The sequence below is a fragment of the Mesoplodon densirostris genome, chromosome 4 (genome assembly GCF_025265405.1).
Source record: "Mesoplodon densirostris isolate mMesDen1 chromosome 4, mMesDen1 primary haplotype, whole genome shotgun sequence".
NCBI classification, from domain to species: Eukaryota; Metazoa; Chordata; class Mammalia; order Artiodactyla; family Ziphiidae; genus Mesoplodon; species Mesoplodon densirostris.
In genome coordinates this window covers 31274467-31562824 of record NC_082664.1, presented here as the reverse complement: position 1 = coordinate 31562824, position 288358 = coordinate 31274467, and the positions used below count along the sequence as shown (strand labels likewise).

General features: G+C 44.4%; 1 protein-coding gene across 7 annotated transcripts; it reads left to right on the top strand.

Annotated features, from left to right (window-relative positions):
* Positions 1–81741: 81741 nt before the first annotated feature.
* Positions 81742–258840, top strand: RGS6 (regulator of G protein signaling 6). Of its 7 annotated transcripts, none has more exons than XM_060098011.1 (17): positions 81742–81835; positions 158016–158066; positions 161052–161158; positions 162448–162499; positions 167722–167786; positions 171355–171431; positions 174129–174210; positions 175650–175715; positions 177201–177299; positions 178929–178990; positions 192836–192946; positions 205884–206009; positions 214343–214529; positions 227914–228003; positions 231748–231801; positions 243967–244033; positions 258674–258840. In XM_060098011.1, the coding sequence occupies exons 1-17, from the start codon at positions 81757–81759 to the stop codon at positions 258838–258840; spliced, it is 1542 nt and encodes a 513-aa protein (XP_059953994.1). In that variant the 5' UTR covers positions 81742–81756. The 7 variants fall into 7 exon arrangements, with proteins under 7 accessions (XP_059953994.1, XP_059953993.1, XP_059953995.1 ...); XM_060098010.1 differs by having other exon boundaries at positions 175650–175724; XM_060098012.1 differs by lacking the exon at positions 192836–192946 and having other exon boundaries at positions 175650–175724.
* Positions 258841–288358: the final 29518 nt, after the last annotated feature.

Sequence of the window (288358 nt, the reverse complement as noted above, 5' to 3'; positions counted from 1 at the left end):
CACTGTATATTACTGATTCTTAAGACAAGCAAAAATAAAAAAAATAAAAATTATTTTCATCCCCATAGCCAATTAATTTCTACCCTGAAGCATAGAATATGGTTATTTCTGTCATTGTCTTAGTTTCTGGAGCCACTGATGGTTCAGTGACATACATATTCACACACTCACACACACTACATCTGAACATTTATCGGAAGAATCTGACTTAGCTTTCAGGAGTGCTCATTTCCCCCTAATTACCCTACACATGGTTTTTAGAGTATTTATGTTTTATATATTGAAATTTGCTGGCATTTAGGATTGTCGGGTAGTTAGTCTAGCGACGCTAATCTAGCGTCCAGGACGTTGTAGCAGACAGTCATTCAGAATAGCCACTCCAGCTCCTGGCGAACTCACCTTTTGGAATATGGCCCCACCTTGGGTGACCCTCTCATGTTAACATAAGAATGACAAGCTGGTACCGAAAGGTGAGTTTTTCCCTAAGATACCATATTGGGAACTTCCTGTTCTCTTTGCCTCTTCTATGCTATTTTTTTTTCTTTTAAATTCCATAGCAATTTTTTAAAAGTCTCCCCTCACTGTTTGATAGGCAATGAACTTTCTCTCCTGGGCGGTTTCCACCTGAGGGAAATGGCATAGCACACCCATGATATTTCTCTGACTGCCTCCTACTCTGCATCACAAATCAGTGAGAAAGAGGCTGCATCCAGATGCTGAACACTGGCTCTGTGGCATGTGACTTCTCAGTCACTCTTCTCCAAAATAGGATTTCATCCGCCGGTTACTGTAAGTTACTCGTGATTTCTAATAGACTTCGCAGCGGTGATTCATTTACCCTTGGCTCAGAGAGAGAAAGATTTCAGGTGAGGAAGGATGGTTGGGAGAGGGGAGATGGGTAGGCAGGACAGCTGTAGGAGAATCCTTCCCCGCAAGGTGATAACATCCTTCAGTGTTACACTTTATACCAGGAAAGGTGCCACCTTACATGTCATCCTGGCTGAATCTTACAACAATTCTGTAAACAGGCATTACCACATACAGAGGGAGAAATGGAGGCTCGGGGAGGTTAAGCGACTTGCCCAGTGATGTACAGCTGGTAATGAGACCTGATCTTCCTGCCGAAACATACTCCTTCAGGCTTCTCCACTTCAGTAGATGGTCCTGCAATGCTCATACTAAACACCTTGGTGTGACTCTACCTCTCCTGTATTTCTCTTGCATCCTTCTTTTAGTCTAGCAGTGAATTCCTACTGGCTTCACTTTTCTTTTTGTTTTCTTTTTTACTGGTTTATAACATCATATAAGTTTGATGTGTACAATACTATATTTTGACTTCTGTATACACTACATCATACTCACCACCAAAAGTCTACTTTCCGTCCACTGCCATACTGTTGACCCCCTTCCCCATTTTGCCCTTCCCCCACCCCTTTCCCCTCTGGTAACCACTACTCTGTTAAAATACACCCAGAATCTATCACCTCTTTCACTCCCACCCTGTTCCCAGCCAGCATCATCTCTCTCCTGGACCACTGTGATAGCCTTGTCCCTGGTCTCACTGCTTCTGCCCTTGTTCCCCTAAAGTCAATCTCCAGCACACGGGCAGATACGTCAGATCAGACTCTTGACTGGAAATCCCATGTCATTCCAAATAAAAGCAGAAGTCTATACAGGGGCTACAACCTGCCTCCTACCTGCATTATCCGTCTGCCCATCATTGCCCATGCTTGCTCACTCTACTTCAGTCACACTGGTTTCCGTGGTGTCTCTTGAATAATCAGGGCCTTTGCACTTGCTCCTCCCTCTGCCTGGTACACTCTTGTTCCAGGGAACTGCATGATTTACTGTCTAACCTTCTTTGTGTCTTTGCTGGAATGATGCCTTTTTAATGATGATCCTGTGTAAAAACCTTTCCCACTCCCTGCCCCCACACCTAGAATTCCTCTTACCTCCACAGCACTTTATTTTTCCCCATAGTATTATTCATAATCTGGCACACTGCATATTTTACTCATGTATTTGTTTATTGTCTGTCTCCTGCTAGAATGTAAGCTCCATGAGGACATGACTTCTATTTGTCTTATTCAGTGCTGGGTTCCTAGTACCTCTCACAATGCCTGGCACATAGTACATGCTCAATAAACTTGAATGGTAAACGAATGGATTATTCAATCTTAGGACTTTAAATCCAAACATCTCTGCTCTTTCCAGATGATCACTATTCTGCTGGTTAATTTTTATATGATCATTTTGATAGAAAACAGCTCATTTCAGGAAATAGCTGAAGAATTCATTTACAGGGGAGGAAATTGGCCCCTGGTTTCTGACATCCATTTGGACTTTGATATTCTGTGACTACAAAGGCTGATCTCATGATGAAAAATTGTTTCTGTGTCCCAGAGACACAGATATAAGATTTGCAGATATGGGGTGTCCTTGGGCTGTGGATGTCATCTCTCTGGTCATCAACTTTCCTGTCTATAAATTATGCAAGTTAGTAGACAATCATTACCCTTCTTTCCACATCAAAAATGTTATATCATTTGGCCCACTGAGGTTAAATACCTCTTCTTAAATACAAGAACCTACTGCTTAGTTTGTGTTCCCTTCTTCTGAATGTGTATCAAAGACTCAAGCTCTCTGAAAACCAGAACTAACTTTTCCTTTACTTCCTCACAATCCAAGATGTGATGTTCTGTACTCAGTTGCATGTCAGTATGCTTTGTTGACACAACTAAAGACAAAATCACACTGAGTGCTGAGTTCTCCCTTAGTTTGAAGTTCGTTGTTAGATAAATTAGTTCTAAGAGAATAGCTGCTATTGCCAACATCAGAGGCCACTACACTTATGTGCACATACAGCTGTATCCACAGTCACCCTAATCAATGGACACTTCTGTTTGGTAAAGTTAACTTCACACAGAGATCAATTAAGACAGTCTATCAAGAAATATTAGAACTACATTGGAGATCTTCATGCTGGAAATCTTAGGATTCTGTGGATTTGTGTGAGCTTCCAAGTTCAAATTCTATCTTGAATGAAGGGGTAAATGTTAAGATACCAACTTGGCTTGATCAACATTAACAAGCTATTGCTTATTGCATAAGATTGGAGCTAAGTGTGTATGGGAAAGGAATACCCTTCCATGTCCTAAGTCCACAGCTTCGAAGACGTAAAGGTATTCGGGATATTGAAAAACATTCTAAATCTAGATGGACTTCTAATGAGTGTGATCCTGTCCTTAAGACTTTTTAAAATAAATTTATTTATTTATTTTTGGCTGTGTTGAGTCTTCATTGCTGCACGCGGGCTTTCTCTAGTTGCTGCAAGCGGGGGCTATGCGTGTGCTTCTCATTGCAGTGGCTTCTCGTTGTGGAGCACGAGCTCTAGGTGTGCGGGCTTCAGTAGTTGTGGCACATGGGCTCAGTAGTTGTAGCTCGCAGGCTGTAGAGCGCAGGCTCAGTAGTTGTGGCCCATGGGCTTAGTTGCTCCGCAGCCTGTGGGATCTGCCTGGACTAGGGCTTGAACCAGTGTCCCCTGCATTGGCAGGTGGATTCTTAATGACTGCGCCACCAAGGCAGTCCCAAGATTTTTAATAAGAAACTCAGTACAGATGTGTTTTAATGTCACAATCACCACATTTTAGTAAGAATTGGTTGACTTCCCTTTTAGTATGAGATTTTGAATAATATATGTTTTAATATATGATTTTATGGGTGATATAAAATAGGACAGAATATTTTCTCCCTCCAGAGCAGCACTTCCTTAACTTTATAGAGAAAATACATATTAAAAAGAGCTCATGCTTTCTTTCTTTCTTTCTCTCGCTCCCTCTTTTCTTCCCTCCCCGACTCCACACATACACATTTTATCTCGATGAAGTGCCGTGCACCTTTAATTTAATGCACCAAAGATGGACTGAGTCCCTACTGTGGAAACTATGCTGTAGTGTTGTTAGCGAATAGAAAAGGTAAAAGGGTGTATACGTCTTGCCCTCAGGAAGTTTACACTTTGGAGGGAGAAGAAAACAAAGAGCCAGAATTCGCTGCACGTGCCAAAAAAAGTTGCAAGTGGAAAGCTATGCAGGGGAAACCATTCGGCAGAAATCTGGAGAGATTTCCTGGAGGAGGGGCTAGGAGAGGAGACCAACGCAACTGGGGACAATTTAGATCAGGTTTCCCTCTGCCACATTCTCCTCTTTGCCTTCACGGTGCTCTAGTTTGCAAGATGTCAGCTCCTGTGCAACTTTTCTGGGACTCAGCCATCATATAAAACGAGGTTCATGCTCACAGTGTTGGTCCGTGCAAAAGAATGACTGGGTGACGGCCAGAACAAATGGACTCCTCCAAGGCAGGGAGACATATAAAGAGAAAGGAAATGAAATGGCATGATCCCGGGAACTGCCACGGGGAAAGGGTGGGAGAGAGGAGAGCGGGCAAAGACTAGGATGTGTTGTTCATTGTCAACTGTCCAGCCTTTCAGATGTCACCTGAGGACACGGCCACAATTAGCATGCGACCAGACAGCGCACAATGAGTACACATTTTGGCTTGGTTGGTGGTAGTAGTTGAGACTCAGACAAAAGCAATTTCAGTTGCAGAGCTGGTGCCAGGCTTTCAGAGAAAGAGAATAAATTAGACTGCTGTGACAAGCTGTCCCATTGCAGCAACAATAGTTTGGACTTGCAGTGCTGCCTGTCAACCAAGCCTCAAAATACATCTTCATTTGTTTTGGGGCAGTTAGGGAGGATGAGTCATTAAAGAACTCTATAATACATCAAAGGCCACGAATTCTCCCTTTCATGCAGTCACACCTTACCCCAGCCCTCATTCTGCCAAAATAAACTCTTTAGTACACCAAAAGTTAGATAGAATCCCTTTCCTTTATTTATGTGCTGTGTGCCTGTTTCTTTGAGAACTGCGAAAAACATTCAGCCATTCTCTTTAGGACTGCATTTCAGTTCTACAAGCATTCACGGGCCACCTACTGTTTCCAAGCGTTATGCTGGTGGATGGATGAAAAAGTTGTTGTTGGAAAGCCCAGGCCTATCAATCAGGTTGTTAACGGTGCAAGAGAAGTAGCACCAACAACGTGTTGGGAGGTCAGGGGAAGGAGAGGTTGTGTCTCTGAGAGCGTGAGAAACTGTTGAATCCATCCTCCTTGTTTCCATTGTCGATCTGACCAGGTTCACACCTGGTCAAGAGTCAAAAGGAGCTGGTTGGAGAATGGAACATTTTAATGTGTAACAATTTGTGTGGAGTCATTCCAACTTTGTATTGGTTTCCTACGGCTACTATAACAAACTATCACAAAAGTAGTGGCTTAAAACAACACAAATTATTACCTTACAGTTCTGGAGGTCAGAAGTCTGACATGGGTCTCACTGGGTTAAGATCAAGGTGTTGACAGGGTATGTTGCTTCTGGAGGCTCTAGGGGGAATTTTGCCTTTTCCGGCTTCGAGAGACTGCCCACATTTCTTGGCTTGTGGTCCTCTTCCCTCTTCAAACCTAGCAACAGTGAGTCGAGTCCTTCTCACACAGCGTCACTCATCTTTTTTTGCCTCCTTCTACTTTTAAGGATTCTTGTGATTACCTTGAGCTCACCTGGATGGTGCAGGATAATCTTCCTACCTTAAGGGCAGCTGACAGGCAACCTGAATTCCATCTACAGCCTTAATTCCCTTTTGCCATGTGACCTAACATATTCACAGGTTCTAGGGCTTAGGATATGGACATATTTGATGGGTGGGGGGGGGTGAGCATTATTCTGCCTACCACAGACTCTCATCCATCCTCCAAAACTACAGATTGCGATCAGTAGGGTAAGGGCTAAAGATATGCACTTTGGGCCCAGGTGAGAGGAGGGTTACATGGCCTTTGCCAGGAGTGACCTCATCTCACCTTACCCAGTGCAACTGGGGCTACGGATCCAAAGGGGAAGGAAGGGGCACCATGTTATATGGGAATAGCACTTGCCTGGTAATCAAAAGACTTAGATTTTGGTTTCTCTTCTGTAAACAAACGGCCAGCTGACTGTGGGCAAGTCATCAGACCTCTCTGGATTTCTACTGCATCCTCTATACAATGAAGGTGGTGAATTAGATGTTCTCAAATCCCCTTTCAGTTTCTAGCTCTCCATGGCTCTTTACTAACAAATGTACAAAAACGGAGAAAGGCTGGCCTGTTGAAAATGTCCTGCCATCGCTACAGCATCAAAATGCTAGAATAGTGTACAAAATGTTGTCTATCTACAACTCAGACTCTGTACCCCTTTTACCCCGTCCTGGGCCAGCCCCATCATCTTGCCCCTGATGACTGTAATGCACAGTGTCTGCCCCCAGTCTTTTTTTCTTAACTGGAAATTATGCCAAAAGAGTCATGCCAGTGAATGAGGTGAAGTAGAGATAAAACTGGCTCTACAGTTGAAACACGGCTTTAAGAAAATCGACTTGGAGATGCATGAGGTCACACGTAATTGAAAGTGAGGATTCTAGAGTGACTTGAGAAGGTTGGTTCTACTTTTTGAAGCTTGCATTATGGGCAAGAAACCCAAGCCTAAGAAGAAATACTACGTATGTATGTGGGTCATTAGACAACTTCCTCCTTCATTACCTTTTTTCCTTTAATCAAAGAACTATACATATGCAAGTAACTGAATCACCTCTTCTCTCCTTTTTTCCCTTTAATCACAACTGAAAGGAAAGTTTCCAGCTAGGCATTAAATTGGGTCAACAGCTAACACAGCAGGAGTATAGGTGGCAAGGAAGCAAGTGGTATAGACACAGGAAATAAGTGGCACTGTGCAGCCAGTGTGGATAAGCTGTGGAATAGTGCAGGGGCCCCATTAAGATTTAAAGTAATAAAAGATGAGAGGAAATATGGCTACCAGCTGCTGATAAACATCCCTGCCTTACGAAGGTGTTAGTTTCACTTACTGGCTTCTGATGCCTCAAGTGTAATCTCTCGTGGTGACCTTTATCCCCCAGAGCGGTCCTAAAGGACACCTAGGAAACGTCACCTTTGTAGTTGCTTGAAGAATAACTTTGGGTGGCTGAGGGGAGACCTGAATACATTAAGTATGGCAGGTACATGGAGTTGCATCCATTTACAGAATCATCAATTCAGCTTAACAAGAAGTGTAAAAAAGACGTCTTTGACCCTGGTATGTGCAGATGGAAGTGGAATTTCATCAGGAGTGTATATGGAAACATGCCTAGTTGCAAAAGGGCAAATACTTTCCACTCAAGTATGTAACAATTTGGAACCATTTATTGCTACTGAACATCAATGTTTCCTCCCCATGAAACTGTGCTAATATTGGACTAGGAAAGTTCACACAATTGGGGGCCATGTCCAAATTAGTCCTAGAGATCTGAGGGAGGGGGTCATTCCTTCCCATGTTACACGCAGTTAGGAGTGTCCCAGAGAGGCATTTACTCCCAGGCAACCCTTTAATGGCAAAGACAGTGGATTAGGAGCAGTTCTAGCATCAATCCACATTGGGTGCAGAAACGTCTTTCCCCTCTGACCTAAGAAGTAGAATCATGCTCTACTTGATTGAGTCTGTCAGATTAGTCTTGATCTCTCATCTCCCACCAGTGTGATTGTAACTCAGGTGCATGTTCATGAGCTCTCAAACCAAGCCCCCATCAGTGTTGCATCTGGGGCTTGGGGGTTCTGCTTCCTGCCATCAAGTGACCGCGCGATTAAGGCAGCTCAATCCTCACCACTGGCACCACTCTAGACCTTCCATTGCCTCCAAGAGTGAAACCAAAGGCCACAGGAATTTGTTCGCGTCAGTCCCAAGGCTCACACAGCAGACAGAATGATGGCCCTCATTGATGTCCACGTCCGAATGCCCAGAGCCTCTGTATATATTACCTTATATGGCAAAAGGGACTTTGCAAATGTAAGTAAGTTTGGGATCTTTAGGTAGGGAGATTACCCCAGATTATCCACATAGGCCAAATGTAGTCAATAAGAGGATGACAGGAGGTTGAGTCAGAGAAGGTGTTATAGTGATGAAAGCAGAGGTCAGAGTGATGCTACTGCTGGCTTTGAAGAAGGAAGGGGCCACAAGCCAAAGAATGCAGGCAGCCTCTAAGAACTAAAAAAAAAAAACAAAACAAGGAAATGAATTTTAGTCTAGAACCTCCAGGACGGACACAGCCCTGCCACCCATTTTAGACCTCTGACATCCAGAACTGTAAGAGAATTAATGTGTGTTACTTTAAGCCCCTAAGTTTGTAATGATTCGTTAAAGCAACAGTAGGAAACAAATGCAGCTTACCTGGTTCCCTGCCATCATGATTAACCACTTTCTGGGTTAATTAGCAAGAACACAACTGTTTCCTTTAACAGAAAATTTATTCTCACCCACCAGAGTGAAAGTTTGCCACCCTGGTTCCAGCAAATGCCAAAAGCACTGTAGCATCAACTGTGGGCAGGTCAGCAATTAACAAAACGTTTGTTTGTCTTGTGTGATGATTATAGTTAGATACAGTGGGATTACTACTTCTACTGTTCTGATTTTCTAAACGTGTCTTTAAAGAGCATGTATTAATTTTGCAATTAAATGATATAATAAATACAAATTTTAAGGGAAAGGAGAAATTTGTCATTTCTATAGTGCCCTAATCTGTGTTACTTAATCATTAATGAGAACATGAGTGTTGTTTGCCCAAAGAGAAGGTAGAAGAAGAAGAGAAGCCCTATGAGTGAAAGCAATTACTCTATATACCAAGAACAATGCATAAGAGTGAGTCTTGCCTGTAGGTTTCTACATTGTCATGAGTTTAATAAGGGCACTGTAGTAAGCAGAGTTCTGAGAGAGCCTCCGAGGGTGTACCAGCTTTGCATAATCTCTGGATCTAGGAGTATAATGAATTTTACTTCTGTGGTCAGATATGTTATGTGACACAGACTTTATGGCAGGGGGATTATTTGGCTGGGCTTGACCTAATCACGTGAACCCTTTAAAAGAAGAGAGTTTTCTCTGGCTAGTAGCAAAAAAGAAAATCAGCCTTGAGGTGACTTCTCTGGTGGTCCAGTGGCTGACTTAGTGCTCCCTATGCAGGGGGCCCAGGTTCAACTCTGATCAGGGAACTAGATCCCATATGCCACAACAAAGAGTTTGCATGCCGCAACAAAAGATCCCGCGTGCTGCGACTAAGACCCGATGCAGCCAAATAAATAAATGAATGACTTTTTAAAAAAAATCAGCCATGAGGCATGAGGAGGATTTTTCCTGGCATCGGTGGATATATAGGATATATTAGTAAAGCTGCTCTTTCACTTCTGCCCTCTAAATTTCACACATGAAGGCCTCTTACGGCCCATTCTAGTCAGAAGCATATAAAGCAGGAAATTCTGGTAACTGTAGTTGAGCCTACCCAAATTGACACATTACAAGGCCACCAGAGTCTCTAAAGAGAAATTGTGTCTTGGGTCAGGGGAGGTGGGAGCCATTAGCAGACTGAGATGAACAATCGATGGCCCAGAAACAGACCTATAAAGAGCCAAAGATATTCATTAGAAGGAATTGACTCATGCAGTTGTGAAGGCTGACAGGTTCCAGGATCTGCAGGGTGAGTCAGCCAGCAGGAGGCCCAGGAGAGTCAATGTGTAGTTCCAGTCCAGTGACCGGCAGGCTCAAGACCCAGGATGAGCCAGTGTTTCTGTTCAAGTCTAAAGGCAGGAAAAAAAATGTCCTATCTCAAAGGGCAGTCAGGCAGGAGGAATTCCCTCTTAATCAAGGGATGGTTGGCCTTTTGCTCTATTCCATCCTTCAACTGATTGGATGAGGTCCACCCACATTAGAGAAGGCAATCTGCTTTATTCAATCTATCAATTTAAATGCTAAACTCATCTAAGAGCAGCCTCACAGAAACACCCAGAATAGTGTTTGACAAGCCATCTGAGTACCTTGTAGCCCAGTCAAGCTGACTCATAAAATTAACCATCACATCATGGTACAAAGAATGTGCGTGGTGGAGTAGTCTCAGGTTTGCCATCCTGACCAGCCTTTTGTAACCTCAGGCTCTGCACATGTGAAGTGGGAGTGATGTATTTGTCTCCCAGAACAATTGCAATGACCAACTGCTAATGTAGTTACTCAACAAATGTAGTGAGCAGCAACTCTATACCAGGAGCTGTTCCCCACACTGTTACACAGTTACAAAGACAGAGACCATGTCCTTGCTCTCATGGAGCTTACGGTGTAGTGAGAAGAGACAGATCAAAGCAAATCAATCAATAATTTATTACCTAATCGCTCAATGCCCAATGTAATAGAAGCTGTACATTCACTTGCATACTGGGAAGTGTTTATGATTTCCCTTTTCTAAATGTTGAAATGGAGTTTACTTGCCCGAGATCTCTGCTACCAAATGTCAGCCGAGGTCTTCTGACTTCCTGTGCAGTACTCTTTATACAAAGGCCTCTTCCAACAGAAAATGTAAGCCAGCTGTTCTCACAACCTTACAAAACATAAGTGGAGTACCTTATCTCATGTGGACAGATGGTTATGACTTTATACACTAAGAAAACCTATTTAGGCAGATGTTTCATTGACTCCAAGAAGTGTAAACATGACCCTGATTAATGGATTTGCTGAAAGTTATTGGTTGCTCCTTGTCAGAACTCTGGTTTTTCCTGTCATTCCTCAGATTGGATACAAAGAGAAAAATTAAGCATGAAGAAAATTGGCATTTCAAATGTGTTTATTCTTCACCATCGAGCCAAATAGAACTTTTCATTCAAAACGGAACGAAGAGTTCATTGTACTATGGAAAATCACACATGAGAAAGAGGGGATAGAGAAATCCGAGGAGGCTCAATCTCTCTTAAAACAAAACGAGGAAATAGTAGAAGTCTCCTTGCAAAGAATTCTGCAGGTGCATAAAGGCTAAGATTGGACTGATCTCCGAGTTTGAGAGTGACACCCAATCTGTGCACCGTTTGGGTTCATTCTCAAGAAGGCGACGTCATCCCCACGTCCCCCGCCTGGTCCACCAGCAATGCAGGCCATTCTTGTTTTGCCCTCCCCATTCCTAAGTGACTCCCTAATGCCTTCATTAGCTTCGTTCCTAGCAAGTGGCAAGTTTTACTTCAGACCATCGGCAGGCCCCCTGACCCTCAGCTCCATCCCTTTCTCCAACTTCAGCAGAAGGTATTTGCAAGTCCCTTTGAACTGACCTTTGCTGAGTAAACCCGTTTGTGAGTCTCAGACTTTTACAAGTTCTTGGAACTCACAGGACCCCCTCTTTGAGGGCTGACTTGCTGATACATCAGTGTTGCTTCTGTCACCAGAGAAGCAGGTGGAAGGCTAGGCTTGCAGTGGGAGAATCTGTGTTAATTAGAAATTGGTCCTCATCGAGGGTTGTAAAGGAGACGTTCAATTTGCACCTATCTTAGCGGATCCTCACGTGAGTTAATTAAAAGCCACTGCTCCCACCAGTGAAACCTTCAAGGCTGGGCTGAATTCTCTGCAGCTGCCAAACATGTACAAAGGGGAGAACGGTTTGAATCTGGGTTCTTTCCAAGGCAGAAGGTTCTTTCAATCTGCGGATTCCAGGGAGCCGGCATCTCAGGGTAGAAGCTAGGGAGAAGCAGTGGGGGTGAATTTTCCTCTGTGTCTGCTCTCCCCAGATGCCCACCGTGCCTCTCCGCTCTCCCTGTCTCCTCCTCTGCCTGTGCTGTGCTCTCCCCCTCCCCGTCTGACCTGGCCAGGCTGTGGCCAGCTCTTTCTCTGTGATCTCCCAGGCACCAATTTTTCCAACTCCTTCCCTACATTGTTACATTCAAGCCCTTAGCATGGCATTCCTCCGAGACCTCCCATGTCCATCTCCTCCCCCACGTCCTTCCACGAGCTTAGGAGGCCAGCCACAGTGGGCAGTGCTTGTCTCTTACGTACCCTCTTCCCAGGCCATTGTTCCAACCAAACTGCCCTTTCTCTCTTCCTCCCCTTAGGAAATTCTGTTAATTCTCCATATCTGTGTTCATATCCACTTCCTTCTCTCCCTGCTAAGAGCTCACTGTTCTTTTTGTCATGCTCCTGAAGTACTCCTCTTATACCAGCATTGTGGCACGCATTTGTCCAGTCTATATTACAGGCATTTGTGTGGCTTTTCTTCCCACTGAATTTAAAGTTTTCAAGGGTTTGGTCCTCATCTTATTCATCTCTGTAACCTCATAATACCTAATAGAGCTCTTTGTACAAACCCAGTGTGGAAAAGTGTTTGTTGGATTGAGACCAGCAGGCCAACCTTTCTGATGAGCCAGAAAGATAGAGCAGATTAGCTTTTCTAAAGTTGTGCAGGGCAAGGCTGATGAAAAGCTTGTTCTCAGGAAGATTTTCTTTTAGGACCCTCATCACTTCACCATAGCAGGTTTGAAAAGAAAGTCAGGGCTGAGTACATCAGTACTGCCTATTGAGTGCACGTGTATACAGGGCCAAACGTCGACTACAATAGGAAGTCACAAAAAGAAAGAGCAGATGCTTTTTGTACCTTAGGAGCTAATCATTTTCCAATGATTTTCATCTCAGGCCCCAAAGTACATTCTGTTGTTAACCCTGAAATAGTTATATATGAATGTCCAGTTGAACACACACACACACACAAACACACACACACAGGTGGTGTGTGTATATGCATGCATATATGTGTGTATATACATGTATGTATGTGTACATATGTGTATATGTATGTGTGTATATTTGTGTGTATGTATATACATGTGTTATATGTACACATGTGTATTGTGTGTATATGTATGGGTACATGTGTGTATGCACACATATGGAGTATATGTGTGTATCTGTATATCTGTGTACATGTGTATATGCATATATGTGTACATATGTGTATATGTGTGTTTATTGTATTATGCATGTATACATATTTGTGTGTGCACACGCGTATGTATATGCATGTACATATGTGTTATGTGTATTGTGTGTATGTATGTGTGTATATATGTGTGTATATACATATATATGTGTGTATATGTATCTGTGTATATTTGTATATATGTGTATGTGTGTATATTTATTGTGTGTATGTGTATACATGCATGTGTGTGTGTTGTGCATATATGTATTATGTGTATACATATGTATGTGTGTATATATATGTATGTGGAGATGTGCATGTGTGTCTGTGTGAATGTGTGTGTGTGTGTATATATATTCCAATCTGTTTTTAAAAAGCCAGTGTTAGGTAGCACATTCCAGAGGAACCCAAGGCTGAGAGACTCAAGCACAGAAACTCAATTGGACCCATTTCTGCAGAGCAGGATGATTCAGACCATCCTGAGCAAAAGAGGCTGTGGGTGGAGATACTCACCCCAGGAGACGTAGAAACTGCTTTCTCCAGTTTATTGGTTTTCCCTAACAGCATGGAATCAAGTTAATCCCTGCCAGGGCTTCAAACCTAATATTTAGTAAATTTGTATTCGAGTCACCAGCACAGATTTGACACCTCAGTGGGGTCAGCTCTGACTGCCATCTGCCCTGCTTTTGTCTCTTCCGGCACAGTGGCTGGAACCTGTGTCTCGATGTCACCACACTTAACTTTCCCTGACCACAGGCACAGAGGAGGAGTGACAGCCACATCTCCCACTGCCAGGGAAAGCAGAGAAGTTGAGCCTCAGGCCAACAGGATGAAGGCTGAGCCATGACGAGGAGGACAGTGGAATTAAAATGGCCGAGGGGGGCCCCTTCTCTTAGAATTATATCCCTATCAGCACACTGGAGGGGAAGGAATTGGTCCTGGTAATAAAATAAACCTTTCATTCCCGGTCCTATGTTCGGTTTACTGACATTTCCCCATCACACTGTTTTAACAGTGCCCTCTACAGGCTGCTTCCAAAACTACAGTGCTCTGCAGGCTTTACTTGCCTCCCTCCACTTGTTTAGAAATTCCTGCTGCGGGATGGGCTGAACCCAGAGCTTTCTTGATATAAGAAATATATTACTAACTTCAGCTTCTTAAGAGCATGAAAATGAACCATCCCATCTGGCTGGAAGGAAGGAGGGACTCTCATCCTTGTAACAGATTTCTTTGTAAAGATCCACCAGGATTTCAAAAGCTCACCTCCTCCTGAATAGGGGAGAGAGGCCCAGAGCGGTTCTGAAGATGTGACACAGGAACCTTGACACAGGTTGACGGATTGAGAGCATGGTCGCATTTTCTGAACATGTCACTTTGCTGACAGCTCTTAGTCTCCTGTGAAATGCTCTTTCTCATCTTTGAAGCATACTGGTTTTTCTCTGCTGATGTTTTTATTGTAGTTATTTTGCATCTGTCAGAATTTTATCCCTTTTTAACTCATCCTTTGCACACACACAAAAAATCACTCTGGGCTTGTTAGTTTCTTTTACTCCCTCTTAAAGATACTCTAAACAAAACCCTACATACAGTTACAGCAAAGAGGTGTTTTCTTACTAGATATTCCCATCAGAACACACACCCCCATCCATCTATTTTAGTTCATTTTAAGCCACTATCATGTAACAAGTTCAAGAAAATTGTGTTTTCATCCCAAATTATTATTCACGATCCCTCTGCCTGTTGAAGATCACTGAGGCAGTGCAGAAAAGTAGTAAAGCAACAGATGAGGCCCCTTTTCAAAAAACTGTGGAACTGGTACACAGCATTCCTCAAATTGTGATTGGGGTGAGACTTTGAAAGTTTCTTCTGATAGGTTAGGATTTTGCTTCTCTTCTCTCTCTCTCCCCACACCTTAAATAAAAACAGAATCGTATGTATTCTTATAATCAGTAGGCCTGGTTTATCCTGCCAGAGAATACACTGCTCAGCCTTTCATGGGGGAAAATGAACTCCTATCGGATCCCAGCATTATGTTGTGTTTTTAAGCAAATGTTGACCAAGTGACCCAAGTACTCATTCAGTTCCAGCACTTGAGTTGTATATTCTGTTCCCAGTAGTAGATTCATTTCATTATTTAGGAGTGTGGATCTAAAGGAAATGAATATCAGACATGGGCTAAGCCAAGGGTTGGTGAACTTTTTCTGTAAAGGGCCAGATAATAAATATTTTCAGCTTGTAGGCCATATGATCTCTTTGTGGCAACTATTCAACTTTGCTATTGTAGTGCAGAAGCAGCCACAAATGGGCATGATTGTGTTCCAATAAACTTACAGAATTAGGTGGCAGCCCGGATTTGGCCCGTGAGCTCTTGTTTGCTGACCCCTGGGCTCAAGCTATGGGAGGGCCACTACTGACAGACCCAGAGGCTGAGCTTTGTCTGATGGAGCCCAACCAAGGGGGCAAGTGAGACCCAACATCCAACCCACGCTCTGCTTCTCCCCACCTCTGACAGCAAGGGGCTCTTGTTCTAATTTGCACAAAGGTGCCATCTGCTCACAGGCTGTGTCCAACCAGAAGGAACATCCTTCCTAATGTATTAGTCAGGGTTCTCCAGAAAAACAGAACCAATATGATGTATATAAACAGAACAGATTTATCATAAGGAATTGGCTCACACAATGATAGAAGCTGGCTAGTCCCAAGAGCTGCAGGGTGAGTCAGCAAGCGGGAGATCCAGAAGAGTTGATGGATCACTCCCATCCGAGTCCAAAGGCCTGAGAACCAGGAGAGCTTATGTTTCATTTCTAGCCTGAAGGCCACCAGGCTCAAGACCTAGGAGGAGCCAATGTTTTGTTTTGAGTCTGGAGGCAGGAAAAATTCCCCCTATTCATAGGAGAGTCAGCCCTTTTGTTGTATTCAGGCCTTCAACTTATTGGATGAGGCCCATCCACATTAGGGAGGGCAATCTGCTTTACTCAGTGTACTGACTCAAACGTTAATCTCATCCAGAAATATCCTCAAAGACACTTGCAGAATAATGTCTGACCAAATATGTGGGCACTTCATGGCTCACTTCAATTGACACATCAAATTAACCATCACACCTAATTTGCAAAAAGGTGCCAAATGTGGAACAGTAGTGCTGAATACTTTGCTTTGTTTGCTGGGCTTTATTTTCAAAAGTGGGATCTCACTACCTCTGTTTTAGTATCCACATCACTCTTTATAGACACAATTATTGTCCAAACAGTAGACAAGAGGGTGCCATCATTAGGACCATTGGACTGAAAAGATTGGAAACCCATTCAATCCCCCAAGTCAATGGAGGGTCCAAAAAGAATGGATGGGACAGACAGTATAGCACAGCAAGTTACGTGGCATAGGAGGTGGGAACTGTTTCCTCTCACAGAAATACAAGTGGTCCTCCCATCCTTGCCTCTCTTTATTTTTTCATTCTCTCACCCACTTCTACTTACACAGGGTCTGCCCCAGCCCTGGCTCAATGGGTCCTTTCATTTCAGGCATTTGCACTCTTACCTCCAACCAGCCAACTGACCTATTGCTTGTTGTCCCAATGCTAGATTGAAGGGAGAGGGACCTGATTTTCCTGGATTAAGCTTAGGTCACCCTTGGATCTAATTAACTGTTACTGAAATTTCAGGATAAGTTCGCATGATTCAAACGTGGCTTCCTTGACCCACACCTAGGGACTGGGAGTAGGTGGTGGGAGCAATTTCAAAGGAGATGTAGACTGGGCAGGTACCCCAGGTAAGGGGAACGCTGAAGAAACTGAGTTCATTTGGTTAGGGGTTCCTGTGGTCTGAATATTCGTGTCCTTCCAAAATTCATATGTTGAAACCTACCCCTCAGGGTCATGGTATCAGGAGGTGGTATTAGAGGCCTTTGGGAGATGATGCCGTCATGAGGGTGGAACCCTTGTGAATGAGACTTAAAAAGCTTGAGAAAGCTCCCTTGTCCCTCTGCCATGTGAGGCCACAGCAAAAAGATAGCCATCAGTGAACAAGGAAGCGGGCTCTCACCAGACAGCAAATCTGCCAGCACCATGATCTTGGACTTCCCAGCCTCCAGAATGGTGAGAAGTAAACTTCTGTTGTTGATTAGCTACCCAGTTTATGGTATTCTGTTATAGCAGCCCAAACAGGCTAAGACAGGGATCTTGTTACTGATTATTGCCAAAACCAGAATCCCTTCCAAAAGTTTCTCCTTGTCCAAAAATTGTGATTTAGGCCACCAAGTTCTATCTTCGAATAGTAGAATATTAAAAGTAGGAGGAAACAAAGCATGCTTTTTCAAATTTTAACATCAGAATCCTTTTCTCAAATAAGATCTTATATGAAACTCCAGTGTATGTAACTGAGAAAGGGGGAGGTGTCTGGTACAACTGGAAACAGAAGATGAAGAGTGGTCCTCATTGTTCATTACCCTCCTTGGCCTCCTGCCTGGCCCAGAGGTGAAACTCCTCCAGGGAGCCAACTTGAAAGCCACTGCTATCACTCTGAAATGAAATAATTTGGGGTAATAATATCTTCTACCAGCTTTTGTGGATAGAAAACACCTTTTCCTTCCAAATTCCCCCACTCTAAACATTTTTTGTTGTATATATATTTAGAATATTTTATAGAGATTAATATAGAATTGGAAGGCTGAATATAATGTTGGTATTGGACATTCTATTGGATCTAAGCAGCCGGGGGGAAGAGAGTAAATAAAAATAAGTGCACGAAGGAAACTGCTATTAGTGTCTGTTTACCTGTGAATGAAATAGCACATCAGCTGGGCATATAAACATCTCAATAGAAGTTTTTTCAGTTATTTGTTTAATAGAGGTATATTTACATAAAGTGGTATGCATAGCTTTTAAGAGCACGGTTTGATCTTCTGTTAACAAATGCATAAACTTGTGTAACCCACCACATTATCAAAATATACACTTTTGTTGGCCAGGATGTGGAGAGAAGGGAACTCTTGTACACTTTTGGTGGGAATGTAAATTGGTGCAGCCACTGTGGAAAAGAATGGTGGTTTCTCAAAACAACTAAAGATAGAACTACCATATGATCCAGCAATTCCACCCCTGGGTATATATCCAAAAAAAAAACAAAAACAAAAACACTAATTCGAATAGATAATATGCACCCCAATGTTCATAGCAGCATTATTTACAATAGCCAAGATATGGAAGCAACCTACGTGTCCATCAATAAATGGATGGATAAAGAAGATGTGGTGTATATACACAAAGGAATACTACTTAGCCATAAAAAAGAAAGAGATTTTGCCATTTGCAGCAACAAATATTCTTTTGTGTCTGGCTTCTTTCACTTAACATAATATTTTTGAGATTCATCCATGTTCAGCATACATCAATACCTAGTTCCTTTTTATGTCTAAGGAGTGTTCCACTGTGTGAATGAATAAAGTGTGGTTTATTCATTCTCTTGTTGATGAATGCCTGGAATGTTTCTAGTGTCTGGCTTTGAAAAAGCTGCTCTGAAAATTCTTGTTCAAGGCTTTTTGTGGACATATGTCTTCACTTCTCTTGGTTAAATACCTAGTAGTAGAACTGTTGCATCACAGGGGAGATGTATGTTCATCTTTTTCAAAAACTGTCAAAGAATTTTCTGAAATGATTCCCCATTTTACACACTCACTAGCAACATTTTTTGCCTGTGCTTGATACTATCAGCCTTTTAATTTCTAGTGGGCATATTATAGTATCTCATTGAAGTTTTAATTTGTATTTCTCTGTAACTAATGATGTTGATTGCCTTTTCAAATACTTACTGGCCATTAATCTATCATTTGTGAAATGTCTTCACTCTACTGGTTCATTCTACTCTGGAGTGCATCCCCTATGGGTCCCTGCATGATGTGCTGTGTCCTCCTCCCTCAGGCTTTGAGTACATATGTCTAATATGCTGCCATCTAGCCCATCTGTCTGGTGAAGGGCATTGTGTGTTCTGCCACATCCTACTATTGAGGGCAGGTGATCCCTCTCTCACCAGCTGAGTGAATAGGAGACAATTAGAACAATTCCATATTATACGTAGAGCAATATCTTATTCTTTTTAACAGCTGCAAAAAGTTCTATAGTACAAATACAAACTTATTTATCTCGTTCAATATTGGTAGATATTTAGTTTCACTCTTTGGGCAATGCTTTAGTGAATTTTCTTTTTTTCTTTCTTTTTTTTTAACATCGTTATTGGAGTAAAATTGCCTTACATTGTTGTGTTAGTTTCTGCTGTATAACAAAGTGGATCAGCTATACGTATACATATGTCCCCATATCCCCTCCCTCTTGCATCTCCCTCCCACCCTCCTATCCCGCCCCTCTAGGTGGTCACAAAGCACCGAGTTGATCTCCCTGTGCTCTGCAGCTGCTTCCCACTAGCTATCTATTTTACATTTGGTAGTGTATATATGTCCATGCCACTCTCTCACTTCATCCCAGCTTACACTTCACCCTCCCCATGTCCTCAGGTCCATTCTCTAGGTCTGCGTCTTTATTCCTGTCCTGCCCCTAGGTTCCTCAGAACCATTTTTTTTTTTTTTTAGATTCCATATATATGTGTTAGCATACGGTATTTGTTTTTCTTTTTCTGATTTACTTCACTCTGTGTGATAGACTCCAGGTCCATCCACCTCACTACAAATAACTCAATTTCATTTCTTTTTATGGCTGAGTAATATTCCATTGTATATATGTGCCACATCTTCTTTATCCATTCATCTATCGATGGACACTTAGGTTGCTTCCATATCCTAGCTATTGTAAATAGAGCTGCAATGAACATTGTGGTACCTGACTCTTTTTTTTTTTTTTTTTTTTTGATGGTACAAGGGCCTCTCACTGTTGTGGCCTCTCCCGTTGGCAGAGCACAGGCTCCAGACGTGCAGGCTCAGCGGCCATGGCTCACGGGCCTAGCTGCTCTGCGGCATGTGGGATCTTCCCGAACCGGCGCATGAACCCATGTACCCTGCATCGGCAGGCAGACTCTCAACCACTGCGCCATCAGGGAAGCCCTTTTTTTTTTTTAAATAAATTTATTTATTTATTTATTTATTTTTGGCTATGTTGGGTCTTCGTTTCTGTGTGAGGGCTTTCTCCAGTTGCAGTGAGCAGGGGCCACTCTTCATCATGGTGCGTGGGCCTCTCACTATCCAGCCTCTCTTGTTTTGGAGCACAGGCTCCAGATGTGCAGGCTCAGTAGTTATGGCTCATGGGCCCAGTTGCTCCGTGGCATGTGGATCTTCCCAGACCATGGCTCGAAACTCTGTCCCCTGCATTGGCAGGTGGATTCTCAACAACTGCGCCACCAGGGAAGCCCCACATGACTCTTTTTGAATTATGGTTTTCTCAGGGTATATGCCCAGTAGTGGGTTTGCTGGGTCATATGGTAGTTCTAGTTTTAGTTTTTTAAGGAACCTCCATACTGTTCTCAATAGTGGCTGGATCAATTTACATTCCCACCAACAATGCAAGAGGGTTCCCTTTTCTCCACACCCACTCCAGCATTTATTGTTTGTAGATTTTTTGATGATGGCCATTCTGACTGGTGTGAGGTGATACCTCACTGTGGTTTTATTTGCATTTCTCTAATGATTAGTGATGTTGAGCATCCTTTCATGTGTTTGTTGGCAATCTGTATATCTTCTTTGGAGAAATGTCTATTTAGGTCTTCTGCCCATTTTTGGATTGTGTTGTTTGTTTTTTTTGATATTGAGCTGCATGAGCTACTTGTATATTTTGGTCATTAATCCTTTGTCAGTTGCTTTGTTTGCAAATATTTTCTCCCATTCTGAGGGTTGTCTTTTTGTCTTGTTTATGTTTTCTTTTGCTGTGCAAAAGCTTTTAAGTTCATTAGGTCCCATTTGTTTATTTTTGTTTTTATTTCCATTTCTCTAGGAGGTGGGTCCAGAAGGATCTTGCTGTGATTTATGTCATAGAGTGTTCTGCCTATGTTTTCCTCTAAAAGTTACCAGAAAACTACTAGAGCTAATAAATGAATTTGGTAAAGTAGCAGGATACAAAATTAAAGCACAGAAATCTCTTGCATTCCTATACACTAACGACGAAAAATCTGAAAGAGAAATTAAGGAAACAGTCCCATTTACCATTGCAACAAAAAGAACAAAATGCCTAGGGGTAAACCTACCTAAGCAGACAAAAGACCTGTATGCAGGAAACTATAAGACACTGATGAAAGAAATTAAAGATGATACAAACAGATGGAGAGATATACCATGTTCTTGGGTTGAAAGAATCAACATTGTGAAAATGACTATACTACCCAAAGCAATCTACAAATGCAATGCAATCCCTTTCAAACTACCAATGGTATTTTTCACAGAACTAGAACAAAAAATTTCACAATTTGTATGGGAACAAAAAAGACCCCGAATAGCCAAAGCAATCTTGAGAAAGGAAAACAGAGCTGGAGGAATCAGGTTCCCTGACTTCAGACTATACTACAAAGCTAAAGTGATCAAGACAGTATGGTACTGGCACAAAAACAGAAATATAGATCACTGGAACAGGATAGAAAGCCCAGAGATAAACCCATGCACATATGGTCACCTTATCTTTGATAAAGGAGGCAAGCATATGCAATGGGGAAAAGATAGCCTCTTCAATAAGTGGTGCTGGGAAAACTGGACAGCTACATGTAAAAGAATGAAATTAGAACACTTCCTAACACCATACACAAAAATAAACTCAAAATGGATTAAAGACCTAAATGTAAAGCCAGACACTTTAGTAAATTTTCTTAAGCAAATGTCATCTCACATCTGAAGGAGTGAATTCTTTGAAGCTGAACTATGGGTCAAAGACTATATGCACATTTAAAATTTGGAGACATATAGCCAACTTGCTCTCCATAAAACATATATACCAATTTAGACTGTCATAGGCCACTTCTGAGAACCTGTTACCCACATCCTTGTCAACCAGGATGTCATCAAACTGTCTAATCTTGGCCAAGATGATAAGTGAAAAATGTCAAGTTGCTGTGCTTTTAGTTTATATTCTTCTTATTAGAAGTGAGTTTAAGGATCTTTTCATGTACTTAAGGCTCTTTTATATTTCTGGTCTTTTTCTTACTGACTGAGTGAGCTTTTTCTATATAAAGTAAATTAGCCATTTTTTCTATAATACGGAGTTGAAAACTTGTCATTTATCATTTGACTTTGTAGATTTTGTTGTCCAGACCTTTATTTTATTTTATGTTGTTAAATTTAGTTTCTTGTATGGATTCTGTTTTTTGGATCACACGCAGTGAGGTCTTCTTCACTCTATTGTTGTATAAAGAAATTTTCCTGATGCTTTTGTGTGGATTGTAATGGTTTAGTGATTACATTTAAATCTTTGATTCATCTACACTGATGTGAGATATAAGATAAAGATCCACAACTTTTCTTCTTTCAGTTGAATACCTATTTGGGTGTAATTCATCTTTTCTTGACTAACATGCAATGTCCCCTTTATCAAATTCTAAGAGACGGGTGTGTGTTCTGTTCTATGGATCTGTCTGTCTCTTCATCTAATAATATGAGTATATGTATATTAATACAATTAATGTCTGTTACTATCTGCATTTGTCTTCTTTTTCTTATTCATACTTATTTTGTTTCCCATATGAACTCTAAAATCATCTTGTCTACAAACTCCGTGGAAAAATTCTATTGCTATTTTTGTTGAGATTATTTGAAACATACATTAAATTAAGAACAATTAAATCTTTAAGATGTGGAGTTTCCCCCTCAAAAGATGTGATAGACATTTTATTTCTTTAAAGGTCTTTATGCCCCTGAACAGTGTTTTAAAGTTTAGTTTATGCAGATTTTACACATTTCTCATTACATTTATTCCTAGATATTTATAGTCTTTTCTTCCTTTGGAGTTTTTTAACTAGTTGTAATTTACAAATATTAAGTTTGCTGATTTCCAGATATGAACTTCCCCTATATATCTAATTAAATTTTTTATTACTTATAATAGTTTCCCAGGTATACAGTCATATCCTCTCCAAATAATGATGATTTTACTTCCTCACTCTTAGTTTTCATAGTCGTTATTTATTTCCCTTGTCTATTTTGGGTTGGCCTTAAGAAAAACACTGAGTAAAGGAGAAAGGATACCTTTATCTTATTCTTGACTTCAGTTTCTATGGTTTCCCTACACCAAATGTCAACAGAGTAGCCACTATGTTCCAGGCACCAGGATAGAGCAAATCCAGCTGTCATTGAAGACTTAACCCAAACCCACCTTCTTCCAAAGCCCCATTTTGATCATCTCAAGAAAAAGCTGTCTTTGTCCCCTCCAAACTTCCTATTTTCCTCCCCTGTGTCCCTTCCTACTGTTTATCCTGTTTTAGAGTTATTCATGCCCTTGTCTTTTATAGTCCCCTAAAATTCTATCAGCTAGAGAAGGCAGGGTCTTTGACTAACTGCCCAGCTGTGCTCAGAATTCGGCCTTGCACATAGCAAATGCTCAACCCTGTGCTGCTTAATTAATTAATTAATTAATATGAAGATCTGCTCAAATAAACTGTAAACATCTGCTCAAATAAAATGGCAGATTCTCATACAGAGCACTTAGCCATGAGTAATAAACGTAAATCCAGCTGACAAAATACACAATACACATATTCATATTTAGCACATCCACAAAGGGTGCAGGGTTTGCCTTTCAGTTGTTATGAAGGGAATAAAATAGAAAGGAAAAAGCCACTTGCACCCGGAGAGCTGGGAAGTTTTGAACTTTGATCAGTTCTCTAAATCTAGACAAATAATATAAATCATCCAGTCATTTCATGCCTTTTCGGTTTAACCTCAGAATCTTTTTCTCTATAAAGCGTCTCTCACTGGGGATAATAGAGTGAATGACCTCAGTATCACTGTTTGCTGTCTTTGTAAAGTGCAATTGGTTTTATCTGGTGTGGAATGTCTTTTTGATTTTAAATTCCTATTTTTAGCTTCTCCATATTTTGTGTTATGTGGTCACTCTTACTCTCCACCCCCTCGCACCAGAGATCTATCCACACACCCTTTGTAAGTCTCTATAAAAAGGTTTCATGCAGAGCTAGAGTTCTTTTGAGGGACCTGTCATCAGCTTGCTGACACCCATACATCCTCAGGGCCTGAGTGAGGATGGGCACAGGAGCGTGGATGTAGGAGCTTGGATTTCCTGACTCCTCAGGTTATAAGTCGTAATAGGAAGAAAGTGTCTCGAGGCCAGGAACCATGATTTGGTGGCTAGAACCTAGCACACTGGCTGGCACACATTTGACTCTTAATAAATGTGTGCTCAATGAATGAACAACTAAATGGATAGTGAATGAGTGAACACACTTGCGTCTCAACAGGAGATGGATCACAACCCAACATTCACTATAGGCTCTTCTAATTTTTCAATATGATTGAAGTTGGCAGCTTGTATGTTTACACTTGGTTTAGAAAAGTTCTATTAACCTGGTCCTCGTGCAATATGGTTCTATTATTAATTCATGCATTTGAAAGAACACACACTGGACGCAACAGCAAATCCTTTTAAGCTCTACGCTCTGGTGAAGAGCTTCTTTCTTTCATGCTCGGGAAAAGAAATCACTGGTGGTGATGGCAGCAGACTGGTGCCTCGAATCTCTGCTCACAGCCTGTGGAGGAGAGAGCCCATGATGACAGGTCACCTGTATTGTCATATCTGTGATTGACCAAAATTGTATGATCAGTATTTAACTCAAAGATTGGAGATGTATTCTGGGTATTGCAACTGTTAGTTTGTCCCAGGCTTTATTTTCTGGCAGATCATTCCTTCCTCTCTTCCTTCCCCCCAGCACTGGTGTAAATTGAGTTTTGTGAGAGGACAGCTCCTCCTCTCCTTGCCTCCCCCTCCCTCCCCCTCCACCGGCTCTTCACGCCCTGTCGGTCATCTATTAGTGATGACCCTTCGGCATCTTGTCCACCCCAGGGTTCCCGAAGCCCTTGTGCACTGCTGCACAGAGACAGGTGCAGGGTCTGGTGGGGGGCCGGGACTGCTGCTCCGAGCATGCCAGGATGCCTTTCTCTTCCTGCTGCCGGAGAGGACGCCTGGCACCAGAGATATAACAGCGGTGGCGGTGGTGACCAGTGCCCAGGAGGGTTTGTTTCTCTTGTCTGTTCTCTAGGAAGCAGAAGGTTAAACTGTTCATTTTCAGAGACCTCCTGGGTATAAAATCCTGAGCTTTGTCTTTCTGGAGTGGAACAGTTCCTAGGCTCTTGACCTTGACTTCAACACATCATTTGCCTATCCCTTAGAGTGGGTTTCTTTCCTCTCTATTTGGTCAGGACAAAGCTGGCTAATGTGTGCTGTTAGCTTAGTTACTGGGGACAAGCACTGGCAGACAAACACTGGCAGAAAAGCACCAGCAGAAAAGAAACTGATTCTGTTTCCCCCCTTCTTATTCAAACAAATGTTAACAAGATGATTGGGTGAATAATGTCCATGGAGTGGCCTTCCTGCAGCAGATTCTCTGCTTGAGGATTCCTCAGAGAAGGCTGGAGCCCCACTGGACCTGTTCACCTTCACATCTGTATGCATGATTTACACACACCGAGCTCCATCCGCATGTCCACAGCCAGCCTCCCCTGAAGCTTCGCAAGACACAGGCTGCTGCTTTAGAGAATGTTAGAACCAGACCCTCCCAGGGGCTCATCTCACTGGCTTATCCCATCATGATCAGATTTCATATCTGAGAATTCAGAATTCATAGGGCCCAGGGTAATTTTAGGAAAAGACAACCAGATGTCTACTTCCCAGTTCCCAGAAGGTAAAACAGGTGTTATTCTTGATAGAATAATGAAAACAGGACCCTGCTGTGTCCCAGGCATCCAGCAAACTTGACTTAGAATTATTCTACAAAATAAGGGAGTGATTTGTTTGCTCACTCTAGCCAAGGAGTGCGGAGAGAAGGGAAACCATCCTTTTAGTCCTGATCTCCTACAAGGGACCGTGTACTTAAAGCTTTTCCAACCTTGCTCAGGATTGTATCACAAAATGAACAGTTCTTTGCCCCACAAAATATTTTAATGAAAGTAAAACAAGGGATAAGAGCCTCATGTAATACTGGTCTTGCTTATTTCACATCTTCAAAGGCCTTTAATAATCTCTATTATGTGGCTATGTGATTTTTATCACACAACCTCAGACTCTTACATTTTTAAAATAATTCACCAGCAAGAACCAATGTCAGAACTAAATGCTAATAAGATTTGGTCTGAGAGACTACCATGGGAAGATTGTTAATGTTTAATGCACTCACATCAAAGTGAGATAATCCTGCTGCCAAAGGTCAAGAGAGCTTTAAAAAAAATAGAAGAGAAAACATGATTGTAGCCATTCTGTTTTTCTCACTCAAATAAATCTAGTATAAATGTATTACAGCCAAGCCCAGGAGAGACATTTCCTGGCAATCTGGCAATTTCCCACGTATTGTTCACGTGGTTTGTCTCTTTCTTCTTCCTCTTTGTTTCTAATGATGATGATGAAAAGCACCCCTGGAATATGCCATGCCTTCCAAGTACTTCTCTCATTGTCACTCCAGAGGACCACTGTTGTGTTTTATTACCATCATTGATATATACAGTTCGTTTGCATACAAAGTTGTGGCTTGGTTTTAGAACTCTAGTGACGGAAGTTCTCACTCATCAGTGAGAAAGGAAAGAATGACCTTCAGCCACGCAGGAGGAAACTGCAAAGAGTTCTGCTCCTGGTTCTCTTGCCGAATCAAAAGGTTACAAGGGTCAAGATCGATTTCTTCATTTTCTTTAGGCAGCATCCTGAAGAGGCCCCAGCAGAAAACTCCAGCCCTAGAATCTCTAGTAATTGAAAAAAGAAGCAAGCGTTCTTGGGGACCTTATGTGATGTTCGTAAAAGGGCACCGGCTTCTGGGGGCAGCCTGGAGTCGCTGGGTTCAGTTTGCGTGTGCACAGAATGGCCCCTGCAGAGTTTCTGTGGGAGGGTGGAGCACTCCGGTGCTCCTTATGAAGCTTCCAACAAGCTTATAGAGTTGCTTTATTTGGCTGGTAAATATCTTCTTGGTCCTCAGCCCTAATTTTCTCTGGCAGATATTGTTCCATAGCTTTGAGATAAATGCACCCATTGAAAACTCTGGGATAAATCCTCATGTGGTTCTATTGTCACTCATCATTTTGCCAAGAAACGTTAGTGAACAAAGCTATAAAGTGGCTGATTAAGTTTTTTGTGTTTTCTTGTTTGTTTTGCCTTTTCATCTTTTTGTGTTTTAGTGGGGGAAAAATCTGTCTCAGAAGAAAAAGCCAGGTTCTGGTTTTAGCTCTGCCCTCTAACTTAATGTGTTCCTTTATGCAAAGGTCTGAATCTTTCCGGGAACTAATGTCTTTATTTGTCAGATGACCGAAAGATACCTGCCCCAGTTGACCTATAGCATTGTAGTATGGATAAAGTAAAATCACAAATGTGAAAGTGTTTGCAAAATGCTAAAATGTTTAGATAGCATTTCCTCATGTGTCAGGAGGGTAATGAGTTACAATCCTACTGCAAAAAGGCGATTATGAGGATTGAATGTCAAAGGTCTTAGAAGAGACCCTGACACATGAATCACACCCTATAGACGGCAGCTGGAAGACCAAGTGGTGGAGGTGTTACCCCACAATCCCTTCTATAACTTCCACCCATGCGAAGCCAAGGAACCTAACTGGCCTCACTTCAATGCTAGTATTCGTCACTCTAATGCTAATATTCTTTGACTTCAGAGATTTTGCTTTTTTTGGATCCTCAACTTCTGCCTTCCAGGCATTTGCAAGAGTTTAGCTCTCCTATCAAAGGGAATCTGCTATCAGCAAAGAACGACCTTGGAGCTGGAATGACCTCGGTGCTAAGTTTGGAATCTAGCTTTTTACTTACTGGGTATGACCTCAGGCAACCTTCCTCAATACCTTGGGCCTCAGTTTCTTCAACTGGGGATGGTATTATACCATCTCCCTCATAGGAGATGACACAAATGCCACAGTCAGAGAGGCTACCTAATTGGCAGGGCCCAGTGCAAAATGAAAATGCAAGGTCCCTTGTTTAAACATTATTAAGAATTTCAAGATGGCGACAACAGAGCATTAAACCAAGCATGGGGTCCTTCTGAGCCCAGGGTTCCGTGCAACTGTGCAGGGCACATCTGTGAACCTGGCTCTGGCCACAGTTCCTGGTACAGTGGCCGCCTGCCACGTAATAGGCATTCAGTAAAGACTACTGCTTTCTTTCTTTTCTCTCTCCTTTTCTCTCTTCTTTCCTTTATAGCTATGTATCCCTAGGAAGAGTTGGTTTCACTCCTAAACCTCCTACTGCAACTTCTCTGACAAGCCCACTTAGGATGGTTCCCTCTGATGATTAAACTGCTTCTTCCTTTCTGCCCCTGAAATTAGGGAGCCAGGTGGTAGGATTAAGAAAGGATAGCTTATCTATACAACCTTCCCATCTTGTGTCTATATTTCCCAAGCACTTTCAAAGGCAGCCCAAGAAAATAAAGAAATAACAGCATCATGATACATAAGAAGAGGCTAGAATATATATATTCTATATACATATATATATGTGTATATATGTATATATATATGTGTGTGCACCCACACACACATATATATACATATACACATATATATATATATATGTGTGTGTATATATATACATATATATGGGTGGAGGGGGAGGAGATGATGGAGAAGGTAAACTGAGGTGAAGAAAACGAACAAAGGAAAATGATGGTATTAGAAGAAAATAAAAGCCTGCACTTCACAAAGGATATCATTTTGCTACCCTCTGTCTAAGCACAATTGACACAGATTAGTTGTAAAATCACTTCTTATACTTGTTTCCCCAACTTTCAGCCATTTCAGCCATTTCCGTGAAATAAAGCAACCACACATTTTCTGAGGGTTTGATTTCCTTGTCTGTGAACTTCGTAATTTAAAAAGTATTTTGTTGTGCATTGTTTTATTCAGAATTCACAATATCTGTGTGTTTGGGTATGTTACTTACCTCTTCATTTTGTAGAGGAGGAGATAAAGTAACCTTCCATAGTTACTGGGTCAGTTGGGAATATTTTGGCTCCACATAGCAGAAAATCTGAATTACTGTGTCTGTATTTGGTGGGGAGATGGTCCTCTTAATAAGAGTCTTGGAAGCAGACCACTGCCTCAGGGGCTGGGCAGCTCAGAGACATCATGGTTCCTTTCTGCAGTTCTCATGGTCTTTGCTTCAAGGTCACAATATGGCTGCTTTCACTCCAGGCATCACATCCTTGGTCAAGAGAAGAAGAAATGTGGGAAGGAGCAGTATCAGCCACCTTGTTTCCTTTTCTCATGAAAGTTAAACTTTCTTAGGCATCCTCTGCTTATGTCTCAATGGCTTAGAGCTATATCTCTTGGAAGTTCTTAGCTACATAAAAGGCTGAGAAAGAGAGTGTTTACTTTTCCAGCCTTTACACTGGAGGTGAGAGAGAAGGGTGCTAAGACACCTCTTGGGTGAAGCACACAACAGCGTAGGCTCTGTGACACAGAGTGGCAGGGCCAGAGACTGAACCCAAGACCTCTGAGCCTGAGTTTAGTGATTTTACCACTGTGCCATATTGGACTTCTTTTAAAAATGTGTTCAGCACCACCCACTTGGCCACTTCCTGCTGAGACGAGCAGACAGAAGTCTCTCCACATTATGGAAATTTAAAAACAGGGCATACATTTACTATGCCTTGCCTTAAGGCTCCTCAGAGTGAAACTCCTCCAAGTTATGTAAAACTGAGAGATAGGTGGCATACAGAGAATTTATTCCTCCCATGAGAAATCCTGTGCGTTTGAAGTTTCATAGAACTAGCTGTTGTATATTTGGAAACACATAACAGAAATCGTGTGAGATATCGCTTCAGGCTCTGTGCCCTTCCAGCCTTAAGCTGCCCCTCTTCCCACCCTGCTTCAAATCACAACCATCTTGTTTTTTGGTAGGAACTATTTACATATGAAGATCATATTTGGATGCCCTTAGTGATTTATTTAACTCACTTTCCTAAAGCAAGAACAGAGTAAAAAACATACATAAATATCAGTTTGGAAGATTAGAAACAAAGGCCAAGATGGAATTTCTCCACTGTAATCACCACATGCAGTTACCACAACAGCGAAGCTTAACTGAGTAATTCAGTCCAAGGTAGAGAAAGAACAGAATCTGGAAATGTAAATATGTTTCTGTTGGAGATACTTGAAATTACATTATTGCCAGCTTCTTTTTTTTTTTTTAGCTGGGGAATGTTGTATGAGGAATTTTTGTTGTGTTTTCTTAAATGCTCCTGGCAGTAAATTGGAAGTATAGCACCTGCTAAATATTTAGTCAGTAGTTGAAACATTGAATAACTCATGAAATCTGTAGGTGAAGTGAATAATAGCTGCCCTGGAGAGAATCATAATTCAGTGTTGACAAAATAACGCCCCTTGCATTTTTCTGGGGAATCTTTTATTTTTAGCAAGGGTGTTTGATACGCCTAAGTTAATTAAGAGTTTTGACAGATTGGAATGTTATTGAACCTAGCAGCAATGTTTAAGAACTGCCATATATGTGCTAGGTACTGGGTTAGGCAATTGTGTAAGCATTGGGTCGTTAAATTCTCCCCCAACACTATACAGTTGTCAGCTCTGTCTCTCTCGATGAATAACCAGGACCCTGAGAGGCTGTGTAAGTAGTCCAAGACCACAGCTGGGAAGGAATAAAGTTTTTTCCACCACTTCTTCATGAAAGTACTTCCCAGGCAGTGTGGGGGACCCAACGGATTGGCTCACTTGACCCTTGTTACAGCTCCTTCTGTCTTGTCTAATCCCTCCACAGAGACCAGAAATAAATTCTCAGCCTTCCTTGTGGCTTGGCTTGGTAGCCAGTAGAAACAGTCTGTCCAATGATGTGTAGGTGGAATTCCATGGGAAAGCTCCCCTCCCCCCCAATAGGTAAATCCTCTTTGCCTTTTGCCCTTTGTTCAGGAAAAGAAGATTCACTCTCTAGGCATTCAGTGGCTACTCTTTACCATGAGAAGGAAAGTTGCGCAGTTAAGGTTGGTATAACAGGAAGTCCAGGTCCTTGATGGCATTCTTGACCACTTGTACTAACCCTAGACTGCTTGATGTTACAATCCTTCTTACACAGGAAAAATAATAATCTCTTATTGTATCCAGGAGGCCACGGATTGGTGTTCTGTCTGCCTGCCCACCTCTCCAGCCCCCTACAGTCAAATTAATACACCCTCATTTCTCAAAGTGTAGCTCCTAGTGTATAAGTTGTTCCTGAGGCAGAGGTAACTGAGAAAGGTGATTGCATATATGTATAGTCAATGTTGCTCTTAGAATTAGAATGCAATTCCATTAAAATCATAATATAAATTAGATAACTGATGACTAATAGTGATTAAAGTAAAAGATGTAGTAGTCAGGTAAACCTGGGTTCTAGTGCTGGCTATAGCACTTATTGGTTATGTGACCTATTAGACCTTGCTAAGTCTCAGTTTCTCATGTATGATTGGGAATAATAGTAGCCCCACCTCGTAGGGATTTGCAGGGCACTTAGCACTGGCTCAGGCACATAATATGCACACCGTTGGTAGTATTATTGTTGTTAATAATAATAGTAGAATTATTCAAGACTTACAGTTTGAGGGAACAGTTATGAAATATATAACAACCAAGGTAAAAGTGTTCTAATTTTCTCTCTCTGGATTCATCTGTTATGGTACTTTTTAAACTTAATCTAACATTAGTATCCTTCCAGAATTAAATCAGTCTTTCTTAAAGGTCAATAGTTTCTCATCCTAGAGGAGCTTCTTTGGGCCTCTGAATGGTGAAAATATCTGTTTGTCCCTTCTCTTTATTTTCATTGTCAAAGGTCTTAGCTACTTTACCTAATTATTCTAACCAGCTGCTTCCTGACACACTTATGGCCTCAAAGTTTAATACTTGATTTGGTTTCTTTTGACTCTAGTCCCCTATGTTGTGTTGATTTGTAAAACAGTGATTCTAAATGCTAAACCAGAAAGAAGAGCCACATGACTCTTCTTGACCACATGGCATTCTTGACCAATTGTACTAGCCCTAGACTGCCTGTTAGAATCCTTGTTACACAAGAAAAATAATAATCCCTTTCTGTATTCAGGAGGCCATTGATTGGTGTTCTGTCTCCCTGCCCACTCCACTTTAGAATAGTAAAAACAGCATGGTGTCCTTTAACTTTTAAGATTTTATCAGAAAGAAAGCTCTTCCCATTTTACTCTTGAAAATCATAAAACAGAAAAACAAGAGTAAAAAGTATAAATTGCATTTTCAGTAAAGCTAGGAGATTCTGTATCCATGAACCACAGTCTGTGACATAGGGCTGGTCAAATGCAATGGAGCAGGATTTCAGGAAGAGCTAAGACAAAATGACTGTGACCAGGCTATAGATTTTGACGAAGCAAATGGAAAATATAGCTCCAAAGTTGGCACTACAGAGTAAGCATACCCTAAAGGATGAAACCAATAACCCTTTGAAAAGTGGCAAGTGTATTACAAAGCTGGAAGCAAACGCTTCCTTAGACCCTACCTGACACCACATAGTAGCAGATGAAGCCAAAAAGGAAATGAGCAGGTAGATTGGTAAGGCATTGCTGTAGCCTGTTGGCTGAGAGGAAGCACAGCTAAAATAACTCATAAACACACAAACCTTTATAATGAGATTTAATGGTGAATCACGGCAAATTTATACCAACACACAGCAACAGCCTGCCTCCTACCCATACAAACTTCTTTCAAGTATCTGGATTGAGAAGAATTCTCCACATTTGATGAACAGTCACAATAAAAAAGGAACCAGCCCAGGATGCTATAACATACTACTTGCTACCACAAAACTATTGCAACAGAAAAGGAGAAAAAGAACTGGAAAAACAAATGGTGAATGGAGGACACTGACTATTAGTGATTCTAACAGACAACTGAAAAATATAATGTGATCAAGAACTCAAACAAATTAAAGAAACCGCTGGCAAGTTCAAAACAGATGAAGAGGTCAGGGATGATATGGTGAAATGAGAGGAGAAAAGAAACAAATGATATAGCTGACCAAAGAAGTGAAGTGGGAAAAGTAGCACAGATATGAAGATGATTTTGAAGAAATAAAGGAAAATACACACTGCTGAAAATAGAAAAGGGAATCTGAAGGGCAGGATTATCAAAGCAAATAAAGTAAAAAGGAACTAACATTTTTAAAGGATTAGAGATAAAATGGTAGATTTGGCTGACAAAGAAGACACCACAGATACCTAATAAAATATCGCTGAAGAAAAGAACTAAAAAAATGAAACACACAAAAATAGTCAAAGATATAATTCCACACAACTTTGAAAAAATAAAAGATGATGAGAATTTATAGATTAAAAGGATCAACCATGTTCCAGGAAAATTTGTTAAAGAGCTGTCAACACTATGCTGTATTTTAGGGGTATTAATAAGCTTTAGAGATAAATAATCATTTGGTCAACCCGGCAGGAATACCAAGTAACCTCTATAAGATCAGAAGTTTTTTAAGAGTCAGGCTAACCTAAGGTTTCCTTACAGAAGCATTCAAAGATAGCAGAGATAATGCCTATGAAGCCCTCAATGAAAGAAAAAAAAGTGTGTGGCCTAAGAATTTTATGCACAGCCAAACTGTCAATCAAAATAAAGACAGTATATAAAACTTGTCCAACATTTAAGAACCCATAGAAGTTAGTTCTCATGAGTCATTCTTTTAAAAAACTATTAAAGGAAAGATTGTAGCTGACTAAGAGATGAATGGAGAAAATCTGGCAAAAGAACTTCCAAGTAAACACTGAATCCATTTAGCTTTTGGATTAAATCTAAAATAAATATGGGGAACTTCCCTGGTGGTGCAGCGGTTAAGAATCTGCCTGTTAATGCAGGGGACACGGGTTCGATCCCTGGTCCGGGAAGATCCCACATGCCGCAGAGCAACTAAGCCCATGTACCACAACTAATGAGCCTGCGCTCTAGAGCCCACGAGCCACAACTACTGAGCCCACGCCCCACAACCACTGAAGCCCGTGAGCCTAGAGCCCATGCTCTGCAACAAGAGAAGCCACCACAATGAGAAGCCCGTGCACCACAACAAAGAGTAGCCCCCACTCGCCGCAACTAGAGAGAAACCCATGCACAGCGATGAAGACCCAAAGCAGACAAAAATAAAATAAACAATCAATTTTTTAAAAAACTTTAAAAAATAAATAAAATAAAATAAATATAGAAATTTTGGTTGCAGGAAAAGAAAGTATATTATAAGCCCTGAATATATATAGATATTATAATTAATATAATATTAAGAATAGAGAAGTCAGAAGGAGGTATATGTTGTTTTTTTCATCATTTATAGATGAAAATCAGAGGATCTCATTTAAACATGATAAATCAAGTAATTGCTCTTTAAGGATATTAAATATACAAAGGTAAAAAGTTTAAGACTATATATATATGTGCTTAGTTATATATATACATACATATATAGACATATATGTAATTACATATGCATTATATATCTATCTATATCTATATCTGTATATATTTTAAATGAAATTCATGTGATGGAAGAGAAAATGGAGAACAGTTTTTTTAAATTGAGGTATAGTTGATACACAGTATTATATAAGTTACAGGTATACAACAGTTTTTATTGTTCAGAGTGGGAAGTTAAAAGTCAGTGTTTCAAGAAATAGAGAATTTAAATAATTAAATAGTTTACTTATAATGGTGCTCACTGGAAAAATTAATCATAACACAAACCTGCCCAGATAGTACAAGGAACACTCACAAAAACAAAACAAAGAAAATATAGAGTGAGAAGTGTAAGATTTTTTAAAAATAAAGCAATAGAAACATAAAACATGACACAAAATGTTGTGAATTAAGAGTAAACACATCTGTCACACCAATAAATATGTAGGCTAAGCTCACAATTGAGTAATTAAATAAAACTTAACCATATGCTATATACCAGACATATATCTAAAGCAAAGTGACTCAGAAACTTGGAAGTAGAAGGATGAAAAAAGGAGTATCATCAAATGCCAACAAAAAGGAAACAAAATGCCATGATCTTAGTATAAAACAAGGTTGAATTTAGATCAAAAAGCATAAGCAAGAAAAATAAAGATACTTTGTATGATAATGTATATATTCCACAAGGAAGATCTAGCTGTCATAAGTATTTCTGTACCAACTAAAGTAGCATGGAAAGTTATTAAGCAAAGCTACACAAAATACAAGGAAAAATATTGAAATACTTTAGTTACAGGAGGTTTAACAAATAAAATGGACCAAAAGAAAGTAATGATATAAATGGCCTAAATAACATAACAAAGTTATATATATCAAACAATCCCTAAAAACTGAGAGTACTTCATCCTTTTTTCCATGTCCACAGAAGATTCCCCCAGACTGACTGTTCTTTAGCTCACACAGAAAACCCAAATAAATTTCCCAAATATTATCCTCTAATCACTCTGAGTCTAAAAATAAATTAATCTGAAATTACACAATATTTAAAATTGATAGTGATTATAACCACATTACATATGTGGTTATAAGGGATCAGCTAAAGCCATTGCTCAAAGGAAAATTCATGGACATAAGTACTTAAAGTAATAAACAAGAAAGATAGGAAATCAAACCCTTGTCTTCTACTCATGAAGCTAAAAACAAGAAAAATAAAATTAACCTAAGAAAAATATAAGGAAGAGATGAATGATAAAAGCAGGAAACAATAAATTAGGGGAAAAAAGAACAAATAAACTTTAGGAAAAAAGCAATAAATCATTAGTAAACTAACGAAGATGGATGGATAAATCATTTTCCCAGAAAATATAAATTCCCAAGCATGACCCCTGATAGAAAGGAAAAGAATCTAAATTAGCAACAAGAAATATAGAACATGGACAAAAAGCAAACCTATCCAAAGAAAGCACCAGGCCCAGAATATCTCACAGATAACTTCCACCAAACCTCTAAGGAAAAGACAGGTCCAATATTATTTACACTCTTGCAGAATAGAAGCTAGCATACATCAATTGTATCCTGAAAAAGAGGGAGGGCTTCCCTGGTGGCGCAGTGGTTGAGAGTCCGCCTGCCGATGCAGGGGACACGGGTTCGTGCCCCGGTCCGGGAAGATCCCACGTGCCGCGGAGCGGCTGGGCCCGTGAGCCATGGCCGCTGGGCCTGTGCGTCCGGAGCCTGTGCTCCGCAAGGGGAGAGGCCACAACAGTGAGAGGCCCGCCTACCGCAAAAAAAAAAAAAAAAAAAAAAAAGAGGGAACAAAAAAAGAAAGTTAAGACCAATATTGCTTATAAATATTGGTGCAAAAAAATCCTAATTAAAATATTAGCAACAAATCCAAGAGCTTACAAAGACAAGAATTGACTATGACCAAGTGGGTTTCTTTTTTAAGATAGTTGTTACAATATTATATTAGTTTCAGGTATATAACATAGTGATCAAAATTTTTATAGATTATACTCCATTTAAACTTATCATAAAATAATGGTTATATTCCCTGTGCTGCACATTACATTCTTTTATCTTATCTGTTTTATACCTAATAGTTTATACCTCTTAATCCCCTTCCCCATCTTGCCCCGATCCTGACCCCTCTCCCCACTAGTAACCACTAGTTTGTTCTCTGTATCTGTGAGTCTGTTTCTGTTTGTTATACTCGTTTGTTTTATTTTTTAGATTCCACATATAAGTGAAAACATCCAGTATTTGTCTTTATCTGTCTGACTACTTCACTAAGCATAATATCCTCCAGGTCCATCCATGTTGTTGCAAATGGCAAAATTGCATTCTTTTTCATGGCTGTGTAATATTCCATTATAAATAAATATATATATATATAATGTTCCATTATATGTGTGTGTATATACACACACACACACATGCACACACACACACATATACCACATCTTTATCCATTCTTCTGTTGATGGATACTTAGGTTGCTTCCATATCCTGGCTATTATAAATAATGCTGCTATGAACATTGGGGAGTATGTATCTTTTTGAATTAGTGTTCTTGGTTTTTTTGGATATATACCCAGGAGTAGAATTGCTGGATTGTATGGGTAGTTCTATTTTTAGTTTTTTGAGGAAACTCCATACTATTTTCAACAATATAATATACCAATTTATATTCCCAAGTGGGATTTTTTCTTTTAAAAATGTAAGAATGTTTTAAAAATGTAAGAATGTTTCAAAATCTAGAAGCATCTTAATTTAATTTGTATAATATTGTCAAAATTAAGAATCATTTTTATTATCTCAATAGATAACTGAAGAGGCATTTGATAAAATTTGTCTCCATTCTTGATGAAAAACCCATAATAAAATACTTCATTACACACACAGACACACATATACACCCTCACACACACTTAGCAACATATGTCCCCAAAGCTACTAACATACCTACTGGAGAAAAAGTAGAAACAGTGCCATTAATGTCAGCTACAAGAAAAGGTACCTTAATCAACAGCATTAGTTAACATTACTCCAGCCCATGTGGACATTAGCCAGCCCAAGTAGAAGAGAGAAAGAAATAATCATAGAAATTGGAATCAGGAGTTAAGGTTATGATTATATGCAGATGATATATTATATACTGTTAAACACAAAGAATCATGGAAAAATGTTATAAACAATAAGGAAACTCATTAAGCTGATGGAGTATAAAAATACTACTACTAAAAACCTTCCAATACAAACAGAAATTGGTTAGAAAATATAACTGAAAAGATCCCATTTACAATTGAGAAAAATTTAACAAGAAATGTGCCAAATAAAACATTTTAATGCTACTGAGGAGAATAAAAGATGATTTAAGCAAATGCAAAGAGATACCCTATTTAACCTAAAGATGTCTTAGCTAAACTAAACTAGTGCAATCAAACACTAATAGGTGTTCTAAGAAGACAGGATGATTCTAAATCTCAAATACAAATAAGCACAGCCTGAGAAATTGACAAAGAAAACCAAGAGTGGGGATTAGCTTTTCACATATTTTACAAAATACATTGTAAAGCTACAGAAGTTAGAAAGATTGATTGACAGATAGATAAAGATAGATATATAGACACAGTACCATACCTGCATAACCAGGAAGCTCAGTGGAAGAGTGTTTAGAAGTAAACCAGACTACATGTGATAGATGACGTGTTACCTATCAATGGAAAGAAAAGATAATCTATTAAAAAATGCTACTGAAACAATTGGATACCTTTTTGGAAAAAAATAAAGCTGGATTCCATCCTCAAAACCTACAACAAAAGCAATGTCAGATGACTCAGATATTTAAATATAAAAAAGAAAATCATGAAGGCACTATAAAAAATGGAAAAATTTTATTAGCCTGTTTTGGGGAAGACCCTTCTATTTTAGACACAAAATGCAAAAACCATAAGTTAAAATGTTAATAAATTCTATCTACTATAAAAAATTTCTGCATTGAAGAAAACACCATAAACAAAATAAAAAAGTGACTTACTAAGAAAAATAATTTGCAAAGGACTTCTCTTAACATATTAAAAATGCTAGTTTACAATTCTGTATTGTACACTTAAAGATTTGTCAAGAGGGTAGATCTCATGTTAAGTGTTCTTAACACACACACACACACACACACACACATGCATACCCACATAAAAAGAATAGAAGAATAAAAGGAAGCAGGAGGAAACTTTTGGAGGTGATGGATATGTTTATTAACTGGATGGTGATGATAGTTTCACAGTTCAGAGGCATATCTCCAAACTCACCAAATTGTATACATTAAATATGTCTAGTTTTTTGTATATCAATTATACCTCAAAAAAGCTGGGTTTTTTTTAAAAAAATAGAATTAAAAGGACAATGAATGAAGTTGGTACTTCCCAAAAAGAAATACTCATGATGGAAACAGTTGAAAAATGCCCAATGCCATTCAAAAGAAGAGAATTGTACATTAAGACTACAGAAACTGCCAGTTTACCAAAAACCTACCAGATTTCAGATTGACATGGATCAAAAAGCTTAGTTACATATTGTTGGTGACACTAGGGAAATAAGGTACCCTCATAGATTTTTGGTGGGACCATGAATGGTTACAATGTTTATTCAGAACAAATTGCCAAATATTTACCAAAATATAATTTGCATCTATCTTCTGACTAAGAAATTCCACCTCTAGGGATTTACCTTACATTGCACCTGTGTGCAATTGTGTGTACATGCACTTGTATGAAATGAGGTATGTATAAGAATAGTCATCGCCACATTGTTAAGAGCAAAAGATTTTAAATTGAATGGTGATCAATATAGACTCATTACCACAAAGATCCAGTCAACCTATACAAAGGAATCCTATACTCTTTATGAGTATGCTTTCTGAGAAAAACAAAGTGCTGACAGTACTATAGGGTAAGATACCACTGCTGTAAAATAATGATAATAGTAATAATTATTATATATAAAGTGTATGCTTACATATGAATTAAAAAAATCACTGAAAGCATACCCATGAACCTGATAACAGTGAATGAATGCCTTGGAGAGGGGACTTGAGTGACCTGGGGTCTGTGTTGAGAAGCAGACTTACTTTCTAATGTGCCCCTTTTCTATCTGTTAAATTTCGTATCCTGTATATGTGTTACCTATTCAAAAGGTTAATCAACTTAAATTAATTTAAATCCCAATTCAAATCCTACGGTCTCCTATTTTCAGCTCTGTGACCTTGAGCAAATCATACCCTACTTTCCCTCTCTGTGGAGCAGGGATGATCATAATCCTCCCTCCCAGGTTGCGATCAGAGCTACATGAGATAATCATGGGAACGCAGACTGCACAGAGCCTGCCAATTACATGTAATTGTTTAGTAAATGCCCTCCACCTCTTTTCCCTGAGAATTAAAGTAAGTTGCAGTAATTTCACTATTATTGGACTTTGCTGTGTTTTAAATTTTCTCTGTAATACACGAATGGCTTAAACATATGGCTTCCTTAGTCACAAGTAAGAGGGAGAGCAGTATACATCACCAGTCAGGCATTCTTTCCTGCTGTAAAAGTAACACTTTTTATTTAAGAGCCAAGTCTAGGTGTTAACCAGTCCTTGGCACCACTAGAATAAGGTTGAAGGACTAAAGCCGCCAAAGCACAGTTATGTACTGGCCTTGGATTTCAGATACCTGGGTTCAAACCCTATCTCCATCTCTCCTGACTGCCACTTGGTGGCTGTTTATCACAGGAGATGTTTTGTTACTTCTCTGCCCTTCCATAGCATCACTTTAAAATGGGAACAACCACCACGCGGACGTGCTGTCTGGATTAAAGTCAGTCTGTCTAGAAAAGCACCCGATACATACCAGGCACTCAACAAATATTTTTGGAAGAGTATTAAACAGCTACTATGTGCAAGGACCAAGAAATGGTTCCCACCTTCAAAATCCTTACACATGAATATGGGGGAGGAAACCATGACTCGAATGACTGCAGGACCAAGCCATTTAGTGGTAGAAAATGAAGTGAAGAGGGTAAGCGTGACTAATAAAGAGTTATCACCAGTGAACCCGTGGCCACGTTGACTAACTGTAGCCAGAATACCAAGGAAGAGTAAAACCAGCATCAGAGGCCAATACATCAAACTTGTAAGTGGAGGAAAGACTCCTTCCTGCGTGGTGAAGTATAAGCTTCTTGATGGTATCACACAATTTGTGTTCTCCACAGCAACAGACATAGCAGGTGTGCTGTAAACATTAGTGCAGGACCAATACTGTAGGTGCAAATGTTTCTCCAGCATCAGGAGCTTTGCCAGGATCTGCCATCAGGCTCCCGATCCCAGATGATGGTTTTAAACCTTCCAGTCCACTTCTCCCCAGTTACCAGTCTTTGTTCAGGACTGGTATTAACGCATTACCAGCCCTGGACAATGCATTAAATGCATGTATTAAATGCCTACCATGTGCGTGTAACACACAGCCAGTGGGTGTTCGGGTGGCCCCGCAGAAGGAGCTGCACTTCTGTCTTTGCTTGGCACGTCTGTAATTTCAGCGTACCTTGCTGTGTTCTCCTCTGTAAGGGGTCAACGTAAATAAGGAGGAATGTTTGGGAGCCTTTGGGAATCCCTCAGGCCAGCAACACTCTCAGCATCATGAACTGGGGAAATGGGGCACCCAAGGAGGGTGAATACCGTCTTAGCATATCTTCCCCTCTCATGCCAGGGAGTTTGTTGGCAGGTTGAAAAATCAAGGCTTCTGCCATATTTTTCTCTGAGTTTGATTCATCTGCAAGGGCATTAACTTTTCATATGCCTCAGCTAAGTGGGATTTTAAAACCCGTGTTAGTGACAGGATATCTAATTTCACATCCACAGGGCCCACATCTAAACTTAATATGCATGCTTGTCAGAAGGAATTCCAAACCCTCTCGCAGCAGCCTTGCATGGGACCTAGAGACCCCTGACCAGATGGGGGTGACGGGTTCCATCTCAGCTTTCAACTGAACACCTGCAAGAAGTTTTTCTTCTGAGATGACATGTAAAAGTTTTTGGTGTGTCCCGTCTTCCCAGATGACATTCGAGTTTCCATCTGTCCGCATGCTTTCCAAGGCCCATGGTCTGTCATGGAGTGGGGCTTCCCCTGCCCTCGATTAATCAATGTCTCATAGACGATGCAGACAGGCTGCTGGCCCGGGCCAGCAAGGGCTTTCAGCTTAGACCATCTGGAGGGTGAATCTGGAGAAGGCAGCCAACAGGCCCAGGAATCTGCTAGACACAGAGAGGAGGCTGCCAGCCAAAAGCAAAGATCAGGAAAACTCAAGGAGTGGGGTGGGGGGGGGGGGTGTATAGGTCCACCTGTTACATGCACCTGTGCTGGCTTGCTGTGGGAAACCGCCACAGGCTGAAAGCCACCCTGTTGTTCAAGAAGATTGAGCTGTTTGCCCATGGACTTTGAAGACTTTCCGAGCTGAGTGTAGCAGTGTGTCAGAGAAGTGACCAGACATTCAGATTTTATTTGCAATCGAGGAATATACGTGAGGCCAACAGGCTGTATTGAGGGGTTTGTTAATGTCCTCTGCTTGGTGAGATAGGCCTGCCTAGCAAAGTCATTACTGGAGAGGGCTGGATAGGAGGAAGTAATCCCCGGAGACAATTGTCTGGGAGGACAGACTACAGAGCTGCATTTCCACTTGGTGTCCTCCAGGGGGCTGCCTGACCTGGGGCTTCAAGCGTCCTTTCAGACCAAGGCTCCAAGGTCAAGGGTGGTCTGCCCTTTTCTTTTGTTCTCATTCTTTCTCTGTCTCCTTTCTACTCACTGTTTCTCCTTCCTTTTCTTCGATGGCTTCTGGCACTCTCTTTGGAGCACAGCACAAGCTGTACACCCACTGGCCTTGAGAACCTCTCTTGAGGGCTACTCACCCATCCCCAACGCTGGCAAAGGAGAGAAAAGGGAAGTGTGTCCAATTTATCACTGTAACAAATACCCAATTTTGTTTTTCTCCATGGGGTCTCCAGATGAATGCTTCTTTTACAATTTGTGTTTGCAATATTTTCTTCCTTAGAGAAAAAGGTCGTTTGCAGATGTGAAATTATTCTGATTATCTAATCGCTGTTGCATTCCTCGGCAATGCAGAGTTAAATGATGCATGAAATCACCTGTCAGCCCCCATTAGACGGGGCTGTGTTTACATACCCAGAGGCGGCCTGTGAATTATTTAAGGGAAGGGGCTCTTGGCTCTGCATCCGGCTAGACACGGTTCAGCCCGAGTTACTTTGGAGGTGCCGTTTGTGGCCCCAGCTTCCACTTGGCTGAGGAAACCGTCTGACAGACACTGCGGGCTGCTGCCAGCACCAGCTCTCCTTGAGAACAACTTGAACTTAGCTCCTACAAGGTCCAGATGGCTTGCAAACTACAGAGGAGCTTTGCAGAGTCCCGAAAGCTTCTCCAAAAGAGAAAGTTGGCAATGTTTCAGTCCGGATGGTAGGTTCGCCCTGACACTGTGGACTCAAGGATTATTGTTGGGGTTTCAGAGAGTCCATTTAATAACACCACCAGTCCCCATCTGGATTTGGAACCAATGCGAGAGGGCAAGAGAGAGGAGTAGAGGCAGGTGAAGTTCAAACGAGCACCTGTATTACTGAATGGCCTGTCAGAGAACATGGGGCCAATGACACTGGACATCCTATGAACCCCAGGATGGACGCACACTTCCTCACCCAGTGCAGGAAGCCATAAGCCTCACCCCGTGGGGCAGGATCCTGGCGCATTTTACCCTGGGGCAGGGAGCAGAGATGAGCCATATTTTCTGTATTTTCTGAGCCATATTTTCAGACTCCCAAGAAGCAGCAGCCAGGGACCAATTTTGTGGCCCATACAGTCGGCCCTCTGTATCAGTGGACTTCTAGGTTGGTTGAACCCACAGATATGGAGCGCTGACCGTACTACACCTTTCTTACGTAAGGGACTTCAGCCTCCTCAGATTTTGGTATCCGTGGGGGTCCTGGAGCCACTCCCGTGTGGATACTGAGGGATTATTGTACCCATCTTTCAGGTAAGTTTCTCCCTCTCCCAGGAGAAGAGAGAGGGTAGAGGCTATGGCAAAAGACAGAGGCAGGGCTTCCCTGGTGGCGCAGTGGTTGGGAATCCGCCTGCCGATGCAGGGGACATCGGTTCGTGCCCCGGTCCGGGAAGATCCCACATGCCGCGGAGAGGCTGGGCCCGTGAGCCATGGCCGCTGAGCCTGCGCGTCGCTCCGCAACGGGAGAGGCCACAACAGTGAGAGGCCCGCGTTAACGCAAAAATAAATAAATAAATAAGACAGAGGCATCTGGAGGGGAGCCTTCCCCTGGGAACACAGCATTCCTTACATGTCCTAAGGGGACGGGTCAAGCTGAAGATTTGGAGGAGGTAAATTATATAGAGCTGGAGAGGATTTTGGAAGCCATGAAATGCTTTTATTTGCAGAAGGAAACTGAGGCACAGACTCACCCATGGTTCTACAGCTCACTAGGAGCAAGGCTGAGTTCTGCGTGGCCCCCTCCTGGTGGATGGATGGCACAGCAGAGGGCTCTTCACCCCAGAACCTCACCATGGAGGCCCATACTGCCTCTTGGTCCATGGGGGCTCCACCCCTTGTGGGTCTCAGACCCCAGTCCCACCCCGATCACATCTACCCCCCCCCCAGAATGGAATAGGCTTAGAGGACACACAGTAATCTTCTATTCATAGCAAATTATAATTTAGTTTAATATCATAAAATTGAGTCAGATAAAGGTCTTGCTGATGCTTTGTCCTTGAGCTTTTTCAACTCTGAACAGACAGTTGGGAATATAATCAGCTCTTGCCTGAGCCATAGGGCAGCTTCGGGGGAGGCGAAGGAAGGGAGGGGACCTCATCGGTATGTCATTGGGAGGATGCTGTTGCCTCCCAGTTGGATGGGGATCATTGTCACGCCTGCTTCTGCAGATGCTCAGACCTCTAAGCAGCTCTGTGGCTACTTTCTGTCCTCTGGACACAGTCCCCGCTGCTTTATTTACCTCATTGATAGTTCCCACTGTCAAAATCATATTTCTCCCAGCAACTCACTGTGTTGCTTGATTTGTGCACTGTCTTTTGCTGGTGTCAAGGGCTCAAACCCCAGACTGCTTTGGCTTGGGCTCCCATGGAGCAGCCATGCCCTGTGCTAGAGACCCAGGAAAGGGCCCTTCCTAACGTGCCTTGTGACCATGGGGAGGCAACACCTTTGCCATCATACTCCCTGAGGGCTCTCGTGCTCTCCCTGCCAGAGAAGGCACTGAAAGCTAAACACCTACTGGCTGAGTTTTATTTCTAGCCCTGCAAGGTAATAAGTTCAGACACACACACACCAGATTTCTACTCCCATCAAATCTTGGCACCCCAGAATGACCTACATGTGGGCAAAGGCTTTTTATCTGTCAGAACTCATTGTCAGATGGAAGTTCTCTCTCTCTCTCTCCGCTGCACACACATTGTCACAAATGCAGGCACCATTTTCTCTCCATCTTGCCTGTCCCCTCCCCTAAACCCTTCACCCCTCCCCCACACCCCAGGCTCTTGAATGCCCCAGGAGAATGTCTGAGGCCAGCATGTAATTGGTGTCCAAAAGGAGGCCCCTGGGGGACAAAAAGGACATTTTTTAGGGCACTGACCCATATTTTTTTTAATATTTAATGGAAGTACAGTTGATTGACCATGTTGTATTAGCAGGTATACAGCAAAGTGATTCAGATTCTTTTTCAGATTCTTTTCCCATATAGGTTATTACAGAACACTGAGTAGAGTTCCCTGTACTACACAGTAGGTCCTTATTGATGATCTGTTGTATATATAGTAGTGTGTATATGTTAATCCCAAACTCCTAATTTATCCCTCCCCACCCATGTTTCCCCTTTGGTAACCATAAGTTTCTTTTCTGTGTCTGAGTCTATTTCTGTTTTGTAAATAAGTTCATTTGTATCAATTTTTTTAGATTCCACATATAAATGATATCATATGATATTTGTCTTTCTCTGGCTTACTTCACTTAGTATGATAATCTCTAGGTCCATCCATGTTGTTGCACAAGACATGATTTCATTCTGTTTTATGGCCACTCACCCATATTTTTAATGGTGCTGTCCTTCCCCATAAGGCCCAGTGCAGGAAAGCCCTCCAGCCATGCCAGAGCCCACCTGCCCTGAGGCTCAGGCTGAACCCCTCTTCTCTCCAGGGCAATAGGGCCTAGGAGCTGGGCCAAGAACGCCTCCTCCCAGTTCTTGAAAGAGCATCCATGTATGGCTCATTTGAACCCTGCAGTAACCTGGAGCCACAGGCAGGGCACAGAGGTGAAGGCCACACAGTAGGCAAGTCGGGGAGTGTTTCTCCTTCCCTACTCCTCCACCCTTTGCCTTGGAATCATCATTCACCCTGAAGGCAGAAGGGAAGAGTCCTGGTCTGGATTGGCCTGGAAACACCCAGAAATCCAAATAGAACCCACGGAAGCACTTGGATTTCAGGAAAATGAGGGATGTCTGTCTTAAACATTTTCTGCAAAAGTGTGTTCCATGATGGAGCTCACCTAGCTCATTTATAAGGAGACTGAGAGCCTCAGAGGGGGTGTGATTTCCTTGTGACAAAGCAAGGGTAAGAACCATGTGCAAAAAAGCCACTCTGAAAGCTTTTGGAGATAAGAACTTCACCTCCCTGCCTGCCCCCCCACCCAATTCAGCATCTCCCCACCCTCCCGGACACTCTCCCCCTGCGGCCTGGCAATCTCAGGCTTCCCCTGGCTCTAGAGGGGCCCTTGCATCCCACCCCCACACAACCCCTTCCACCCACAGCCCCTCACCTGGGCCTACCCACCTTAGAATTCAAGCCTCAAACTCCACCCCTCCTCCCACGCCCCCAGCTCCTGCTGTCCCCAGCCCTTTAGGGTGACCCTGCACTTTGTTTTTTTTCTGGTGAGAGTTAGCTCATCTGATGGACTAACACTTTCTGGGAGGCCACAGGTAATAGGTTAATAGGTTTCCATTCCAAGCTGACTTAGTTGCATTTTAAGAACTGAAAGTGAATCCAAGGGACCAGGGCCTTGGCTCAAGAAGTGCTTTTAGAGCTTGGCAGTGGCAGATCAGAATAGTTTTTTAAGAAACCTCCATACTGTTCTCCATAGTGGCTGTATCAATTTACATTCCCACCAACAGTGCAAGAGGGTTCCCTTTTCTCCATATCCACTCCAGCATTTATGGTTTGTAGATTTTTTGAGGATGGCCATTCTGAGTAGTGTGAAGTGATACCTCACTGTAGTTTTGATTTGCATTTCTCTAATGATTAGTGATGTTGAGCATCCTTTCATGTGTTTGTTGGCAATCTGTATATCTTCTTTGGAAAAATGTCTATTTAGGTCATCTGCCCATTAATGTGTTGGGTTGTTTGTTTCTTTGATATTGAGCTGCATGAGCTGCTTGTATATTTTGAACATTAATCCTTTGCCAGTTGCTTCATTTACAAATATATTCTCCCATTCTGAGGGTTGTCTTTTCGTCTTGTTTATGGTTTCCTTTGCTGTGCTAAAGCTTTTAAGTTTCATTAGGTGCCATTTGTTTATTTTTGTTTTTATTTCCCTTTCTCTAGAAGGTGGGTGCAAAAGGATCTTACTGTGATTTATGTCATAGACTGTTCTGCCTATGTTTTCCTCTAAGAGTTTGATAGTGTCTGGCCTTACATTTAGGTCTTTAATCCCTTTTGAGTTTATTTTTGTGTATGGTGTTACAGAGTGTTCTAATTTCATTCTTTTACATGTAGCTGTCCAGTTTTTCCCAGCACCACTTATTGAAGAGGCTATCTTTTTTCCATTGTATATTCTTGCCTCCTTTATCAAAGATAAGGTGACCATATGTGCGTGGGTTTATCTCTTGGCTTTCTATCCTGTTCCATTGATCGATATTTCTGTTTCTGTGCCAGTACCATACTGTCTTGATTACTGTAGCTTTGTAGTATAGTCTGAAGTCAGGGAGCCTGATTCCTCCAGCTCTGTTTTTCTTTCTCAAGTTTGCTTTGGCTATTTGGGGTCTTTTGTCTTTCCATAAAAATTGTGAAAATTTTTGTTCTAGTTCTGTGAAAAATGCCATTGCTAGTTTGATAGGGATTGCACTGAATCTGTAGATTGCTTTGGGTGGTATAGTCATTTTCACAATGTTGATTCTTTCAATCCAAGAACAAGGTATATCTCTCCATCTGTTTGTATTATCTTTAATTTCTTTCATCAGTGTCTTATAGTTTTCTGCATACAGGTCTTTTGTCTCCTTACTAGGTTTATTCCTAGGTATTTTATTCTTTTTGTTGCAATGGTAAATGGGAATGTTTCCTGAATTTCTCTTTCAGATTTTTCATCATTGATGTATAGGAATGCAAGAGATTTCTGTGCATTAATTTTGTATCCTGCTACTTTACCAAATTCATTCATTAGCTCTAGTAGTTTTCTGGTAGCATCTTTAGGATCCTCTATGTATAATATCATGTCATCTGCAAACAGTGACTGTTTTACTTATTCTTTTCTGATTTGGATTCCTTTAATTTCTTTTTCTTCCCTGATTGCTGTGGCTGAAACTTCCAAAACTATGTTGAATAATAGTGGTGAGAGTGGGCAACCTTGTCTTGTTCCTGATCTTAGTGGAAATGGTCTCAGGTTTTCACCATTGAGAATGATGTTGGCTGTGGGTTTGTCATATAAGGCCTTTATTATGTTGAGGTGAGTTCCCTCTATGCCTACTTTCTGGAGGGTTTTTATCATAAATGGGTGTTGAATTTTGTCAAAAGCTTTTTCTGCCTCTATTGAGATGATCAAATGGTTTTTCTCCTTCAATTTGTTAATATGGTTTATCACATTGATTTCTGTATATTGAAGTATCCTTGCATTCCTGGGATAAACCCCATTTGATCATGGTGTATGATCCTTATATGTGCTGTTGTATTCTGTTTGCTAGTATTTTGTTGAGGATTTTTGCATCTATGTTCATCAGTGATATTGGCATGTAGTTTTCTTTTTTTCTGACATCTTTGCCTGCTTTTGGTATCACGGTGATGGTGGCCTTGTAGAATGAGTCTGGGAGTGTTCCTGCCTCTGCTATATTTTGAAAGAATTTGAGAAGGATGGGTGTTAGCTCTTCTCTAAAGGTTTGATAGAGTTCGCCTGTGAAGACATCTGGTCCTGGGCTTTTTGTTTGTTGGAAGATTTTTAATCACAGTTTCAATTTCAGTGCTTGTGATTGGTCTGTTTATATTTTCTATTTCTTCCTGGTTCAGTCTTGGAAGGTTGAGCTTTTCTAAGAATTTGTCCATTTCTTCCAGGTTGTCCATTTTATTGGCATATAGTTGCTTGTAGTAATCTCTTATGATCCTTTGTATTTCTGCAGTGGCAGTTGGTATTTTTCCTGTTTTATTTTTAAGCCTATTGATTTGAGTCTTCTCCCTATTTTTCTTGATGAGTCTGGCTAATGGTTTATCAATTTTGTTTGTCTTCTTAAAGAACCAACTTTTAGTTTTATTGATCTTTGTTATGGTTTCATTCATTTCTTTTTCATTTATTTCTGATCTGATCTTTATGATTTCTTTCCTTTTGCTAACTTTTTTTTTGTTGTTGTTCTTCTTTCTCTAATTGCTTTAGGTGTAAGGTTAGGTTGTTTGTTTGAGATGTTTCTTGTTTCTTGAGGTAGGATTGTATTGCTATAAATTTCCCTCTTAGAACTGCTTTTGCTGCATCCCATAGGTTTTGGGTCATTGTGTTTTCATTGTCATTTGTTTCTAGGTATTTTTTGATTTTCTTTTTGATTTCTTCAGTTATCTCTCGGTTATTTAGTGGTGTATTTTTTAGCCTCCATGTGTTTGTACTTTTTACAGACTTTTTCCAGTAATAGATATCTAGTCTCATAGTGTTGTGGTTGGAAAAGATACTTGATACGATTTAAATTTTCTTAAATTTACCAAGGCTTGATTTGTGACCCAAGATATGATCTATCCTGGAGAATGTTCCATGAGCACTTGAGAAGAAAGTGTATTCTGTTGTTTTTGGATGGAATGTTCTATAAATATCAATTAAGTCCATCTTGTTTAATGTGTCATTTAAAGCTTGTGTTTCATTATTTATTTTCATTTTGGATGATCTGTCGACTGGTGAAAGTGGGGTGTTAAAGTCCCCTACTATGATTGTGTTACTGTCAATTTCCCCTTTTATGGCTGTTAGCATTTGCCTTATGTATTGAGGTGCTCCTATGTTGGGTGCATAAATATTTACAATTGTTATATCTTCTTCTTGGATTGATCCCTTGATCATTATGTCGTGTCCTTCTTTGTCTCTTGTAATAGTCTTTATTTTAAAGTCTATTTTGTCTGATATGAAAATTGCTACTCCAGCTTTCTTTTGATTTCCATTTGCATAAATATCTTTTTCCATCCCCTCACTTTCAGTCTGTATGTGTCCCTCGATCTGAAGTGTGTCTCTTGTAGACAGCATATATAAGGGTCTTGTTTTTGTATCCATTTAGCCAGTCTATGTCCTTTGGTTGGAGCATTTAATCCATTTACATTTAAGGTAATTATCGATATGTATATTCCTATTACCATTTTCTTAATTGTTTTGGGCTTGTAATTGTAGGTCTTTTCCTTCTCTTGTGTTTCCTGCCTAGAGAAGTTCCTTTAGCATTTGTTGTAAAGCTGGTTTGATGGTGCTGAATTCTCTTAGTTTTTACTTGTCTGTAAAGGTTTTATTTTCTCTGTTGAATCTGAATGAGATCCTTGCTGGGTAGCACAATCTTGGTTGTAGGTTTTTCCCTTTCATCACTTTAAATATGTTCTGCCACTCCCTTCTGGCTTGCAGAGTTTCTGCTGAACGATCATCTGTTAACCTTATAGGGATTCCCTTGTATGTTATTTGTTGCTTTTCCCTCGCTGCTTTTAATATATTTTCTTTTTATTTAATTTTTGATAGTTTGATTAAAATGTGTCTTGGCATGTTTCTCCTTGGATTTATCCTGTATGTGACTTTCTGTGCTTCCTGGACTTGATTGACTATTTCCTTTCCCATATTAGGGAAATTTTTAACTATAATCTCTTCAAATATTTTCTCAGTCCCTCTGTTTTTATCTCTTCTTCTGGGACCCCTATAATTCGAATGTTGGTGTGTTTAATGTTGTCCCAAGAGGTCTCTGAGACTGTCCTCAGTTCTTTTCATTCTTTTATCTTTATTCTGCTCTGTGATAGTTATTTCCACTATTTTATCTTCCAGGTCACTTATCCATTCTTCTGCCTCAGTTATTCTGCTATTGATTCCTTCTAGAAAATTTTTAATTTCATTTATTGGGTTCTTCATCATTGTTTGTTTGCTCTTTAGTCCTTCTAGGTCCTTATTAAACATTTCTTGTATTTTCTCCATTCTATTTCCAAGATTTTGGATTATCTTTACTATCATTACTCTAAATTCTTTCTCAGGTGGACTTCCTGTTTCATCTTCATTTGTTTGGTCTGGTGGGTTTTTTACCTTGCTACTTCATCTGCTGTGTATTTCTCTGTTTTCTCATTTTGCTTAACTTACTGTGTTTGGGTTCTCTCTTTCACAGGCTGCAGGTTCGTAGTTCCCATTGTTTTTGGTGTCTGCCCCCAGTGGCCCAGGTTGATTCAGTGGGTTGTGTAGGCTTCCTGGTTGAGGGGACTGGTGCCTGTGTTCTGGTGGATGAGGCTGGATCTTGTCTTTCTGGCAGGAAGGACCATGTCCAGTGGTGTGTTTTCAGGTGTCTGTGAACTTAGTATGACTTTAGGCAGCCTCTCTGCTAATGCGTGTGGTTGTGTTTCTGTGTTGCTAGTTGTTTGCCATAGGGTATCCAGCACTGTAGCTTGCCGGTCGTTGAGCAGAGCTGGGTTTTAGCATTGAGATGGAGATCTCTGGGAGATCCTTTGCCGAGTGATATTACGTGGGGCTGGGAGGTCTCTGGTGGACCAATGTCCTGATCTCGGCTCTCCCACCTCAGAGGCTCAGGCCTAACACCCGGCCAGAGCACCAATAACCTGTCAGCCACACAGCTCATAAGAAATGGGAGAAAAAGAAGGAAAAGAAAGAAAGAAAGAATAAAATAAAGTTATTAAAATAAAAAATAATTATTAAAAATTTAAAAATATAAAAGTAATAAAAAAAGAAAGAAAGAAGAGAGCAAACAAACCAAAAACCAAATCCACCAATGATAACAAGTGCTAAAAACTGTACTAAAAAAAAATAAATGGATAGAGAGAACCTTAGGACAAATGGTAAAAGCAAAGCTATACAGACAAAATCACACAAAGAACCATACACATACATATACACTCACAAAAAGAGAAAAAGCAAAATAAAATATATATATTAATAAAAAAGGAATAGAACAACCAAATCAATAAACAAATATACCAGTGACAATAATCTCTAAATACTAAACTGAGATAAACATAAAACCAGAAACAAATTAGATGCAGAAAGCAAACCCCAAATCTACAGTTCCTCCAAAAGTCCACTGCCTCAATTTTCAGATGATTCACTGTCTATTCAGGTATTCCACAGATGCAGGGTACATCAAGTTGATTGTGGAGATTTAACCAGCTGCTCCTGAGGCTGCTGGGAGAGATTTCCCTTTCTCTTCTTTGTTCTCACAGCTCCTGGGGTTCAGCTTTGGATTTGGCCCCGCCTCTGCGTGTAGGTCACCTGAGGGCATCTGTTCCCTGCGCAGACAGGAGGGAGTTAAAGGAGTGGCTGATTCGGGGGCTCTGGCTCACTCAGGCCGAGGGGAGGTAGGGGTACAGAGTGTGGGGCGAGCCTGCGGCGGCAGGGGCCAGCGTGACGTTGCACCAGCCTGAGGCACGCTGTGTGTTCTCCAGGGGGAGTTGTCCCTCGATGACGGGACCCTGGGAGTGGTGGGCTGCACAGGCTCCTGGGAGGGGTGGTGTGGATAGTGACCTGTGCTTGCACACAGGCCTCTTGGTGGCTGCAGCAGCAGCCTTAGCATTTCATGCCTGTCTCTGGTGTCCACACTGATAGCCATGGCTCACGCCCATCTCTGAAGCTCATTTAGGTGGTGCTCTGAATCCCCTGTCCTTGTACACCCCACAACAATGGTCTGTTGCCTCTTAGGCAGGTCCAGACTTTTCCCGGACTCCCTCCCGGGTAGCTGTAGTGCACTAGCCCCCTTCAGGCTGTGTTCACGCAGCCAACCCCAGTTGTCTCCCTGGGATCTGACCTCTGAAGCCCGAGCCTCAGCTCCCAGCCCCCACCCATCCCGGGAGGTGAGCAGACAAGCCTCTTGGGCTGGTGAGTGCTGGTCAGCACCGATCCTCTGTGCAGGAATCTCTCTGCTTTGCCTTCCGCACCCCTGTTGCTGCATTCTCCTCCGTGGCTCTGAAGCTTCCCCCCGCCCACCCCCTGTCTCCGCCAGTGAAGGGGCTTCCTAGTGTGTGGAAACTTTTCCTCCTTCACAGCTCCCTCCCAGAGGGGCAGGTCCCATCCCTATTCTTTTGTCTCTGTTTTTTCTTTTTTCTTTTGCCCTGCCCAGGTACGTGGGGAGTTTCTTGCCCTTTGGGAAGTCTGAGGTCTTCTGCCAGCGTTCAGTAGGTGTTCTGTAGGAGTTGTTCCACATGTAGATGTATTTTTGATGTATTTGTGGGGAGGAAGGTGATCTCCACATCTTACTCCCTTGAAGGTCTCCCTCTCAGAGAGGGAAGAGGAAATTGTTTTAATTGCATATTGAATGGAAAGAGTTGGAAAAATTCATTCCTGTGACCTGTAAAGTCATTTGAGGAGTGTAAGTTTGCTAGGACTGCTGTAAGAAAGGAGATATTGAAGGTCTCCCTCTCTGAAGTATTGTTGATGTTCAATATTATGTAAGTTACAGGTTACAATGTAGTGATTCACAATTTTTAAAGTTTATACTTAATTTATAGTTATTATAAAATATTAGCTATATCCTCTGTGTTGTATAATATATTGTTATAGCTTATTTTATACCTAATAGTTTGTACCTCTTAATCCCCTACCCCTATGTTGCCCCTCCCCCCTTCCCTCTTCCAACTGGTAACCACTAGTTTGTTCTCTATATCTGTGAGTCTGTTTCTTTTTTGTTATATTCACTAGTTTGTTGTATTTTTTAGATTCCACATATAGGTGATATCATATGGTATTTGTCTTTCTCTGTTTGACTTATTTCACTTAGCATAATGCCCTCCAAGTCCATCCATGTTGCTGCAGATGGCAAAATTTCATTCTTTTTTATGACTGAGAAATATTCTATTGTGTATATATACACAATATACATCTCCTTTATTCATTCATCTGCTGATGGACACTTAGGTTGCTTCCATACCTTGGCAATTGTAAATAATGCTGCTGTGAACATTGGGGTGCATGTATCTTTTTGAATTAGTGTGTTTGTATTTATCGCATATGTACCTAGGAGTGGAATTGCTAGGTCATGTGGTATTTCTATTTTTAGTTTTTTGAGAACCCTCCATACTGTTTTCCACAGTGGCTGTGCCAATTCACATTCCCACCAACAGTGTAGGGGGGTTCCCTTTTCTCCATACACTCGCCAACATTGTTATTTGCAAACACACTCTTTTTACTTGGACTGTGGGTTTTTTTAAGTTGATAGAGGGGCTAAGCATTGCCCTGCCAACCTTTCCCCCTGTCGTGTAATGCTTTCACAGGGGCTAAGCACTGCCCTGCCAACCTCTCCCCCTGTCGTGTAATGCTTTCACAGGATCTAGTCACTTGCTTTTACCCTCACTACAGTTTGTGGATGTTCTCTTAGATCTGGTGCCCGATGGGAACTTGGTATTCCTAAGTGTGTCCTCATCAGTACAGATGAGGGCCCTGTCACCTCCCTCACTCAGGTCACTATGTTTCTGTTAATGCATCCTATGATCAGATTAACTTTTTCATGCTTTGTGTTTGCTGTCATCTTACCTTGTAAGTTTTTAGTTGACTCAAATGAAAACTATCTAATATTTGGGCTGCTAATTTATCTCTCAAGTTGTGTGGTATTCTATCTACATATTTGTGCCCTAGGTGTAGGAGTTTATATTTATTCCTTATTGCAGATAGTTTTAGAACAAACGAAACCCAGCTCTGGTCGGAATAGTCCTCACTGCTGATTCTGGAAAATGGTGTCTTCCTGCAACCCTGGTTCTGAATCTCGTCTCTAAATCTGGTGTTTATTCTCAGCCCTAATGTTAGACATGGTCTTGGCTTTTTAGAAAGGCAGAGCTTTGAAGGAATATGCTATGTGGCTTCCTGGGAATCAGACAATATGCAAGATGTCAAATAAGGCAGTTTGGCACATGGAACACTGTCTGATCTGGAAATAGTCATGCTCTCTTGGGAGAGAATGTGTGTGTGTGTGTGTGTGTGTCTGTCTGTCTGTCTGTCTGTCTGTCTAGGGAGAGAGCAGTGGAGGGGAAGAGAGAGGGGAGAGGAAGGGAGCATGAGAGGAAATTGTTTTCATTGCATGTTGAACAGAAAGAATTGGAGAAATTAATTCCTATGACCTGTAAAGTCATTTGAGGCACGTAAGTTTGCTAGGGCTGCCATAAGAAAGTATTACAGACTGAGTGGCTTAAACAACATAACTTTATTGTCTCAAAGTTCTGCTGTCTAGAAGTTGGGGATCAAGGTGTCCACAGGGTTGGTTCCTTCCATGAGCCTTGAGGGAAGGATGTGTCCCAGGCTGCTCTCCTCAGCTTGCAGATGACTGTCTTCTCCCCTGTGTCTCCACATCATCTTCCTTTTACACATCTCTGTGTCCAAATATCCCCTTCTTATAAGGACACAGTCGTTTGGATTAGGACCCACCCTAATGACCTCATTATAACATGATTGCCTCTGTGAAGACTCTGTCTCCAAATCAGGCCACGCTCTGAGGCACTAGAGGTTAGGACTTGAATGTAGGACTTTGAGGAGGACACAGCTCAGCCCGTAACAAGAGGATCCACGACACGGTATAATAAGAATATCAGGGCTTCCCTGGTGGCGCAGTGGTTGAGAGTCTGCCTGCCGATGCAGGGGACACGGGTTCGTGCCCCGGTCCGGGAAGATCCCACGTGCCGCAGAGCGGCTGGGCCCGTGAGCCATGACCGCTGAGCCTGCGCGTCCGGAGCCTGTGCTCCGTGGCGGGAGAGGCCACAACAGTGAGAGGCCCACGTACCGCAAAAAAAAAAAAAAGAAAGAAAGAAAGAAAGAAAGGCAGCACGGAGCTCCTGCAAAACTGATAGAGCAGTGGAAGTCACACCTGAGACGTGGCCTTTCTGATGTGATCCCACTCTGGAAATGGCCCAGTTCCCACCAGCCATTTACCTATTCCACACCCTTTCCAGGTATTTCAGGCCCTTTGACAGCTTTTCTCCTTAGGTGGGGGAGAAAACCTTCTCCCTTCCAAATTGCTGTGGTCCATGTTTCAAATCCAGCAGTTTCTCACATTTGCATCCCTCCTCTGCACCTACTGGTTCTCTGCAAATCCTCCACCCACACGTAGAGGAGGGAAACAGTCCTTTTCATTTAGACAGGAGGGGCCAGGTGCTCTACATACAGCAGCGTCTCCATTTAAACGTGAAAAGCTAGGGGGCGTGGTCAGCTGAATGACTGGCAAGTCTCAGGGCCCCTCCCCAACCACCCTGTCTCCCCTGTAGCTGGGAGCCGGGCACCCAGTGGGTGCTTCTGTGTCCTGCCTGACAGGACTGGAGGCTCCGCCTGACTCTCACTTGCCCTCCTGTTGCAGAAGAGCTGCAGGGAGGCTGCAAAAAAAAAAGTGGCTACAAAAGCCACTTAATCCGTGTGGTTAACAGAAGTCATTGGCAAGTGACCCCACTGCCCTCCCCAGGGACTTGAAGGGTTAATTTTCAGATATGGGTGTTTGTCCCACAGATTTTCAGTGTGTGCCAGTAGTGTATCACATGCTTCCCAGAGTTGCTCGAGCTCCTTCTTAGATTAAAATCAGAATTAAGTCAGACAGATAAATACTGTATTACATCTCATTTTCTTAGGAATGAAAAATAAGTTTATCTTTGAGTCCGTGATTTCAGGAGCAGGAGGCAAAGGACATTGAAATAAAAAACACCTTTTCCTGGGCCTGCAAAACGTGTCCTTCCTCCAGACAGATGTAGACCTCTCCTTGGCAAGGTGCTACCTGTGGCTAGGAAGGTCCTGCCGCAGTTCCTGCGTGTAGTGGGACTTGGGAGGGAAGGTGGTCAAAATAAGGCTGCTTGGGGAGCCCAGGGTTGATGCAGATTTGGTTCACGGGATGATCCTTTTCCATGTAGTTGGAAACCTACACAAGGTGGGCCCATGAAGTAGGAAATGACTTCAGCGACACCCGTTTGGAATGCGTGGCTCTTCTTCCCCAGCTGTTGACCGCTGAGGCTTCTGCAGGGAACTGAACAGCAAAGGGCCAATCACGTGCATCCGAAGGGAGCAGCAGAATCTTCTGTGGTTACTCATTTGCTTCAGATGGAAGAAGAAATTAAATCTATTTTGAAGGCGGGGAAATTAATTGTGTGCCAGGCACTGTGCTAGGAGCTTTTGCCTACATCTTCATTTAAATTTTAGAAATAAACTGTTATTCCTTAAAATTAATAAAAGTAGTTCATGGATATTAAAGAAAGTTCGGGAAATATTATAAAGCCTAAAGAAGAGAATAAAATTACCCATTGTGCCTTAGCCCGTTCAGTTTAATCCTTTGGTGGCTGGATTGAAAGGGAGAGTCCAGCCAATTCAGAAAAACCAGGGGACCTCGTGCTTCTTTCTGTGTAAGAGAAGGTGCAGGGACATTTTATGGTGCAGGAACGCAACGAGGGGAAGGATCCAAAGTCTACAGGGGAGACGGCAGCCTCTGGGCATCAGTTACAGACCAGGAGGGGTACTCTGGCATCACTCAGGGGAGTGTTCCAGAAAACAGCCCACAGGCTGGGGTGTTCCGAGCAACAGTATTTATCCGCAGGAGAACCATGAGACTCAAAACCCAAAACAGAATCCTTGTTGCTGTCCCTCTGTCAGCACAAGCCAGGGTTGTCATGGGTCCCACCCAGCAGTGTCCGGCAGGACCCCAGGTTGCTGAGGTCAGTGCTTGGGGCGCCCTCAGGAATGGAGGCAGGAATTACATGAAGTGAGCAGTGTAAATGCACCTCCTTCAGCATGGCTCCCTTGGGGACTGTTCCCCTTTTTCCTTAGGCTCACTTAAAATCCTCAAGGTGAGCGTGGAAGAAAGGGACCCTCCTATCTGGTTTCCCAGCACCTGGCACCTAGTGAGTGCTCAAATATATTTGGCATAAGTGATGATTCACCTCCTGTTTCCCCTTTAGGACTCTTACCTGGTTTTACCTGTATAGTATTGAGGGGGGGGGTCCACACACTGGTTTGTCTCAGGGGTGACTCTCCTGTGCTCACTGGAGCAGTTGGGGACATCAAACATGAAGAATGATATCACCAAAGAAGACAATGCCGCAGGAAGAAACGTAACCAGATCAGCAGTGGTGGGGCTGCCGTCTGAGGAAACGGTGAAAAGAATGGGTCCCCTCAGGACAGGTGGGGAGGGGCCAGATGAAACCACAGGCACAGAATCAGAGTCAGCTGGACTGAGGGGAGGCCAGCAGGATCGCCCTCCCCTTCGGAGGGAAGGGTAGTTGTGTCATCACCAACCACAGTGAGATGTTTAGCAGCAGGAAGTGGTGCCACCCCGGGTTCTTCTGAGCGTGGACGGCAGTGGTTCTGAGCAAAGCAGACAGGGGCCCTGGGGGGCAGGCAGCTGGGCAGTCTGTGGGCACCCCTGTCGGAAGAGGTGTGGACAGAGTGAGAGGGGAGCCTGGGGGTGACCCGGCCTCAGGGGCAGACCTACGTTTTCTTTTTACTTCTCTAAAGCTTCTCTAGGCGTTCTGGTGTTTCCAATTGCTGAGCAAATTTCACTCTAGCCCTTCTTGTTCCATCTGGAAATGCTCTTCTCTTTGAAACCCTGGGAGACTGTGAAGGGCTAGTTCTCTCATTTCCCTGAGATTAAGGGATGAGTATTCCCTGTTTTAAGGGATGACTGTTATCCTCTCTGTTTTCTATTTCCATTCAATGGAGCCCAGGTACGGAAGACCAGGGCTCATCTTTGAAGATGGGAACTGTCTCTTCTCTCCAGAAAGTTCCATTCTAGAGGGAAAGAAGCAGAACTTCAGTAACAGAAAATAAGTCCGAAGTGGAGGCATATAGCACTTACCATTGGAGCAGAGGGAGAAACACCATATTCTGGATCTTGCCTCACATCCTTTGAATGGAAAAAAGGAATAAAAAATATAGACATTCATTCTGTTCATCCATTCTATATATCATAGCTTACATCTGCTAACCCCCAACCTCCTGCCCCATCCCTCCCCAACCTCCTCCCTCTTGGCAACCACAAGTCTGTTCTCTATGTCCGTGAGTCTGTTTCTGTTTCGTAGATAGGTTCTATATAAGCTATTGCACGTAGAATGGATAAACAACAAGGTCCAACTGTATAGCACAGGGAACTATATTCAATATCCTATGATAAACCATAATGGAAAAGAATATTTTTAAAAAGAATGTATATATGTATAACTGAATCACTTTGGTGTACAGCAGAAATTAACACAACAATGTAAGTAAAATATACTGCAATAAAAATATTTTTCAATAAAAAATATATACATAATGCATATGTACACATGTGCTGGAAAGATCAAGTGACATTTCCTAGAGGAGGAGCTTTGAGCACGGCCTGGGAGCGTGATGAGGATTCGGGTGGGTTTACAATGGTGGACGAATCATTGCATGAGCAAGGATAGAATGCAGAGAAGTGTTTGCAGAGAAGTGTGTCCAGGAACCAAAAGGGTTTGGGGAACTGATGCTGGAAAGGTAGTTTGATGTCAAATCATAGAGGACCTTGAATTCCATCGTAGGAACCTTGGCATTTATTTTGTCACAGTAGGGAGCCACAGCAGGTGTTTGAGGAGATGATTTACATACATGATTCCAAGCCCCCAAATTCCCTCCAGTGGTCAGTTCAGTTGTTCAGCTTGGAGTAGGGGAAGGTGTTGAGGAAGAGTCAGAAAGGATGAGTGATTCCAGAGTCCAGGGTGTCCCTGAGGACAAGGTCTTATGTTTCTTGCTCCCCTCCAGGAGGAAAAATGTGTCGTAAGATTCTAGGACACTGAAGGGACCAGTTTTCTTTGGAAACAAAGATATTGACCTCTCTCCAGCATTAAAGGAAAGGTGATGTACCTGTTAAACTAGATTATTTCTGTAGGAACTTAAATATATGAAAGGCTTCATGTTCAAATTTGGAGCATTTTATGGTGCTGGCCTAATTATTTGGGTTGTGTTGCTGCATGATATTCCTTGTCCAATTCTCCTTGGTAGGCTAGATTGAGGAATGTGGCAAGGGAAAATCTGGGATGGGAAATAAAAAAGGATGTTTGTTTTTGCATGTGTGGAATGTGGCGTTGTTGTTAATTAGTGGGCTGTGACCCATTTGAGAAGCTCCTGGAAACAACTTCTGAACCACCCATCTAATTGTTCCCAGCAGACCAAAAACTGAAGCATTTAAAATATCATGGAAGCAATTACTTCGGGATATAGACAGACATCTTCCCTGTCATCATCCCTGACACCTTCCCCAAGCAGAAGGCCACCATTCATGGCTGACCATTGGTTTGGCTGTTAAACTGTTCAGAAAAAGCAGAGAGCAGTGGAGTCTGGGAAAATCTACCCACTTCTTCCCCAGGAGGAGAAAATAGTAATCGGTTTTGCAAACAAGACAGAATCCTGTTTTTTCCAAACATTTAGTCTTGAGTAGGGGTTACTGTTGCTACTGTAAAAAATTACCACAATTTTAATGGTTTAACCCAACATAAACTTGCTGTTTTACAGTTCTGGGGCTCAGAAGTCTGAAATGGGCCTTTCTGTGCTAAAATCAAGGTGTTGGCAGGACTACATACCTTTTTGAAGGCTCTAGGGGACAATCTGTTTCCTTGCCTTTTCTGACTTCTAGAAGCCTCCCACATCCCTTGGATTGTGGCCCCTCCCTCCATCTTCAAAGCCAGCAAAGTCCCATTTCTCTGACCCTTTTTCTGTGGTCATATCTCTCTCTCACTGACTGCACCTGGGAAAAGTCCTTGTCTTTCAAGGACTCATGTGATTAGACTAAGCCCAGCTGGATAATGCGGGATAACCACTCCATCTCAAAGCCCTAAACCCATTATATTTGCAATGTCTCTTTTGCCATGTAAGGCAATATATTCACAGGTTCCAAAAAAGATGTGGACATCTTTTTGGGGGGGGGGGGCGGGGATTTTTCTGCCTTCCACACTGTGTATTAATTTTTTTTTTTTTTTTTTTTTTTTTTTTGCGGTACGCGGGGCTCTCACTGTTGTGGCCTCTCCCGTTGCGGAGCACAGGCTCCAGACAAGCAGGCTCAGCAGCCATGGCTCACGGGCCCCACCGCTCCACGGCATATGGGATCTTCCCGGACCGGGGCATGAACCCATGTTCCCTGCATCGGCAGGCGGACTCTCAACCACTGCGCCACCAGGGAAGCCGCTGTGTATTAAACTTTTAAACACAAGATGTGGCCCCATCTTCTGCATCTTCTTCCACTCAGCTAAAGTCTTAGGTGAACCGAGGCCTCCCTGGGAGCTACCATGGCACTGGTGTAGTGACTCAGGGAGCCAGCTCTGGAGCAAGACTGCCTGGGTTTCTTACCAATAATCTCATTATTCAAATCTCATTTGGCCTTGGACAGTTTACCTTTCCTAGGTATCACTGTGTTTATTTGTTCCCAATAAGAAGCAGATAGCAAACTCAATTAGAGTAATTTGAGAAAATAATAAAGAGATTTTAGGTCCTCTGGCATTGCTAGAATGTTTCATTGGTCGGTATTCATTTTCCTCATATGCCTTGTATCTGACCTTCTGCAGTCAGAGATTCCTTGTTCCGTGGCTTGCCCAAAGGACCTGCTCCACATATTTGCAAACAAACAATAGATTCTTCTACAGGAGAGACAATGCCTTCTAAGGCATGACTGTTGCAGCCAAGCTCAGAGGAAAGTCATTTCCCCTAAAGTATCATCAACAAGCCACTTGTCCACTGACCTAGAACATCATTCTTGCCTGCTTTTCTCTTCAGTTAAATGGGAAACAATGTTTTCCATAAAAGTAATTTATGAAGCACTACATATGGTAATAGTAAAACCATGAAATTGGGACTTCTCTGGTGGCACAGTGGTTAAGAATCCGCCTGCCAATTCAGGAGACACAGGTTCGAGCCCAGGTCCAGGAAGATCCCACATGCCACGGAACAGCTAAGCCCATGTGCCACAACTACTGAGCCTGCTCTCTAGAGCCCATGTGCCACAGCTACTGAGCCCACGTGCCACAACTACTGAAGCCCGTGCACCTAGAGCCCATGCTGCACAACAAGAGAAGCCACCGCAATGAGAAGCCTGCACACTGCAACGAAGAGTAGAACCCGCTCGCCTTAACTAGAGAAAGCCCGCGTGCAGCAACGAAGACCCAACGCAACCAAAAATAAATAAATAAGCTTAAAAAATGTATTTTAAAAAACCCATAAAAATAAGCTTCCAGGAGACAAAGCAAATAATGCTGCTTCATCCTTCTAGCCTGGCACTGCCCCTGGGTGATGTCAGGCTCAGTCCATTGGAGAACTGGCTCCTAGCTTGACTGGTACTTAGGTGCCTATTTAGCAATTCCTTGAACATTGTTGCTAAGGTTCATGGAATCTTGAGATTTATGTTTATTTAATGCATTTCCAAAGCAGAATGATCTTAAAAATGTAAATACCAAATTTACTTTAAATGGCAAATACCACTACCCCTAAATCCCTGATATATTAAGTATCCCATTCAATGCTGGATTCCAAGATAAAGTTCTTTAAGAATATAGTACTCATGTCAATCATTCATTCATTTACTGATGCATTCATTCATTTCCTGATGCATACTTTCGATTATTCATTCAATAAATATTTACTGAGCACCCACAATTAGGATTAAATGGTGAGCAAAACCATTTAGTCTAATGAGAAATACAAGTACGAATTAAAGTGATAATTGATAGAAAAGATAGAGGGTTCTATAAGAGCTTATAACAGAAGCATCGAGAAACCATAGACAGATTTTAAGTTAAAGGATCAAATTTTTCCTTTAAGAGCATCAACAGGCTGCATGTAGCGAACAGATCAGAGAAAAAATCAAGATCTGCCTAACCATCCTTCATGAATGTTCTTTAATACAGTGTCTTTGTGGCAGAGAGTGTTACTTGGTTAACCCAACCCCATTTCCATTCTCCTATTCCCATACTTCCACATGGTGTAGAGGCTGGAAAAGCTAATTACCCTCTTCCCAGCTTCCTTTGCAACCACATGTAGCCATGTGACCCTGTTCTGGCCAATGAGACTAGAACAGAGATCCGTTGGGATCCTCTGGGAAGGAATATACTTTTCCAGATAAAAGGAACAAGTACAGCTGTACCAACACTCCCTGCTTCTTCCCACCTTTCTTCTTCTTTAACACAGAAGTGATGTCTAGAGCTGTGATAGCTATCTGGAAACTGTGAAGGAAAAGCCAAGATGGTGATTCACATAGAATTGAGTAACTGCAGTAATGCCAACAGCCACCCACATAGATATTACTTGTTATGGGGGGAAAATAATCCCTCACGTTTGAATTTTGGATTTTAAAAAATTTTTTATTGAGGTATAGTTGGTTTACAATGTTGTATAAGTTTCTGGTGTACAGCAAAGTGATTCAATTTTATATATATAACTATATATGTATATATTGTTTTTCAGATTCTTTTCCATTATAGATTATTACAAGATATGGAATATAGTTCCCTGTGCTACACAGTAAGACATTGTTGTTTATCTGTTTTACATATAGTAGTGAGTGTATGTTAATTCCAAACTCCTAATTTATCCTTCCTCCCCTCTTTTCCCTTTTGTAACCATGTTTGTTTCCTATGTCGGTGAGTCTGTTTCTGTTTTGCATGTAAGATCATTTGTATCATATTTTAGATTCCACATATAGGTGATATCATATGATATTTGTCTTTCTCTGTCTGACTTACTTAGTATGATAATCTCTAGGTCCACCCGTGTTGCTGCAAATGGCATTATTTCATTCTTTTTTATGGCTGAATAATATTCCATTGTATATATGTGATGACATCTACTTTATCCGTTCATCTGTCAGTGGACATTTAGGTTGATTCTTTGTCTTGGCTATTGTAAATAGTGCTGCTATGAACATAGGGATATATGTATCTTTTTATAATTTGTTTTTTTATACAGCAGGTTCTTATTCATTATCCATTTTATACATATTAGTGTATATACGTCAATCCCAATCTCCCAATTTATCACACCACCACCCCCCTGCCGCTTTCCCCCCTTGTTGTCCAACGTTTGTTCTCTACATCTATGTCTCTATTTCTTCCCTGCAGACTGCTTCATCTGTACCATTTTTCTAGGTTCCACAAAAATGCATTAATATACGATATTTGTTTTTCTCTTTCTGACTTGCTTCACTCTGTATGACAGTCTCTAGATCCATCCACGTCTCTACAAATGACCCAATTTAGTTCCTTTTTATGGCTGAGTACTATTCCATTGTATATATGTACCACATCTTCTTTATCCATTCGTCTGTTGATGGGCATTTAGGTTGCTTCCATGACCTGGCTGTTGTAAATAGTGCTGTGATGAACATTGGGGTGAATGTGTTTTTTTGAATTATGGTTTCCTCTGGGTATATGCCCAGTAGTGGGATTGCTGAGTGATATGGTAATTCTATTTTTAGTTTTGTAAGGAACCTCCATACTGTTCTCCATAGTGGCTGTATCAATTTACATCCCTACTAACAGCGCAAGAGGGTTCCCTTTTCTCCACACCCTCTCCAGCATTTGTGGTTTGTAGATTTTCTGATGATGCCCATTCTAACTGGTGTGAGGTGATACCTAATTGTAGATTTGATTTGTATTTCTCTAATAATTACTGATGTTAAGCAGCTTTTCATGCGCTTCTTGGCCATCTGTATGTCTTCTTTGGAGAAATGTCTATTTAGGTCTTCTACCCATTTTTTGATTGGGTTGTTTTTTTTTTTTAATATTGAGCTGCATGAGCTGTTTATATATTTTGGACATTAATCCTTTGTCCATTGATTCGTTTGCAAATATTTTCTCCCATTCTGAGGGTTGTCTTTTCATCTTGTTTATAGTTTCCTTTGCTTTGCAAAAGCTTTTAAGTTTCATTAGGTCCCATTTGTTTTTATTTCCATTACTCTAGGAGGCGGATCAAAAAAGATCTTGCTGTGATTTATGTCAAAGAGTGTTCTTCCTATGTTTTCCTCTAAGAGTTTTATAGTGTCCGGTCTTACATTTAGGTCTCTAATCCATTTTGAGTTTATTTTTGTGTATGGTGTTAGGGAGTGTTCTAATTTCATTCTTTTACATGTAGCTGTCCAGTTTTCCCAGCACCTCTTATGAAGAGACTGTCTTTTCTCCATTGTATATCCTTGCCTCCTTTGTCATAGATTAGTTGACCGTAGGTGCGTGGGTTTATCTCTGAGCTTTCTATCCTGTTCCATTGATCTATATTTCTGTTTTTGTGCCAGTACCATATTGTCTTGATTACTGTAGCTTTGTAGTATAGTCTGAAGTCAGGGAGTCTGATTCCTCCAGCTCCGTTTTTTTCCCTCAAGACTGCTTTGGCTATTCAGGGACTCTTGTGTCTCCATACAAATTTTAAGATTTTTTGTTCTAGTTCTGTAAAAATTGCCATTGGTAATTTGATAGGGATTGCCTTGAATCTGTAGATTGCTTTGGGTAGTATAGTCATTTTCACAATATTGATTCTTCCAATCCAAGAACATGGTATATCTCTCCATCTGTTGGTATCATCTTTAATTTCTTTCATCAGTGTCTTATAGTTTTCTATATACAGGTCTTTTGTCTCCTGAGGTAGGTTTATTCCTATGTATTTTATTCTTTTTGTTGCAGTGGTAAATGGGAGTGTTTCCTGAATTTCTCTTTCAGATTTTTCTCATTAGTGTATAGGAATGCAAGAGATTTCTATGCATTAATTTTATATCCTGCAACTTTACCAAATTCATTGATTAGCTCTAGTAGTTTTCAGGTGGCATCTTTAGGATTCTTTATGTATAGTATCATGTCATCTGCAAACAGTGACAGTTTTACTTCTTCTTTTCCAATTTATATTCCTTTTATTTCTTTTTCTTCTCTGATTGCCATGGCTAGGACTTCCAAAACTATGTTGAATAAGAGTGGTGAGAGTGGACATCCTTGTCTTGTTCCTTATCTTAGAGGAGATGCTTTCAGTTTTTCACCATTGAGAATGATGTTTGCTGTGGGTTTGTCGTATATGGCATTTATTATGTTGAGGTAGTTTCCCTCTATGTCCACTTTCTGGAGAGTTTTTATCATAAATGGGTGTTGAATTTTCTCAAAAGCTTTTTCTGCATCTATTGAGATGATCATATGGATTTTATTCTTCAATTTGTTATTATGGTGTATCACATTGATTGATTTGCGTATATTGAAGAATCCTTGCATCCCTGAGATAAATCCCACTTGATCATGATGTATGATCCTCTTTATGTGTTGTTGGATTCTGTTTGCTCATATTTTGTTGAGGATTTTTGTATCTATATTCATCGGTGATATTGGTCTGTAATTTTCTTTTTTTGTAGTATCTTTGTCTGGTTTTGGTATCTGGGTGATGGTGGCCTCATAGAATGAGTTTGGGAGTGTTCCTTACTCTGCAATTTTTTGGAAGAGTTTGAGAAAGATGGGTGTTAGTTCTTCTCTAAATGTTTGATAGAATTCACCTGTGAAGCCATCTGGTCCTGGGCTTTTGTTTGTTGGAAGATTTTTAGTGACAGTTTCAATTTCATTACTTGTGATTGGTCTGTTCATATTTCTATTTCTTCCTGGTTCAGTCTTGGAAGGTTATACCTTTCTAAGAATTTGTCCATTTCTTCCAGGTTGTCCATTTTATTGGCACAGAGTTGCTTGTAGTAGTCTCTTAGGATGCTTTGTATATCTGCAGTGTCTGTTGTAACTTCTCCTTTTTCATTTCTAATTTTACTGATTTGAGTCCTCTCCCTCTTTTTCTTGATGAGTCTGGCTAATGGTTTATCAATTTTATTTATCTTCTCAAAGAACCAGCTTTTAGTTCTCTTGATCTTTGCTATTGTTTTCTTTGTTTCTATTTCATTTATTTCTGCTCTGATCTTTATGATTTCTTTCCTTCTACTAACTTTGAACCCAAAGTTGTTTGTTCTCCTTTCTCTAGTTCCTTTAGGTATAAGGTTAGATTGTTTATTTGAGATACGTCTTGTTTCTTGAGGTAGGCTTGTGTTGCTATAAACTTCCCTCTTAGAACTGCTTTTGCTGCATCCCATAGGTTTTGGGTTGTCGTGTTTTCATTTTCATTTGTCTCTAGGTACTTTTGAATTTCCTCTTTGATTTGTTCAGTGATCTCTTGGTTATTTAGTAACGTATTGTTTAGCCCCCATGTGTTTGTGTTTTTTACTTTTTTTTCCCTGTAATTGATTTCTAATCTCATAGTGTTGTGGTCAGAAAAGATACTTGATATGATTTCAATTTTCTTAAATTTACTGAGGCTTGATTTGTGACCCAGGATGTGATCTATCCTGGAGAATGTTCCATGTACACTTGAGAAGAAAGTGTAATCTGCTGTTTTTGGATGGAATGTCCTCTAAATATCAATTAAATCTATCTGGTCTATTGTGTCATTTAAAACTTGTGTTTCTTTATTAATTTTCTGTTTGGATGATCTGTCCACTGGTGTAAGTGAGGTGTTAAAGTCCCCCACTATTATTGTGTTACTGTCAATTTCCTCTTTTATAACTGTTAGCAGTTGCCTTATGTATTGAGGTTCTCCTATGTTGGGTCCATATATATTTATAATTGTTATGTCTTCTTCTTGGATTGATCCCTTGATCATTATGTAGTGTCCTTCCTTATCTCTTGTAACATTCTTTATTTTAAAGTCTATCTTCTCTGGTACGAGTATTGCTACTCCAGCTTTCTTTTGATTTCCATTTGAATGGAATATCTTTTTCCATCCCCTCACTTTCAGTCTGTATGTGTCCCTAGGTCTGAAGTGGGTCTCTTGTAGACAGCATATATGTCGGTCTTGTTTTTGTATCCATTCAGCAACCCTGTCTTTTGGTTGGAGCATTTAATACATTCACCTTTAAGATAATTATCGCTATGTATGTTCCTATTACCATTTTCTTAATTGTTATGGATTTGTTTTTGTAGGTCCTTTTCTTCTCTTGTGTTTCCCACTTAGAGAAGTTCCTTTAGCATTTGTTGTAGAGCTGGTTTGGTGGTGCTGAAATCTCTTAGCTTTTGCTTATCTGTAAAGCTTTTGATTTCTCTGTTGAATCTGAATGAGATCCTTGCCAGGTAGTGTAATCTTGGTTGTAGGTTCTTCCCTTTCATCACTTTAAATATATCATGCCACTCCCTTCTGGCTTGTAGTTTCTGCTGAGAAATCAGCTGTTAACCTTATGGGAGTTCCCTTGTATGTTATTTGTCATTTTTCCCTTGTTGCTTTCAATAATTTTTCTTTGTCTTTAATTTTTGTCAGTTTGATTACTATGTGTCTCAGCATGTTTCTCCTTGCATTTATCCTTTATGGGACTCTCTGCGCTTCCTCGACTTGAGTGGCTATTTCCTTTCCGATGTTAGGGAAGTTTTCAACTGTAATCTCTTCAGATATTTTCTCGGGCCCTTTCTCTCTCTCTTCTCCTTCTGGGACCCCTATAATGCGAATGTTGTTGCGTTTAATGTTGTCCCAGAGGTCTCTTAGGCTGTCTTCATTTCTTTACATTCTTTTTTCTTTATTCTGTTGCATGGCAGTGAATTCCACCATTCTGTCTTCCAGGTCACTTATCCGTTCTTCTGCCTCAGTTATTCTGCTACTGATTCCTTCTAGTGTATTTTTTATTTCAGTTATTGTATTGTTCATCTCTGTTTGTTTGTTCTTTAATTCTTCTAGGTCTTTGTTAAACATTTCTTGCATCTTCTCGATCTTTGCCACCATTCTTTTTCTGAGGTCCTGGATTATCTTCACTATCATTATTCTGAATTCTTTTTCTGGAAGGTTGCCTATCTCCACTTCATTTAGTTGTTTTTCTGGGGTTTTATCTTGTTCCTTCATCTGGTACATAGCCCTCTGCCTTTTCATCTTGTCTATATTTCTGTGAATGTGGTTTTTGTTCCACAGGCTGTAGGATTGTAGTTCTTCTTGCTTCTGCTGTCTTCCCTCTGGTGGATGAGGCTATCTCATATGACAATATTTTTATGTTACTTTATAAGTTTACCTGCAAACTCCTGAACTCCACACTCCAGAGGCCCTCCTTTTCACACGCTGCCTCTCCCCTTCCGCACCATGTATCTTTTTAAATTATAGTTTTATCCAGATATATGCCCAGGGGTAGGATTGCAAGATCATATGGTAGCTCTATTTTTAGTTTTTTAAGGAACCTCCATACTGCTCTGAGTTTGGATTTTTTTAAACTTTCCATCAAAAGCATTCTAGGCTGATACAGTGATTCAAAAGTAAGTTTAACTGAATACATATTAGCAGGCATTGCAACCATTGTCATAGCTAGCACAAGGAATCTCAAAAGTCTGCTCCTGACATTGAAATCAGTCTTTTGAATGGGATGGAGGAAAAGGGTGGAAGTCTTGATGGTTCCCCCTCTGAGGGTCTCTGAAAGTGGTATTCCTTAGTGTTTCTAGCTTCTTTGGAACTCATACTTGGCTCTGCTGTCTCCAACACAGCCTACATCCCGGAGTCTTTCTGAAATTAATTAGTTCATGATGAAGAGGAACAGATTCTCTCTTTTACCTACTTTTTGTAACCATAGAAACTAAATCAGTGCCTGGCACTTTGTAGATGCTCATTTAAATGTCCACTAAACCAGTAAGTGAAGCTGAGGACATTTAAGTGTTGAGAATAGCAGTGTGCGGTGTTTTAAACAATAAAAGTGAGAAATGGCCTGATCTTATGGAACACATATGGGACAGACCATACTCAGTGAAGCATGCCCATTTTGGATTAAGAAATATGATTATCATTTGCCAGCTCTGATTCCTGCCTCTGAGCTGATAAGATGTGTCCAAAGATTCATTTTCACTCATTCGCAGACACCAAAACAGAAGGGGTTTTTAAATAATGCAGGAGCTGAAGTAACAGTCATTAGTAGCTAGAAATAGGCAACTGATTGCTAAGTCAAGATGAAATGCTTCAATAAAAAAGACCTTCATGCCTGAGGCATACTCTGCCTTCTTTGCTGAAGTTGTGGTGGATTTTTTTTTTAATAATGGCAACATAGTTTGCCTATTCTTGACGTTTTCTAATCTTCCACTGAGGAAAGATTGGAGGAGCTAAATAAATTAGTTAACAGATAATTAATTTACACAAACAAAACTAATATTGGCTCTTAGTCATTTCTGTTAGGCATGCCATCTATCCAAACAGAGATGGAGCTGGGCAAGAAAGGGCAGTGTCAAGGCCTCTTTGGATCATGTCTCTGTCTGACTTCTGATGCCATCTGTCTGAAATGATTTCTAAAAACATCAAAAAATCCCTGCTCCTGCCCAGCACCTTTCCCCCACCTTGCACTGCTCAGCACTGGGAAGCGTTCTGCATGGATCCACCTGGCAGATGGGCAGAATGGTAACCCAGGGGCCTGATGGCTGGTCTTATTCCTTCCTTGCAGACACAGCTTTGCATTTGTCAAGTCAGAGAAGTCTCTCATGTTTTAGAACTAGAAATCTTAGTTTAGCAACCAGAGCTATCGCTGTAGAGATGAGGGAAGTGAAGTCCGGAGAGGTTAAGTAGCTTGTCCAAGGTCAACACAGCAAAACAGTGAAGCTGAGGCTGACATTTCTCTTGGGCCTCAGACCAGTGTTCTTCCTACTGTGCTTCTGTGGCTTCAGTTTGTAAAGGGAGGATTGCTTCTCCCCACTCCTCTCTTATACCCCATGGCTCTTTCAGTGAATTATGTCTACTGTCCTCATAATATTCCTCATTTCAAAGAAAACCCACTCTATGGTATAGTGCTTTCCATTTTTCCTGCTGTTTGGAAGGATGCTTTACCTGCTTGTCAGTGCTGAGCTCTGAGCTCCTTAGAGAAGGGCGTTTGGTTGTTGTGAGCCATCCAGGCAGAACTGGCCGAGCTGGCCACGTGGTTTCTCCGCATCACTTGGCTGTCAGATAAGGGCCACCTGCTTATTGATTGGCACAGTGTAACTTAGGTTCAGTATGCTCCCTGATGACACAGAACTTCAGGGAATTGATGTTGCTCTTCTTCAGGAACAAAAGGTACCAGAAGTTAGATGGAACTGAACAGTCAAGAAAACAAAAGTATATACCTCCCATTTCCCTGTTCCCAACCCAGGAGCTGTGATCTGCCAATAGAGGATAAGTCCAACCAAGCCCCTGGGACAAAGAGAGAAAATGCTGAGCAACCAGACATCAACAGTCATTGGGCCAAAATAAACCTTGAGATGGTTGAGAATCTGATTGTCTGGATCAATTTCTCTTTTTTCTCCTTTATCCTCTTAGGACTGAACTAAACGTTCCCTTCAATGTAAACAGTATTAAGTGCCTTGTGTCTAAAAAGCATGTTGGCAGGCACTGGTTGAGGATAAAAGATGAATCTTAGATTTAGCAGACAGAGCTTGGGCATTGGAGACAGGAAGACTTGGGTAAGAATCCTGGCTTTGCCACTTAATAGCTGTGTGTCCTTGGATAAATGACTTAACCTTTCTGAGCCTTAATTTCAATATCTTGTTAAATAAGTTTTAAGACTGAGAAAAGTATCACATAATTGATTTTAAACACCTAGGACAGTACTGATCATAACATAGATGTTCTGAAACTGTTTGTCATTATAATTTATATAAGCTCCTGGGAGCCCACTTTTGATCTTTTGGTAGGTCTGTACTCTTAGCATTTCTCCGGAAACCATGAAAAAATTTTCAGAGACATTATTAGCTGATGTCACAGTGGACCATGCTATGGAATCAAACTCAGCTATCACAAATTTGCCTGACATAATGTTGGTAGAATAAACCCTAAGAATTTTTAAGCACATGGTGAATGGTGTAGATGGAATTTCTGCATTCTTTAAAAGGGTTGGATTCTAGGATGCCCTACCTCTAAGGTTTATTGATTATTTGTTGTGGCTTCATCAATTTTGACAAATGCATTTTTTTTCAGAGCCCTGTGTATTAGTCAGCTATAGCCACAATTTTTCTGCATAGCAAATCACTTCAAACTCAGTGCATACAAAAATAAGCATGCAGACTTCCGGGTAAGATGGCGGAAGAGTAAGACGCGGAGATCACCTTCCTCCCCACGGATACACCAGAAATACAGCTACACGTGGAACAACTCCTACAGAACACCTACTGAACGCTGGCAGAAGACCCCAGACCTCCCCAAAGGCAAGAAACCCCCCACATACCTGGGTAGGGCAAAGCGGAGAGATCCCCACACAGAGGATCAGTGCCGAGCGGCACTCACCAGCCCGAGAGGCTTGTCTGCTCGCCCGCCGGGGCGCGCAGCACTGGAAGCTGAGGCTCGGGCTTCGGTCAGAGCGCAGGGAGAGGACTGGGGCTGGTGGCGAGAACTCAGCCTGAAGGGGGCTAATGTGCCACAGCTAGCCGGGAGGGAGTCCGGGAAAACTCTGGAGCTGCCGAAGAGGCAAGAGACTTTTTCTTCCCTCTGGGTTTCCTGGTGCGCGAGGAGAGGGGTTAAGAGCACTGCTTAAAGGGGCTCCACAGACGGGCGCGAGTCGCGACTGAAAGCGCGGAGCCCAGTGACGGGCGTGGGACGCTGGGGCTGCTGCTGCCGCCGCCAAGAAGCCTGTGTGCGAGCGCAGGTCACTGCCCACACCGCCCTTCCGGGAGCCTGTGCAGCCCGCCACTGCCGGGGTCCCGGGATCCAGGGGCGGCTTCCCTGGGAGAACGCACGGCGCGCCTCGGGCTGGTGCAACGTCACGCCGACCTCTGCCGCTGCAGGCTCGCCCCGCACTCCGTGCCCCTCCCGCCCGCCCGGCCTGAGTGAGCCAGAGTCCCCGAAGAGGCTGCTCCTTTAACCCTGTCCTGTCTGAGCGAAGGACAGACGCCCTCCAGCGACCTACACGCAGAGGCGGGGCCAAATCCAAAGCTGAGACCCAGGAGCTGTGAGAACAAAGAAGAGAAAGGGAAAACTCTCCCAGCAGCCTCAGAAGCAGCGGATTAAAGCTCCACAATCAACTTGATGTACCCTGCATCTGTGGAATACATGAATGGACAACAAATCATCCCTAATTGAGGAGCCAGGAGTCAGTGCTGTGCCTCTGAGGTGGGAGAGCCAACTTCAGGACACTGGTCCACAAGAGACCTGCCAGCTCCACATAATATCAAACGGCGAAAATCTTCCAGAGATCTCCATCTCAACACCAGCACCCAGCTTCACTCAACGACCAGCAAGCTACAGTGCTGGACACCCTAAGCCAAACAACTAGCAAGACAGGAACACAATGCCACCCATTAGCAGAGAGGTGGCCTAAACTCATAAAAAGTCCGCAGACACCCCAAAACACACCACCAGACGTGGACCTGCCCACCAGAAAGACAAGATCCAGCCTCATCCACCAGAACACAGGCACTAGTCCCCTCCACCAGGAAGCCTACACAACCCACTAAACCAACCTTAGCCACTGGGGACAGACACCAAAAACAACGGGAACTACGAACCTGCAGCCTGCAAAAAGGAGACCCCAAACACAGTAACATAAGCAAAATGAGAAGACAGAAAAACACACAGCAGGAGAAGGAGCAAGATAAAAACCCACCAGATCTAACAAATGAAGAGGTAATAGGCAGTCTACCTGAAAAAGAATTCAGAATAATGATGGTAAAGATGATCCAAGATTCTATTTCCCAGATCCAAAATCTTGGAAATAGAATAGACAAAATGCAAGAAACAGTTAACAAGGACCTAGAAGAACTAAAGATGAATCAAGCATCGATTAAAAACACAATACATGAAATAAAAAATACTCTAGATGGGATCAATAGCAGAATAACTGAGGCAGAAGAACGGATAAGTGAGGTGGAAGATAAAATAGTGGAAATAACAGCTGCAGAGCAAAATAAAGAAAAAACAATGAAAAGAACAGAGGACAGTCTCAGAGACCTCTGGGACAACATTAAATGCACCAACATTCGAATTATAGGGGTTCCAGAAGAAGAAGAGAAAAAGAAAGGGACTGAGAAAATATTTGAAGAGATTATAGTTGAAAACTTCCCTAATATGGGAAAGGAAATAGTTAATCAAGTCCAGGAGGCACAGAGAGTCCCATACAGAATAAATCCAAGGAGAAATATGCCAAGACACATATTAATCAAACTGTCAAAAATTAAACACAAAGAAATCATATTAAAAGCAGCAAGGCAAAAACAACAAATAACACACAAGGGAATCCCCATCAGGATAACAGCTGATCTCTCAGCAGAAACTCTACAAGCCAGAAGGGAGTGGCAGGACATAATTAAAGTGATGAAGGAGAAAAACCTGCAACCAAGATTACTCTACCCAGCAAGGATCTCATTCAGATTTGATGGAGAAATTAAAACGTTTACAGACAAGCAAAAGCTGAGAGAGTTCAGCACCACCAAACCAGCTTTACAACAAATGCTAAAGGAACTTCTCTAGGCAAGAAACACAACAGAAGTAAAAGACCTACAACAACGAACCCAAAACAATTAAGAAAATGGGAACAGGAACATACATATCAATAATTACCTTAAATGTAAATGGACTAAATGCTCCCACCAAAAGACACAGATTGGCTGAATGGATACAAAAACAAGACCCATATATATGCTGTCTACAAGAGACCCACTTCAGACCTAGAGACACATACAGACTGAAAGTAAGGGGATGGAAAAAGATATTCCATGCAAATGGAAACCAAAAGAAAGCTGGAGTAGCAATTCTCATATCAGACAAAATAGACTTTAAAATAAAGACTATTAGAAGAGACAAAGAAGGACACTACATAATGATCAAGGGATCGATCCAAGAAGAAGATATAGCAATTGTAAATATTTATGCACCCAACATAGGAGCACCTCAATACATAAGGCAAATACTAACAGCCATAAAAGGAGAAATCGACAGTAACACAATCATAGTAGGGGACTTTAACACCCCACTTTCACCAATGGACAGATCATCCAAAATGAAAATAAATAAGGAAACACAAGCTTTAAATGATACATTAAACAAGATGGACTTAATTGATATTTATAGGACATTCCATCCAAAAACAACAGAATACACATTTTTCTCAAGTGCTCATGGAACATTCTCCAGGATAGATCATATCTTGGGTCACAAATCAAGCCTTGGTAAATTTAAGAAAATTGAAATTGTATCAAGTATCTTTTCCGACCACAATGCTATGAGACTAGATATCAATTACAGGAAAAGATCTGTAAAAAATACAAACACATGGAGGCTAAACAATACACTACTTAATAACGAAGTGATCACTGAAGAAATCAAAGAGGAAATTAAAAAATACCTAGAAACAAATGACAATGGAGACACGACGACCCAAAACCTATGGGATGCAGCAAAAGCAGTTCTAAGAGGGAAGTTTATGGCAGTACAATCCCACCTTAAGAAACAGGAAACATCTCGAATAAACAACCTAACCTTGCACCTAAAGCAATTAGAGAAAGAAGAACAAAAACATCCCAAAGTTAGCAGAAGGAAAGAAATCATAAAAATCAGATCAGAAATAAATGAAAAAGAAATGAAGGAAACGATAGCAAAGATCAATAAAACTAAAAGCTGGTTCTTTGAGAAGATAAACAAAATTGATAAACCATTAGCCAGACTCATCAAGAAAAGAAGGGAGAAGACTCAAATCAATAGAATTAGAAATGAAAAAGGAGAAGTAACAACTGACACTGCAGAAATACAAAAGATCATGAGAGATTACTATAAGCAACTCTATGCCAATAAAATGGACAACCTGGAAGAAATGGACAAATTCTTAGAAATGCACAACCTGCCAAGACTGAATCAGGAAGAAATAGAAAATATGAACAGACCAATCACAAGCACTGAAATTGAAACTGTGATCAAAATTCTTCCAACAAACAAAAGCCCAGGACCAGATGGCTTCACAGGCGAATTCTACCAAGCATTTAGAGAAGAGCTAACACCTATCCTTCTGAAACTCTTCCAAAATATAGCAGAGGGAGGAACACTCCCACACTCATTCTACGAGGCCACCATCACCTTGATACCAAAACCAGACAAGGATGTCACAAAGAAAGAAAACTACAGGCCAATATCACTGATGAACATAGATGCAAAAATCCTCAACAAAATACTAGCAAACAGAATCCAACAGCACATTAAAAGGATCATACACCATGATCAAGTGGGGTTTATTCCAGGAATGCAAGGATTCTTCAATATACGCAAATCAATCAACGTGATACACCATATTAACAAATTGAAGGAGAAAAACCATATGATCATCTCAATAGATGCAGAGAAAGCTTTCGACAAAATTCAACACCCATTTATGATAAAAACCCTGCAGAAAGTAGGCATAGAGGGAACTTTCCTCAACATAATAAAGGCCATATATGACAAACCCACAGCCAGCATCGTCCTCAATGGTGAAAAACTGAAACCATTTCCACTAAGATCAGGAACAAGACAAGGTTGCCCACTCTCACCACTCTTATTCAACCTAGTTTTGGAAGTTTTAGCCACAGCAATCAGAGAAGAAAAGGAAATAAAAGGAATCCAAATTGGAAAAGAAGAAGTAAAGCTGTCACTGTTTGCAGATGACATGATACTATACATAGAGAATCCTAAAGATGCTACCAGAAAACTACTAGAGCTAATCAATGAATTTGGTAAAGTTGCAGGATACAAAATTAATGCACAGAAATCTCTGGCATTCCTATATACTAATGATGAAAAATCTGAAAGTGAAATCAAGGAAACACTCCCATTTACCATTGCAACAAAATAAAATATCTAGGAATAAACCTACCTAAGGAGACAAAAGACCTGTATGCAGAAAATTATAAGACACTGATGAAAGAAATTAAAGATGATACAAATAGATGGAGAGATGTACCATGTTCTTGGATTGGAAGAATCAACATTGTGAAAATGACTCTACTACCCAAAGCAATCTACAGATTCAATGCAATCCCTATCAAACTACCACTGGCATTTTTCACAGAACTAGAACAAAAAATTTCACAATTTGTATGGAAACACAAAAGACCCCGAATAGCCAAAGCAATCTTGAGAACGAAAAATGGAGCTGGAGGAATCAGGCTCCCTGACTTCAGACTATACTACAAAGCTACAGTAATCAAGACAGTATGGTACAGGCACAAAAACAGAAAGATAGATCAATGGAACAGGATAGAAAGCCCAGAGTTAAACCCACGGACATATGGTCACCTTATCTTTGATAAAGGAGGCAGGAATGTACAGTGGAGAAAGGACAGTCTCTTCAATAAGTGGTGCTGGGAAAACTGGATAGGGACATGTAAAAGTATGAGATTAGATCACTCCCTAACACCATACACAAAAATAAGCTCAAAATGGATTAAAGACCTAAATGTAAGGCCAGACACTATCAAACTCTTAGAGGAAAACATAGGCAGAACACTCTATGACATAAATCACAGCAAGATCCTTTTTGACCCACCTGCTAGAGAAATGGAAATAAAGACAAAAATAAACACATGGGACCTAATGAAACTTCAAAGCTTTTGCACAGCAAAGGAAACCATAAACAAGACGAAAAGACAACCCTCAGAATGGGAGAAAATATTTGTAAATGAAGCAACTGACAAAGGATTAATCTCCAAAATTTATAAGCAGCTCATGCAGCTCAATAACAAAAAAACAAACAACCCAATCCAAAAATGGGCAGAAGACCTAAATAGACATTTCTCCACAGAAGATATACAGACTGCCAACAAACACATGAAAGGATGCTCAACATCTTTACTCATTAGAGAAATGCAAATCAAAACTACAATGAGATATCATCTCACACCAGTCAGAATGGCCATCATCAAAAAATCTGGAAACAATAAATGCTGGAGAGGGTGTGGAGAAAAGGGAACACTCTTGCACTGCTGGTGGGAATGTGAATTGGTATAGCCGCTATGGAGAACGGTATGGAGGTTCCTTAAAAAACTACAAATAGAACTACCATATGACCCAGCAATCCCACTACTGGGCATATACCCTGAGAAAACCATAATTCAAAAAGAGACATGTACCAAAATTTTCATAGCAGCCCTATTTACAATAGCCCGGAGATGGAAACAACCTAAGTGTCCATCATCGGATGAATGGATAAAGAAGATGTGGCACCTATATACAATGGAGTATTACTCAGCCATAAAAAGAAATGAAATTGAGCTATTTGTAATGAGGTGGATAGACCTAGAGTCTGTCATACAGAGTGAAGTAAGTCAGAAAGAGAAAGACAAATACTGTATGCTAACACATATATATGGAATTTAAGAAAAAAAAATGTCATGAAGAACATAGGGGTAATACAGGAATAAAGACACAGACCTACTAGAGAATGGACTTGAGGATATGGGGAGGGGGAAGGGTAAGCTGTGACAAAGTGAAAGAGCGGCATGGACATATATACACTACCAAACGTAAGGTAGATAGCTAGTGGGAAGCAGCCGCATAGCACAGGGAGATCAGCTCGGTGCTTTGTGACCGCCTGGAGGGGTGGGATAGGGAGGGTGGGAGGGAGACGCAAAAGGGAGGGGATATGGAAACATATGTATATGTATAACTGATTAAATTTTTTATAAGGCAAAAAATTAAAAATATATAAATAAATAAAAGTACACACAAAAAATAAGCATGCATTTCTCACTCATGAGTCTGCAGGTCAGCTGAGTTTTGACTGTCTAGCTATGGGTTGGGTCCCTTCTGCTCTAGATGTCTCTCACCTTCCTTGGAACAACAACTATCTGATGCAGGAGGGCCAGGGAAGTGGGTAAACATCACCATCCAGGTACATTGAAAGCCTCTGCTCACACCACATTCAATAACATCCCATTAGCCAGGCAAGTCACATGGCTAAGCCCCAAAGTCAAGAAGCAGACTTTCTGCCCACCATGAGGCCAGAACAAGGATCTGGGTGTCTGTTAATTCTGGGGAGGAGTCAAGAATTGGGGATCAATGAAACATTTTTCTACACCTCTGTTGCTGTAAACTATTGCTAGAACGTTATCCCCTTTCTGGTCATTTAAGGAGATTGTCCTTTGGATCTAGCTGTAACCTCTGACAAGTGATCTACCTCTTGGTACGTTGTGCGCCAACATAAGAGGATAGGTCTTCTTCTTCTTCTTTTTTTTTTTTTTTTTTTTTTTTTTTTTTTGCGTTATGCAGGGCTCTCACTGTTGTGGCCTCTCCCGTTGTGGAGCGCAGGCTCCGGATGCGCAGGCTCAGCAGCCATGGCTCACGGGCCCAGCAGCTCCGCGGCATGTGGGATCTTCCCGGACCGGGGCATGAACCCGTGTCCCCTGCATCGGCAGGCGGACTCTCAACCACTGCGCCACCAGGGAAGCCCCGGTCTTCTTCTTTAGTAGACAGGTCCTTTTAAGATTCAATGGTGTGATAAAGCAACTAAACAGAGCAGAGGAAAAAACAGTCATGGAGATGTCCTCTGTCAGTTTTTAAATTCAGTCCACATCAGAACAGACTGGAACTTTTACCAACTAATGTCAAGTCAGGGGTCTAACTGAATTGAAATATTGGCTTTCCTCCAATTCCCAGTGATTTTCAGGCCATTTCATAAAAAGCAGCAATGTAACTGATATTTCTGGTTTCACATAGCACACTAGATCAAAAGCATAGATTACTTTGAAAATCTGATCATTTTTCTAGGAATAACTCTCCTTGACTATCAATAAGTAATAAATACTCAAACTACTCTGAATCGTTGCGTTGAGTTTAGAGGACAAAAGGTGGGGCTCTAGTTGAGACTATTAACAAGAATGTGGATGAAAATCCTCTTTATCCTGTCATCTAACAGAACACAGGTCTTCAGAGAATGACCCTTTTTCCTGGTGTGATATATTCAACCACTGCCTAAGGGCAGGGAGCTTAAGATTCTCTCACTATCAGTTCTTCTCTGGGAAACCAAGAAATATCCAGGGGAGAATGGTCTTCCTGCTTGGCTGCTTCTCTGAGACTCTTACTGGGTGACAGAACACCCCAGGGTTTAGAAGCCTGATCTCTGGGATATGTGGCTGGATTCAAGCTCAGATCCACCACTGGGTAGCTGTGTGACCTTGGGAAGGCGGTTTAATCTCTGTGGTGTCACTGATGCTGCTCACAGATGGTCCCCTTCCCTCTCTTCCTGGCACCCAGAAGACTGGACCCCCTGGTTCCTTTGTGGTTGTGTGGTGACTCATCCTGTCCAAAGAAATGTGATATTATTATAGTAACGTCTGGGCTATAACATGCAATAACTCATGCAAGAGTCTCCAGAATTCTCTCTTGTCTCTCTAGCACAGTGAGCAACAACATTCAAGATGGTGGCTACTCCGTCAGCCTCGGTCCCAGGGTAACTACAATGAACAGAGACCTCCTGGTGATCTCTGATAGACTTGTAGCATGAGAGAAAAATAAACTTGGTTACATTAAACCATTGTGATTTTGAGGGTTATTTGTTACCACAGCTTAACTTAGTCTACCCTGATTGATACACCTCACTAAATCTCAGCTTCTTTATCTGAAAAGGAGCATAATAGTGGAATCTAGGCTATGAAGTAATCATGGGAATTAAATAGGATAATATGTCTATAGTACTTAGAATTGTACCTACATAATAAATTCTTAATATATTTTGGCTATTATATATTATCATTATTATTATGTTATATCTTATGCTAACTTTGTCTCTAACAAGTTACCTATTTCTTTCAAATAAGTTGTTAGTCATGTGATTTGAGAAACTCACTTACCCACAAATTGCTATACTAGTACATTAGACTAGGGGAACTCCAGCTTTAAATTTCTAGACTTAAAATTATGTGACTCTACTCTGGAAGCACTCAGAGAATCCATCCTGGTGTTTCAAATACATTCTGTTGCTCAGGGGAACAAAATATGTGATAAAACTAAGCACTATCTTCTTCCCTTTTCCAGTTGCCCTTCCCTACCACTCAACAAACAAAAAGATCTATGTCCTTTTTACAGGTTGCTCTGTATCCTATTCCGAAGATTTCTGCCCAGGAAATTACATCTGGCTTGTAAATTCTCAGCTACAGATTGGTTTCCCATTTTAGGCACCTACATCTTTGGTAGTCCATCTCCTCTCTCTGTTCTGTTTTCAGTCTATGTACACAGTATCTTGTCTCGTCAATACAATTTCACCCGGCTCCAAGCCGTAGCCCACCATGGTCTTTCTCATCATAGTGTGGTCTTCTCTAGTCCAAAAGGAGTGGATCCTGTTCTTGTTCCATCTTAGTCCTGGGTAGAGGTGACCCCCCTCATGCCACCACTCACAACCATGAGACTTGTCCTCCAACTTCTCCAGATCAGCACTTTCCATATCTTGAGTTATACTCTTTATTTTTTCCCCTATGTGACTCTGGCTGAATCCTTCTCTAGTCCCAAAGGCAGCCCTGCCTATATTTCTAACAGCAGTATGTTAATATGTTAGGTTAAACTGTAGGAAATTGCCATTTTTAGGTTGAATGTGGCAATTTCATATGGTTCAACCTATATATAAACCCAATTTAAGAAAGAGGAGGAATTTCATCACATACATATTGAATTGCATGTTGGATCCAATCCTATCAAGAATTTCTTTCTCCTTACTTGCTGAAATGGGGGCAAGTGGTTGTTCTTACAGACCATGCTTTATGCTATTTATATATAACCGCCTGGCCTCCCTATCCCCAGAACTTGGCTCATAGCAGATCCTGCTACTAAGTTTATTGACTAAGGCAGAGGCTTTTCCTGATATCTCTTATTGGCATCCATGTTCCCACATTTTGGCTATTTATAAAGGTACTGTTTACTGTTACTTTGTGAGATACAATAACACTTCTTTAATCTCTTTCAGATTGAAGACATCATCACAAAGATGCAAGATGACAAGACAGGTGGTGTGCCTATCAGAACAGTCAAGAGCTTTCTCTCCAAAATCCCCAGTGTTGTCACAGGTAAATGTTCTCCTTACAAGATGTTGATGGCAACAAGAAAGTGTTGCTGAGTGTTGCATAGCCTTGACTGTGACCTGGGAGGTGTCTAATAGTTTGTGAATAGCAAAGATGATATGTTAACTGTGCTTCTTATATAAAGTCAAGTTCTGATCCTGGTTTCTAGGAAGAAGCTACTGTTTGCCAGTCATTAAGAATGGTCTAACCATGACTAGCCTATGGTTGAGGCTTCTGGAAAGAAACAAACTCATTAATAAACTGGCTAGCCCATCAACCATTTTGGCCTATGGGGTGTACACAAGCACAGAAATATTAAAGAAATTATTTTAGTTTTAAACAAGCTTTAAAAAAAAGTCTTATATTCAAATTCTACAAAATGCTTTAAAGTGTTTTAACTCATTGTACTTGAACCCTTGAAAGAAGTGGTTTTAAAATGTTTTTCTGCATTACTTTGGGGTTTTTGTGTGTTTTCTATGCTCAAATATCTCTTTAAAAATTGATAATTGTGAAATCTATCAAACACATCGGTATAGTTTCAAGAAGAATAGAACAGGTCACATGTACCACCATGCCGCTTCATAAAGAATACATCCTCGGTACCGTAGAGCCTCTAGGGAAAGTAGTGGATGGCATCTACCTCCTTTTCCAGCAGAGGAACCACTATCTACGTTTATATTAAACAAATTGTTGCTTTTCCTCACAATATTTCCACATAGGTGTGTTATCCCTTACTATCCAAACCAATAACCAAATAAATTAAGATAAAACTTTAGATGATTCCCTAACTATCAAAATCTGGTTATTTGCTTTCCCATTTGGGGGAAACAAAAGGACTAAATTTCTACTGCACACCTATAGAATGGCTAAAATAAAAGTCCTGACAATACCAAGTGTCAGTGAGGTTATGGAGCAACTGGAACTCTCATATGCTGTTGGTGGGAAGGTAAAATGACGCAGCTACTCTGGAAGTTTCTTACAAGGTTAAACATATCCTTACCATGTGACCCAGCAATCCCACTCCTAGGTACTTATCCAAGAGAAATGAAAACTTGCCTTCAGACAAATACTTGTCAATATTCGTAACAACTTTATTCATCATCTCTGAAGACTGGAAACAACCCAAATGTCCTTCAGTGGGTGAATGAATAAACAGACTGTGGTACATCCATATCCAGCAATAAAAAGGAGAGAACTATTGATGTATGCACCAACTTGGATTAATCTCGAAGTCATTTGTCTGAATGAAAAAAATCCATCTCAGAAGGTTAGATACTATATGAATCAATTTGTAGGACATTCTAAAAAATAAACAAACCAAAAAAAATCTATAATGATAGAGAACAGATCAATAGTTGCCAGGGATTGGGAGTTGGGGGAGTTATGGAGTGACAGAACAGTTCTGTATTCTGATTGGGTTAGTGGTGGTGACATGAATCTATACATAGGTCAAGATTCATAGAACAGCACACCAAAAAAAAAAAAAGCATCAATATACTATATGTTACTTTAAGAAATAAATGTACTCAGTTGAGGTACCCGTAAGTATCCCAACTTATTATTCAGACTGTCACTGTCTGAACTCAAGTACCAAGTAGGTTTGGATAATGAAAGATGCTTGCATTCTTAGTATTCTCTCATTCTGAAATTTATATAAATGGAATTATACCCTAATATTGGCTAGTATATATTATATTTTTTCACCCATTTCTGGATTTTGCTTGAAAAAATGTTGTTCAGGATTTTGTATCTATTTTCATGGGCAAGATTGGTCTGTTGGTTTTCTTATTTACCCTCCTTGCTGGTTTTGGTACCAAATTTATGCTAGTCTCAGTACCAAATTTATGCTAGTTTCATAAGATGAACAATGGTATATATCTCTTTCACTGACATTGTGGTGTTCTCTGAAAAATAATTTTACCTTTAATCTAGCTTTCAGGTGTTTATTTCAATTATTCTATTTTTATTTATTAAAGTGCCATCTGGTTCTTCTTTCAGTATGCCTGGTCATTCATTCAACGAATATTTACTGGGTATTTACCATTTTCTAAGCATTGTTGGGCACTGGGGATTCAGAAGTAAATTAAACAGGTCAGAATTTCTGCTCTCATGGAATTTAGATTCTAGTAGAGGAGATAACAAAATAAATAGGGAAAATTTGAAGAATTTCCATAGTGATAAAGACTAATGAAGAAAATAAGTATGAAAAAGGGATAGGAGTGTTAAAATTTTGGAACTAGTGGCCAAGCAAGAACTTCCTGAGAAGGTAACATTTGAGTAAAGATGGACAGAGATGAGAGGTTGCATTATGTGGATATTGAGGGAACAAACATTCCCGAAAGCCAGTGCTAAAACTCCAAGGCAGGCGTGTTCCTGGTGTTTTGAGGAACTAAGAAGAGGGAACTAGAATAGAGTGAAGAAAAGAAAGGATAATAGAGATGAAGTCAGAGTGATAATGGTGAGCTAGATCGTGTAGCTTCTTGGTCATTATAAGGCCCCCGGAGGACTTTGAGCATGGGGTGACATGCTCTGACTTATATTTCAACAGGATCGCTCTATTGCTTTCTACATACTCTGGGGAGTTGGGAGGTTAAGTACCAGATAGGAGGCTATTGTAAAAATGGTGACTCAGACTAGGCTGTCAGCATTGGAGATATGTGAAGTGGTCAGATTCCAGTTCAAGCTTAAAGGCAGAATAGTATTTGGGGATAGATCTGATGTAGAATATGAGAGAAAGAGAGGAATTGATGATGACTCCACACTTTTGGGCTTGAGTGACTAGGAGAACAGAGTTGCCATTAAGTTCAATGACAAAGACTGTGAATGGGGCAGGGGGGTTGTTTGTTTGTTTAGCTAAAGTATAAGAAATCAAAAAAATATTTTTTTATTTTTTAATTGAAGTACAGTTGATTTACAATGTTGTGTTAGCTTCAGGTGTACAGCAAAGTGATTCAGTTATACATATATATGTATATTCTTTTCCCTTATAGGTTATTACAAAATATTGAGTTCCCTGTGCTATACAGTAGGTCCTTGTTGGTAATCTATTTTATATACAGTAGTGTGTATATGTTAATCTCAAATTCCTAATTTATCTCTCCCCACCCTTTCCCCTTTAGTAACCATAAGTTTGTTTTCTATGTCTGTGGGTCTATTTCTGTTTTGTAAATAAGTTCATTTGTATCATTTTTTTTAGATTCCACATGTAAGCAATATTATATGATATTTGTCTTTCTCTGTGTGGCTTACTTCACTTTGTATGATAATCACTGGGTCCATCCATGATGCTGCAAATGATTATTTCATTCTTTTTTATGGCTGAGTAATATTCCATTGTGTATGTATGTGTATGTGTGTGTATATATATATATATATATATATATATATATATATACCATATCTTCTTTATCCATTCATCTGTCAGTGGACACTTAGGTTGCTTCCATGTCTTGACAATTACAAATAGTGCTGCAATGAATATTGGGGTGCATGTATGCTTTTGAGTTATAGTTTTATCTAGATATATGCCCAGGAGTAGGATTGCAGGGTCATATGGTAACTCTATTTTTAGTTTTTTAAGGAACCTCCGTACTGTTCTCCATAGTGGCTGCACCAATTTACATTCCCACCAGCAGTATAGGAGGGTTTCTTTTACTCCACACCCTATCTATCATTTATTATTTGTAGACTTTTTTTTTTTTTTTTTTTTTTTTTTTTTTTTTTTTTTGCTGTACGCGGGCCTCTCACTGTTGTGGCCTCTCCCATTGCGGAGCGCAGGCTCAGTGGCCATGGCTCACGGACCCAGCCGCTCCACGGCATGTGGGATCTTCCCAGACCGGGGCACGAACCCGTGTCCCCTGCATCGGCAGGCGGACTCTCAACCACTGCGCCACCAGGGAAGCCCTATTATTTGTAGACTTTTTGATGATGGCCATTCTGCCCAGTGTGAGGTGATACCTCATTGTAGTTTTGATTTTCATTTTTCTAATAATTAGTGATGTTGAGCATCTTTTCATGTGCCTCATGGCCATATGTATGTCTTCTTTGGAGAAATGCCTATTCAGATTTTCTGCACACTTTTTGATTGGGTTGTTTGTTTTTTTGATATTGAGTGGTATGAGCTGTTTGTGTATTTTGGAAATTAATCCCTTGTCAGTTGCATCATTTGCAAATATTTTCTCCATTCAGTAGGTTGTCTTTTCATTTTGTTTATGGTCTCCTTTGCTGTGCAAAAGCTTTTAAGTTTAATTAGGTACCATTTGTTTATTTTTGGTTTTATTTCCATTATTCTAGGAGATGGATCCAAAAAGATATTGCTGCAATTTATGTCAGAGAGTGTTCTGCCTATGTTTTCTTCTAGGAGTTTTACAGTATCTGGTCTTAAATTTAGGTCTTTAATCCATTTTGAGTTTATTTTTGTATATGGTGTTAGAGAACGTCCTAATTTCATTCTTTTACATGTAGCTGTTCAGTTTTCCCAGCACCACTTATTGAAGAGACTGTCTTTTCTCCATTGTATATCCTTGCCTGCTTTGTTGTGGATTAATTGACCATAAGTGCATGGGTTTATTTCTGGGCTTTCTAACCTGCTCCATCTGTATGTCTGTTTTTGAAAAAACTTCATTTTTAGACGTGTCAAATTTTAGGGACCTATTATACATTCAACCGGAAATAACAAGTAGGCACTTGGGTTTGTGGATCTAGATTGTTCAGGGAGAGTCTGAGCTGGGACATAAGTCATTGGCATATGGATGGTATTTAAAGCCATGGAATTAATTAGCTCACCAAGGGAGTGAGTGTAGGTAGAAAACATAGTCCAAGTCCTAAAACTTGGGATACTCTCGTATATAGAGGACATGGAGAAAAGAAGAAATCAACAAAACAAATTGAGAAAGAGTAGCTGGAGACAAGGAATATCAGGAGGATATGGTTTCTTGGAAGCCAGATTTTCTAGAAAGTATTTCAAGGAAGAGTAGATTTGATCTACTATATCAAATGTAAGTGATAGTCAAGTAAGATAAGGACTGAGAATCGACCACTGAATTTAGCAACATTGACTTCACTGCTGACCTTGATAAGTTCGTGTTCCATGAAGCATTGAGAGCAAAAAGCCTTACTGGAGTGGGTTCAAGTCAGAATGGGAGGAGAGTGAGTTGAGGTGAATATTATTAGCCTTCGTAAGAGTTTTCCTTAAAAGGAAGACGTGCAGGGCTTCCCAGGTGGCGCAGTGGTTGAGAGTCCGCCTGCCGATGCAGGGGACACGGGTTCGTGCCCCGGTCCGGGAAGATCCCACACGCTGTGGAGCGGCTGGGCCCGTGAGCCATGGCCACTGAGCCTGCGCGTCCGGAGCCTGTGCTCCGCAATGGGAGAGGCCACAACAGTGAGAGGCCCACGTACCGCAAAAAAAAAAAAAAGGAAGAAGTGCAGTAGTATCTAAATGGGTAAATGAGATTAGAATATGTAGGTTTTTTAATTAATATGAAAGTCACAGTATGTTTGTATGATGATGGGAATGATTCAGTAAAGAGGAAAAAATGGTGCAGGAGAAAGAGGGAAAATTCAAGGACTGATTTCGACAAGGAGGTAAGGGATTGAATCTGATGCACAGGTACATGGGTAGCTTTAGCTAGAAACATGTACAGTGTATTCATAGGAAAAGGAGGGAAGGCATAGTAAATGCACAGAGGTACACATAAGCATAAAGAGGTGGTGGGAGCTTGTAGAAGTTTTCTTCTAATTGTTTAAATTTTCTTAGTAATATGGGCAGCAAAGACAGTAGAGATGTTAAAGGACTGGGAAGAGATTAGAAGCTATGAAATAGTCATTTAGGAGAGTAAAAAGATGAAACTAGGGAAACAGAGTTTTGACTGCTAGGTAGCTTAAAGGCCCTCTTGATTATTATTAATATTTATGAATTTAAAGAGAGGCAAATCTTTCTCCAGCCACATTTAGCTCCCTTGATTTCGGGCATGTATCAGGTAGAAAATTAGACTTCATTAAAAGTTCTTAAAAGGCTAAAGCAAGTATGAGAGTGTGATAAATCAAAAGAGAGGCAAGAGAATAACTAAAATGATTGACCATTAAGTTTTTTTTAAACATTAACTCACTGTATTTTTTGTTTTTTTGTTTTGTTTTTTTGTGGGACACGGGCCTCTCACTGTTGTGGCCCTCTCCCATTGCGGAGCACAGGCTCCAGACTCGCAGGCTCAGCGGCCATGGCTCATGGGCCTAGCCGCTCGGCGGCATGTGGGATCTTCCCAGACCGGGGCACGAACCCGTGTCCCCTGCATTGGCAGGCAGACTCTCAACCACTGTGCCACCAGGGAAGCCCCTCACTGTATTTTTTTTAATTAATTAATTAATTAATTTTGGGCTGCATTGGGTCTTTGTTGCTGCATGCGGGCTTTCTCCAGTTGCGGCGAGTGGGGGCTACTCTTCGTTGTGGTGCGTGGGCTTCTCATTGAGGTGGCTTCTCTTGTTGCTAAGCATGGGCTCTAGGTGTGCAGGCTTCAGTAGCTGTGACTCACAGGCTCAGTAGTTGTGGCTCGCGGGCTCTAGAGCACAGGCTCAGTAGCTGTGGCGCACGGGCTTAGTTGCTCCGAGGCATGTGGGGTCTTCCTGGACCCGGGCTCAAACCCATGCCCCCTGCATTGGCAGGCAGATTCTTAACCACTGTGCCACCAGGGAAGTCCTGACCATTAAATTTTAACTGACTAAGGAGGGAAGGGAGAACATGAGATGGTAAAGAACAGTGAAGAGTAATGATTACAATAAATTTGTAGGTTCCAGTGACAAAGGAGTTTCGGAACTGGAGGTGAGAGAAAGAGGGCTGGAAATATATGAGATGGTGATTAGATAGTGGATGTTTGAAATTGAGATTGTAGAGGGGTTGCAATATATTGGTGGTGTCAAGATGGAAGGTATGACTATGGGAAAAAGTGACTGAGGTAGAATGGAGGTCAAGGAACTCTAAGAGGTCATGATTTTGGAAGATTGAGCTCTCCGGATATTGAAATCACTCCTGGGGAGTGTTAGAGAGGGTGCTTGTGAGTCTTTATGGAATGAGAGGCTGGGACACAGGGATCACTATGTGACTTTCACAGCAAGGGGTACAGGTGGTTTAACCCGATGTCATGGGAGTCGAAGCTGAGTGTTCTTTAGAGAAGAGAGAGGGATTGGAGACGGTCTGAATGAAGCCATGAGAAACAAAGAGGTTGCTTACCTGCCTTCAAACCCCGAGGGGTATAAGGCATGGGGCAGGTAGGATAGGCACCACCTAAGAGGGCTACAGGGAGGCAGTCCTATTTGGTACGAACAAGAAGATAAAGGGAATATTAACTGAAAAGTTTGAGGATATTAAAAAAATCTTACTTATGATTGACCATGTGTTCCAGAGAGCAGGTAAAAGCATTTCAGGAAATGGTGAGTATATGACCTGGGCAATAAATCCACATGATTGCTCTGTACCACACACTAGGGTAGGCACAGGAGACATGATGATGAGTAAAAACCTGATCTCTGCTTTTCAAAAGCTATTAATCTAGTGAGAGAAACAGATACAGGTAGACCAATAGTTATATGAGCTACGCACTATGCTAGAAGAATAAACAAAGCCCAGAGGAGAGAATCATGAGTTTTTCTTGAGTATATCTAGAATATTTCTCTGAGGATGTGTATCAGTTATCTATTGCTGTATAACCAACTACCACAAACCATAATGATTTTTTCATTTTTCATGATCATGACTCCATGAATTAGCAATTGGGGCAGTTGTTCTGCTGGTCTCACCCATATGGCCCTTGTCATCCGATGGTTCATCTGAACCATCACCTGTTAATGATCTACACCAAATAAACATAATACACAGAAATATACAGATGTATACATTTGTAATGGATGAAACGAGTGAGTCTGGGTGAGAAACTCCAAACTGAAGGCGTTAGAGTAAAGAAGAAGGTCCCAGAAAAGAATGTATTTGAAAAAAAAAAAAAACCTGGGGGATATGGACTTTGAGAAAGAGAATTAGTGAGAAATGAGCATAGAGGTGGGGGAAAGATGTAGCTGTAAGAAGAGCAGAACACTGAAAGCTCTCTAGAATTCACAGGTGGCCGTCAGAGGGATCCATGGAACCCACTGACATAAAAAGATCAGAGTTGAGTGCATGTTGTTTTTTTTCAGATGAGTCCCTTTTGAAGAAGGCTTTGTGGTACACTTGTTTATAACCTTCCTAATGTGTTGGTATATATCAGTTGGAATCAGTGACATAAAAGATGGTAGGCATTTCTTGACCTTCTACCTTACAAATTAGATTTATCTGGTGAATTCCTGCAGGACCCATACAGAGCCTGGATAGAAAACACCTATTTGGATTGTTGATGCTTAAAAATACCACCTTTTCCCATCATGTTATTTTCTTTTCTGTCTGCTGGCCTTTAAATATCTGATCTAACTTTAGTGGGCAGATCTTTTTTAAAAAATTTTTTTTAACATCTTTATTGGAGTATAATTGTTTTACATTGTTGTGTTAGTTTCTGCTGTATAACAAAGTGAATCAGCTATACGTATACATATATCCCCATATCCCCTCCCTCTTGCACCTCCCTCCCACCCTCCCTATCCCACTCCTCTAGATGGTCACAAAGCACCGAGCTGACCTCCCTGTGCTATGCGGCTGCTTCCCACTAGCTATCTATTTTACATTTGGTAGTGTATATATGTCCATGCCACTCTCTCACTTCATCCCAGTTTACCCTTCCCCCTCCCCATGTCCTCAAGTCCATTATCTACATCTGCGTCTTTATTCCTGTCCTGCCCCTAGGTTCTTCAGAACCTTTTTTTTTTTAGATTCCATATCTATGTGTTAGCATATGGTATTTGTTTTTCTCTTTCTGACTTCACTCTGTATGACAGACTCTAGGTCCATCCACCTCACTACTAATAACTCAATTTCGTTTCTTTTTATGGCTGAGTAATATTCCATTGTATATACGTGCCACATCTTCTTTATCCATTCATCTGTCAATGGATACTTAGGTTGCTTCCATGTCCTGGCAGATCTTTATTAATAATAAATATTTTATAAAAATAAACATAATACATTTAAATAAATAAATTTAGCAAAAGTAATGATAACCTTTATTGATCTAACCTAATATAAAAATATGAGGAAGCTCTAGGTGTGGGAGAGAAGACACAGGAACAAACTTGGTCATGCTGAGTAGGAGGTTTTATTTTATTTTTATTTTTTATTTTTTGCGGTACGCGGGCCTCTCACTGTTGCGGCCTCTCCCGTTGCGGAGCACAGGCTCCGGATGCGCAGGCCCAGCGGCCACAGCTCACGGGCCCAGCCGCTCCGCGGCATATGGGATCCTCCCGGACTGGGGCACGAACCCGTATCCCCTGCATCGGCAGGCGGACTCTCAACCACTGCGCCACTAGGGAGGCCCGAGTAGGAGGTTTTAAATGAGCATTTAGGTGGTGCTGTCCAGGAGACAGCTGGAAGTGAGGGACTTTGAAGTTCTAGAGAACATTTTCTGTAAGAGATATGGATTGGGGAGTCATCAGAGCCTTAGTGGCAGGGGTTTCCAGGGACATGACTGGGTACTAAAATTTGTACATCTTCATCTGCAAGCTATGTACCAGTCTGTCCCTTACTTAGCCTGAGATAATTTGTTAACCCACTCCCATCTTCTATGATTTTGATTTGAAATTTCCCTGCCAACATCAGGAAGTCATCTTCATCTCTCAGATAGGAACTCATAGGTTAATTCACAGACCTTGGTAGAATGAAGAGAGTAGAGGAATGCCCATTGGTTCACCTGTGGGTCAGATGTCTTGGGGTTAGGAAGGCCATCCCAGGGAGTAAATGTACTGAGATAAGGAATGGGTATATTTAGGAGAAGATCAAACACAAGAGGTAGCCATTAAAACACAATTCCTCCCTCAACAGTGAAAAAGTAAAAGCTATAAGGGGTGAGGCTTAGCAAATAAATGACCTTCAGGGAACATAGATGGAGAATTTGAGAAAGAAAAATAGGGAAGAAAGAGAATCTAGTATTAGATCAAAAGCCAAGGCTCATTGCCTTTTGGGAGGGAAGGCTCATTCATAAGAAAAAAAGGTTGCCAACCCCTCTCACCTTCCAGAGGCTTGGTATTTCTGGGCAAGGTGCCCACAGAAAGGGCACTTCCTGATCACCTTATCACTCCCTTTCAGGACAGCAGATCAGCCTCCTTGGACCCTCCTTTTTGAAGAGTAAGTAGATTACAAAGATAGTGGTTGGAGCCAAAATGGGGAGGTTTCTGAGTTTCCAACTTCCAGCCTGCCAGCCTTCTCCACTCCCCACCTGCCCTGCATGTGACAGACATATCCTGGGCCTAATGCCTGCCAACTCCAGGAAAACAGCCAGCTCGCATGGCCTTGCCCAGCTGTCTTAGGCAGTCATTCCAGGACAACTCTCTGTCATCTGAATGTCATGAGGAATTTTCCAGGGAGTTTGAAGATTAATTTCTTCCAGGCCACCCTCAGAAACACAAATTCCTACCATCTAAGAGCCATAAGATACATCTAGTCTCACTTATTTTTGCAGACAGGAAAATCGAGTCCCAGAGACATGATGTCATATGCTCAAAAATCACACAGCTTCTTAGGGACCAAACCAAGAAAGAATCTGGATTCCTTGCTACAATTACAGTGTTGTTTCCATTACCTTATGAGGAAAATTATAGACTCTTGAACTGGAACAGTTTTAGGTGTCTGATGCATTCCCCCCAAACACGAGAATCACTTGGGTAGCTAATTAAGAGTACACATCCAAGGACATCCCTCTGGTCCTGGTCTCAGGAACCTCTGGTTTTAGCATCTGCCCAGATTGTCTAATACGGCCTGTTTGAAGTTGGGAATCAGTACAGCTTCCACATTCCTGCCAAGTACTCTGCAGCCTCAGCTTTAATAACCTCCAGGGATGCATGTCATCATCTCTCATTCCCGCTTTGGACAACTTTGACCTTTAGAAACTTCTTCCTTATAGTGAACTGAAACTTATCCACAGCCAGACCTGTGGCTTCAACCCATTAGTCCCAATTCTACTTCTCTCTCACAATCAAGAAACAGAGGAATGAATGTGATTAAAAGTATACCCACATAGGGACTTCCTGGCAGTCCAGTGCTTAGGACTTCATGCTTCCACTGATGGGGGTGCGGGTTCGATCCCTGGCTGGGGAACTAAGATCCCACATGCTGCAAGGTATGGCCAAAAACAATTTAAAAAAAGAATTATAAAAAAAATCCCCACGTAGCTCTCCTTGTAAATGTTTATGGTACAGTAATTTTCAGATTATAATGCTAGGTGTATACATGGATTTTTATTCTGTTTATCTCAACACATTTTTTCATGTGTATATTTCTATCTCTTCATAGTCCACAAATTTCTTTTTAATGGCTTTATGGTGACATAAACATTTAAAAGTATTTTCCTTATGGATTCTTGGCAGTACAGTCTGGGTGAAAGAGTCTAGGGCTATAAACTGCGTGTGTGACCATTGACCTGGTCATCAGCCTTTTGGGCCTCAGTTTCCCCATCTGTTAGTTAATAGGTTTGGATTAAACAGTATCTGTGGTCCATTCTGGCTCTGACCTTTTGCGATTCTTCAGTGTAGGAAGGCCTGTCTGAAGTTAGTTCTTTTCACTCACTCCTCAAGGGGGTCTAATGGAATATATCCCTGGTTTATTCCAAGTCATCAGTTTTCTCTTAAACTGTGATTCTGTCAGATCAGAGAACAAGAGAACTGGGTTAGGAAACTGGAGCATTACCCCAAATTGGTCAACATTCTTGACCTTTGTTATTCTCGTTCTGCTTCCATATCATTGAAAGTGAAAAGAACTGACAAAAATGACTCAATTTAGAGATAATTTGTTGGTTGCCTGTAGCAGACTGAAGAGTGGCCCCCAAAGATAGCAGGTCCCAATTCTTGTAACCTATAAATATTATCTTATATTGATAAAGGGTCTTTGCAAGTGTGATTAAGTTATGGATCTTGAGATAGGAAGATTATCCTAGATTACTCAGGTGGGCCCTAAATGCAACCAGATGTATCCTTTTTTTAAACATTTATTTATTTTTGGCTGTGTTGGGTCTTCGTTGCTGCACGAGGACTTTCTCTACTTGCAGCGAGCGGGGGCTACCCTTGGTTGCAGTGTGCGGGCTTCTCATTGTGGTGGCTTGTCTTGTTGTGGAGCACGGACTCTAAGTGCATGGGCTCAGTAGTTGTGGCTCGTGGGCTCTAGAGCGCAGCCTCAGTAGCTGTGGTGCATGGGCTTAGTTGCTCCGCAGCATGTGGGATCTTCCCAGACCAGGGCTCGAACCCGTGTACCCTGCATTGACAGGTGGATTCTTAACCACTGTGCCACCAGGGAAGCCCTCAGATATATCCTTATAAAAGAGGGTCAGAGAAAGATTTGACACAGAAGAGGAGAAGGCCATGTGACCACAGAAGCAGGAGATTGGAGCAATGTGGCCACAAGCCAATGAGTGCCAGAAGCCACCAGAAGCTCCCCTAGAGCCTCCAGAGGGAGTGTGGCCCTGCCAACACCTTGATTTTGGCTCAGAACTGTGATAGAATAAATTTCTGTTGTTTTAAGCCACAAAGTTTGTAGTGATTTGTACAGCAGCCACAGAGAACTAGTATAATGCCAAAATCGCACTACACATATTGTAGCATGAAGAAAATGACATCGTAGAAAATTAAGGTGTTATTAATTGAAAAAGAAACAAGCACAAGTTTATAAATGGTTTCTTTCAAAGTTTTAGTGCAAAGATATAAGTTATAATAGTAATCTTGAAAACAAATTGTATTGAGGTACCTATGTGGTATAATTACTCCACAAGTAGTAAGCCTAAATTGTTTAATGATGCTATAACACAAATTTTATTTATCGACGTCCTAATGTAGTGCAATATACCTTTCAGATATCCTCAGTAATCCTATTATTCCTATATTCGTGGTGAATTCAATTCAACCAGTTAATAATATATAAATATAATATTTTTAATTAGCATGCCAGAATACATACATATGTAGGTGCTATTCCCTTCAAATAGTCACCTTGAAAAGTTGCATATTTATTTCAAGAGTACTGTAGTTCATTTGATTATTTCCAGAATTTCTCTTTGATAAGAACTTTTAAAGCTTCTAGAGTTTGTTAAAATGTCCTCAGCAGAAGCACAGCCATAAATCTATATATGTATATATACACACACCTACATATACATATATAGCCATAATTGACTTTGAGACTTCTGCTTTGGGAACTAGGGGACTAGCCTACTCAAACCAACCATCTGGCTGAGAGCAACTATAAATGCTGGCGGGAATTTTGATTTGATATCACTGGAGACCTAATAAGAGAGTGAAGATTATTGGGCCAAGATTCACAATAGTATGAAAATCCATAGATATAATCCTGGATTTAGGGACAGTTTTTACCCTGGGGACATTTAATAGTCCAAACAGGCAATTGCAGAACTGAGCAGTGCTTTTGATAACATCATGGGATGAGGGTAAATAAAACTGAAGTCTGAAGACTGCTGAAGATGAGGACCCTGAGAAATTCACCATACTTTAGATCAAGGCTGTGGAAGACTGAAAAGTGAAATGAAAATATTCAATCTTCATACAGACTGAAGACCAACTTTCAGTCATCAGGACAGGTCAGAAAATTCTAAATTCTTGACATTGGTGAAAAGTGATTCCAGATCATTAGTACCCCTGGGCACTTTGGAGAAGCAGATAAAAACACTTTCTAGAGGAAGATAACTTTATTCTAGTTCTCAAATCATTTCCACCAGTGATTGTCCAAATATAAAGACAGTACACAATCAAAGATACCAGGCACATAAGGAGAAAAGTTAACAGGAATGAGAACTAGTAGAAACAATAGATGATTGAAACAAACTCAGAGGAACTCCAGATAGTGAAATTATCAAGACAGTAACTTTAAAATAGCTGTCTTGACTATGTTCATGACATAGATAGAAAGCAAAAAGGAAAATTTCAGCAGAGAACTACAGACCGTAAAAAAATACTCATATAACATTTTTAATAGAAATTCTAGAAACAGAAAAATTTAATAACCAAGGTTAAGAACTCGGTGAATGGGTTTAATGGCATATTAAATGTGGCTGAAAAGAGAATTGTTATAATGGAAGATAACTCAGAAAAAAAAATTCAGAATAAAGACAGAAAATGAATAGGATGAGTAATTGAGAAGAGAGGGTAAAAGACATAGAAATATGAGAAAGTTAAACAAATGTTTAATGGAGTCATATGTAGAAGAAAGAGGGAGTAAGGCAGAACCAATATTTGAGGAGAAATTGAGAATCTTTTCAAAACTAATGGCAGACACCAGCCCACAAAATCAGGAAGCCAAACAATCCTCAAGCAGAAAAAATTAATCTACACTTAGACACATCATAGAAGAATTACAGAAAACCAAAGGCAAAGGTAAAATTTGTAAAGACAGCAAGAGAAGAAAGGACAGATCTAACTTCAAAAAGGCAATAATTAGACTGACAGCTAATTTTCTTGAGAAACAGTAGAAGCTGAAAGATAATAAGCTGAAAGCAAGTAATTGTCGATCTAAAATTCTTTACATAGCAAAAATATCCTTATACCAACAAATTTAACAGCATAGATGAAATGTAAAACTTCCTTGAAACACAAATTACCAAAACTGACTCATGAAGAATTTTAAAACTGAGTAGAAGTATACCTGTTTAAAGGAATTGAATTTATAGTTACAATTTTCCCCACAAACAAAACTATAGTCCCAATTGGTTTCCTACATAAAGATTTAAAGGAAGAAGTAATACCCATTCTACATTGAGAAGGTGAGAGTACTTCCCAGCTCATTTGATGAAGCTGAGATTATCCTGATACCAAATATAGACCAAGACATGACAAAAAAGAAAAGTACAGTACAATGTCTCTCACAAAAATAAATGCAAAATTTTGAAACAAACTCTTAGCAAATTGAATCAAGTATTATATCTAAATCAGGAATCGGCAAACTTTTTCTGTAAAGGCCATGTGGCAAATATTATAGACTTTGTGAGCCACAGTCTCTGTTGCAGTTATTCACCTCTGCCATTGTAATGCAAAAGCAGCCACAGATAACATGTCAACGAGTGGGCATGGCTGTATTCCTATGAAACTGTTTACAAAAATAGATGACAGGCCATAGTTTGCCTAGTCTTGCTTTAGATGCATCTAATAAACAAGATATTGAGCAAAAGAAGGCAGATGCAGAAGGATATATACTGTATGATTTCATTTATATAACATTCAAAAACCAAACTATGGAGTGATAGCATTGAGGAATATATAATAGGTAATAAAAGTGATAGGAAAAGGATAGAACTGACTACTCTTTACGTACAGGCAGGTATTGATTGGAACAAGACATTCAAGGAACTCCTGGAATGTTAGGGAAATTTCTTTAATCTCTGTTATGGTAACATGAATGTTTTCTTTAAAGAATTTAAACAGTACATATTGTATGTAATATTTCATGATTTTAAAAAAGTTTTCTTTTTTTATTAAAAAGTAGTTTGAAGTCAGTTTGGTGAATAAGGTCTGGGTAAGGCCAGTTGCCAGGGCAGAGTGCCTATTTTGGTTTAAATAAGGTGTGACTGAATGAATGAAGTGGGTTTTCTTGCTGTCCTTAGAAACTGGTGCATAAGTTTATTTCCAAAGAGGATTTCCAAAAATATTTGTAGCACAGCCAATACTGCTTGAAATGAGGGTATAAGCTCTGAGGGGCCAGCTCTGAAAAAGACAATGCTTAATTAAATATTGACTATGCTGTGTTTGTCTTAACAAATATAACTCTTCTATAACACATTTTCCTTCGATGTATGCATTTTCACTTTCTTCTTCTGAAGTTCACTTCAGCAACAACATCCTGAAATTCTGTCAAGTTGTAATTGTGAAAGCAAAAGCCATAATATTCTTGGCCTTAGTGCCATTAAAATCTTACTATAAATGTCGTATTGATTCATCTTTTCACATTTTTCCTTGTTTGATTTTTTTTTTCCTTCGAGAAGAAATGGTATGAAAAAGGAAAAGACAGCTCATTTATTAAAAGTGAAAATACACAACCCAGTCCTCTAATTTGGACTCTAACATTTCTTTTTAAACACTTCTATTAAAAAGTCTGTTTCAGAGTGAGATAAAATTTGAGAGAATAAATTTATGGTAAATGACCCGAGGTCACTGAGTTGGTTTTTTTTTTTTTTTTTTTTTTTTTTTTTTTTGCGGTACATGGGCCTCTCACTGTTGTGGCCTCTCCCGTTGCGGAGCACAGGCTCCGGACATGCAGGCTCAGCAGCCATGGCTCACGGGCCCAGCCGCTCCACGGCATGTGGGATCTTCCCGGACCGGGACACGAACCAGTGTCCCCTGCATTGGCAGGCGGACTCTCAACCACTGCGCCACCAGGGAAGCCCACTGAGTCTTTTTAAAAGAAAGAATCAGAAACTATCATGGGCATAGTGCCTGTAACAAGGGGTGGTAGGTTAGCAACAATGACTATTGAATTCATGGAATCAACTGTTGTAGCACAGAATTCTATACTCTAAATTGGCTGGATGTGTTGCTAGTAGGAAGACTCTAGCAAAATCATATTGCTGGCAGGAAGTCTATGTAAAGATTGTGAACATGTAGACCATTAACTTTCAGCTTAGCTGCTTTCGCAGTTGATTTTGTCATTCTGTTCTACTGAGGACAATTGTACCAGATAAAACTTTAATTTACGGAAACACAAAACATTTTTACTGGCATATTAAAATAATTATGGCATTTATTATGTATTTTAAAAATTTAAGCCGAATTTAGAAGTTGTCATTGTATCACCCATAAAGGTTTTTTTTTCCTTAAACACATTAACATTAATAAGGCATTCTCTACACAGATAAAGCCTACTTCTGCCCTCAGTTGCGGCCAGAGGAAATTTGGAGTTATTTTTATATAAAACTTGGATTATAGGGCTTCCCTGGTGGCGCAGTGGTTGAGAGTCCACCTGCCGATGCAGGGGACACGGGTTCGTGCCCCGGCCCGGGAAGATCCCACATGCCACGGAGCAGCTAGGTCTGTGAGCCATGGCCGCTGAGCCTGTGTGTCCGGAGCCTGTGCTCTGCAATGGGAGAGGCCACAACAGTGAGAGGCCCAACTTGGATTATGACACTTAACCTAATAGTTTTGGGCTCTGTAAGACATCATTTTCTAGATCCAAGAACCATATCATTGGCTCAGGATCTTCTACAGGGTTCTACCCCATAGATTCTTCAGATATTATGCCCATAGAGTATTATTTTCCTGAACACTAATGATGACACCCAATATTTGTTGAGCTCATCATAGCTAGCACTTGTGGACTATCTATATTGGCTGAAACACTCCCACCTTTATCCTGAGGTATGTAGGCAAACTGCTGAGATGGAGAGTGGGTTGAGGAGTCCAAAGAGGCCCCTCTTCAGAGTCACTGTTGTAGGTTTTTCTAAACAACACTTCCTAAATCCGAGCATATCCTCCCTCTAAACCAAGTGATGATTAGGAGTGCCACAGAAGGGGCACAATGGATCCTCTCCCTAACTAGATTCTTACTGAGCTCTTTAAGCCATAGTTCTTTCTTATTTCTGCCAGCAGGAAGGAAAATGTGGAAAAATTCATGGGAAGCTTGGCAGGTACCTCTTTGAGTTTGTGGATGTATGTGAACCAAGAGTGATGTCTGCTTCTTGAAGCTAAGAGGCTGGATGGGGCAGCCCACACCAATAGGCAAATAGAGACCATAGTGTAGTATGATATGCAAGGAGAAAGATAAGGAATGTGGCCCCCAAGATCCCTCTGACCCTAGGAGGCTCAAGGAAGGATCTCCATGAAGACTGAAAAAGAAGTAGAAAGAGGAGAAATAAAGGATCAGAGCTCACCCTATTCCACAAGTCCCTCTGAAAATTGATGAGATAATAAAAGTAATAAGAAGGAAAAGAAATGAGTTAAATTGGGATTAAATTGTAAATGCAAGTAACCGGAAAGCTAAAGGGTCTACCCAAGATGCCATTAAACAGTGGCAAAGGAGATCTGACTTTTCATGTTTGAGGGCAGTGATTAGAGAAAAGTAAAATCATTTCGTGTTTGTACCTCATTAAGTTCAGATTGTGCAATAAACTGGATATAATACTTAGTGACAAAAAGAATCAGGGCTTTGGGCTTCCCTGGTGGTGCAGTGGTTGAGAGTCCGCCTGCCAATGCAGGGGACACGGGTTCGTGCCCCGGTCCGGGAAGATCCCACGTGCCATGGAGCAGCTGGGCCCGTGAGCCATGGCCGCTGGGCCTGCATGTCCAGAGCCTGTGCTCCACAACAGGAGAGGCCACAACAGTGAGAAGCCCGCATACCGCAAAAAAAAAAAAAAAAAAAAAAGAATCAGGGATTCTATTTCTGGTCACATAGCCAACTAGATTTCAGAAGAACACCCTTTGGTCAGAACACTGAACTGATAAGAAAGTAAGAGAAATCTTTTGAGGCTATAAGGTAGAAAGTGAGAATCCAGAAAAGTCAACTATTATAGGATTAGCCTTTTCTCAGAGGACATCTATCAATCCCAGGTAGTCCAGAACCTGGATTTTAAGAGCCTATGCATGTGGGTGTCAAAAAACAAAACTGAGTAGGGAGACAGTCACTTCAGAGACCCCTGAGGGGCAATGCCATTATTGGGTGAACTAGGGATAAAGAGCCTCCGAACGGGAGATAATAGGAATAATCATTTCAGCCTTGGTTATTATTAGAGTGAAAGAAAGGAGAAAAAATATCTCCCTAGATAATTTCTAATTCCAAATCCTAAATCTCCTCTAGCTGATGTGTCTCACCAAACTCCATGTGGCCCAAAAAAGCCAAGCAAAAAAATATAAAGTTTCTGCATTTCAGTACTGCCCCTAGGTACCTGGCAGAAGCAAACACATCACCTCTCTGGAGGAACACATTTTAAATATGGACCTCAAAAATTCCCAGAAAAAAAAAAACCAAAATCACTAGAAATATAAGAGAACAAACCAGCATGAGTGAAAGTCAGCAGAAAGCACAACTGGAAGAATCCAACCCATAAAGATTGCAGATGTTGGAATTATCATATACAGATATAGATGAATTATTAGGTCAGAGTATATGAAATTGTCATTTTTGCAAGTCAAAACTGGTCAATATCTGCAATTTCATATATTTTACCTAATATGTTTAAAGAAATGAGCGGGTATTGGAAGTATCTTGAAGGAGTAAGCATTGTATACTCTCAAAAAGGACTAAGAGCTTTGATAAGGAGTCAAACAAAAATTCTAGAAATGAAAAATATAATAACTGAAATTAAAAACTTAACAGAAATGTTCAACAGAAGATTTGGCTTAGCTAAAAAGAGAAATAATAAACTAGAAGATAGAGCAGATGAAAGTTCACAGAATATAGTATGGAAGGGCAAAAACAGAAATAATATGAAGGAAAGGTTGTAGAAAAAAGTGAGAAATTGTAACACCTAATCAAATGTTGAGAAGGAAATAATAGAAAAATGGGAAGGGCAATTCATCCCTATTTGCTCTATTACTTCCTTCTTGATTTAAAGATATAATAGTTGACACGTCCAGAGTTGATTAAAAACATCAGTCCTCAGCTTCCAAAACTCAAACAAATTCCAAACAGGTTAAATGAAAACAAATTTATATCTAGCTACATTGACATCAAATTGGAGAAGCACCAAAAGAAGATTTTCAAAACGAGAGAAAAGACAGATTGCTTATCCAAAAAATGACTGACAGGTGACCTCTCATGTTTAAAAATGGAAGCTACAGGGCAATGTAAGAAAATCTTCCAAGTGTTTAGAGAAAGTAATAATCACTTAAAGTTCTACATGTAATGAAACTATCTTTCAACAAGGGCAGAATTACACAAAGAATGAAGGGAATGTATTATTAACATACATTTACCAAAGGAATTTCTATGAATATATTTCAGGAAGAAGGAAAATTATCCCAGGGAAAGTCTAAGGTGCAAAAGGGAACTGTAAGTAAGGAACACGGTGATTAATCTAAAGAAACATGGGCTATATAAAGCAAAACCAGTAATCTCTCCAAAACCAGTAATCTGTCATGTGAAGGAATTGATAAAAAGGCAAAATCACTTTTAAATACCGGAAAATAAAAACATGCAAATTGAGAGGGGGTTGATGAGTTAATATGTATAAAGTTTCTGTAATTGTTTAGAAACAGGATAAAGACATTTAGTATTTCTAGACTGATACTGTCCAATATGGTAGCTACTAGTCACATATAGCTTTTTAAATCAGAATTAAAGTTAAATAAAATATAGCAGGGCTTCCCTGGTGGCGCAGTGGTTGAGAGTCCACCTGCCGATGCAGGGGACACGGGTTCGTGCCCCGGTCCGGGAAGATCCCACATGCCGCGGAGCAGCTGGGCCCGTGAGCCATGGCCGCTGAGCCTGCACGTCCGGAGCCTGTGCTCCGCAATGCGAGAGGCCACAACAGTGAGTGGCCCGCGTACCACAAAAAAAATATATATAGCAATTCAGTTCTCTAGTTGTACTAGTTTCATTCTAAGGACTCAGTAGCCATTTGTGGTCAGGACAGAAATATACCATTCCCGTAACTGCAGAAATGTTTCTTGGATAGCACTGCTCTGGACTTTGAGCTTTATATATGTATTAGTTTCCTATTGCTGCTGTAACAAATTACTGCAGAGTTGCCAAATCAACACATATTTACTATCTTACAGTTCTGGGGTCAGAAGTTCAAAATGGGTCTTATGAGGCTAAAATTAACGTATTGGCAGAGCTGTGTTCCTTCTGGAGGCTCTATGGAAGAATGTGTTTCTCGCCTTTTCCACCTCCTAGAGGGTGCCCATGTTCCTTGACTTATGACCTCCCCCCATCTTCCAATCCAGCAACACCTAGCTGAGCCCTTCTTAGGCTGCATGACTCAGCCACTGAGTCTTCTGCCTCCCTCTTCCACATTAAAGAACCCTTATAATTACATTGGGCCCCCCAGATAATTCAGGAAAATCTCCCTCCATCTCAAGATCCCCAATTACATATGCCAAGTCTCTTTTGTCATATAAGGTAATATATTCACAGATTCCAAGAAAAGTATGTTGATATCTTTTTTTTGGAGGGGAGGGAACCATTATTCTACTAGCTACCACATTGTGTCTTAACTTTTCTGGGGAACTTCCAGAAGAACAGGAATAAAATGTAAACACTTTTTCCCCAGAGAGAGAAGAAAAACCTCAATCCAACAAGCATGAAAAAGGAAAGTACATATATATAAACAAACAGAAAAAGCAACTCAAAGAAAAACATATGCTAGTGAGAATTGGTCTAAATACATGGATAATTACAATATATATAAATAGTAAACTCTGTTTAAAAGAGCAAAATTGTGAGACTGCAATTTTTATAAATCAAACTATATGCTATTTATAAGAGATTTTCCTAAAATACAGAAAAATGAGAAAAATAGACCAAACACGAATAAAAGAAAGCTGGCATGGGTATATTAACAGCAGAAAAAAATAGGATTTAGGACAAAAAAAATGAATAGAGAAAACAAAGGTGAGTAAATATAAATAAAGTTTTATTTACCGAAAAGATATAAAAATTCTAAATTTGTGTATACCTAATAACATAGCCTCAATGTATAAAACATCAAAAATGATAGACCTACAAAGAGAAATTAACATATCCCTAATTATGATGGAAAATTTTAATATACATGTTTCAGTAATTGATAGATAAGCAAAGAGTAAATGAAAAAGTACTATACAGAAGATTTGAACAGCAAAATTAGCAGGCTCAATTAAATGGATATATATTAAAAACATAGCCAACAACTCAGAATTCACACAGATCACTTATTGAAAACTAAGCAAATAACAGATCATAAAACAAGTCTCAACGAATTTCAAAACTTTGATATTATACGGTCCATATTCTGTTACAGGAATGTAATTAATCTGGTAATACTAATAATAAAAAGATAAGTAACAAATAAGATTGGAAATTTAAAGCATACTTCTAAATACCTCAGACCAGAGAAAATTATAATAGAAATTAGTAAATACTTAAAACTAAACAATAATGAAAACACTAGGTATCGAAACTTACAGGATCTGGATAAAATGGTACTTGGAAACTAATAGCTGAAAACAGATGGGCTATGATTCTAATTTGAGAAATATAAAAAACAATAACAATAAACCCATAGAAAGGAGACAGAAATTAAAGATAGGATAAATTAATAAGACAGAAAAAATAGATCAAAAGGTCCCAAATCACTTTTGGAATGACCAAAGTGACAAACCCCAGGCAAGATCAGTCAAGAGAGATAGAAAAAAGAGATGTCTATCAGACCATATAAATATCAGAATGAAAAAGAGATATAACCAGAGATGTAAATGAGATTAAAACAACTTAATGCCAAAAACTGAGAATTTATGTGAAATGGTCAAATTTCTAGAAAAATATCCTAAATTACCAAAAGGGACTGAAGAAAAAAAATTTATGAATATTCCTTTAACTTTTAATGATCATTTAAAAATATCCCCACACATAAAATACCAGTCCCAGGTTTTTGCATATAGGCTGGCAAACATTCAAGAAACAAGTAACTTCAATTTTATATAAACTCATAGAAACAATAGAAAAAAGACACATCACTCCTCACCTCATTATATGAGATTAATTCTACGTATTCCTTCTGTTTTACTGCTTCCCAAGGAAGGTCATGTATCCTCCGGTGGAGAACCAAGGACAGGGCTGTGGGAGCCATCCACTACAAAGGCAGGCCTTGAGGATGGGGGTGTAGGGAAGTGGGGGACACTGTAGAGAATTTTAAAATAATAATAAAACTGAATAAAAATCATTCTTCTTTGTGTTATCATCTGCAATTCTAAATAATGTTGGTGTTATTATATGCCTCCCCCAAAAATTATTCTTTTGGTCTGAGTTCTTAATTGCTACAGTTACTAATGAGTAAAATTATATATATATATAAATATACATATTAATATATATGTAAGCTTCAAATTAGCACATTTATATTCTTTTTTTTTTTTTTTTTTTTTTTTTTTTTTTGCGGTACATGAGCCTCTCAATGTTGTGGCCTCTCCCGTTGTGGAGCACAGTCTCCGGACGCTCAGGCTCAGCGGCCATGGCTCACGGGCCCAGCCACTCCGTGGCATGTGGGATCTTCCCAGACCGGGGCGTGAACCTGTGTCCCCTGCATCGGCAGGCAGACTCTCAACCACTGCGCCACCAGGGAAGCCCCAAATTAGCACATTTTCATTACCTATCCTCAAAAACCTCATATTCAAGTTCCCTGGCAGTCCAGTAGTTAGGACTTGACGCTTTCACTGCTGTGGCCTGGGTTCCATCCCTGGTCAGGGAACTAAGATCCCACAAGCCGTGTGGCATAGCCGAAAAAAAACAACAAAAACAAAACAAAAATATAAAAAACAAACAAACAAAAAACACCTCATATTCTACACAGACATCAACTCAGAGGACCAAGAGTTTCAGGGGCCTCCCAGCACACTTAGTGGCAAGCATTCACTGGGAGAGTAAATGCATGACCATTTGGTATTAGGTGCAGTCTGTGTCTCAAACCTCTATGGCACTATTTAAACAATAAGTGGAAATAAACACTGATAGCAAAGTAATTGTAAAGATGAAGAAACAGAACTTCAGTTATATCAGTTCTGCCATTCCGTGTGGCCACTTGGGGTTTAAATTTTGTATCTGGAATTGAAAACAGTGAGAACCGTGAAAACTACAAAGTGTAATACTTTTCTTTGGTAAATGTAAGTTTCAGTTCATGCATGAAACAGTCACTGAACTTCAGAAATAGCTTTCATGATTAAATTTATTCTCTTTTTGGTCATTCTTGGGTTTTAAAAGTAAAACACACGCACACACAAATCAAGAAATGACACCTTATGTGACTGAGTGGGGAGATTTGGCCGCAATTGTGCCTTTGGTGAATGTTTCCATTTTATTAACGTTCACTTATTGGTCATTGTCAGTAAGGAGAGGGTGTTAAAAATGATCTGTCCTGGGTATCAGATACATAGGTATACTCTGGACTCCTCTTTTCCTTTCAGCTCCCCAGGAGGTCAGTGGGAAATCTAGTGTTTCAGGCAGGAGGAAGAGGGGTGCTTTAACTGGAGGGGACTTGGTTGGTGTTTTTAAGGGAATATTCAACTTGCACATCTTTTCCTAAACGTGGCCCACCTGAGAACACACCTTGCTCGCTGTTTTGCTTATAAGGTAGTCCTTTTCTGTAAACGGATTCAAATCTCCACGGCCTTGTGAAAAACGTATGTCAAGCTTGGGTGGCATATACATGACACCTGCAATTACATCCTCAGGGCCATTTCAGTATCCTTCTAAATGTTTAGATGTTAAAAATATGTAAGGGGGTGCTTGCTTTGCAAAATGATGACTTGAGGAAGAAAAGTTTCTGAAGACTGCTGCTGTGAGATAACGTTAGCAGACAGTGTGCATATTTGGAGGGTTTTCAACAGCCAGTAGCCAAGTCTCCTCAGTGTTTCTTACCAAAGAATTCTTGAGAAAGACATTTCAGGCAATTGGGATGTATTGCTTAAATCGCATAGTAGAGAGTCTTGCTGTTGGGACTTTGCTCCTGGTGAACCAGCACTTGATATATGTCTTCTTATTTAATACTTCCAACAATGAAGCGATGCATCGTTGTGTGGAGCCCTTTTTGATGAAGGTGAGGCTGGGGGTCAGGGCTGACTCGCTCTGCTGGGGGACCCCAGGCTGGCTGGCAGTAGGCTGAGATTTTCACGCAGTCAGCCACGGGCATCCCCGCCACCTCCTCTGTCCTGCATTTAGAGCTGGCTTTGACCTTCAACATGATGCTGGACGAAGGATTCCAATGGGACAAGTAGGGAAGGCAGCACATTTTCTGAGCTGCCTTTTAATTTGTAAACACGGCCAAAATCTCTTCTCAACCTGTACTCTTTCAGTCACAAATGAGGGTGGAGAAAGCTTCTGTCACAAGCTGACCTTTCATTTTGCCACAGAGAAGCTCCTTGTGGACGTGCTGAAAGAGAACTCGTTTGTGCCAGGGGCTTGGCAAAGCTGCAGCACTTGGTGCTGTCAGATAAGCGTTTCCCCTCCTATGAGAGTAGTCATGGGGTTTTCTTACTAGGTCACACACGAGCAGGAAGCAATCGAAGGAAGCTGACTGGCATCTTGGGCAGCAGGGGTTGCCTGCCTTCTATTTCCAGTCCCAGCACTGATGGCATCCCTCATCTTTTTGTCTCACTTCCTCCCATCTGAAAGTCTTTGCAGAGGCATATCTGATGGCAGCCAACTTTTTTTTTTTTTTTTTTTTTTTTTTTTTTTGCGGTACACGGGCCTCTCACTGTTGTGGCCTCTCCCGTTGCGGTGCACAGGCTCCGGACGCGCAGGCTCAGCGGCCATGGCTCACGGGCCCAGCCGCTCCGCGGCATGTGGGATCTTCCCGGACCGGGGCACGAAACCATGTCCCCCTGCATCGGCAGGTGGACTCTCAACCACTGCGCCACCAGGGAAGCCTGATGGCAGCCAACTTTTGTAGTGAGTAATACTGGGAGGATTTTCCCAGAGCATCGGGAAGCTCTTGTACATGAGCTAAGGCAATGAACAGAGGGCCAACATAATATCAACGAGGGCAGGAGCCCGGATTCAGTGATACTGATGAGGTTCTGATCCTCACCACTGCCTCTCATTGGGTATCTGACTGTGTGGCCCTGTTTCCTCTTCTGGAAAGGGAGGCCGATGGAACCTATGCATAGAGTTGTCATGAAGAGTAACTGTGAAAGTGTCCTTCAAGCCCGGCACAGAGTGTTTACCAAGAGCTGCCTCCGGGGTCATTATCATCATCTCCACCGACATTATGAAAGGAGCCGAGCCATCTGTCTCTCTTTACAGGAAATGAAATGACTCCCACTGGGGTCCGCCTCTCGGGCAGAATCATTGGAAGCCTCTCTTACCACTCCGGAACCCGACATCTGGGTCACTCCTGACCCAAGTAAAGCGTTTCGCCCACCCCTGTGGTCCGTCCTCCTCCCCCGACACATGTATAATGAGAAAAGAAAGAAACTTGACTGTTGTTTCAAAATTGGCCTAAAACTATAAATATACATATAATCCTAAACTACATATCCTAAACTATAGGATGAGTCTTCTTTTTTTTTTGCGGTACGCGGGCCTCTCACTGTTGTGGCCTCTCCCGTTGCGGAGCACAGGCTCCGGATGCGCAGGCTCAGCGGCCATGGCTCACGGGCCCAGCCGCTCCGCGGCACGTGGGATCCTCGCGGACCGGGGCACGAACCCACGTCCCCTGCATTGGCAGGCGGACTCTCCACCACTGCGCCACCAGGGAAGCCCGAGTCTTCATTTTTGACACAGGTTTTGAATTCCAAAGAGTCCTGGTGGGTGGTCCTCTTGAGGCAATGTCTTTGTGAACAGCAAATACCAGGGAACTTGCCGTATTTCTGATCACCGATAAACTCAGAGGAAGGGAACTGGTTTTAAGTCCTCGGCACACCATGATTGTAAAGAGAACAGACCGACCGTTTATGGAGCAGACAGTGGATATACTTGAAGACCGTCCTCTCACAATCCTCCCTAAGAGGAGGCCGTGGCAGCAGCGTCTTATGGACGAGAGGTCTTTGCCCAGCAGGTCACAAGGGCAACACCGGGATTCGAGCACAGGTTTGTCGGATCCCTAACTCATGCTTCCTTTTACATTTTATCTTTACCTCCCTATAAATAAAAAGTATAATTAAATAATCTAAGGAGTTGCATTGCCTTTTCACTTAAGAGTAATCTCAGAGATACAGCAAACATTCCATTTATCTGAAATTCTATAAAAAGCAAAACTATCGTGACAGAAAGCAGATCAATGGTTTCCTGGAGCTGCAGGTGGGGTTGGGAGGAGAATCCACAATGAAGGGGTACCAGGAAACTCTTAGTTTTGAGAACCGTTTTATCTTGATTGTGATGGTGGTTATACAGTTGTATACAGTTACCAATGTTCATCAAATGGTACGCTTACAGGAGTGAATTTACAATACAACTGCACACACTAATTTTTATGCATAAAAAATTTTATAAATTTTAAAATAATTTTTAAATAGAAATATATATAATATACACAACATCTCTTTCTGCCCTCCCCCCAAATATGGAAATGAAGAAAGAAGTCTGGTCCATGGAAACCTACAGGGAGTAAGAACAGTTAGAGATGGCATATTTGTTTGCTCGGGCTGCCGTAACTGAGTACCACACACCGGGTGTTTAAACAACAGAAATGTATTTTCTTACAGTTTGGAGGCTGGAAGTCCCAGATCAGGAGTCTTCTCTCCTTGCCTTGTAGATGGGCATCTTCTTCCTGTGTCTTCACATCATCTCCTTCTGTATATGTCTGTGTCCCAATCTCTTCTTATAAGGACATCAGTCATATTGGATTACAGCCCACCCTAATGACCTCATTTTAAGTTAATTACCTTTTTAAAGATCCTATCTCCAAATACAGTCACATTCTGAGGTTCTGGGGGTAGGACGTCAACATATGAATTTGGCAGGAAGAGGACACAGGTCAGCCCACGATAGATGAGGAATGGTGTCTGAGGTCCTTTTATTTACTAATTTACTCACCTTGGTGATATTTGAATTTCTTTACCAGGAGCATGTATTTATAACTTAAAGAATATATGTTGGAGAAACATATATATATTTTTTTCAAATACAGCAGAGGTAATCTATAGACCCAAATATGTGCTGACAAGATCAGGAGACCGTGCTCCTTATTGGTCTCCATGATTTGTAACTTGTAAACTGTATCTGTTAGGCTCCACGTAGATGCCATAACTCATACAGTCCTTGCACACGGCTGTGCAAAAATTATAACTTTATTCTTCTGTGACTGAGCTTGATTTCTCTGTGACACTCCTTTTCTCAGTTGCATGTGAGTTTGTGGGGGCAGGCGTGGGGTGTGGTCTCCGGCAGAGAAGGTGGGCAACTTTTCTGGATCTTTGCCAGGCTGTGGTCATTCTTCCAGGACGGTTTCCCATAGATAGCCTCCTGCCTACTTGTCCTCCACTCCACACGTGTCACTGCTGCATCCTCTTTGTCCTAACTCTAAGACCTCTTTGGTTTTGACTCCGGAGCTAGACTCCCTGGATTTGAATCCCAGCTCTACTTATACTGGCTGTGTGTCCTGGCCACTTTACTATACCTCTCTGTGCCTCAGTTTCTCACATATAAATTAGAGGTATTTATAATAAAAGTACCCTCTTTGTAAGATTGTGGGGAGAATTAAATGAGTTAATGTGTAGCAGTGTTTAAAATTGTGTCTGCCCCATAGTAAGAGCTATATTCTGTAAAATGTTTCCAATTATTAGTATCAGCAGTAGTATAGTTCTTGTTATTTCGTGTGCTTCATTGGTCCTTTATTTGGAAGCACACAAAATACTGGATTTACCCGTTAGCTGTGAAAACTCTATTGGGAGTCTCGGGCCCATCTGCCAGACACATTATTTCTGCCCCTACATCATGCTGGGAATACAGCTTGTGTGGACTGGGGTGCAGAGGGATGTGGGACCTCCCAGACTCTCTGTATTTCCCTAGGGAGGTGGAGGGATGCAAATTATTTATGTCCCAGATGCCCAAATCTTTGTTGTAGCAACTGTACGGCTAGGTACCCCGGTCCCTCTGCTTCCTTTCCTTCTCTGCTTTGCCAGCAGTCCGCACATAGACTGCTTTTCCTGGGAGGCCCTCAAAGAATGAATGGGCTGTTGAGACTCAGACTCAGAGATATGACTCTTGGTCGGCTGGTTTTGCTGAGTCACTCCCTCCTAAGGCAATAAGTGAGATTTCTCTGACTGCTCCCTGGGGCAAAGGGCAAGACACACGCTGGGTGACGGAAGTGTGGTGGGGCAAAAATCCCTTAAATTGATGCACCAAAATATTCCCAGACAACACCAGGGAAATTTTATAAGGTCCCTGCAGCATCCAAACGTGAGACTCTGTTACCTGTGTCCCACCACCAGATCCCCAGGGCCTGACACATGGTCCAGGGAATATTTGGAAACTGATTGTGAGAGCTGTAACCTCCTCAGTGGTATAATTGTTTACTTCCCAAGATCCGCCAATAATTATGGCTGGTTAATTTGGTTTTTTTAGTCATTTAGACACAAACTGTTTTTTGAGACTCAGGGGGAAAAAAATCCCACAACAGAACTGTTTGGATAGCTTATAGTCAAGTTTGAATGCTCTGTGTAAATTAATGAAGTTGAAGCCTATCTCATGTGAATTAAAAACTTGGAGTCACACTAACGAAATGAGCCTAATGAATTAATTTTCATAAATTCTTCTGAGTCACTCGCACATCCTCAAATTAACAATAAAAGTCAAACTAGAATTTAAAGTTTGGGTCCAAGGAGAGCACACGCTGAATAAACATACTTGTGTAGTTAAAGAGTCAATAACAGATGGTAGGAACAGCAAAGTGCAGGAAAACTGCAAAAGGTTTTTCTTAAAAAATAAATGGGTCCTCAAAAGAGATGAATGCCAAACCTCTATTGCCAAATAAAGCAGAAGATTTTAAAGAGCCGTGGTCCTTAGTGGAGGGTGAAGCCTTTCACATCAGCTATATCAGTGCCTGGAAAAGTCCCAAGTATGGATGTGAGGAAAAGGTTTAATGGGGAAAAGAAAGAGAACATTGGGACGGTTGTGAAAAGTTTTAATTATAAGCCCCATTGTCACGGGAAAGGTAGAGATAAGTACAAATTTCACAAATTTAGCTATTACACCAGTCTTCCCAAAAGTCATCGTATTTGTCTAATAAAAGCCATTTACTGGGCTTCCCTGGTGGCACAGTGGTTGAGAGTCCGCCTGCCGATGCAGAGGACACGGGTTCGTGCCCCGGTCCGGGAGGATCCCACATGCTGCGGAGCGGCTGGGCCCGTGAGCCATGGCCTCTGAGCCTGCACGTCCAGGGCGTGTGCTCCACAACAGGAGAGGCCACAACAGTGAGAGGCCCGCGTACCGCAAAAAAAAAAAAAAAAAAAAGCCATTTACCATGATAGCGGCCAGAAAGTGTAAATGTAGAATCATAATATATTAGAGTTTCAAGGTGCTTTGTGATCTTCTGGCCCAATTGATTCATTTTACAGGCAAGGAATTCGGGACTCAGAGAAGTTGGCTAAGTGGACTCTCCAAGGTCTCATGACGAGTTAGTGGTGTAATCAAGGACTAAAACCAGGTGTCTGGCTCTCAGTCCAGGGCTGAGATGTAGCCCTGACCCTCACAGATTGGTAGCGACTTCTTTCTGGGGCCACAGATAAGCACTGATCTTCTAGAACCTTCCCATCAGACTTCATATGCCAGGGTTGTATCCAGAGCTGAGGAGGGTGCTGTCCTGGCTGAAGGGAGAGACTTTGAAATTCAAACATTTTGGCAAATGCAAGCACATGGAAAAATCAACTGAAATCAGGGCAGAAAGCTTTTCTTATTTAAATTGCCATTGGAAAGAAAGGTGAACACTTAGCCATAATTCATGAATGTGATCATTGTTTTTTTCTTCCACGTAGACTCACTAATTTATTCTGAAGGGAATGACACGTTTCGTTTCCATATTCTGCTTTTACTTTAAAGAAATTCAGACTTCAAGGGGAAAAAAAGTTCAGCACCGTATTGGTATTGTGATTGCTTTAATAGTTAAAGGATATCAGTGCTCATGACTTTGAAAACTCATTAGCAAACATTGGCCGTGAAAAAGGGAAATCCGTTTAGTTCACAACAACCATCCATCTTACACGAGTTAATAATTCCTTACCTTGTGTTTGAGAAAAGCACAGCACCTAACCGTGTGCCATCAGGATTGGCTTCGCCACAGTGGCTGACCCTGAAGAGCCCCCAGGGCTGGCGGGGCTCCAAGCCTTGCCTTCCTTCACCTCTTGTTCCCTTAGTCATTTCCTCCTGCTCCTCTGCCACCGTCTTCATCTGTCTAGCATCTTTTATTTATTCATTTATTCCACTGATGTTTCTTGTGCCAGGAAGAAAAGTTAATTGCATGCCAAGCAAGGTATTCGGTGTGAGGAACACACAATGGAAAGCAAAATAGTCCACCCTGCCCTCCCGGAGCTTATAATCCAGGGGCAGGAACACTAGGCAAGAAATCCCACAAATAATTGAACTATTGGGCATGCGATGATGCTCAGAGAAGGGGGACACAGTGAAGTAAGAGATCACCACAGGAGAATTTCACTAGGCTGACAGTCGAACTGAGATATGAAAGATAAGTTGGCGTTAGCCAGGTAAAGATGGCTATAGAGAGGGCTTCCCTGGTGGCGCAGTGGTTAAGCCTCCTGCCAATGCAGGGGACATGGGTTCGAGCCCTGGTCTGGGAAGATCCCACATGCCACGGAGCAACTAAGCCCGTGCGCCACAACTACTGAAGCCCGTGTGCCACAACTCCTGAAGCCCGCACGCCTAGAGCCTGTGCTCTGCAACAAGAGAAGCCACCACAATGAGAAGGCTGCGCCCCACAACAAAGAGTAGCCCCCACTCACTGCAACTAGAGAAAGCCCGCGTACAGCAGTAAAGACCCAATGCAGCCAAAAATTAAATAAATGAATAAATAAATAAATTTTTTTTAAAGATGGCTATAGAGAGCCAGGCAGAGGGGACTGCATATGCAAAATGCCTATTGTGGGCAAGAGAACAGCGAGCACATGGGACTAAAGGATGATTGTGGAGGGGGGACAAGAAGGCAGAGGAGCATGGCCTGGTGGGAGGCTGGAGGGGCGCATAGGGACTTTGGTCTTGAGAGCAGTGGGAAAGCACTGGAGGTTTTATGTAGGGATGACGTGATCAGATATGAATTTTGGAAAGGTTGCTCAGGGTTCAGTCAGAGAAGCAGAAGCACTAGGATATAGCACTGTGTGTACATTTATGAATATCATTGTGAGTATAAATAGGAATATATGTGTTTGTTACGGGGGTTGACATCACCCAATTGTGATTGCTAGTTAAGCAGTCTCTGTAAGAGTATTGCCTTCACATCTGGTCACCTGATGTTGGAGCTCGTAGTCCACAGGATGGGCAGTCAGGAAGGGAAGATGGATGTAAAGTAGGGAGAATGAGGAATAGCTGGGACCCACATGCACACACTGGAACCCATAAGACTGAAACCGTGTCAGTTCTTGGTGCCTCCCTGATGATCCAGTGGTCCTGCTGGACGATGCTCCCAGCATCATAGAGATAGACACACACCTAGTCCAGGAGTCAGAGGATCCAGAGGAAAATCCAGGGGAATGTGGGACAGTTGCAAGCCTGGATGCTGCCCACCTCCCAATGAGATGAGCCCCCAGATAAGGGACAACGTGTGTGTCCTTATCTGCTGCTTCACTGCTGCTCTCGGCACAGGAATGTCCCTTGTGGCCCCACCCTAACTGGAAACGCTGGGGAAAGGCAACCTGGGGAAGGTGGTTCAGCCTTGCCAAGATGATGCTTTACAAAGCTACGCAGGCAGCCTGGCTACAGTGTGGAGAGAGTGTGCAAAGCCTTCCACATTCCTCTCTGGCAGCTCCTACCCTAGTCTCCTGGGTCAGGGGACATAACCTCTCCACTCTGCAAGCCAGTTGTAGGGGGGAATATTTGGAATTCCCAGGTGAGCTGCCAACATGTGGAGATAGGGAAACAGCAGCTAATAACATTACAAGTCCATTTGGCAGCAATGCAAACTCCCACCATCACAACTCAAGCAAGTGGAGCGGGGAGACTCTCTTAATGGCCAAATCAAATAAAGAGTGGCTGGCTTCTGAAGATAATACCGAAACCTACATGACGTGTCCTGGGAACAAAGAGTCTGAAGTCATTCCACCTTTGGTTTGACTGCTCAGATAGCTAGGGTGTTTTTGTACCTTCTCCTGCCTGAGGCTCTCCAAGCCACACACCACGAGAGGATCTGACACAGTTTGACCACCTCTTTTCTCAGAGTGTTAGGGAGCCAGGACGGACCCTGCAGCAAGATATTCTGTGATGTAAGATGGGTATTTTTGGTTATCAGTAGCTCAGTGGTCCTTGAATCTGACTGTATCTTAGAATAACCTGTATAGCTTTATAGCCTTTCCAATGTCCAAGCTCCCCAGAGCTTGGCGTGGGGCAAGACATCACAAGTTGGTAAATCTCCTCAGGTGATTCTAACATGTAATCAGGGTCAAGAACCGGGGTTCCAGTCCTCTTGCTTCCAGATAATGAAGCTGAGTCATAGAGAAGTTAGGTGTGTTGACCAACAGGGCCACAAGGAATAAAACCCAAGTCTCCTAACTCTGAAACTCATCACTTTCCATTGGGTGTCCTTCCATATCCTAGAGGTCAAACATAAAGTAAAACTACGTTCTCTCCTGTGACCTAAGAATGTGATGATTTTGAAAATATGTTATTTATGAAGACAGGTGGTGAGATTAGTGCTCAGTCATTCATTCAAACTCCTAAAGCACGTAGACAAACACATACGGCCCTGTGATCCTAATGCTGGCAGACCCAGCCGATTCATTTACCACGTCCATAGCATGAGAAGAGAAAAGAAAAAGAGACAAGTCTAGGAATATATTGTTCAATGGAATGCATTCTGCAGTGATTCTGTAAATTACAGGAGAGCCTTAATAGCCAATAATTAGGTCTCCTAAAAATGGAGCCATCTTAACTAGCTTATGGCCACATGCTCAGTCTAAAATAGAGCCCAGAGCCTCTGTGACAGCCTGCTTCAAAAAGAAGGACAGTAGGAATGGTGAATCAGATTTAGAAAACTTTTGTAAATGAACAAAGCAACATTCAACCTACACTCTGTCCTCATAAGTATCATCAATTATTTCTTTTAAAAGAAACAAAATCAAATTATTGGACATTTTCAATCTGTGGCAATAACATGTTATAACAGTATCTACTTTTACTATCTCAAGTTTTTAGCTTGAAGAAAAATTGCAGTATTGTTTCTATAAAAACCATACGTGCTCCTTCTAAAGAATTCAACAGTTGCAGAAAAGTACAAAGAAAAAAAATAATCTTCCAAATCTCACCATCCAAAAATAGCAACATTGAACATCAGTTTACACTCTTTCAAAGAGTTTGTGTGTGTGTGTGTGTGTGTATACACATACACATATACACAGAGAAAGAGAGAAGCTGGCTGGCTGGTTACATAGACGAAGTATAAAATTGAGATCATACTCTCAAATTAAAAAAAAATTAAATTTTTAAATTTAAAAAAATATATATATTCAGATTGATTTTACTTATGTACAGAAGTAAAGGAAACTGAACTAACACTGGAAGAATTCTGAAACTCATATGTTTCTTTACTACCCAACATATGGTTTCCCTAAAGATGCCTTAACAAAAATGATTGTAAAAGTCATTGTAGTCATAAAATTTTTATTAACTACATGGTTCAGTTTTATATAGTATCAATCGACCCCCTGCTATGGAAGAATATTAACTTCTTCCCATTTCTCTAGCTCCCTCCTCCCAATTTTTGTAGTTTATTCTCATTTTTTCATTTAATATATGTTCACTGAGGGTCTCCTTTATGCAAGGCCCTCTCAAGGTGCCGGGCCAATAGCTATAAGCTGTAGACAAAACAGAAAAAATTCTCACCCATCATCGTCCTTGCATTTTAATAGAGAGGAAAAAGTAAATTACAATTTTTGGGGGGAGGCGGTACGCGGGCCTCTCACTGTTGTGGCCTCTCCCGTTGCGGAGCACAGGCTCCGGACGCGCAAGCTCAGCGGCCATGGCTCACAGGCCCAGCCACTCCGCGGCATGTGGGATCTTCCCGGTCCAGGGCACAAACCCGTGTCTCCGGCATCGGCAGGCGGACTCTCAACCACTGCGCCACCAGGGAAGCCCTAAATTACAATTTTGATATTGTGCGGATTCTGTTCACTAGCCGTAAGTCTCATAATTGCTCAGTATCGTTTCTATACTCAAATTCATTTGATGCTTATATATAGGTAGAAGTCTGGCATACTAGACAGATAGCCAAAAACACGTTTATGAAAATGAGGTGATACTATAAATTCACTTCCGTCATGGAAAGTCAGCCCCATCCTTTTCATACCTCCTTACATTCATTTCTCACCACATACCTCTCCAATTCTGCCTCGTTAGAAGGGAAAGTTCTCTCCTTTCCAGATTCATAGGGAAAGTTTCCCCATCATGTTAACTCCCAGGTTTGATTTTAAGAAGCAAGACTGGGCTGGGGCGGCAGCTGTAGGCTGAGGCTTCCTCTACTGCTTCTCTGCAGAACTGCCTTGGCTGCCAGTTTGGAAGCATGTGACATCGCCTTATGTCCCTTTCCCTTTTTGGTTGCTGGTGATAAAAATTTTGATTGGTTTTCACTATTTTGATGTTATTATTGTTCAGCTGATTAAGTATCATTAAATGAGAGAAACGTGATGATCAGTCTTTGCTATCTTATTTTTACCAACAGTCTAACTCTTTAAAATACCATTATGAACACAAACCCCTGTTATAAGATCAAACCATAATGTGTTCCCTGGAGTAGGGATAGAAAGATATGTTAACTAAATTTTCCTTGTCCGCTTCATGTTGGATCAACTCCTGAAGAATAATTTCTACTCGGTGTCTTGTAAGCTTTTCCAGCCCTGGTTTGTTCTTCTGAAGAGCTCCAAAGCAGCTGGGAGAATCTTTGATAATTGGCAAGGTTCACAAGACTCATTATTGCAACCCACTCCATCATTTGTGAGGGTATCACAACCATGTTGTTACTAGAAATAAAGAGAAAAATTCACAGATGATTTTATGTATGTGAGATGTTGCCACATGAGAGGATGATGAGAAGAGATTGACCAGGTCACCTCCCAGGACACTTCCAACCTGGAGATTCTGTGGCAGTTTGGGATTTCCAAATGATTCGAATGAGAAAGAAAAGGAAAAATATCTAAATAAATCAGAAAGCTACATAGGAAACCTTCTGAAGAGCCCAAATATTAGAAGGATGAATGCAACAAAGCAAGGAAGGTAAGGAAAAATAAATGTAGAGTATCCAAAGCTGAAAGAATGATATTCAGTTAGGTCAATGCTGAGAAGGGTTAGAGTCTTGTGACCTATACTGAGGTCAGAAACAAGAGCAAAAAGAGATATATTTGGAGTGACAAGAAGGGTGAATGAGGGTCTCAGAGGAAGCTGATGGCTCACTGATGATATTTGAGGCTATTTTATTTTCTTTTCTTAACATCTTTATTGGAGTATAATTGCTTTACCATGTTGTGTTAGTTTCTGCTGTATAACAAAGTGAACCAGCTATATGTATACATAAATCCCGTATCCCCTCCCTCTTAAGCCCCCCTCCCCCCTTCCTATCCCACCCCTCTAGGTCATCACAAAGCACCAAGCTGATCTCCCTGTGCTATGCAGCTGCTTCCCACTAGCTATCTACCTTACGTTTGGTAGTGTATATATGTCGATGCTACTCTCTCTTTGCCCCAGCTTCCCTCTCCGTCCCCCGTGTCTTCAAGTCCATTCCCTATGTCTACCTCTTTATTCCTGCCCTGCCACTAGGTTCATTAGTACAATTTTTTTAAGAGTCCATAAATATATGGTAGCATACGGTATTTGTTTTTCTCTTTCTGACTTACTTCACTCTGTATGACAGACTCTGGATCCATCCACCTCACTACAAATAACTCAATTTCATTTCTTTTTATGGCTGAGTAATATTCCATTGTATGTATGTACCACATCTTCTTTATCCATTCATCTGTTGATGGACACTTAGGTTGCTTCCATGTCCTGACTATTGTAAATAGAGCTGCAATGAACATTGTGGTACATGACTCATTTTGAATTATGGTTTTCTCAGGGTATATGCCCAGTCGTGAGACTGCTGGGTCATATGGTAGTTCTATTTTTAGTTTTTTTAAGGAATCTCCCTCCATACTGTTCTCCATAGTGGCTGGCTATTTTAATGAAAAGGTTTTTTTTTAAGGTATGGGAAGAGTATAGAGAAAGTAACAAGGGATGGAGGAAGTTGGAACCTGTTGAGAGTAATTGTTTGGGAAAGGACTCAAGACAGAAGCAGTGGCTCTCAGGGGTGGACCCCAGCCAACCTATGGAATCAGGCAGGGAGTGAGCTAATCCCACTGCCTTTCCATTCCCCCACCTCCCTCTGGTGCTACCTCCCTTTGGCTGAACCAAACCAGAAACCAGAGGGCAAGAGGACCCATGAATCCTCTCCATCCAGGAACCTCTCCAGGCTCAGAGCAGGGTGGAGAAAGGTGGTGATTCTGAGAGACAAGTTGAAGACATCCAGCAAAAAGGACAAAGAGGGGACAGAGTTACTTACTACTTAAAGAGGTTGAGTTGTTACAGTACTTGACAATAAGAAAGCAGATGAATTCAGTGTCTACTTCATGTTTATCTTTTCTATCAGAGACAATGATCTCACTGGTAAGAAAAGAACAGGACTGAAGGCAAAATGAAGCCAAAATGTTCAAGACAGTCAACCAACACTTACCTGTTTCAAACCTGCTCAGTCTGTGGGTCTATATGAAGTTTTATCTAAGAGTGCTGAAAAAACTTATGTTCAGTTTCCAGAGAGGGTCAAAATAGTATATTGTTGCATTTATAATAAAATTACTGAAAATAAAGGAATGTTTAAGATCTCAAGTATCTAACCTCAGGAAAATATTTGATGGCACCTCTCACAGTTTGGTTGGGAATATTGCTGGGGAAATGTTGGTGTACAGTAAAGTTGGGCCTACCCCTGGGTGAAGAGTAATACACAGTGAATGTTAACTAGTAGTGACGTGTACATAACATACACATCACAGACGTGAGAGGGCACAGGATCCTCTCTCTGGCCCACACATTTTTGTAAAAGACGTATACTCATATCAGAGTTATGACTGATTCAAAGCGAGAAATGAAAAGCAATTCTGAGCAATTCAGTTAAGATGCCTCAGGGTATGGGAGGGGTGGGAGTTCTGGATAGATGGAAAAATACTGCCTGAAGCTTGAGGGAAGGTGTTTGATGAAGTTTGTCTGATATGCATTGGATGGAATCAGAGCCAGAATGTTCCTTCTCTGTTGGACTAGCACTGCTTCTGAGCTCCAGATTCTAGCTCCTAAGAATGACTCTTCATCCCTCAGGGAAACCCCTGTTGCCCATCCCTCTGCTGCCAACCAGGATGCTGTGAGAGCTGTCCCCATGAATGCAGAGATGCTGCTAGCAGCCTTGCATGCCTCAGGACTCTGTCTCTGTGGTCCCATAGGGCAAGCATGACAAATAGGCCAAATGAAAAAATTTTAAAGATCTCAACTGATGGACCAAATTAAATAAAATGTTATGTAATGGACTTTTATGGTTTATAGAGCTAGTTTGTCTATCATATGCTGAAGATGAGCCAGAATGAAGGCTGAAAGAGTGACAGGGCTGCCCCTGCTATTGCTGCCACAGGTGGCAATACAGTGTCTAAATTAAGAGGAGTGACAGTCTTCTTGTATTCTGACAGAGCAAGAACACATCAGAAGTGCTGTCTATATGGCGAGGCATCCATTTTCAGAAAACAATGACAAATCTCAGCATCTCACTGGGAGAGTGACCAGCAGAGTGATGAGGCTAGAAAATCTGTCAACATGAAGACCAGTGAAAGGACATGGGGACCCCAGAGAAGAGAAAAACTGAAAGGGATTCACAAGAACTTGAACTTCAGTGAGATGAGTTTGCAGGGAAACCGATTTTAAGATCAGTGTAAGGAAAAATATCCTTGACAATGAGACGTGTTTCAAAATGGAATCAGCAGCTCTCTGGGATGGGGTCACTACAGTGAGGATACGGGAAGAGAGCTGGGTGACACCTGTCAGAGAGGCTGGAATTTATCCCTGCAAGGTCTTGACTGCCTTCAATCCACTCGTTTGTGAGCCTCTGAATAGTGAAGGGCGGTGGAAGGTAACATGGAAAAGAAAATAACATGTTATTCTCACCTTTCCTTTTCCCTGAAAAAGTGACTAGTTAGTCTACTCTTAGAAGGATGGATGGCAAACTGACCCAAAATGACTACTAAATCATCATCATCATCATCATTTACATTTGTTTAGCTATTTAAACTTCTGAAAGGACTTTAACAAAGCAAAGGCAAAAGAACTCGCTTTCAGGAGAACTGGGTTCAGGGTCTGGCTCCACCAAAGACTAACATGTCACCTGGGCAGTCACCCAAGTCTTAACTTCCCTCTTGGTAAAGTTACGCCATCCACTTAGGTTGGTTGTTGAGAGCTTACCCACGATGACATAGACAATATTTGTATGTGTATATATTCAGACGTGACTATGTAGAAATGGTGGCCACCTCTAACCCCTGCAGCCTCCTGTCACCACATGTAAACTCACTGAAGCTCCCAGTGACCAGAGTTTTGGGGAAGCACGACCTCACCATTGACACTGGGTCTCCTTGCGTCCCCTCAACCCCAGCTGAAGGAATTCACTGCCAGGGATGTCCTTTGGTGATGGGGTTTAATTTTCTACTTACTGACATGTAATCAGCTTTCACTTCCAGTTGTGGTCTCTGCCTTGTAGCTTCTTTCCAAAATCAGAATGTTGTTCAGTTTCTCAGGGCTACTGTCTTCTTTGTACAGCAGGGCCCTCTCTTTTCCAGGTGTCCTTGGATTGCTGAGGATGTATGAGTCCAGGTCTTATTGTTACTATAGTCAATAAATAGGAGGGGGGAATGGGTTAGGGTTAGGGTTTAAAGGTACCCAGAGGCCTGGGGAAAAGACTTTTGACTGCAAAAGAAAATGCTACTTAGCAAAACATCAGCCAAGCACTTTATTGTGGCCATCTGAGTTTTTCTTGCTGTGAAAACGGACACAGAGCAGGTTGTATGTGGGTGTAGGTGACCGGAGACTGGAACAGCACAGAGGCTGGCAATTGTTTATGAGTGGAGTATAGGCTGGGACTATTTTCTACCACCAGCTATCAGATTTATCCCAAAGATGTAAAGAGCCCCATCTATAGTGACAAGTTCCAATTTTGTGTTTGACATGTCTGTTCTTTCCTTGTAGTTGAGGTGCAGCTATAGAGGTATTTTTACCTGAGTATTTCAGGGCCAAGACTCACAAACCAACGACACAAGAAGGTGTCTGTTGGTTACAGATAATAGCCTCAGGAAAATCAGCCTCCTTGAGGATGTATTTGGTAAGGAGGGTGGCGGGCTGGCAGCAGCTACCACCTGGGATTTGCCCAACACAGGCATCCAGTCTTGATTTCATAGATGGGCTGGTCCATGCTGTTCAGATATCTACAGGTAACATGAACTCAGACTTATGAAAATAACTCATGAAAATGACTAAGGTCACATTTGGTAATGAAAACTATATGCAATTTTCTTTTGTTACATTGACGTTGTTATATACTATTCATAATCAATTATATTGATTTGTATTGTATTGTATCATATTGTATTGTAGATTCTAATACCAAGTCCCAAGGTCTTGCTCTCTTAAAGACTGGTGACCACCTTTAACTTATATAGCATAGCACTGATAGTTCTGGAATGATCTGGGTCCTCTCCTATATGTCCCATGCAGCGTTGCCCCATGCCACCTGTGCTAAGGTGCCTGTGTGTGTGTGTGTGTGTGACCCTCTTAGTCTTTGCTTATGCAGTTGTGCAGGGTACCATCTTGCAGCAGTGAGTCTGTACTGGTTACTGTCTATGGAAAGCCTCCAGGACATATGGTATTGCTATTCCCTGCCCCTCCACTGACTGCTGTATTCCTTAGCTGCCACTTTCACCCCAGCACAGTCAGTGCTCTTCCAGGCAGTGATCTAGAATAGCCTCCTTTTAAAGCCCCCTGTGTCAAGAAGCACTACTTCCTTTTAGAAGCTGACTTTGTATGGAAACACCGATGCTGTGACCTTTCTAATGTGATGACATTAAAATTCCCCCAGCAGTTGAGGCTCAAGAGAAGGGACCATCTCACAGCCTCTCAAGAGATCATAAACACCATTACCATTGGTATTTTCTTAACTTATGCTCCACTGTTACCATAATATTTGTTGCAGTCTGTGTTCACCAGGAGGTGACCAGTGTAGGAACAGGGACCCCAGACTTGAAATGGTACAGCCAACTAATTAAACCACAGGCTTTGCTCTGCTTACTGATATCAGCCAGTCTTCCCCTCTACACCACTGGAGAGAAGGAGCTTTATGCAAAAGATATGCTCCCGGAAGTGTTGTATTTAAATCAAGTTTTAATAAATAATAAATTAATAATTTTTAAAATATTATTAAAATAATAATTATTAATAAATTAACCAATTCATGCTGGTTAATCCACTAATAACCTTTTTAAAGGAAATGTTGAGTCCTTATTTGTCATTCCATCATGAAGACAGACTTGCACTAAGCATTTTTAGATTGAATCCAGGCTATTTATATACTAAGATCTACAGACCTCCCCCAACCCTGGTGGCTCTCAGATGACTTGAGGATTTGCAGATTCTATTAATTTTTTTTTAATTTTGTGGTTTTATTTTTTATGATAATTGTTTTCAGTTTTTCTGATGATCTTTTCAATGTTTATAAGTATATATGTGTGTATATATATGTATACTTATATATATGTTTGCATATATATAACCTAAATGATTCCCTAACCTAATGTAATATATATATATATAACCTAATACCACCTAAACAACTAGGTACTACCGAGAGATTTCCATGTCTGTGTTCTCAGTCCTGCAGATAACCTAGACATCATCTAAAATAACATCATTTAACTTTAAATATTTGCAAGGCATACCTGGCTGTCATTTGGTTGACAGCATCTGTCTTGTACTCATTTTGTACTGTGTTGGAATCTATCACTGGCTGAAACTTCCCTTTTGCCATGATAGGTACAGTTAAATGACATTTTTATAGACTGGGAGTTTAGTTTCTTAGGGCAGTTAATAGATTGATTTGGCATCATGGAAATGACATAGTCCATCACAGTCACATGCGACTTGAAGTGTCACAGTCTAATGATAAGGGACAGAAAAGGGCATATTAGGTAATTGGTACATTTCTGCTAAATGAAGTCATGGCAGGCTGAACAAACAGAAGTTTCACAGTGATTTGGAAGGATAAAATGATGGGGGAATTGAGTCATCACAGGGAGTCGGCCCTGTGGCATCGTCCCTGGTTTACCTTGCTAGCAGGTATCTTTTCTGGGTTCCATCTGGATACATAACCATTTTAGCAGCAAATACAAAAGACTCTTACTTTGATGAAACAAAGTTGTTTTTTTTCAATTGAAGTATAGTTAAGTTACCATGTATTGTTAGTTACAGGTGTACAGCAAAGTGATTCAGATATATACATATATATAACATATATAAATATGCTTTTTCAGATTCTTTTCCATTAGATATCAAATATAGTATAGTTCCCTGTGCTCTACAGTAGGTCTTCGATGTTCATTTTTTTATATATAGTAGTGTGTATCTGTTAATCCCCCTTGGTAACCACGAGACTGTGAAACAAAGTTTTTAAACATGTATTTCATTGATTGATTCTGTAAAAACTAGTACATTATTTTAAAATAATAGCAGGAATAATAATACAGACTCCAGTGAGGGGGGTCTGTGTTGTTCAGAGTCCAAGGACTGAAGTCAGCAAAAATAAGACACATAAATTCATCTTTTGCCACTGTTACTTATGCCCTACAAAAATGGCAGCTGTGTGTGGTTGGGCCTCAGAAGCACAACAGTGGCAATTTAGTGTCAGCAAAGCAGCCTCCATCACAAGAATAAATTCTTAATTTGAATTTTACCCATCTGTATCTCTGTACTTAGTTGTACATTCACTTGTTGTACATTTGTATAAGAACTAAAAGCATAAAGAGTTTAAGCCTAGTTCAGTGTTTGTAACATTGAAATAAAAATCATGTAAATCAGTGCTGGAGCACCAGGAGGGCTCTAGATACATGACTCAGTTTTGAGAAACCTTGAGCTGAATATTTCTATCCTCTGCGGACCCCAAGCCACAGGCTTTAAGGCTGGTGTCCTTTTCTTCTTGTCACCTGTTCTCAGCTCTGAATGGGCGTTTTGCAAATACGCCAGCCCTGCATATTAATAAGCCTCAAACTCATAAGGCATCAGATTTGTAAGTGAATTTGATTCTCTTCATTTTAATTCCTCAAAGTGTTTTCAGTTCATAAAGTTAACCCCAAAGTATAAAGGGACCCCCACCGCCCAGATTAAACCTAGGTCATTCTGTTTAGAGTCTTAGACCTGTTAGTGGACTCCACGATGCTGTAAGGAAATAGTAGTAGACCCTGACCTCAGGCTCTGGTGCTAGTACAACATGAGTCAAGAGCTGCCCACGGCAAATAGGGAACTCATCCCCAGATCCAGGCTCGGGAAGATGTAAGCATCTCTCTCTTTGAACACTCCAAGGCAGCCAGAGGGTGTGGTTAAGAGTAAGGGCTTTGGGGCTTCCCTGGTGGCATAGTGGTTGAGAGTCCGCCTGCCGATGCAGGGGACATGGGTTCGTGCCCCGGTCCGGGAAGATCCCACATGTCGCGGAGTGGCTAGGCCCGTGAGCCATGGCCGCTGAGCCTGCGCGTCCAGAGCCTGTGCTCCACAACGGGAGAGGCCACAACAGTGAGAGGCCTGCATACCGCAAAAAAAAAAAAAAAAAAAAAAAAGAGTAAGGGCTTTAACAACAGGCTTCCTGGGTTCAAATCCTGCCTCTGACGTTAGCTATGTGACCTTCCTAATTCCTTAGTTCCTCAACCACAAAGTGGGTCCAATGATAATGTGAACACCCCCATAACAGTGTAAGGATTAGACAGGTTAATTGGTACATGTAAAATGCTTAGAACAGTGCCTGGCACATAAGCATTCAGTAAATGTTAGCTGCTAGCATGGTAATTTCTTTCACTATTACTACTGCTGCTGCTGCTGCATGCACGGACAAAGGAACTTAACCCTTCAGGCACGGATCAGCATTGCATCCTGATTTTGACATCTGCATAAAGGGAAGAAATGATGGCAACAGCCAGTGTTCTGGTTTCAGGAATGCTCCCTGCCAGCTGAACTGTATGATAAGCACCAGACGCTGGAAAGATTTATTGAGATATTGATTATGTCATTGTCAAACATTTTTCCTGGTCCACGGAAAGACCTGCAGGCCGGTAAGCCTGGAAAGGTTCGGCCCTTCAATTCCTCCATTTATTCATTCATATCCAGTCCCTCACTCAGCCAACAGCTGACCCCAGGGTTCAGTGCATTTGGGTGAAGGCAGCAGCCAAGCCTGGAAAGGCGATCTGGCATTAGGCTGGGAAGGGGCGAAAAGCCAGGCTGAAGATTTGGGGTTTATTTATTTTTTCCAGACTGTAGGGAGCCTGGATTTGGAGATTTCTAGACCCTCTGGCACTCTATTAACAAAGCTGCTACAAAGAAATCACCCCTGGGGTGGCAGGATAACTCCGTGGGAAGTATGGACTATGGAGCTGGTTCTGGGTTCAAATTCCAGTTCCGCCACTCATTTGCTGGATGATCTTGAACAAATGACTTAGCAAATCTGTACTGCAGTTTCCTCACCACCGAAATATACATGAAATACACATACAGTAGTACTTCACAGCTGTTATGAGGCTTAAGGGAGTTATCTGTGTAAAGCACAAATGGTGCCTGGCACATCACAGAGCTGTGTTGGTGCGAACTGTTATCCTTCACCTCTTTGGGCCTCAGTCTACACATCTGTAATGAGAAGCAAATGGACCGCATACTTTCACATCCTTTTGTACTCAGGTTTTTGATCAGCAGATCTAAGGCTGTGCTTTCAGTTTAACGTGGTGGTGGTTATAGGCTAGCCAGGAGGAGGTACAGGGGCTTGGAGGCTGCCCCGGCTTCACTGTTATCCCTCCTTCCCTCTGTCCCTCACCCCCAGCCTGGACATCCCTGCAGAAGCCCTTTTATAGATCCAGGGAGTGTGGGAGTCGTCCATGGGGCATATATAATCTCCTCTTTTAATGCCAGTGTCTAAACTGAAACTTCTTTGCCAGGAAATAGAATTGGGAAGGGGGGTATAAGGAAACTAGAGTAGGGTCAGAAAGATAGGAAAATTGTTTGTTTGTTTTTCTGTAATAATAGCGCAGCCAGGATGCAGACTGAGTGGGCCCAAGGATAGGAGGCACACCCACAGCTGAGAGAGAATGTCCCAGACCTCCCTTCTCAGAAGGCAACTTGAAGCTTATTTATTCTGCCAGGCTGCCGTTCTTTCTCACCTCTCTTCATCCCTTTCACTGTCTTCTTCTGTCCATGAATCCCAGCAGATAAAAGCACAAATCTGCTGAGAAGATGCATGTCACAAGTGGTCAGATGAATGACAGCCACAACTCCATATAGATAAGACCCAGGCTGGCGCCTAGGCTGGCCTGGGAGGGGGTGGGGGGACACTTGCCATTATCAAATTGTGCAATTTAGCAGATGGCCGGTGGCAGGCTGGAATGATAGTGAGTTAATCTGTTTTCCATGCACTCAAGGCTTCTGCCAAACAGAGGTTCTCTCTGAAGATGCAAAGCTGGACCCAACCCAGGGAGCAGGCTGCTCAGATTGCATTTCCCAGCCCGCTGCAGTGGACACCAGTGAAGCTAGCTGGACAGATGAGCAGGCATAGGAATAAACACAAGGGTTCTTTTTCTTACCATGAAAGAAAGACACTGCTAATTGGCAAGAAGTCCTAGGGTGTTTGTATTGTAATTAGTGATAATAAAAATACTATTCAAAGCTAGCATTTATTAACAGCTTGCTTTCCATGGCATACTTTTTCAAGTACATTACAAGTGCTAGCTGGTTTTATCCATACAGCATCCATAGAAAGTCTCTGCTGTCATTACCTTCAATACATGGGTGAGGCAATGGAGATGCACAGAGAAGTTCTGTAACTTGCCCAAGTTTACACAGCTTGTTAGTAGCAGAGCCAGGCTATGAACTTGGGCAGTCTGGCTCCAGAGTCTGGGCACTAACCATGCTGTAAGCCCACTTGTGCTGTAGGCGAGAGACAGTGTGAGGACACCAGGGACCAAGTCCTGTCAGCTGGACATCAGAGTGTTTTTTTGTTTGTTTGTTTTGTTTTGTTTTTTTTGTGGTACGCGGGCCTCTCAGTGCCGCGGCCCCTCCCGCCACGGAGCACAGTCTCTGGACGCGCAGGCTCAGCGGCCATGGCTCACGGGCCCAGCCGTTCTGCGGCATGTGGGATCCTCCCAGACCGGGGCACGAACCCGTGTCCCCTGCATCGGCAGGCGGACTCTCAACCACTGCGCCACCAGGGAAGCCCCCAGAGTGTTTAAGTCAAGTCCAGATCCTTTACACAAAATACAGTGTGTATGGGCACATGTGACTGTTAATTCAATCACCTGTCTCCTGGGTTCCTGCTGTGTGCTGGTCACTGGGCTGGACTCTGTGAGGTGGAAGAATCAGATGCAAAGCATGGCCCTAAAGGCCCAGTTGGTATAAATAGGCTCCACAAATCATTATAACACAAGAGAGAAAATGGTAGATACTAAAGAGAAGTATAGATAAAGTGCCGCAAATTCATTAAAGATGGGGAGACTCTTTGCACCCATGGTATCAGGGAAGCCTTCTCGGAGGAGATGGCCTTTGTGGTAGGGCTTGAAATAGGAGTAAAACTTGGAAATGGAGTGGAAGGAAGGAAGGAAGGAGCCTCCAGGCAGGGCAAGTTGAGCCAAAGAGGTTGGTTCAGGGTGCAGTAAATGATCCAATTTGGCTGCCTGTGGCTGTGAGACAGAGAGATGGACCGGATGACCAGGAAGGCTGTCAGCAGTAGGCCAGGTGGAAGGAGGAGGGGTATTGGTCAGAATCAGAATGGACTCAGAAGTCAGCTTAGCCAAACCCTTCAATTTACAGATGATGGACCCAAGACTTGGCCAAGTACCTGGAACAATGTAGGAATTAGTTAGTGGCAGAATTAAGTCTCAAATCTAGGGCTTGCCCCAGATTTTCTTTGTCCTCTCCACCCAGTGCAAACATGTAGGTAACAAGGATCTCACAAGGCCAGAAAAGCTTCACTTTTTAATTACACGTTCTCTGTGAGGGTCTCCAAATACATGGCCTGTGTTTGGAGTTAGTCATAGCCAAATACTACCCAGTATTGCAGACAAGGATGAGCACCCACATATACTGGGAGAAGCTGAGGATTTGAGGACTCAGGGTTTGCTGCAGACACCAGACACTTGGAAGGAGCTGGCGTGCTCACACTTCTTTAATAACCAGTCACCATTGCTGCATGATTTACCAGGCCTGGTGCAGTACGGTTCCTGCGAGCTCCAGCTCACTCTGCTGTCCCCCTCCCACTGGCCTCTAGTAAATCTACAACTTTTCTTTCCTGCCTCCTCATTTTTTCCCTTTTATCCTTTGGACCACCACAATTAGCTTGTTAATTTAATCCATATAACCAGAAGATCCAGGAACACTTTTAAACTCGTGAAAAGCCTTTACAAGTGTCTTTTCGCTATACCCGTAGGTTTCCCTTGGCCTTCATTATTTGCCTCTGGAAGGCGCTATAAATGACATCAAACAGATTTCAGATCTTTACCTCTGGAAGCAAGAAATTAAGCAGTTATTCAGGACACCAATGGTTATTAATTTAAAAGAAATAAAAAATCAATTTCATAATCCCGATCCTGGCGTTTTTTTCTAATCGGAGATGCAGCCTTGGAAGCATTGTGGCTTTCAAGAGCAACAGCGCTCCAGTGTGGCCAATCTGTGCATTGCATCCCAGAGCAATTGAAAACTCAAGGCGGGAAGAAATGCTGGCCTCAAGCAAGGACCCCAATTCACCAGCAGATAACTTCTGCTTTAGATCAACAGGGTGTTTGTACCAAAAAAAGATGAGTTCAGTTAGATTTTATTGAGCTGATATTCTGTCTTAACATTTGAAGAGGATTTCTTTTTTCTTCCTGTGAAACCAGGAACAAAAACAGAGCCACATGGATGGGTTGGAATCATTTCCATGATTTGAAAGTGTGGGGTGAGTGGAAGGGATGCGATTGGAAAGAGGGGTGAGCTGGTAGGTTGTAGGGAAGATCAGTGCAGAGATGAGGCGCGGCAGGTTGGGCTGGGAGACCGGGAGTACAGGGAGCATGGAGTGAGGTTTGCCTGGTAGTAAGAATTATGGAACATGCGATCGTTTGTATTTTAAACTAAATCAAAGGCTGCACAGAAATATCTTGCAACCCAGAATGGAGAAGTGCTGTCGCCAGAATTCAGAATTCCCTGCTATAGTTTGATGCCTTTGGTGGCTGCCTCCCCACCCCTAGCTGACTTTCCACACCCACTCGAGAAAGGATTTAGTTTCTCCTGACGGTGAGCTCAATGTGTGGATGCCGCCCCTCTTGCTGCATCTGAAGTCACCTTGCCCTGACCTCTGAGGGGCTCTGGTGGAAAAGGAGAAGCACTGGACCTGAAACCCCAAGGCTGGGTTCTATTCCCAGCATCAGAGGGGAGAGGGTATTCATCACTGATATTCTTTATTGTTCTTAAATTCTCTGTGGACAATGCACCCCAATTGCCTGCCCACGCCTACAGCTCCCACTGTTTCCTCCCTTGGAGGACACAGTACTACTCGTCACGTGCCTCGGGGCTCCAGTTTCCTCATCTGAGAAGGGAGAATAACGCTCCCTGTTGACCTTACAGAATCGTTTCAAGGGTTAAATGGGCTGTGAGAATGCAATTCTTATATCATTGTTGCTGTAATATGCAACTTCGTATCTGATATACTATATAAATAAATATATAATATAAAAGATACATATCTTTATTATCTATTATAATAAAGGAGTGAAATAACTTAGTAATTTCTTGTTAGTGTCTACCTTCTTGGAAAAACCAAATCTAGAGAAATGAGGAGTCACCGTTTGCTGTGGAAAGATGGCCCTCGGGTTAGAGTTGGGTAAGAGAAAGAAATCTCATTTTTCTCAGGAGAACTCAGTTCCAGGTCACTAAGCCAGCCCAGGAGGATGGGAGTGCCCTGTGTACTCAGGAGTGGGTACCCATATAAGGGTGTGGGGTTGTCACACTGAGGAGTATCAAAGGGACAGGTAAACTGGGGTCATACATGGAGGAATTTGCCATTCAATCGGTGTGGGAGGTCAAATACAAGTGGAATCACTTATTAAGAATATGAAGAGGATGGGGCTTCCCTGGTGGCGCAGCGGTTGAGAGTCCGCCTGCCGATGCAGGGGACAGGGGTTAGTGCCCCGGTCCGGGAAGATCCCACATGCCGCGGAGTGGCTGGGCCCGTGAGCCATGGCCGCTGAGCCTGCGCGTCCGGAGCCTGTGCTCCGCAACGGGAGAGGCCACAGCAGTGAGAGGCCCGTGTACCGAGAAAAAACAAAAAACAAAAAAGAATATGAAGAGGCTTGAGAGAAAGGCCGTGTGAGGATAAGTGTTGGAGAGATGCATCTACAAGCCAAGGAATGCCGAGGATTGCCAGAAACCACCAGAAGCTAGGAGAGAGGCATGGAACGGACTTCCCTCCCAGCCTCCAGAAAGAACCAACTCTGCCAAAACTTTGATTTCAAGCTTCTGGTTTCCAGAAGGCAATCCTTCAGCAATGTTTTGAGTGAGAAAGACAACTTTGGAAGGATTCTTTCAGGAACCGTTGTCAGGGCTGGCTATAGACCAGATTGTGAACTAGGCAGAAATCTGTCCCATTTATGGGGCCTTTTCTTTTCCACCCATGTTTCCTCCATGTAATACTTGCCTGTCTCTCATGCATATGCTTAACGGCCTCAAGCTGGCTTTCTCCTCTCAAAAGTGAATGGCTGGCCCCTAATTCTAAGATATAATATGAGATAGAAATAACAGCAATTTAGTCATTGCGAGATCCGTTATCACTTACAAGTCAGGAGTGAAGGTCCCTGCCTCCCTCCCCCCAGGAATTCAGACTAGCTGAAAGCTTCATTCCCGTCCATTCATTCACTCCACGCTGGACTGGGGTTACGGTGAACAAAAGTAGAGCCTGTCCCTCTCTGCAGGTGGTTTCCAGTCTCCTGGCGACGTTTACTCAGGCAGTGAAGCCACACAGGTGGCATTTCAGGCATGAGTTGGTTTCAGTGAACAAAGGTGTGAGGTCTCCTTGGGTGGCCGGCTGCTTGGGGCTTTTCCTGGTAGGGCCCGGCGCTTTGTCTGTACCCAGACAAGCCTGTGTCTCCCTGTCCTGGACTGTCTTTGCTACAATGTCCCAAGTACTGTGGGCTCAAGTCCTCCACATTTCTTGCAGGGCACTAATTTTGGGGTGAGCTTTCTATGGATTTATGATGTTTCACTTCAAAAGAAAAATATGGGATAGAAAGAAGTGAAGTGTAACAAATAAATAATCCAAGGCTTGTTCAGTTTAGGGGTGGCAAATAAGGACACTGTGACTTTTCTTGAGTTGATGAGGTCCAGCCAAGGGCAGGAACCCTAAAATGCTATTTATAGGCCTCTTGCAGTGAAGACCCTTGAAGGAAGGGTAGTGCTTCCCCTGCTAAGATTCTGTGATTCAGAGAGATTCGAAAAAGGGTCCTAGGGCAGAGATAATATCTGCCTTTAACCTACTAATGAAATGAAAAATTATATCATTGATGATTATTCCTTGATGTGGAACAAATGCTATTAATCCTTTCTTTAGTGTCATTTCAAGCCTTCTCATTCACAGATGTTCTTATAGCTATCTCCTTAGCATTATCATGCTGTATAGACACTACTCACTGTAAAACGCTCTGAGAGCCAGGAATTGGAGTTCCGGGTGGCATCGCTATAATCTCTACTCAGGGCCAAAGCCTTCTGTGCAATTGGTCTTTGAATAGAGTGGAATGTGTTTGGGGTTTTGCTTATTTCAGTTTATAAACCCTTCCGTGATAAATGTTTTCATTTTGCGTTCAGATCTATGCTTTAGATGACGTTTCAGTGCTTAAAACGGTGCCAGGCATGTAGGAAGCATCCAGTAAGTATATGTTGAAGGAATGAGTAAACGAATTCAACAAAAACTTATAAAAACTCATCTCTTTAAAATCTAGACAATATTGCAAGCATGACAGCAAAGGCAGAAACCATAAAGAAAAGAGTTGATAGATTTGAACATAAAATATTTTAAAACACTACCTCTAGGGGCACCTTAAATGTAAATGACAAATTGGAGGAGGGAAGATTGTACAGCACAAATTACAGATAAAATGTTATATCCTTAATACTTAATGAGTTCTTATTAATCAATATAAAAAGTTGGGTACCCCAACAGAAGAAATATGTATGGTGAATAAACGTATTAGAAACATTTAAACTTAAAAAAAGTGATTTTCTTAAATGGGCTATCATTCCTCCCAATCAGATTGGCAATGATAAACAAGAACGCTGGTTAGGTTATAGGGAAAGAGGACTAAGTGTGCACTTCCAGAGGGAGGAGAATTTGGTTTAGCATATTCTGAAGGCCAGTTATGCCGTAGATTCTGAAGCCTGGAAAGTGATCCAGAAATTTCTTTTTCTTTTTTTTAAAACATCTTTATTGGAGTATAATTGCTTTACAATGTTGTGTTAGTTTCTGCTGTATAACAAAGTGAATCAGCTATATATATACATATATCCCCATATCCCCTCCCTCTTGCGTCTCCCTCCCACCCTCCCTATCCCACCCCTCTAGGTGGTCACAAAGCACCGAGCTGATCTCCCTGTGCTATGTGGCTGCTTCCCACTAGCTATCTATTTCACATCTGGTAGTATATATATGTCCATGTCACTATCTCATTTCATCCCAGCAGAAATTTTAATTGTAGAGATTTGTCTTAAGGCAGTCAGAGGAGGTATGAAAAGTCAAACTGTTTATTGCTTTATTGCTTATCATTGCCCCCCCCAAAAGTGGGAAACTACTTCTTTGAAGGGAACTAGATATAATATAAAACTATAAAAATTTATTTTTAAAAAGAGGAGAAAGAGATGATAGAGAGAATCTAAGAGGGAGATTCTGTGTGATTTTAATTTTCTTCTTTATGCTTAGTTGTGTTTTCTAAAGTTTTTATTGAATTAAAATCTTTTACTTTTGTATTCACAAAAATGTATTTTTTTCTAAAGTAAAAAATTATGGGCGCTTCCCTGGTGGCACAGTGGTTGAGAGTCCGCCTGCCAATGCAAGGGACACGGGTTTGTGCCCCGGTCCGGGAAGATAACACATGCCGCGGAGCGGCTGGGCCCGTGAGCCATGGCCGCTGAGCCTGCGTGTCTGGAGCCTGTGCTCTGCAACGGGAGAAGCCACAGCAGTGAGAGGCCTGCGTACCACAAAAAAAAAAAAAAAAAAAAAAATTATGTCTGCTTAGATAATAATATGATTACTACCAAGTGATATAACCCAGGTTACTGAGACCTTACTATAAGCTTCTGAGTTAACCTCTATCAAGTCCTTACCATAATTCTCAGGGTTAAGCAGGGCAGGTGGCCTTATCCCTCCACATGACAAAACTGAGACTCAGAAAAAGTAAATGGCTGTTTAATATCACACAGTTGATGAGTGAAGTCCAGGGTGCCACACCCACAGCTCAGTAAGTGCTCCCTCCTCTGTGGTCTGTTGCTTTAGAACAAAAATCCAAATGACCATTAGACCATTGTTGGTCTACATGAAGGTATAGAGCGAACTGTTTTGTAGTTTTGGGAACACTTACCCAAGCATGAGCCTATTCAATTATTAGTGTCAAGCAGGCAAGATAAATTTAATATTCCCATTTTACAGATGGGGAAGCTGAGGCTCAGAGATGTTCCATGACTTTCCCAAGGTTGTACACAGTAATGGGGAAGTTGGGATTTAAACATGCTTTTAGTCCAAGTCCCTTGCTCTGTCCACTTGAGTTTGGCACAATAAGCTCTAATTTCCTTAACATCTCTCAGTCTGTCCTATTGTGTTCCTGAAGGCTTGTGATTGGCTTAAGTCCTTCTTAAGTGCCCTTTCAATATAGTTGTCACAAACTAACAAGGCTTTGGGACTACCCTGTGTGCCAGATTGTATTTCCAAAGATGTCTGGAATAATATGTCCTATCCCACATGCTCTTCTAGAACTTTGTCACCTCTCCATCCCAAAAGGTGGAGCCAATAGAGTATGGCTGAGGTAATGTTTCATAACATGGTACTTCATGTTAGCCAAGGCTAAATCATAAAAATTGCATGCACTTCTGCCCTGTTGTCATGGGATGTTTGCTCTTGGAATGCAGCCACCATGCTATAAGGAAGCCCAAGGAGCCCATGGAGAGAGAGGCCCACCTGGAAAGGAACTGAATTCCCCCAACTCACACCCTTGGCTGAACTCCCAGCCATCAGCAAGAGCTAACTTGCAGCCAAAGTTCACTTGCAGCTTGAAACCTGCCCCTAGTCAAGCCACCTCAGCTGATGCTGCAATGTGCAAAGTGAGTTGAACCCACCAAGCTCTGCCCAAATTGCAGATCCCTGAGCAAAATAAATGATTATTTTAAGCCATTCATTTTGGGGGCATTTTGTTAGACAGCAATAAAAGACTGATGCATCAAAGAACTGAATCACACTTTTAAAATTAATTTTGTGGGAAAAATATATTCATATTTGTTAAGCACCTATGATGTGCCAGATATTTTTTTCCAGGTGCTTGGGAGTATTAGCAAACAAAATCCATAAAGCTCCTTGCCCCTGTGAAGTTTGTATTTCAGGGTGGGAGCAGACTAGATAATAAGCATAATAAATAAGTAGCATCTAGTATGCAAAAGGGGATAAATGCTTCTGAAAGTTTAAAAGGTAAAACAGGGAAAGGGAATCAGGAGAACAGGGTTAGGGCAGTTTGCTGTATTACCAGCGTGCTCAGAGAAGTCTCAAGGAGAAGGTGCCATCCGAGCAAAGATGTAAGTTCGCCCTGTTGGTACCTGGGGGAAGACGCTGAGTAGGGGTGTCAGATCGTGTTGTCTTGTCAGCCATTGTGAGGACTTTGGCCATTTTAGGGTTTTGAGCAGATCTGTCCTGACTGACATTTTTAAAGCTTCACTTTTTCGCCATGTTGAGAGCCACCATGGGAAATGAAGGATGGAAGCGGGGAGACCAGTTAGGAATCAGGCAGGAAACAGAGGCTCAGTCCTAGGTGGGAACAGTGGAGGTGGTGAGAAATGCTAGATTTCAGGCCATATTCTATGTTTGGAAGGTAGGCCTGAATGGATTTCCTGACTGATCGGATGTGGAATGTGAGAGGAAGAGAGAATTCAAGGATCACTCTGAAATTTGGGGCCTGAGCAGCTCTAAGGATGGAGCAGCCCTCAGCTGAGACATGCGAGGACTATAGGAGTGAGAGATGGAGTGAGAGATGGGGAAGGTCGGGAGTCCATTTTACTGTGTTAGTACCCAGGGGAAGACGCTGAAGAGGGGTGTCAGATCTGTGTTGTCCAGCATTTGGACTTTATGGGTTTTTTGGGTTGTTTTTTTGTTTGTTTGTTTGTTTTGCAGTACATGGGCCTCTCACTGTTGTGGCCTCTCCTGTTGCGGAGCACAGGCTCCGGACGCGCAGGCTCAGTGGCCATGGCTCACGGGCCCAGCCACTCCACGGCATGTGGGATCTTCCCAGACCAGGACACGAACCCCTGTCCCCTGCATCGGCAGGCGGACTCTCAACCACTGCGCCACCAGGGAAGCCCATGGACTTTATGGGTATTAAAGGCCCATTTGTTCCACAAATGTTTATCGAGTGGCGGGCACTGAGCTTGGTGGGAACTGAGCTTGGCACTGGTGATTTAGAAATGGATAAAACAGTGCACTTCTGAAGATGGCTTATGTATAGTGAGAGGAACAGATAGCTGGACAGGCAACAGCAATGCTGTGTGACAAGCAGTTTGATAGAGATGCACATGTATGGGCTGAGAGACCACATGGAGTTGGGGGTGGGCAGTAACATCTGAGCTGGGCCTGGAAGGCAGTGTTGGAGATACAGAGGCCAAGTGCCATAAGCAATGGACCAGCATGGGCAAAGGCCCTGGGGTGGGCAGGGAGAGGCTGGGGGTATAGGCTTGGCCTTCTGTAGGTCCTGCTAAGAGTCCTGAATGTTACCTGTTAAAAATAGGACTTCTCCCACTTGGCTGGAGGTTGGAATGTGTTTGAGGAAGATGCTATTTCCTAAGAGAAAAAAGATGTTTAAGTATTTGCACAACCTTTAAAAATCATTATAAAGTACTTTCTAAATTCTAGGGCTCTGGAACAGAATCCTGGTCACCATACTCAGTTGTGGCTCCACATGGAATCTCTGTGCAATTTACAAACGGGAAGAGTAAGGTGATTTGAATTTGAAGATCACTGGAGTAGAGGACGGGGAACTGAGAAGCTGACATAGTCAGTGGGTCCCACACATAGATAATGATGTCACCAAGGAGAGTGGCAGGATTTAGGGTGGAAGACAAGATTGTGATCCAGGTGCCAAAGTCTTCCACGAATGAGGAGAAGCTAACAAAAATAAAGAGATGATAGGCCGGAGGAGTAGAGAGGAAACTGGTAGAATATATAAACCTCAAATAATCAGGAATTTTTACATGGAAAAAGGAGAAATATCATGAAGGGCAAGATGATGCCTACTTTCCCTCCTAGGCCCAAATTAGGTGGTGGTGCAGCGGGGGGTGGGGTGGGGGGCACAAGAACAAAGGGCGCTTGAAACAACAGCAGGGGGAGGGTCAGTGTAGACCAGGAGGTAGACGGATCCTTCTGTGCACCGGTGAAGGCTACGCAGGAACTTCTTTCACCAATGGAGCCAGAGAGCAGAGGTTCCAGATGTGGGCATGGGGAATGGGTCAGGGACAAATTAAGGGAAGAGGTAGCTCAAAGCAACATGGAGATGAACTGAGAAATAATGGCGCTCCAGTGGTGCTTGGGTTTTACCCACTGACTAAGGATGAGGGGGAATTAGCTGGTATCAACATTTCTGACAGCGCAAGTTAGAGGTAATCTAGTACATATTTGTGGGTTTGTTGTATGGAAGGATGGATGGATGGATGGATGGATGGGTGGGTGGGTGGACAGCTGGGGGGACTTATCTCTGGAAGGCTCCACCTCACCCTGGAATGATGGTGTTTCTATGAGAACTCTGGCAGGATTTGGTCTCTCCCAGGCCCTCATAGCCTGTTGTAAGCAGTGGATGATCAAGGGGGGCCCCCCACTGAACATTCTCAGCTCTCCCTGGGGCCTGGTTTGTTCTTGAAATTGGCCTTAGCAATCCTGGGACTCTCTTCTGACTTTGCATCCTAGGTGAATGTCCTGTTCTGTGTTGAGCCATGACCAAACCTTTCAGATGTAATCATTACAAGAGAGACTAACACGTGACAGTGTTCATATGTCCTTGCGGGACAACCCCAAATCTGGAGAAGGTTCTGTGGGGTAGGGTCTTTCGTGGAAATGATGGTCCTTGGAGAAATCTCCCTTGATGTCCTCTCTCGGAGGTGGGCACAGGGCATTCCAAGTGGAGAGAGCCATGGGAACAAAGGCCTGGAGGCGGGAAACCCCAGATGTGTTGAGCAGCATGTCTAGTCATGGGCTGAAGTAGACGAAGCTACAGAGGTAGCTGAGGTCATGTTGTGGAGGACTGGCTCAGCTATTGGCACCCGTAGCCTTTGTAATTCATTTGGCTCTTAAGAGGGTCAAGCTACTTGGATTAAAATATTTGACCCTACTTATTAAGAATCTCTTCCCCCAAATTATTTTGGGGTCCGAAAGTTTACTTCTCTTTGATCCAGATTAATCTCTCTGCAGTCTAGTGCTCCTACTATGACATTTCTCATGGTATTGTAAAGATCTTTGTATTTATCTTTCTCCCTACCAGCTGTTAGCTCTTTGAATCCCATCCAACTGCTTTCCAAGGTTCCTGCCACCACTTCTAGGTCCCTGAGTGATTCGCACGGGGAGGCAGTGGGCAGGGAGGGGATCTCTAGTCAAACGCCTGCCTTGTTCTCCAGTGGTGATTCCAGTTGGGCCACCTTTTCTCCTTTTATGCTGGTGGTGGTCCAGGAAATCTCTGCTTTCCTCCCCTTAAGACCTCACCCTGGTCTTGGCCTTGGGATTTTCCCATTCTGAGTTTAAGAGGAGGAAGAATAAAGGATGTTTGTCATTTGTTTTGTCTATCCAACATCTTAATGTCTTGCTTTGATTAGGAAATTCCCAAATAATGAGTGTCATTGGGGGCAAAGACCACTCCCAACTACAGAAGCAGGAAATATTAGACATTCTCTTGCCCAGCTCTCAGTACAGCCAGGACATATGATGTGTTTCAGGCTCTGCCAACCAGATGTGCCCCTGGCAGACTTTGACTCAGGAGCCAGGGATATAAGGGACAGAGTAATTTCCTCCCCAGAGCCTCTTCTGGGCCATGTTGATGGACCTTTTCCAGTTGCCTTGTCTCAAGTCTTGTTTTCCAGTCTTCATCCGTGGCAGCCTCTGTAGAACTCTACATGGTCCAAGGGCATGAGAGTTGTCATTTAATGAGAGGGAGACAGCCTCGTCCCTGACCTCTCACCTTTCTGAGGGAAGACGTATCTCAAGAAATGGGCAGTTGGGGCTTCCCTGGTGTCGCAGTGGTTGGGAGTCTGCCTGCCGATGCAGGGGAAATGGGTTCATGCCCCGGTCCGGGAAGATCCCACATGCCGCAGAGTGGCTGGGCCCGTGAGCCATGGCTGCTGAGCCTGCGTGTCCAGAGCCTGTGCTCCGCAACGGGAGAGGCCACAATAGTGAGAGGCCCGCATACTGCAAAAAAAAAAAAAAAAGAAAGAAATGGGCAGCTATGATCTGGGGTCATGGCCATGGTACATAAGAGAAAAAATAGTGGAGACAATAAGACATCCAAGAGTAAGGAAGGCCTGGCATCATTTGCCTTAACCAGATCTATTTATAATTTTTAGTCCACGTCAGAAAACACTATTATTTCCTTTGTATAGTAACTCATAATACATCCCTGAGGATCCCACATTGTCTTTGCTCCTGTCCATCCCAGCTTCTCCAGGTGGGCAAAACAGGAGAAACATATCCATCTCACACCGGTTAAAGCATCTCTGCTTCCAGAGAGGGTGGGTGAGTGAGAGCTGTAATCCTGGGAAATAAGCTATGTGCTCCCTTTGCTGGGTTTTGGGTTGTTGTTTATTTTAACAAAATTTCTGTGACCTCAGAACCATGCTTCTAGGAGTAGCCACTTGAAAAGGAAGAAATATTTAGCCACATTCTACAATTGCAACTAATGGCAGCCAGTGGGTTACTCTGGAAGGGAGTGTCATTCACCATCACAGTCAGAATGATCATCATTCCATTCCGGCTTATCTGCATCTGGGGAATGGAAGTCTTAGAATACAAGTGAATGTCTTCAGAATTCCCTGGCGGTCCAGTGGTTAAGGCAGTGCTTTCACTGCCGGGGGCCATGTTCGATCCCTGGTCGGTGAACTAAGATCCCGTAAGCTATGTGGTACAGCCAATAATAATAATAATAATAACAATAAGTGATTGTCTCGTTCTTTTTTTTTAACTTTGTACCTGCCAATTCACCACACATAGCTTGACTGGCAAGAGGTGTTTATAATGTTGAGATTAAGTCAGATATGATAAAGAGGTTTTCTGTAATGCCAATAATTTGCCACATTCTGCCTGTTTTCTTTGTGACCTGTCCTAATTGCTTTGCCTGTGAACAGATCATAGTTTGAAACTAGAAATTACTTCCCTCTGCTAGGCAGTTTGGGGACTAGCCACTATATTTCTTATAGTTTGGTAAGGGTAGTGCAGGAAACCAAGAAAAGCCTAACTATAAATGTCTTTTAGGCAATAGAGAATCTTAAGTAGGATTTAGAGGAAGCTCATCCTTAAATGATCTCCTATAACTTTTAAGTTCTGGCTTGAAAAGCCAGAACCACGCAAAATGATTGACTCTAAGCAATGTCTCTGGAGCCAAAGTGCCTGGGTTCAAATCCTAACTTTACACACCACGTGACCTCAGGCAAGTACCTACCCTCTCTCTGCCTCACTTTCTTCATCTGTAAAATGGGATAATGACAGTACCTGCTTCATCAGGCTGCTGTGCATATAAATATGTTAGTATATGTAAAGTGCTTGGAACCATGCCTGGCATATAGTAAACACTTATATAAATGTTTGCTGATATTGTTCGCCATGATTCTGTGGCTTTGAATATGTTGTTCTCTCATCCTGGAATACAGTTCCCCCCCTTACTAGCTAATTCCAACTTGTCCTCCAAGATTCAGCTCAAGCAACATCTCCTCCAGCAAAATGCTCCTGGCAGCCAAGTCTGATGTAGGTTCCCTCATCCATGTTCCCAGTTCCTGCAAATGTATCTGCCGTAGCACTCAGTGCACTGCAGTACGGTTGCTGGTTTACTGGTCCATCTTCCCCCGATGCTGTGAGCTCCTTGATCATAGGAAGTTCTTACTGGGCTTTGCACCCAGCAGTTAACTTAATCCTAAGACATAGAATGAATGGATGAAACTGTACTGAAATCCGTCAAATTCCTAGGTTTATTCACTTGCTCATTTACTCCTTCGGTCATTAAAAAAAATCTGCTGAACATCTGTGACGTACAAGGTTTTGTTTTTTTGTTTGTTTGTTTGTTTGTTTTTGTGGTACGCGGGCCTCTCACTGTTGTGGCCTCTCTGGTTGCGGAGCACAGTCTCCAGACGCGCAGGCTCAGTGGCCATGGCTCACGGTCCCAGCCGCTCCGCGGCATGTGGAATCTTCCCAGACCAGGGCACGAACCCATATCCCCTGCATCGGCAGGCGGACTCTCAACCACTGCGCCACCAGGGGAGCCCCCAGGTATTTTTTATAAGTACTTTTTTGTTGATCTATCTATAATTTCTGTGTCAGCCCTTGCATTTAGCTAGGACAAAGGGAGAAGGTAGATTTCAAGCTATAATTGCTTACAGTCTGACTTTATCAAGAGAAATTTTGGAGACCAAGAGTCTTACTGATAACTGACTTGAGCTGCTTCTCTCAAATTCAAAACCCTGTTTTAGACTACAGACTTCATAGCGGGACTCAGACATATCTGATTAGGAACTTTGAGCTAAAATAGGCATTAGAGAGAATATTCTACCTAAAGAATTACTTGAATCCTCTTTTAAATCAGTTACCACAGTACTTTTAAAGCTGTTTATGCTACCTTCTTAGGTGTGTTTCCTCACTATGGATTCAGTTCCATTTTGAGCAGAATACTTTTCTGCTATGCTAAATGTGGAGAGCCTTGCATTTGCGTAACAGCCCCGCCTGGCAGTCTGCTGTTGCCGACCCCAGCATCTGCTTTTCCTTTCCGCCTCGGTAACACTGCCCCACTTTTGGCTGAGCACCCTGTAACTCACAATAAGACTATTTCCCAGAGTTCCTTGTAGCCAGGTGTGGTCAAGTGACTGAATTCTGGTGTCTGAGTCATGTGAATATACGTGTCCTGTTGCAGCTACAACAAATTACAAATTTAGCGGCTTAAAACAATACAATACAAACGTATTATCTTATAGAGCTGGAGGTCAGAAGTCTGAAACGGGCCTGAGAGGAGTAAAGGTCCTGGCAGAAAGAACTATGTTCCTTCTGAGCCTCTTGGGAAGAATCCGTTTCCTTGCCCTTTCCGGCTTCTAGAGGTTGCCCGCATTCCTTGACTCGTGGTCCTTTCCTCTGTTTTCAAAGCCAGCGGCTAACTAGCGCTCTCCCCACCCCATCCCCTCTCTCTTCCTCCACCCCTCCCCATGAGCTCCTTCGAATACACACACGTGTGGGAGCCCTCTGCTCCCACACACCTCTGCTTCTGTCCTCACATCTCCTTCTCTCCCTGACACTCCTGTCTCTCTCTCATAAAGATCCTTGTGATTACATTGGTCCCACCTGGATAATCCAGGATAATCCCTCCATTTTGAGGACCTTAATTTAATCTTACCTGCAAAGTCCTTTGTGCCATGTAAGGTAGATATTCACAGTTCCGGAGATTAGAACATGGACATCTTTGGGGAGCCATTATTGTGTGTATCACAGTGTGTGAATAGAGTATGGAACTTCTGGAAAATATGCTTCTCACCTGGGAAAGGCATTCTTTAGCTCTTCTGCTTCTTCTTCCTTCTGCCTGAAGCTGGGACGTGATGGCTGGTGCTTCAGCAGCCATTTTGAGCCATAAGGTGACCTTCGGGGTGAAAGTCAAGCACTTGGAAGATGGAAGAGAAACATTAAAGTATGGATTCCTGAGGACCTCATGGAGCCACCTCCAGACTTCTTTTACCAAATATACTTCTATCTTGTTTAAGCCACTGTTATTTTTTTTTTCTGAAATGTGCAGCTGAACCTAATCCCAATCCCTCAAAACTATACCCAACTCTCTCCTTAATAAACTCCAAGTCTGAGTCTCTCAATCTACTACCCTCCCAATGGCATGGATATGACCTTTGCTGAAAAATATTTTAGCAAAACGGACAGTGTTTTTATCGTGTTATTTGATCAGACACCAGCCTTTAGTTCTGCCTGCATGCTGAGCCATACAAACCTCAATATTAATCTGGGCTTTTAACATTCTTTCAAAGGTTTGACCGTATTTGACTGTAATACCACCTGGAGAATCAGGGTGGGCAGGAATGGGCTACTGACATACCAAATTCTAGTCCTGAATAACTTAAAATGGGGCACGTGTTGACCCCCTCTTCTTTAACATACATGTAAATAATGTGCAATAGCAAGTAGCAAGCTAACTTTCCATACCAAAGATCTGGCCTGTTTTACTATCAAGATTCAGAAGCCACACTGAGGAGTAACCAGCTCCAGCAAAACCAACGTCTGGAAGAAAAAGCAGCACAGTGATTACACCAAAATGAAAATCACTGATTTTGGCCCACGTTATTAAATATAGTCATCAGGTCTTCCTTGAAAATCTGCAGTGAGTCAGGGAGGCACAGCTGAGGGGACGGGGTCTCTCTCTTTAAGGACCCTGTATGCGCTAATGGAGAGACAGGCCAAGAAATGAGAGCAATATCCTTTACTGTTTTATTATTTCCAGGAGCCATAAACTAAATTCTCTGATCACTTAGAGCAGCCATCCTTCTCTGGCATTCTTCATATGGCTGTCTCCCATTCATTGTGTGACTCTTGAATTCTCCTTATTAATTCTAGCAATATCATTAAGTATTCACTGCCTCAAGTCTAATCCATTTTGGAAGAAGCCAGCACTTGGGGCGGGGGCGATGATGAAGAAATGGGTCTAGAAAGCATAAACTCATGATGGGTTTTAGTCTGTCCTTTTCCTAGTTACAGGGTTTCTCCATTTGGAACATTCCCAACACGTTCTCTGAACAAAAGCCAGATTCTCTTGGTCTGGAGTTGATGCGAATGAAGTGAGGCTTGCACATTAGAAAGACGACATTCCACCCCAAAGCCTCTAACCCGGGTGGGATCTGGAGCTTGAAGTCACTCCCAGGCTGTGTTCACCCAGCAGTGCTCGGCCACGGGCCAGCTCCACAGTCCCACAAGGTGCTTCCAGGGAATTTAGTGACAGAAAAGCCAGAAAATGAGTTTAAACTCGTTATAAATCAGAAGAGAACACAGAAACCCTTAGCTGTCTCTTTGGCTTGGGCCCTGGGCAGAGCTGTCAGGTGCTGTACGTGGTGGTAAGTGTCCATTTTTCCCTGACGTGAGCAAGAAAGGGAGGTTGCTCGAAGGGCAGGTTCCGGGAGGGCCTGGCGGAAGGTCCAGAGTTGGAGCTCACTTTTCTTGCTGTATCCCAAGGAAGGGGAATGGATCGCAGGATAAGTCACGGAAGAGAGAAGCCCAGGCGTTCAGGGTAACGGAAGGCATTCCAGAGTGAGGGAGGGCAGGCTTGGGTCCCCCTGCCAGCTGGGCCATTGCCAGGCCCAGGGCTTGGTTCCAATGCTGCTCTCTTTTCTCAGTCAACGTGTTCTCCTTGGGTGACCTCACCCAGCCTCGCTGCTTAAGGGACGTTCCTACACACCAGTGACACCCAAATACTATCTCCAGCCTGCTCTCTCCCTGAAAACCCAGCCTCCTATGTCCACTGGCAGACTTGACATCTCCACTTGGATGGCTACGGTATACGTCTGTCTCAGACAGAACACGGCCAATAATGAAGCCAGGTTTCCTCCCCAACCTGCTTCCCCATCTCAGGTAGGCTAAGCTCCACCTGCATCCAATTAGTCAAGCTAGAAGCCGGAAGTCAAGCCAGACTCCTCTTGTTCTCACACTCCGTGTCCCGTGCATTAGAGGGGACCAGGAGCCCTGCCGCTGAGACAGACCCAGCACCCGTCTGCTCCGCTCCATCTCGCTGCCTCCACAGAGCCCAGCCAGCATTAGATTTCTTACCCACTGAAAACAGCTGCTGGCTGGTCTCCTGCTTCTCTTGTCCCTCTGCAATCCCTTTTCCCCCCAGCAGCCAAAGAGATCATTTAAAAACACACAAAACCCTCCCCTACTCCAGCCCTCCAGAGGCTTCCGGAGGGTGCAACCCCTCCCTCTCCCATCTCCCCTCCAGGCGCCCGTGCCTTCCTTCTGCAGGTTCCCACGTCACTGCTGTTCCTCCAGATGCACTGCTGCATCCTTCCTGCTGCTCAGGCCTCGTGTAAATGTCACCTCACTCACCTCCCTGTCTTCACAGCCCCCAGTCCCCTCTCCCCGTCACCCCATTTTGTCTTCACTATTGCACTGTTTTTTCTTACCTAAATGCCGGAGACAGGAAAGGAGGGATTTCTGGGGGAAAGAATGCGGCAGGGAAGGCGGGCGGTGTGGCTTGGCTGCCACCTGCTCCCCCGTGGGCTGTGCCCCCGTTTCCTACTGATGACTTGTTATCCGGGGCCCGCCCCAGCCCTCAGCAAGGTCAGGACACACAGGCCTCTGACCGGCCCCTGTCACTCCCGCCACTGCTTCTGTTTTGTGGTCCTCAGCGCCCACCCCTTCAGACAGCCAAGTCCCAAGGACTCAAGGCTGTTGCTGGGAGTGGGTCAAGGGGAAGGTGTCCTTGGAGGCAAGATGGCAGCACGCCCCAGAGAAGCCCGAGGCCGCGCCCTCCCCTGAAGGATGGCAGGGAGGGGAAACAGTGGTGGTGTCCTGCACATGAGCCCCTCTGGGTTTGGGGGCGCCTCGCTGAAGGCAGCTGAGCAGGGATCCGGGACAGTAGCCAGCAGCAGAGGTGTAGGGGATGCAGGCTGACCAAGCAGTTGCATCACTTCCCAAGGCCAACTGCAGGAAGGGACCACAGCACTGCTGGCAGTGGCCATGAGGCCCGGGTTGAGGGAGGGATGGGGGGAAAGGCCAGCATCCTGACGCCAGGAAAGCATGAGCTCATTCCCCCGCAGCTCTGACATCATCTCCCTGTAGCTTTTAAGCCTGATTCTTTTTCTGATTCACGCTTGACTCTCAGCCGTTGGTGACTGGCTCAGTGCTTTGCACCTAAGTGATGCCAGAGCATGCTGTGACTTTTGCCCTTCTAGGACTCTTTTCCCTTTCACAGCGACTTGCTGTTCCAGCCTGCATATAAATGTTAGCTGTCACATGATGCCATTGGTGTGGTTGCTTCGGATGGATTTGCTCTTGGCCCTACATCCAGTGCTTTCCTCCTCAGTCTTCTGTTTCTCACTGATCCTAAGCACCTCCTTCTCTGTGAACCTTCTCCCGACACTGGGTGGGCTGGAATTACATACTCTTTCTGTGGCCCAAAGCATCCCACAAGCACTCCAGTCTAGCCCTTGCAGGCTGCCAGCGCCCTTTTTTGTTTAAGGACAGAGCTGTCTTAATCATCACTGCAGATAAATGAATGAAAGTGGTCCAATCAGTAGTAATGGCAATAATAATAATGAGGATGATAAAGCCAGCACATGCTGATCATTTGCTCTGCACTGAAGGACACAGGGCTGAACTTTTTACAGGAATTATCCCATGCCCACCCTCTCAGACTGTGCTTTTATCATATCTTAGAGAAACTGAAGGTTAGCAAGAGTAAGGCACATCCCCAAGGTCACAGAGCTGGTGGGAGGGGAAACCTGGATCCAGACACAGGCTGCTTGCCTCGTGGCCACTCCTGTGGGAGATGCCAGGCTAAGGGCTTGGCTGTAGCTGGGATGGAGAAGGAGAGATGTTGGGGTCCCTTGGGGTTCCTTGGGGTTCTTCTGACGTTTTGCGTCAGGAACTGGAAATTGAACTGGGAGTAGATCCCCTACTGGTAGAGAAGGTCCCAGACCAATTTTTAAAACGATGGGTTCATTCATCTCAATGAAACAGAGAAGCTTGAGAGATCGAAGCTAGAGCCAGCTCTGAACTGTCTAGTCTAGGCCTGCAGCACAGGCCCAGGGAAGAGCCGGGAGAAAGACTTGATTGCTACTTGAGGCTCTCTGCTCAGGAGATCAGTCCCAGGCCAGATTCCACTCTGGGTTGATAGAGGTGTGCATCACCTATAAGTGGAAAGGAACCAAAATAACCATTGAGCAGTGTGCCCAGTCGGTACCCAGGACTACGCTAAGTGCCCACCTCCATTTCCTTATCTAAATACTCATAACACAGTCTGAGGTAGATTCTGTGATCGACCCATTTTGCAAGTGGGTAAACTGGGGCTCAGGGTGGTTGAGTAGCTCGTCCAAGGTGATGAACTAGCAAGTTGCAGAGCCGGGCGGGATTGGAACCCAGGTCTGTTTACAAAAGCCGAGTGTGTTCCACGAAGCCAGAGCTCCAGGGTACTGGAGCTGGCATTAGTGCAACACCAATCAAGTCTTTGCCCAAGCACCTGTGTGTCCCAGACTCCGCTTGAAACCTGGCCTGCTCACACTGACTGCTATGCACACCTTGCCCGTCCCAAGGTGGTGGCAGGTGTCCAGCACACTCTGCAGACTTAAGCCTTAAAGCACGCTGTGGAAGTGTGTCAGCATTATTCCCTAACAGTGCGGTTAGACGGATCAGATTACAGGTAAAGTGACTGCAGCCTGCAGACCTGGGCGTCACAAAGGCTACCTCTCCTACTCCCCTCAAGAAAGCCTTACTTAACCCCTCAGATTAATTTAAATACAGATGTTCACAAGCCACATTTCAGGTTCAAATGTGCACAAATGAGATGACCATTAGACAACACTGGAAGGCAATAAAGCCTCTGACACCTTCCAGCCCTCCTGGAAAGGCTCAGGACACCTGGCCTTAGCTCACTTCTCCCCAGAAGCTGCAAATCTGCTTATTTGTTTTTCATTTCTGCCTTTGGATTGAGCGGGAGGCGGTCATGGGAGCAGCCACACACACACACCCCCGCCACCCCGGGAGCAGAGGCTACACCCACAGTGGCCGAGACTCACCATCTCCCTGCGTGAGGCCCATCCGCGTAGCCATATCCGGCCTCCCCTTTAATAAGCCGGTCGTTGAGCTAAATCCCGGGTGTGCTCCCCCTGGCGCTGGACGCTTTTGATTGACAAAACTAATCTCTCCTCCACCCTCACGTCTGCCGCTGCCTGCATCCTCTTGCAAATCATGTACTCGGCTGCTGACAATTAGATAGAAGACTTGGGATTCGGACGCGGGAGGGTTATGAGGTTATGAATCAATCGTGGGAGCCCGAGTGAGATAACAAACCGGGGGAGCCCGTCCCAGACACCTCGCCACAGCACTCAGAGCCTCCCAGTTGATTTATGAGTTGGTAATAACCTCGCCCAGTCTCCTGCCCCCTATTATTTTTTATAATGCGCCGGGAAGCGAGAAAGTGCCGTCTGAGCGGGGTGAGGGGGGCTGGCGGGAGAAAGTCCACCAGGGGGTTCCCGTCGGCCGGGCTGGTTGTCTTTCCTGCTGTGTGCACTGTGAGTCGCTGAGAGGCGCAGTTGCCACGTGCCCGCGGAGGCCGGCAAGCCGATGTGCCTGGCCTGGAAGAAGACCCCAGGGAGGTGGGCCCGGCCTGCCCTGCTTTAGGACTGGATAAGGCAGTGTTGCTTGGGTATCACCGGGTTCAAAATGATAGTCTTGTATGTCTGGATTTAATTGTTCCAAACTGTTCGAGGCAGACTGACACAAAAGCCTCCGGTTTAGAAGGGAGAATCACAGGCTGGATCAAAGCCAATCGCAGGCAGTTTGAACTCTGCAGCCTGGGAGCCAGTGAGGCCAACAGCAAGGACAGGCGAGAGGAGAAAGGGGCACCAGGTCTTTCTGCCTCGAGAAGAGAGTTGAAAACTTCACCTTTCCTTCTACTCGTTGTCCTCTTTAGGTGCCAGCCAGGGTTGAACAAGGAGGAGGCAGTTCAGATCGCTGGCTAATGGGTTTTTTGGAAGTATAGTTGATTTACAATACTGTGTTAATTTCAGGTATAGAGCAAAGTGATTCAGATATATATAGATATATATAGATATATAGATATATAGATATATATTCTTTTTTTTTTTTTTGCTGTACGCGGGCCTCTCACTGTTGTGGCCTCTCCCATTGCGGAGCACAGGCTCCGGACATGCAGGCTCAGCGGCCATGGCTCACGGGCCCAGCTGCTCCACGGCATGTGGGATCTTCCCGGACCGGGGAACGAACCCGTGTCCCCTGCATTGGCAGGCGGACTCTCAACCAATGCGCCACCAGGGAATCCCCAGATATATATATATATATTCTTTTAAAATTCTTTTCCATTATAGTTTATTACAAGATATTGAATATAATTCCCTGTGCTATGCAGTGAATCCTTGTTGTTTATGTATTTGCCTTATATTTTTTAAAGCATTCATTTGCTGAGACTTCTTTTTACAAGGAGAGGTGTGGTTTTTGAAAGAAAGTGTCAATGGGTGGAAAACCCTGAACCTTTCCTCTAAAGCAGTAGTTGCAAAAGGCCCAACCAAGGTTGGTGCTGGTCTGTGATGAAGTTTCCATGGGCCATAAAAAATTGAGAAAAAAAATTTTAATGTAATGAATATGTGCATAGAAATGGATATGTATTATATGATGCCCATTTGAATATAACTATTGATCAATGAGCGTTTATGAAACCCCAGCTTCATGCCAGGTCTTTGCTTGGTGCCAGAGATAAAACAGTATAACAGAGTCCCGCTGTCTCAGAACTATAGTTATGGGTTGAATTGTGTCATCCCCAAAATTTATATGTTGTGGTCCTAACCTCTGATACCTCAGAATGTGACCTTATTTGGATACACGGTTGTTGCATATGTAATTAGTTACGATAAACTAGTTTAGGGTGGGCCATAATCCACTATGCCCTTATAAAAAGGAGAAATTAGACACAGAGGCATACATACAGGGATAACGCCATGTGAAGATGAAGGCAGAGATTGGGGTAATGCTTCTACAAGACAAGGCACACCAAAGACTGCCAGCAAAGCATCAGAAGTGAGGGGAGAGGCTGGGACCACTTCTCCCTCACAGGCCTCAGGTGAACCAGCTCTGCCCACACCTGGATCTTGGTCTTCCTGTCTCTAGAACTGTGAGACAATAAATTTCTGTGGTTTAAGCTGCTCAGTTTGTGGTACTTTGTTAGGCAGTCCCAGGAAACTAATACAAAGAGGGAAGCAGACACTGACCAAACCATCACGCTGTAGATGTCTAGTTCCAAACCCAGATAAGTGCCCAAGAGAAGGTGCTCACTTCCTGGAAAATGTCCTCCAGAGGAGCAAAGCTACAAAAGCTGCCAGGCGGGGGTCCCACCCCCTCCACGAGGCCCTGTCAGCCTCCTAAAGTTTGCCTGCTGCAACTCCCTCCTTTGCTTCTCCTTCTGTCCAACAAGCTGACCATCAGCAGATCCCTTCCTAAAAGCATCAGAAGACATTTGAGATCCTCTAAGGACTAAAATGAAAAAGCAGGCAAATAACAAGAAGTTCAAGTTGCTGCTGCTTCTCTGAGCCACACCGATGACTTGGTGAGACACTTGGCTCCAATATGAATGTAAAACAGAGACTCTCTCCATAGCTCATGAGTGTTTTGCTTATTACGTTCCAGGAGCTGTGCTGGCATTGCACATACAGCATCTCCTTTAACCCCAGAGCCTAAGCAGCAGGTCCTTTTATTATAGTCCTCAATTTCATATGAGGAAATGAGGGCACAGAGCAGGTAGGTTACCTAATAATAAACAGGCCATTTCAGCAAAACCATGCGCCAGGCTTTTGGAGAGAGTTTTGTACACATGACCTTGTTTTATCCTGGAAGTAGGTGGGATTTCCCCCAGGTGACCCATGAAAATGGAGATTGGGGTGGGTGGTAATTAAGGGACCTGCCCAGGATCACCCAACTTGGAAATGGCATACCATGAGTTGAGCTCCTATCTGCCTGACTTTATAAACAATGTGCTTTATTGCTTCATATGCTTGGGAAGCAAGTGTATATCTGTTAAATTTGTCACCATTTTCCTTGGAAAAACTCAAGCCCATTGCAAAACAATACATCTCAAAAAATGCCACTAGGGCTTCCCTGGTGGCGCAGTGGTTGAGAGTCCGCCTGCCGATGCAGGGGACATGGGTTCGTGCCCCGGTCCGGGAAGATCCCACATGCCACGGAGCGTCTAGGCCCGTGAGCCATGGCCACTGAGCCTGCGCGTCCGGAGCCTGTGCTCCGCAATGGGAGAGGCCACAACAGTGAGAGGCCCGTGTACTGCAAAAAAAAAAAAAATGCCACTAGGCTTTTTATCATGCTAGTTCTGCCACCTGTATTTCCTTCTATCTACTGCCAGCTATTCGTCGTGTCCGCCCCCCGAAAACCCAGTTGAACATTTGCTGACAAGCTTTCTCTGCTAGCTAATTGTGCATTTTTTATTGTTTTTTAACAAAGTCATAAAAGAATGGTCTAAAGTTGTTAAAAACTTCCCTACTTAGGGTGTCCTTGAATTCATCTGCAAAATGGAGATAATAATCTATTTACACCATATAATTATTATAGTAGAATCATTCCAAGCCTGGAATATAGAAAGTGCTCAATAAATTATTAGCTCAATAGCTAACAGTAATAATTATTATTATCACTACATTAGTGTCTGTACTTCAAGAAAGAAATAGAGTACAGAAGATAACTTTTCCAATTATTCTTCTATGTACTACTTGGAAAGTTATTCAGAGATAAGGTGGGCAGAATGGTGTAGTGGAGATAATAATTCACGTGAGAGTGCCTGGATTCCAAGCTTGGCTCTGTTAGGTACTAGCATGTGACCTGGGGCCTCTCTGGGCCTAATCTTTAAAACAGGTATAAGAGTTGTTATATTTTACATAGCTATTGTCAAGATGATGTGTGACAACAGGGTTAAGTGTCCAGCTCTGGCCTAGTGCACAGTGGGCACTGGGGAATGTCATCCATCTTGGCGGGCTTTGGCCTGCACATGGCACCTGCATGCGTGGTTAGGTGGCACAAAGCTGCCCTCTGTACTCACAGGTGCAGCAGAGACCTTGGCAGATACGTGAAAATCCAATGGAGGACGGAGTCGTAACCTTGCCTAAGGAGTACCGTGAGCTCACTCACGGCAGGAACTGCCTTTTTTTTTTTTTTTTGCGGTACGCGGGCCTCTCACTGTTGTGACCTCTCCCATCGCGGAGCACAGGCTCCGGACGCGCAGGCCCAGTGGCCACGGCTCACAGGCCCAGCCACTCCACGGCACACGGGACCCTCCCAGACCGGGGCACGAACCCGTGTCCCCCTCATCGGCAGGCAGACTCCCAACCACTGCGCCACCAGGGAAGCCCAGGAGCTGTCTTATCCTTGGTTGAGCTCCGGAAAAATAGTTTACTCAAGTGGAAGTGTCTTTCTCCAGTGGGGAGGACTGATGAGTAAGTTATCAATTGCTTCAGTTACCAGAACCATGATATATAAGCTACCAAGTTGCAGGTAACTTGAAATTTGCAGGTGACTGGAAGCCGTCTTTTGTCAAGTTTGCATAATCTAATTTGGGCTCAGATTGATACAAAACTTTGGGGACAATGAAGGAAGTGTTTCATAGTAGGATCTGCTTGGGTTTTGACTTATTTCAAAAGAAGATCCAGGTATCCCTCATTCTTTAGGGGAGCTTAAAATGCCAGAAGCCAAGTCCAGCATAGAACACTTTTATAGTAAGGGTCTCCCCCAAGCCAGAAAGAGAACTTTCTAAAATCTCGGAAGATCTTACCAGCTTGCTCAAATCCAGTTTATATTGATCTAGAGTTAATACAACTTGGGAAGAGGTCACTGGGTCTCACTCTACCCAAGTAAACAAGTAAGCAAACCCCAGGGAGGGGTGCTGGGCATCACCCTTTGTCCAGGACTGTAGTGAACAGCCCTGTTAGAGTCTACAGAAGGCCACTCCAAGGCTCAGAGCCAGCCAGATGGCCAGACAGTGACCAATTTGAGGCCCATGACCAAGCCACCTGCTCTGTACTCCTCAGGAGGGAAGACAGCTTTGTGAGTCCTGCCTTCATTCCTCTGCCCTTTCCCGGGAGAGCAGCGGGAGCACAGGGCCTGGGGGCAGCAGAAGGCTGTGCTCCATACCCTCTCTACTTGGGTCTGTAGCCCTGACTCTCCACGTTCTCACCACTTCAGACTCAGAGGCCAATTCTTCCCTCTCTGCTCCTTAACAAAAAAGGATTTTTCTCAGTGCAAAAGTAATATATGAATGTTCTATGAACTCCCAAATAATAAGGAAATGTAAAGAACAGGAATTTCCCATAATTTGACCCTCGCCCCTCCCCAAGATGACCTAAATTTAACAGTTTAAATATACTTCCAGGGCTTCCCTGGTGGCTCAGTGGTTAAGAATCCGCCTGCCAATGCAGGGGACACGGGTTCGAGCCCTGGTCCGGAAAGATCCCACATGCTGCGGAGCAGATAAGCCCGTGTGCCACAATTACTGAGCCTGCGCTCTAGGACCCATGAGCCACAACTACTGAAGCCCGCACACCTAGAGCCCATGCTCCGCAACAAGAAAAGCTACTGCAATGAGAAGCCCGCACACCGCAACAAAGAGTAGCCCCCGTTCACCACAACTAGAGAAAGCCCACACATAGCAACAAAGACCCAATGCAGCCAAAAATAAATAAATAAATATACTTCCAGAACTTTTCTCCTCCACATTTGTATATATCTATACATATGTAAGTAATAGAATACAAATATAAATATATATTTTCTATTGTAAAAATGTCATTTTACGATATACACTGTTCTCAATATGCTTTTTCATTTAATACGGTGGGTGTTCAATAAATATTTGTTGTATGGATGAGCCATAATTTATGTATTGAATCCCCAAGTTGCGTCCAAATGCCCTGCCAATAAACATAATTATATACATATGTAAGACATAATTGAAATACGGGCTTACAACACATATAGAAACATAAAGCATACCTGCATATAATAAATATATACTGAAATATATTAACAATCCACGCAGGTTGTGAAGAAGTGTTTCAGGTGCCCTCTGGTGTATTTCATGGATATCCCTAGTATAAATGTTGATAAATTAGCCTCAAAAAGAAAACTTTCAGCCAAATGTTTTGGGATCTTTGGGGAAAAAGAACGGCTATCGTGCACTTGTTCTTCATGTTTTTATATTGGCTTTAAGTCCTTGGCAGGCAGGGCAGCTTGGCAAAGAGAAGAACCAGAATCCAATGGTCGTAACAAAAGGCAACAATCAATTTTAGATAGAACAGAAAAAAAAAAGTCTGCTGCAAATTCTTATTAGAATAAGAAGGAAAGAATGATTGGGAGAAGGAGGAAAGAAGGAAGAAAGGAAAGAGAAAAGAGAAGAATAAAAATGTTTTCTCCTGATGGTTATTTGGACTATTCTTGCCTGGTTCTACAGTGTAATAATTGTAGGTCTTATAAAGGACATAACAGTATGACAGATTTCCCTTCCTTACTTGTTCCTGAGGCTGAACCTGCAATGGTTTACTGCCTGCTCACAAGGCTGAGGCTGACCCTTACTGGATTAGTCCAACGAAGCCTAAAATACCCCACGCCCACGAGAATGAGACTGTCCACAGCCCCAGACATCATTGTGTGTGCTCAGGTCCCTCAAGCAGTGCCCATGCGTGTCAGGGATGGCGGTGGCGTGGGTGCTGCTACAGATTGAAGACAGTGGCCTGGACAGCCCAGGACAGCAGCCCAGCCCCACTAGGGCCTGAGGACGGTTCCACGTGTCCCCAGATGAGACAGTGACTGTCATGGTGGCTACACCAGCAACAGGAAACCCAGGTCTATGGTCCCTGCAGTGCTAGGGGAGAAGGCCAGGGGCTTTTGTGACTTTTGCTTCTTTACCAAAAAAATGCTTACATGTGATCCTTCAGCTCTGTGAATGCAAACCGGAGCCTGGGGGACTGGGCAGGACAATTAGGCCGGACATGAGTGCAGAAAGCCAAAGGGGGTAGAAACCCAGACAATGGTACTGAAGGCTGGGGTGGGGGGGAGGGGGGAGCGGATATGATAGCAAGGAAGGAGTTTCAATGTGAATGAATACTAATTAGTGACATGGATATTAATGATGACAGTAATTAACAGGGGAAAGGAAGGGCTGTCATTGTCCCAGGGTGACTAATCAATCTTGGCAGGTGATAAATAATGGTTCAGCAAGCTCAGCAGAAAGATAATCCTCTTGCCCGGGGGAGAGCTGTTGCTGATGCTGGAAACCTCTCCGTTTCTAGGCAACCCACAAAATAAAGGACTGTTTTTCTTTTGAGGGAAAAACAGGTTAGAGCCTCTCCCCCCAACCCCCAACTTGGGATTACAGTTTGTATTTGATTTCTGCTTTGTTCTTCATTTCCTAGGACAAATGTTGAACTTGTATAATTTGGAGGAAGTGGACACACACACACACACACACACACACACACACACACAGAGAAACATACTCTCCCTTTCTCTCTAAGAATGTGAATGAAAAGGAGTGTTTTTGATCCAAAGTTTAGTTCATAGATGCCATCTGGGAGAAAGAGTGGGGAAATGCTTAGAAGTCTTGCTTTTGAGGTTGAAATGCAGGGAACTTGCAGGGCCATGTCAGTGGAGGCTAGTCCTGGGATCGGGGGACAGCACAGACAGGGCAGGACAGTCTACTGTGCAGAGTTCATTCACCTTCCAGAGAGCCAGAGAGAAACAAAATGTCTAGGTACTCAGGCCTGTACTGGTCTCACTTCTGAACCCCAGTCAAATTTCTGAACAATTTTAATTCTGGAAAAAGGGCAATATTCGTTCAACCCCGCTGCTGGGGTTTCCAGTGTTTTAGCTGGGAGTCCATCCCAGTAGAGCTTCTGGCAGGCCCTCTCCCTCACGCCATGCCTCAGACCCATGACAAGACTTGGATATCTAGAACTGCCGCCCTTTTCAGGCTGTTTTCCATCAAACATTTCATCCTGAGGTGACAAAGCCACCTTCGAAGATCTGAACTGGTTTAAAGTGAGATTTTGGGGTGACAAAGGTAGCTTGCACAGAAGTTCAGAACCTCCCAGAAAATTGGACTCCTCTACCCACACATGAACTGCACTGGCCTAAGAACACTGGTTCTAGGTGGCACATTTAAAGGGAGGCAAGGGGCTTCCCTGGTGGTGCAGTGGTTGAGAGTCTGCCTGCCGATGCAGGGGACACGGGTTCGTGCCCCTATCCCGGAGGATCCCACATGCCGCGGAGCGGCTGGGCCCACGAGCCATGGCCGCGGAGCCTGTGTGTCCGGAGCCTGTGCTCCGCAACGGGAGAGGCCACAGCAGTGAGAGGCCCGCGTACAGCAAAAAAAAAAAAAAAAAAAAAAAAAAAAGGGAGGCAAACAAAAGCAAATATATTCTGAGAATTGTGACCAAAATGAGGAGGGACCCCAGATCGTGTCATCAGAAGAAACAGCTGAGGAATCCAGGCGTGTTTCACCTGGAGGGGAGGAAACTCAAGGAGAACATTGATAATACATTGGACGGACTGTCCAAATAGTTGAAGGATTGTCTCACAGAGTGAGAGGTCTGAGTTCGTGTTTCTGTCATCAGAGGGCAAAACTAAGACCAAAGAGAGGAATTCAGAGAAGGGCAAATTGCTGTTGAGAGAAATCTAAGATGATTTAACTGGGACAGGTTGGCCAACAGGAAATTTGTAAGTTTCCAGGCACTAGGGTTTTTCTAAATGGAAATTACAGCACCTCTTGTCCAGGGTGTTGTGGATGGGGCTTGTGTATTGGCTAGGGTTGGAGTAGATAAACTTTAAAAGTCCCTTCTGATTCTTAAGATTTTATGTTAGTTAAGGCATTACTAGATGCCAAAACAGATAACCCTCAAATATCCGGGGCTCAACAGGACCAAGTTTCTTTTTCAATCAGGTCACCCAAATGGGCCTCAATTTTCATGTCTGTTCAGGATCCCAGGCTCCTTCCACACATGGCTCTGCCCTCCCCTAGGCCCCTGGAGTTCTCTCCACTCAGCCAGCAGATGGGGATGAACGGTGTGGAGTGTGGAGGGTCACACAGGAGTTCTATGGTCTGAGTCTGGAAATCGCTTATGGCATTTCCACCCACATTCCATTGTCAGAACTCAGTGCACACCCAACTGCAGGAGAGTCTAGAAATGTAATCTAGCTGTGGCCCAGGGGATAGAGGAGAGAGGTTTTGGTGAACACATAGAAGTTTCTCCCACAGACACAGGGGCTTATTCATTCCGGATGAGCCCAGGCCAGAAGTAGAGATTTTTTTCAGGAACCTGTGAGGTCATCTGTGTTGGGCAGGCCTTGTCAGTTGAGGCTAGTGAGCTAAAAGGAGTCTCCTCCCTCAGGAAATGGTCTGGGGCCAGGCATGATAAGACTTCCTCTAGCCTGTCGTCAAAATATGTATTCTCAGGAAGGCCCCTCCAGAAGCGCCCTAGAGAAATGTGGATACATGACCATCCTGAGTCATCAGAAGTGGATTTTGGGGGGGAAAGAATGGGACTGTGACTACAGAAGCATACTAATAGATGGAAAGGGTTGGTTAGGATGGAAACGTGTCAATATTACCTAGCTCTCCAGGTGTGTGCTAATTAGAATTAGGAGTCTCTTGGGTAACCATGTTTCTTCTGGCACAGAGTTAAACATCCACGAGGCCTTCTGTTGACATTGCTTTATCCTTGCAGGTACTGACATTGTGCAGTGGCTTATGAAGAACCTCTCCATTGAGGACCCAGGTACCTGACCCTTGACCCTGACTTTACCCCCATGATATTAGTGAACAACCCATAACCAAATTCCAAACCAGATTCTCCTATCCTCCTGAGAACTGGGCCTATACACGTGAATTCCAAGATGTAGAATCACTCTATTTACAAATAGAATTAATTTATTTTCTCCACTGAATTCCTATCTTTAAATTTAAATCACCCTTGAAGGAAATGAGCAACTCTTTAGAATGCCAAAGAGCCCAATACAATAACATGGAAAATGAGATGAACTCTGGTTAGCCACAGCAATTAAAGATAAGTTGTAGCACTGTCACGGAACAGCCTTCTAGAGCCAGGTCTTAAAATTAGATTGCCTGATCCATAATTAAGAGGTTTAATTATTTGCTAAGACTGCTTCTGTTCTCTGCTTCTGCAAGAAGTGAAGGAATGATTTTTTTTTCAACTTTAATTGTGCAATGCAATTACCTCACCAGGAAAACAACAGCAAACCCTGGCCAGTAAAACAGTTTCCAAATCTGTCCTCCCACCAGCAAATAAGCAGTAAAATTTATTTTCATAGCAAAATTAGAAAATGCAGGGTTCCAGAATAAAATGAAAATTCTAGATAAGAAAACTTTTCTGAATTTATTATATACTCCCCATCTTAACTAAGTATTCTTGCTGCCTGAAGGTCATATTTACAAACATCCACTAATGTATTCTGATGTTCTTGGGGATTAGACCTATTTACCTCAATTTGAATGCCCTTCAATTGCTCTGCTTTTTAAAGATTTTTTTCAAGTGCCCATTCTAGGTGTCTGACCTTCAGCTGTGATTCCTTGCCGGGGTCAGTATGTCAGCTCGGGCATTCCTATATTTTAATCTGATGCTCCTAATAGACTATTGACTATGAAACAATACAACTTACATAGAGTTCAATTAAACATAAGCGCCAGAAATCTGAGTGCCAGAAAAGCAGGTCATGAACGGAACACTAGCCTTTTTCCTCATCATGATTAATGGCCACTCTCATGATTAGTGAAAATTCTTAATTCTAGTCAAGTTCTTAATCCTCAGGGGGAAACTATGAATGCTAATCCTTTTAAGGAAAAAAACCAAATCAACTACCCTACGTGTTTGCCTTACACAGCCTGGACTTCTGATTGTTCACTTGTGAAAACTGGAGTGAATAAGTCTTTACCAGTTCATTTACATGTATGTAGAGTCACCCTTCTTCGTGGTGGTCTCTTCTCTTCCAAGAGCACTGTTTTCTTTGCCCTTCTAAAACAGTCATCCTATTTCTGACAAGTGTTTTATTGTTATCATCAGTGGTGGTAGTAGCAGCAGTAATGGTATATTCAGAGAACCCTGAACCCCCTAGTGGTAGAACAGGCTTCAGGAATCCACTGGTGCCGGTACGAGAAGCTTCTGTGAAAGGTCCCGAATGATAAGAGTCTTATCTATGACGGTCTATTATACTTTGATGCCCTTGGGAGGACATGAAGGTGTTGGGATCTGTCTGGGCTTCTGAGATGTAGATGAGCAGGAGAAGTTAAGCACAATTCACCAGCAGAAATGAGGCAAACAAAAGCCCTGGGAAGGTGGATATCCAACATCTGCCCTCCCTCTCTTCTTCCTTCCCATCTGCCACCTCTCCAAGCAAAAGCCTTTTGAAGAATGAAGTGAGACTTCTAGCTCCTAGATTGGTGACATGAAAGTCCCCTTCTTACTGGATTTTACTCTTCCTTCCCTGGAGAAGGAGCAGTTGCAGGTGATGAAACTTCCCTTTTCTGCTGGACCCATGGTTCTTGAAGCATATAGACTTCAAAAGCCAACTGGTCACCACTAAGCAAGTAAAATACAACTCCATTCATTCTGATTCTCCCGGTTACAAGTGTACGCTCCTTCCAAAGGAGAAGAGCAGGTTCTCAATATGCAAAACGGCTGGATTATATACGACCTCTTGAAAGTTGTAACACTGTCACGGAACAGCCTTCTAGAGCCAGCTCTTAAAATTTCATTACCTGATCCACAACTGAGGTTTAATTATTTGCTAAGACTCTTCAAGAGTTTGCAAATAAAACCAGTACAAGTCACTTAAAATTCAGAGCTTATGAAATTAATAATTCCTAGAGACTCCCTGAGTGTGTCAAATAATTTCTACAGCACAAAATTAGTTTTTATCAGTTAGAGTACTTTTATATTTGTGAAAGATTATCATGTATGATAGGACCATTTAGATTTCTTTTTTCTTAGCTCTGCTCAGAGTAAATATAAATTTGTAACCACGTATGTGAATCTATTTATGGCTGGTGCTAAAGTAACAAAACAGCAGGTTGATTGTGGCAAAAATATAAGTATTTCTATTAGGTTGGCCTCCCTAGGCTACTGCCCACTGCACTGCCTGCCCATCCTCCAATTCTCTAAGATACTGAGCTTTCCCTCTATGTCCATAAAAGAAGGGTAACACCCTCCTCATCGCTGGTGGGACTGTCATGCCTGGAAATGCAATGTGAGTCCGAAGGCTCTATGGGCTGCATGCTCATTGCTGGCAGTGACTTAAAAAAAAAAATGGATGAAACTAAAAATATGAATCGGGGCTGCCAGCACTTACCCTGCACCAGACACTGCTAAGCACTTTATGTGAAGCGTCTCACTTAATTAAATACAGGCTTATCCTCACCAAAGCCCAGGGTCTTAACTGGGAAGGTGGACTTTCTTCTGGAAGCTTTAGGGGCATTAACAATGTCAGATTCTCAGAGCTAGGATCCAGGGAACCCAGACACATGTGGCCCTCCCCAACCATTGACATCTCCCCCCCGCCCAGTGCAGCCCTATCGGAAGGTATCAACCAATCAATCAGCCAATCATGCAGTGACCTGGGGGTGATGATAGTTGACTTCCGGTTGCCTTTCTGCTCCCCCCACCCCGCCCCACTTACATTTCAGCTAAGTAGCCCTGCATTCTGACAGCTTCCTAATTACTTCTCTCTCTTCTGCCCTGTCCCTGAAGTTGAAGCAATACACTTGGGAAGCCTCGTAGCCGCCCAGGGCTACATCTTTCCAATCTCGGACCATGTTCTCACCATGAAGGATGACGGCACCTTTTATCGCTTCCAGGTAGGGATGCAGGTTGTCCTCCTGAAGAACCTTTTCTTCTCATCATCATCTGATCTCAGATTAGAACTACCTAAAAAACTGACAGTATTTAAGGGAGCAACCCTTACCTCCCACCAGCACTGGGACAACCAAGCGAACTTTTGTCTGGGCCATTTGTTGCCCTACCCGCATAGTAGTAAAAATCCCTCACGGAGAACCTACTATTCACTGTGTGCTTTACACATTATCTCCTCATTTATTCTGAAGAACAAACTTTGGGGGGATTAATGTCTCCCATTTTACAGTTGGTAAAACTGAGGTACTTGGAGAATTAACAGGGCATTGAGTAAATCCAGGGGACAGCCTTGATTGGAACCTAGGTCAGCCTGATAGCAGAGTCCTTGATGTTTCTACTATATCATGCTGCCTTCCTGGTGTGCAGTTTCTGTTCACTACCTATTAACACTTCCCAACCATCCCCACTCCTCAGATCCTGTCCCGCAGTGAATTGGAGCAGAGGATAGGGGGTTGTGTCAAGATCTAACCAAAGGGTTTAGGAGTGGAGTTCTTCAGACAGGGTCGAAGGATGTCTAAGTCTGCTCAGCTGCCATAACAAAATACCACAGACTGGGTGGCTTAAACAGCAGAAATGCATTTCTCATGGTTCTGGTGGCTGGAAGTCTAAGATTTTCAAGTAGGGTTCAGTTTGTGAGGAGAGCTTTCATCCTGGCTTTCAGATGGTTAATTCTCACTGTGTCCTCACAGGGTGGAGAGAGAGAGAGAGAGAGAGAGAGGTTGTTAGCTCTCTGGTGTTTCCTCTTATAGGGACACTAATCCTATCTGATCAGGGCCCCCCCTTATGATTTCATTTAACCTTAATTACTTCCTTACTTCACATACAGTCATACTGGGGGTTAAGGCTTCATCATAGAAATTTAGGAGGACACCATTCAGTCCTTAGCAAAGGGCAAAGGAACTTGGGGCTTGTGCCCCAGCAAACAGTGCTAGTCTGACTTCTGTATTAGACTTCTATTACCTCGGGATAAGAAGTTTTTGCCCTGTAAACTGTTTCTCATTTTTGCATTTATTTGGCTTACCTCAGGTTTCATTTCTCAACACATAGATTAAAATGTTGACTGGCCTCTGCTGCATTAAGAACAGGAGAGAGTTAGCGTGTGGTGTCAGCACGTGGACAGAGCCTGTCATAGGGAGGGGTCCTCAGTGGGTGCAGGGGAGGGCTGCCCCTGGGCCCCAGGCAGGGGAGGGCAAGTGCTAGCGTTCTGAGTCCTGACACCTGTGCTCTTTTGCAGGCCCCATACTTCTGGCCTTCGAACTGCTGGGAACCTGAAAACACTGACTACGGTAAGCACTGAATCCGTGGCCCACACTTAGTGTTACTCCTGGGAATGCAGAAGGCAAATCCTTGCTGTCTGGGCAACCATGGTGCATGAGGAGGAGGGAGGGTCTTTGCCCTGCTTAACCCTTTCTCATATTGTTGACATGTACTAAGGTTCCTGTTCCACATAATGATGAAAGACAGTGCACGCTGAAAGGTGCAGCCATTGGAAGGGAATAGGGGGAGGGAAGAAAAGTTCTATCAAGTGTGGCTAATGCTCATTCTGTGGGGCCATGGAGAACTGGGCTGGTGGCTATTGACCACTTCTTCCTGGGACAGGGTTTCAGGGAGGGCTGGATCAAGGTGCCACCTCCCCCTGTCCATTTCCTTTCTCACAGACTTGTTAAGACTTTTTAATAATTCATTGGTGTTTTTGATAGTCGGTCATTAGAGGGAAAGTGTAACAGACTGTGGAAGGGGTATACAAAAGTTACCCTACCTAAGAAAACAAAGAGTGGGTGAAGCTGGGAGCTGGGTAAGCAGGGAATTACCTCTGTCCAGGCAGGGATCTATTAGTCTCTTGCCATATTCTCTCCGTGAAGGCTGTTTAACACTTCTACATGTCAGTCTTCTAAAGTTACATTATCTCGATACTTCAGATAAAGTTGAGGTCCAGAGAGGCCCCATCCTCATACCGCTCACACTGTGTGCTACTTGTCTGGATGCCTGGTCAATTGTAAGCTCCATGAGGGCAGGCTGGTCCACCTCATTCATTCTCTTATCCAGTGCACAGTGCATGCCTGAGGCATGGTTGGCACTCAGTAAATATTTGCTGAGGGTTCTGGTTCTTTATTAAAGGTGATTAACAGACACTCGGTAGACACAGCAGAATTTGAACTCAGATGCTCGTTTCATTCTGTCCCTCTGCACAGTGCCCTTATCACCAACTCAGCTGCTGGGGCAGCCCACAGCAGCTCTCCTTGGGACTGGTGCACGTGATGAGACCTGCACCTTCTCCGTGGGTTCTTTGAAGGATGCTTTTCACAGGAAGGCAGAGCCAGCTGCAGCTGGGTGGTATTCTGGGGAGCCTGTCCCTGAGACCTTGTGATAAGCTATACCCTCTGGATTATACTTCTGAGGGATGGGGAACCAGCAATTGGGAACAGTCCTGAGGATAGAATTCTGGCAAGTCATTGCCCTACCAGGCTACAGTTGTTCTGTTTTCAAGTCTGGAGCACAGCCCTGATGTAGAGGACAGGTCCCTGTGACTGTCTCATCAGCTGTGTGCAGGCACCACTGCGGGTCCCTCTGGAACTGTGCTGAGCCCTAAATGATGTGATAAGTGGGTCCAGCCAGGTTTCTGGCTCAGAACGGAAGCAGCACTTGGCTGCTCATAAAATAAGTGCTTCTGGGGCTGAAATACTGCTCACAAAAGCCCAACTTGGAATTTGAATAATTGTAGCTCAGTTCCATACAGCAGCCATGTGCCCTTGTGAATATGAAAACCAGTATTTTTCCAGGCAATGGAGAGCGTGGGAGGATAGTGGGACCAGAAAACTGAGGCCAAGTAAGATTCAAATATTTACTTGAATATAAACCCACAACCATCAGCCGTCTTACCCTGCATACAGCAGGGCACAATTTCCCTTTCTCTACAGATTTTTGTAATTTTAGTTGTGCAGTAGGAACAGGGATGAAAATAACAATTAATGTCAGGCTCTCCCTGAAGCAAAATTATTTTGAATTCCTGTACCTCCATTTTGGCAAGTCAGATGGAGAACTTAGAGTGCAGGATGCAAATTACTCATCGCCATTTCCAGTTTAGCCAGAAAATCAGTATTTACCAAGAGAGATGTCAGCACAATGGGCCCACTGTTGACTGGCTCCACTAGCTGTGTGATCTTGGCAAGTTACTTAACCTCTCTGTGCCTTAGAAATCTCATATTAAAACCAGAATAATAATGGTACTTGCCTCTCAGTGTTGTTTTGTTCATTAGAAATGGGTATAAGTTTAGGTGTGTGGCATGTAGTAAGGAGTCAATAAAAACCATGGTGGTGGTTGGTATTATTACCTCCAGGGTGATGTTCGATCTTACTTTTTCTGTGGTAGCCCTCTTGCCAGAAAGGCTGTGACACCAAAGCTAAGAATTCAGAATAGATATGGCTTGGATTGATGAAGAACCAGGAAACTTTCATTCATTCAGCAAACGTGTACTGGTCACCCACTCTGTGTCAATTGCTCTGTCACAGATTTGAGTGAGTTATAGGCTTACCCTCCAAGCATCCCGGGCTGGGAGAGGCAGCATGATGGGGGCAAGAAGAGGATGGTGAGGAGTCTGATCTGAGTACTCAAAAGATTTTATGTTGATGAAGAATGATTACGAAGGTTGAATAATTTGGAATGGGCAAGTTTATAAAAAGGCCTTCGTAGTCAAGGAGAGACGTTTACAATAGATTCAGCAGCTTTAGAGGGCCATTGTGGGTCCCCAACAATGGGGAATAACCTGCAAAATTCCCTCATCTATGAAATGAGGCTAATAACAGAACTCACCTCATAGGTTATTATGAGGATAAATAAGTGGACATTTGGAAAGTCCCTAGAACACTGCCTGATGTTCAGTAAGCTCCATACATGTGGTAGCTGCTCTGCTATTGTGGTGATTTCCCCAGACCTAAAATACCGCTTGGCACATAAGAGGCACTCAGATTTTTAAATGGGTGAATGAATGAATCAATGAATGAGTAAATGGGGCAGTGAATGTCATAGTGGAGACATCCCTCTGAACTAGACCTCAATTCTAGTTCCACCTCTACCACCAACTAGTCCATGGGTAAATCACTTCACTTCTCTGAGCCTTTAATTTTTCCATCTGTGAATGAGGTGTCTGTACTTGATGGTCCCCAAAGTTACTTCCAATGCTAAAATTCCATTGTTCTAAGAAGTAGTTAGAGGGTACGAGGACAACAGAGAAATAAGTGATTTATATGTTCCCTAGTTTAGGAGATTGAGGTTAAGTATGATGGCACTAGTAAAGACAGAAAGCTTGGAAAGGGAGTGAGTTTTTTAAGGACGTTGAAATAGGATAGGTTCAATACTTTTTAAATGTTTAATTGCACATGTAACACGTTAATCTATTGACTTTATAGAGTTTTTAATTGTGTTCCGTTTTTGTCGTGGTAGGATGCTGGTGAGATTGAGATGGCAATGAGATGCCAGCATGAGGGCAAGAAGACAAAGATTTTTCAATGAGAAATTACACATCCAAGAAAAACCAACATCTGAGCTTAAAGCAAGTCCCCTGGATGCCCTGTTTGAGGACTTGGCTTTGTTGCCAGTGGTCACTTGATTAGTTAGGTGTCAGAGGGAGCACTGTTGAGGCACCAAGGAAGTGCAGGCAGACAAGCCCCAGGGAAGGTCTGTGCCAAGAGGAAGGTCCCCTCAATAGCTACGTGCTGCCTTCCCAGTTATGGTGAACCAACTGCCCAACCTGTGATATTAGCTGTACAGGAAGGGGGCCGCCAGCATTTGATCGTGTAGCTCGTGGTCATCAGTAGAGGTACTGGCTTTGCCTTCTGCTCATGGTACTTTACTTCTCAACTTAGCTGGCCCATTTTGAGCCAGATGGGTTGGAAATTTCTTGGGATGATTCTGCTTAAATAAAAACCAAATCTGGGTTACACTTTCCTGAGTTTCACATTTGGCCAATACAAAATACTGTCTGAGGCAACATCGTCAAAGCAGCCGCCACCCGCGCTGACCTACACCTCTCCTGGGTCATTGAGACCAGGTCTGCTGGGGCTGGTGACATGCCAGGCTTCCTGCAGCAGGTTGCCCCAATTCCACAGGCTGCCTAGTTGGTGACAAAGGAGGTACCTTGTAATAGAGGAGATACCCCCTTATCTGACACAGTGCAGAGCTGTAGCTGTTTGGTTCATTGGAAAAGTTGGTGAGTTGGTATGAAAAAGTGATACATACATACCTTAATGACCTCAAATTAATGTAAAATATACAAAGAAACATTCATTCAACAGCCTTTTGAGGTAGAGTGAAAGATTCTCTTTGATTATCGTTCCCCATAATTTGAGTTTCTTTCTTAAATAAACCACACTTAAACCATCCAGATTTGACATCTTTAAAGTGCATCAAGAATTTCGAAAATACTTTTAAAGCAACTGTATGTTGGCCCCGCTCAGATTTCTAGTATTTTTTCACGTTTTTTTCAGTTCTCTCACCTATACCAAATTCATCAGCAATTGTCTTAGCTGACTCTCCTTTATCAGGTTATTCAAAAAACATTCAACTGGATCGTCATTGAAACAAAAATGCTCTCTCTTTTCACATTCATTTCACCAGTGCATGTAATACTAAGTGAATGTACATTATTAAAATAACAAGTATGCCTAACATAAGCAGGTTTGAGAACAAACACAATTGACTCTCACCCACAGACTCGACTGTGTGAGCAGAGGTGTGGGCATACAGAGTAGGCTGCTACCAGAAGGCTCCAGCATATCGTAGGCTGCATCAGGAAATTTTTCAGACCACATGGAGGAGGTCGGTTAACCCAGCAAGGAGTTGACTAGAGTTCCTGGTATAATTAAGTTGTCAAACAGTAGGTCAGCCCTGGTCTTCTCCGACCTTCCCTCCTGGTCATTCTATTGTTCATTCATACCATTCATCTGTTATCTCCCCTGGGTCGTTCTACTTGGCGCTAGAGAAAGAAGGAGATACCGAAGAAGCAGAGGTAGGAGAGGAAGTGATGAAGGCCATGTTTGAGGAAGAATATCCTGGCAACTGAGGGCTAAGAGCCCTTCCTGAGCCCTTCCTGACACCTGAATTGTCCTCCCTTTCCACTGTCCACTCATTCCACCTGGCAGGCCAGGCCCTGGTGCTAGGTGCAGGGGTTCGTGCTGAGCAGGACACAGCCTCTGCCCTGTTTGGGGAGAAACGGAGTGAGGAGGATGAAGGGGGTTGTCAGGATTGGAAGATGGTGGCCCTCACCTGATCCTGACCTGCAGACAGATTCCCAGAGGTCAGGTGTCATGGCTTCCACGTAGAAACGTATTCTTGACTGCACAGGGCTGGGCACATAGAGGGGAATGGCTGGCTGGCTGGATGGTTGGCTGGCTGGCCGGATGGATGAGTGGATGGATGGATGGATGAGTGGATGAACAACTGGGTGGATGAATTTACGATTCCACCACCCTGCTGGTTTTGTATATGTTGTAATTTCTCTTCTTCCTTCAGCCATCTACCTCTGTAAGAGGACAATGCAGAATAAAGCAAGGCTGGAACTGGCAGATTATGAAGCAGTAAGTATGATTATTTTCCAGGAAAGGTATGGGAGGAGAGTGTAGAATACCTGCAGTTCTTTCTCAGCTTGTATTTTTCCCTTTTTCCCTCCCCAACCCCTTCAGACAGTGGAAAGACAGTCTCTTCTATTTTCCCTCTTTTGTTCTCAGCTCCTCTTACCATCATGATAAATTGCTTCTTTAAATAAAGGAATCTCAAAACTCAGCAATAAAAAACTCAATTAAAAGTTGGCAAAGGACCAGAACAGGCACTTCACCAAAGAGGACACCAAGATGACAAAGGTGTTCACCATCATTAGCCATTAGAGCAATGCAGATTAAATCCATGGTGAGATACTGTTACACACCTATTAAAATGGCTAAAATTAAAAGGACTGATAATGCCAAGTGCTGGTGAGGATGTGGTGAACAACTGGAGCTCTCCTGTATTGCTGGTGGGAGTGCAAAATGGTGCAGCCACTTGGGAAAATGGTTCAGCAGTTTCTCATAAAGTTCAACACACACATACTCTACAACCAAGTAATCCCACTTTTACATACCTACATACATACCCTAGAGAAATCAGAACTTACGTTCACACAAAAACCTGTACACTAATGTCCATAGCAGCTTTATGTGTGATAACTCAAAGCTGAAAACAACTCAAATGCACTTTAACAGGTGAATGATTAAATGAACTATGCTACAGCCATGTAATGGAATACTGCTCTTCAGGGAAAAGGAATAAACTATTCATCTAACCACTTGGATGAATATCAGAGACATTATGTTGAGTGAAAGAAGCCAATCTCAAAAGATTTCAAACTGTGTGATTCCATTTATGTGACACTTTTGTAAATACACAACTATCATGAGGGAAAACAGATCAGTGGCTTCCAGGATGCATCTATAAAGAGATACCAGAAGGGAGTTTTGGGGGGTGATGGAACCATTCTGTATTCCGATTGTGGTGGTGGTTACATGAATATATATACATGTGTTAAAATTTATAGTACTATACACGAAAAGAAAAAAAACAAATTTATTGTATGATAATTTTTTAGTTTAATATATGATAGTTTTTTTAATTGCATCTTCATACCTGATTCACCTGTGCTTGGCAGTAAATGCAAAATCTAAGGACCAAATCCAATCCAGAAGATAAGATGTATGTCAGATGGCAATATACTCTCCCAGCTTTCCTCCACCTCCACCTTCTTTACAAGGTGTGATTTCTTACAGAAATTGGAGACCCAGCCACACTCATATCCATTCCCATTTAACAGAGCCAAGGCACAGAGAACTTGAAGATTCACAGATAATGTTTTAAATGTTTAAAATTTGGGGTTGCAAACTCTTTCCCCGAAACCACACTTTGTATGGGTCACAGAAAACCTAGGATACTGGCCAACTTTTCTTATACCCTCCAGAGGAGGTGTTGCTGAGCCATGGAATGACTGAAGAGCTGGCAGCTAGGCGGAGGGGCAACGTTAGGGGCAGTGAAGAATCCTCCCCTGGATAATCCAGCACGAATAGCACCTCAGATCCACCCACCTCCCCAACGTCCCTCCCACTTTTGCTGTCTCAGTCTTCCAAACCAAGCATGAGGCCCCACTCTACCAAACTTTGTCACCCTTGGTTACCTACACCCAAGCCCACCAACGCACTGAGCCACCATTCCCCTCTCTGCAGCCCAAGGGGAATGTGCATGCCGTCAAGAGAGCAGGACCGGTGCGTGGCCCTCCACCCTGTTTGATCCCACTGGCATCACAGGACCTGTGAATGGGGGGAGAGAGCAGTGCAGGTTGCAGTGCAAGAGTTTACTGGGAGTGTTAGGACCTGGCTAAAGTTTACTTATCCAAGGGAGCCGTGAAACGTAAATCTGTTGGAACGTTATAATTTTCCCCAGCATCCCTAGCATGGTGGTTCTGTGGCTCTGAGCATCTTAGGCACCCAGTCCCTGCCCTATCTGCCCTTGTGCACCAGCAATCACCCCTCTTCTAGAAGACTGCTGTCTGACTCTTTGTGCGCCCAGTGCAAAGTGCTTTAACTTTGGCATGACTACATCACTTCCTGAATATGACCTACAGAAACAACCCAGATGGCAGAAGCATGTGGCCCCTCCATCCCATGTCTCCCTTCCCTGTAGTTCCCTTGTTTAAAAAAGCTCCTAAACGGAAACAAGACAGCACCAACTCCTGACATATTTTATTCTGTTTTCTTTTCTCTTATCCTACAATATTCTGCTTTGGTATTTGCAAAGAATATGGTGTTAAGATGTTCTTTCAGGTTGAAATTCTGTCTAAAAGTGGTTAGAAACTAAAAAGACATTTTGTTTTCAAAATTCAGTAATTTTATTAACTTTTTCTGATTACATCATCCCTTTGTAAAAAAACAATTCAAACAGCAAAGAAAGGAGAGAAAATAGCCTGCAATCCTTCTCTCCTAAGCTTTTTTCTGTACATACCTTTTTTTTCTAACAAGAAAACTTGAATCACACCACAAACATTATAGTGTAAGCTGCTTTGTCCAGTCATATACTGTAAGGATGTTGAGAATCTTTCCATATCAGTAATAATCATCTACATTCTCATTTTTAATGGCTGCCTAGTATTCCATGGTATGACTGTGTCATTATTTATGTAACTGCTCCCCAGTTGACTGACATTCAGGCTTTACCAGCTTTGCTTCCTGTGAACAGTGGGAAAATCTAAGGGACAGTTTTTTTGAGGTACTCGTACAGCAAGCCTTGGTAATAACTGAGTTCACGTGTGTTGGTCTTCAACCAAAGCTCCTTTTATGTTAATAATCCACTAATGAAGGTAATCAGTTAGTGTTGGCATAAGCTCTATGAAAATACACAGCATAATGTGGGCTCTCGCCCTGCATTCCATCAGGATTAGGTGGGTCATTAGGGGACCTGTCAAACGCCCCTCCCCACCATCCTGTTGTGCTGCTAGGCTACTCTACAGGCTTCGAGAAAAGACTTCTTCCCTCTTCCTCTAAAGATGACCCTGGATGCCTTTTCTTTCTTTTTGTTTTGGGGTTTTCCTTTCATGACCATCACAAACCTAGGCACTCCCTTCTTTCCCACTTTTGAGTCTGGACTTTCAAAGTTGTTAATGCCAGGTCCTCTGGGTTCTCCTTCCCTGCCACCTTCCTAGCCCTCTGCTTGCTGGAGGACAAGTCTTGAGACATCCATTCTTGGTTTTGCAATCAGTTGCAAACACACCCCTCATCCCTTCCCTAAATCCTGCATGAACAACCACTACCAATTCTCCCTATCTTCAGTGGCCTTTATAAGTGCTGTGTGAGTCGTGTTCTTGTAAAACACACAAGAAAAGAGGAATCAGGGGAACCACAGAGGCATCAGACTTAATGGGTGTGTAAATGAATATTAATAGTTCTGCTCTGTACAGCAGGGTCTGGTGCAAAGTCAGATTGGGTTCACATCCAGTGGATTTAAAGTGGGGCCCTACTGTATTGTTGGGAGTAACCAAAATAGATGGCTGCCTTGTAATAAGTATAGCTGTCGATGTGCAAACTTACGATGATTAATGCCTTCTTGTTGATTTTCATTTCTCATTAGGAAAACTTAGCAAGACTCCAGAGGGCCTTTGCAAGGAAGTGGGAATTCATCTTTATGCAAGCAGAAGCACAAGTAAAGTAGGTGAACTTAATAGAGACCCTTGCAAAGAGAAAAACACTCTCTGGAATTCAGAGGTGGTGTGAGAGTGGGGGTTCCTTCCATGGCCAGCCAGCTATGGTTAGTCACTGCCTCTCTCATGACAGCAACTGAGTAGAAATCAAGTTCAGGATGGATAAGTTGCACCTCTGTCACCCATGGCACTCTAAAACAATTTCCAAAGCATGTGTTTCAGCAGGCAATGGGATTCCTCCCAAATGTAGAACTCTGGTCCTAAGAAGATGTACCTTATTCCCAAGGAGATTTCCAAATCTTCTTCTGTGCTCAGAGGCTAAAAACCATCAGACCCACTTTACTTGTTGGACTGGAAACTTCGTCTTCATAGGAAAACATACTGGAGTTTTAGGCAGGCCAACAAGTGGCCCCTCCACCATATCTCCCGAGGGGAGGGGTTCAGAACTAATCAAAAATAAGGCATAGAAGTCAGACATCTGGAGTCTGAAATGTCAGATTGTTACTGATAAACTAGTTATAGGACATGATTTTGGATCTGTGACCACAGATCTTTACCCTGGAATTAAACATCCTGGGCAGAGCTGGGTATCTACAGGGCTGTCCCCACCTCCCTGTAAGTTTACTGCACGCAGAGAACAGGTGTCCTGAGAATAGGCTGACCCAGACAGGGCCCAGAAGGACCGACCTCAGCTTTCTAAATTTCTTTTATTTTTTAATTAATTTAATTTATTTATTTAATTTTGGCTGTGTCGGGTCTTCGCTGCTGCACACAAGCTTTCTCTAGTTGCGGCGAGCGGGGGCTACTCTTCATTGCGATGTGCGGGCTTCTCATTGTGGTGGCTTCTCTTGTTGCGGAGCACCGGCTGTAGAGTGCAGGCTCAGTAGTTGTGGCGCGTGGGCTTCCTTGCTTCGCGGCATGTGGGATCTTCCTGGTCCAGGGCTCAAACCCTTGTCCCCTGCATTGGCAGGTGGATTCTTAACCACTGCGCTACCAGGGAAGCCCCAGCTTTCTAAATTTCTTCTTTCAAGTCTGCCAGTAAGTTAGGTCTACAAGAGATGAAAGGAGGAGAAAGTTGGAGTGTTTTTCCCATATTCTTCCTTCCCAGCGAGTGTAGTGGAAATTCCTTCCTCTCTAAGGAAACAGGAGAAGTGGGTAGTAAATGTCCCCCACCCCACAAACATGGTCATCAACCAGATCCTTTTGATTCTGGGAAATGGACTTGCTCAGGTGCAGTTCTCTCTTGTCCTTTCTAGCAATGGGCTCTGATTTAGCTTCAAGTGATAATGGAAGAAATGGGACAGAGGAGGGGGTGGGAAAGGGATGCTGAGCTGGGAGGAGCTGAGTACCTTTTCTCTGGGCACCACTTGCACCTGAGCAGCCCCCGTGGGTCTTCAGAGGACCCACTGTGCACTCTCTGGGCAGCGTGGGTGACATCGATCACAGGTACGGTCACAGATGACAATGACTTAAGGTCACTGGGTCCAGTGGGCCTCATGGTGTCATTGCTCTCCTCCTCCCTCTGCAGTCTCTACCTCCAACCCATGAATCCACAGGCCTGCCCACCACCCCGGTTCTCCCAGAAACCCCCGAGGGAGGTGGACGCCAGACACTGGGTGCTGAGCTGCATCAGGAAGAGCCTTGGCCCCTGAGGAAGGAGAAAGCGGGAGGGTGGGTGAATAGGTGAGGAGGAGGCAGGATTGAGCCAGTGCACTCAGAAGCCCCCGGGAAGTGAAGAGGAGGGCTGATTTACACTTTCGGGATCACACAGCATCGAATGTTATAAAAGGAGGGAAAAGTGCCACTTTGTACATATACGGTATTTCTCGATTCACTTTTTTGATGAACTCTGTGATTACATTATAATTGTGGGCCATTTAAGTACACAGTAACTATCACAAAAATCACAGGGTTATTATGACTTTATTTCAGTCAGTCCAATAAACTAAAGTACTCCCAAGAGAGCCAAGAACCAGCACTTACAAAGCAATTAATCCGAGTTACTTTTTACTTAGAGAGATAATATGAAGTAATACAGGCTTTTTTTTTAAACACTCGTATCTATGCGATCACAACATAAAGAATCTGTCTGTCTGTCTGTCTTGCAATTTGTACCTCCCCCAGCTGAGGCCAGAGATATTTGCCTTCTGGATGTTGTCACACACTAGTGTTATTACTTTGCTTTTGGGAAGCCAGATGGTTTAAGTGACTTTTAAAACACATAATTGCAGCATTTTGAAGACATTTCTACTGATTCTGAATCTAAAGCAAACTTTCAAATTTGAGGATGAAACACTACAAGCCTATGGTTATATTCCTTCCCATAATTTGAATATGCAATAGTAGCCACTTTGATGTGGGGCATGTCAACAACTTATGTAGCTCTTAATAATCCAAATCTTAATAATTCAAATGGACAGCTGCATTCTTGAACCCTCATTAGGTTCACCCTGTTCATTACACATAATTGGTCATTTGCAACCTAGCTGAAAACAAGCTCTCTTACCATGTGTGGGCTTCTTGAGGTTACCTTGAGGGAACCATACACCCATATTGTACAGCTCTGCAGAAAGCAGGGACCACACAGGTGCCAAGAGCCCTGTGCACACTAAGCTCCTAAAAAAGAGAGAACAGAGCTGACACATGGATCACGGAGGAAAAACAGAATTAAAGGCCTCTGATTTCCCCTTTTTCACTCTTTCAGGATTGATCGGAAAAAGGACAAGACAGAGAGGAAAATTTTGGATAGTCAAGAACGAGCCTTTTGGGACGTCCACAGGCCAGTGGTGAGAAAGCTCTGCTTAGTTCTCTAAGTTTTACATTTTCTCTCTCCCTTCACTTAAAAGAAAAGACTGTCTTTAGCCACCAGGCGTCTCACTTTTAAGAAAATTGCTAAGCTTTGTGAAATTGCTTTTGCCATTAATTCATATCATCTCAGTAGATTTTCTGGAATATAGGTCAGTTCCACCTTTTAAAAATTATACATCCATGCAAATATGGAATTGGAAATGGGGAGCTGTGGGAATTCCACCTGGGGACCTTTGGGCCCTGAAGTTTCCAGTCCTAAGTTAAGCAATTTCCATTTCTACTGTCATTCAATTCCAACTTCTAGAATATTCTCTTTCAAATGCAACCATTGTTGTTACTGTGGTTATGTTCTATGAAGTCGCCGAGAACACTGAATTAGTGGATGCTGAACCATTATCCTGAGAGAGATACAGGATTAGGTTCTTGCAAGCCTCCAGTCACATTTCCATCAACCGATCAATACATAACCTTGTTTAAAGTGTGTTTCGGTTTACAGACACCTTATTTAATGTATATTGTTGATCACTGGCATTGAACTCGCAGCCAAGAGCACTATAGCTCACGCCTAGATGGAGCTTATCTAACATACCTATTTTCTCCATAAAGCACATCCCAGCCTTCCTGCACTTAGGAATGCTTGACAGCACATCAGCACTGGGCTTGGGCAAAATCACCAACAAAAACACAAAAATGTGTAAAACTGGTGCTAAATAGACTGTGCAAAGGACACTTGTTTGCAGCATGAGATGAAATAAGAAGGCACCTCACCGGGAACACGCAGGTCTGGCAACTCAACATTTTTCCTGCTCTGCGCACGTCCACAAATGACCATGAAGGCACCACAAGCCCTGACTTGGGGGTTATAAATAAATTTTAGCACGTAGGCAAAATCACAAATACAAAATCCACGAATAATGAGGTTTCATGCATTTCTAATTTCATATTACTAAAATAAATCTTACATTTTCCTCATGAAATGGAACTAAAACGAATAAACTATGTCAGCCTTCCTCAAGTCTGATTAAAAGCAAAACCAAAAAAAAAAAAAAAAAATTCCCTATCCTGATAGTGGAGTGGTTTTAGCTGGTTAGGTATATGAAAGAACAAAGACTCTGACTGAAGCCATCCACCAATTGAAATAATAAGTTTACTCTTATAAACTGTACACTGTACTCTCTACTTATCATCCTTAGGTAATATGAGGTAAGCTGTTTTAATTCATATGAGAACTCTGTGGAGGAACACATACTGAAGGTGAAACACCTTTGTAAAAAAAAAAACTGTAAATGGCAAAATGGGGGTAGTCGTGTATTATCTGTAAAGGAAAAGATAAAGATGGGTTCTGATAGTGTCACTTGAGCCAACTTGGAACATATGATTTTCACTTAGTAATTTATATGATGATTTTTTCTCTCAGCCAGGCTGTGTGAACACAACAGAAATGGATATTAGAAAATGTCGACGTTTGAAGAACCCGCAAAAGGTTAAAAAGGTTCGCTAGTTTAGCTGCATTAAAAATTCTTGGGATCACCCTTCCATTTCCGTTACTGTTCAAATAATAATTTACTATTTGTAGTTCTTCCCTGTTTCATCCTTTGAAACCATATCATTCATTCTACAAATATTTATGGAGTGGCTGGTGTGTGCTTGGCACCGTTCTGGCTGCAGAAATATAGTGGCAAGTCTTACAAAGCCCACAGCCTGGTAGGCATGAAGCAAGCCAGCAGGCAACGGTGGGAAGTACAGGACGGTTCAGGAAGACCGGGAGGGTGCCCCAGACCGGGGGCTTCCCAAGGGTTTCCATAGCAGGCTCGAGGGTGCAGAGGTCTAAAGGGTAAGTAGCAGTTGGCTCTGGGGAGACAGCAGAGAGGAAGGGAAACATAAGGAACAAAAGTAGGGCAACACCACAGGCGAAGGCCAGCTTGGTACTTTGACACAAATGCAAGTCTTTTAGTATAGCTAGGTCTCCCAAAGTCAAATCACCATCTCACCCGACTGTGAATGATCCAGTGATCCTTTGTGTTTCACTATACTGGAAGGGGCAGTGGCTCTCTCTCCTCTATCAATATATATGTGACATGACATATATATCAACTACTTGAATTTACTTATATATTTTGTTCTTCATTGAGATATTGATACCCACTGTATTATACATTAATGTTACTCTTAAAATGTCCCCATTTAGTCTTTAAAGGCCCCCTAATTCTAATATTCCAGAATTTCCTGGAGCCCACATGCACCCTGAGCCTTTCTTGATTTTATAGATTTCAGCTATAAATTGCATACCCTTCAGTGTTTTATTTCTTTCCCAGAACAAAGATTGTCTTTAATCTGTCTCTAACAAAAGGAACAGATTAAAAAGTAGCTATAGCTGTGGGCAAGTGGAAAATCTGTGTCCAGAAAACTGGTCAGCTTAAAAGGAAAAAATCGGAAACCCTGCCATCTCAAGTTTGTACCAGACAGACATGTCATCTGTTGACAAACAGAAAATCTAGAGGGGATCTTTATCTTCCTGCATAATCTTCAGGAATTGTTCCTGAACTTTCCTGTGTCTCAGAATCACCTGGGGCATTTGATAAAAGTGCAGGTTCCCGAACCCCATCCATGAAGATTCCGATTCAGGAGGTCTTGGGTAGAACTCGGCAATGTACCTGTTTACCGAGTACCCGAGATAACTCTTTGCAGATGGTCTATGGACTGTATTTGGAGAAACACTGATACACAAGGAGACCATTTAAGCTCAGTGAAAGGAAGGACTTTCTAATAGTGGTAACTCAAAGATAGACCAGCTGCCTCAAGAGGCAGAGTTCCCATTATTGGAGAATTTCAAGCAGAGGCCACTCACTTATTGTCAGGATGTCATGGAGGGGATTGGAAGCATCAGATGAGCGCTTGAACTAGCTGACCCTTTGGACCCCCTTCAACTCTGAGGGTGTGTGATTCAATATTCTTGTTTCTTCTCCAGTCAGTGTACGGCGTGACTGAAGAATCCCAGTCACAAAGCCCAGTGCACGTCCCCAGTCAGCCAGTCAGGAAAACTACAAAAGAGGACGTCCGGAAAGAGGTGAGTGAATGGGCTACTGCACTCTAAGGAGGAGATGTGGCCAGCTTGAAGACCTTTTGAATGTCCACCTCTGGAGGCTGAGTGAGCTTTGAGTTCCTGGAAAGCACAGTGGAACCCAGCTGTGGGTGACTTGAACCTTTGGGCACTGTGTGAATAATTCACGGAGGCTCGAGAAGACAAATTCTCCACCAAGTTGCTCCAGCAGTTACTAGAAAAGGACATATGAGTTACCCCAACACCGTGGGCTGACTGCCGTAGTCGGGTTTCCCCCAAGACACTGTGGGAGCTGGAGGCAGGAGTGACTCGTGTCACAGCGTCCTTAAAATTGTATTGCACTTCCAGAGTAAGCCAGCTCAGGACCACCAACGTTATTGCTCTGATTCAAAACGAAGGTTGACAGATAAAGCAAACCCTACCCACAATGCCATTTCAGCATGATTTGGTTCCATGTTATCTTCCTTCATGATGAGGAGTTAACTAGTCAACCCAGGTCACAGACAATGCCTAATTACATTACTGCTTTCCAGGGGTTCACTGGTAATGAAGTGACTTGACTTTACATTATGCTTTACTGGCTTCTAGGGGGCACCCAAAGGCATAAACTGTGAGGTGCCTTCCCTTGACAACTTTATTATTGAGTGGGGAAAAGGGAACAGGTGTATGGAAAATAGCTACTCTGTGCCAGTTAAGTACACCAAGCACATGGGCATGATGTAGGTGTGAAAGTTGGGTAGGAGATCACTGGAGATTAGCCAGACCAGATCCTTATGGTGTGTGTGTTACCTCCATGCTGTTGCTAAGCTTTGTAGAATATTTACTATATTTAAGTTTTCATTCACTTCTGGGTAAAGAAGATGTGGCACATATATGCAATGGAATATTACTCAGCCATAAAAAGAAACAAAATTGAGTTATTTGTAATGAGGTGGATGGACCTAGAGTCTGTCATACAGAGTGAAGTAAGTCAGAAAGAGAAAAACAAATGCCATATGCTAACACATATATATGGAATCTAAAAAAAAAAAAAATGGTACTGATGAACCTAGTGGCAGGGCAGGAATAAAGTCGTAGACATAGAGAATGGACTTGAGGACATGGGGTCGGGGGAGGGGGAAGCTGGGGCAAAGTGAGAGAGTGGCATGGACATATATACACTACCAAACGTAAAATAGATAGCTAGTGGGAAATAGCTGCATAGCACAGGGAGATCAGATCCATGCTTTGTGACCACCTAGAGGGGTGGGATGGGGAGGGTGGGAGGGAGACACAAGAGGGAAGAGATACGGGGATATATGTATGCATATGGCTGATTCACTTTATTGTAGAACAGAAACACAGTATTGTGAAGCAATTATACTCCAATAAAGATCTATTTTAAAAAAAAACTTAAGCTGTAACACAACACAGGAGAATATGTGATGTAGGCTAAATTGTAGAGTGTGTTTCTTAGTGTGGTAGGAATTTCCAAAAGGGCAACATGGTTGCTGGAGTGTCGGGTTGGAGGGCTAGAGAAGTCTGTCCAGAGGAGGTGTTTGGATCTTGGTAGAAATACAGGTTTGGGGTTCCTGGGGTGAAGTGGGGGGGGAAATGCCAGTTTGGTCTTAACACTTCCGTTCTGCCTTTCCCCAGATAACATTTTTGAATGCACAGATTGACAGGCATCGTTTAAAAATGTCCAAAGTGGCTGAAAGGTATGTTTCCCCTTAATAATATTACTACTTTCTTCTAATTTAACAAAGGAGAAATGTTACAGGGTTATGGCTAACAAGTGTGTACCAAGAGGCAGACCACAGTCATTTCTTAAACTGATGGGTGAAAAAACCACAGACCCTGTGTGAATACAGCTAAGATAGCAGACCTCCCCTGAGTGATGTCAAGAAATGTTCTGTTGCTAAAGCTTTTGAGGGGGGGGTGGCCGAGGGACCTTGTCAATCAAGGAAGAACATCCTTAAAAGCTACCTAATGCACTTTTACCTTCAGCCTCTTGATTAATTCAAATGGAATTGCTCCCTTTTCGGCTATAAAAGGCCCAGATTCACTTTATAAGGGGAAAGAAATTACGTATGCCCTTTGAGGTGCTGGCTGCGCAAACAGGAGAGGACTGGTCCATCGGGAGGCGTTCCACCTCCACACACCATCAACTAGCCAACTGCATGGAATCAACTGTAAAGAAAATATTTGGGACCTGCAGCCTGGCTTCCGCCAGGGCCTTTGTGCTACAGTCTGCACCAGGAGCTGCTTCCACCTTGTTAACTCGTGGGAAACTCAATTTTGTCAATGAAACGGTCAGTGTTTGGACTCTCCGTGAAGAGGGGAGACCACCTGGGGAGTCTGTATGGAATAAATCTGAGCAAGCAGCCCGAAGCTGAAGGTTTATTCATCCATATGCTACTGGTAAAGCAATGACCAATATCTGAAAGCTCAAGGGCTTAAGCTGGGTCTTAGTATTTATTGGCTATAACAGTAAAGTGGGTCCTTTAAGCCCACCTCACACAGAGGGCTGGCTGTGTGTTCAACCTGTAAGCCTTTCTCTGCTGGCCCCTAGGTTCATCCACATCTTCTTTCTAGATAAATAACAGCAGATTGAGGCAAAGAAAACTCCACACCCAACTCCAAACCGGAATTCACACTTTGCCTTCAGGTGGCCAAGGACATCCCTGGATATGGGCTCGTCTCTTTAATGGCATCTTGTATCTATTCCAGGACTTCTCAGTGTCACGATTGACATTCTGGGCCGAATACTTGTTTGTTACAGAAGGCTGCCCTGTACATGATAAGATGTTTTGCAGCATCCCTGACTTCTACCCACTAGGTGCCAAAACCCCACCTCACAGCTTATGACAACCCAAAATGTCTCCAGACGTTGCCACATGTCCCCAGGAGGGCACAAAATCGACCCCGTTGAGAATCACTGATATTCCCATTTTCCCCAATGCACATGCTTGAGAACGTTGCCATGGCTGGAGCTCACATCTAGACGAGTGTTCTGGGGTCACAGGTTTAGCCTGGAGGCTGGGGAGCCACCGCACCCCACTATCATAATGTGGGGCTTCCGGAGTATAGGCTCTCAGGTTGCTTTTTAGGTCGCACTGTGGTTGCCTTTGCCCCAGCAGAGTGCTTGTTAGTGACATAGCTGGGAGGACCTTGATTCCCTTGGTGTCATAGCCTGTGAGGAACTACAAGCTTCTTTCTCTGTGAAAAAGGGACAGAAATGGCTGTCCTGGGAGACTGTGAGGGTCACAGCTAGCCTTGCAAGGGCACTTTAAAGTTGGCAGTCCTAGGAGAGCATGCATGCGGGAGCATCTTTCCCTGGGTCTGGTTGCTAGGGTCAGTGGTTTTGAGCGTGATCATCCAGGTGAACGAGGGGGTTAAGCATGGAGATTCCCAAGCCGTAGCGCTAGGGAATTGGATTCAGTGATTCCGAGTAGGTCGAGGAACCTGCAGTTTGAATTCTCTGCGGTGGACTGACCAGGTCTCCGAGGATTTGGGGAAGCCACTGCCCACCACTCACAGTGACCTGAGAGCTCACCTCAAAGGGGACACCCAGCTTGGTCTTATCTTTGGGGTGTAAGGAAAGATCCCACACCAGTCAGCACGAGGGAGGCCAGCTGTGCAGCTGTGCAAGGCGGGAAAGGAGACAGCCACGGTGGGGGAGGGGAGCTGGACGCACCTATTGTTGGTTTGTTTACCACGGGGTACCATCTAATTATGCTTGAGAGGCTGCTCACACTGAAGAGATTATTCATGCCAGCCCTGCACTCCTCGCTCCGCAGCTTGAAGCTTTCATGAGTCCCCACCCAGCAGAGACTGCACTTTATTCCCAGCAGCAATAACTGGCAACTTTTCAATGTGACACAAGGGCTTTTCATTAGAGCCACAAGGAAACCCCCAGATAGAGGAGGAGGGAGAGGAGACGGGTGTTAGCAGGAGATAAAGCAGCCTGGAGCCTTGGTCTCTGTCAGCAGCTCTGCGGGGGTGGGGACAGGGAGGTGGCGCTGGCAGCTGGCCTTGGGTGCGACTGCTCTGCTCGCCAGAAGTGACAACTGAGCTATCTCAGGTGGGCACCACTTCCCCTTGATGGATCTGGGTTCCCTGGGCCTGCTCCAGGTGATGGTGGGAATTAGCCAGAGGCCATCAGGCAAAGGACTGCAGCCCCCTGAGAACAGGTGCACATCATTTTTCACTTAGTTCCCTGAGAACTGAAATTGGGGAGAGGGCAAGAGGGCTGGTGATCATAAAGGTCCAGTTCTAAAAAAGGCAAGAGTCATGGCTGGGTCAAAGGGTGCAGGCAGACCCAGCTGGGAAGAGAAAAAGGAAACTTTGCAAACTGAAGGAGCAGAACAGAACAATTTAGGGGGTGGGTGGGGAGCCAGTCTTCTGGGTTTGGATTCTGCCTCTGCCATTTTCTAACTGTGTGACCTTGGGCAATTTGCTTCACCTCTCTCTGCCTCTGTTCCACCTCTTGAAAGGGGAGAGGGCAGTAATACTTAACTAATAGGGTTCATGGGTGAATCCACGGCAAGAGCTTGATCCAGTCCTTGACACAGCGCATTCAATGAACGTGAACGATTGTTATTATTTTCCAGTGTGGTGCTTTGGAAAGGAGCAGAATTGCATGAACTGGGTGTGTGGTGTCCAGAGGAACAGAGGGCAGGCCAAGGAATGAGGCTGGCCCTGCAGATGGCAGTTCTGTGTTAGTGCAGTTCTTCCCACCCTCTCTCTTTTCAGTCTCCCGCACAGAGAGCCCCGCAGGCTGCCGAAGGCTGGCCCTGCAGCCTGCAATCTGTGTGTCTCCCCTGGGTGCCTCCTATGGCACCACTAACCCGGCACCTTTGAGGAAGGAGGGGCCGTATGTGAAGAGGTTGGCTCTTCTGCACAGACTTGCTTGGGTCATCCTGATTTCACCTATTTTGTCTCATTGTCCCCATGAGTGGTCAAATGTCCCCAAAACTGCAACATCATGGCAACCAAACTACATTTCCTGGAAGCAGCACAAAAGTCTGTCTGAAATGTCACCCAGTTTTTGCTTCAGAAAGTGTGGTCCCTGCACACGCAGATGAATTTTCCAGATAAATAATGCTTAACACCTTAAGCTTTTCATTTTAACTATGTTGAATGAAAATATTTCTTAAACATGCCCTTGCCTTCTTAAAGAAAGGACACTGCATTTCAGTTAAGTTTTCTGGATAACTCAGGGTCAGTGTTCTTATTTTGTGCTTTAAAACTCTGTCAGTGATCAGAATCAAGTGCCACAAAATGCTTCCCTTTCCCTAAATGGCCCCAGACCATTATGTTATTTGAGTCTCTGTTTATGCTTTTTAGTTGCTGGTTTGTCTTCTTATTCCTGTCAACATGGCTTATCTCCAATAGCCCTTCTTCCTCGCTAAACAACTCCCATCTCCAACCTGTACCAGGCCAGGTGTATCAGTTAGCTATTGCTGAGTAACAAACTGCCTAAAAAAAAAAAGTGTGAAAACTGAATGTCTTCAAACAATATGCATTTACTACTGGTCATATGTTTATGTGCCCGTCTGTGTGCTCACATATCTATGTACACATGTCTGTGTCCGCTGGGCCACCCTCTTGTCTGGGTGCCTCCATGGATTGGGTTGGCTGCTCTACTGATCTTGCCTGGGATCTCTCACATGCTTGGTTCAGCTGGTTTAGGATGACCTCAGCTGGGACCACTGGGCAGTCCTTCTCATGGTCTCCCATCCTCCAGCAGGCTAGTTTGACCTTGTTCACCTGGGGATAATAGGATTCCAAGAAAGAGAGCAGAAGCATGCAAAGCTTCTTGAGGCTTGGAAGTGGCACTCTGACACTTGTGCTGCATTTTATTGACTAAAGTAAGTCACAATCTCAGATCAGATTCAAGGGCTGGGGAACAGACTCCATTTTTAAAACTGATCTACCACACCAGGAAATCACATAATCAAGTTCTTTAATCTCCATCCTAAAGCAAGAGGAAAGAGTCTTCGTGAGGTGTGCTCTTCCAAATAACAGTGAGCCTTGGGGCATAGAGTTTATTTCATTGTAGACTCTGCTCAGAGCCCCTTTTGGTCACTTATCTTACCTATGTTTCCTCAGTAGTTGAAGTTGCCAAATAGACGAGGTCTTAGTCTTCTTCTCAAGAGTCCTCAAGGGGTCCACTTTTTATTCACCCCAGCCTTACAGCACTGGACAAACCAACTTTGAGAATGCAAAAATCTATATGTTTTAGTTCAAAATTGTCTGAAAAGTCTCTATATTTTTCTATGTTTCCCCACCCTTAGTGGCACTGAGCTCCAGCCAGTCACTGCCTGGATCACACCGTGCTGCCCCACATGGAAAGGTGGCTTTGTGTCATTTTATAACTGCTCCTGTACTCAGCTCATCCTTACCCCATCCCTGGGAGCCATTTGTGCATCACAGCTGACTGCTGAATTGAGTTTTTACCATCACCTTGCTTGAGCATGTCTGAGATCACTGCTGCACCCTGAAATTGGACCTGGTTCCTCCTCTGCTTCCTGACCCTCTGTGATCATGAAATGTAATTAATGAAATAAGACAGCAAGGGACTGCATACCCTAAGGGTCTATTAAAAGCATGCTAGGGTGATAGAGGTCCGTGAACTTAATGTCTAATGATAGTTTCAGGGAGGAATAAAAGGGGCCAAGAGGTCATTATGACATTGCTTTTATGTGATTCCAGACACTGCAGGGTCCTTGCTTCTCACGTTAGGTGATAGAAGAGAAACCATCAGAGGTAACACTATAGCCAGGGTGACTGTATCCAGACCAAGATCTAGAAGGGTCACAATACCTGGCCTGGTATATGCTTTTCTTTCTGAGGGGCTAAATTCACCTCCATGTCCCTTCCCTCCTCCCGAGTTTCTCTATTGCATATCTTTTCTCTGGGTGACCCATAATTAAGGAATTATTTCTTCATATTGTCTCTCCTCCCCATCTTCTCCAACATGAAAAAAATAGATGAACGAATTAATGAGAACCAAACTTTCTTCTTCCGGGTCTGCAGTGCTGCTCTGCTTTTCATTCCCTTCCTAATCAGATGCTCTTCCTACCTGGTTCCCTTTTGTGCATCATCATTTAGAAAGTGCATATATCAAAGGGGGTGCAAACACACTCTCCTTTTCACCCCTTCTCACATTCAGTCTCCAGGTTTCCTTCCCACTCAGAGGCCCCCAGTTTCCTAAGGAATCTGGTAGCACATTTGTGTTGTATTTCTAAAGTAAGAATGATGGTCACTATCCCACAAGGCTTTGTATTCCATGCCTTTGTTTCCCTTGACTAATCATTTCCCACAGCTGCAAGCCACCCCTCACTGCCCATTTTCCCTGGAGCCTAACTGTATCTTTCCATCTTCCCCTCACCTGCTTTGTAAACCAGATCCCATATACATACTTCACTCTTGGGATGCTATGTAGGGGAAAATCCAGTCTTCCTTTTCCTGTGTTTTTCCTTTACTCTGAAACTGCCACACTCACAGTACTTTTTGAAAAATTTTTATTGGAGTCTGGTTGATTTACAATGTTGTGTTAGTTTCAGGTGTACAGCAAAGTAAATCAGTTAAACATGTGTATATATCCACTCTTTTTTAGATTCTTTTCCCATATAGGCCATTACGGAGTATTGAGTAGAGTTCCCTGTGCTATACAGTAGGTCCTTATTAGTTATCTATCTTATATATAGCAGTGTGTCACAGTACTTCTGACACCAGATGTGTGGGGATTTTTCTCCTCACGCCAGGCAATTCTCTGACACCAGCTGGGTGTCCTACAATTTAACTCAATTCTGACACTCTACCTGGAAATAGTATAAGATCCCACAAGTTAAGGTCTCAATCCCATAAGACAGCTCCCAGCTCACTTCAGATGCCAGTCATAGTAGGTTCCCGGGTTACCCACAACTTCTGTCCAACTTGGCTACAAATCAGAGGTTCCCACAACCCGTTCCTTGGGTTTGATTAATCTGTAGAGTGTCTCACAGGGCTCAGGGAAACACTTACTTACACTTACCAGTTTATTAAAGGATATGATAAAGGATACAGACGAACAGCCAGACAAAGAGATACATAGGGTGAGGTCTGGGAGGGTCCCAAGCACAGGAGCTTCTGTCCCTGTGGAGTTGGGGTACGTCACCCTCCCCATGTAGATATGTTCACCAACTGGAAGCTCCCTGGATCCCATACTATTGGGATTTTTTGGAGGCTTTCTCATGTAGGCATGATCAATTATTAATTCCATGTCCAGACTTTCTCCCTTCTCAAGAGAATAGGGGGTGGGCCTAAAAATTCCAAGCTTCTAATCATGGCTTGGTCTTTCTGGTGACCAGCCCCAGCCAGGAGCCATCCATAAGCCCACCCAGAGTCACCTCATTAGAACAAAAAACTCCTATCACTCAGGAGATTACAAGGGTTTCAGGAGCTCTGTGTCAGGGACCAGGGTCAAAACCCAAACACTGAACGGGGTTTGCAGGGTTTAGAGATGGGAGGGCGCCATGAGCCAAGGAAAGCAGCCTGCTTCTAAAAGGTAGAAAAGGCAAAGAAATGGATTCTCCCCTAAAGCCTCCAGAAGGAACACGGTCCTGCTGACACCTTGATTTCAGCCCAGCAAAACCCACTTCAGACTTCTGACCCTTAGAACTGTAAGGTCATTTTAAGCCACTAAGTATGTGGCGATTTGTTACAGCAGCCATTAGAAACTAATACAGTGCCCAATCTCTCCCTTTCTCTTAGAATCTCAAGAAGATCAAACTGCACATCCTCCTTTCTAAAGTGTGTGCATTTCCAAGTCCCTTGCTGATCAAAGATTCCTGTTATACCCCTGAGAGGTATATATGTAATTCTGATGATTCAATACATCCTACTTCTACCAATAAGACAGAACATTGAAAATACATACGCCCATATAATTTTACTGTTTCCTTTACAAAGCCTCTAACCAACTTTATTTATGTAACTGTACCTTAACAAAATAGCTTTTCCTCTTCCTACAGTAAATTTCCCTGCTGACCAATACTGGCTACCACTGGCACTGGCTGACTGATTGGTGATCGTACTGACTTGAGCTGCTGCCTTGGTGCAGACTGTCGGGCGTTTCTGCAGGAAGTTCTTAGCTCTTTCTTCATGTGGTCCTCCACTTATACCCTGGATACCTGCCTGGACCCTGCTCTGAGAAGGCAGGATGTAGGGCTAGGTCATAGGAACATCTTCATTCACACTTAATGCCTATTACATAGTCATATCTTGTGCCCCTGTGTGGTTACAAAATCCCACCTTGGGCTCTCGACCACTTCTCTTGAACTAACATCTCCATTAAATCTCACCACCTCTCCTCCAACCACTCCTCTGAATAGCCCCAAATTTCTCTAAAAGAGACCTGGCTGTGAGCCTGTGTTTCATTACAGCTTGTGATGCTCACAGCTGCTCTTTGGCCATTTTAGCCTCTGCTGCTGTAGGCTGGGCAGTGGACCGCTGCCTTCATTGCCTTTCCTGCAGCAGAAGGCAGCCGCGTGCAGTCTCCTCGAGTGCCCGAGTACAGCTGACTCCTGAATAACTCGGGAGTTAGGGATATGACCATCATGCACTTGAAAATCCACATATAAAGTATAATTGACCCTCCATATCCATTGTTCTTGGCATCCATTCTGCATCTGTGAATTCAACCAATCGTTTAGTACTGTGGTATCTACTATTGAAAAAATCCTCCTACAAGTGGACCAGTGTGGTGCAAACCCATGTCGTTCAGGGGTCAGCTGTACTCACCCAGCCCCTCCTGAGCCTCCCCGCTGTCCCCTTGCCCCAGGCGCTCATTCCTGGCTTTGAGACCTGACCTGGCTGGTTGGACCTGGCTTCCCAGGTAGGAGGCGTGGCCACGTGCAAGGTCTAATAAAACATAAGCTGGGGGGTGCGGGGAGGGTCTACTGGTAAAACCTCCAGCCTGTCTCACAGAAATCTGAGGCAGGGTGGGGGAGGATGGGGAGGAAAACTTTTTCCCATCCCTATGTTTTACTTCTGGGAAATCCACTTCTGGTTAAGAAATGTTTTTTCCTCATAACTTGTAACTAACTAGTTAGATGAAGGCCCAGCCTTTGCCTTGGGTTGCTCAAGTAGAAGTCCTTTATTAGAGACGCAGGGTCACCCGAGGCTGAGGTCACTGGAACAGCCAGAGGCAGACATCCGGGAGGACAAAGGGGTCACAGCTGAGCAGAGCCCCATGGACTACACACTCCATCTCAGATTTTGAGAACACTGTGGGTGCCCGAATGCTTCATAATCAGGAAAGCCCCCAACACCCCATCATGCCTCAGACACTCTGGAGCATCTCAGTGTGGCCTGTCATCCCTTGAATAGGATTTAGGTTACCTGCTGCTGGTTTGTTACTGTGTCCATCTGAACAGAGGAGTCAGGTGTCAACTGTGCCTTCCCCGTCCTCACATCCAGGTGCTTTCATGTTCCTTGCTGTGGGTTGAATAGAGGTCCCCCCAAAAGATATGTGCAGTCCTAACCCGCAGAACCCGGGAATGAATGTGACCTTATTTAGGAAAAGAGTCTTTGCAGAAGATCTTGAGATGAGAACATTCTGGATTATCCAGGTAGATCCTAAATCTAATGACAAGTGTGCTTATAAGAGAGAGAAGGGGAGAAGACACAGACATGTCTTCACAGAAGGCCATGTGAAGACAGAGGCAGAGATTGGAGTGGTCCAGCCACAAGCCAATGATCAATCACCTAAAGCCACCAGAAGCTGGAAGAGGCGAGGAAGGTACTCCCCTAGAGACTTCAGAGGGAAACATGGCCTCAATTTCAGAATTCTAGCCTCCAGAAGTGAGAGAATACACTTCTGTTGTGTTAAACCACCAGTTTTGTGGTAATTTGTTATAGTAACGCTAGGAAACTGATATATTCCTTAATGTGCAAACCCATTTCTTTCAGGAAGAATGAAATTGGCCCAAGTGGCAAAGGGGTAACTCCCCTTGGAGCTGTCACAGCACCAAATTATTGCCTGATCCCTCCTGTCACAGGGCTCACTTAGAGCTCCCTTCCCTGTTCATTCTCACCTGAGATGCTGTATGGCTCATACGGATGAAGCCTCGCTCAGGCCAGATGCACACCCAGCAGGAGATTTACAGGAGGGTGGGCCTGCGCTGCATGTGGTGGTTGCAGTCATCTATCTCACCGTTCTTGGGTACTTGGAAGACTCTTGAAATGCTTTCCTATTTTTTTTTTTTTTTTTTTTTTTTTTTTGTCAAATGGTCCTGAGTACTCATCAAGGCCATTATGTAACATATGGTGAACTTGACAAAGATCAGTTCAATGGCTCACCCCACAGCTAGAAGCAAGGTTTTTCAACTTGGACCAGTGCTTCTCCCACCCCACAGGGGGACAGTCCACGCCTGGGACAGTGAGAAGGTTGTGAGGTGTTAGGAAGCCTGTGACCGAATTTAAAACCAAAAGTATCACAGGCTCCTTCATCTTCATTTGATGAATAAAATATCCTGTGTCCTGAGCCTCTCAGAAAATTGAAGAACGGGATGTGGTGCTTTGCAGACATTAATGTGCATATGAATTACCTGGCCAATTTTACTACCAATGCAGATTCTGACTCAGTAGGTCTGGGTGGGGCCTGAGCTTCTGCATTTCTTACAAGCTCCCAGGTGATGCCCCTGCTGCTGGTTTGTGGACCACATTTTGAGTAGCAATGAGATGGAGCCGCCAGTGAATTTCTTCACATTCTCAGAATAAGCTACTTGGCCATGCTTGCCCTTTGCAATTCAGTGGCAGGAATTGTGGCTCTGAATCTGCCATTACAGAGGAAACTGGTGACACTCAAGCTGGTGATGCTTAGGGAAAAGTTTTATTGTAGATCAATAACCATAAAAATATTCATATCTTTGGGCCCAATAATTCCACTTATGGATCTTAATTCTAAATAAATAACCCAAAAGATTGAAAAACCTTTCTGAACAATGGTGTTCTACTATAGCCAGCACTACATATACTAAAAAAAATAAATTAGAAGTCTATGTCTAATATAAAGCAAATTATTACATAAATTATAATAAATTCATTCGAGATAATATTGTGGATGTATGTTAGTCTTCTCTCCATTCCCAAAAGTAACATGTCAATAAAGGAATGAAAATGGTATGAACTCACAAGGTCAACAAATGAATGGATGAACCGTTTCCACACATTTTTCCAAGGTCAAAAGTATAAAGAATTGGGGACTGCAGTCCCCAATGACTGCAGGCTTCTGTCTCTATTTGTAATGTTGTGTTTCTTTTTATTGGGTGGAGTGTACAAGGGTGATACTCTTACAGTTTTTATGCCTTTCTGAATGCAAGAAATATTTCAAAATTTAATAAAAAAGAAAGTGAATGGGGACAGAGTGAAGAACATTATGATCTCCATGTTAGGGGTGCGAGAATTATAACAAAACCAATTTGCCCAACAAAATCTGGCTTTGGCTCTTGAAGGCACCAGAGACAATGGAAGGCAAGAAGGAGGCATGGGGAAAACCCCAGGGGAATGGGTAGTCTGCCTCCAGAGCTTTTGGATCCCTCGATCCGTGCCACATGAGGAGGCCCTCTCTCCCCTCTTACCACCACCATGGGAGATGGGCACTTTATTCCCCAGAGAAACTGAGTCACATCAGCTCAGAACTCAGGCACATCATATCATGAGGGGCCAGCTGAAAGCAAGAGAATTACTGAGCGAGCTGTGTACTGAGCTGTGGGACCCTCTACCACTCCCCTGTCCTGCTCTCAGCCCTCCAGGAGCCAGATGTAGATGCCCATGGGTAAGAGACTGACAAACGACAACCAATGGGCCACATCCACTCTACTCCACTCCCTATGTTTGCAAATAAAGTTTTACTGAAACACAGTCACATGCATTTATTCATGGATTGTCTATGGCTGTTCTTGTTCTACCACAGGAGGGCAGAACAGTTGCAACAGACACCATCTGCTCTGCCAAGCCTAAAATATTTACTATCTGGGTCTTGCAGAAAAAAATTTGCCTACCACTGCTCTAGAGCAAAGTAGATATCCCCAGGAAGGACTCCAGATCTCTCACGTGGAGCTTTAGTGAAATGACAGGCAAGCTGCCCTGACCCGACAACGAAGCCCATCAGTTGGCAGATCCTGTCCACACACACACTAAGCCTCCAAGCAGGTTTTAGTCCCTCACTTTTAAGCACAAATGGATGTCCAGTGATGTTCCACACTCTCGGAGGGAGCCCCAACACAAAGGAGTGTCATCAGAACAAACAAACAGAAAAAGGGACTTGGAGGAACCAAAAACTATTCAAGAAACAAAAGAAACTGACAATAAAAATATAGATTTAACATCCTCAGGGATATGAGAAGATATTTCATCCATAAAACAAGAACTAGATACTATGATAAACAAGAGTGAACTCTGGGACTTCCCTGGTGGCACAGTGGTTGAGAATCTGCCTGCTAATGCAGGGGACACGGGTTCGAGCCCTGGTCTGGGAAGATCCCACATGCAGCGGAGGAGCTGGGCCTGTGAGCCACAACTACTGAGCCTGCGCGTCTGGAGCTGCAACAAGAGAGGCCGCGACAGTGAGAGGCCCACGCACCGCGATGAAGAGTGAACCCCGCTTGCCACAACTAGAGAAAGCCCTCGCACAGAAACGAAGACCCAACACAGCCAAAGATAGATAGATAAATAAATAAACAAACAAACAAATAAATAAATAAAAGCATTTGAAGCCCTTTAAAAAAAAAAGAGTGAACTCTGGAAACATAAGAAAGTGATAGTCCAAATTGAACAAAATAAAGACAAAGTTCGGAAGAACCATGAGACAAAAAGACAGGAGGATGAAAATTAGGAGGGAAAATTTAGGAATATTGGATTATCAATTCCAATATTTAAAAGAATTATGAAAAGAGAAAACAGAGGAAATGAAGGTTATGAAATTAGCAAAGAAATACCATAAGATTTCTGGGAATTTTTTTTTTTTTTTTTACCTATGGATTGCCCATTGTGCCTGGCACAGTGAATAAAAACTACCGGCAAGGGTCATGGTGAAATTTGAGAACATTACAGCAATAAAGAGAAGATTTTAAGCTTCCAGAGGGAAGAGAAACTAAACAAAAGAACAAAAATTAAAATGGATTCAGACTTCTTAACAGTAGCATAACACTGGATATCAAAAAAAGTAAAGCAATGCCTTCAAAATTCTGAAAGAAAATGATTTTTAACCTAGGGTTCTATGTCCAGCACTGTCAGTCAAGTGTAAAGATAAAAGGAAAACATTTTTAGACCTGCAAGGACTCAAAATATTTAGCTGTTATGCATCCTTTCTTAGGAACTACTAAAGGATGTGCTTCAACACAACCAGGAGGTAAAACCAATAGACAGACATAGAATCCAGGAAACTGGAGCTCTAACATAGACGTGAAGGAAGGCCCAGGATGATGGTTTTGCTTCAAGCCTATAGAGCAAACAGTCCAGATTCGAGCAAAAGGACTCCAGACTTTGGGGAGACGGCCTCCAGGAGACAACACTGCTTGATTATCTGATGTGTTTAAGATGTGAAAAATTATTGCTAGATGTTTTACATATTTGTTAGGACACTTGGAAAAGGTAATATGCTACTTAGCTCAGCAGCAGACAGTCTTTACCCAGTTTAATAATGTGGACACTGACTACTGATTTAACAAAAAGTGTTATATTTGGAGGATCATGGGAGGAAATGGTGGAGTGAGTGGGGGGGACTGGTGAGTAGAAAGTTAATCCTTGTCTAAAATTGATAATCGAGCAGCTATAAAAACATATAATTTAGAAATATACAGGTAAATGCTAAAAGAAATAAGGACTGAAAGTAAATGCCTCTGTGAGAAGGGATAGGAGAAAACATTGCTATCGCTTTTTTGTAAAAGAAATCATTTAGTACTATTTTATTGTTTTAACTATCTACATGCATTTTGATAAAATTGAAATTTTGTTTAAAAAGATTATGTGGCTATTTAAATTCTGTGGCTGTTTAACTAGAAAAACTAAGTTGCTTTTTGGAAAAATGTTTATAATATGTTAACTCCTTTTGGTCTGCCAGGATTTTAAAGTCTTTACAATAAAGAAGTCCTCCAGTTGAGAATGATGCACTGGCAGCCTAGAAAAACTGTAGCATCCTTTGTGTGCCCCAGATGCCTTGAGATCTGTAGTCCATGTGGGAGGACGAGACATAGGCAGGCTTGGACCAGTGTATCAGTAAAGCTAGCATAACCAGGGGAGGATGCACCAAGGTTCAGCGAAAGAGTGAAGTGGGAAAAAGATATAAAATGCACATGTATACTATGACTGCAATAATGTGAAAACAGTATGTTCATCATGAGAAGGGAACTCGGACAAATGAAAACAGTTGGATTTGTTGGAAGTGGCAGTAAGGTAAATTGTTTCCCCTTTAACTTGGAATTATGTGAAGACTGATATAATGTTTGTGTAAAGCAGAATACACCTTTTTGTAGGAAATCAGTGGCATTCTTGGCTCTGCTTCCCTCCTGCAGCTTAATTGCTTACACAGAACAGTATGTGGAATATGACCCTTTGGTCACGCCAGCTGAGCCGTCCAATCCCTGGATCAGTGACGATATTGCTTTATGGGACATAGAGATGAGGTAAAAAAAAAAATGTTTTAATGTTTGGGAGTGCGGGGGGCAATGCATGAGATCGTGAAATTATGTTACACCCTATCTTAATTTGACTCTTTTTATCAATAGAACAGAAACCCCTCAAGTAACCACCCAACTGGATTCCTTACCCATGGTTTCTACCTCCTAATAGCTTTGTACGTGGATCCTTTGTGGCTTCCCTCTGACCTCTCTATGACCCTGTAGATGTTATGATAACTGGGACAGTCCTTCACATTTCCTAGTTCCGATGGCTGGAGGGCAAGAATCTGTGGGTCCGTTTGGCTTATACATTAGCAGCAGCAACAATAATAGCTAGCACTTACTCTGTGCTGGCCACACAGTAAGTGTCTTCCACTGAATCCCCACAACAGGTAAACATTATTATTCTCACAATTGAACAGATGGGGAACTGAAGCACAGAGGAGTTAGTGAACTTGCTCAAGGTCACACAGCAAGTAGGTGGCAGAGTTAGGATTAGAACCCAGGCAGAGGGCTCCAGAGCTGTGGTTTTCATCACTCTGCTCTTCTGGAGTAGCAGGCAGCAATGGTTCCATCCCATAGCTCCTTACCGATGAGAGAAACTAGTGTGTTTACTCAGTAGCTGAGGAACTGAAGCCCAGGGGGACTTAGACCACGTTCACGATTACAGAAGGAAACCCAGTGTGGTGTGCCTTTGTACCCTCTGCCCCTCAGCGAGACACCTCATTATTTGTTCTTTATTTCTTTATATCTCTCTCATTCACTTTCATTCTTGCTCTTTTTCTGGCTTCTTTTCTTAAAATGGAAAACCTTATAAGAAGTAATAGAAGTCATAGACGCTTCTTATAAAAAGTTCAAACTGTCCAGATGGGCATAACAAAGATAACTGTTTCTCCCTCCAGCCCAATCTCATTTTCCAGAAGGAACCTTTGGTAATAGTCGAATGCCATGATTCCCAAACTGCTCCAGGGCACTCTAGGCTGCTGCAGGGAACTCACAGGGTTCCCACGGGACATTCTAAATCTTTGAGGGAAACATAGTGATGTTCAACCCATGTCAGATACTGTATAGACGATTAGCTTATGGTCATTCACCGTTCTCAACATTAGATCACATTACATTCCTTCCAGTGATGTCATATCTTTGCAAATCTGGGTTTTCAGGGCAGTTGTTGTGATAAAAAGCAAGTACTGGACAAAAATCAACCTGGACTAGGAAATGAGGGGGCGGGTCCAGTCTGATTCCAAAGTTTGAGAAGATGTGCAGTACTCCACAGCACACACGCGGTCATTAGGAATGAAGTAAACGTATTATTTTTTCTTTCAATTTTTATGTATTTCAAATAGCCATTAAGTTCTTAGGACATAGATACATATTACGCTCTTTGACTTTTTAAGGAAAAAAAAAAAACTGTTAAGGTTTTTGTTGTTGTTTTGGCCCAGGGGCTCCATGAAAAACTTAGTGAGACATTAAGAGCACCATGAACTAAGGAAGAGTGAAAACCTTTGACTTACTGTCTATCCCTTTAGATCTATATGTATATACAATATCATATTATTTTGGATAAATAGGTCCTTTACATATACATTGTCCCGTAATTTATTAATTAACAATATATCATGGCAATCTTTCCAGGTAAACATGTATAGATCCGCCTATGCTTTTTTTTTTTTTTTAAGAAATTAATTAATTAATTAATTAATTTTTGGCTGTGTTGGGTCTTCGTTTCTGTGCGAGGGCTTTCTCTAGTTGTGGCAAGTGGGGGCCACTCCTCATCGCGGTGTGCAGGCCTCTCACTCTCGCGGCCTCTCTTGTTGCAGAGCACAGGCTCCAGACGCGCAGGCTCAGTAGCTGTGGTGCACAGGCCCAGTTGCTCCGCGGCATGTGGGATCTTCCCAGACCAGGGCTCGAACCCGAGTCCCCTGCATTGGTAGGCAGATTCTCAACCACTGCGCCAGCAGGGAAGCCCCACCTATGCTTTTTAATAGTTACATCACGTCCACTTACATAATTGTAGTGTAATTTATTTAACTAATGCCCAGGTCATAACACTTCGCCCGCAGCCATCTTGCCCCAAGCTTGGGAGCTCCCTCGTCCCTCCCAGAGCATCTCTCCCTCACCCTTATGCTCAGGGCAGATGTGGGCATGCAGGTGGCAATGGCCCTGCCTCCACCCCTGCAGCCCACCCAGCAATTGCCCCCTTCTCACCCTGGGGCCCAGGATGTAGGTATTGTACAAAGGTTTCTAAATCCCTTTTTTTCTATGCACCTTTTTATTTAAGAGGCTGGGATCCCAGGTGGGAACCCCCCATGATAAAGTTTGTCACTGTTTGGGAAAAAAAATATTTAGGTTATAACCTTTTTTTGTTGTTGTTAACATAAACAGTGATACAAGGAACATCCTTATACATAAGTCCAATTATTTCTTTAGGATAAATGTCCAGTGTTGGAATTGCTAAGAATGGTATGTGTATTTTAATTTTAGTTCATATGGCTAGATTCCCCTGGAGCAAAACAATAACAACTTTTTTTCATGCCCTCAGCTTAAAAGTGCCCATTTCCCCACATCCTTACCAACCCAAGCATTATCAAGTTTTTTCATCTTTGCAAATCTGACAGATGAAAATAAAAATATTTTACTTTTATTTCTTTGTTAACATACTTGAGAATCTTTTCTCATGATTACTAGATACTCATTTTTCTTTTGTGGCTTGCCTGTTTTTGTGTTTTTGGCCCATTTTTCTAGTGGTATGTTTTGCCTTAGACTTTGGGATAGAAAGCAGTCACATTTACTTGGATCATATAGTGAATCTTTTTCCTGATAGTTTATGCTTTCTGAATCTAATTTTTCTTCTTGTTTCTGTTTCTCTTCCTTGAATTTTGCTTTATTAATCAAGTTTTGTATTAGTTTTTGTTACTCTAGTTTCTAGTCTAGTCATACTTTTAAGGGGGTTATTTTAAAATGTCATTACTTCAAGCAAATAATAATGAAGTATAAAAAATGAAAACTAGAAGATTTTCTTTACCTCCTCCAAATCCCGTTCTTCCCCAGAGCTTTGTTAACCTGATATATATATATATATACTTTTTAAAAATTTATTATTTTTGGCTGCATTGGGTGTTCGTTGCTGTGTGTGGGTTTTCTCTAGTTGTGGAGACCGGGGGCTACTCTTCACTGCAGTGCATGGGCTTCCCATTGCGGTGGCTTCTCTTGTGGCAGAGCACGGGCTCTAGGTGCACAGGCTTCAGTAGTTGTGGCATGCGGACTCTAGAGCACAGGCTCAGTAGTTGTGGTGCATGGGCTTAGTTGCTCTGCAGCATGTGGGATCTTCCCAGACCAGGAATCGAACCCATGTCCCCTGCATTGGCAGGCGGATTCTTAACCACTACACCACCAGGGAAGTCCCAATCTGATATATTTGAAACTAACACTTTGAGACATATTTCTCAATCAACATTAAAAGAAAATAGTATGTAGATGGGTATCTTCTTTCTAATATTTCTGACATGGCCTCGGTAGTCCCTTTGACCGGATCCAAGAACTTAAATCTTTCTATAACTTGGGTCCCCTTCCTTCCTTCCTTCCTTCCTTCCTTTCTTTCAATTATTCCTACACTTTCCTCCATTCTACCCTCTCTTTTCAGGAAATCCTTTTGTAGGAATTCTGGTCATGTGGGGTGTAGCAGCCCTATCTCTTTTCTCTACTATTTTTCCATCTCTTAGTCTTTTTATTCTATATTCAAGGATAGAATTCCTTGAATTACTCTTCAGAGTCACCAGTTTCAATGGTGTCCATTCTGTGATTTTATACTTTAATGAGTTTTTCTTTTCCTACAAAGTGTTGAGAAGAGTGGTTGACAACCGTGCTTTTTATTTCCAAGAATCTGTAATATTTCTTGGACTACTTGTTTTTAGTAGCCTGCTCTGTTCTAGTGATGTTTATCCTCTTGAATCGCCCTGAGGATGGGATACAGATTTTTTTTCATATCTTCCCTCTATTTCTACCACTTAATCTATTTCACAGGGTATCATTGATCAGAGAACCATTGTTTCTGTTCATTGTCTCATTACTCCAATCACTGTTCAGAGCAGATCAATCCTTTCAGATACCCAGAAATTTGGGGTACTGCTGGTTTTCATAAATGAAGGTCTTGGCTTTCAACTTTTGCCACACATTAGAACCACCTGGAGAGCTTATTTTAAAAAATACCAATGTCCAGTCCCCTCCCCAGGTCAATTAAGTCAGAATTTCTGGCAGTGGGGCATTTTTTTCTTAATTTTATGCTAATGTACAGCCCTGGTCCAGATGACTATACCAGTAGCTGATGAGGGTTCCCTCAGTAATTGTTTGGGTGGGTGGTTCTCAAACCACGGGGTACATCAGAATCACCTGCAGGTGCTCATTCAAATACAGATACCCCAGGGTGGTTCTGGGTGCCTATATTTTTAGCAAGCCTTCTGAGTGATTCTGAGGCACAGCACAGGTTGAGAAATCCTGGTGTGGCTCCTGAGTTCCCCTGACCTGGGGCAGGCTTTCCTCTGGTCACGTGGCTGTACGGCCTCACCTGAGTGTATTAATGGGAGGCGGGCACAGGTAAATCGGCGGGGTTCTCCTCTGGGTCCTGGACATAAGGTCCAAGAACAGACTGAAAGACTGGATCCTCTCTGGAAGTGGGATGGGTGGCTGCGGGGGTCCGTGGGTGGTCGAGCCCCAACTTTCCTTAGCCCAGCGTCCCTGCAGCTGAGTGTGCTGCTGTGTTGCAGGCCCCGATTGGGTTTCTGAAGTTCTTCAGTTTCCTCTCCATGGTGCTTCCCAAGAAGGCCACTCTTCTCCCTTCTGCTGAGGGATCTTAGGGACACCCAGATAGATCTGCAGAAACCTATGAGAAGCAGGGGAAAACCTCAGCATCTTTAGAAGTCTCCCTGCCTTGCTGAGATGTTTTTCCCATCCATATTTGCTGTACCACCCCTAGGTTACAGAGGCACCACCCTCTGGCTTTATTGCCCACATGAGAAGCTGGCCAGAAAACATCCCCCCTTTACTTAGGAGACCCTCTCTGCCCCAGGGAGCCTGTGTCCCATATTTCTAAGTTTATTCCCTATGTCCCCTGTTCAGTGCCCACCAACTGCCTGTACTTCCAGTCCTGCTGCTCAGGGCTTGGGGTTTTCCCAGAATTATGCTGGGGACACTAAGTTACTTTATTCCCAGATGGCCCCACTAGAAGCATAGGTGGCTCTCAATCAGCTTTGTCACCAGTTCAGTGAGTCCAACTGCTTCATACCTTCACGAAATTCCTCAACGTTTGTCATCTGCTGATAGGAAATTTCTTTGCCTCTACACACTATGTTTTGTCTTGTTTTTTAGTATTTCATGGAACTCCAGGCTCTTGCCTGTTCCCTCTTCCTGGACCACTTCCGCAGACCCTCACACAGCTGACTTCTCTTCTCATTCAAGTCTCACTCAGCATTGGTGTCCCTTCCTCAGAAAGGTCTTCTCCTAAATGGAAAAAGAATTTGTAGAAGAATAGATACATGTATATGTAAAAAAAGAAGAAGAAGAAAGGTCTTCTATGACCACTCAATCTGTAGTGGTCACCCCATCCATCCAGTCACTCTATATCACATCCTCCCCCTGGTTCTCTTTCTAGATAAGACTTAAAATTATTTTAGTGCCTTGACCCCTGTCTGGCACATAGTAGGTACTCAAAAAGTATAGGTTGGATGGAGGATAGGTGGAGAAGTGACCATTCTGTTGGCCATTTCATTGGTATTTGGGAAAGGAGGAGAGGTAAGTGCATGAATTGAATTCACCATGATGACACTAGGATTTCCTCCTTCTTTCTTGAAAGTCAGCAATAAAACATGTGATAGCTTGGGAAAATGGCAGTCATCTGGCCTGTTGGTTTATCCCAGCCTATCAGCTTGGTCCCCAATAGACGAGCTGCCTGCACAACTAGGCTCTGGCTCTGTTCTTACTGCTCAGGCTTCTACTCTAGTCATAACAGCTGACCTAACACCTGCAGTGTTCTGTCTACCTTCAAGCAGAGTCAAGTTATTTAGATACAAGTGAAAATGAAGAGAAGCTGTGAAGCCTGGTTTCTTCTTCCAGTAGGACATTCCCACCCAGTCAGTTGCTGGCGGTGGTTGGGTACCTGCCTTTGGTGACACAGAGTCGGAGATCAGTGCCAACATCCTGGTTCAGCCTAAAGATGAAACAGCCTTTGTCTGTGAAAGAAAGGCTGAACATGACCGGTAAAATAATCAAAGGTTATTTTTTCTCAGTTTCAGTTTAATTCAACAAATAGTATTGTGAACCTACTATGTGCTGCCTTCTGAGCAAGAAGGTCTCTCAAGATACTAATGTAGCGAGGTGAATAAACGTGCTATCTTACCTCCCGGCCTCAGGATTCCTCCTCATTTGGCAAAGGACATTATTGTCGCTTGGGACATAGAGTCAGGCCCTGAGGGCAGGGGTGTGGGCAGAGACTCAACAACAGGTGGAGAGGTTGTGCCCCATAAGAAAATGAGATGAAGGTACTTTTCATCCCTCAGGGCAGTGAAAAGTGAAGGTGGAAAGAGGAGCGGAGTGACGGGAGAGACCAGGCCTCTGTGCAGGGCCAGGAAACCCCCTAGTGCTGAGATGTCCAAGGACTTTTCAAAATAGGAATACTGAGTATGTGATTTTTTTAAATTGCCTGCAGCTGGATGGGGCAATGTGTACCCCCTTCTCAAGACCCTCCAATTTCAGTAAAGGCTCTACCCTCCCAAACACTGTGTGAAGGAGGTTTTTGGTGAAGATGGGTGAAGGTGTGTGGAAGAGTCAAGGCAGCATGGGAGAGAGCAGGAGTCCCTTGGGACTTTGTGTTCATCTGAGGTGGGCTGTGATTTCTACTGGGCATGAGCGAATGGGTACAGACTCTTTACGATGTCCAAGGCGGAGGGCATCGCAGAGAATGTCTGGATTCCACAGAGATGAACGTGCTGTCTCTGCCTTGTGGAGGTTTCAGACAACCCAGTGGAAGACGATGACGGGGTTTAACAGAATAATTGGCAGGGTGATGCACCTCGTAGCATAAATAATCGAAAACTGTGCTTTAATCCTGTCTCCTTCTCAGACAAACTTTTAGATCTAGAAATCCAAGAATGAGAAAGGGCATGTTCAGAGGGCAAGACAAGGCTGCCCTTTTAAAGGATGCGCCTCAAGTCTACCTAATGGAAATTCTGAGAAGTCAAGGTTTGATAAAGAAAGTAGTGATTGCCAGGGCTCGTCACTGAGGGAAAATAAGCCCCAAATTGCCACATCTCAGTTGGAGAGAGCCCTGTAGTCTAAACACCACCAGGAGAGTGTCTCTGGGAAGTACTCCTGAATATGCCATCAGCCAGATAGTGGATCTAACAAGAACCTGGCATTGCCTGCAGGACTGTGGTTCATGATTTGCTCTCACCACATGATATACGTCTGGCTTTCTCTCTATGCTGGGCAAAGGTGCATGAGCAAAGAGCTACAAGGAAGCCAGCTCATCCTGCTTGGCCAAAGGCATCCACTCCCAACTAGCCTGACCTGCTGAGAGGCAGAGACCGTGCCTGAGCTGCCCTTGCCCAGCAAGTTTGATAGAACTGTTCATCCAAGATATTAGTCAAGTTCCTTTGCTGTGGCAGTCAGTCTCCGAATATGGCCCCATCGGTGCCTTCTCTCTTTGTATGCCTGGGCTGCCGCTTACATCAGGATGGGACACCTCCTGCTCTTTTTATCTGGGCTGGCCTTGGTGCCTTATTTAACCAACAGAGTATGGCAGAAATAACATTCTGAGAAAATGGTCATAAAGCAGCCCTTGGTCATTTGAGACATTTGCTTTTAAGACACTCCTTCTTAGAACCTGTTGGCCAAGCCGTGAGAAACCCAAACCATTAGGGAGACCATGAGGTTGACAGCCTCAGCTGAGCTCCTGGCCAAAACCTAGAATCATCTGCCATGTGATGAGCCATTGTGGATGTCCAACCCAGTCCAGCCTTCAAATGACACCACCCCAGCTGCCATCCAACTACAACCTCTTGAGAGACCCCCAAGTGAGAACCACCCAGCTGAGCCCAGTCAACCCATGGGATACTGAGAGAGAGGAATAAATTGTTGTTTTAAGCCACTGAGTTTAAAGATGGTTTGTTACACAGCAACAAATAATAGGACCACTCCCCATTGAAGTATTTAGGACCCTCAGGTTTTCTTGGGACATTAAATAAAATTGCGATTGTTCCTTCAACAGCCCTGGTCCTGAGATGGGGTCAATGGGTATTTACTCTTTAAGGAACAATCCCTTGTATCATAGTTTTTCTGATAACTCAAATATCTTTTGAAGATAGCTGAGTGTTTTTGTAGATGGCTGCTTCTTGTGAATCTGGCTCTCTTGTTCTCAGTTTGGGAGATTTCCTCCATGCTCTAGTTGGGAGATCAGCTGGAATGACAGACTCCCTTGGAGAGCCACCTGTCTTCGCTATATGTTGGTTTGGTCCACTCACTGGGAGGCAGAATTTGGTGAGGATCAATGGACACAGAAGAGAAATTAGAGTTAGAAAAAGGCATCCAGCTAGCGATTAGAAAATACTGTCAGTATGAGGACACATCATCCACATCACTATACACATCTTACCGATTTCCTCTTAGGGTTAAATACTTGCTGTGTGAAAAGCACTATGATGAATACAAAGACACATGATATGTGATCTCTGCCCTCAGAGAGCTCACAAGATAGCTGGAGAGACAATGACATAAACCCTTAAGAAGCTAAATGATGCTATAAAACCATAATTAGAAATATGTCATAAGGAAGCTTTTCTACACAATGGATGGAAATAAAGGAGCTGTGAGTTCCATGGATTATTTGTTTGAGTTGGGCCAAGGGAAAATTATTGACCCGGTCACCTGGGGATGGATGTTCAGAGATATTTTACTTTTCAGAATTATTTTATAACCACAGAGACCATTCCGTGGTAGTAATATGTTTAAATCTGATCTTAAACCTTAAAAGGGATGATGCTTGGAAATAACCAAGTGATACAAGAAAGACAAATACAGAAAAGTTGTATCCTAGAAGCTTTTAATAGAATAGATCCCAATGACCAGATGTTCTGGAAGAAAAGGAGCAGATGTGAAGTGTCCAGATACAGAAATAGGATTGTGAATAATGGATAATTGAAGGAACCCAGAGGTACTAGTTTGAATAATGTCACCTAAAAATTCAGAATCTCAGCATGTGACTTTATTTGGAAACAGGACCATTAAAGATGCAATTAGTTAAGATGAGGAGGTCGTCCTCGGGTACAGTAAGCTCTTAATCCGTATGACTGGTGTCTTTATAAAAAGAGAAAACAGAGACACAGGCACACACAGAGTAAATGTCTAATACAGATACAGAGGGAGAACACCATGTGATAACGGAGGCAGAGATTGGAGTAATGTATGAGCAAGCCAAGGAATGCCAAGGCTTGCTGGCAACATCAGAAGCTAAGAGGAAGGCATGGAACATATTCTCCCCTAGAGCCTGCAGAGAGAGAGCGGCCCAGTTAACACCTTGATTTCAGATTTCTAGCCTCCAGAACTGTGAGAGAATAAATTTCTATTTTAAGCCACCCAGTTTGTTGGTACTTCGTTGTGGCCACCCTAGGAAACTACCACACCAGGGTATCCTATTTCTCCAGACCTCCTTGTTTCCGCTGAAGGCTGAGCTTGCAGCTTTCTGGATGTCCCAACCTCTGTCCTAGGCCTCCGATTCTGCCTCTACTGTGACACCCCAAGCTTTCTGGCTTACCCTCAAAATGGCCCTTATCCCACTCCTGCCACCACCAAGGAACCTGGCAGGATGAATGCAGTCTCACTGCTTGGGTACCAGAAAGTGGTGACACTAGTGATAGGTGTGTGTCCATAAGGCAGTCACTGCAGTGACCAAACAACTTTCCACACCTGGCTCTCTGGGCACAGCCTTTGATTGGGGTGCACCATCCCTGCAGAGCCCTGCAACCCTGGTGGCAAAGAGCAGATAGCTGAGCCCATTCTAGGTCACAGCATGACACTGGCAGAAATAGATGCTTTCCTGCAACTCTCTGGGTCCTATATTTGCTGCTAGCTTCAACCCCAGGGGGGATTTCTCTATTAACAGTATTTTTTTGTGCCCTGGAAAGCTATTGAATTTGATTGGTTCTGTGGCTTGAGTTTGAGAGAATTCAGGATCTGTCTTCTTGGCTCGTTGCAGAAGGCCCAGCCTGATACTTTGGAAGAGATCTTTCATGGAGTTCCCCATTGTTTGACCTGGTAGGCTTAGTCTTCCACTGTCACCCTATTGAGCTATCCCTAGAGATTCACAAAAGCCTCCCCAAGCCCCAAGGACAAGCCCCAGAATTAGAAGATCCTGCAGATAATGATTACACCTAGTGGTGCAGAAATAGAAGAGATGGCTTTGAATCACTTCATTCCAGAACTGTGATTTCCAATACAGTAACCACTAGCCATATGTAGCCCCTTAAATTTAAGCTGTAATTATTTAAAATTAAGTAAAATTTAAAATTCAGTTCCTCAGTCACACTAGCCACATTTCAAGGACTCAATAGCCACATGTGGCTGATGGCTACCATATTGGAGCACAGATATGGAATCCTTCCATCATCGCAGAAAGTTCTATCAGGTAGCACTGGTCTAGAGCTATTTGTTTTCCAAACCTTTCCACACACGTGCTCCCTTCCCCTTTTTTACTAAGTGTAGTTTCCTGAGATAAATATTGAGAATATGTCAACTCCATAACCCAAAGAAATATCATTTTATTCACTTAATGTCTGTTAGAGATAATAAAAAGTTTGTGTCCATTTTTAAAAAGAGGGGGAATACTTGGATGTGATCACTGTACCCTACACTACAGAGCAGCATTCACAGCACTAGTGTTTGCAGATGAAATGTACCTTCCTTGCATCATTTGTTGACGCTACTGTGCAGTGATTCTGAGCCCTGTGGGCAGGAGCCTTTGCGAACCAATGTGGCTAGCTTTCATTCCACACCTACACACTTTCTATCTCCACCTTCTGTCCTTGGCAACAGAGCTGCATAGGGAGAATAACCCAAGTTTGGATGTGGGGAGTGGAGAGACGGCTACTGTTGAGCTCCTGCAAAAAGCCTGAGTGAGACCATTGAAAATGAATGGAATATTCATGCTATTTTCTCCTCCAGTTTCTATAATTTTCTTGTATCAAGCCAGATGACAATGAAACTATGTACTTCATTATTTAGCTCTCCATAAAAATAACTTCACCACACCCTAGAATTTAAAATTATGCTTCTGGCTTTTGTTGAAAGTAGCTGTATGTAAAAGTTTCCTGCACTTTTTGTTGTAAGAAAAGTATCAAAAACATCATTTATTGTGTTTCAGCGCCTCTTATGTAAAGACTTGTGAGATAATTCCTCTTATAATTCAATACTAGAGCAAAAGTTGTCTTTACTGACAAACTTATAAGCTAGCTCTTTCAAATGTTGAGAGTTATGCAATCCATTCAAATCTCTCTTTGTCTTGGCTCCAAGGAAGCTCTAAAAATTTTTTTGTCCACTTGCAGCAGTTTCCCTAGCCTAGATTTTCTGGTATAATAATCATCCCCTACCATGACTTGTCATCACTTGTTCTTATTATTATATTTAATAATTTTTGCTTTTTTGTTATTGTTTTGTTTTAGTAATTGTATTCTTGTAAACCTCTTCTTCTTTTTGGACATAAATTAAACATCAATTTATCAATGACTATCAAAAAAAGAGGGGAAATAAATATTGCTAGGCCAGTACTTCTCAGAGTTTAATGTGCACTTAAATCACCCAGAGATCTTGTTAAGCTGTGGATTCCAATTCCACGTGTCTGAGATGGGGCCTGAGATTCCACTGCTGGTCCACAGATCACCGCTTGAGTGGGAGATGGCAGTGTGTAGCTTGTGAACTAGCACCCTATTGCTGCTAGAAGGAGTCAGAGGAATAAATATAAGTGAACTATACATGGAAAGGACATAAGCTGAAGGAAATATTCTCATCTTCCAACACAAAATGAATAAGACCAATTCCCCATCCCCCTCTCCCCCATGCTTTGGTTTGGAGAGGGTCCCATGGATGTGAGGCAGCACAGCAGAGCTAAGAGCTGCACTCTGGAGCCACACTGTCTGACCTAGAGTCTCCACTCCATCCCTTCCTAGTGTGTCTTTGGGCAAATGGTCACTAGGCCTCAGTTTCCTTATCTGCAAAATGGGGACAATACTAGTACATTTTTCAAAGTAGTTTCAAGGACTCAGTGAATTAACAGATGTGACGTGCTGGGAACAACGCCTAGGCCATCATAAACACTGTGCGGGTGGTGGTTAAATCAGTGAATGAATGCAGCATTCTGCTTCTAAACAACTGAATAAGGTTTATCCTGGATGAGTGGATGCATTTCTGACCGGCTGTATATCACTTAGATCTAAACTGGACTCTGTTTTTCCCCTGTGGATTGAGGAAGGGGCGGGGGGAGGGCTACATCTTTGATGAAATGTCGGATTCACAAGGCATCCTCTTTATTTTTTTTTAAGTGAAAATAATGATGGCCTTAAGAGTTGGGCTTATAACTGACAGGAGTGGCCCAGGGAAGCCGAGTCAGTGGGGTTGTTGTAGTTCCTATAGAGCAGCCACCTGGCGGGCATCCTGGTGACCCTCACTTAAATGTGGCCCCCTTCAAATACCTTCTTTAAAGAGACTTTTTACTGTTGGCTAGTGCTAGTGTACAAAAGTCTGCATTTGGGATTTGTGCAGGTTTTATGGAATCTGTCACTTAAATATGAGACATTTCCCTTTGGCCCGTGGCAGCAAAATAAATTTGAGTTGCTGTAGAGAATATGACAGCTTTTTGCCTGGTATTGATCACCTTTTAAACCTTTGTTTCCCCCTCCCAAAGCAAAGAGCCCAGCCAGCAGCGAGTAAAGAGATGGGGCTTCTCTTTCGACGAGATATTGAAGGACCAGGTGGGGCGGGACCAGTTTCTACGATTTCTGGAGTCGGAATTCAGTTCTGAAAACCTCAGGTAAATCTCTCCAAGGTTTGAGTTGTGTGCAGCGTGTATATGAAGAAATTTGCATCTCTCTTTCCACCTCCCTTTGTCAATCAGATGTTATGGTTCAGATTCAAATTCCAGTTAATCTGTCTAAGGTTGACACAGAGAACAAACTTTATGTGCAGCTTTGTTATCACCAGATTAGCACTGACCAATACCAGCATTTTTTGTTCTTTAAGTCCAGATGACATGTTTTCAAGTTATTGGAAACATGTCTCCAATAATAAGTCAATGGTCAAATGGATTTAATGACACTGTCCATTAACTAAAACCATAAAGCCATGGAAATCCACAGTGGAAAGGCAGTTCAGAGACCATCCCCTTCAAAACTTCCTAGTCCAGGGTCCTGAATACTAGACAGGCTAACCAGAAGAAAGAGCGGTCAGTGGACTCATTTCAGAATTTCAGAAAGCCAAAGTAAATATCATTCAAGACCTGGAGACGTAACTGTAAAAGTTAGGTGCTTTTAAAAAGTGCTTTTCCTTTTGGGAGGAATTCTAGCAACTTTGTATAGTGGTTTACTCTGGTCACTTGATGCCCGTGAGAACATCTCATTGTTTCTATTGGGCTGTGACTAATCAAGATGAGGGAAAACGTCTAATGTGCTTACAGTTACCGTTTAGTAGAAAAAATGAAAACTTTCAAAACATGGGGCCCATTGTAAGTGGAAGGAAAGGGAGCATATTAAAAGGGGCAGAGATCCTGGTCATGAAAACTCTGGTAACGTGGTTTACAGGCTTTCACTGTATTAGATGTAGAAACAGAGACACATAGAAAATGTGACTTATCTAAGACCCTTACTGATCTTAGCCAAGTGGTGGCTTCTCAGTGGATTAGATGGAAATCTCAGTGTTTTCTTGGCCCCAAGCTCTCTTTTATATACAAGGTTAATTCCCATCTTCCAATGGCATTTTTCCATAGAGTGGCTTTATAAATTTTTTATTTTTTTTACTTTAAAAAGAGCATATGCTATGGGCAAAGGACTGTCTGCTCCAGTGTCAATGTGCAAAATCCATGTTATTTATTTAGAGTTAGAGACCATGTCGGTCCCGTACATCCATCAAATGATGTTCATTACACACCTATCCTGTACCCAGCCCCCGAGAGTCTGCTAAGGGATGCGAGAAAGTCAAGATGCGTGATCTTTGCCTGCAACGACTTTGTAGGTCCTTGAGGAAAAGACACAAGAAACTCTTAAAACATTAAATGAATATAAATGAGTGTAAACTCTAAGAACCATTTTGGAAGTGTTTTAAAAAGGGACAGATGAGTGTAAACCAGAGTAGGCAAATCATAAGCTGGACTTTGAAGAGTATACAAGACACTGACATAGACAAGAAAGAGGGAGGGGGAGTGTTCTACTCTGGAAGACCCTGAGACCAAAGATGTGGCAGGGGGACCCTCTCACACCACGAAGTCCTGGGAGGACGTGTAGATGCCGATTGACTGTAATAGCGATGACTTTCCAGGCAGCCATGTGTCTGCTGTAAACCAGATAAGGTTGAATATCTGATTTCAGGTTATGACACAAAAGAGTTCTCTCCTTGTGCTGAGGCATTGTACTAAACACATCTCAGAGTTGCACTTCAGGGGCTTCCCTGGTGGCGCAGTGGTTGAGAGTCCGCCCGCCGATGCAGAGGACACGGGTTCGTGCCCCGGTCTGGGAAGATCCCACATGCCGCAGAGCGGCTGGGCCCGTGAGCCATGGTCGCTGAGCCTGCGCGTCCGGAGCCTGTGCTCCGCAACAGGAGAGGCCACAACGGTGAGAGGCCCGCGTACCACAAAAAAAAAAAAAAAAAGAGTTGCACTTCAGTTCCTTATTGAGTATTCGTGACAGAAGACTTGACTCTAAAACTCTTTATCGGGACGGTGCTCAGACCAGCCCCCAAGGCTGTGCCTGCAGGTGGGTCCTGCATGGGAAGCCATGCCCCCTGTGGCCACCATCATGCACCCAGGCAGACTCTGTGCGGCCAGTTCAGCCCCAGGTCCTACCCCAAGCTTGGTCCCCATGAACCACCCCTGGGAGCCCTTTCCACGTCCCCTTCTCATCCCTGTCCCCCAGGTCCCCAAGATGGAGTGGTATAGAGGCCCCCTTTACCTATTTCTCAGCCACCTGCACCACTGCAGAGACTTTGAGGGATGACCGCAGGGTGCTGGTCCTCGTGAGGGGCCCCAGGGTGGGAGCATCTGCTGACTCAGCACTGCCTTGCCCAGTCTGAGCATATCCAGGGCCACGAAATCCACCGTGCATTTCAGGCCGGGAGTGCACGGAGGAGTGTGTCCCTGGCAGGTGTGCAGCACCTCATCCTGCTTTACCTCCTGGCACCAGCGCCTTTTGCTCCTGCGCCAGGAGGGCTCTGTTCAGTCCTGGCTGAGAGAATGCATGTGAGCACACGTGAGCGTGCCAGGGACTAATCTCCACCCCCAGCGTGGATGCATAAATCCAGACTTAAAGAGGGTCCCCTCTGATCCGTGACAGGAGAGCGGATAAAGGAAATAGAACAGCTGGAGATAAAAAGTATAGCCCAAGAGCTTCTAAAATCCTCTCTGCAAGCCCAGACTCTACTTTTATGATATTCAGTGTAATTGGATATATGGGGGGAAGCTTGGTTTTAAATCACACAACGTTAGGAATCTTCGGTCACCAGAACCAGGACCTCCCTCCCTTCCCTTTGCAGCCATTCCTGTGGCCACAGATATTGGCCTGGCGCCCACCGTGACTCAGGTCCTGAGGGCACAGAGCTGAATGCGTTTCACCCCTTGTCCAGGGCGGCCACGAGCAGCCCTGCAGGTGCATCTCTGCTGTTGGTCCCTGTGAAGGGCGGTCCCCAGAGCCGTGCCATGCGGCACAACATGAGGACCCTGCTCATCTGTGGTGTTGGCCACCCCGGGGTTGTCCTTTCTCCCCAGGACTGGTCAAGCCCAGGCATCTGGCATTGGAGCAGGGGAGGAAAAGAGAGAGACTGACCAGAACTCAACTGGATACACTGCAAAGGCCTCTCCACATCTGTCCTCCCACACTCCCTTGCATCTCTCCAGTGAAAGGGGTATGTAGAGCAAGACATTTCTGCAGGACGCGTAGAAAAATGTTGCCAGTTAAGTAACCAAGTGGCTCAAACTATACCAGAGCTTCAGAATACAAAGCAGAGGAGCTCCAAAGAGACATAGGTGTTGCTCTCACCACAGTGACAGGTCACCCTGGATCCTTGAAGGAAAGATGTCTTACATACGTGATCATACAGTGTAAGTTGACGTCCCCGTTGATCATTTTTCTTTGGGTTGAGCCTGTGAGATGAGGGAGGGGTGGCATCTCCAGGCACTTGAGGGGGCACGACCAGCGCATTTTGCCGCAGACAGCACAGCATGTGATTGTATGCTCTCTGCAGCACCCTGGGCCGAGCCGGGGGCTCCATTCGGTGGGCCCCCCCTGGAGACAGCTGTTTGCTCAGGGCCTCTAGAACGCATCCAAGGTGAGGACTCCCAGTGCTGAAGCAGGGAGTCCCAAGGAGTGAGCTGGTCCCTCTCTTTTCTCTGTGTGTTTTCCTAGAATGGTGACAGGAGCCCCTTGCCACCTTTGCCCCCTTCCATCTCCCCTGCACAAATCTCTGTCCTACCTGGCTTGACACCCACTGCCGCTCAGCAGGGCACAAGTTAAAAATCAAAACCTGCAGCAAAGAGCATCCATCCCCCGTACATTTTTTACGAACTGTAACTCTCCTGAGAGAATGTGGTTGTTCTTCTAACCTGCAGATTGATTATCCCTGTTCCACACAGTGTCAGCTGAAGGGAGAAGCAATTAAAGAAAGCGCAGGAGAGTCGCCAGGTTGGCCTGGAGTGCTCCCATCTCCCACAGTTGCCTGGAGTCATAGGAAGACCTCGGAAGGTTGGCCAGGCCTGGCAGGGTTCCCCGCGAACCAAACACATGGTTAATGGGAACAGAGGTGCTCCCACAACACTGGGACAATCTGTGGCATTTCAGCCACTGCCTGGCAACCATCACTGGGCTTCCGTGGTGCTGCTGGTGGTGGGGTTCCAGCCCAACCAGAGACTAAGTCAAGTGGCGTTCGTTGTGCCCGAGTCTCTGTTGACCAGCAGAGGGCACAGAAACCCTTCCTCTGCATGGAGTTGGCTTTTCCCTGGGAACGAACTAAAAGCTGAATTTTTCTAACCCATGAAAATCTTAGTTGATGAGAAGATAGGTAAGCGAGGAACTAAGGGCTGCCCAGACCTCCTGATAGGATGGAGAGCGTCCAGCTGCTGCGTGGTTCCCCTTGTTGCAGCCAGCCTTGGGGAGGAAACCCCATTCCCTGTCAGCACCCCGGCCCTGCAGGAGATAGGAGGCCCCCTGGGGCAGCCCCCGACCACCCTCAAGTCCCATCCCCTGCTGCTTGGCGCCGGGGGTGTCTGAGCCCAGGCTGCCTCCCCGCAAAGGCCAGTTGCCACCTGCATTCCTAAGCCAACACGGATCACGTGCTGGCATAGGGCTGGCTGCCCCACCCTGCCGACTCCCGCAAAGCAGGACAGGTGGTCTCCCTGATCCCCGCGTGTCCTCGTGACCTGCCAGTCATGACAGCCCTTCTGCCGCAAGAAGCCACGGAGTCTTAGTGCAGGGTGGGCACTAATCCGCCGCCGCTGGCACCCTCCTCCCTGCTGGTGTCCTGGAGGAGCAGCAGTACCTGCAGGCTTTTGATAAGAGCAGAAGCCGCCGGGGCCTCAGTGGGCCTCCCATCCTCAGTGGATGGGGGAGGGGAGCTTTGGGGCCTCTTTCAAGGGGAGGGGGGCCGGGCAGCCGGGGATCAGAGCCCCCAGCTCAGGCCCGTGGGCTCACAGATGACAAATACAAACCAAGCCTGTTCTGAATTTCTAATTGACGCAAAGGTTCCTTGAAGCCAGTGATGGTAAACACATATGGGATGTCAGGATGCTGTTGTGATAGCATTTTTTTTTTTTTTTTTGCGGTACGCTGGCCCCTCACCGCTGTGGCCTCTCCCGTTGCGGAGCACAGGCTCTGGACGTGCAGGCTCAGCGGCCATGGCTCACGGGCCCAGCCGCTCCACGGCATGTGGGATCTTCCCGGACCGGGGCACGAACCCGTGTCCCCTGCATCAGCAGGCAGACTCTCAACCACTGCGCCACCAGGGAAGCCCCTGTGATAGCATTTTTGCTGTCACTTGAGAGGGATTAGACAGGTCATCTCCAAGGCAGACAGAGGGCTGAGAGGGTCCCCATGCGCGCAGGGAGAGAAAACTGCTGTCTGGGGAGTGTCCTCACCGCCCCTCCCCTTCCTCTTCCCCCCTCCTCCTCCTCTTCTCTCCTGTCCTCCAGCATGCCTGTTGTTTCTTTTTATGCTTTTTTTATACTTGGTTTTATCTGATAAAGGGAACCTTTTAATTTTTTATGTAAAAGTTTATGAAATTTGATTCCGAAATTTCCATTTCCATCCGCCCCAGACCTTCTGTACACCCAGCTGAGCGATGTGCATTAATGTGGCTCCCAACTCATTCTGCCAAAGGGACACTGAGGCCTCAGGGGCCACGGGGAGCCTGCGGCGCTCAGAAGCCGCTGGGGCCTCGGGGCCACCCCAGAGCTGCTCCTCAGAGCAGACTGGAACAAGGGACAGAAGGGGACGCCCACATGATAGTGACCGAGGGGGGCAGCAAATCGCCCAGGTGTCATCATTTGTGTGAGAAATTGCCGGGTCTGGTGGTCTTGGGAAGGACACTGGCCCGGAGAAGTTGCTCCCGGCCCAGGCCTCAGCCCGAGGTGGCTCCCCGGGGCTGCAGAGGACTCACCGAGCTGCCCGTTAGCCGTCCTTCCAGTCCTCTGAACTCAACACCAGTTCCTTTCTTTAGGGCTGGTTTCCTAACTTTTACCTGCCCATCAAACACGGTCCTCCAGGAGAAGAAAGCCTTATAGGTACTGTTATCGCCAGATGACCCTTTTCACCTTTAAATACTTGGCCACCTGCTTCATTTCATGGCAGACCTAGTGGGGGGTGCAGAGAGACCCAAGGAACCTAGGGAACGTCCAGGGGGATGGAGGAGACCCACTCCCAGCTGAGTTTCAAAGACCCATCCGAACAATTGGACAGTTAACAGCCCCCTTCAAACTCTACCACCTGCCCACCAGACTCCGGTTAAAGAGCCACTGGTTCCGGGCCTCCCTGGTGGCGCAAGTGGTTGAGAGTCCGCCTGCCGATGCAGGGGATACGGGTTCGTGCCCCGGTCTGGGAGGATCCCATATGCCGCGCAGCGGCTGGGCCCGTGAGCCATGGCCGCTGAGCCTGCGCGTCCGGAGCCTGCGCGTCCGGAGCCTGTGCTCCGCAACGGGGGAGGCCACAACAGTGAGAGGCCCGCGTACAGCAAAAAAAGAAAAAAAAAAAAAAAAGAGCCACTGGTTCCCTCTCCCTGCGTAGCCAGAGGACGTGAGCACCAATGACCTGGGGCAGAAAGACAGAGGGCTGGTGTTGACGGGCAGGTGATGGCAGATGGCACTGGCAGGAACCCCAGGCACCTTCCACCCAGGCCACCCGAGGAAGAGGTGAGCTCTGAGGGATCAGAGTGGCCCAGGATTGAACCTGTGGCCGCCCTGCAGCTCCCTCCATGGCTCCCACACACGGGGCCTGAAAGCATTTCAGAGTTACACCGGGTAGGAAGTGCTCAGACCAGACCTGTCTCACGTACCCCTCCACCTGCTTTGTACCCACTGTGCCATGAGGAGAGAGATGCCCAGAAAGATACAGCAATTCCAAGACAGCAGCACAGCGGGGATGAGATCTTCCTCATCTTCTGGTTGAGTGAAGTGATTGTCTCCTTCCCCGCCTCTCGCTCTTCAGGACCAGCGAGGGAACCATGAGGGTTTTCTTCAGGGAGATCGTTAGAATCACTGATGGCAAATCAGGGGGAGAGTTGGAACTTACAGAGCTTGTGTCACACACGGATACACACACACACTCTCTCCAGTCTTCTGTCCTTGTGTAAATGGAGCTGCATTACCTGAGTTGGCCACTGGGTGGCACCTTTAGGCCATGCACTTGACTCCACAGACATTTCTCTGAACAGCAACAGAAAAATATGCTTACCCTTAAAAAAAAAAGAGTACATCTTACTGTGCGTGAAATTCGATGACAGATTGAATGCACCTTCCTCCATGTCGTGGTTCAGCTTTTCTTGTCCCTGCCCTTTTGTTGACTGGAGTAGGTGTGATACCGGTGACTGTGGGAACCACATAGCCAGGAGCCTGTCCTCATGTCTCATTGATGGGGAAACTGGACTCTGTTGTTCACAGGGCACAAGATGTGCCACCCAGACCTGAGTCCTGCTGAAAGCCCTCTCCAGGGATGCCTTGGGAACCCTCCTCATGACCTAGGGAGCTGTTGTCCAAGCTTTGGCCCTGGCTACTGCTGCTCTCAGCTGAAAAGAGCTCACAGCTCACGCCCACCTCTCCAACATCATACTGCTGCTGAGGGATTTGTGAGAGGCAAATACGGATGTGAGCACGAGGGTTTTCTCTCCAGTGATCCCTGGAGAATCTTTTGGTAGAGAGGTTCCCCACGTATGTCCCTTCAGCTTTGTTCCAGATGAGCCCATCTGCATTCCAACAGACATTTATTGAGCACCTACTATATGCCAAGCACCATGCCTGATACTGATGTTGCAAATAGGCTCGGTTTCTCCATCTATAATATGAATGACTGGGTCCTTCCAGCTCGAATACTCTTAATGACGCCCAGATTCTATCTGCTTCTTTGATCTTTCCTTCATTTGGATGCTGCCATATCCCAACCAGATATGGCAAAGGGACTCACATTGTCTGTGGCGTGGCATCTATGTCAAGTGGTAGTTCTCAGCCAGGGGTGATTTTATCTCCCAGAAGACATTTGGTAATGTCCAGACATTTTCTGGTTGTCACAACTGGGGAGGGGATGCCACTGGCATCTTATGGGTCGAAGCCAAGATTGCTGCTACATCTCTTTCAATGAACAAGGCAGCGCTCACAACAAAGAATTATCCAGCCTGAAATGTCAATAGTGCCGAGGCTGAGAAACCTTGATGTAGAGGGAGAGACATCTCTTTTTGGTAATCAGAAGCACAGTGATCTTCTAACATGCATTTAGTGCAATAATGGAACGCCTTTGTATTCTCAGCAGTCCCTGCGGCCTTCGTGATGTGTGAAGTGGCCACTGGGAAGGCTTGGGGATGCAGCAGAATGAGTGCCATGGGAGGTCAGTTCTGGGACCATGTCCAGCAGAACAGCTATTGACTAAGCTCCTGGAACAGACTGTCTTTGTGCTTCCATTTCAGGTTCTGGTTGGCTGTCCAAGATCTCAAGAAACAACCCCTACAAGATGTGGCCAAGAGGGTGGAAGAAATCTGGCAGGAGTTTCTGGCCCCCGGAGCCCCAAGTGCAATCAATCTGGATTCTCACAGCTACGAGATAACCAGTCAAAACGTCAAAGATGGAGGGAGATACACATTCGAAGATGCCCAGGTTTGCTTATCTAGTTGAATAGTTCTGTCCCAAGATGTTCACTTTTCCGCTCCACCACCCCACCCTTTAACACACATCCAAGGCATTGTATGTAGTTACAATTTCAAGTTTTATTATTTATAAGGCCATCAATGGAGACCATTCCAGGTAGGTGCACAAAAGAATTCCAGGAGGATTGTTTTCCTAAATGAGTTACATTGTTAAATAGAAATAGAAATTTACCATTATATGTGGTATCTTTTCCAGGAAAACCTCAGAGTGTTTTACAAAACCTGAAGTCCTGTAATAAGTCATAGTAGAATCTGGACACCATAGCACAACATTGGCAAACTGGGAACAGTAGCTGGCAGGGCCGGGGGTGAAGCCCACTCTCATAACTACCACCCTGCACTGCTTCCACAGTGACTCCCAAACCTGTGGTGACTGGGGAGCCTGTGCCATGTGATGAGATACCACGAGGAACAGGCCAAAGCCCCTGCCCTCAAGGGAGTTAAAGCCTAGTGGGAGAGAAAGACAAGGAAATGGGCAGTGTCACCAGTAAATGAAGTACCTCAACAAGATGAGCTCTAGGGTTTAAGGGACCCATGGTTGGTGGTTGGGGGAGGGAAACTCACAACCCTGCTAAGCACCGTTACCACACAGATGCTGGTGAGGCTGATGAAAGAAACAGAAGCCTCCTAAGCAGCAAGCTTAACTTGAGGGCTGGGAGGTGCCATTTCTAGAGATAAGCATCAGACTCATTTCTCACTTCCTGGTTCCTAACTTTTATTTCCTTCCGCCATCCTACACTCCCTGACAGGGCTTAAAGTTTTGCTCTTGTCCCCTCGACCATCTTCATTTCTCTCACTTGTAAGGTCCCCAGGTGAGAATTTAGCGAGATTGCCCTCCCACAGACATTACCCAATTTAGGAAACAGTCACCGATGCAGGTAATGGCATGAGAACACAGCCAGTGTCTCATCATCCAGATTTGCCTTGTCATTTGCTCAGAACTTCAGAATGGAAATACCTACCTACCACAACTATCATTTCTCTCGCACTGGTCATGAGCTCCACTGAACACCTGTGCCACGTAGATTTGGTTCTATAGAGTTTGGTGACTTTGCTTTATGAAGTCCCTCACACCCTTTGCACCTTCAAAGCAAAATATTTAAGTCATGAGAAACCTTTTTGTTTTCCAGTAGATTTTTGTATGTGTGTGTGTATGTGTCCCAAGCACATAGTGACATATCGTGGTGAGGAGAGTGATGGCGAAACTCCGTGGGTAATGGAGAGGCTCCATGGGTAGTAGAAGATCTCCATAGGTGATAGAGAATCTCAGTGGGTGGTGGAGAGATCTCCATGGGTGATAGAGAAGCTCCATGGGTGATGGAGAAGCTCCATGGGTAGTAGATAATCTCCATGGGTCATAGAGAAGCTCCATGGATGATGGAGAAGCTCCATGGGTGACAGAGAAGCTCCATGGGTGATGGAGAAGCTCCCCATATGAACAATCTGAAGCACAAAACTCAACTCTCCATTATTCATGAAACAAGAGGAAAGGGATACTGGTCAGAACCATGATGCTCCCCTCCCAGTATTATTGCTCTGATCATGACATCAGGAAGGATTTATTTTCATGTTTTATTATGGAAACTTGTAAACATGTGGAAAAGTAGAAGGAATGAAACAACAAACCTTTGTGGACCCTCATCCAGACTCAGCAATCATCTCTACAAGACTGATCTCATTTTATCTGTGTCCCCACCTACTTTTTCACCGTTTGTTTTAAAGCAAATCCAAGACTGTATCATTTCACTGTAAATAGTTAGGTATGTATCTCTAAGAGAAACTGACCCTTTGGTCTTAACATTACCACAATGCCTTAACAAATTAGCAGTTATCTCTTAATATCATCAAATGTCGTGCAAGTGTTCAAATTTATGGTAGTTCCATAAATGCCTTTTTAAAATCGTTATTCAAACTCAGAATCCAAACAAGGCCCACACATCACAGTAGATCACCATGTGTTTTAAGTGCCTCGTAATCTACGGGCTCCTTTTACATCCTCCCCACCCACCCCCCAACCCCTTGCAATTTACTTAATGAAGAAATTGGATCCTTTGTGCTGGAGAGATTCCATTGTCTGGATTTTTCTGACTGCAACCCTGTGGTACTATTTAACGTGTCCTTCTACCATCTGCATTTCCTATAAACTGGTCATTTGACTTAGGTATTTAGTCAGATTTAAGTTTGATTTTTGTGGGCAAAACTACTTCCCAGACTGTGCTGTGCTGTCTTGTCAGAAGGCACATGATGTCTAGTTGTCTCTCTTTGTGGTTTTAGCAGCTATTGATGCTTATTGCTTAAATCCATTAGTTAATTAGGGGTTACAAAATGTTGTTCTAATTCTATCATTCTTTCTTCATTTATTAACTGAAATACAAATAATCAAGTGCATCTACCATTTGATTATCTAGTAATACAGTTCACATAGGAAAGATGGAATATGTGTTTGATTCATTCCCTTTATTTGCCAATTTAAAAAATAATGAATGGGGCTTCCCTGGTGGCGCAGTGGTTGAGAGTCCGCCTGCCGATGCAGGGGACACAGGTTCGTGCCCTGGTCCGGGAAGATCCCACATGCCTCAGAGCGGCTGGGCCCGTGAGCCATGGCCGCTGAGCCTGCGCGTCCAGAGCCTGTGCTCCGCAACGGGAGAGGCCACAACAGTGAGAGGCCCGCATACCACAAAAAAAAGAGAAAAAAGGCTAAATTTCTTCTGTAAAGGGCCAGAGAGTTTAAATTTTGAGGTTTGTGGGTCATATGATCTACATCACTACTACTCAATTCTGCCATATAAAAACAGCTACACCGTAACAGTGTAACAATGTAAAATACATAAATAAGTGGGCATGGTTGTGTTGAAAAACTTTATTTATGGACCCTGAAAGCTCAATTTCTTATCATTGTTCATGAAATATTATTCTTCTTTTGATTTTTTTTTCATCCACTTAAAAATTTAAAAACCATCCTTAGTTCACATAACATAAAGAAATAGAGTTTGAGACCACTGTGCTGAACAATATATCATGAAAATCGTTGAAACACTTCAACAAATCCAGAAAGATAGAAGATAGACTTGGGAGTGGTTAATCTTTCATTTATATGGGAGAGTAGGTTAGAGTAGACCATCTTGGTGCAGTAACAGCAACCCACCAATCTCCGCGAATGTTTCTGCATCAAGATCGAGTGTTACGGAGCCAACCGACCGAGGGGAAGTCAGCCGGTACCATGATCTTCACACTGCCTTACACTTCCTGGCCAGCACTGCTGCCTTCACCCGCTGCACAGGTGTGACTTAGAAGTTTCCAGGTAAGGAGAGGAGGCTAAGACCCAGCCAAGACTTGCTCTCCGATCTCCCGACTTGCTGGTCAAGTCTGCAGCTCAGATCACACTGCCCCTGGGTTATTAGAGCTGAGGGCTTGGTTGTCATGCAGAGACCTGGAGAAACTCTGGTCCCTAGAGAAGGTCCCCAAGCTGGGGAGCAGGCTCTGATCCTGTTTCAGCCATATGCTTTGTCTAGGATTGTAAGATTGTACCTGTAAGTCCTTTAAGCTTGCTCCCCTCAGTCTGCCCATCTGAGAAGTGACAATGGTAACACCCAAGCCCTTTGGAACACCCCCCTCCATCCCCCCATTGGGATCAGGAGCTCTGGGGTGGCTTCCTCAGCTGGTCACATGGTTCTCAGAAGCCAACCAACAGTGGTCAAAATGCCAATAGACGTGTGAGTATATGTCCTGCTATTAGGGGTCAGTAGCCAGAGTGAAGGCTCAGCCAGATTCATGCATTCATTTGAAATGGGGACTGGGGCGGGGGGCGGTGCAGGCTCCCTCTGACGGTTTTGTCTTTTATTTGGCCACGTGCATTGTTACAGCAAAGTTAATTGCCTGTGTTTGCTTCCTGTGGAAATATCTCACAAGATGCCCTGTCAGCATGGGCCCAGCATTTGCACTTGTGTTTTGCCGATCCATTTGGCTTTTTTGAAAATTTGGGCCAAGACCAAATCTTCCCTAAAGGTCTGTGGGCTGTGACCGTAGCCCTCAGCTGTTTGCTGTGTTGTTCCAGTTTCACAGATTTAGCCTCGTGAGGGGAGGGGAAAAAAAGAAAAATGAGCCATGATTTTTTTTTTTTAAGGACTCAGTTCTTTATGCCAGGGATTGAATTCTCTGTTCTCAATCTTGGGGCGTCTGCAGGAGCTGCATTGCCACCTACTTCCTATGTGGTCTCAGGCAAGGATCTTGACCTTTTGTGTCCTAGTTTTCTCCTCTGTAAAATGGGGGTGATGTCTTCTCTACAGCCCTCTAAGGGTCTTTTAGAAATCAGATGAGCTAAGAGCGCTGAAAATCCTTTGAATAAGTGCTGTATAGTTATATGTGTGAACACACAAAAGTTAATGGCTTTAGTATTCCCTGAGGTCTCCAAATTCCAAGCTAGATCTAAAACGAGTTCTCCCAAGAAGGGTCTGCTCTTAGAAGGGGTTCTTAGGGGGGAAATTCAAAAATAAAAAGTATGTAGGAGCCAAATTTGGGGGGCCTTGAGTGTCTGCCTAAGGAATTTGAACTTTTCAGTCTGAAGACAGTAGGAAAACATTGAAGGCTCAGAGCTGAAAGAGGAGGAATCCAATGACGATGAGCAGGGCAAGCTGCAGCTGAGAGAGATCTGAATCTCGGGGCGTGTAGTCCGAAGCTCTGCTGGCGGTGTTTGGAGGAGAGAATGAAACCACAGGAAGTATCTCGAGCCTAAGACCTCCTCTTAGGGCATTCATCTCTTTCCAGAGCCTCCACAGGCTGCAGGAGGGAGACTGGAGTCAGCAGGCTGGTGCAGTGGCTGCCTGGCTTCAATTTTAAAAGTCTCAGAGTATCCTAGGATGTTCCGAGGACTGTGTCACTGGATCCATTCATTCATTCGTCCATCTCCCCATCCATCCATTTCATGAACATTCATTCTCCCGTTCGAGTTGGGAGACCTTGACCTGTGGGCTGTGAAGTTCTACACTGAGGGAAATTGCAAAGGATATTACGGACCCAGATGGCTTTTTGCCATTGGGCACAGCTTATCCAAGAGCACATCATTCTTTTTTTTTTTTTTTTTTTTTTTTTTTTGCGGTACGCGGGCCTCTCACTGTTGTGGCCTCTCCCGTTGCGGAGCATATGCTCCGGACGCGCAGGCTCAGCGGCCATGGCTCACGGGCCCAACCACTCCGTGACATGTGGGATCTTCCCGGACCGGGTCACGAACCTGTGTCCCCTGCATCGGCAGGCGGACTCTCAACCACTGCGCCACCAGGGAAGCCTGAGCACATCATTCTTTACAAATGAAACAAAACAGGCCTAAGAAAACACTTCACTGAGATTGGATTGGATTGGAAATCTGTCCATCAAAGGGACTGACAGTTGAATCTGATGGATCAATCCAGCCTGTTGACTTTGGTCCCTGCAGGTTCCCATGTAGGTTTCCTACATGTCCAAGCCACCCTGCTTTCCTGACCTGCAGTAGCTGCTCAGATGCCCCATCCAGACCTGTACCTGCAGGGTCTGGCCTCCAGCGCCTCTGGATTTTAAGTTCTTTGCTGGGAGCAGACATCTGGCCTTCCTTACCTTCTGTAAAATCCCTACAACACTAAAATAATGCTCTGCACACAGTTTTGGTTTAAATTAAAAAATTGCCTTGACAACTCAGTCCAGAATGATCACACTCTCAGCTGTACCTATCATTTAAAATAAATAAATAAATAAATAAAAGGCCATTTGTCCCTTGGTTTTCCACTTTGAAAAATCTTGCCACACAACCTTGGGGAGCACATATAGTAGGTGCTCAATAAATACTGGTTAAATCCTATTTCTACAGTATGCCAATTCAGCAAAACTTGGAATATCCACTAAGGCCCAGACGTTCTAGGCTCTGGGAATATACAGATACATAAGCTCTCCTCTTAAGCAGACCTCAGTCTAAGTTACCAAAACTCCGCTTGGCCATCATCCATGCGTGGAGTGATCAAAGGGCAACCGCAAGGGCTTCCCTGGTGGCGCAGTGGTTGAGGGTCCACCTGCCGATGCAGGGGACACGGGTTCGTGACCTGGTCCGGGAAGATCCCACATGCTGTGGAGCGGCTGGGCCCGTGAGCCATAGCTGCTGAGCCTGCGCGTCTGGAGCCTGTGCTCCGCAACAGGAGAGGCCACAACAGTGAGAGGCCCGCGTACCGCAAAAAAAAAAAAAAGAGCAACCTCAAGGTCAAAATGAGGTCAGGGTGATACAAGAGCTGAGAAATACACCATCAAGTTACACCCACAGTGAGCAGACAAGAAGCCTCTAGTCAAAAGTCTCTATTCTTACCTAAACTTAGATGTTTCAAAGCAACTTGATTAAGGAATGCAAGGCCTCTAACATTTGCTTTGTTCCAAAGCCAGAGTCCAGTGGAGCCCACGTTTACATTTGCCCCAGATTACTCAGAAGCAGATGTCTTCCTAACTTGATGAAGGCTGTTAATCTTTGCCCCAGTGGTGGAGGTGGTGGCATTGTGTGCCAGTATCACAAGACTACACCAAGTTTCCTGATATTAATCCTCATTTGGAGGGCATTTCCTAGTAGACTTCCCATGCCAGACATATTTTAATAAAAAATGCTATGGCACTGCTTACTCCAGGAATTACTCATTTTATCCTGTGGGTGGTTTTATTTTAGGGAAATGAACAGCAGAGGGAGGGATGCATTTTGAAAAGAACAAATCAGTTGTTTGTGAGCAGTTTCTGTTTATTACCACACAGACGAGTAGTTCTTGAAGAGAAGGTGTCAGAGAACTAAATTCCAAAATTTCTTTGTTGATGCTTCAGAGCAGAGATTTCTTGCACCAAGCCCCATGACCTTGAAGAGGAGAAGGAAACATTTGTCTAAGTTAATACCCATGGTATTTGGGTAGGTGAAAGGAAATATGCAAAGCTGTCTTTGAAGCTACTCTTATCTAAGAATAGGGATTGAACAGCATCAAAATACTGTGCCCTTTGGCCAGTTAAATTGAACATGTTTATACAGATGCTTTGCAATGTAAAGGCAAAAGATAATTCACTCTTACACTCTCTTATGACTTGAATGTTGCATTCCATGGAAACAGTGTCCGCCACGTCCCACTTAGAAGGACAAAGAAATCCAAATGGGGGCTTCTCATTTAAGATCCACAGGATCCTAGAATATTTATATATGTATATATATATATATATATATATATATCACTTTGCCATACAGCAGAAATTAACACAACATTGTAAATCAACTATATTTCAATTTTAAAAAAGAAGGAAAAAACCTGGAAAAAAAGATCCACAGGATCCTAGGATGGTCATCCAAAGCCGCATCCATGAGGACAAGCTACTGTCTTTCACTCAAGTGAGCATCTGTACTCACTCAAGTGAGTCTTTTCTATGTTTATTAAGCAGATACTGACTTAGGATCCCCATCAATTCCCTACCACTGTGCAGTCCCACCCTCTGTCCGCCTGAAGGACCCATGATGAGAAAAGTGTTAATTTTCTTTAGGCTTCAGCTAAACATGCCTACGGTCTGAAGACCTTTGGTTTAAGATATTCAAGAGTCTCTTGAAAGGTGAGACTCATACATCTTCTGGATGACTTTCTGTGACACAGACTTGCTGCCTGTGACTCCCCAGGGGCCCGGTCAGCCCTCAGAGCTTTGCCAGTTGGGCCCTTCCTTCTGGTGCGGAAGGCAAGTTGTACATGATCTGTGAGGTGAGAGCCTGTGTCACCCTGGGAGACTTGGCCGTTGCTGTCACTGACAACATGGTGGTGAACAGTTCCCGAAAGGGAATGGTGAATGGCGGTTGCATCTACCCCTGGGATGACTCAGATTAAAGATTGAGAGGAGGCCCCTGACGCTTCTGCTAACCACATGCTGAGGACTTTGTCTCAGCCACAGAACCTGACTCCCTCAAAACCCCAACTCAAAGACCATGAACAGCAGCATGTACCACGGGAAGAGTGTGAGCTTCGGGGTCACAGAACACTGGGCTCAAATCCTTGCTCTGTGCTTGGGCAAGTCACTCAACTTTGTAGAGCTTTAGTGTCCTCATCTGTAAAATGGGGTTGTTTAAACCTAAGCATTGATTCAGATCAAACAACAACAGCAATGGAAATAATACAGCTGGACTCCGCTCACCTTTCCTCCTCCCCGGGAACCTTCTGGTCTTTGGTCTCCTTCCCACGTCATCCCTGGCAAGGACAGTCCCAACATGAAGGCCAGTTATCATCATTACTTTACATGTGTATAGTTTTTGTAATGTGTTCCCTTGTATTTCCTCGGTTAATTGTGTGCTCAGCGGGGCTGGAAAAGGCAGAGTCGGGACCTGAATCCAAACCTTTGGCCCCCAGCCCAGCCCCCCTTCCAGCGTCTCACACGGCAGTGTCACATCCTGCCCCACAGCATCATCTTCCTTCAAAGGACCACAAGGGACCCAACAGTTCCCAAAGGCTGGATGTTGTTCCAGGAAGCTTGGGTGTTCCCAAGAGGACAGAGGACAGAGACACATACATCTGCAAAAGAAAAACAGGACACTTGAAAATCCCAAGAAGATCTCTTGGCAGCTGTGCAATGCTCCAGCTCAGCGGCCTCCCACTCCAGGAGGATGCTCTAAAGCCGGAGGATGAGACTGTAGCTGTTTCAGGAACCCACAGCAAAGAGGAGGACATAAGGGTGTTCTGAAGTAGTCTGACTGCTCCAGCATGCTTGGGGCCCAAGGCCCAGGCAACTGTCTGATTACCTTCCCCAGCACTGTGAGGCCCACCGTGTCTTGTCTAAAAACAAAGGAGATTTCCCAATGAGGACCCTCACTGCAAAACATTGATTTGTAGCAGGTGTGGTTTTGAGACAGTGTGCACTGCTCACTCCCTCCACCTCCTGCATATGTCTTGGACTCCACTGATTCCAGTCGTTTTGGGTTTAGGGGTTTTTTTCTTTCTCTCCATTGCTTTTTTTTCTGAATTTTTTTTATTGAAGTATGGTTGATTTACAACATTATATGAGTTTCAGGTGTACAACATAGCATTCAATATTTTTATAGATTACATTCCATTTAAAGTTATTATAAAATCTTGCCCATGGTTCCAGTTGGTTTTGCTTCTGCCTTAGCATTCCAGGTAAGCAAAGCTCCCATCTTGGGCTTGGCCCTGGACGAGGGTGGAGTGTCTCATCAGGGTGACATCCATGTACTGTAACTGTCAACCACCATGGGGTGTGATTCCCTCCCCCCACTGAGAAGTGTAGCTAAGATGTCCAGTATGACTTAGGGCCTTAGGGCATCAGTTTTTCTGCTTATGGAGAACCATCCTCACCCTCCCTGGAGCAGGTGCCTCCCTACATGTCAGGAAGGCAGATGTGGACCCTGGTAGTTCTGCTTGTTCACAGTCAACTCAATCATCCGTTTTTTAGAAAGAGAGAGAGGGAGCGGGGAAGGGAGGGGTCTGGGGAAGGAAGGAAGAGAGGGAGGGAGGGAAATAAAACAAGAAAAGACAAGAAAAAGCAAAGAAGAGAAATGCAAACTTCTTTCCCTCTGGCCCTTAGGAATTCTGTCGGTGAGCGCTCGCTGGTTTTGCCAGTGGCTCTCCTGCTTCTTGCAGATTCTGGATATACATTTTCCTTAAGACTGGTTGTCTGCAAAGCAGTGGAAACAAACCAGAACCCCTCATAAATCAGTAGGGGTCACTGCCAAGAGCTTTGTACACTTGCTGTCCCTGGCAGTGATAAACTCATTGCATTTGGGAACTGGCCAAAGGCCCTGAGTCCTATCTTAATTCTCATTCCCAGAAAAACCTCAGCACTCCGTTCCCCCACCCCCTGTTTACTGTCTTTGTGTTTCTTAGACAAAGCTGGCGAGGAAGAAGGCACAGAGTTCCATAACTGGGTACATCAAAGGCTGCACTTCTTTGCTTGGGGGAGGAGAGGAGGGTAGAGGAGAGTCCTGGATCCATAGGCTGTGGGAGGGGAGGCCCCAGATGGGCCTGAAGCCTCGGGCCCTGTGGGGGGCATGAGGGATCTGCAGAGGTTCTCGGATTCTGTTTTGCTCAGACCATGCCTTGCACATGCTAGTGTTGTTTTGGTGGTTGTTTCCTTACAGGGTAATCTGAGACGGTCATAATGATGGCCAAGGGCTAGCAACGAGGTTGGCAGAGTGAGACTGCCTTATGCAACCCACATCCAACAGGCTATGTTCTCTTTACTCTCTCCCCACAAGGTCCTCACCTTGGCTCTGGCCTTGGCAACAAATTGCCAAGTTGGCGTGTGACATAGAGAGGACAAGAGCAGCGCCCAAACTGCCCCTCTGACCCACATCAACTGCCCCCCGCTCCCCAGAGAGGGGACCACCACTGCCTGCTGCTCCTCGGCCCTGGGTTGTCCTTCCTGCTCTGGTTGACCAGACTAGGAACTGGGAGACACATCCCTGTCTGCTCAGCTCTTCCTACCTTGATGAGGCTCTTTCTGGTTGAGGGACAACCATTCCTCACCTCGGGCAGGGTAGGTCATCCTCAGTTACACCCGTTCACAGCACCCTGAGCCTGCTCTTCTTCCGTGTATCCCTCAGGTCAACTGGTCACGCACACCCTTATGCAATGAACTCTAAGCTGTATGACAGCGGGGACCTCTTCTGTCTTGGCGATGCTGTAATCTCGGTGCCTGACACAGTGCCTGGCACCTAGGAGATGCTCAACAAATATTTTGGAGATCAAATGTTGAGGCATCTGCTTTATCCTATTCTTTCTCAATTGACAAGTTCTTTCTTTCAATGGCTTTTTCTGCCCACGATGAGCTGGAGGAATTAGCTAGATCAGGGGTGAAATTTGTTGCCAAGGCCAGAAGGGCTGGGCTGGGAAAGGTTTCCTTCCTCTTCTTGGGGGAGCAAGGGGTATTTTGTGAGATATACTTGGGGATTTAGATTCCTCTGAGAAGTCAGAACAAGAAGCATGGGCCTGTTGCCTTGGAGAGGGGTTTGGAGAGGGTCCAGGCCTGAGGGCCAGGCCTTTCCAGATGACTCAGGAGCCACCTGGCTCTGTGGGCCAGACAGAAGCCATGCCTGAGACAAGAAGAAGGAGACAGTGAGATAGTTTCTCTCTGGGTTAACATTTGTACCTAAGATGTAAATGTTAGACCACTTTAAAGGGACAACAAATGCAAAGACCATGATGTCCCTCGGTCAAGGCCCTGAGGCCATTAGGGCTGAGCCACAAGGCCCACATCGGGACTTCCTTTGAGTTGAGTGTGATCCCCACTCTCCTTCCATATAGAGAGCAGGATCTGATCATAAACTAAAACAAGTATGGAGCCTGCAAACTTGCTCAGTACTTGCAAGCTCAGACCAGCATTTCAGTGAACCAAAAAGCAACATAAATTCCTCTCACATTTAACCCTGTGCTGGACGCTATGCACATATAAGAGATTAAAAACACATTGTTCCCTCAAGGAGCTTAAACTAGAGTGGGCTGGATTTTTGTTTGAAATTCGCAGAAAAACACTCAGCGACATGTGTTCCCACTAAGTTTATTAACTCAGAACACATCTGGATCATCAAAGTAGATTCAGATTGAAGCCAGTGTTTCATTTCACTGGGGTCCTTTCAGTGGTCCCATTCTCACGAGTAGGTCTGCACCTGCTTTTATAAATATGGGGGTGTCTGGGCAAGAATGAAGCTGGTACCCAAATAGGTCTGCATATGGTCCATCTGAAGATGGCCTGAGAGGGACCCACATGCCACCAAGGTGATGCTTGCCTTCCGTCTTCACTTTCTTTTGAGGTGGGCAGGAGGAGGGTCTTGGCAAGCCATCGTCATCACCCAGCTTCCTCTGGGATGCACCAGCAGTCTGGCCAGGTATCTCTTAAACGTGCCCCCAGCTGAGGAGAAGTCTCTACCTCCCCTTCCTCCTCCCCTGGGAAGAGTACCCAAGGAAGAGGTCCTTAATGACCAGTCCAGCCTCTTTGCTGAGCATTCTCTTCACTGACCAGCTCTCCATTCCCCTGAGCACTGGGGCCCTTGTCCAGCTTCGTGGGATGAACAATGAGTGTACATCAGGCAAGATGCTTCCCTGCCTGATGATCCCACCCTCCCTAGGGAAAGTCCACCCTCCTCCTAACAGGTCCTCTCTTGGGACAGCCAGACTTTCCTGTGCAGCTGAGCTACCTTCCATTTCAACTAATAAATAACCTTTTTCAATGGACAAGCTCCGTCTTTTAATGAAACAGGCTTTCCCCGCCCTTAATGAGGACAGATCTATTAGGAAGGGATCACAAGGCTATAGGAATTAGCCGGAAGTGAAAGGTAAAATCCGTTGCCATGGCCAGAATGTAATGCCTCTAGGAGCCCAGGAAGGCACTATGCCCCAGCATCTGCCCCTCCCGGATGGAAGACTCAGGCCTGGCATATTTGCCCAGATGCCCCCACGATCTGGTTCTAAGGGTCCCCTTCCAGGATGGGATGGTGGCCCTGACATGCACACACTGACCCAATTGCATCGTTGCCTGTGGACTTTGTTTTAATTACACGTTTTATTTTGAGATACTTTTAGCTTCACAAGCAGTTATAAGAAATAATATAGAGACATCCCATTGACCCAGTTTCTCCTAACAGTAGCATCTGCAAAAGCTATACTACAGTATCACGGCCATGATGTTGACATTGCTACATCCCCCGAGTTTATCAGATTTCCCAATTTTACTTGTACTCGTATGTGTGTGTCTGTGTTTAGTTCTATACAACTCTATCACATGTGTAAGATGTGTCAAGATACAGAGCTAGTCCACCACCACAAGAACCCTTCCTTTTGTCTTTTATAACCACACCTCCTTCCCCTCCCTACCCCTCTCCCGTCCCTAACCTCTGGCAACCACTAATCTGTTGTCTGTTTCTATAATTTGTCATTTCAAGAATGTCATATCAGTGGAATCACACAGTATGTAACCTTCTGGGGCTTTTTTTCATTCATCATAATTCCTTTGAGATTCATCCAAGTGGTTGGGTGCATCAGTAATTTCTCCCTTCTTATTGCTGTGCCTGTGGTTTTAATCATTAAGCCGTACTGCATCCCAACGTGGCACCAAGGCCCAATGACATAGCCCCTGCGACATGATCCTCAAGGATCTTTTACTCTGTGAGAGAAAATAGGTTTTGGGTGGTGTTTTCTGAGTGGGAAAAAAACGAAACAAAGCAAACATGTTACATGTTTTTCCAGGTACAGACAAGCATATTTCGGTTTGTTTGTTTCTTTCCTAACACAGTGGCCAGTTGGGTTGCAGTTCCCTTTAGCATTGGTTGACAGTTCTTTCTTGTGTCTTCCCACCTCCCGCCTTTCCAGGAGCACATCTACAAGCTGATGAAGAGTGACAGCTATGCCCGCTTCCTCCGGTCAAATGCTTACCAGGACTTGCTGCTCGCCAAGAAGAAGGTATCTCTGCGAAGGGTAGCCTTGCCTTTCTTAGCACTGTTGACCTTTGCCTGCTGCTTGCTGCTGGTGTGAAATGAGAATGTCATCCCTTGGGTTTTATTTCTTTTCTCTTTTCTTCTTTCCCTTCTGTACCTGGTCCCACTCCAATAGAATATAATTAGGATTGTCACCACGTCAGCCCCCCCGCCAAGGTCCAGGGTGTGGCATCCTGTCTCCCTGGACCCATCATCTCCATCTGCGTGTCCTGCCCCCTGCAGAGAGTGTGACCAAATTCTGAGGCCGCAGTGGCTCAGCCCAGGAGTACAGGGCTGGCAGTGACATCAGCCAATCCCTTAGGAAACCACTGAAGAGTCCAGCCCCCTCCCCACAGATTTTCTGTCCCCGACCAGCTCAGAGATGAGTATGAGGCAAGGATTGGGGCACCCTCCTCTGGATAGAAACACTTATAGGTTTCCAGGGGGCGATCTGGCACCCCAAGTCCTTCCTGGGGTGGTTGCCCCCTTCCTCTCCCTCACCTGCCCCACAGCATTTGCTTTTTCTTTTAACCAAGAAGCAACGGCATCCTAGCCCCTTCCTCCTCCTCCACTCTGAAGGAAGTCCTGGTTCCCTGTGGCCCTCAGTGTCTGGATTTGGGGGCGCAGGGACCCTCAGCATGCAGGCGGTGGGGAGTGGCTGAGGCAGGGATGAACTCAGCTGGATTTCTGGGAGGAGGGAAGGAAGAGCCAGGAGGGACATGGGGTCTGAAAAAGGGGAGGCAGGAGGGACGGCTCAAGCTTCCAGTATGCTTGCAGACGCTCTGCACGTCTCGATTCCGATCTGAGGCCCACGTGTGGTTAATGGGGCTCTCCTCGCACCAAGTCCCGGGACTCCCGTGCCATGCCACTTAGGACCATGCACATCCCTTTCTTCTCCCTCTCAGCCTCCCAGCAGCAGTCCCTGAGCCTGTGGTTGTCCAGCAACACGCTGTCTGTTGGGCTTCCTCTCTCAGCCACGCAGCCCCTCTTTCTGTGCACTGTGACCTCATGTGCCAGCATCTTGTCTGCATATCTGGCTGGTCCCACATCACTCCCGAGTCTAGAAGAGCATTTATATCCTGCTTGCCTGCCCTTAAGTAGCCCCGAGGACGTCTCCAAGAGCCTGAGAAAGAGGAGTAGACTTTGGGGACTCCCAGAGTGTGAGGAACCCAGCTTTCTTGTTGGCCTGCATCCCTTCCATCAGGTGTCACTACTACGATGGAAAATGTGAAGCCTGACCTCCAGCCCGCTCCCTTGCCAGAGGGTGGAGGTGAAGAGGCCCTGATGCAGCTGGCTGACATCCCCACCAGTAATGGCTCTGATACCCAGTTTTTCAAGAAAAGTTGTGGAGACCTTTGGTGCCTCCAGCCCAGATCTCAGGGGAGAAGGCAAAGTAATTGTTCCTTATTTCTTGTGGCTCAAGACCCTGAACTGATCCCGGTGTGGGGAAACTGTGAGTCTCTAGCGGTCTGACCCACCTGGGCCTGTCCACACACCCAGAAGAAGCCAGATGCCATTCAGTCTCCCTGTGGGTCTGAGCACAAAGGGAAAACGCACCCCAGCACACGGAGTGGGGCTGAGATTCCACAGATCCTCCCGTACGAGGAAAGCTTCTCGGAGGAAGTCACTTGAATGAGGAAGGAACGGACGGCCTGCCTGTAAAATGTCACAGATGAAGTTCATTAGAATTATCCTTCCAGCCCCTACACCAAGGAGTGTTCTTGGGGCAGAAAGCTCTTGCAGATACCAAAGCCCTTTCAATATCCAGGGGTTAATTGTTTCTAAAATCAGTGACAAGCCTACCTTTTCTTCCATTTCTCCCTGAGTCTCCAGGCATGGACTGGATTTGTAACTCGGCACTTCCAGGTAGGCCTAGAGTGTCTTCTGATGTCAGGGATGGGCTTACCATGTGATCTACATGTCCAGGTCAGGAAGGGATGTGAGCCACAAACTCCAGCTAAGAGGAGGGATGTAAATCGGCCTCACTTTGCTGCTCAGGAAGGCTCCGGATGGAGTCTGGAGGCATAGCCTTCCAGTCCTTCCTCCCTAATTCCTCCTCTATCCTAGTATTTTCAGAGATCAGGTTAGTTATTCTGATGAGCCGGGTCTCAAGAGCAGGTGAGCTGGGTTTTGAGGGGCCCCTTCAGAACACTTAAGTGCCAGTACTTAAGTACAATTTTCCAGGGCAGCTCGGAGGACCTGTGCAAGGCAGAGGAACCTGAATAAGTCAGGCCAGTGGCCACTGTCTGTGAGCAGCAGCTCAGGAGCCAAGGGACAAGAATGCCAGGCGCAGAATGCCAGCAGCGTGGCCTAGGACTGGCCTGACTTGAGCTGCACAGACAGCCCCCGGGCTGCCCACTGGATTGAAGCTGAGTCCTGCCGTCCCCAGTGGGGAGACTCAGTATGGTGCCAGGCCAAGCACGGATCCTTGAGTTCCCTGTGCCTGAAGGAGAAAGACCAGCTTGGCTCTGTGGCGGTGTGTCCTTTGTGTTGTGTCTTCCTTCTGCAGCGTCCTCTCTGTCTCCCGACAGCCAGCTGAGGGGATGGGGCATGACAGCCAAGGAAGCCCTCTGACCTTGTCCACACCCACAGTGGCTACCTTTGGCGCCCTCTGCTGCCAGCACATCCTGCAGACGCACAGACACCTGGCTGCTTCTTCAGCTCTCTAATTTCCATTATTTGCTGTGTGTGTGTCCACGTGAGTGTGTGTGCTCTCCAGATTTCCCAGGCATGGATTCAGGACCTTGGAACTGGGCTCTGGGATAAACGAGCAGGTATTTGGGATGTAATTCTCCCCCCTTGGAAAAGCAGGAAAGTTGAGGAGAAGGTCAGGTCCACACCACACCCCCTCCTCCTCCACTAGAGGAGAACGGCCAGGCCTGGGGGGAGCATCCAGGGGCTTTGCCTCCTCTTCCCCCCGTGTGGGGGGACCCTCAGCCTGGAGTCCCTGGAAGGTTCCTGAGCCTGCGGTCACCTGCCGTCACCTGCCGTGAGTAAACCTTGGAAGGGGTCACCTGCCCGAGTACCGAGAGAGCATTTTCTGTCCAGAACGTTCCTTCTGAGGCCCAAGACCTTTGTGGTTGCAAAAGATCTGGGTAGAGCCTCCTTGGTCTAAGGACACAGAACGAGAGTCACTAGGGGCCACGAGGATGTTGAGGAAGTTAACAAACTTTCTGGCTGCATCTGAGCAGAAAAATCTCAGAGAAAGTCCTAACCCAGACTCACGGAGGACTTGATGACTTCACCTCGCCCACGGCCACTCCGGCCGTCTCAGCAGGATTCCCCCACAGGCCCCGCTGGCCCTGGAAGCTCGTCTGGTTTGTGTCCCCCATTGGGGCCCCCAGTTGGCTCCTGTGCGTGGGCTCGGCCGCTCAAAAGCAGTGAGCAGGCGGCTCCAAACTGCTGACCAAGGGCCCGGCTCCCAGCCCGGTGGCTCCTACTTCAGCCCCGAAGCACGATTAATGGCTCTTCTAGAAGCAAACACCCCTCTCTCCTCACCGCTCCACGGAGGCTCTGTTTTCCGTCTCTCCCACTGACTGTTGCACACAGCTCTGGCTGCTTCTCTTGTCCCATTTTTTTTTTTTTCTTCCCGCCCTGTCTTGCTTTTGTTTTGGTTCATTAGCTGCCGCTGCTACTCTTAGGAAACGATGTGTAAGCTGAAGATTTTTTTTTTTTCTGTATTTTTCTCCCTATCTTTTTTTTTTTTTTTTTTCTTTTTTTTCCCCTAAAGCCAGAAAGTGAGCAAGGTCGTAGAACTTCCTTAGAAAAGTTCACTCGCAGTGTGGTAAGTTCAGCTGGTTTTCTTTGGTTGTTGTTTTTCTCTGTTTTGTTTTCTGTGTGTACGGTGGTGGTTATTGTCATTTCCTTCGGGATGGGAGGGAGCCCAGTGCTTTCCCCTCAACACACCCACCCGTTTTCTTTTGCAAGGGTCGAGGGTCGCGGCTTCTCTCCTAGGGATGGATCTGCAAAAGACAAAAGTCCCCGGCGGCTCCCTCTGCAGACGGTGCACAGGGGCGACCGCCCAGCCTCGGGCCTGGCATTTGATCTTCTGTCTGGGGCCTTGAGGAGGAAGGACCACCCCCCCCTCGGGGCTGCTCGGTTGGTGCACCCTCTGCAGCAGCCCAGGGAGAAGGCCACCCAACCGGACCATAAAATAAATTGGCTCAGAACCATAGCTCATCTAAAAAAACATCCAAATTTCCCTCTGTGGACTCTGGCAACCGTGCGGGTGCCAGAGGCCAGCTGCCGCTGCTGCTGTGTCGGCGGCTTTTGCGTGTGCCTAAGGCGGCCGTGCTGCATGGGTTGTGGCGATGCGGTCTACAGCTGGCGTGTGTGTGTGTGTGTTAGTGGCCTCTGCATGAGTTTCCACGTCCCTGACAGCCCCTTGTCAGCCTTCTTTGCACAGCGTGACAGGGAGAGGAAGGCAGTAGCCATGGGGTGGAGTGGCCGTGGGAGGGTCTTCCCCATGGTGCCCGGTGGAGATTCTGGGCTATGCTCTGTAGAACAGCACAGACCCATCTCCCCTTTCCATGATGTTCTCTGTAAGGCAGGGGCATAAGGCTTGATGCACAGGAAGCACTCAGTCCCGCTCATTCACTCGTCAAAAACAAGCTGCTGAGTTCATGGGGCCCAGCCTGCACTCTTCACGTCAAACCAGAGAGAACCAACATGGCAGCCAGGGAGCAGGGATCCCACGTGTGGAACTGGCCAAATTTCCCTTCCCAAAGGGTGGAAACCCACTGATGCTAACTTGCCTTTTTCCTCCCTCTATTGAAGAGGAGAGTCCTTGTAAACCTGACTACTGTGTGATTAGTATCGTTATTTTATCCCTTTAATGAAAAGTCTAAGAATTCTGGGTTGAAAACAACCTGGTCATTTACCTGTCATAGCTAGGTGCATCTTAACTGAATTTAAACATCATTTTGAATTTGCTAGATGTAAACATCACAGGAACTCTAGGAGGTGGCAATTAAAATATGGGTCCTCATCCCATTTCTTCTTTGGTCTTTTCTCCCCATGGCCTTTTCTCATGAGAAATCAGAACTTGCACAGTGTAAGACCTGTGGTTCCCCTGTCTGTCTTCATGGCTGGTTTGCCATGGACACGTAACTTCATACACCAAGAAGCTGCCACGGGCTGTTAGAGGCAAGGCCAACAGGAGTTCCTTCACCCCCGATGGCTGAGAGTGGTGGGAACCCACCCCTCCCTCTCTCTTGAGGCCTGGAGGCTGTGGGTGGAAGATGTTTAGGGGTTTTGTTGACAAGCTCAGAGTATACTGTGGAGAAAGCAGAACTCCTGCAGCCCTATGGAGGCCCTTCAGGTTGACTGCGTGGGCTGAGGGTGTGAGAGGAAGCCTGGTACTTGGATGAAGCATCCAAACATCTCCAGGCTGCTTTTCATGAGAAGTGGGTATTGGGAAAGCAAGCATGATCTCAGTGAAGCTCTGTGAAGAGCATTTATTGATGTTCCTTCATCCCAGAAGTGGCGTTGGTTCAGTGGTTCTCCAAGGTCTGTTAACAAAGCGTTTGGAACGAGAAAGCATCAGACACCACCTTCCAAGCCTCCGAAGTGTGCACATGGGAGAACTTACAGAGAGGTTTCAGGGCCGGCTGAAAGAGAAAAATCTTCCAAGTTCCTGAGATTTTTAGAATCTATATGAGAGAAGGCCCAAACTTCAAAGCCAAAAAATTCCTAAATTCCATGCTATTTTTTCTATGAAGACTCTAAGGGGTGGTGCGTTCTGAGTTTTTGTTTCCAGTGGTGGAGATGGAGATGGATTTGTATTGATCCATCCTTGTTCCTTGTGCTCTTGGGGTAACACCACTTGGGGTAACAAGATGAGGCTGAGTTTGAGGAAATTTCCCATGGCCGTAGAATAGTAGCAACTCTCAGAGTACTTGAGGCTGGAACCCAAGAACGTGGTCTCCACAGCCCAGTGTTCTAATCAAACGGAATTAACCAGCCAACGAAAATGCCTTGCCATTTGATGGCCGTTTTCTGGATATAATATATGTAAAGTGCTTGATTTCTTTAGAAGAAGGTCTATGTGAATATTTCATCTGCTACATACTGCAAACTATAAAACTCAATGAAAGACTTGTTCAATAGCATTCTCATGGTGCTGGGAAATATGTGTAAACAGACCATCCATGTCATGGAACCAATAATGGCAAAATGAGGAGGTGAAGCTGGGCAGGCCACGCACCAAGGGTGTGAGGCCAGCTGCCATTTAGGACTAACTAGTGGCAAGAAATGTTGATCCAGATGATTAGTTGTCTCAGTCAGCTCACTTCTTATCAAAACTGAATCTGGGGGCTTCCCCGGTGGCGCAGTGGTTGAGAGTCTGCCTGCCGATGCAGGGGACGCGGGTTCATGCCCTGGTCTGGGAAGATCCCACATGCCGCGGAGCGGCTGGGCCCGTGAGCCATGGCCGCTGAGCCTGCGCGTCCGGAGCCTGTGCTCCGCAACGGGAGAGGCCACAGCAGTGAGAGGCCTGCGTACCGCAAAAAAAAAAAAAAAAACAAAAACTGAATCTGGGTCCAGAATTTCTCCCACGCCAGTGTCCTTTGTTTTCTTGGTAAAGGAGGAGCATGTGGAGAAAGCAGATCATTCTTTCCAAGACTCAGGTGTATCATGATATGGAGAGATTATCTGTTGAAGGCCCCAGATGCCCCCTTTGACGTGAGATCCTAGGGAGTAGTTCATTGTGGTTCACGGAAGCTGCTGGGGCCACGCTGGTTTGGGTGCAGAAGGAGCCTTGCCATCCCCATCAGAGGCATTGCTGGGTGAGCTGCTCCTTCCAATGGAAGCGTCATCCTGAGTCACGCAGAGCTTGAACATCAGAGCCAATGGGGGGTATGCCGTGCCAAGGCATTGTGTAGCTGGGCCACCTAGAGCCACGGAGCTTGCATAATGGCCTGGTTTTTGACAAGGCAGGCCCAGGTTCAGAACCAAACATCACTCAAAGTCCATGGTATGGCGCAGCCAGCCCACATCGCATCTTTATTCAGAGCAGAAAACAGGACTCCCTCTGATGAGCCCAGCCCCACAGATGCCCAGCTGGCCAAGCAATGCACAGCTGGATTTCAGCCCCTCCTTGACCCTCAGCTGCCCTTGTGCAGTGGATGACTCACATCACTGAACATGGTGGACCCAGTCCCAAGAGCTCCAGGCCCAGGAAGAGCTGTAACCCAGAGAAGCTTCTCAAAGGGGGGCCTAGGACATGGCCTCAGGTCAAATGAATGGAGCCTCTCTCTCCCTAGTCCTGTCCACTGGGAAGCTTCCTTTCACAGTGGTTGTAGAGTATGAAAGCCACCGTAGGAAACTTCCGTGGATTGCCTTTGCATCACCCTCCATCTCCTCTGCAGACTCTCTGGTGGGAGGTCCCAGGCACTGCTGACGGCGGGGAGGAGGGTCTTCTGTAACTAGAGACCACTTGCTACTGCTCAGTGCCCACCAGTCTGCCGTTCTCCACCATCTTCCTGGTTTTGCGGCTGACAGATGACCATGAGGGTTTGAGGGTGGCCAGAGCAGAAAGGCTGTCCATCCCCCTGCTGTCTCTTAGGCGTGCTCATTCCTTCAGGGTCTACGACAGAGCAGGGAGGGCCCACCACAGAGCAGGGAGGGCCCCACAAGAGGCGACTCTGACATAGAGGACAGCAAGGATGCATGGGAGGAGGGCAAGGAGGAGCAAAGGGCCATTAGTCAAGGTTCAACAGCAGCAATTGGATTGTCCCTTTTCACATGGTGGCCAAAGCCATCTGGTGGGAACTCCACAGGAGAAACTCTGGGAGGAAAAGCTAGAACAAGTCCTCTGCATGGTATCTGCAAGGGATAGCACTTAAGTTAGCAGAAGTGGCAGCCCTGGGTGACGGTGGCATCAGCCTCCCTGGAAACCTTTGCCTGGGTGCTCAGCCAAAGCCCCAGGTATCCTCTGGAGAGCCTCATCAGCTGTAGCCTCGGGTTCCCAAGATGGGCAATGGGGTTGCTGGTGCCTGAGCTACGATGGAGGCCTCAGAGGAGAACAGAGATGAGAACCAGGTGTTCATCCCTCCTAAGAGAGCATCACAGTTGGGCTTTGTCGAGGTGCTCCTTGGAATTGAAACAGCAGGGCCGGGAGCTGAGGGAGCCTTGGCGTGCGCCAAGCAGCATCTCCAAGCGTTTCTGTCCTGCCTGCCAAGGAATGCAGAGGGAAAGTCAGATGGAGACCAGGAAGTTCTGGGAGCCAGCTGTCACCCTCCCTCCCTCTCCCTTTCCTCCCGCCCCAACCCAAAGCCAAGGAAAAGCTAATGAGAGCTAAAAAGTCTGCAGCTCACCTCCCACCACCTTCCAGGGAGCTCCGGCCCCAGGCCCAGGTGCTGAACCAGAAGTGGAAGCCTGAGACCCTTGGCAGGCGAGGCAGAGGGCTGGCAGCCAGGGTGCTCGGCCCACCCCACCCCCTCCACCCCCCCAGCAGCTCCTTCCCCGAGGAGGTTGTCTCCCCCTCACCCTCAGCGTGTCAGGGGCAGAGCTGTGCACTCTGCTGGAATGAGTTCTCAAACACCTAGACTCAGCAGAGCCCCCGGAGGGCTTTGACCTCAGTTGAAAAAACCCTTTTGGGCCTCCAGCAAGGAAGGGTTGGCTAAAAATCTTTAGAGTTGATTCAGGTTGCAGACAGTCCTTGGGCCCCATGGGGACATCTGGGTCACAGACTGTAGTGCCAGCCTTTCCCATCTCAGATCCCTGAGATCCAGCAGCAGTGAGACCCGGGCCTGCCTAGAGATGGGGGCGGATTCCATAGCAGTGCTTGGGAGGGAAGACATGAAAACTTGCCTGTCTTGAGCAGCGAGGACTTCCCCTGGGACTCTGGGAAACGCCTCAGCAGCCTCCACACAGGGTGGCTCCTGCTTCCAGGCTCAGCTTGCTAACAGCGTGGCCTCAGGCCCATCACTAGCCCTCTCTGAGCTCTGGTTTTCTCCTGTGAACAATGGCGTGGACTAGATCATCTCTCTGGACCTTTTTCAGCTGGAATGTTCTATAGGTCTGTGCTTCTCTTTGTGAGTTGTGCTATCTTCCCTCAGAGTGAGAGAGGAGCTGCCTTCCTGCCTGGGAAGTGGCTGCCCACCCTTGACACAGGGAAGTAAACCATGTTTGGAATTGAGTTGGGTGTGTATTTAAAACCCTTTGACAGGGATTTGACGATAAAGCACCGTCAGAACTGAGTGCGACTGGCACCTGACACACAGGCCCCATCCCTCCGTCGCTCAGGGCTCACTGTACGCTGTGACCCCTGGAGGGCAGGGAGGGAGAGGTCACAGAGAGCAGGGTAAGCACCACGCACCCTGTCAATTTTGCCAGTGCTGCAGTCCCCGCCATTCCAGGACGGATGCCCAGCTGGGTATGTGTCGGGAGGTAGGGGTGAGGTCAGTCGGGCAGAGGGATGGGCTCTGCGTGGCTGCCGCCACATCACCCCGTGCATTGTGGGAGGGTGGGAAAAATGGGCTGTGAGTATCTGGGGACCTCAGCATCACTCTGCTGTTCTCCTGCTACCACACCTTCCAGTTCCCTGGAGAGCTCCGGGCTGGCTTTCCACTGTCCTCTCTTAATGCCCAAAAAGAGGGCACAGAGGGCATGGTAACCTGGTTATAGTCAGTGGTAGGTTAAGCCTCCTCTGGTCTCGATCCTTCTCGCTCCATCTTGGGTCCAAGTGAAGTCTGAAAAAGCATGTTTAATATTATAGTTTTGTAGCTGGAAAATGAAAATGTAAGAGTTTATTTTTTTAATAAACCAACTATAAAATGTAAAACAGCTGAATTAACTTAGCTGGCAGGATACAGAGAAGACAAAGAGATAAAGTGGCTCTCCATGGGCATGGGAGGGATTCTTTCTGAAACTCTGGGGAAGGGTGAGATTTTTATTTATCAAAAAGGGTCAGAGGTTGTCATTTTTGACACTGCCACTCCTCTTGGAAGGAGGAACCCCCAGCTGATGGTTCAACCTGTCAACCAAAAGCAGCCAAAAACGCCCTCCCCGCAGAGTGCCCACTCGAGAAGAAATGCGGCAGTGACTCAGCCTCCTGACCCAGGGGACAGCGAGGCTCTGCAAAACTGCTCCCTCCTCCTCTGGCCGGCCCTCCCTCTCCCCCACCCCGGGCTTCTTCTGCCTTCCCCAGACCCCAGTGTGCCGAGCAGTCAAGTGAAAAACTCCCGCGAGGCAGAAAGGCACAGCTGTGTGTTTACAGCCACTGATTCCGATCCAAATCGCATCCCTGCCAGTCTCCCGCAAGGCAGGCTGGGGGCACACTGTGGATGGATGTGCCAGGTGGGAAGCTATTTCGGGAGCTGACCTGCAGCCCTTTACCGTAACAGAGCCTTCCTCCTACCCCCGACTCAGGAAAGACGTCCTTCTAGAAGGATCTCTCCCTTTAGAAGTGGCTGATGGGGCTGTGGGATTTCATCCCGTTCCCTGTGGCTTGTACCATCAGATTCCTGGCTCCTGTCTCCAGGCAGCCACGTGAGAACAGCCATGGGCTCCCATCTGTCCAGGGAGAAGGCAGAGGGTGAAGGTGACCGACCACGGGGCCCTCAGCGGGATGAACGGCGGGGAGTGTGGGCCACGCAGGGGACAGGACACCCGCTTCTCCAGAGGACAGAATCCACCTCGGACCTGCCAGGGGAGCAGCAGTACCACACAAGGGGCAGGAGAGAAACCTCCAGGCATTAGGCAGGCTTTGGAATAGCAGGAACCTAGGAAGGAGACAAAGCTGCCAATGTCAAGGTCAGGGAGAAGAGACCCAACTCTGCCTGTGCCCCGACTGGACGACTAGAAGTCAGAGAGCTCAAGGTCTAAGGACTTCGAAGGCTGAGAAGTAAGCCAGCCACGGCATGCCCCCAGAATGAGCTCCTGGTGAAAGCAATGCGGGAGTCTCCCCTGTTTCTGAGCAGCAAATGAGTATCTTTGGTTCAAATCGAGTTTGGGAACCATGGTGTTCTGGAAGGAGGGCAGGATACAAATCCATAGGAAGGAACAATCTCTAAAATGTTGCTGTGAAGCAGAATGCTAGCTGGGACACGGCAGGGGAGCCTGGAGCAGTGGGACCTGCAGTTTAGTGATGTTACGTGAAGGCCAATGAGAGAAAGCCCCTTGAGTGTTTGTCTGCTGGCTCCCTGACAGATGGGAAGGTGGGATGGGGTTGGGAGTGTATAGCTACCCGGGCAGTGGCAGCGTCCAAATGGCAAGAGTTCTGCCACACCCGCTGGTCATGGTCAATTCATTTTGGCTTGAGCGATGCACCACAGCCCTAAACAAGAAGGGGCCTCGTGGGTGTAATATTTGCAGGAACTTTCCACACCCTCCTTGCAAGCCTGGCTTACTGTAGATGGATGACCATCATAATTACATCCCCTGCTCCAGAAAATATTTATTTATGACCAGATACCAGTGCAGTAAGGTTGAAAATAATATTAGTTCCTGTCCCCTGTACCCCCTCCACCTCCGTTGCCTCTATGTTTGCCCATAATTAGGGAAAGCAAGTATATTCATCACATCTTAATGGCTGATAAGATGGTGAATTAATAGATCTATGTCCATGGGAAATGCAGTTTCTAGTTGTGGCCACAAGGGTCCAGCCATAGTCCTGTCCTATCCACATGCTTTTGGATGACTCAGATGGAGAGACAAACATGTCAGTCATACTCAAAGATGCAAACCTGGAAGGTACTGCTCATTTGATAGGTAATGGAATTATCGTAAAACCGTCTCCTTCAGGTAGAATGATGGGTCCAAACAACCAGGTATAATTTAACCAGATAAAATTTATGTTAAAAAAAATTCAGTCTCACAACTACAGGGTGGCATTCCTAGCCTTCACTGTAATTCAAGTTTTAAAAATTCTGGGGTTGCAATTGATTACAAGCCTGATAGAAGCAAAAGCAGGATGCGATCACTTTTTTTTTTAAAGCAACTTTAGGTTGTAATAACAAAAGTGGAACAGTCAGAAAAGAAGTGCTCCACTGCTCTCTGGGTTGCTCTAGACTGTGTTGAATCTTGGTTCTAAGCCCCCTGCACTTTATCAGGAACTTCAACAAACTAGAGAAAATTCAGAAGAGAAGAGCTGGGGACTCTGGAAGCCATGTCAGATGAGACTGAAGGAGATAAAGGTGTCCTCCCCCTAAAGAGATTCAATAACCATCTAGCGCTATATGTGTGTTTGTCTCCCAGAGTGAGTGGACATTTCTGGATTGTTCCAGACAAAGCTAGAACAAATGCATAGAAGACGTGGGGACGGTCACTCATTCTAAGAATATTCTAACAGTAGCAGCTTCCCACCGATGGACTATGTCACCCCAAGGAAAAAAGGAGCTCTCTGGAAACGTTCAGAAGCTGAATGGCCAAGGATATTGTAGAGCAAGTTTCTTCTCTGGATTCCATCACCTCTTCCAAATGGAATCCTCGGATGCATTAAATATTGGTGAAATACTGCATATTATCATATGGTTTATAACTAAGCTACGGAAAAGGAGGACAGATCACATGGAGGGAGTTTGCTGAGACTGGAGGAGAGGGATCGGAGAAGATTAGATTTTACCTTGAGGGAGAAAAGCCAGATGACGATGAAGTCAAGGCAAGGCCACTGTCAAGAAGTGGAATTGCCGCCCTCCACTTGTCATCCTGGCCTTTTGTTTTTGGTTTTTTAAGCCAGTCACTGCTGCTGCAGCTGAGCCCTGGGCAACAGCGCTCTCTCCCCTGAACGCCCAGGAGGAAGTCAGTGCGTGGAGGACACCGGTGCCCATTGGCTTAGGGAGGCTGAGCACAGCCAGGGTTGGCGTGTGTGGGGTGCCCTGGCCCTATGCTGGAGAAAGCTTGGCCTGACATCATTTCCAACCAGAAAGGGTGTTTTGTTGAAAGCAGAAAAGATGATCAAGCCAGTGCAGGTTCCAGGCGGACAAGCTGGCCCCCAAACTGTCTCAGCCTGGCCCGGGACAGGGCACGCCCCCTGATACCTTAGACCAAGGGGAAACTGCGTTCGTGGGCCCCCTCGTCCTGGGCCCTTCCGTGAGGACTCATCTTCAACCCAACTCAGGGGAAGGGAAGGGCTCTCGTGTCACATTCTTGCCAGCTGTCCCTAGGACCAACCTGATTGCAAATGACACTCCCTCCTCTCTCGGGCATTGCCGGGGCTGCCTTCAACTCATCATGTGATTGTATAATTATGGTGATTACAGCTTATGGCTTTTTTCCTCTCCCCATCTTTTGCTTTCAAATTCTTTGAGGCCTCTCATTAAACATGGTGATCCCGATAAAGTCAGCAAAGTTTTAATAAGACATTTTTTGAAGCTAAAGAAAGCCCAGTCAGAGTTGATTGTGACTGTATTCCCTCATACAGGCCTTTAAAACTCTGGTGGGCGTGATTGATGCCTGGATATAGGAGGCAGGGGAGAGAGAGGTATGGGGATCCAGGGGATGCCCATGCTTTTTCACAGGGTTGGAGAACTGTTTTACACCCTGCCCCTGGCCTTTCTCATTTGTAGCAAGAGCATGGTGCATCCAAATCCCCACAGCTAATGGGAAAAGACAGACCATCAGGTAAGGGTAGAGGGCCTGCCCTTTCCATTATAGCATACTAAGTTGGGAAATGGAGATGGAGCAACCAGTACAAAACTCAACCCAACCTTGTGAGCTGTGGCAAAAGTAGAGGGGAAATTCTGATGGATTCTCTGTCCTGAATGATCCTGGAAGGTTCCAGGGCATCCATAATTCTAAATATGTAAAGGATTCAACCATCAGTATTTGTGAGTGGTCATATCCTCAAGGGCGGTTTCCTTGGTAATGATACAGCTTCAGAGCCCATCATTTGCTAGCCCTCAATCATAACATTGCTGAATTGTTTCTAGATGTGTAGGACATTATGAGAAGGATCACCAGGAAGGCTTGCAGCTGGGGTGGTGGCCACTAGAGCCCCCAGCTTGCCCTTCAGCAGCTTTGTGTAGATTTGATGTCAGGGTCCCCTTTCTTTCCATCCTCCCCAGGACTGCATGGAGGACTGCACAGCGATGTGCATCTTGCCCTGGCAGGAGTTTGTTTTGAGAGGCTCCAACTGGCCCCTCGTCCTGCCCTGAGCTGTCCTCACTGCTCCTCAGCCAGCTACCTGGGTGTGACTGAACAGCACTACCTATGAGAGGTTAAATGTCAAAAACCTGGCAGTGATATTTCCCCCAACTGCATCCTCATCCCCTCCTGAAGATGACCTGCTGGCTCCGCCCCCTGAGAACAACATCCCTTTAGGGGCCACCAGAATGTAGAGAATGGGCTCAGGGTTAGGAATGGGCAGCCCCCGTTGAATCCTGTTTCTCCACCTGAAGTTGGTATAAGCCCCTGGGCAAGCCACTCACTTGCCCGATGGGTACAATGATGCCTGCTGCCCTGGGTGGATATTGGCACTAAATGAGGGCATAACAAGAACAACTGCCATGTCTTGGGCACTCACGTTGTCGCACTGTGGGCATCCGTGTCACGCAGAACTTGGCCTGAGAGGGACTTCGGTTCTCCCCCAGCTCCACCCCTTAACTGTGCATTTCAGACTCCAAGCCTCAGTTTCCTCATCTGTAAAAAAGATAAGATTAAATGATTAAGAGGGAAAGAATACATCAAGTGCTTAGCATAGTGTTTGCAATATATATGCTTAAGTATAACTCTTTGTATTATTATTTTCATTATTATGATGTTACCTGCAGCCCATTAGCTCTTATTACCTTATCTGATTTCCAACCGCGTCCTGCAAGGTAGGTATTATTGTATTTATTTTGCAGTTGAGGATGGTGACACGCGTATCTCAAATACGACAATGTGTGCAAAGCACATTCGTTTATTACAGCAACTGGCTCATGACTCTACTCGATAAATGAATGGTAGCTATTATTATTGTCTTATTTTTAAAGTCAACTCAGAGAGCCAGTTTCTCTGCTTTCCCTAGGAATGGAGGGACTGTGGTACCCAGCACACCAGCTTCTGCCCTGTGGTCTATTTCTCAGGGCCCCTGTGCACTTCCCGGGAAACTGTAGGAGCTAGGGGCTTGTAGCGGTGTGGTGCCAGGACGTGGGGAGGGCCACCAAGGAAACACTGCCTACGTTGTCAGGATCTGGCATTTGCCCCGACTCCTGAGGTGCAGGACCCTAAGATGCCTCCTGCTTCCAGACACAGATCAGAGATGGTTCTCCCCTATAAGAGCATGAAATCCAATCCTGCAGATGTGGCGCTCTGCACTGCAGAAGCCTCATTCCCAGAAACCCTCACCTGGCAGCTGTCTGCCTGCCTGGAGCCACCCTGAGCAGTACAACCTCACCAAGTCTGGTTGCTCCATCTGCCAGATAAACAGAGGTTCCTGTTTTTTAACTGCATGCTACAAAGTGGGGTGGTTGGAGGAGTCAGAACCAAGTGGCAGGGGATGCTTTGAAATCTCTCGGAAGCCAGCCCCCTGGGCGGCACGCTCCCACTGCTTGCGGTATTGACAGAAACAGAAGCAGAGAGGCCATTTCCACTGACACGAATGGATTTTCCTGGGGAAAGTCAGGTTTATATATGTATCTTAAGGTAAATGCTTGAAGTTTGCGGTGTCTGTCCAAGATTGGTGTCTTAGGAGCCTGATGTAAAGCTCTACAGCCAATCGTGTGGTTGCTCATGAACCTTGCATGAGATGCTTTTGCAAGTGCCTGTGGTGTGAACACTCACATGAGCCTGTGCACAGCTGCATACACAGGTGCATGTGCTACCTGCCTGATACACGCCTCCGTGTTCAGTGTATGGTACGTGTGTAACATACGCTGCAGACCTGCATGTGCCTCTGCGCATGGACTGCCTGCCCACTGCTGCTGTGTGCATGCCTGGGCAGGGGCTCCCCTAAAGCCACAGGTCTTCACGGTTTCAGCTGGATAAGTTATTCTTCACTTCCCTTCCTAAAAACACAATTGCCTAGTGCTGCTGGCGCAGAGTCAGAATGGCCGCTGCATTTCACCCCCGAGGTGGCTTCCTTCCAGCAGTGGGTGAGTGATCCCGGCGTCCGAACTCTCTAACCTTCTTTGGGATCCTTCTGCTCAGAAGGTGCTCCAAATCCGGAAGAGATGATCTGTTTGTCCATGGCCTCATCTCTGCTCACCCCTCCTGTTCTCACACCCTAGTTCCATGGACAGTGAGTGGCACCCGTTTTTTTAGTGTGCCCATTTTTCCTGCCTCTTTTTTTACACCCATAGTTTTTTCTTCCTAAGAAACAAGAAGCTGAGTGGTCTAGAAATGACACGGAGATGAGTGCCTTGTCCCAGAGGCAATGTACAAATAATGTCTTCAGGTATTGATCCTGTAACTGGCTTCTCCTGGACCCCTAGCAGAAATGCCCTCTATCTTTGAAGATGCTTTTAGACCCAACAGCAGCATCCTGAGGCTTAGTCTCCCACTTACAGCTTCCATTACTCTTCCTCTGTGGTCCAGGGCCAAGTCCTGTGGGAAACTTGGAAATCTCACCTTTCTACCTGCTAGACCCCCAGGGGAGAAGAGGGCTAGGGAACCGCCCATCCCCTGTGTCACAGGGATGGAGAGCATTGCAGCAACATGTGAAAAGGGTTTGTAGGGAAGTAAGAAGGTTCTCTGTGGCTAGGAATTCCATCAGCCCAGTTTCTGTCCAGAGATGTCTTGAAAAATGCTGCTTGCCCTGTCCCCTGCTGCACTTTTTCAGGTTAGAAATACATGTCTGATAAATGCCCGCCAAACTGCATTCCTGAGAGTAGGGAGGAAAGAGAAATGAGCCAGCCCTCTTTGAACGTGTATCCAAATGGACTTGGACATTCATGGAAGGATTATGCTTTGGGGCATAATCAGTCAGCATCAGCATGTTGGCAGCCTGTGCCCTCGAAACTCTGCCTTGGCAGCTGGCTTAACCAAGGACCCCACGCCATGGATGTGTTCTGGATGAACGTGTTTGCGGGAGACGAGAAGTGCCCTTAGGAGGGTGAGGTTAGAGTCCTCCTGGGTCCTGAGAAGGATCACACACTGCCGAGCAAGTGACCCCTTCTCTGCTGTCTCATCCACTAAACTTCACCAGCGCCCTCCCCTGTCGCCATAGTCAAGGGTCCCTTGAACTTCCTAGCTGGAAAAAAGTAGCATCAAGTTGTTGACGATAGCAACTCAGCCATGTCCCTGTTTCCTTGGGTCTTTGGGCCCTTGCCTAGTTTGGGGTGAACCAGCACAGAGATGCCAGAGTACATTTAAGGAAGAGGAGGAGGAGGCGAGGAAGAGGCAAGCCCAGCATGGGCTAAGGAAGGCGTGCCATCAGGGGGCCTTGTGAACAGAATGCCCGCCTCCACTCCACCCCTGTGTCCACCAAGAACTTGCTGCAGGCTGAGTGTAGAAAGAGCACCAGGGTTTTTCAGTCAGAACGAGAGGAAGGAGATAAGCGATCCGGTAATAAAAGGCGGGCATTTCTCCTGCATGAGGTGAAAAAAGCAGCAGGGAAAATGGAAATGCACAACTTGGACAGGAGGCTGGGGAGCTGGGGACTGGGCATTGTGCCACCAGCGTCGGGCACAGCTGCTGAGCCCTTGTCGCTCCCGGCATCCCGCGTGCCTGCCCAGTTCCAGATTTGTCCCTGCACAGCTGGGGACCATGGAGGAAGGTCTCCCATCACCCACCAAAACTAACAGGTAGAGGTCGGACTCTGCAAAGAGCCCCATAAGTGACGAGCACGATGAGGGGGCGGGAGTCAGAAGTGCGAGGAAGGGTAGCCGGGGAGGGCTTCCCCAGCCAGCTCGATGTGGGCACGTGGTTCTAACTGGGGTTGGTTCTAATTGGAGTAAAGCATCTGCCCGCCCCTCCTCAGGAAGGTGAACATCAGACCTGCTTCTCTCCTCCCTGGGACTCTTGCTATGGAGATCCCAGAGGCATCGGCACCAATAACACAGGGCCACAAACAGAAGTGGCCGCTTCACTGGCCGGTCCAGTAGCCACCGTTTTAAACCCATGAGCGCCAAGCAGCGGTGACGTGCACCGCTCAGCTCAGCACAACAGCCAAAGTCCCACTTTGCCAGGCTTGCCAGCCAGAAGGTAACAGCTTTTCCTTCTCAGGAGTCCCCACTGTGAGGAAGGGAAGGACCTTAGGCAGAACAGAAGTGCCTGGGATGGTCTCAAGTGTGCCCAAGAGCTGAAGCGTCTTTCTCAGTGAGGGTGAGAAAATCACCCTGCACTGCCCAGAGAGATAGTCTGGTGTGGGTAGATGTGGAGGAATCCTTAGTCCTGAGCTTTTCCACCTGCCTCCTTCCTTGAGAGTGACAGTCATGTACAAGGGAGAAGGTGGATGGGCCATGAAGGTCACTGACCAGCTGTGTGCACTCAGGCTAGTGGTTCAACCTCATGTGTCCAGTGCGGGTTAAAGGAATACCTAACTGGCAAGGATGCTGTGGACATTAGCACAGGTGTGTCTCAAATGTCTAGTGTGCTTGACACACAACAGCTGCTCTATGTTCAATCAGTGGGTGGCCGTTAGTAACTTTCCTCGGCAGCTAACCTGTGTCCCTGGTAAGGGGACCATCCCCACACTGCCACCATCAAGGTCTGGTTGAGTCGAAGAGGAGGGCACTTGAGAAGGGAGGGTGCACGAGATAACGATGCCACCCCGTTGGGCAGGAACAAGAAATTCAAAGAGAAAATCCCTGGAAATAGGGGATATAGGTTGGTCCTCTCACATTTAGTTCAGATAGGAGGGCTGACAACTCAATGTTTCTAAATTAAAAAAAAAATTTAAGTAAAAAAATTTTTTTAAAGGCACTGCTAGTTGCCAGGCTAGAGTAAGGTGTCTGGACCTGCTAATGATCCCAGTAACATTTTGTGGGAATTGCTCTCGGCAGACACGAATGCAGGCAGATTCCATAGACCCACCATTGACGTGGAAAAACCTGATTGTTTATATTACTGTACATAAGATGGTGGGCTATTGCAAAAGAATCCATTGTTTATATTTTGACCATATTCCTTACTTTTTACATAGGTTTAATGTATGTTAAGTCTTCATCCAGAGAGCTTTTTTTAAATTTTCAGTTTTCACCTATCTCTTGATTTGGAGGGGGGGGAGGCTTTGTTTTATGTTTGTGGTACCCTATTTTTTTAACATCTTTATTGGAGTATAATTGCTTTACAATGGTGTGTTAGTTTCTGTTGTATAATGAAGTGAATCAGCTATACGTATACATACATCCCCATATCCCCTCCCTCTTGAGCCTCCGTCCCACCCTCCCTATCCCACCCCTCTAGGTGGTCACAAAGCACTAAGCTGATCTCCCTGTGCTATGCGGCTGCTTCGCACTAGCTATCTATTTTACATTTGGTAGTGTATATATGTCCATGCCACTCTCTCACTTCGTCCCAGCTTACCCTTCCCCCCCTCCCCATGTCCTCAAGTCCATTCTCTATGTCTGTGTCTTTATTCCTGTCCTGCCCCTAGGTTCTTCAGAACCATTTTTTTCCTTTAGATTCCATATATATGTGTTAGCATATGGTATTTGTTTTTCTCTTTTTGACTTACTTCACTCTGTATGACAGTCTTTAGGTCCATCCACCTCACTACAGATAACTCAATTTCATTTCTTTTTATGGCTGAGTAATATTCCATTGTATATATGTGCCAGATCTTCTTCATCCATTCATCTGTTGATGGACACTTAGGTTGCTTCCATGTCCTGGCTATTGTAAATAGTGCTACAATGAACATTGTGGTACATGACTCTTTTTGAATTATGGTTTTCTCAGGGTATTTGCCCAGTACTGGGATTACTGGGTTATATGGTAGTTCTATTTTTAGTTTTTTAAGGAACCTCCATACTGTTCTCCATAGCAGCTGTATAAATTGACATTCCCACCAACAGTGCAAGAGGGTTCCCTTTTCTCCACACCCTCTCCAGCATTTATTGTTTGTAGATTTTTTGACGCTGGCCATTGTGACTGGTGTGAGGTGACACCTCATTGTATTTTGATTTGCATTTCTCTAATGATTAGTGATGTTGAGCATCCTTTCATGTGTTTGTTGGCAATCTGTTTATCTTCTTTGCAGAAATGTCTGTTTAGGTCTTCTGCCCATTTTTGGATTGGGTTGTTTGTTTTTTTGATATTGAGCTGCATGAGCTGCTTGTATATTTTGGAGATTCATACTTTGTCAGTTGCTTCACTTGCAAATATTTTCTCCCATTCTGAGAGTTGTCTTTTGGTCTTGTTTATGGTTTCCTCTGCTGTGCAAAAGCTTTTAAGTTTCATTAGGTCCCATTATTTATTAGGGTTCATTGTTTATTTTTGTTTTTATTTCCATTTCTCTAGTAGATGAGTCCAAAAAGATCTTGCTGTGATTTATGTCATAGAGTGTTCTGCCTATGTTCTCCTCTAAGAGTTTGATAGTGTCTGGCCTTACACTTAGATCTTTAATCCCTTTTGAGTTTATTTTTGTGTATGGTGTTAGGGAGTGTTCTAATTTCATTCTTTTACATGTAGCTGTCCAGTTTTCCTAGCACCACTTATTGAAGAGGCTGTCTTTACTCCATTGTATATTCTTGCTTCCTTTATCAAAGATAAGGTGACTATATGTGCATGGGTTTATCTCTGGGCTTTTTAATCCTGTTCCATTGATCTATATTTCTGTCTTTGTGCCAGTGCCATACTGTCTTTTTTTTTTAACATCTTTTTTGGAGTATAATTGCTTTACAATGGTGTGTTACTTTCTGCTTTATAACAAAATGAATCAGCTATATACCATATTGCCTTGATTACTGTAGCTTTGTAGTATAGTCTGAAGTCAGGGAGCCTGATTCCTCCAGCTCCATTTTTCTTTCTCAAGGTTGCTTTTGCTGTTTGGGGTCTTTTGTGTTTCCATACAAATTGTGAAATTTTTGGTCTAGTTCTGTGATAAATGCCATTGGTATTTTGATAGGGATTGCATTGAATCTGTAGATTGCTTTGGGTAGTATAGTCATTTTCACCATGTTGATTCTTCCAATCCAAGAACATGGTATATCTCTCCATATGTTTGTTTCATCTTTAATTTCTTTCATCAGTGTCTTATAATTTTCTGCTTACAGGTTATTGTATCCTTAGGTAGGTTTATTCCTAGGTAATTTATTCTTTTTGTTGCAATAGTAAATGGGAGTGTTTCCTTAATTTCTCTTTCAGATTTTTCATTAGTGTATAGGAATGCAAGAGATTTCTGTGCATTAATTTTGTATCCTGCTACTTTACCAAATTCATTGATTAACTGTAGTAGTTTTCTAGTAGCATCTTTAGGGTTCTCTATGTATAGCATCATGTCATCTGCAAACAGTGACCATTTTACTTCTTCTTTTCCGATTTGGATTCCTTTTATTTCTTTTTCTTCTCTGATTGCTGTGGCTAAAACGTCCAAAACTATGTTGAATAATAATGGTGGGAGTAGGCAACCTTGTCTTGTTCCTGATCTTAGTGGAAATGGTTTCAGTTTCTCACCATTGAGAATGATGGCCTTTATTATGTTGAGGTAAGTTCCCTCTATGCCTACTTTCTGGAGGGTTTTTATCATAAATAGGTGTTGAATTTTGTCAGAAGTTTCTTCTGCATCTATTGAGATTATCATATGGGTTTTATCCTTCAATTTGTTAATATGGTGTATCACATTGATTTGCATATATTGAAGAATCCTTGCATTCCTGGGATAAACCCTACTTGATCATGGTGTATGATCCTTTTAATGTGCTGTTGGATTCTGTTTGCTAGTATTTTGTTGAGGATTTTTGCATCTATGTTCATCAGTGGTATTGGCCTGTAGTTTTCTTTTTTTGTGAAATCTTGTCTGGTTTTGGTATCAGGGTGATGGTGGCCTCATAGAATGAGTTTGGGAGTGTCCCTCCCTCTGCTATATTTTGGAAGAATTTGAGAAGGATAGGTGTTAGCTCTTCTCTAAATGTTTGATAGAATTCACCTGTGAAGCCATCTGGTCCTGGGCTTTTGTTCATTGGAAGATTTTAAATCACAGTTTCAATTTCAGTGCTTGTGATTGGTCTGTTTATATTTGCTATTTCTTCCTGGTTCAGTCTTGGAAGGTTGTGCTTTTCTAAGAATTAGTCCATTTCTTCCAGGTTTTCATTTTATTGGCATATAGTTCCTTGTAGTAATCTCTCATGATCCTTTGTATTTCTGCAGTGTCAGTTGTTACTTCTCCTTTTTCATTTCTAATTCTTTTGATTTGAGTCTTCTCCCTTTTTTTCTGATGAGACTGGCTAATGGTTTTTCAATTTTGCTTATCTTCTCAAAGAACCAGCTTTTAGTTTTATTGATCTTTGCTATCGTTTCCTTCATTCCTTTTTCATTTATTTCTGATCTAATCTTTATGAGTTCTTTCCTTTTGCTAACTCTGGGGTTTTTTGTTCTTTCTCTAACTGCTTTAGGTGTAAAGTTAGGTTGTTTAGCTGAGATGTTTCTTGAGGTAGGATTGTATTGCTATAAACTTCCCTCTTAGGACTGCTTTGGCTGCATCCCATAGGTTTTGGGTCATCATGTTTTCATTGTCATTTGTTTCTAGATATTTTTTTATTTCCTCTTTGATTTATTCAGTGATCTGTTGGTTATTTAGTAGTGTATTGTTTAGCCTCCATGTGTTTGTATTTTTTACAGATTTTTTTCCTGTAATAGACATCTAGTCTCTTAGTGTTGTGGTTGGAAAAGATACTTGATATGATTTCAATTTTCTTAAATTTACCAAGGCTTGATTTATGACCCAAGATATGATCTATCTTAGAGAATGTTCCGTGAGCACTTGAGAAGAAACTGTATTCTGTTGTTTTTGGATGGAATGTCCTATAAATATCATTTAAGTCCATCTTGTTTAATATGTCATTTAAAGTTTGTGTTTCCTTATTTATTTTCATTTTGGATAATCCATCCATTGGTGAAAGTGAGGTGTTAAAGTCCCCTACTATGATTGTGTTACTGTCGATTTCCCCTTTTATGGCTGTTAGCACTTGCCTTCTGTATTGGGGTGCTCCTATGTTGGGTGCATAAATATTTACAATTGCTGTATCTTCTTCTTGGATTGATCCCTTGATCATTATGCAGTGTCCTTCTTTGTCTCTTTTAATAATCTTTATTTTAAAGTCCATTTTGTCTGATATGAGAATTGCTACTCCAGCTTTCTTTTGATTTCCACTTGCATGGAATATCTTTTTCCATCCCCTCACTTTCAGTCTGTATGTGCCCCTAGGTCTGAGGTAGGTCTCTTGTAGACAGCATATATACGGGTCTTGTGTTTTAATCCACTCAGCCAGTCTATGTCTTTGGTTGGAGCATTTAATCCATTTACATTTAAGGTAGTTATTGATATGTATGTTCCTATTACTATTTTCTTAGTTGTTTTGGGTTTGTTATTGTAGGTCTTTTCCTCCTCTTGTGTTTCTGGCCTAGAGAAGTTCCTTTAACATTTGTTGTAAAGCTGGTTTGGTGGTGCTGAATTCTCTTAGCTTTTGCTTATCTGTAAAGGTTAATTTCTCCATTGAATCTGAATGCGATCCCTGCTGGATAGAGTAATCTTTTTTTTTTTTTAATTATTTATTTATTTACTTTTAGCTGCATTGTGTCTTCATTGCTGTGAGCGGGTTTTCTTTAGTTGTGGCAAGCGGGGGCTACTCTTTGTTGCGGTGTATAGGCTTCTCATTGCAGTGGCTTCTCTTGTTGTGGAGCATGGGCTCTAGGCATGCAGGTTTCAGTAGTTGTGGCTCACAGGCTCAGTAGTTGTGGTGCACAGGCTCTAGAATGAAGGCTCAGTAGTTGTGGCACACAGGCATAGCTGCTCTGTGTCAAGTGGCATCTTCCTTGACCAGGGCTCGGACCCAGAACCCCTGCACTGGCGGGTGGATTCTTAACCACTGCGTCACCAGGGAAGCCCTGGGTAGAGTAATCTTGGTTATAGTTTTTTCCCTTTCATCACTTGAAGTATGTCCTGCCACTCCCTTCTGGCTTGAAGAGTTTCTGCTGAAAGATCAGCTGTTAACCGTGTGGGGATTCCCTTGTATGTTATTTGTTGCTTTTCCCTTGCTGCTTTTAATATTTTTTCTTTGTATTTAATTTTGATAGTTTTATTAATATGTGTCTTGGCATGTTTCTGCTTGGATTTATCCTGTATGGGACTCTCTGGGCTTCCTGGACTTGATTATTTCCTTTCCCATATTAAGGAAGTTTTCAACTATAATCTCTTCAAATATTTTCTCAGTCCCTTTCTTTTTCTCTTCTTCTTCTGGAACCCCTATAATTTGAATGTTGGTTCATTTCATGTTGTCCCAGAGGTCTCTGAGACTGTCCTCAATTCTTTTCATTCTTTTATCTTTTTTCTGCTCTGCGGTAGTTATTTCCACTATTTTATCTTCCAGGTCACTTATCTGTCCTTCTGGCTCAGTTATTCTGCTATTGATCCCTTCTAGAGAATTTTTAATTTCATTTATCGTGTTGCTCATCGTTATTTGTTTGCTCTTTAGTTCTTCTAGGTCCTTGTTAAACGTTTCTTGTATTTTCTCCATTCTACTTCCAAGATTTTGGATCATCTTTACTGTCATTGCTCTGAATTCTTTTTCAGGTAGACTGCCTATTTCCTCTTCATTTGTTTGGTCTGGTGGGTTTTTACCTTGCTCCTTCATCTGCTTTGTATTTCTCTGTCTTCTCATTTTCCTTAACTTACTGTGTTTGGGGTCTCCTTTTTGCAGGCTGCAGATTCATAGTTCCTGTTGTTTTTGATGTCTGCCCCCAGTGGATAAGGTTGGTTCAGTGGGTTGTGTAGGCTTCCTGGTGGAGGGGACTGGTGCCTGTGTTCTGATGGATGAGGCTGGATCTTGTCTTTCTGGTGGGCAGGACTGCATCCGGTGGTGTGTTTTGGGATGTCTGTGAACTTAGTATGATTTTAGACAGCCTCTCTGCTAATGGGTGGGGTTGTGTTCCTGTCTTGCTAATTGTTTGGCGTGAGGTGTCCAGCACTGTAGCTTGCTGGTCATTGAGTGGGTCTTAGCATTGAGATGGAGATCTCTGGGAGAGCTCTTGCCAATTGATATTACATGGGACTGGGAGTTCTCTGGTGGACCAATGTCCTGAACTCAGCTCTCCCACCTCAGAGGCTCAGGCCTGATACCCGGCTGGAGCACCAAGACCGTGTCAGCCTCTCATCTCTCCCCAGGGGTGACCTCAGAGAGCATCCTGCGTCCCTTGCTGCCTCCCCGGACTCCGGGGTGTCACCCACAGCCGAGTCACCAGCCCGGCTGCGTCTCGGATGTCTGTGGTATCCTATTTTTAAAAAGTCAAATAAAGAGAATATTTCAATACCAAATAAAACGCCCTTCAGCTCCTGAGAGAGATCAGAAAGCTTGGCAAGGACCCAGGAGTAATACAAACCTCAGGAATGGATCTTGTCACAGGGCACCCCCCCACCCCCTCCCACCCCCTCCCCCTTCCCTGAAGAGTGAGAAAGCCAGAAGCAGCCTCTGTTTCCTGGATGCTGCTCCAGCCTAGCTCTGCCATGGATCAGCCATGTGTAACCATTGCCTAGTTCCCATCTCATCTGCCCATCTTGCTGATGATGAAAGAGGAGAGTTGCAGTGTTTTCAAAATATTCTCTATCAAGTATGGGTTTTCCTACCATCCTCTGCCAGAGCTTCTAGCCCTCTAAACTATCCCAAGCAAATGGCACTCTCTCTCCAATTTTAAACATCATTGAGAAAGGAGATGCCACAGAATACCTTACACTTCCTTTTGAAATCATCCCTTTTGCTTTGCTCAGTGGAGAAGGGACACCAGGGGGACCAACCTCCAGGGAAGTCACGCGATGAAGTCAGGCAGTCCTCACTTGGCTGGAGTCCCTGGCTCCTCCCTCTCCCAACAAACCCAAGCTGGGACCTTTCCTTTCTACCTGGCTCTTAGGGCTGACGGCTCTCCCCAGCAAGTCCCCTACAGGCCTGTGAGTCCACACACACTCATCATTTATGAACTTGAGCATCATCTACTCATAGGTAATGTTCAGCCTCCTTGAAAGGACAGCTTCTCTCTGGGACCTCCCACTTCTTGCCTGCTGAGGTCACCTGGTGAGCCCTATTCAGCAAAACACCATTTTTTCACTAGCAGGGGTGAAACATGCCTGTGTGTCACCACAAGGTGATCCATATGGATCTATGGAGACTAGAAATCATGTTCCAAATTAGTTCTGTTGCAAGTTCTAGTTCCCCTAGCAGAGGAATCTGGGTTTCTCCTATACTGGAGGGGGAAGCTTTGAATTTAGCCCAAAAGCAAAGTTGCTGGGACAGCAACTGAAAAAGAGTAAGGGGTGGGAAATTTCAAAGCAGAGATGTGATAGCTGGATTTTTTTCTAATCTTTTTTTTTCTTCTGAAACATAATTACACATGACAAAATGAATAGATCTGAAATGTATGGTTCAATGAATTTGACGAATGTATGCACCAGTGTGACCTACACCCATCACCCTATAAAGTTCCCCTATGCCCCTTTGCAGTCAATTCCATCTCTCTCCCCTAGAGACAACCACGGTTGATTTCCATCCCCCTCATAGCATGTGTTTAGACTTAGTGGACCTGAGATCTGTAACTTTGGTCTTAGGTCATCTGAGCAAATTAGCAAGAAAATACCAGCAGCTCAGATGTCTCTACTTTCTTAGAGTTGAAAAAGGTCCTAGTGCTTGGCTCCGCTGCCCCCAGTATGCCATCTGACCCCCAGGGCTACTCTCTGAGCCACAGCCCTCCTCTCAGCCAAAGAGGTTAGCGTCTCTCAGGTAAGTGAGTGGCGAAAGCTCTTGGTAACCCGGATGGTGCATGCTTTGTCGATTAATATCTGGAAGTGCAATGCACAGAGCCACAGCATGTCAAGCAGCATGTCGGTTTTTCCTGAAGCACCTCACAAAAGGGAGCTATTCCTTTTGTGCACTTCCTTTTAGAAACAAAGGATTCCGTAACCACCTTCTTCCAGGCTTCTAGCCATCAGGATGGCTGCAGAGCTGAAATGATTAGTCAGGGTGGAGGGTGGGAATTGAACGTGTGGGTGTTTGTGAACCCAGCACTGAGCCTGTGGTCCATGAAATTGAAGGATCACAAATTCTATTGGATTAAACTTGGCCAAATGTCTCGAAGGTGAAAAGTACTTTGTCTGAATGCAAAGCTTTGGTGTCTCTGGAATGTACCTTCTGCAGCTCAGTTCTTAATCACTGTATATTTTTTCACTTGGACAAAGGCTGCCTGCTAATAGCATTTTCAACCACCTTCAGCTGCTTCGCTCAGCTACGCCAAGGCCTCAGGCTGAGCTGGCTGCAGTTTCCTGGCACCATAATCTGTTCCCAACTGACCAGCATTGAGGAACAGCGCACATTCACACCCTGAAAAAATTCCTTTCCCTGTAACTAAGCAAGATGCCAGGCAAAGGCAGAATTACCACTCCCCTTCCTAAGTGTCTCCTGCAGAACCGTCCAAACTGGAGGCGAGGATGGGGGTGAAGAGGAGGAAGGAAAGACCCCTAGAAGGTGCAGGGTGGGAGCTCTCCTCTCTGTGCGCAGAGCAGTAGCTCCCAGCAAGCCCCTAGCAGCATACACCTTGGGGCAGCTCATCTCTGAACACCGGTAGCCTCTGCTGTCAGGTTTCACTTTGATCCCGGAAAATTATAAGAGCCTCAGCTCTTCAGAAGAGAGGCAGCTGCTGAGCCAGTGTGATTGCAGGATTTCTTCCCCAAAGCCCGAGGCCAGCATCTAGCCTTGCCTGCACCCTGCATGAGTAACCACCTTCCAGCCTCACCCACGAGGTCACTGCCTAGTGAACAGATTGCGGCAGGGCTGAGCTGCCCCCTGAGCCGACCTGAGCCATCATGACTTCCTTTAGCAGCAGAACTGGCATTTGGTAAATGTGTGAGAGCAGGAGCGGGAGAGGGAGACAGAAATGCCAAGGAGTACCACCTGGATGGCTTCGGGGTTGGGAACAGTCTCAGGGTGTGTTCTCCAGGCTGTCAGCGGCAGCCCCGCCCCCAACTGTGAAGCGCTGCAAGCAGCTGGGGGAGGGGAGGGGAAGGATTGATGGGCTGGCCACAGGTCTTTGCAGTCAGAGCTGTGAGGCTGCGCTCCAGGACTTAGGCAGGAAGAGATTAATTAACGCCTCCCAGCCCAGCCCGTTCTACAGAACTGGGAGGTGTGGAGGGTAGGGATCCTCAGGGCCAAATTCACCTAAAACAGACAGACACACAATCATCCAGAAACAGAACCTCTAACCTCCCTCAGCCACAGCCCCTTCTCCAGCCACAATGACCTCACTAATGAGAATGAAGCTGTAAAGAGGGTTTGGATGCCTGGTAGACCTCACCCTCTTTGTCTCTGGGCTTTTAACATCCTCACTGGCAACGGACTGTTATTTAGAAGCTTTAGTGATTCCTTTTTTTCACACCCGCCAGCTAAATCAGAGCCCCAAATGCCATTGTATGGCAAACCTGGAAATATATTTGGATACACCGTGTGTAATTTGTGGCCCTGGTAGAGGAGGGATGGAAGGAGGAGGTGAGGAGCTGGTATTTGGTGTGTGGTTTCACAGCAATAAGCAGCACCCAAGAGGAAAGCAGCATCCTTTGGTGCCTTTCACGTGAGCAGGGATGGAAAAGGGTGAAAGGAGCTGGGGGAGGTTTGGTTAGAGCCCGCGTACCAGGAGGCCCCTAGACTCATCAGCTCCACATTTCCCCATGCTTCCTGCCTTCAGGACTGCATGGAGAAGGCCCGTTCCCAGGTCCACCACCTGGATACAAATGCCTACAGCTCCGTGTAAGAAAGGGCAGTCAAGGAAAGTCCCGGCTCCACGTGCGCTTTAGAACCAGGGCTGGAGGGAGTCCTCGGCGGTCGGCCTCTGCCATCTGTGAGCTATTGTTGTACCTAACTCACTCCACATAGAGAGGAGTAGCCATCCTGCTTTTAGTGATTTGCAAAGACTGGCACTTGAAACCCTCTAGGATTTAAAAAAAAAAAAATCTGATTAAAAAATTCTTAGCCCAGTATAAATGTATCCGGCTGCAGGCTAAGTTTAGTGTATCTGAAGATTCAGATAAGGTTGCTGATGGGGAGATTTTGTGTGTGTGTGTGCGTGTGTGTGTGTGTGTGTCTGTTTTAAGGTAGGGAAGAAAAAAATGAAAAGTTTTGTCTCACTAGCAAACATGAGGCATGAAAGGGGAAAAACAGAGCAAAGGGGTGGTAGCTGCACACTTCCCAACTGCCCCGAGAGCATTTGCATTTCTGGACAAGCTCCCATCCCTGCCATCGGAATTCTCAAAGTCAAGCTGGCACGTCCCTCCATGGAGAGCTAAGCCAGATGACATATTGTCCTGCATCCAGCAAACTCACAGCCCATGTTGTTCGTTTGTTGGAAATGCCCATTATCCATCAATTCATCAATCAGCAGGTTTATTGAGTACCCTACCAGCCTTCACAAACCTGATCAATTTTTTTAAATTACATCCAGCTTACATGCAGCCAAGCCCAGTAAACAAGATGAGCCCTCACACCCCACTTGGAAGTGAACATGAGGACTTGCTGGCCCTCGAAACCTCACGCTACCAAACGCTGCAGCCCGTGCTGATGAGCGAACACGTGCTACCCTAGGCAGATGGCGCTGGTGTCGCTGACCCACTGTCAATATTAAGATGGGTTCTGAGTGTTTTCTCAGACACAGTGATCAATCTGCTTGGGTCCAGCCATACTCTCCTCTAGACGCCTGTCCAATGCTGTGGATTTCTGAAGAGGGTGAGCAGGGGATGGGCACAGACTATGGCTATAGGGAAATAAGCAGAGGACTGAGCCTTCCCCATCCTCCTGCTGGTGCCCAGTCCCACGTCAGAGGCTTCTCCCGGGCATGTGAACAACTGGCCTCTCTCAGGACCTCTATGCCCCATGTACCAGGCCTCACGATAGGGTTCATCCTTTTTGTTTTTGAAAGGACAAGAACGGCTTCATCATTTGTAAGTGAAGGGCTTGTAAGACTTCCTGAAGTGGAATCATCAAAGTCAGCCTCTGGGTACCAGAGATGGGGACCAAGAACATAGGAGTGTATTGCCCTGTGTCCTGCAGCCCAGGCTCCGAGCCTCGGCAGCGCCCCTAGACCTTCCCAGTCCCAGAACAGGTTGTCAGGAGGACCCAAGGAGAGCTCAATCCTGCATTTTAAACAGGATTCCTAGGTCTTCTGCCTTCTTCAGACTAGTTAATTCATTAGTTCCAGGTCACCCAGATTCTTAGCCATCATCTATTTGGGTCAACCCACCCGCCGTGATCTTACTAGTCCCCAGGCCACCTTTCCTTCCTCACTTGGATAAAATCAAGTTCAGGGGCAGCCCACAGGCATTAAGAGACACTCTACCTAAAGGTTGAAATGCCTGGTTTGGGGTAAGTAAAATCCCCATGCCCCCAGAAATGTACCAGCAACACACCCTCACCCGCTAACCTGCCCCAAAGACCTGGTTGTTCAATGGTCTGTGGTTAAGGCTCCCAAACCGAGAGATGAAAGGGGTTGGTGAGCTAAGTCGTTTGGCCTCGTGGCTCGTGCCAACAATTAATCCACCTGTCTGGCTCTCTGTGTCTGTCCTCTGTGTGTGCGCCTGTGGTGCCCCTGTGTCGCCGTCTCTGCAGGGAAAGTCGCTGGCGGGCAAGCGCCTCACCGGCCTGATGCAGTCCTCCTGACGGTCCCCCCGGCAGGGCCCGGGCCCGAGGACCACGCGGGCAGCCGGCCGTGCTCCACATCTGCAGACAGAGCTTCCCTGCGGGGAGATTTGGTCACTGTGAAAGAGAAAGAGTGAGGGCCGTGATGGGCAACGGTGGGGAGACGTGGTGGGTGAACCAGAGGGAGGCCAGAAAGAGAGTCCACGGAGCCTGGGGTCGGCCGGGTAGAGGCCCCTGTTTACAACCCTCTCTTCCTCGTATAGTCGTGTGCCGACACCCCACTCTCTAGGAGGTCCTGGCCCCTAACACGCTCAGGGCAGAGCAGCCGGTGGGACTCCCATTGTGACTGTCAGCTGAGGTTAGACTCTGACTGTCATCCCTACTCCCGCCGTCTGGGGGATCACGGCTTCCAGCAAACTCAAGAGGACCACTGGCCCTGAGCACATCCAGTATTACACCCCACCGCCTCTCTGGTGCACCCATGGCACCCCCCTAGTTACACCACTGTGTCCCGAGCACCTCCCGCCTCCCACCTCCCCCATCTCTGTGGCCGCTGCGTGCAAGAAGCCGGAGCCAGGCCGCCCTCACGCCACGCGCCCCAGTCACATCGTCAGCACTGAGCCATCTCCTGCACTGCAGCACCTCAAGTTCTTCCAACCCCCTCGGAGGCCACCTTTCAAGGAGGGGTCCACAGGCATTGGCGGCTGCCACTCGTCTCAAGGGTCCAACACCAGAGGAAGCCCTGGAGTTGATGAAAGAGCTTGTGGCTTAACAGCCGTGAAGGTTCTGACCATCTTTTACATTTTTTATTTTGTAATTTTTTCTGTTGTGGCCCCTTGCTCCTTGGTGTGTTCCCACGTGTCTTACTCAAAATAAACGTAGCGGTGAACTCAGGGGCCATTGGGATCCTCCCCTCTGGCAGCTCCAAGTGGGAGCTGGGAGGGTCCCAGATGGAGGGGCTGAGCCCCAGGCTGGCAGCCCCAGGTGTGGCTGGGCCCCTGCAGCCAGGTCTCAGTTGTGTCTGAAGCTGGGGCGGAATCTGTGCCCAGAGGCGAGGCCAGGGCCCAGTGGTCCTCTGATGGCCCAGCAAAGGCTTTGCCCTCCACAATGCCAATCATCACAGGGCAACGCCAGCACAGACCTCAACCTGCAAATGACCATCCGCCCACCTGGCTGTGAGGGAGTGATACAGGGCACCGAGTCGGGTGCCTGGCACGTAGTAGGTGTTTTGCAAATGGTAGCTATTACTCTCATTGCTGTTCGCTGTCATCGCTGTGACTGCCATGAGCCCTCCGACAGAACGGTGTAAGCAACGTGCTTTTGAATTCAGACACTCACCCCCGCCTCCACACCTGCTATGACCATCCTCCTCTGATCTATTCTGGCCGGAGGTGAAAAATCTCCCTTGGGAGTGTATAAACAGCAAACACAGAAGCGAAACAGCAATCACTGGTATTTCTTTCCTTGTGTGGGCTATTTCACCAGCTGGTGAGGCTCATAAGCTTGTTTTGCAGATGCTGATTCCTGGGTGCTCCCCCAGGACCATCTTTCCAAGCCCACCTTTGTGCCCTTTCCCCGGGGCACCAGCTTCCATCCCTCCCAGTGGGGCCACCGAGGGCATGAGGAGTCGTGATTACAGTTGCACCGTGGGGGGTTCTTGACCCCTGTGCCTCAGTTTCCCCCATGGCAGTGTTTGCTCTCCCTTCTCGGTACAGTGGAAATTAGAGACATTATGTGGAGTCCTCAGAGTGCCTCCAAAGGGGGGGCTATAGACCCAGATTCTGGGCAGACACTCCCTCCCCCTCATGCCACGCAACCTGGGCTCAGAACCGGGCACCTGGCAGACAGCTGGCCACTGCTTGATGAGTAAATGAGTTTGGTGAAGCCCGCTCCCATATTGTGGGGTCTTCTGACCCCTCCTCTTCTCGTCCCATCCTTTTTTTGTCCCCTTGCTTTTCACCCGGACCTCCTGTTTCAGAACAAAATTGTGCATCATGTTCCTCTGCACCCAGCACTGCCCAAAGGAAGCTATTCCCTGCCAAGGTGCCCAGGCTATGCTGACACTGACAGGGTAGGTGGGCAAAGGCAGTTCTAGAACAGCAGGTGCCTCTGTGCCCTCAGTTATCGAGGGCAAGGGGCTGGCTGCCTCCTGTCCTTCCACGTGGCTGCAGCCAGGGCAGGGGTAGTCTCCCTGGCCAGGACTTCTATGCCCCCCGGCTGCAGCTCCTGAGGCTTGGCCCATCTTGGAGGTCCCCAGAAAGCCCGCCCGGAGCCAGATGGACGGCAGCCCTGAGATGGAGCAGGCTGAAGGCTTCCAGACACCTCTGGAGACATCCAGCAGGCTCGACAGACATAAGGGCACTTCAAATGGATTCAAACCCAGAGCAATAACCCCCCTCATCCCGCCTCCCAACCAAGGCATGTTTGGTCTTGTGACTGCCACCACGTACCCCCCAGCAGATCACACCCAGAAATGGTGGGTAGAACAGGATTGCTCCACCCAAGCAGGCTAGTCCAAGGTCAGTCTACCATGCAGACCTTAGAATGCAAGTACACTTGGAAAATCTGGTCTTGGCCAGTTCCCCATCGGCCTGGTCGACACAGCCAAAAATTCAGACCAGATTAGACTTTCGAAGGCAATTCTGTAGCAAAATAAACCTTGCTTTTTTGCCCTGTCCTGCCTTAGCTCCCCTGACGGGGCATGGTCTCTGGGTCTGGGATTCTTCGCGATAAGGATGCAGAGGGCAAATACCATGTTGGCAGCCCCACAGCCAAAGCATCAGGGCAGTCTCAGAAGTGACCACCCACCCATCAGGGCAGACACACAGGCACCAGCCATTGGGCAACTGACCGCCATAGACTTTGCCTACATGGGAAGAGTAAAGCTTGTAGGTTGGCACATGTGAGTGCCCAGCAGCAGCCAGAGGGCCTGACCAGAGCAGCAGGGGCTCTCTTGGCTGGAGAGAGGTCTCCTACCCTTCCAGGAAGGGATGCTCTGTTCTGCTGGGAAGGGGTTGCTGTGCCCCAGGAATGCAGCAGGGTCTAGCCCACCAGTGCAGTCAGCTGCGTCGTGCTCCAGACCAACCCCTGCCAAGGGGTCAGGTACAGGCCAGCACCCAGGAGGGACCTCTCACCACTCTGAGTTGCTTCTTAGACCAGTGAACACATGGAGACATGCTCCAGGGGCTTTCCCTGTAGTAGGGTCCCTGTTGTGCTCAAACTACCTCACCAGCAGGGCATGAAGCAGCAGCCTGCCACCCATCCAGCTCCTTGGCTAGTTGTAGAAGTCGATGTTTTTCTAAAAATGCACCCCTCGCATTATGCTCCAAGTGCATGGGCTTCAAAAACCACCACTAGCAAGCCTTCCCAGAAGCTGGAAAGAATCGAGGGCTGTTGGTCTTTGGGCCTTGCAGAACATATTGAAGAGAGGTGTTCCAGCAAAGTCCAGGAGCTGGAAAGTCCTGGGGGGGAAGGTAACATGCCACCAGCCTCCAAAAGGGCTGTCTGAGCTGAGTATGTAGCAAGGACCATGTGTGGCACAGTCAAAAAGTGGCCAAATGAATCCCTGAGAACTCACCTCAGGACCCTCTGAAGAGAGGTCTGTGTTCATGTAACCATGGCAATGGCAGACGCCAGCAGCCTACTCATTAGTACCACCCACTGATAAGGCATCCCCTGGGCACAACCCAGGGGCCATAAAGTAGCAAAGTAGCAAATGTAGCAATAAGGGGCCCAGGGCCGTAAAGGGACAGGGTCCTAATGGCCCGGCCTCAGCCCTCTCCCCTGTCCCAAATGAGGGCTCAGAGCCAGAGGCTGTCAGCTGTCCGAGGACGGAGGCCCCGCGCCACGCCAAGGGCTCCTGGTCTGTATTCTATGCCCCCTCGACGCGTGATCACAGACACATCGGAATGGCCTTCTCATAGTGCATGTGGTTCTCATTAGTTTATTTTTCTGGAATTTGGGGATTGGACTCCAGAACCAAACATGCTGGTACCATCTAAAAATAAATGACTTGAACCCACTATAATCCAGCTCACTCTGTGTTGCTCGTTGGTTTGGGGGTTTGTTGGGTAGGATTTACCACTAGAAAAAAAATCTATCACCCATCCCCACTCCCCACTCCCTACCCTGTCCCATTACATATACAAACACAAACACACACACCATTACACACACACACACACACACACACACACACACACAGCCTGTTTCCCCCTCGCTCCTAAGCAGGATGCTGAGCAGCTTGGGAAAGCTCTGGGGTGGGGAATACATCCTGGTTGGTTGGGACAACAGTGTCACCAGAAGGCTGATGCCCCTGACTCTACCAGGGTCTCCTTGGCTGGGTGGTGTCTGTGCCCCATTTTCTGTGCCCACCACAAACCACAGTGGCCTGGTGAGTATCAGCAGTGGCCAGACACCACTCTGACACTCTTAAATAAAGTCCCAAGATGGAAGTCTGCTACACACAGACGGGGATCTTTATGGGGAGTCTTGGTTTCCTGAGCGACGGACAATCTCATGTTCCAATCACACCAAAGCAGTGGGACTCTGAGAGCCTGGAAGTCAGGCTGACAAGAGGAGAAAGAGAACAAGGTAAAAAGGAACCACGGTACCGCGATCCTATTAACGCTGAGGCCGACCCCTAGCAGTTTGCTTCAGTGGCAGAAATTCTGCTCCTGGAAGCAAGAGTGAGCTCAGAAGTGTGGGAATGGGTCTTCAGCCACATTTGCATGGGAACCAACTTGCCTCCGGACCCCTGGGCCACCTCCCAGAGTGAGACCTCCTGCCTCACAAGGTCAAGACCAAGATCACACCTGCAGTAGCCGCTCAAGTGTCCGGTCTGTAGCATATCCCACTGCCAGGTCATGGCCCCACCACAAAAGAGCTGTACTTCCTTGTCCTCCTTGATCATGGCCACCTCCTCCAGGGAGTCTGGAACTCCTTCTCAGGTGAGCCATCTGGCTTATTCCCAGATCTTTGTTCAGCAAGCTGTCACTATGCACAAGGTCCCGCTGACCACCAAGGACAGAGATCTGCTTCAGGTCCAAGGTGGAGGTGGAGATTTGGGGCCGCCAATTAAAACAGTAAGAGCTCTGCCCCCCAAGATTGTCTGACAACCCCCGAGTGCTTCCTCTCCCCCCACTTCCTTTTGGGGACTTCTGGCCGAAAGGGCATGAGGCTGTCCCTTACCTTGGTGGCAGCCCCCAATTGCTCGGGGCCCCAGATAGATGTCTCCGATCCTCGGACTTTTCGTAGGATGTGACAGCTTCCAAACTCTGTGGCTTGGAGAAACATCCTGGAGGCCCTCTGAAGGGCTTGTCCCCTCCTGGGCCACAGAGTGTGCCTTCCCCCAACCTGCCTTCCCAAGGGTGCTTCTGCTCATGAACTCCTGGCTCCCCTTACTGGGACTTCTGATGCCTGGGCCTGGGCGCCCTCCCTGCCCCCAGCCCTTCAGCACCCACAGTGGCGGTTACAGGATCTGTCCCTGACCCTGCACATCGAGGGGCAGGCCTCCCTGGCCAACGAGAGGCTACAGGCTCTGGCTTGTTTTAAAGAGGCTTTGGGGTAGGGCATGTACCCCGGCATGAGCTCCGTCTGGCGCGGAGCTCTCTGTGATGCTCCTGCCCTTAAGGCACGGGCTCATTCCTCTCAGAGCCTGGGAACTGGCCCAGCCGGATCTGGCTTTTTTCAGCAGACAAATTGAGTAACAGCCCCTGATGGCAGTGGCTCGGCCGCACACCTCAGTCTGAGCACTAGTTTCCTTCATCGTAAAATAAGGGTGGGAATTTCAGAATCGTTATCGTTGTTGTGAATTAATATAGAGGGCTTAGCCTGTGCCTGATACCTAGTAAGTGCTCATGAAACGAGTGCTGGTATTAGCAGTTGCCGCATCTGAGAGGGGCCCTCAGATGGCGAAGGTGGAGCACGTTTGCAAATCGCTGCTGGGCAGCTTTCCCAGCCCTTCCTGCCAGCCGGGAGGTGTGGGTTTTGTTTGCCTGCACAGGTAGCAATCTCTCTCTTGCCTGTGACAAGCCTTTGCTCTCATCTTCCCAGTAAGGGCCTGGTTCCCTCACTGTGTGTAACCTGGATGGCCTCGATCAATAATCCCCCGTTAAGCCTCAGTAAATAGCTGGGCAGGGGTGTGTGTGTGTGTGTGTGTGTGTGGTGTTCCTCCTGTGGACCCTGGACGGAAACTGGAAGAAGTGTAAGTTCTCCATCCACATTCCCGTTTGTCTGACAAGCCTCCATGGCTGCTTCCCTAGGATCTGGATTCTGAGCTCTTGTTCAGAAATATTCCATTTGGGGCCAGTTGCTCAGACCTTGGACCCAGGATGAGCAGCTGGTCAAGGCCACCGTACTCAGAGAACATCTGTCAGCCACATGGACACGGCTACCTCTCGGAGGGAGGGCCTCATTCCTAAAATGACCAAGCAAGCCAATGAAGCCTGTTTTCCCTCTTTCTCCCATTACATCACCAAAAGACTGCTGAGTTGGAGAGGAGAAGGGATCAGGGAAGGAAAGATTAGGAGCTAGAGGAGGCCCTGGCTATCTCTTGCTGCCGCCCTGCCTGTGACCACACCTGCAGTACAGAATCAGTGAGTATCAGCCCTGGAGGACCTTAGAGATTTTCTAGTCCAATTGTGAGTGTGTGTGTGTGTTTTACATTTTGTTTGTTTATTGAGGTACAATTTACATACAGTAAAATTCACCCTTCTCAGATATAGATATGAATTTTGACCAACTTATACAATGATGTAACCACCAACCAAAACTCAAGAGGGTAATTTTATCACCCCCAAATTTCCCTCATGCCCTTTCATGGTTAATCCCCTCCCCCCATCCACATTCCTGGCAGCCATTGATCTGTTGTCTGATCCTGTCGTTCTGCCTTTTTTCGGAAAGGCATATAAAGGGGATCGTACAGTATTGGTCTCTAGAGTCTGGCTTCTCAGCCCAGTGCACATTGTTGCCTAGATCAGTAGTACATTCCTCAATGTTTTGTTTTTATACATAAAGAAATTAAGGCCCAGAGGGGGAAGGCCGAGAGGAGGTGGAAGATCAGGGCCTGGAGTCCAGGTCCTCACTGCCACCCACCCCTCAGGCCCCTTGGCCACAACCTCTTCAGTAAAAAGTTATCATTTTCATCCCCCAAAGTCCACGAGCCCCTATTTGAGGAAGCACATGATCACAGAACCTGCACACTGAAGACAATGCATGATTCCTTATCTAACAGAAGCAACTTACTTGGAAACAAAGGGAAGCAATAGTACATATTGGAGCAAGGTATCATTTATTCAGTTATCAAGTAGTGCTTTATAGACCCCCTACCAATAGGCAAAGGATCTATATAGACATTGCTCCAAAGACGATAGAAAAATGGTTTACAAATACATAAAAAGAAAAACTCAACCTCATTAGCCATCAGAGAAATGCAAATCAAAACCAATGAGAAGCCACTTTGCACCCACTAAGATGGTTATAATTAAAGAGACAGATAATAACAAGTGTTGGTGAGGATGTGCAGAAATTGAAGCTCTCATACACTGCTGGTGGGATGTAAAATGCTGCCACCACTTTAGAAAAGTCTGGCAATTCATCAAAGAGATAAACGTAGAGTTACCATATGACCCAGCAATTCTACTCCTAGGTATGTACCCAGGAGAAATGAAAACATATGGCCGTACACAAATTTGGAGACTAATGTTCATAGTAGCATTATTTATAATGACCAAAAAATGGAAATAATACAAATGTCTGTCAGCTGATAAATGCATAAACAAAATATGATATATCCATACAATGGAATATTATTTGGCTATAAAAGGGAATGAAGTACTGATACCTAATCTAACGTGAATGAGCCTTGAAAACATGCTAAATGAAAGAAGCCAGTCACCAAAGACCATATATTGTATAATTTCATTTAGATGGAATGCACAGAATAGGCCAATCTATAGAGACAGGAAGTAGATTCATGATTGCTTAGGGTTAGACGGTCGTCGGTCACTGTTGATGGGTATGGGGTTCTATTAGGGGTAATGAAATGTTCTAAAATTGATTGTGGTGATGTTTGCACAACTCTGTGAATATACTAAAAATGATTGACCTGTGTACTTTAAATGAGTGAATTGTTTGGTATGTGAGTCATATTCCAGTAAAGCTACGTGGGGGGATGGGGAGTTGGTGGGGAGGAGAGGAAGGGAAGGAGGAAGGGAGGGAGGTGCAATAGCTGTAGACCAGGAAGAAATCGAAGGCTGTTTTTCTAAGTAGCCAAGAGAACAGAGCTGGTCCCTAGAGAGAGCAGGTGAAGGTAGCCACAGAGGACTTTGAAATCCTGCCTAGTGTCAAAGACAAGGTCAGCAGATGCCTGGTCATCCCAGAGCGAGTGGTCCATTTCAGCCATCTCTGCCTGCTCTGAGAATTCAAGGCCCCTTGTAGGGAACTAATTAAATTAAGTAGATTAGCAGTCTGCAGGATAAGTGATCTACTCAACACACTCTTCTGCATCCCATATGAGCCTAGTTTCCCAAAGGCCCATAAGACACATTCGGGCTGTAAGAGGCAACGTCCTGGATGGAGTCAGAAGACTTGGGTTCTAGCCTTGGATTTGCCACCATTAGCTGTGTGGCCTTAGGCAGCTCATGGCAGCCCAGCACCCCTTAGGGCAAATGTTAAAGACTGCCATGCCACACCTCCAGAGGTTCCAAATGGGGAGTTTTGAGAACCCCAGGAATCTCCATTTTTCACAAGTAATCCTATCTGCACAGTGAAAGAAACTATCAACAAAATGAAAAGGCAAACTATGGAATGGAAGGACCCATTTGCACATCATATATCTGATAAAGGATTAATATCCAAAATATGTAAAGAACTCATACAGCTCATTAACAGAAAATAAATAATCCAATTAAAAAATAGAGGAATGGTCATTTTTTCCAAAGAAGACATACAAATGACTAACAGGTACATGAAAAGATGCTCAACATCACTAATCATCAGGGAAATGCAAATCAAAACCACAGTGAGACATCACCTCACATCTGTTAGAATGGCTAATATCAAAAAGATAAGAGACAACAAGTGCTAGTGAGGATGTGGAGAAAAGGGAACCCCTGTACACTGTTGGTGGGAATGTAAATTGGTGCAGCCACTACAGAAAACAGTATGACATTTCCTCAAAAAATTAATAGAACTACCATATGATCCAACAATTCCACTTCAGGGTATGTAACCAAAGGAAATGAAATCACTATCTCAAAGAGGTGTATGAAGCCCCTTGTTTATCGCAAAATTGCATACAATAGCCAAGACATGGAAACAACCTCAGTGTCCATCAATGAATAAATGAAGAAAATGTGATATATATACATAATGGAATATTATTCAGCCATAAAAAAAAGAAATCCTACTATTTTAGACAACATGGATGGACCTTGAGAACATTACGTTAAGTGAAATAAGTCAGGCAACGACAGATACTGTATAATCTCACTTATATGTGGAATCTAAAAACAAACAAACAAAAACCCCCCCCAAGTTCATAGATACAGAGAACAGATTGGTGGTTGCCAGAGGTGGGGGTAGGGAGTAGGGGGAAAGGGGTGAAGGGGGTCTAAAGGTACAAACTTCCCATTATAAGATAAATAAGTTCTGAGGATCTAATGTACAGCATGGAGACTATCGTTAACAGCACTGTATTACATATTTGAAAATTTTAGGAGAGTAGATCTTACAAGTTCTCATAAGAAAAAATTTGTAACTATTTGAGGTGATGGATGTTAACTAAACTTACTGTGGTGATTGTTTCACAATATACACATTCATAAAATCATTCTGCTGTACACCTTAAACTAATACAGTGGTATATGTCAATTAAATCTCAATAAAAATGGGGGAAAAAGTAATCCCAGGTGATTCTGATACATATTCAGATGAGAGCCACTGGACTAGTTGCTTCCTATGTTTTCATTCAGCCTGAGAACTATAAGGGAAGAAGGTCTGACTGAAGTCCAGAAAAGACATCTAACTCATCTCCACCTCTTCTCTAACCAAAGATGCTTACCTCCATCTTCCCCAGGGTGAAGGTCTAATACACTGCAGTCTGGCTGCACCTAGAATTTTCCTAAACCAACTCCAACCCCCTTCTGCTGGCTCTCTGCTTGCCACCCTCACAGAAGCAACCAATCCTGGGTTCCCCTCCTGAAAGGAAAGTCCCTCATTTAGGGGTTAAGGATGCTCCATGTATGCACACACACACACACAGGGACATGCACATGCACACATATCCATGCACGTGACTATGAGCTAATCTACTGAGTAGTTAAATGCTTCTATTCATGCAAGACTTTGCCAAAGTGAACTCACTGAGCCTGAAGATGAATGCATCAAGTCAGAAACAAAGGGAAAACACTGGGATCAAACCAAAAGATAAATTACAAATTGGATCAGTGGCTTTCGTTCTCGCTGTGCTGTGGAGGCATGTTATTAGCTGTCTGGACATGCCCAGTGGCTGGCAACACCCACACACACCAACACACACACAGCATCCACAAGCCCCCTCCCCGGTCAGGCACGAAGCAGAGGTGACCTTGACACTTCTCACTCCTAAGCCTTTAGCACTAAGACTCGTGACTGCACTCAGGATTCTGAGCTTTGGGCAGGAAAAAGCGAGCTTTCCTTTTGGCTCTCCCCCATGGTACCAGCTGGCGAGCCCACAGAACTTCTGCCAGTTCACTCACACAGTGTTCTGTGCCATCCCCAGTCCCTGCTGCCCCCTCCACAGCCCAGCCTCATGCTTGGCAGAGTCAGAATGACCACAGAGGAAGAGAGGAACTGGCAGAAGGAAGGCAGGAGTGCGTCTCCCCCGAAGGAGTTAGGTGGCAGTAAGACAGGGTTTGGTGGCTGACCTGATAAAGGACCCAGGGAGCCAGTTCTGATGGAAGGCATGTCCTGGGAAATTTACATCTATAAATATTTACTGAGATTGGCCATGTGACAGGTGTGGTGCTGGCTGCCACGCTTACAGAGCTGAGTAAAAGGGGTTCTGCCCTCCAAGACCACACCTTCTAGTAGAAGAGACAGACATGTAACTAACCAAGTGGGACACAAGGCAGAGGGGCACAGGTACAAATAAAACGCACATTGTAAGGAGCAACGAATTCTACCTGAGAGGAGATGGGGAAGGGGGTAGCTTGAAAATTGCTGACCTGTTCAGGGAGCAGTGAGTGGACCCCGTGACTGGAGCATACAGAGTATGGAGGACTGGAGTGGGTGTGAGGAAAAGGAAAGGTCAGAGCTAGACACCAAAGAAAGACATCCTGATGCCTCAAACCAGGGGAGGGCCTGGCAGTGAGGGTGGAGGGAGGGGAGAGATACACACGATGCTGTGGTAGAACATAGAGCCCCTTGGTGACTCAATGAACACGGGGGTCGGAAAGCAAGAGGTGAGTACTGAATATTTCAGAGGGCTCGAATCAGCGTGGAAGAATGGTGTGGGGTCAGTAGACCTAAGAATGATCCAAAAGGGCATGAGGACAGAGCGGCCAGGCTAAGAGCAGGTTTTCTGGGACTAAAAGCCGTGAGGGGGGCTTCCCTGGTGGCCCATTGGTTGAGAATCTGCCTGCTAATGCGGGGGACGCGGGTTCGAGCCCTGGTCTGGGGGGATCCCGCCTGCCGCGGAGCGGCTGGGCCCGTGAGCCACAACTACTGAGCCTGCGCGTCTGGAGCCTGTGCTCTGCAACAACAGAGGCCGCGACAGTGAGAGGCCCGCGCGCCGTGATGAAGAGTGGCCCCCGCTCGCCGCAACTAGAGAAAGCCCCCGCACAGACACGAAGACCCAACACAGCCAAAAATAAATAAATAAATAAATAAACGCCTACCCCCAACATCAAAAAAAAAAAAAAAAGCCGTGAGGGAGGTGAAATGATAGTAGGTGGTGTTTAGTAAGGGCATTTCAGAGTTTATTCTATCAGAGGTGGAGGAATTTGGAGGCAGCCAGGGTGTGGCCGTGGGGGTAGCTGAGCTGGAGAGGAGCAGGAAGGACAGCGTGGTGGAGGTAAGGGTCATCCCAGGGGATGTTGAGGTCACTTGCAATGACCACAGGAGGTGCAGTAGAGGACGAGCCTGGGAGTCGAGAACTGGAGTCCTCATCCTCAGGGAATCCGGAGACGTGACCTGCAGGTCCACAGATGAGGGCACTAAGGAGGGGCGATGATGGAAGAGCCACCTGCTGTTCCTTCAGCAGGAGAAGGGTCCGGGACAGAGTTCACAGGTGGGTGGCCGGAAGGCAGCAGTGAGCGGTGGGGGGCGGGGTGGGTGTGCGGCAAGGGCATGCCAGCCTCCAGCTTCATCCGGATTGCCCTCAGAAGTGCATCTGGGCTGAGCCTTCCTCCCCCACCTCCATCACTTCTGGAAATAAAAGCCGGTCCCCTTGGGAAGCCAGTGCCGCGTGTGATGCTCTGTACACAGCAGTCCTTGGGCTGGCTGACTTCTGCTCTGGACTTCGTGCCCGTCTGCCCTGCTCCTCCCTGAGAAGGCGTCCTCAGACAGCTCAAGGCTCTCCATCCGGGTCTTTAAGGGCCATCTGGTGGGATGGCCTCTCAGGGGAACTTTTCAGTCATTAGACCCCTCCATAGGGTTCAAGGTGAACTGCCTCATACCCCGTTTCAGTCTTGTGAACACAGTTGAGGAAAGAGTCCCCTTGGTTTGAGGTTCTCCTGTCACCTTTTGCTTTCTCTTCCACGCAGGCAGCACACATTTTATTCTTCCAGTTTTTCTGCTCCAGGCATTTCCTCCAGGTCTCTGGCCACGTAAAGGTGGACATCTATGCACGCGGCCCACCACATGTGGGGTTCCCGGCAACAACAGCAGCTAAAAGATCGTAAAGTTCTCCTCCCCAAAGAGTGCGTACAGAGTTTTCACTGAATAACATCACCCTGTAATCTGTAACAGAAAGAAAAGAAGTGATGATGGGGGGTGGGGGATAAATTGGGAGATTGGGATTGACATCTACACCCTTCTATATATAAAATAGATAAGTAATAAGGACCTACTGTATAGCACAGGGAACTTTACTCAATACTCTGTGATGATCTATATGGGAAAAGAATCTAAAAAAGAGTGGCTATATATATATGTATAACTGATTCACTTTGCTGTGCACCTGAAACTAACACACCATTGTAAATCAACTATACTCCAATAAACATTTTTTTTTAAGTGATGATAATTCATAGCAAAAGGACCCAGGTCTCCAACACAATAATGCCATTCCTTTAATGCGCCCAAAAGCAGCAGATTAGGACACACCTTTAATTTCATAGGATGCTTTCGGCACCTTGAAGCATAAACCCTTTTGTCTGTTTGTTTCAACCATTTGGACCAGAAATTTCATTTCATTTGCAGAAATGTCATCAGAATGAGTATCCATAACCATACAGCTTTGTGCTGCAGGGCTGTCCTTAGGGCATCCTGCAGTCCCATGATGCAGGCAGGCTGGGAGACCGGGAACCTGCCTCTCTTCCTCACTGTCAATCGGGGCTTCTCAGCAGTGTGGGTCCAACAGCCCCCAACCTGCTGTCCACTATGCCTTAGGAAGAATGAATGATTTTCAGAGGAGATCTGAAATCAAGCAAATGTCTTCGTGATATTAATCTGAGAGCTTAAGGCTCTGAAATGCCTTATACCTTTCAGGTGAGACAAATACATGGGCTTTGTGACAGCACTGACCTCGGTTTAGAGAACGCCTCCCTTTATTTCCGGAACCATTGGTGTGATCTGAAGAGGGAGGCTGCTGGTAGAGGGCCTCCAGGGTCACGAGGCCGACCCCCGTTTTGTCTGTGAAAGTCACCTTCATGCATATCTGCACTGAAGTTCCCACCACAGGGCTGTAACAGGCAGAGGTATTATTTGACACTCACAGCAGAGCCCTAAACTGCCTCTAACTCAAGAGCGATACCAATGCTAACAATAATTTTCTCTTGCCCAGAATCCTATATTCATATGCATATGAAATTCATAATCTATATGAAAATTTCCTGAGCAAATACATTGAAAGTTTGAAAGGGTGGTCGACAGTGACTAAATTCCAGATATCGGAACAAAATCTCCTAAAGAGAAAACCAAGTTCTCTGCATGTAAACACAGCCAGGGTTCTACATTCCTGTAGCATTCGCCAGCTCTTAGCACCTACCTCTTACCTCTTTCCCTCTCTCCCAGCCTCCCTCCCTCCCAGCCTCCCTCGACAGCTGGCCCCTTTAAGCCCCACCTCCGAGGAGCACAGACATTTAGTGCAGCTCCAGTTCCTACGGTGAGAGGGCAGTAGCTGAAATGTCACCAGGAAACATCTAGGCCAGCATAATTTGAAGAAAGCTGGGCTAGGTTGCCCATGTCTGTAATAAAAACATGCCATGGGAGAAGTGATTTCACACCACACACCTGTCTAGACCGTGACCCTGGAGCTGCAGGCACACTTGCCATCCGAAGCACCACCTACCACCCAAGGCTGAAAGGTGACTTACATGTCCCCGTGTCCTTGGAAGGAGTCCAGGGCAGCCCCCAGAGGAGAAAGCCACTTCCTCATGTCACTGAGCTGCTATTGCCAGGTCTGAGGGACACAGAAACAGCTCAGATTAGTGGCGATCTAAGGCAAGCCATCAGCCCTGGTAACAGAGAAACATTACTTTCAAACCCCCAATCATATCTTGCTTGAAATGGAAGAAGTTGAAGTGTGTCATCATCAAATGAAGCACAGAGGCGGGATGAGTGGCCTGGGAATTGGCACTGGGTAAAAGCCTCTCCTCTCCCTCTAGGGGTCGGAACTCTTGACTTTCAACCACCGGGCCCTTACAGCAAGTGGCTGAAATTAGCTACCCTCCCCTCACACCTGGGTTCTGACTCAGAGCTTGTCCACACCTCTCTCCAGCCCAGAACACAAACGGCCAACCTACCATTCTGACCATCAGAACTTAAATTCCCTCATTTGAAAGACATTTTACTAATTTGGAAAGCGAAGAGCTCTTCGAATTTTTCTTTGGCCTGGGAGGACCTTCGCTATCTTCTGCGACACACCCTCCTCCTCCTCCTCCCCTGTGAAATGCCTCTCTTGATGACACCCAAGAACCCCACCTCCTAATGTCTGGCCGTCAGCCTCTGATGCCCCCCTCCCTCCTTCAGTCTCCACGCCTCACCTGGCATCGAATCCTGTGACTTCTGTTTCATTGTGCTCTCCCTGCCTCTGCCTTCGCTGAGGTCCAGCGCGTGGCTGTTTGCAGTCACATCCCTGTCTGCGACCGAAGGCCTCCAGCGCCATCCAAATATATTCATTCCCTGCTTCAAACACCTCGATGGCTCCCTATGGGCATCAGAATTCACTCAGTTCAATTCCACAAATGTGTACCTCGCACTCACGACGTGTCAGCCTAGTACTGAGGATGTAAAGGTGAATAGGTGGAGTCTGTGCCTGGAAGGATTTGCAGGGTCTGCCAGTGGGATGGGCACTGAAATGAATGTGGCTTCATGGGAAAAGCACTCAAGTGAAAGGAATTATAAAACATTTTGGAATTCTGGGAGCCAGGGATTCGAAGAAACTACAGAAGACTGGTGATATTTGAGCTGAGGCTTAGAGGGTAAATAGGCATTTGTCAAGTGAACACGGATGAAAGGGACACTGAGGGATCTTTCAGGAAAAAGAAATGACTTGGGCAAAGGCATCAAATTATGGAAGCCAAGGCTTCCCTGGTGGCGCAGTGGTTGAGAGTCCGCCTGCCGATACAGGGGACGCGGGTTCGTGCCCCTGTCTGGGAAGATCCCACATGCCGCGGAGCGGCTGGGCCCGTGAGCCATGGACGCTGAGCCTGCGCGTCCGGAGCCTGTGCTCCGCAACGGCAGAGGCCCCAACAGTGAGAGGCCCGCGTACCGCAAAAAAAAAAAAAAAAATTACGGAAGCCCCTGAATGATTCAAGGCCTCCGAATGGGCAATCATTGTCCCTGGCCATCACTGTCATGTGCCACATGTACCATCTTTAGCAGACGACCGTCAAGGTTAGGACAGAGTACAGCACTTCCCACCAGGTGGGAAGCCAGTCATCCAAAGAACAAACCCAGTTCAGAATGCATCCCGCTTCCTACAGACCTTCTTGCTATGGAAGGGCAGGAGGAGGAGGACATGTCCAGCCCTGATGCCCAGAGACACTAAAAGGAAGCCCATGGACCAGTCTTCAGTGGCATCTCTCTTGGGATGAGGCATTCCCACAGCCCTAGGGTAATGCTACCCAGTGACAACGACCACTGATGCTCTGGAGACTCATCCCTTAGAACGCTGTCTGCTCAGCACTAACCAAGTGCCACAGGAGACCAGCGACAGACATTATAGGGCATTGTCCCTGAGCACAAAGTACTCACAATCTCAATGCATAGATGAGGCCCATGCAGAGAACCAAGTGAGATGGCAGCGTATAACGAAGTGAGTATATGACAACTGCAGGTCATAGCAGAATGAGCTCTTCAGACAGTCAAGTCACGGGTGTGGGCTGGAGTCATCGGGGTGGGTTCAAGGAGTCGATGAGTGGGATACGGGCTGAACCATGGAGGTTGGGTGGGAGTGGGACAGTAAGAAAGAAAGACAAAGAGCAAACCTGGGGGAACACCATCGGCTAATGCATGAGCCTGGACACGTAGCCCCTCAGAACGGGAAGCCATCCTGATGCTCACCCATCCAAATTCTCAGCCTTCACAAAACCCTCCTGCAGTACCACGACCACCTAGGCTCTTAACCGGGTGCTGTCAGGGCACAACAGAAAGGAACCGAATGGAGAGACTGTGCAGCAGACCCAAATCTCTCTCTGTGTTGCCTCTCCTGATGGCGACATCTTTCTCCAAGGAGCCAGAATCCTAAGTCTTAAAATGTCTTGCTTTGGGGCTCAGGGGACCACCCTTCCCCCCTGACCCTGTATCTCAGCAAAAATACCATCCCCACCCAGGGCGAAAGCTTTGCCCTGAAGGACGGAAGCAATCGGCCTCCATCCTCAGTATCCATATTCACGGGAATTGTTCATGTTCTGACCTGTAGCCCTGTGTGGGCTGTCAGCCGGGGAGCAGGGGCTGATGATCCCCAGAAGTGCACTTCAGGAATGAGCCCACAGCCATCTGCCTCTCCTCCGAGTAACTCAGGCCCTGGGAGAAATAAACAGCTGTTGTCACTGCAGTCCCAGAGAAGCATGAAATAGGGAGGGAGTGAGGAGGGGGCGGGGGCAGCACCTTTCAGAGCGAAAGGCCCTCCCGAGAGTGTTTGAAGGTTATTAGTGTGGCTATAATCAGGCTGTTAGCCAAATGCAGGTGGAGAATGAAGTCGTTTTGAAATTGCTTTCTAGAGAAAGCAGAGCCTGTGTTGGTATAATCTATGCATACGATCCCTTTCAAGTAACTCTTCAGCTTCTTACATGTCCAAGAAGCTAGGACTCGGGTCCCCTGCTAACCACAGTCAGAACTGTACCCTTCTCTGACCCTCAAAAGGGATCAGGGCCTGCCAGCCAGAGCCCTGCCCCCTACCTCTTCCACCTGCCCTGTGAGAGCAAGTCCAAGCCACGAGGCCCTTCTCATGTGCCCAGTCAGGGCCCAGAGACCCTGTGGGCTCACAAGTACTTCTTTTCAGTTCACAGGCAGGTGGTCTCATTCTGTGGGCAATGTCCTGTGCCCAGGATGGCCAGCCCAGCCTCTTCAGGCTTCCCGAGGGGACTCAACAGCAGCCTCATTTCTAGGGACGGTCTCCAGATGAGAGAGGGGTCCTCAGAGTCCCCTGTAGATGAAGCCTCCTGCCCAGGCCCTCTTCTCCTCAGGCTGCAGAAAGAGGACGGGGTGTCCCCACCTGCTCCTCCGTGAGGGTCCTTCTCTTCGTTCACAGCGCCCTCTGCCATCCACTTCTCCTAGCCTAGAGTTTGAGGCTCATTCTCTCCGTTGTCCTCCTCCACAGACGATCAGTTACAAACTCTATCCTTACATCTCTCAGCCCAACCACTCTCCTCCTCCCCACTTCCACTCCAGTTGCTTCTGGTTCCCACCACTGCAGCCTACCCGGGTCCTCTGCGTGCAGTTCTGTCTCTCTCCAAGCCATTGTCCACACTGCAGCCAGAATCATCTCCCAGAAATTTCAGGTCTGATCCTCCAACACCTCTGATCAATGTTCCATAGCTCTCGTCTTTAGAAAGTTGTCCAAACACCTTATCTGACTCTTTCTACCTCTGTGGCCTATGCTGCAGCCGTATTAAAAGTGCTCACAGTGTCCTAATAGGTCTGCTTTCTCTCACTAGCAGCCTTTGCACATGCTGCCGCCTCTGCCTGGAGTGCTTTCTCTTCTCCTCCCTACTTGGCTAAATCCTATTCTTCCTTCAGAGCTTGGCTCAGGTTTCCCCCCTCTCCAGGAGTCTTCTCTGATCCCTCTTTCCCCCAAGTTTGGGATAGAGGTCCCTTTTATATGGACTTGTTACAGTATATGATATGCACATCTCCCTCCCCTGCCTGTTTATGGGCTCCTTCAGGGCAAGGATGCTGTTGTAGTCAATTTTGTACCCCTTATGCCTATTACAGCACATAACACTTAAAAAGCAGTTCAAAAGCATCAAATGGTAACATTCATAAAATAAAATAATGGAAGAGGTTGAAAATCATTCAGTGATCCCAAGGGCCAGTAGCTTGGGGTGAGTGCAGTTGGAGATTAAAATGGGAGAATCACACATGCAAATCACACGTGCAGAACTAAGAAATGTTTTCACCTTCAGCTTCAGCTCAAAGTCTCCCCTCACTTTTGATGGGTGCATTCCCCCTAGACCCATCCAATCAAATGTGTTGACTCTTGGTTCTGTGAGCCTTATCACTGACCAAGGAATAACACTTGGTAATTAGCACGTAGTGTAGGCTGACTAGTGTGGGATGAATGACTCAGCCGTGATGCCAAGACTAGGAGCATAACCATAGCCTCCACCCAACATAGTCCCCTTTCCATGGGAACTCTGATGTGCCGCCACGTGCTTTTCAACCCTGGGTTGGGTAAAATAACCTTTGACACAGTTGTCCACTCTAATCCAAGTGGGCTGATGGGAGTGATGCAAGAACACAGTCTTCTAAGCTGGTATTCGCTGGTTTCATGAACAAGTGAAGGCAAATGAGTTACACCCTGACTCACAAAGTAGAAACTATTCTGTCTAGCTCAGCCTTTTTCTTGAGCCAGTTTTTCTGTCAATCCTCCTTGGTGCCCCCAGGCCTCCCCAGGTCTCTTTCACAAGCTGGCAGATGTTTTCAACACAATGCTGGCAAAATAACATACAGATGGTCACCCATATGGTGCCAGTTTGGATCTGACTCCTGGAGAAAATTCTGGAAGCCCACTCAGCTATGAAGGACACCCACCAGCTTCCTGCACTGGGTCCAAAGCTGACTGCTCATGGGGGACACAGGTGGGAAGCAGGTGCTTCACATAAATGGACTACCCTCTGCTAATCACCACCAATCAAGTCAGTGGTGCAGGAGAAAACAAAATGAGACAGAATCATCATCCAAGAGGTGAAATGAACTGGTGGCCAAGGAGGCAGGGGATGAGTCTGGATTCCCATAACACAAATGGTCATATGTCAGGCAGGCTTTGCTTCAGAGCAGACCAGAAACTTGGAGACAGAGTGTGGGGATCTTTAGATTTAATTCCAGTTGATGCAGTATCTAGGGGTGTTCAATGTATGACGTTCAAGCTAATCAGCATCCACAACTGCCAAAAACAGACTCAATCAGCCAATCGTTCAATGTTTATTGACTATCCAATATGTGCCAGGCATTTATTGAACGCCTACACGTGCCAGGCACTATTCTGAGTCTGGGGACAGTATGGTAAACAATTACCATAAGGGTCATGCTTTTTAGAGACTTACATTCCAGTCAGGGGAAGACAGAAAGACAAACAAATGAGAACATGTTAGATAAATAATAAGGGGGATGTAATAGAGGATAAGTGGTAGCTACTTTAGGTTGGATGACTAAGGGGGTCCTCTCTGAAAAGCTGACATTTGAAACTATAGTCTGAATGAGAAGGAGGAACCAACTAACCGTACAGGCATTAGGGAAATAGTTAGTGCGAAGGCTCAAGGTGAGACAGGTTGATGCCCAAAGACAGCTGGAATAGCAGTATCCTGACAATGGGTGATCCTACAGAAAGTAAAACTCTGGCTGACAGTGGAAGGGTCCAGAAACTGATATAGGCCTGTGTCGAAAACATCACCATGTGCAGCCAAGGGAGTCTGGAGAAGGCAGGGGTTGACAGTGACTAGCTCAACAATATTTACCATTGAGATACTCAGAATTCTAAGAGGGATTCACATCGGGAGTAGGCTTGGCATTGGATCATGGAGACAGGGAGAAAAGCCAGGTCTTGGGGCACTGGGTCGAGGCTACAAAGGAAGTAGACAAGTACAGGAGAGGCTAGAGCTGAGGTATGTCTGAAGGACGGGGTTGAACCAAGCCCAGGGTCAGAATCTAGGGAAGCAGGGCTGAAAGCCAGAATAATTCAATGGATCAGGAATTCAAGATGCAGTCATGAGCCAGATGTGAAGCCAAATAGGAAGAAATCCAAAGATCATGGCACTTCCATTTCCAGGAAACTTGGTATATGCCTCCTGTTGGGAGGCATCAATCCAAGACTTTAACTAACCCCAGAACACTACTGATTCTCAAATCTATACTTGGCAATGTACACATTTCTTTTGAAATGTAGTCTCAACTTCCTGAAAGTCTCAGGAAGTTCAAGCTCAACTTTTCCAAAGCTAAACTCATGAAGTCCCTCCTATCCCCTTCAACTCACCTCCTCTTTTTGAAGTCCACATCCCAGTGAATGACGTCTGCATCTACACTGCTCACAACCAGGGAGCCTGGACATCATCCATTGCAGGTTTTGCATTTTCCATGAAGCAGACTCTTAGATGAAGATTAGCATAAGGAGATGTACTAGAAAGAGCTCTTGTGATCTCCACCCGTGTCAGGGAAAGGAGAAAAGCAGGATTAGAAAAAAGAAGATGTTGAGCTGTAGTGAAGTCTCAACCAAGGTTTCAGCCAACCCCTCAGGGAGCTCTGACGCTGGGAAGGCCCTTAGAGTTGTGTCACGGTGGGTCTGAGTTGTCGCTTCTGTACCCTAACGTTGACCTGTCCTTGGATGCAGGCTATCTAGGAAGGCAAAGTGAACTTGGACAAGGCAAACTGTCTTCAGCCGAGGGCAGTTCTCCCAACAGCTGGAGGAATAAGTCCTTCAGTCCTGAAGGGGTCAGGGTGATACATCAAAGCATCTACTTCGGGCTTCCCTGGTGGCGCAGTGGTTGAGAGTCCGCCTGCCGATGCAGGGGACACGGGTTCGTGCCCCGATCCCGGAAGATCCCACATGCCGCGGAGCGGCTGGGCCCGCGAGCCATGGCCGCGGAGCCTGGGTGTCCGGAGCCTGTGCTCCGCAACGGGAGAGGCCACAACAGTGAGAGGCCCGCGTACAGCAAAAAAAAAAAAAAAGCATCTACTTCTTCTCTCTTTTGCCTCATCCCCACCCTCCCATTAAAGATGAGACATGTCCTGGGGGTCTACCTTCTCTACATCTCTCCCACCCATCCTCTTCTCTCCTTCCACCTTGCCACTAATTCAAGTCTCAAAATTTCTCACCTGGACTAGGTCTTCAATCTGCTCTTCCTGGCCCTCTCCGGTCTGTACTCCACAAGGCTGCCACATGACTGTCCTATGTTTCTGAGACAAGTCTGAGCCTGTTACTCTACAGTTTAAAAGTCTTCAGGAGCTATCTTCAGCATACAATCTGAGTTCTCTACAGGATGAAATCTGAATTTCAGATCACAGAATGTAAGAGCCTTCAGGACCTGGCCCCTGTTGACGTCTCTGTCCTCCTCCTTCCCCACCCCCGACACCTGGACATTATCTTCAGCCTTTCTTCATGACTTAGTGCTCCTAAGTGTCCCTTTGGATACCTGACTCTTTGGTCAGGAAAGCCTTTCCAATCTCTACCTCTTTGACCTTTAGGACTCATTGCAGGGCTCACTCTATCCTGAAATAATAGGCCCATCACCATGCATCCACAGTCCCCCACCGCCCCCCCCCCAGGTCATCTTGGTCTTCCCTTTACCCCAGCGTTCACAGGTCTCTCATAATGACCTGATGCCTTGCCCCCCTTCCCTGTGACAAACTGAGACCCTTAAGAATAAAGACTGTCATATTCTTTATACTATCCCCCACTACTGCCACAGTATGTGGCACATAATAGGCACTCAGTAAATATCTGATGAATGAATCAAGTGGTCAACCAATGAGACTAAGAGAATAAGTTAGTAATGTTGCTTATTTTACACCACACCAAAACAAGATGCTTTAAGGGGTTTATCCACCCAACAGGGATATGATAGCCACAAGGAATGGACAGGTTGAATCCTCGTTCCAGGGCAACTGCTCCCAGAGAGTGTTGGGACCGTGTGCAGCCATGATGGCCCATTATCCCCGAGCATGGGTTTAACATAAACTGAGGGTCAGCAGTGTCTGTGTTTCTGGTAAGCTGGTGGGCTATGTTCATGAGAGACCCACTGTGGCTCACCTAATGCTCATGCCAAACCCCTTCTCCCATGCCTTCCTGCACTGCAGAGACTGAGAACTGAAAACCACATCCATTTCTAGATCTCACGTGACCTACTTTCCACCAGACATTTGGAAAATGGAAGTGAGCAATGTGAGGTGGCAGCCATGTGCGGGGAGATCAGAACGAGGTGACAGAGGTGCTGGGTTTTTTGGAAAAGCCATGGTGGAAGTCCTACTCCCTGGTCCCTGCCTTGGCGATTAAAAAAAAAAAAAAAAGTCCAAGTGGGCCCAGCAGTGAGTTTCTGCTCCAACGGTCATTGGGTGTTTCTCCTGGGTGGTTTCCTGACTCTTTGGTAAAACTGACGCCACACCTTTTAATACATCCCTTTATCCTTAAACTAGCAACTGAACAATACACTCAGTTACAAGGAAGCCTGCGGATTTTCCTTGGCAAGCGTTCATCCTGGGGGGGGAGAAGCAGCGATGTGATAAACTTAACCCAGCAAGAAAACCTCTGTCATCAAAACCAAGACTCCTATCTGAATCCCATTAAGAACGAAACTGTCAGTAAAAATAGAAAGAACTGTCGACTGAAACCATGTAAACCACTGAGGCATAGTCAGCCCAGCTTGGCTACCCTCCAGCAGAGAAGAAAGATGGATGCTACCCCACTTGGCTTCAAATTATTCTGCAGCTCTGCCATCCCAAAGGCTCCAAAGGCTTCCACTAGAGGGGGGCGTCATCCCCCACCAAGAGATGGCAGTGCCCCATCCAGTGCCCAGTGGGAGGCTCTAGAACTCACGGGGCACAGAGCTGGAGCCGTGGCCGTGCTGGCAGTGGGAGGCTCATCTGTGAGCTCAGATGCAACGCTCCCTGGGGACTCCCAGGGGTATTTGGGCAGGGGAACATGCTGGGGTGCAGAGGTGAGACACTACCTGGGGACCCCCATAATATCGGGGGAACTCTTATCTGTGAGATCCCCCCTGGGAGTTCCGAGAGATACTTGGGGAAGACTTGTTTGTGAACTGATGTATGGGGGTTTCCCAGGGGCTCTCATAAATGTCATCAAGGGGTCTCTCAACTGTAAGCACATGTGGGACGTGCCCTAGGGATTCCCAGAAAGACCTGGGAGGGCCTTTCATTCATGAGCTCATGGGACACATCCCTGGGGACGCCCACCTCTACGTGGGGGAACTATTATAAGAATATGTGAGGCACTCCTGGGCTCCAAAAATTCAGGGGGCCCTTCGCAGGGGCTAGACACTCTGCATGGTCAGTTTGAGGCAGGATCCAGTGAAATTTGAGAATTTTGACCCATGTGACCTTTTTACCCACAGGCCTGGGAGCATTTTGACATTCATTCTGATTACTGAGAACAGAACCCCTTCCCTCTCTTCCTGGGGGACAAACTTATTATTTAGGTCTGGCAATTCTTTTGTTGAGGTTACTATCAAAACTTGCTGGCCTGGGAGCCATTTTGACCCTGTCTGGTGACCTTGCATATCACTGTTGTGCTCCATTAGGCAAAAAGTTACAATTTAACTCTCAGAAGGCAAGCTTTTGTGCTGCCTTTTTTGGGACTATGTTGCCCTCTTACTATTTACAGAAATAAGTGCAAGCTTTCACAAACTAGTTGGCCTGTGTGAAGGAAGGAGTGTGCAGGGTCCCTGGGCATCCCGGGTGCCCCATGGAGCCAGCGCCCCGCTCTCTGGTCGGCTGCCAGCACACTTCTCTCCTCCCCTGACTCCCATGCCGAACACTCATCCTCTGCAAGTTCTTTGCAGAGCTGGGAAACGTGACTCAGAAACACATCTGAGAACAAAAGAGATGAATAAACAATTCACACTGGAGGAAAACCAAATGACTACTAAACACTTGGAAAGATATCCGACTACACTAAAAATTTAAGAAATGCAGCTTAAAGCCAGCCACCATTACCACTCACTCAATTAGCAAAAAAAAAAAAAAAATCAAATAAGGATATCCAGAGCTGGTAGCAGCGGTATAAAGCATGGTTTTCACTTGCCACTGGTGGCGCTTTAAATTGGTGCAAACTTGTGGGAAGCAGTTTGGCAGTTGTTATCAGAAGCCGTTAACATGCTCTAACTTTTGACCTTGTTACTCTGCTTCTAGGAATCTATCCTAAGGAGAAACCAGATTTCTGTAAAAGGATACGGATTAGAGTAATCACAAAAGAAAAGCTGAAACAGAAATGTCCAATAAAAAGAGAACTATTTAATAAATAATGATACATTTGTATGGCAGAATATTAACAAATAATAAGTATGTTTTCCAACAAAGTTGTTGCATGAAAAATTGCTTACAATATTTAGTTGGGAAAACACAAGGTTCAAAACCACATGGGACTATCTCACAAAAGACTTGACTCCAAAAAAAAATCTTAGAACTAAATAAGACGATAATCCAATTAAAAAGTGGGCAAAAGGTTTGAAGATACTTCACAAAGGAAGTTATGCAAATGGCCAATAAGCACATGAAAAGATGCTCAACATCAGTAATCATCAGAGAAATGCAAATTAAACCAGTGAGATATTACTACACACCCACTAGGGTGTCTAACATTAAAAATATGCATAACACTAAGTACACTGTAAAAACATGGAGCAACTGGAAATCTCATTTATTACTGGTAGGAGTTAAAAATAGTCCAGCTTTGGAGAGCAGTTTGTCAGATTCTCATAAAGTTAAACCTACTCTTACCACATAACCTAGCAATCCCACTACTAGGTATTTAACCGAGAGAAATAAAAGTATATGTCCACAAAAAACACTTGAACAGGAAAACTCATCATCACTTCATCAGAACTGACAACAACCCAAATGTTCACCAATAGGTGAATGGATAAACAAATTGTGGCATTTACGTATAAAGGAATATTACTCAGCAATAAAAAGAATACAGTATTGATATGTACAACAACCTGCAAAAATCTCACAAACCTTACACCAAGAAAAAGAAGCCAGACACAAAAGTGTACTACTGTACATTCCATTTATATAAAACTGTAGGACAAGCAAAAATCGTAGTTACTTGGGGCTGGGTAAGGAAGAGGATGTAAGGATTGACTGGGAAGGGACACAAAGGAATTTTTTGGTGATGGAAACGTTCTATATCTTGACTGTGAAGCATTTGTTAAAACTCAATGAACTATACGCTTAAAAGACATGCATTTTGTTTCATTTAACTGTATCTCAATGAAGTTTTTTTGTTTAAAAAAATGTAAGTAGAGACTTCCAGTAAAAAAAAAAAAAAAAAAGGCACATTAACTACATGCATTCTTTCCAAGTCCCCACTAAATGACAGTAAAGAAAAAAGAGCAAGTAGGGGGCCCAATTTCAAAAAGATGTGGTCAAGTTGGAAATCTGATGGAGGAGTGGTTACTGACCCAGCAGGGTGATGTGTCCCTCAACCTACAGCACATTCACTGGTTGATTTGGCCAAAGGAAGAAGGATGGGGACTCAGAAATGCCAGGTGTGAATAAGGGTAGGAATGAAGCAAGGGGGTGACTGTAGAAGAATTAACTGAATATCTGTAGGTGGAACAGTCTGTTCTCATACCCCACCATGCTGTGGCACAGAAAGCAATCAAGTGCCCCCTATGCCACCCCCAATAAAACATCAGTATGTTCCACTCTTAAACACACACACACACACACACACACACACATATACAGAGAAAGAGAGAGAGAGAGAAAGAGAGAGAGAGATCGATATAAAAAACCCAAAGAAAATTATAGGAACCCTCTAAGAAAGTAAATCAAAATTTTAAAAAACAGAAAAGATAAGGAAATCAAGGCTCAGTTGAGAAACTCCATATCCAAATATTAGGAGTTCCAGGTAGAATGGAGAAAATAGAGAAGAAATGATCAAAGAAATAATACAAGAAAAATTCCAGAACTGAAGAACATGAACCTATAGAATAAAAGGACCCAGGGCTTCCCTGGTGGCGCAGTGGTTGAGAGTCCACCTGCCTATGCAGGGGACACTGGTTTGTTCCCCGGTCTGGGAAGATCCCACATGCCGCAGAGCAGCTAGGCCCGTGAGCCATGGCCGCTGAGCCTGCGCATCCGGAGCCTGTGCTCCGCAACGGAAGAGGCCACAAGAGTGAGAGGCCCGCGTACCGCAAAAAAAAAAAAAAAAAAAAAAAAAAAGGACCCAAAATGCCTAGCACAATGACTGAAAAGTGACCTGTACTTGGAGCATTATTGTAAATTTTCAGAATACTATGCCTGAAGAGAAAATGCTAAAAGCTTCCAGGGAGTAAAAAAAAAAAAAAAAAAAAGTCATCTGCAAAGGAATCAGAATCAGGCTGGCCTCTGACTTCTCACCAGCACTGTAGGTAATGATTTCAATGTTCTGAGAGTAAACTACCTGAACCTAGAATTCTATACCTGACACAATAATCAATCTGGCATTATGGTAGAATAGTCAAGGACTCAAAAAATATACCGCCTTCACACCAAGTTTTTGGAAGTTACTTGATGTATTGTACCCAAACAGAAGCCTAAATAAAGGAAAGCATGCGATCCATGAAAAAGAGGAACCACGCCAGGAAAAGAGTGTCAGGAAGCCTCAGCTGGGGCCGTGTAGCAGGCTCAGGGGCAGTCAGTCTAGACTGGAGCAGGATAGAGGCCCCTGGATGAGATAGAGCTTCCAGAACAGCAAACTTCCAAAACAGCAAACTTTGGATTACCCGATTGGATGGAAAAGAGGGGGTGAGATAGAGAATTTGGTAAAGACAAAGAAAATTGACAACAAAAACATAGGCAAAACAGAGAGCTGTCCAAGCAACAAATGTACCCTTGGAGCACCGCTTGGCTCTGCAGAGAACCGCAGTGACATAGCCTCAATGTCTTACACACTGTTTACTGATTCTTACTTTTCCAGATGAATTTATAGGAAAGATGGAAAACTTAATTGTTGTGGACCACCATGTACATGTTGACATGGGAAAAGCCAAAATACTGTAGACAGAAGTTGATCTATGGAATATGTGGAAGAGAGCTGAAAAAGGTGTGTGTATGTGTATTGTGTGTTTGGAGGGGGGCAGGGCGTGGGGTTAATATCCTCCCTGTAGAAAGTGAAGGGTCAAAATAACTGTATACATTTGATAGAATAAGATTAAAAAGATATAAGTTTGTTGCTTACAGTAAAAAGTAACCAACAGAGGAATTCCCACCATGCAGGAGACGAGGCCAGAGAGGCCACACCATGAGAGCAGGAAGTCTAGCAGATAATTTCTAACATTGATAAGAAGGAAATAGCGGTAGACCCATGTCAACTGGAGATACAGGCTGACATAACCACCAGAAGAAAATACCAGAAGGGCTAAAAGCAGCTGCCTCTGAGGATCAGGACTGGGGACAGATTTTCCTCCTGAGCTCTTCTACACTTGCCATTTTTATTTAACTATGTTTACATATTACTTCACTAAAATTAAAAAAAGAAACATTTAACTAAACTATACACAGCATATGGTTGTCAATATTATAAAATATATACAAATAAATTCATAGAAAAAAAAGACGAAGGAAATATAGTAGCTAAATCTGGGTGGATGTTTTATGATGTTATTTAGCCTATTCTTTATACTTTTCCATCTTTCCAGATTTTCTATAATAGGCATCCATTATTTTTATAAACAGAAAAAAATGTTATATAAAGACTCAAAATGACATTTAGGGACAACTTTTCAATGATATTGGAAATGAAGTGAAAGAAACAAATTTGTACATAAAAATGAATTTGATTATTGAAAACAATATGCATGAAGGTGGAAAGATTTAGGAAAATATTAAAGTAATTATCTTAGTGGTGGAATATGGGTGATTTTTTTTCATCTTATCTTTCCTTTTTTTTCCCAACATATTTTTTTCATAATAAGCATATTAAACCAGGTTTGGCTGGAGAAGTAAATTTGATCTCTTCCATTGGCTTCAGGCCAAAATAACTATGTAATGCCTCTGGCGTGGTGCTGACACTTTGAAGGCCCTCATACTTGTGTCATTAACAGAACTAAATGCAAACGAGGTTCTCTGGTGACTGCTTCTCATTGAGCCGACTGGCTTCAGTCACCCACCCAGCATTCATCCAGTGCTTACTGTGTCCTGTGACCTGCAGGAGGGGCTGAGTGGGTATTGCAAATGGAGGGGATGCCTGATCTTGTGTAGCAGACCAGTTTGCAGAAGAGAATAAACACCCACAGGTGAAAACAGATGGAAAATGTGCCTAGAGCTACAACAAACAACAATCTAGCCTGAGGGATGGGTATCCTGTCCAGACCAGCACCCCCTTGGAATCCTTGGTGGAATCCTAGATGGCAGGTTTCCTCTCCTCTCCTCCAACAGAGACTCTGCGAAGCCAGTTCCCTCCTCCTCCCCAGCCCCAGGAGGTGAGCGTCCTGCAAATATCCAAGATAAGGATGAATAGCAACAAACACCTGGAATTCTTCACCATCCAACCACACTTGACTCCAGGAGAGCTAGGCTTATTCAGTCTTCCCATGGAGAAACCAAGAAACCAAAAAGAAGGAAAATCAAGAGTACCCAGAGCTCTCTCTAAAAATGCTCTCCAAGGGAAGGCTGAGAGGTGACCAGTGTGTTCTCTGGCCAAGTGTGTCCACAAGACTTTCTGATGATGTAAGTCACATTTATTGGCTCCCAAGAGACTGTCAACAAAAAGAAATGCACGGCCTGGACAGGGATGCCTAGTATCTGTATTTCAAGCCTCGGAAGTTCCTTGGCTGTCTCTGTCTCCACCTGCAGTTGCGTTAAGACCAAAGTAAATATAAAAAGACGTTAAATGGAAAGTTTTGCCTAAGGCACCATGACACAGTGGACATGACATTCCAATTTGGTGCCAGAAGAAGATGCATATTTTTAAGGGAAGACCCAAAAATTTGTTATGGAACTCAAATTTCTCACCTACACCCACATTGAGGGCATAAAATGCTCTGGCTTTTAGAGATCAAGGGAGAGGATTTGTAGAGAAGATTAATTTAGAAAAAAATTATTGATGTGCTGTGAAGCCACCCCTTCCAA

What these genes read in the sequence shown, in the direction of transcription:
- RGS6 (XM_060098010.1), top strand. Translation starts at nt 81,757, where the DNA reads ATGCAAGATGACAAGACAGGTGGTGTGCCTATCAGAACAGTCAAGAGC. An exon ending in GCACCTTTTATCGCTTCCAG is followed by an intron (nt 161,159 to 162,447) that starts GTAGGGATGCAG and finishes GCTCTTTTGCAG; the next exon opens with GCCCCATACTTCTGGCCTTC. An exon ending in GGGACGTCCACAGGCCAGTG is followed by an intron (nt 174,211 to 175,649) that starts GTGAGAAAGCTC and finishes TTTTTCTCTCAG; the next exon opens with CCAGGCTGTGTGAACACAAC.